Source organism: Varroa destructor, unplaced genomic scaffold (assembly GCF_002443255.2).
Source record: "Varroa destructor unplaced genomic scaffold, Vdes_3.0 BEIS01000002.1, whole genome shotgun sequence".
NCBI lineage: Eukaryota > Metazoa > Arthropoda > Arachnida > Mesostigmata > Varroidae > Varroa > Varroa destructor.
The window spans coordinates 27,999,770-28,265,438 of NW_019211455.1; the positions used below are offsets into that span (position 1 = coordinate 27,999,770).

Below are 265,669 nucleotides of genomic sequence, written 5' to 3' on the forward strand. Positions count from 1 at the left end.
GCATCTATAGGAAAAATTTATTGTTAATGGAATATACATATAGATATGTGTGCTAGCAGGTCAAATACTTATTACCATAGTATGCCGACATTTTTATATATATTTATATATAGAAATGGGCTTGACTATTCAAGTATGTACGCAGTTTAACTACACGCTCAAGTTCGGACTCGTTTTTTAACAGTGGGGCGAGAATTACTTGACTTTGTTATCATATGCGTAAGCATGCACTGGGCTGTGTAAATATAATAAAACGTTACCGTAGAATTCTAAATTATGCAACGTGTGTAGGCATTCGAGACAGCATCAATTAAGCGGTATTCTTCAACCTCCACTAAGCAGAAATGTATCGGAAAAAAGTCCATTGTCCGAAATAGCTATTGTTGCTTGATGAAGTAATCGACTGCCTTCCATTCAACCAGCTCCAGGTCAATCCCTGGCATGTCCGTCTCCTTATCTTTCCACTTTTGTCTGTGAGAAGTTTAGTCGTTGTGGACGTGGCCGCTAGATCTGGGCTTCCTTTTTCTTCGACCTTTAAGATAAGACTCCCTTCCACATTCTCCTTTCAAACATGTGCAAAATGGATTACGCAGAAGAGGGTCCTGGGGCGGGTCACAGCGTCAGCGTCAGCTTCGGGCCTCCAGGCTTCAACAATACAACGCTACGCATCCTACAACTTTGCTTGTTCGTAAACTCTGTTGGGACGTTGGAGTTTCAGGCTGTTCGTCGACCGATCGCTGGACGCCAATGGCATTCCTGACCTCGTTTTATGTAATCTCCTCCTTTACCGCCATTTTTGTCACAATTTACGTCAGTGTCTTTGAGCGACCAGTATTCCGTTAAATCCTATATATCGGCCTATATACTGGTTACCCAGACGCGTGACTTAAGCATTCAGAGCATATTCTTAGTCAGTAAAAGTGAACTGCGCCGCTTTAGGCTCGTGCAAGGAACAAGACATAGGGCCCGAGGTAAGGATAGCGCGAAAGGAAACTGTAAAATACTTGGCCTTAATATAATCTCTGACAATGTCATTCGGTCGCGGCAATAAATCTGCAAAGACAATAAGACATCGACCGGCTGGCCTCCGTCGATTTAACTCAAGTATCTGATAATTTCGGCCATTATGAGCACCAAAATATAAACGTGACAATCGGAACATACGATTATATCAAAATAAGCATGGATCTACAACTTGCAACGTGGGACCACCGAATTACAGGCTATAGATCACAGATGTGTTTGCATAAGGTGTTGATAGCACTGGTGACCCTGATAGCGCGTAATGGCCTTTAGCAAAATAGGGTAGGGCCAGCGCCCAGCTAAAATAGTTCGGTGGAACACGGTTTGCGCAGCATGATGAATGTGGCCATCAATAGGAAAAAATCCTTTACGCTTTCCAAATATTACTTTTATTATTTTCATAAATTACAAAATCACGGAGTAAACGTAAAAACATTTAAGTCTATCAACAATGGAAGAGCAGACTTTCAGTCTTCGACAACCTTAGCCGTTTTCTAAGCTTTTCAGTCACAAACGTGGGATATTTCCTTTCAAAAAAAAGGCTTCCGTCTGCCCCGTTACTTCCGACGCTCAAACCCTTTCTAACGTTAAAACTAAGAGTAAATACATTTCATTTGAATAGAAATAAATTAACTTCGACTACCCTGATCGGCACATAATTTACTGCTGAAGACGACGTTCCAACTCAAAATAAGCTTATATCTGCGAGCTATCTGATTCTGACCTGGTCATGCAAGTCACAAATCATAATGTTAGCTACGCTAGCCCCTACTACTATCAGCCGCAAAGGCTAGCGCTTTAATGGAGCCACCTCAATTGGTTGCGCTCGAGTGCTTTGTCATAATTAGACGATTTCCCCCTCTCGTACGCCCAAAAGTATTGCTATTCTATTATTGGTTGATAACAACCCTTCGTCTACACAACTTTGGTATAAGGTTAAGTTCTTGCATTACTTTTTTGACGTTAATTATTTGCCATTTTCGTCGTACACGCGACGGGTGTGTATCAGTTGATAAATAGCTGATAGCTGACGAATACAGTCTTCGCCGGTAAAAAAGCGGCAAATCCTACGAGACGGTTGTTAAAAGTCTACCAGTCTGATACCTTGACGATCAACGCCTCCATTTTCTTCAAGTCTTCAAGAGAATCCAAAACTCCGCGTATACGTAGGACCGATGATAGCGCTTCACTGAACAGACTCTGTTGGTGTCGCTTAAACGCAATAATGTGTAGCGCAAACCGTAGCCCCTTATAATTATTTGATTATTAGTTTTGGGGTAATATTACCCTAACATTTCTATTCGTCCAATCACGTAGTTCGACATAAAATCGTACTGGAACTTTGTCAAAGATCGATAAACGACGACAGTGCTTGTAAAGGACGCAAGGCCTACGAAAGGCAAAAGCGGTTATTCCTAATTTCCCTCCAGCAGAACAGGTAAACCAAATGTTCCAAATACGAGCCAAAAAAAAACCAAATACGAACGCGCTCTCTTTCTGGCCTAGTGCACTAAATACTGTCACAGTCACTTTCATCTGTCGTTCCTCTTCCGTCAGTCAAACTCGGTTCTATTTGGCGAATAATATTTTAGCAAAATAAACAAAGTCTATAGCATTGTGTATGTAACCTATCATGACATCACTGAGAACATAGCCTCATACAAAAGCCACGCAAATACACAAAGCATACGAACTCACGCGTTCCGCTAGCAGACCCAGCAGGAACTGCGCCAACGACTAGAGCATGGTATTGGCAAGCTTCAACGTTCGCCATCGGCCTCCCGATGCCGTCGCTGCCCCTGCCGCCTTTGCCGCTACTTCTCCGTGTCTGGTCATCGTCTCAGCGGTGGAGGAGAACAACTGCAGCAACGGTCACGGCAGTCACAGCCGAAGCTTGCCTAAATAGTTTACGGCAATCTATTTGTAGACGGGAGTTAAGCCATCAACACTGCCGGTAATGAGCCAAAACTGCAGACAAACAGTCGAAGCATGCATGTATATACTACATTACCCCTAAGAAGAGAGCGGTTCTGTCAAATGGAAGGAGTGCCGAATGAGTGACGAAGAGATGGATATAAACAGGATGAAGTAGTGACGAGTAGGAAAAGGTGTACATACTCGAACTGAGAAACACTGAACGACAACGAACATTTGCGAGAGGCAGATGCAGTCGCTGACGTTGGAGCCTACAGACCAGTATAGCGATTGGTGAGTTGCAAGCGTTCTGTGTTGATGGGCACAAGTTTAGGGACGAAGTAGACAGTGACAACGGCTAGATGTTAACATGTTAATGTCACTGCTCTACTGCAGCACGGCTACGATTTTTCAAAATCCAAGCACCTCTCTGTTGAAGCAAGCTGATCTGAGATTGAGACATTGACGATCAATTGTGTTGCGTCAGAAAGCACCACTGTTCCATTCATACCAAAAGTAGTTCGACTATCTGGGAAGCGCCACGGAAAATTATGTAGCATAAGGCGTTCGATGAATACGGACGGCCAAGCCGCAAGTTGACGATGGCGGCCTGGATGACGGAGTGGGTTTACAATTTAAGAAACTACTCCTGGGCCGCCGCAGATTTTTCATGGTTAATTTTACAAGATATTATAGATACTTATGGTTTTATAAATAGCATCATGTGGGACATATTTATCATTTAGGATTATGATTTACGACTCACCCATCCTTTTCAACAGACTTATGACTATGTTCTGGATAATCAATGGCATTTCCATAAATTAGAGTTACTAATGTCTTGCGATTAGTTGTCTTTATATTGGAAAATAATATCAGGATACTAATATATATATATATATATATATATATAGACAATTAGAATACGAGCCATTGGATAAATGGGACCAGTCATGGTCGACCTAGAATGGCTGAGTGGTCATCTTTAGGAGCATCAGGACAATCTCTTTAATTTGTTCTACGGCGAATACTAACGCAGAAATGCATACAAAGCAGAGCCTTCTTTCCGAAACTTCCTCGTTCTTCGAAACTCAATATAAATGCCTATTGTTCCGGACCGAATATCAATAGGAGAAAATGTTTTTAAGTACGCAGTAACAAATATAATCGTAGTAGTACTAATTTTTTAAGAACCTGAAAAAACCGTGTTTTGAAATTTTGTTACATTGAATAACTAATAAGCACCTGTAGCATGCAAACCAAAACGTTTATCTATTATATCAAGCATATTATTATTACTATTATCACAAGTGTTCAACAACAAAGTTGTTGTCATCAAAAAATTGTCGTAAATGTACGGAAGTCTGTCATCGATTTCGGAATCTGACTTCTTGCAACCTTGGTCAAGTACAATGAACGATCTTGGTATAATGATTTGTTTTTTCTTTGTTTGTGACTCTATACTATTGTATACTCGATACTATTTTTTTATTCATACTCCATTTTCTGAAGGAAAAATTCACTATGAATCATTAACAGTAACGCTGATTTTAATAGCGGATCTTCTAATTCGAAATATTATACTGTCTATTTTAGGAGCTTACTGAGGGGCAGCTCAAGCTACCTCTTATGGAGTTACTCTTTTGTTGCAGTTAGAATTTTATTATTCATATTAACCCACCTAAAATAAATATTATTTAATAAAATTTTAAATGAGCTTACCGAAACGTCGGATGCCCTTGCTGCTCAAGCATCGAAGTAGACTACCTTCAAGTGCTGCAAAATTAAATCTGTGGTGAATTTTGGTTGACTGCAAAACGAAGTACTTAGACCGAAAGGTTATAATAGTGCTTGAGAACAAAATTAAATCCTAGGTGTAGGCTTGATTTGACAAAAAGTGAAAATAACTACCAAGTCTGGATAGGAATCAGGTTCTCGGAAAGAGTCGTACATTTCGGATAACGTATATGCAACTGGTCTTAAGCTCCTCGATTATCGTGCCCTATCCAAATACTCCCAGCGACACACGGTCTAAACTAGACGGCTAAAAACGGACATCTTCTCTTCATTTACATTTTACATGTACGATATCTGTCACATAAAATTGCCATTTTTAGAAAGCCATCATGTTTAGAAAGTAGAGAATGTCCCTGAACCTTGGAAATATTCGTGAGCGTTAACATTCTAATAAGTAGCCTCTTAGAATTAGGCTATTTGGAAGGAGTTCGCATATTTTCACCTGCTTGAATTTGTAAAAGATCTTATAAGATTATTTTTTTTTTTTAATTTTCAAAAAGGCATTTTGTAGATGTAAGGTAGTAACTATTTTTCCGCCTGGAATCAACACACTATCTCGATCACGATAGAGCTCTCAGTGTTGGATTTGTTTCGTGTTTGAATAGTCGACGACAATTTTTTATTGCTTAATAAAATCAAATTATAATGAAGCAGTCAGCATGTCCCCCAAAAAACTTGTCCGGCTGCCTGTTTATACGTACGAGCAAGTATTTTGGATGGCAACAGACCGATGCCGGCCGGCGTACATGCACTGTGTTACCTCATCGCATGACGCGGAACGCTATCAAATCAATGTACCGTGATGTTGGTTAGCTGATTGGTTTGTTAGTTGGTCTAATGTCGTCTGCCGGCTCAAACATCTGAATTCGAAGAAATGCTCGCGTGCGTCTCCTATGAATTCAGACGAGAACTGGGCAGTATCATGACTCAACCAAAATTTTCAACGAATTGGTACAAGATAATGGAGCAGTCTCTCGGGGCTCCTTGATATTTAAATCGTACAGTTTATTGTTATTACAGTTAACCTGACCGTTTGAATTCCGAGTCGTAGTTTTAGATGGGCGTAAGTAGTAAAACATATCTAATAATAAAGTATCATCATTGCCGAACAATTGTAAATATCAGATGACTTAATTTTTGCCAAGGATACAAAGATGCCAAAAATTCAATTAAAAGGTATATATGAAAATTCCAACCTATTTGTTTGCATTTATTATTTAAGCGAGTTAAACAAAGCTGGTTCTTTGTCCAGACCTATACCCCATCGATGGAATGCATGATATAGTAAGTACTACAGGTGTCCAACCACGTAACGTACTCATATATGATAAATTAGTGATACTTCTTTCTACACGGTGAAAGTCTACACGGTCTCAGTCACCTCGCTGATTTTTCAGGTTTACTTATTAAGATCTTTGAACATTGCGGATGGGAAAATCCTGAACAGCCTCCTATACGACAAGAAACGTATTTTTCCAGTAGTCGCTTGTAAGGTTAGAAGTTGGGCTAGAGGTGCATCGCAAGTGGGGTATTTCACCTCACACGAAGATAACCGTCAGCGGAAGTGTTCGCTAAGAACTTTTATAAGGGATCTAGTTCTACTAATGTCTCAAGTATGACCCTGGCCATATCATCTTAACATTCACCATGTAGAAGAGATTGAAATCTTGGTTTTCTGAGAAATATGTTCGGAGTGATGTTTGCGACAACGATTAACACAAATCTCTAAAGCGGGTTAACAAAATCGCAGTTTTCCATAAACGTGGCTCTGTTCTTGATTTTATGGAGATTACATATTCAAGTAAAAGTTGTTTTTTGTTCATGATTTTCATTTAATGGGGTTTCATTTGAATATAGTTAAATTTTATATTTTTCGATTGCAGATTTAAATTAAATCTAGTCGAAAATATGTGGAATTAACCGTTGACCCGCTTTTGGTGAGAAATTGATAGAGGGTATATTTTATAGTATAAATGCGCAAAGTTAAGAAATTCCGTTGACGTCTGCTGGTAAGTTGAAAAATACACAAGTGCACACAATAGCCCACTGGCTAATAATAACTTTTCAAACGAAACTTTCTACTCGTTAATTTCATTATGACCTTGACCTCGTTCAGTTTCACGATAAGTGTATGTTCCTGGTATGCTTCATTTTACTGCTTTCCATCCCAATTATTTATATTTACGTTATACATTTGCTTCAGAAAGACGCGATATGGTTTTTCCGCTGATCTGCTTTTATAACCGTGTAGCTATAGGTCATTGCACCCTTTTTCGGGCCATATTGCGTCAGATGCGAGTAAGGGAAACTTGTCAATCACGAGCTATAGAACCAAACGGGCCAACAGGTTAGATTAGAACACGGTCTAACTGGCAGATCGTCCGTATTTGAGATCTACGCATGCTGACTGTTCTTCTGACACTAAGAGGTACTATTTCTACTACAAGGATCATAAAAGAGGAACACATCAATACCTGAATCATGTAGACGATCGAAAGGTCAGGTAGATCAGCCGATCGAGACTTTTTTGCTCACACAAAAGGTCAACGTCCTATCCTTTGATAATATTTTGGATGCTAATTTTCTTTTCAAAACAGGCCAAGTAACATAACTACATACCAATGTATATATAGCTGGCATTGATATCGGATTAACTGCAGCAGCGTCTTTGTGGGATACCAGAACGGAAAGCACAGCGCTTTCCGCTTCGCGGAGGAATACCATCGTTACATTAGATATTAACACACATATTCCTTATTCAGTCTTCTGTACGCAGTGTTGCATCAAATAGAAAAACAGAAGAAAATTTTATCATCATTAACATCTATAATATACCTTTTCCAGCTTAGTACGTTAGCTGATTCGACTTAAGCTTTGCGGGTCCGCTTAGATGAAACGAGTAAAAAACTAGAGAAAAAAACTTGTACAAGTGCGGATATTGTTTATTCTAATGTTGTACAGGACAGCGTTTCGAGATAAACGTTTAAAACATAGCATTGTAGTGTTTCTGCGATTTTTAATGTTGTACAATATTTGGATATTGCTATCCTAGCTACTCAAAGCCAAACAATTGTTAACTTTGATAAGTATATATATATATATATATGTATGTATCCCGATTAGAGTTCAAGTTCCGTATCGACAGCTTAGTTTGTTCCGTACGCCGATGACTGGCCACTTCCGCAATACTAGCGAATGTTTACCCTTCCGTCGTAGCATCAGCCATCTTTATATCTTCTTGATAAAATGAATAGGCCGCAATGTATAAGCCGTATAAGTTCTACAGACCTGTTGTAGAAATAATATACTACTGTACCGACTGCGCGCTCTAGTTTGTGTTAACACCTTCCGTATGCCCCCACTGATCAGTGTGATATACATCCAAAACAGTGCGGGGGCGTTCTGTCGCTTTCGTAATCCCCGCTAGATTTTAAACTTCAAAACTCACTCACTTCCCTTTATGTGCCCTTTTTCTCCTCTCATCAACCTCCAGCGTTCTACAGCCACCTTTGTTCGTTTCGAGTAAGCATAATTTTACACGCGAACGCTCCTCGTAATTCTATGATATATGGTAGCGCGCCACGACTACACCGAATGCAGCCACCGCCTCAAAAGTTCTTCGCTCCAGCTAATAATCTATCAGCACTCGCTCAGTATACGTTGTATACCCATTTTCTCTCGGTACGGGTGTTGTTCCGTACCGGAATGGAAGATCCCGAAGATTCCAACGATAAATGCCAACCAATAGATCGCTGTATGGCAAGCGGGCGCTAAGCACAAAGCAGTGCGTCAAAGCTCCGAGAGGTATGTCACGGCCTACAGAGACCTAGGGACCGTGGAGGTGGCGGGCAATACGCGTAGAGCAAAGGGTTGTGTCGCCATAGATAAATATGGAGGAAACAGCACGTGAAAGAGAGATAAGGAAAGTTTCTATAAGCCACTCAATCCTTTCTCCTAGTTCAGCCAGAGGATTGATGTGGTAGCCTTTGCTGATCTTCGACGAACACATTCACCTGCCAGTGAAGATCGCCGCGTCGCCATGTCGGTTACCTACTCGGACAACCCAGAATATGCCAGAATAGACAACGGTTCGGCCTTTGACTGGAGCGGACGTTGCCGTTGTTGTCGCTACTGCCACACGACATGTGAGGAGCATCACCGGCTTTACCACCTCTATTTTTAGCACATTCACACCCCAGCAACTGTCTTGGCTTCCGTATTGATGCCGTTCTGATCCTTTCCTACGTCTGCTGTCTAGGAGGATACAGTGATAACGAGTGAGTGGGCAGAAAAAGAAGTTGGGTGCCAGTGGTAGGCTAAAAGGAAAGAGGAAACAGGCTGAACCTTGTGCTCAGCGACAACTCTGGTTGCCGGCATATCTTGATACAAATCGAAGCCTTAAAACCCAACCTTTAGCACTGCTCCGCATCTATATATGTACGGCTCTGCGATAAGAGACTAAAGCGCTAATTCTAGTAGCGGTAACAGGTTTAGCGCGCTGGTACATTTAATACAGTACAGTATGTGTAAGTATTTATAACCTCGCGGTAGGACAATCAGTGTTGTTTTTGTTGCGAGTTTTAATTCATACTCGATCGTCTCCGACTTTTTAGCTCCTCAAACAGTTAAGCCTACAGCTTGATTTCTGTTTAGATGTATCGGCCATATGCAGTACGTGTAGATATATGCATGTATGTGCACCTATTGCCATTACAGGCTCGTGTTGTTCGTTATCAATAATAATCGGTTCCGTTTGCTACTAGCGCATCTGACGTGCAGCATCTATTTCGTTAGCCTACCAACGTATCAGTGACTCAGCAATATATATTTTTTTTTATCTGTGATAAATTTTACGTTTATATTATAAATCAAATTAAGTAATGAAGCAAAATTAGCGAATATAAGTTAATGGGCGGGGGTACCGTAAAAATATTATCTTTGAGACCCATTAGGAAATATTTCCCATGTTGTAATATTTTGTTACTATTAGGTTCATATTACTGACTATAGGAAGCTCATATAAGGGATGACCAAAGGGCAGATATGTTAAATCAAGTTCTACCTGTCTTCACGCTAAACTCATTTGAGACTCTACTCCACCATGAGCAGTTGCCGCTTGTTGTAAAGTAAATGAAATAATAAGTACAACAAATATAGTAAAGCAAAGTGATTTGAAGTGCCACCACGTGTTTATTGTACTTGCAAGAATCTGCTTGAATCTTAAAAACTGGCCACAAATTAACATGAACGTTACTTTATTGAAGTTCTTTCTTTTTTCGTTCGTTTTCTGATCGTTGCACAAAGAATACATTCGGATTAATCAATCATTTAACTTCTGACTGATGCAAGAGTCAAAACGTAAACCCCCGCATTTCATAGCAGAATTCCTTAGAATAAATATTACCTGTCTCGTGCCGATTATGACATGATGGTAAACTATAGAGTTAACGTGGTCGTATACTAGGCAATCCGTCAGTAGTGAGTAGTTTATGAATCCGTGGAGGTATTTAAAAAAAAAATTGAAAGTACACAGGTTAATCACCGCTTAGAGCCAAACCTAGTATTAATCGCTGGGGAAAATAGCCATTCGCCTTTTACTATAAAAGAACGTGCCTGCAATCAGGAGAAACTGTTTAAGGTTTGTGTACACAGTATATATATATATATATACACATATATATATATATATATATATATATATACACATATATATATATATATATATATATATATATGGTTTCTCTTGACTGCACGCACATTCTTTTACAGTAAAACGTCAATGGCTCTCTACTTCAGCTGTGTTTTGTATTGGTCTTCAGTCGTCAATGAGCTAGGGCATACCCCTATCTTATAAACATATGTATAAACGACAGTCGCATTGGGATATCTGTTCAGTTAAATTATTAAGCTGGACCGTTGTACTTTTTATAATGTATCTCTAGACGATTCTCAGTACTCAATAATATACCTAAAGTAATAATAGCCCATTGGATCTAAATGATTTTAAATGCGGTCTTAATAGGCCTAGGCCGCATCACGACTGGCATAATAGCGCTTATTCATCACCTCTTGCCATTACTTAACTACCCCATTATTTCCACATCTATCGTCACCTTCAGTATTTAATAGCTTGTTGCGACACCTTGGCAAAGTCGAGGTAAATGGAGGAAGTTGAAGACGGCGTAGATAGCGCCCTTTTGACCCAACACCGGCAGAGGGAAAGTAGCGAGATGTGACCGCCCGACATTGAGTACCCAGTGAGTGTTGAGCGAAAAGGGACGAAGGCTTTCTGTAGGTAGGGTCGAAGGAACGAATAAATACGACAGGCTAGACGAGAAAAATAATGTAATAAGGATCTGATGTGCAGGACACGGCGCTGGTGGTAGTGGTGGGCTATTTTGTCGTCTACGCAACACAGTGCAACGAAAGACCGGAATAAGTGACCCTATCGCGACTGTTAATAAGCTGTCATCGTGCTCATAATATTCGGACATCAAATAAAAATGTTTTACTTTATAACAAGTTTTTCATATTACAGAATTGTTGGCGGAGGGAATCAATGGCGAAGAACGAGAGTTCTAACGAGAAAACACCGCAAACGAAATATGTAGCGGTAAACAAGTGATATTGTTCTAGATAGACGCTTGTCCTTTTTCGTTGTTTGAGCGTCAGACTTGGGCATACCCACTGACGTAAATACCATTCTGTATCTGTGTTTCGCAAAGAGGGAAAAGAAGGAGCGACCGCTTGCGTTTCGCCTGAGAAAAATACGGTTTGGCGAGAGAGAAAAACGATACCATTTATATTGCAAGAAAATGGCGAGCTTGCATTTCAACTGCGACGTGTAGCTGCTACATATTATGCAAAGAACGCCAGAGTGTTCATTCAGTACCGTAAACGATGGTTGTTGCCGATATTTCATAGTAGCATTTCTGACGGCGCTAACTCTTCCTGAGCCCGTGACCATATCGGTTCCGTTTTTCGCCACTCTTTTTGGGAGGCCTCTTGTGAACAACGAGGTTTTGGCGTAGCTCAGAAATAGCTTTCTCGGTGCGCCCCGCTGACTGCTGGCCTGCTTTCGCCTTCTCTCTGTTTTAGACTCTATCAACTATCACTATTAGTCTATAAAAAAGAAAGTAAAAAAAAAAAAAGAAAAACTTTGCTATAGACGTTTTTGAAGAGCTTCGTGCTGTAGCTTTATGAACCCGTAGACTAAGTTGTCTCTACATGGCCAGCATTTCGGGAATCTACCGCAAAAAAGTGCGTTCAAACACTTGCTCTCACTCTGCACTTTCTGACGTGTTTATTGCACGAGGTCAGAAGAGGGATTTGGCCACTGAATGGTTGGCTGACCGACATCCGCGGGATGTCGAGCCTATTCACGTCCTTTATCCACACAACAACACGTTGGAAGATCTCCTACAAAGCAGGATTTAGCTGAATAGATGAGAAATGCATGCAGATGTCAGTTTCGAGTCACAAAGATGATGGAGGTAACAGGGAGTACGTATCTCTTTGGGTAGAGCACTTGTAGCTGTAGCTACTATAGGAGAGTGCACGAAAGGCGTTCTGAGGTTGACTAGACTAAACTAGTACAGCGCGATCACTATAAGAGGTACGGACTTGAAACCTGACATATAAATTTACGAGATATATATATATATATATATATATATATATATATATATATATATATATATATATACACAAAATGGTGCGTCTGAATTAGGGAAACTTTGACAGACCGTTTTATGTAACAGGCATGCGCTACTCCCTTAGCCCTGGTGTGACACGAAAACCAATTCTTTCGAGAGCAAAACGAGAAACTTGTTACGGCAAACAGCAATGCGTCTCCTTCGGAATTTTCGCGAAGATCAGTTATTATACTATTTTTCCGCGCCAGACAATCCTTCACTAAGACTAAAAAACATTTTTTTTTTTTCCTTAACTTGACTATCTACGTTATTACCAGTTTTTTTTTCTTGTGGCTCCTAGAAAATATGAGGAAGAGTTTCATGAGGCAAACCCTCAATAGGGTTAATATTTAAAGAGCTTGGAAATTCATTAAGGTGACTAAAAAACTGCTTTTGACACAGCTAGGATTTGATAGAGAAATTCACGACCGTTTGAAAGACGATAGTATAAATTGCTAATTGAATTATAGGATAAGCTCTAGCGAAATATATACACATATATGTATGTACATTGTAAGCAGAAACCAGGCTCTTCGACGTACGGAGTCTGGATAAGTAAGCCGATCGAGAATTCTGCTTGTTAGAGTTACATTCATAGCTAACGGCTTGACGTAAAGCCAGATACATGTAGACTATGCACTTGACACGGACGTTTAAAGAATTATTACTATCAATAAATCTAAAGAGGTGAAACGTACTTTCAGATATTATACTAAATGGCTTTCATCTGGGGTTCAACATTAGTTGATTAGTCAAAGATCCTTGCTCAGGAACTCAAGTTTGCCATTCATTTAGTGGGAAGTCTACATTTTTCCTTCTAGCGCTGACTCTCAATGGCTTATGCTTCATATGCTTGATTTAGTATTTTTTAGCAAACTCAAAATGCACTCTTTTAATTATTTAAGTTAAACAATAGATATCGTTTTTGGCCGTCTAGAATATCCACGCTCAAATCAGGTTGATTTCTGGTTAATTCCGCGTAACAGGTCTACCTCCATTAAAGAGTTAATGTATCTTGCTCAAGCACAGGACTTGAATGAATCTCTTTCTCACAATTAACTCAATACGAAAGAATTACAGGAATTTACTGTAGAAAAAAATACTCAACGTAAGATTAGTCCATTAATAAAATCTTTTTTTTATACTTTGTTCTCAAATAACAAAGATGTTGCTCGTGAATTTTTTTCTTGCTTTTCAAGCAGAAAAGTGCTTGCCGAGCCGCGAGGTCTTATTTTTAAGCCTCTAAGTTTACCGCTCTTTACCGAGGTCTGGCAAATCCAGCTGTTTCTAACGAAAGCTAATGTCGAGGCCATCTTTGAAGGGGATTCTTTTTAGTTAGCTTGTATTCGCTCGCGTGAAGCGCTGGTAAGAGGTTTGGAAAAAGCGTTCCTTTATCAGCAAACACTTTGGTGCTTTATGTGATTACTGTCGATTGAGGGACCGATTCACAGAAAACTTTTGTTTGTTTCATACCAAGGTAAACAAAGATGAACAACCTCAGACGTAGGCATACATATCATGTCCTACCTGTAAACGTATACATACGTTGAGAAAGTAAAATTCACAGCGGGTTTTAGAGATGAACATTAAGTTCGGGATGGGAGCGGCATAGACTATTTTTTACATCCTCAGGGTAGCCACCAATATAAATTATATCATAAAATGCTAATGTGCCCGGCTAATGCGGAATTGTCATAGCTGACTATCACCATCTAAAAGACACGTTGTGGTCTAGATTCAAGCCGGGGCATAAACAGGGCTTGTTTCGTGCTGGGGGCCACCCAGCACCTTTATTTCACCAGCATTTCAAAGAAATGCCTAACGGCTATAGGGTACATAAAATTCGAAACATAACTGACTGTCATTTAAATTAGCTTATTTTGCTTGTACATGAGTCGCTATTACGTGTGTGATAATAACGTGTAAATCCTGTCACTGACTACGTTCATGATGAGAATAGATATAGAACAAACGAGAAGCCCATCTTACCAGAAGAAACAAGATATGCGCAATAAGTATAGTTTTTAAGGAAGCAGACAGCCTGTTTGGGACAGCGGGCAGAAAATAAAATGTGAGTTAATTACCTATTAAGTTGCCTCGCTTTCACAGAAGCTAAATCTTATCATCAGATAGATGTACAATTGATGCGTATTGCTTCTAGGTTTCAATTTTTACGTTCCGTACCGCCATTAGGCTTTTCATCAGACGGCTGGCTCCCAGTACAAAAGGAAGTCTGTCTCCGCTCGGGTTCGAATCTAGACCCAAACGTGTCTTTCCTACGATTCCACGTGGGCGACTATTTGGCAAGTCGACGTAGCGGAAAGCATCAACATCGCGATAAGCGGGTCTAGACCTAATTGAAGGAAACTTCTCGGGTGCTGCTAGTCTAGTCCTTATGAATAGTTTGTGAGTATCGATATGCTTTGGCTTCCTAAGACGATTCAGCTTGTATCCACTCCCGTAACTTTTTCTATGTGATCAACACTTAAAACGATGCAGCCCCTGCAATTTATCCCTGACACCCGGGCAAACATCAAAGTCCGGAGAATAGTTACGTCTCCACTCGCCCTATCGTCTCCAGTAGGGTAGGGGGTCATCTCCTGGCACATAGATCCTTCCTTAGTGCGGATCGGCTTTAGTGCGACGTTGTTTATCTTTGCTTACATTTGACACCAGGCCCATGGGATGCCAACTACAATAAGTTTAGCGGCCTTCCAATAACTAACAGCCCAATACACCAACAAAATCAAAAATATGTACCGCCAAAACAACATCCTACTAACACGCTATAGTACAGGAAGTAAACAGATTCAAATGTACTATATAGGCATAAGTAAGGCGTATTTGATAAATGGTATCAATGCCTGCTAAAGCTGCTAAGTGAAAAGCGTCATCTAGTCTATCAGACCTTTATATTGGAATGATAACGCTAAATGACCTCTAGTGTGCCGTCAGCGGATTGTTTCTGTTAGAGGCCATTTGCAAATACTGTGTAAAAAGAAAGAAAAATCCTGTGCTAGCACAAATATGGCAAATGGCAAAAAGATAAGGAACGATCTGACAGGAATAACAGATAGGATGATAATAAGAGCGTACCGATAGAACTAAGACCCATATAAAATAAATAAGGGCAGCGATCTTACCATAGGTTATGATTTCTTTCAGACATTTTTTAAATGAATAAGATATTACTAAATACGCCGCAATAAATTTCGATCCATACAATATAACTGTAAAAAACAAATTAACGATTAAGCAACTTAAGTAATATCAATGTTCTTTCTTTGGTTCCTCATGCAATGCAATACAATACTACAGCAAAAGTACTCGAGAACGCTGATATCTTAAAAATGGCACGACTTTGCTTTACTTCTTAGCTACAGCTATTTTAATCGTTTTTTCAGCCATTAGGCCTTATATAATAACACAACCATCCACAAGCATGAAAGCGTACAGGTATTGTCAATCAACAAATTTATACTGTTAAACAACTTTTCGCACGATAACGAATGGAATAAAATTAGTAACACATAATAACTATTAGCATAATTATTCTTAATTTAATTACATAATAATTATTATTAATAACTATTAACATAATGACTTACTTATCTGTCGTTGCTTTTTTCCAACTGAACGTTCAGGAAGAGATCTCAACTATGGCTTTTGTAACCGCACGTTGATAACCGCTCTCTGCGTATCTATTCTGTAGAGTAATTTATTAATCTACTTATTATCCAGTTACGATTTGACTGTAAATCTACATTCTCCTCTGTCCCCTTCACTTTTCCCACCTCGGCTAAGTCTACGCTCTACCTCTACTGTTGACCACTTTTCCTCCTTTCCGGACGGACGACTAATAGGCTTAAATTATATTCGAATAGCATCCATAGCAGACATTACAAAAAAACGTGTTCGTTTTCGTGCCGTGTAACATCCACAGAGATAGTTGAGTAAGTTCTGGTTTTTTAATTTACCATACCACACAAACTTTCAATAGAAAGAGAGCAATAGAGCAAGTAATCAATTCTAAATAATCTTGCACGAATTCATATGACATGTTTGAAATTGTTGGTGAAAAGCTGGCATTGAAGGGTTTTACCGGTTGCAAACAAAAGTGCATCAATAAACAAAATTGGTATAATGATTTAAACCGTTTGCCTTAATGTTTTGTACTAACTTGCCGGTAGTACCAAGCCATTAACGGCGTGTACCATGCAAAAAAATTAGTTCGATTAGAAAATTGATTCTTAATTCGATCGGATGAATTCACTTAAGCAATGTTATAAGATGTCTAAATCTTGACTTCTTAACAACGAATAATAGTTAGTCGTTTGGGAACCTCGTATTCTCTGATGAACACCTGTTCGTGCTTCATGCAGACAATAGAGTTCGGTGCTTCAAACTGTGCCTTAACCTTTGTGCTTAATATACCCGGTCTGACGAATCCCCCTCACTCCTTTGTTCATTGGTATTGCTAGAAAAGGCTTTTTCTGCACTATTATTAACCTTTAGCGGGTATACCATAAATATATACTTTCTAGACTATAAAAAATACCCGTATGATGGGCAGCAGTACAAACCAGGTAGCTAGATATCCTTTTCGAATATTATCCCTGGGACCGTAGAATAGTTTTCTTCTTAATTGACGGACAATAAAACGAAACGCTACGATATTTTTTCCGCACATTGTTTCTTCTATTTTTCAGTTTTCATTCTCCTCACTCTCCAACTTTTCCCTTTCCGTCACGCACCTTGCAAAGCTCAAATCATTTCACGAGCTCTTTCGACAGTGGGATTCTGTTCCGAGCGACAAACTGCCCTGCAACTCATGGCCCTTTCGATTTTGTCCATACGATAACAAGTTCTCCGGATTCTTCGAACAGAACTGTCTTGCGCAATAGCATAGAGTAGTAGGAATCGTAAACGAGTCCCATGAGGACAGACGCCTCACAATGATGCGCCTCAGAGCCTCACCGCCGCATCATGCAGTGACAGCAACTGAGTAGTTTTGACACTGATTTTAAATCAACTGCCCTATCTTAGCACGTAGCCTGCTTTTCTGGAATGTCTGTGTGCCCAGTCTGTTGCTGTCGCAGGCAAGCAACTCAAATAATGCTTCGGTCTAAGGAGACCGAGGGAGGAAGCAAACCGCAAAAGAGGTTAAGGAATCTTTTTTTCGTATAGTGAGCTATTGCCGTTCTGACATTTGTGCCTCACCTAATACGATGCGATACAAACTCGCGGAAAGCTGTATTTTTAGAATCAGGTAGACTTAGCTTGTGCTCCGAATCTTTTTTACCTTTTCTTGCTACTACAAAAAGTGTGCAGCTTAAAGGTATCAAACGCGTAGAGAAATGAAGTGCCCAAGGGATAAGATCTAGCAAAGCATAAGAAGACAATATCAGAAGCATACGAACCTAAAGAGATAAGCATGCTTCATTCATGTTCTGCTACTTTATGGCAGAGAACGTAGAAAAAATGTGTCTTTGTGTTTATCTTCATCCAATCTTTTTCCAATTTTTCCTAATTGACTTATTTGAGGTTTTTCATTTAAAAAATTGTCTCCATTTTAAATTAACCCAAAAGGTTATATGTCCGTAGACATTTAGTGTCAATTAAAATATGTACCACGATTACATATAGAGAAAGATCAAGGCCAAGCTTTTGTGATGATTTATCTTCTGCTAATGTATCTGCTGGTATGATAATTAGAGCAATAATAACACGTCGCATTGCACTCAAGCCACATGGTGGCAATAAGGAAAATATCTACCCAACACCCAGCCCTTTTTCTTGTCAATTATGACGAAAGCGGCTGGGGCGAGCACCGAAGCGTAGTCTCGGCCCAGTGTGCACCATCTTTTTTCAATTTAAACATATATCTAGCTTTTATTTGGTTACCTAAACACATAGGAGGTAATGAAATTACCGAATTATACCCTCTAGATCCAAAAGCCACAGCCCGTTAATTATTTTTATCTTTCCTTTAACACGTATAACACCCATTCTGAGAAACCTATTCAAGTCATCCTTTGCGACACATTTTTTTTCAGTTAAAGTAACCCTGCTCTTCGGTGTGTAGAACAACACCCTATATAAGGTAAGAACGAAAACCGTATTTGGTCTAATTTCATGGTACAATTTTTTCCAGTTCTACTATTTAAAGCGTCCTTCTACGAATGCGTTTTGTCTTTCTGACACTGTTTCGAGTTTTACGTTCGATATCGCCATTAGGTATTCCATCAGACGGTTGGCTCCCAGCACGAAACGAAGTATGTCTGTACCCGGGTTCGAACCTAGACCACAACGTGTCCCTAAGATTAGCAGGTATTAACGAATCTCTGACGATATTGTCTCCCTGACTTATCAAGATCAAAGCATATCACTGCAAACTCATTCAAATGGTAGCGATATCCGCGAACCACCAGTTCCATCACAAAAAAAAGCATACTAAGGGTAAGCACTTCGTGAGCATTAATCAAGTGCTAGACTTGCTTGAAAAACAGAAAAATGCGACTCGTCTTGTGGAGAAAAGAAAATTGTACAATCAAATTTTGTCTTTATTTATGAATAGTAAAAATCCGGAATTTTTCGTTGTGCTGGCGTAAAGCACCACACAAGATAGATATAGTTGGTCTACTCTCAAGGCTAACCGAACATGTTTAGTACCAAAGCTATGCAGAATGGACCTTTAAACATATGCACATCATTATATTACGCAAATATTTATCATGCATAAGTTGATGAGTTGTAGTTCAACCTTGATCACTACTGAACAGCTGCCGTGATAAGCGAAGTTGCTGTCTTGGCGCGATTGGTTCGAGCGTCTGCGTTACTAGATGATATACTGATTTGTTGCAAAAGCCACTATGCGCGATATTCAATACCCTCCAGTGGTTTTTGGAATCACAGAACACTTTGGAAATAACCAGTTTCGATTGGATGTTCTTCTTTTCGAGTACAAACAAACTGAAAAGTTGCGGTAAAATATCACACATTTGGTTGTCTTTTACCTTTTTAAAAATTATAAGCCCGCGCCGATGATATGACATTGTTAACAGAAGAGCATTCGCGAAAAAGTGAATTTTCTTGTATTTCTATACGAAGCTAAACCTACATAGATAATCATTAGACAAAGACTAAAATTCACGTAGGCATATTTTTCCAAGGTAATATAGGCAAACTTCTACAAACGAATAAATCAAAGAAGATAAATTTAAGTTTTTCTGTCAAACCTGCCTGTGTAAAACCTTGACGCGCATTTTTTTCAACTACCTGCTTTCTACTTTTTCTAACTGTTACCCTAAAAGCTATCTTTATTTCATGTTCAAGTATAGATAATCTCGTTATATCAACAGATCGTAAAGGAATTACGCTATCTAAGATGTTTAATTGTTGTATAAATTAATCAGGAGTTTGCGCGTAAACATGTTTCAAAGTAAACTGCAGTAAAAGTGACGAATATTGCAATATCCTTCGAGCCTGAACCATTTCAAATTTCATCCGCGGCGTCATCGTACTCGTATCTATTTTTATGACTACTTAAGGTGAATATATATTCATATAAATCTCTATATATGTAAAGGCTATACTAATACCTTTGAAATGCTAATTCAAACTCCTGTAGACCCCTGAAAATTGACCCAACTGTATTTGTGTTCGGCATGAGACTACGATCCGAAAATATAAACATGTCCTCTTTGTCTACTTATCTTCTAGTGGTATTTACCAAACAATAATTTATCATAACGGCGTACCTCACTGCAACTAGCATGAAGATTTCCATATAGGATATAAAACTTGTGTATACCAAATATTCGTTCAGAGGTTAACAAAGTGTGTATCTATAATTGTCATGATATCACGTTGCATCGTATGAAATTCATTTATAAGTAAGAAACTTGTGAAACGAAACAAAAAAAACCTTCTAATGTTTCACAAATAGACAATTCTCACATATGCCTTACATATGTTTAGGTACCTGCGTCCATAGGTTTTTTGTATACCGTTTAGTGCTTTTATAGGACCAACGTATTGATCCTGCCCTCTATTGCGACATCTAAGTGAGTCGGTTATAGCATAATTTACCAGTAAAATTAATTTATACATACTACAAGGGCTATCTGACCTTTAACGCGGCAAAAATAAACAACGGAAATGAGTCTTTATTACAGTTTTAACATCATCTTTGTGCTACAATTGATCAAAATCTAGCATGGCTTATATTGTAAAATCTCTACGGCAGACGGGGTACTCCCTCAAGCGGAAATTTCTTCAGGCTGAAACATATCATAGCAAAGTACTTAGTACAGACAATTTAGACTATAAATGTTACAGAAATTGAAAAGTACTTGTAGACTTCCCCGACATTGTATGAGAACAATATGTGTATAACTGGTTATTTTCTCAACAATGAGAAAAGTACTAATAATAAACTTTGCATAGCTACTTTATTTTCAACCGTATATAACCGTAACCGTATTTAATATATTAATAGATCATATTATGGATTGTAAGTATAACCTGATGAGGCCACTTGCGGCCTTGCTGATGATGATTAACTGATAACATAATGATTTGCAAAGAACATTGTTTAAGGAAGTGCCAATACTGTTGAATTCAATGCTTGCCTCTATCAAATATAAAACACTGGGCAAAGAATACAAACCTTTTCAGCCCAGGTTTGATTTCGACGGGGGGTTCGACTTTTCTACGGGCATCCCGCGAGTAATAATAATTATTAGCGAGTCGATGGGAAGGTCCAGAAGGAAGTGCTGGAGGCTCTGGGTCGCGCGTCTGTTGATCCATTTTGAATCTTAGGGCATTTACGTTTTCCCTCTAAAAAAAAGAAATTCTAGTTTGACTATAACATGTAAGCGTAAGATCTACAATAGATAGGTACATGAAATTATGCTATAATTCATTAGCAAAGGCGTAAGACATCAACTGTTTTTTAACACAGTTCATAAATACACCAAACGTTTGTTCTTCTATTTGCTGTAACACCGGGAACAATTACTAGAAGAATTATTACTATATTATTATTATTGTATTAGTCGCAATGTTGAAACTGGTAGAGCTAGCAAAGAAAAAGATTTCGTGCAAAAAAGATGAATCTTAATACCATAAGTCGATAAAATATATCATGTTTAGCATGATCGCAAAGATTCTTATTTGATATATATATATATATATAGTGGTTAAACGTATTTCCTTTACTAGAAGTCGAATCTGTCAAAAAAAATCGTTAAAGCGTATTTTTTCACATCATTCTAGATTTCGAAGACATCTCTAACGATCTATCATGACGGAATGAACAGTTCGACAAATAATATTTGAATTATGATCATGAGGTAGATGTAACAAATCACCAGGACTAGTGACTTTTAAAAAGTAGAGGGTAAAGATGATGTCACATGTAGAATCTTTACATACCTGCAGCTACAAACACCGTGTATTTATAATCGTTAGGGCTTTGTAAATCTGAACACTTACTTAGAGTGTTGGCAATTTAAAAAATGTCATTAATTATTTGCTGCCTATCCTAGGCATCGAAACACACCAGTTATACGAAACCAACAAAGTAAAAACTATTAAACATGCATACATACTTATTCACCTATTTACAAGCCTTTAGTAAACTAATGGTCTTTATCTCTATTTCCATAAGTTAGTTTTAATGCAGTAATGCGTGCGTTTGCATCAATATTTTTCTACCATGCACATAACAAAAGACAGCTTTATAGTGTTATGTTAATAGCTTAGCTACCTACGCCTAACAGGAAGTGTCTCCATTTCATAACGAGAAATGAAACATCTCGTGGAGTGACTTTTGTCATTTTAATGCGCGCTGAAAATCACTAGCTTTCTCCATAGGATATCTATTCACGATCGCACAAAACCAGTATGCCCTCTGACGGTGTCCTTGTGTGTACAAACATTGGCTTCTGCCAGCCCGCTGACTAGCAGATGACAATATACTGTATTGTGCATGCCAACGTTTTCTGAAGCATGCCTATTTTTCTCTCCCCTTCTTTTGTAAACAAGAGCAGTAGCTTTCTTTGATTACGACGCTCGTTGCAACTGATGGATGCATTGTTGTATACACTTTTTCTACCATGGGTATCTGTTCATGGTTGCAAAAATCGGTCCTTTTCATCATACTCGCTCATCGCTACGGTTTTTGGTTGTGAAATTATCGGCCCAGTCAAGTAGGATACAACCGCTTGTGTAATCTGTGTCTGGGTCTGTGCAATGCTATTGATGGCATCGCTCATTGGTTCGCTTCTGCTTCACCAGCTTTGTCCTTGTCGGCTGCAACCGAATAATAGTTTCTGCAAGAAGCTAGTGTGGTAAACCTGCCTATTATAGCAGAATCAAAAATTTATACTGTTCGAAGCGACAACTAAGGAAGTGCGTTAGCGTGATTGTGCGTTATGCCATAAAGTTGTATTGCTGTTAGCATAAACTGTGTTTGTGTGTACTTATTAACCTCGGTATCCATAACTTTTGGTTATGCAGAAGATAACGGACCTTTGGTGACTGTCTCAAGAGACAACGCAAAGTAATAACGCTTAAGGTGCGTCATAAAGCACACGTACTAAATATCAAGTGTTTTTAACATATAATTATTCCCAAATGACGGCTTCTTATACAAAAGACAGAGGCGCTCCCAAAATCACAAGCGTTCACCGTTTCTGTGTTAACAGACAGCAGTCCCGAGTTCGTGTCAACGACTATTCTAGGCAGAACGGCCCGCCAGCTCTTTATCTTCACATACATTTTTTTCGAAAAGTTCCTTCAACAATAATATATTAGAAAGAATCATATTTTTCCTAAACTGACTGTGGTAACAAATCCTCATAGATGTGGTTGTTGAAGGCGAATCATTCCAATATGAGTACAAGTATTGACACAGTGGTATGACCAGTTCTATTTGACATGCTCCGGTATGGATGTATTTATTCGTGGGGGATGGTCTGCTTTTTTAGTTAAAGAGAAGAGTTCCATGGGGTCACACTGCGATGGCGCTGCTGCAGGGAAAGTCAAGTGGAGATGGTCTGTTCGCATTCAGTGAATATAAGGGTTGGAGTAGACAGGGCTATTGAACCTTCATTAGACTGCCTTCTCTCTTCCCAGACGGACTTGTGGTGACAGAGTCCAAGACCACCATGACTGCTGCATTATACCAACAATGTTACCGATACTGTGATTTTGTTCTTGCAGACAATAGAACATAGAACGAGACTAATTCTCGTTCCTTTTCACGCACCGTGAAACGGCGGGTGGGGATTCCAAATGGTCGACACACAAAGTAACTAGAAGCTGAATACAAACTGCCGCACGACGGCAACCCTGTACCTAGAAGGAAAGAGAACGCTCGAAGGTTTAATTCGGACTATCAAAATAAAAGTCCAGAGTAGCTGATAGACTTGGTCGAGTTGGCTTCGCCTGGAGAGAAAAGCGGTTTATCCGTATGCGTCTGTGCACAGGTGTGCGGAAACCAGATGTTTTATTTCATATTTGCGATATTTGCGTGATGTTGTTTGCGGTGTAAGCGTGATTTCATTACACACCACTACCGCTCTTCGACATATGAATAGGTGAGAAGTTAACAAATTGATATTTGCGTAAGCAGATTTAATACAAATAACAATTAAGTATTCCTTGTGAAAACGGGCAAAGCTCGGGGCGTGGTCTGAAGTCGAGCCTCTCGTCGATTCCGACATGACAACGCCAGTATCGTAAGGTCGCCGAGGACGGCAATGTAGACCACCTGGTTAGACCTCTATCAGTGTTGCAGAATTTAGTGACAGCGTCGAATAACGGACACCATTTGATAAAAATAAAATAGCGCGACCGTGATAATACCTACAGCCAAGGCTCTTTTTGGCCGCATGTGTGGTAACATATTTTTCCGACCCAGTTTTATTGGTAAATGATAAAGATAACCCAGCTTCGAATGCGAAGAAACCCTACAGGTCTATGTGGCCCACACTGTCTTCTTGAAGTGGACGCGCATAGGTACGGTGACTGCAAATTGTTACTTATGCTCTCCTGTATAAGGGTGTGTCATCTGAGTAGTGTATACGGTTGTCCAAGGCTTGTATGACGCGCCATTCAGCCAATGCGCTCGCCATTGTTAACAAGCGTTTTATTTAAACTGGAGAGACGAGCCGTACATATTGTCTAAATCGCACCTTGCTGACACTTACGCCACCATGTCGACAACATTCACTTGCTCCATGATAGAGATTTTCCTGGCTTCAATCTTGTCCGATGATCCGAAAAGTCCGATGATCGTCTATACACTTGTGATTTTTGTTGCTTGCACTGAGTGCGCGCACAGGCAATATGGGCCAAGCAGCCGGTGGCTTGTTGCTTGAAACCAAGAAGCGTAAATGGCTTTCGGAAGCGTTATGATACGTCAAATACGACCTTCCTCGTACGTCGATGGTTAATCTATACAAATATTGACAAAAGCAAGTTTGCGAAATTTATCTTTTCTTACATACCAAGCAACAATGGTAGGCAGCATGTCTCGATTATTTTTAGGTCATTATCTGTAGCATGTATCGGTTTAGCTTAATTACGGGAAATAGGCTGCTCAAACCAAACTGTGCGCCCCTTGCTTCCCTTGACTTAAATAAAAGATATATTTAAGCTATAACCCATAAGCGATTTGCTGGCTGTTGACAAAGCTGCTGTTAAGGTTGCGATCTTAGCTGTAAGAGTGCAAATTGATTTGTCCGCGACTTTCCGGCTGCCATTATATGGTACTGCATAAAAAAATAGAGAATCCGATTGTTGTTTATAGACTCGTAAGTCATACCCAAAACCAGTGAGTTGTATCGTCAGTGATTCGTCATGACTGTGCTTCTTCCCAGCAGTATCTATTATGCAGTTATTTTTATATCCGTTTGCTCTGAAAACAACGGCCATTTTCTAAAAAGTCTGGTCCTGAGCTTCGAAAACAGGTCATCTGTTTACATTTATACTGCCACGACTAAAAACAAAAGACAACAAAAAAAAAGGTTAGCACATATAATAACTTGTTGAATGTTTCTATTTACGATATGGACTCCTGCACTTATCTCCTCAAATTCAAATCTCATCAAACTTGAACTTTGTGTTGGACGTTTTCATTCTTATGCTACAAATATATTGGCTCGAACAGTGATTAGTAACCCTATTTTACATTCTTTTACTAAAGGGTTTTGCAGGAATAATTGCATTTTTGGTACCACTATATGGTGACGATTGCTGCAATTTTATGTGCCCTATATTGTTCTTTATTATAAGCTGTCAAAGTGTTTTTTTGATAACTTTAAATGTTCTTTGTGTTTTCACACCGTAGATGCGCACGCCGTTACTTCAGGTCTTCTTACGACGTTCTGATTGCACCTATGTCGCTACGATAATGTCGCGAAAATGGATATGTTTAGTCTTAACTTTTTTAGCCATTTTTTTTTTAAATTTTTTAGTAACTGCCACACAAGGGCGAGTGTTCCCTGTCGTCTGCTTTTACAGTACGACATCACGTTCCGTTATTTTTTAGCGACGGCAGGCCATGGAGTAAATAAACGTTTGTGTCGTCTACGGCCGCGAGCAATCTGTCACATGTTTCCGCTTGGAGAAGATAAGACGAAGATTGTTAAGAACAAATCAAAGAAACTAAGAATCGAAAGCCTCTGTCGTTAGATTCAGCAGTCAGTCCTTGTTGTGCTGCCGATAATACAGTTCAGTACTAACACCGACTTATGTTCAGTTACTATAGTCATAATTGCTGTTGATGTGGGGTGGTTGACTTGGCAGGCGAAGAACGCCTCTGTTGTTGGTGCTCATCCCTTTGCCTTTTCGGACTATATTTAGAGCTACGTAAAGGGGCTTAGTTTGTCAGTCGGACAAGCAGCAGACGACAGCGGCACTGACGTCGATTACACGCATGTCGTTCACCGCTTCTTGTTGCTAACCTCACACTCGTGAGAGTTTTTCCCCTTTCCAGAAGCGTCAGTCGGAGACGATTATTGGCGGCTTACGCTAACTGACCGGGTGTAGCTCGTGTGTATCTCTTCTAACGTAGCGACTAAAACCCAAGTGCAACAATTACTGATGGATGCGGGCTGGGTCTCCACGTTCCAGCTGCTGCCGCCGCCATCATTATTGCGTTTTGTTGAGCGGAATGTTGTGACTGCTACTACTACTACTGCTACTGCTGCTGTTGCTGCTACTGCGGTGGATGGTAATGTTGGTCTGGTTAGATATTTGGCATTCGTCACTATTGCACAGGCGAGATCTGCCCACGTCGATCGTTTGGTGGATTCTGCGAACCAACTTGTACCTGCTGGATGCCAGTGCGGTCGCAGAGTCTTTTTTACAACTTGAATAACTTCAGCGTAGTTAACTTACTCCATAAGCCTAGACGACATCTCGAGTGAGTTAGTCCAGTTAACGAAGTGAATTCAAGTGGATGTTAATTGAGAGACATGGTGCTGATAAATTGCTAGCAAGATACCTGACATTTTCAATTGTCATTTTTCTTTAACTATTCTAGCGTGATATATGATACAATACGCAAAGTTTAGTGAAACGTATCTTTTGATCTTACGTAGCCCTGTCATCTACAAATGATAATTTCAACTATTTGACGAAGAAAGTGGCGAGTAAGCTGACGACTTATGTGGCCCAGCAGGTTCTATAAACAGTTGTTCCTGCCGCAGTAATAGCATTTGGCAAACAACAAATTATCTGCCATAATAAATTGAACAATTGCATTTTTCTCGTTTCGGTCTTTGATCATCAAGACCACCGAAAATAGGGATTGTATAGGGGTAAATTGTGTTTCTACTGCGATCCACGGGCGATTACTGTGTTGCTGGGTATTGTATTATTTGTCGTCAAGTAACATCGTTTTTGCTTCACAATTGTTGTATATAGTAATAGTTGGACCTTATTTTAATTACGATAGACTTGACAAGTATACATAATCGTATGCTATATATATATATATATATACACTACGATTTTATTAATATTACCTCATTATTATTGCTGCCTATACTGCTTAAGCAGTATCTCCTAGCCTTGATGCTCTTATATGTGGGCAACTCATCTATTTGGTCGTAGTTTTCGAAGCGGAGGGTATTTCGGCTGGTCCTGGAGATCCCCTCGTTGGGAGCCGTTTCCTCGTTACCTAATCTACGATCTACGACGACAGCAACAGCTCACGTATACACGAAAAGTTACGATGGCCGACGAAGTAGTGCTCCTTAACGAAAAGGAGACAAATTCTGGACGAATAACAGCCGAGCCTAGTGGCGAAGATCCCCAGCAGCAGACAGCGGGTGACGGTGACAGCGAATCGGATAGTGGGGAAGGATGCGAAGCCCGCAGTTTAGCAGAAAAGGCGTTCCTTCGGAAGGACGAGGCCACGGCCAGCGATGGACTACGCGAAGGCCTAGCCGACGGAAAGGAGAAGGCATTGCAACAGGGATTCGACTCCGGCTTTAAACAAGTAAGTTTAAAAGCATACGTTATCCACTCTAAATTAGTTAAGATATTAGATCAGCTAATTAAGCCAGTGCTTGTAGTGAGAATTGCTGTAGCCTTTTTTGGTGACACCTGGCATTTCAAGATTCAAGCAGAAAATATATTGTAGCTAAAATAAATTTTAATACGTTTAAGTATAGCGAAACGAGGTTAAAAGGATATTCAACTTTTTATATCTCATTAAGATTCTCTCCTCAGTACCATTTTTTTGTGGGTATCAAGTTAGACTATGATACCTGGGCTTTTTTTTGGCATCTACGTAATAGTGAAAAGAGATTTTTCGGCTGAACTTTAACATGCCGAAGAACTATCTCAGCTCATAGATAGATGATTATTGTAAAACCTTTATTGTACGACCATTGTAAAGCCATTCGATATTCATCGAGCAGGTATGGCTTGTGCGTAGTCACATTCTTATTTTCCTGCGAAATCTCTGTAAATTATCTTACAGCATGTTCATTTTTAGGATAGTGGATTGGTAGACTTTTCAACCACATAGCAGATTTGCGGAAGATGAAACTCAAGTCGAAAAGCAAATGAATCGAGAGATGAAAACGACTAGCTTCGCAGAATACGAGAAAATCAAACAATAAAGAAAGAAGAGTGTAATGAGCAAAACCAACTCGGAAAACAAGTGTAAAACTTTAAATAAACACTGGCCATATAATGAACTTGTGAATATTAAACGATTCTCGGAAGCAGCGCAGGAGATTATTTAAATTCTGTCTTACTATTCTTACAGAATAGTATTTAATCATTTCATTAATGTCTATTTTCAATCTTTGCTTTGAAGAACCATAAAAGAGTATTTCAATGCCTTCAGTTGTGAAGTGGGCTTGGTGTTCAATGGATTGTTGGACAACATAATTTAGTTGTTAATTTTAATATTCTATCTTCAATTTGAATCAGACGCATTAAAATCTGGAATATAACTCGAAAGTCTGTTTTGAAACCTTCCAGGACAAACAGTTATATTATGCTACGTAATGGGAAATAAAAGAAGGGTGAAGGAGCATAACTGGGCAAGGATAGCTCAGAAACACTACCATTTTTTTTATGCAACTTTTAGAGGATAAACAAAAGTATTGTGTGTTATTTTGGTATAGGATAACCGTGAAGTACATTTCCCGTCCACCAATATCTGTAACCATGTGTGTGCTTTATTTTTTGGAAATTATTCTCCAGTGAAGACAGCATTAGTTTCAACATTACGCAGTTATAGCTCCAATCTTATGCGGACACCTTTTGGACACTGTATAAATACAAAGAGTGCAAAGTAACTTTTCAGAAACCCTGAATACTACGTACAGGCTTATTACCATGTATAAGGTTTATTTAACAAATGGTAAAGATTCTACCCGAAATTGAAACGTATAACAAATGCATGTTAATTCGAAAGCTATTCGCAAAATTATAGTAAAGATCTGATACGAGATAGGATGCTAATATGAAATGTAAGAAACGTGAAGTATGAGAAACCACCGTGATCCTTATAACTGTAAGCGGTGGACACGTTTAAGTACGAGACAGAATTTTCCTTCTCTGAAGCGCATGAATTTCAACAACTAACCTTCACTATGAGGTTTTTTTTACTGTACCTGTCTCTGTTGCAGGGTTTCCAGTTAGTGGAAAACATCTCAATATGGCGCGGTTTCGTCCAGGGTCTGAGTACTTCGATCAAGAAACTCGACAGCGGTCAAGAAGAGAAGAAGCAACTTTATGCGTTGTATGGCAAGCTGTTAGAATTCGAACAGAAGGTCATAAATTCGGAGGCACCTCTCGAGGAAATTCGTGGGCAAATGGAACAGGTGAAGAAGGATATTAAGACAGTGTTGAACACACTTGGAATGGCTCATTTGCTGGACACGATGACGGATCTATGAGAATTGGTTTTCATTTGACTTGCAGCGTTTCTCGTTGCGTGACATGGCGGTACTAACTTAACAGGACAGAACAGAGGCTCTATTTGGGACACGAACGTGTCGAATCGTAATACTGTTGTGACCACTTCTTGAGTTGTGTGTGTGTGTCTCTCTATTCGGGACTTGGCAGGATGTACCTAAAGTATGAGGTAACTATGGATTATTGCTTTCACGTATTCGGGCGTCCGGAAGACACATTACTTGAATCTGGTGGATGGCGCCTAAAAGTAAGCGGAGTTATTGGGTCTGGATACAACTGACGCATATAAAAACACAGACTTTAGATGATCAAGCGGTAATAGTCTGGTTATTAGTTGCCGTCATCATCGCGTGCGAAGGAAGGATGTATATCAGAAAAGGAAGTTTGTTTCATAACCTCCTTATGCCTATCCACATCACTCTTAAACCGTTGTACGCTCTAGGATTGTACGTCGCCAGGCTATGGCAGCGCCACCCAGCAGTAATGAACAGCCGAAAACATGGTCGAGTTCACACTGATCACGAAGCTCTCAGACCCTGTAGATATAATATCACATAACCTACATACAAATACACAAATAATGACGGGGGAAGCTATGACTCAATAAAAAAGCCTAGAATCTGAGAATAGCTACATATATATATATATATATATATATATATATATATATAATTTTAAAGTAAAGTGCTCTAAAAACTTTATCCTATGATGAACAGAACGACGTTAATAGGTCATACATAAAATACACTACCATAAAAACGCGAAGAGTTGATCGCCCAGATATTTGAATATTTCCTGTTTTTTTTTAATGTAGGAATAACGATAACTTACTATTCAAGTATGCCACACCAACAACAAAAACGAAAATAAAAAGGTAGTTCTACAATATTTAGACCGGTGCTACCAAATTGATCTATAGCCGCTCATTTAAGGTCGATAAAAGTATGTGTCAGTGGCGAAACGGAGCGGCGTATCTGAGCATCATGGTCGCGTTAATATGAGGAAACGCTTGTTTTTGCCTAGTAGATCCCGTCTCACGTGGCAAATAAGTCACTGAAGTCTACCGGCTGTGCAGAAAATTCAATAACACAAAGCAGATGATCTAAAAATTTACTATTATTGAATAAGTGACTGTTAGTGAATGGCATGCATATATCTACGGAGTATATGTACGCGGAGGTAGCGCATATGCTACTCGTGATGTGATTGATTGTGTTGAATACGACACAAACAATGTTGCTTTCAATTAATGGTCCGTTTAATCAATGATCTATGAATAATGGATTATTTCAGTGGCAAAGAGAAGAATAACGAAAAACAGCGAAAAAATATAACTTTATTAGATATGCCTGTGGGCGCTTTGTGACGTTGTATTGGATTTATGATTCACCGTTTTATCCTTTGAATTCTCCGATAGTTCCCTCTGTGTACCGGCGTACAAATTCAACCTTATTATTATATGTTGGCCAAGCGAATTAAACATGCTATTATTTGCGATCAAAAATCCCACGATCACTTGTAAGGTTTCGTTCTGTAAAGCAAAGTAAGTGAGCTAGCTAAACGATCTATTTGACCCAACTCATAACCGGCGATCTCTCATCTGTTGCACTACGCGAATGGGTACTTGTTTCTTGCACTACTAGTCTTATAAAGTATATTACGAAAAACAAGCGCCTGTACAGTATTCGATATATATAGCCATAGCGACTATTATTAATGATCAATCATTTTAATTTTGCAAAAAAAGAGCAAATTGTATAGACAGCAATGTACATATATATACGGAGGAGCTTTAACAGCATTGCGCTTACAATTGTGTGATCATCTACATGCATATATATATATATATATATATATATATATACATATATTATATACATGAGATAAAGAGAGATGGCCTAATAAGAAAAATATATTGATTGATCGGTTACGTCATTGACATACTGCTTGATACTGAATGAAAATAGCAATTGAGTGCACCGCTGCAGCACCACGCATAGATTACCAGTGCTGACACGGCTATTCGAAGCAGTGTGAAGAAAAGTGGCCCTAGGAACTAATTACATTAATTAACAGTTGAAGATATTATATAAGCAACTATCAAGAACTTTGAAAATCCAAAAGGAAGGACAAAAAACCGTAATGGCTGGCGTTAACCAATTTTCACATTGGAATGAATCATTAGCACGTTTCACGGTGAGTCCACCTAGAACGCCAGCACCAGCTTCCATGCTGAAGTAATCACTTTTAACCTTGCCATCCAAGTGTATGCATATGAGGCGGACAGCGAATGTTTGAGGCCGACTTCATACCTTTAGTAACCCCTTTCAGAAACTTGGTGAAAACATATCAATTTCTTCAAACTCTTTGGACTTTGGACGAATGAACTAAAATGAACACCTTTATTGACAAGTTTTCATCGCTAAAAAGATAAAAGAAATTTCTGTAAGGATTCCACAAATGACTCATAACTTTCACGTATTACAAAATTAAAAAAGGAAGGACTTTGCACCTCTCATCTATATGGTCTGCGCCTGTCGATCATATGCTCAACATAGATAAACGATATTGTGGAATAGTAGGGATATAGTTACGGAAGTACGCATTAGACAAGAAGTATGAATAGGATATAAAATGGGGTATACAAATACATCGGGAACAATAATAGACGATAATGAATAATAAGGAAATCTAAAGGTCCCGAAGAAGCGAACAAAAGTAATCATGGAGACGACCCGCTTTACGCCAAGATATCAGTTACATCTGTTATTACAACAATGTTATTTTAAGATAAAACGCACACCCTCTCAATAATAATAGCACACACCACTCTAAACACGATATACTGCTCATTAAGACATTAACCTCATAAACATTGCAGCAATGATTATTGTTACACTTTTAGTGTTTGCATGCTATATTATTATTATTCCTATTATCAGTATTATTTATTACCATTTTAAGCAAGACAAATCATATATTTCCTTTACTTCGACGAAGGCGTCTCAATGGGCTGAATACTGAACAGCGGAATGAGGCTATCAGCAAACTGCAAAAACAGACCGTGTATTGCGTAATAGTAGATATGTGGCATAAAAACTACACCTATATCATGTATAACCAACAATATATGTGTTATGTTACATCTGAAAGCCATTCATGGTTTTCGCAATATACTGTCGATAGAGAGGGGGTCAGCTGCGTACAGTTTCGTTGGTAAATATATTTCAATAATACCTTTTCGCATGACTGAGCTTTTCGTATTGTCGAGAATATTTTGGATGCAAGCTTTAACACGCTGTTTGGCTGGTCTAAAAAGCTGCGTGAGACTGAACAGATACTCAAAAAGTGAACATTAAAAAAAAAACTAACGGGAAAATGACTGGAGAAAACAATGTTTTTAATTTGTTCTGCGGGTATGGAGAAAGGAGGCAGAACGCCAGTGCTATGTAGAACCAGTGGCAGTACTAGCGATCCGCCTTTCGCAATCAAGAAAGAAACGATTAACGAAAAAAAAGGAAACACTTGAAAAGTATAACAGTCTTCAGCTAGATGTTTGTTACGTGCGAATTTTATGGGTGCCGTTAATTGTGTCTATGGATAGATATATATGATGATATTTAAATGAGTCTGATCTAATACCTGATAACAAACAGCCCCAGAAATATTGCAGTGCAAGAAGTATACTCACATGTTTATATCTGAGTACGAGTGGCAGGCAGGCTCGGTTTAGTAATGGCTATCACACGTAAGGATGCTGCAGCCGTTAGGGCCAAACCATACTATCATATACAAACGGATTCACAACAAAAGCTTATGGGTTAGTCTATAAGCATGCGTTGGCAAGTCTACATACGATTAGCTGGCACCAGTAACAGACACCTACGAACATCAGCAATGGCAAATGTAATTAAAATCTCACCATAAAACTTTTTGTTGCGTATCGTTAGTTTACGCATTATATAAAGGCTATATTAGTTATATGTAAGGACAGTGGAAGGTAAAGGCCTAAGTCTAAAATAGGCCTAAAATAAAGGCCTAAGTATAATATTAGAAATCATAATTACTATTTTGACTGAGCTTTTTTTTACACTCGTATCGCACAGCGAAAGTAGAACATGAATCAAAAGCACTTTACTCACGGGGCCACACGTAAACAGCGCTATAGCAAAACCATGTCAGAGCGATGTCACTGATTGAGTGACTAACGAAGTCAATATATAATATAATAGCGTATTACTTCACTATACGTTTATTAGCTAAATTCTTAATATGAGGAAAACAAGATAATAATGATAATGGGGCGTAAGTGATTGTGAAAATAATCATTTGCACTCTATTATCATAGGGATGAAAGGGTAGCATAGACATAAATCCGGAAATAAATAACCTCGTTGATAATTTTATACACCAAATTTGCAAGTACATAATGTCTTCACTTTTAAATAAGACTATCATTGAACAAAGTGACCTAGAATTATAATTAGTGATTTATAACAGTAGGAATGCACTCACGCAATACGTAGTCCTGATCATATATGATTATTACATTCGTAGGTGCAGTTTCTTGAAGTATCTGTTAGTTAAAAAAAAAAAATAGTAAAACTAGAGCCTTTATTGGCTTTCAGCCGGCGGAATTGTTCTTTTTTGGATAGAGAACCTGTATGGATAGCTCAGATGATTGTATGGGAAGCAAAGGTTTTAGGTAGCAACGTATCAACTTGACATTCTATTTTGCATAAGCACGGTTATCTATCTGCTGCCTGAAAAGTCATCTTAGTACGATAATTACATAGGAGACTGCACAGGTCTCGACATAAAAGAAAAATCTGACAAACTTGGGTTTTTGTTTATGCAATACCTATAACCTTAAGAAGCAAAAGTTTACGCGACGTAAGCTAAATAGATGCTTCTTTTAATTTTCAAGGCGTATCTTTAGGAAAGAACCTAAAACATAGGTTTCTTATCAGTTCCTTACATAGATAGCAGATATGCTGGTCCTGTACGTAAAACATAAATATAAAGCATGTAAAGGTAAAAGCGAATAACAGATGCCTCTGTCTACACACCTCGTACAAAATGAGCCAAACCGTATTTAGACGTAACTTCTGGACTCGCACCTAGGCCACCATGTGATTCTAATCTTAGCAGGCAAACACGTACATCATATCTGTCATTCTGTAGCAATATGCAATGTGGCATAAATAGTACGATAAATTTGTAACTTTAGGCGAGTTTAGTGAGTACCTAAGATTACCTATCCATTAACTCTCCTTGCCTCCGTTTCAGGCGGTAGCCTTTCAGTATATGATCACAAAAAATAAACAAACCATTTAGATTTTTTTGTAATAGTATTTTGTTTCTTAAAATATTAGGTGACTACATTTAGCCGATAACTTCAACATCTCCATCATGTTTTAACTGCAATAATTTACAATTAATTCCTTACTATAATCTTTTTTAACATTTGATTGATAGACAACTTTCGATTAAAAAAAAGCTCAATTTTCTAAGTATTTGTTTGTTTGTTGGAGAGTGTCTGGTGCATACCGAGTTCATTTAAGACTCGAAATACTAAAACGGTCTAATTTGAGGTATTGCACACAAAGGCAGTTCCGAAAACTACCAAGTGTGTTTAAATAGTCGCTAAATGTTGCATTTTTTTACAGCTAAAAATTGTAAGCTTGCTCATTTGTCAGCTCTGTTCCAACTACGGGTCTGTTTGCTTTAAACTTGAGTCTACTTTCGCTCCTTCCTTTTGTATATTAACTCTATATCTATATTGACCTAGTTTCCTTTATTTATCCAAATTATTCCCATTATGGCAGTTTGCCCAACTCGACGGGAAAAACTGCCTTGTATACATAAAATATATCAAGCTAAACGTGCAGATTGGAAAACAGATACAGCGTACCGCTGGCTACTTAAATCAGGTAAAATCTTGCATGCCCAAGACTACAAGGGTATTGTGTGCTCCTACGTGAAAGTAGAACATGCATCTTTGGATACTCATGAACTGCCCAAAATGCCAAATGTGAATAAGGCGCGATTATAAATATTCCAAAATATTTCATACTGTTCTAGACCAATACTTTTAATAAAAATTATTTTTTAAATAATTCACGTTCACATGTATATTTAGTCTTTTGTAAGCGCTTGTTACGTGTAAGTTATCTGTGGTGATATAGTGAATAAGAGAGAGGTTTGGAGAAATAGTTATTTGAAAGTGCCCGCCCTCGCGTAAGCTAAAAGTTACCGCCCAGCGGCGCATGTCAAGGAGATCAGTATGTGTCAGACAGCAAACCAGCAGTTATTCTAAGCTAAATGCGCTGTCAGCATCCAGCATTGTTGATAGTGCAATTCGTTGAGAAAATAAATCGGCTGCTAGGGACAGGCATCAAAGCTGGACAAGTAACAATATACATATATATTTTATTTACTATCACGTTAGTATACACGCTAATTGTAATGACTGTACGTATGTAATGAAATGCTCGTTTTTGTAAATTTTTATGATTCAAAGATTGTTAACCATATTCCTTACAAAAAGTCATAGCTCATCTTGGAATATAACATAATCACTAATATTACCTTCGATATGGATTAACTGTAATATGTCGAAAATTAATTTTCGGGATCGTTTTCTTGATTACTTTGCTCGTATGTATTCAGTTTATAATACTTGAAGACACAAAGTAACTAGTTTCGATGTTCTTGATTGAATCGTCATATCACTGTTGGAACCGAGCCTATTCAGAGCAGACTATAACAGGAACTGTAATGTATCTGCCCTTTGGAGCAATGAAATCTCACGAACGCCACCTAAGGATTGAGGCGCATACAACTCGAGAGAACACAATGAAGACGTAAAGAAAAGCACGCTCTTCTCTACGTCTTCGTAGACGTTCGTTGTATGCAATCAATAGAAACTTTTTTGAAGAAGCAATATATTAAGGCTCTCTCATATATACGTTTTAGAAAACGCAGTATGCCTATATTTCCATTTGCTTGAAGCGTCTAAACGAAATTAACTCTCACAAACAGTGATACTTTGTGCACTCATATCATTCACTGAAGCAAGTCAGCTTATCGGCACCTCTAAGTAACTGTTTCCATATGAGTTTTTCGTGTACTGGCATCGATCTCGTGTGCAACGATTAGAGACAAGGGGAGAAAACGTATAAGCGGGAACTTTTCGGGATGATTCTGTGCTGGTTTTTGACTGTGCCAACGGCATCGTAGGATCATACAATGTGGCTTTCATTCATTTTGTCTTCGTCTGCATAACGACTCTTGTGCTGTGCAGCGTGCGCTACCCGCTGAGTGACGGGGCTCACATGTGTGCATTGGACGAAATGCGTCCCACGTTAGCTTCAATATTATGTCTGCTTTTTTCCAAGCTGAAAACCTAATTCGCTGGAAGAATCCGTTTCTGACGCACTGCGAGGTTACAGTAACGGCCTTGGTAATAAAGAGTCGATTGACCATCTGTTCTGAAGTTTACTTTCAATGATTTAAATCGACGAAACGGGCAACCTCGAGTGCTTCAAATTGGCAGAATGGAAATGATGGTAAGTTCACGACGCTATTTTCGCTTCTTCGGGGCAAACAAATGAGACTTTCTGTTAAGCTTCAATGGGTTGTAGGCCATCTTGAACCCCCAATCGGAGGTACATGCATTCATCATAAAATGATTCTACTTCTCTTAAATAAAGAATGTCTAACCCAATAAAGCTTAGATTTGGTAGTAGAAGATAAAACCTGTAGTGAGCGTCACAACGGCTCATCATCAAAGATAACAACTATAGTAACACGCTATAGATGATTCTGTGTAGCACTATTGTATGTATATATATGTTATATATATATATATATATATATATATATATAAATATGTAACACTATATTGGTGATGTAGCAAGTACAATGTGGCGTTTATAGAAGTAGTTTTCGGAGACCACTGGAAAAGCAGTATTCGAGCTTATTTTTATCATCTAGAGGAACAGGCTGCCTAAAAACAATGTACCGTTAAAGCCAGTGTTGTTAGCTTTCCTAATAACACTAATGAGACTAAATAACAAAGGCAAATTGAAGACTGTAGTGTATTATGCTTTACAGAATGTATGTACAATACGTGCTGTTTTCAATTTCCCATGCAGGTGACGTAGGGACGAGAATTCTATAATAGGTGGACGCTTCCCGATCGGAGCGATGAGACTGCTTTGGAATTCACGATGCATTTTCAAACTTTTCCGCGCACTTCTTGGCTTTTACTGTGTACTGCCCGTTGCTTTCTACCTGTCTCCACAGTTACGGCGTATGCTTATATTCGGAACGTATATCATATGGCCATTCCATGACTACAGCAGACCAGAATCGTATGGCCTACCGCACGCTAAGAACTTCTACATCAACTCGGCATGTATCGCACTGTTCTAGTGATTACTAACGTTGTATATTAAAAAGGAGTCTTTGTTACCATGGGTGTCAGCAAAGGCGCCTCGTAAAGTTATGTTACATTTTTAAAATTGCGAAATTAAACTTCCGTGGTCCATAATCAGGTTTAAGATTAGGTTTCGCATCTTGATCTGCTGTAGATATAGTCATACTTATAACTATTATCGAATTTCCTCAGTTATATCATTTTGTACTTTAAAACTTAGAATGTGACTGTGTAATGGATCTTAACAAAAGCTTTTTTTGCGATACTTCGGTTTGTTTAGATAATTCAGTTTAGTTCAAACCTAGCTAATATTTCCTGCTGCCTTCCTGCAAACCTTCATGTTCGTATCTATTATTGTAGAATTAATATGTTATATATATATGGTCAAGGATGTAAAGAATAAAAGCTGCTACTTCAGGTGCAGCTACGGTATGAAAGCCCTGATCAGCAACCTTGGACGAACAGCGGTTCTTTACAGCCCGAATCCAACGACTTGGCATGCTAAACAGCGATTAAAGGAGAATCGGCCGGCGAAAGCAATCAGATTTATGTCGTATGAGGAGTAAATGACCACACACCGTGCCAAGTCGTTGGATTCGGGCTATGAAGACGTCATGATAGGCAAAAGTTCACGTCAGAGGACTCGTGCAGTTACCAGGAAGGACGCTAGCTGGCAGGCACTGTAGCAATAGGACGCAAAACTGCGAATGGCGCAACCGCACGCGAGGCATGGGGGAGTGTTGCGTGGACGCGGCTGGTAGCGATGGCCGAGTGTTACGATCAAAGATATAAATAATAAAAACGAATAGTTCGGACGCGGTTAGGGTATAAATGCAATAGCCGCTAGCTAATACCTTTACAGTTCCCGACCAACGGCCCAGTCCTTCTCGATATATACATGTAATAGTCATTATGTAATTACGCTATATAATCATAAGATTATGATATTCCAAGAATAATAATAATTTTATTTACGTTCGATTATTGATGCAATTGCACAGGTAGGTGATATCCGATTAGGCACGTGGTATATACCCCCTAAAGGCTTCTGGAAGCAACTAGAAAGGCATTCTAGTCGAGAGCCTGAGGCCTGGATGTTCCAAGATCGACGACCTGTTATAATCTACTATCATGGCCATGCCAACTGTCGAGCCTGTGACTACCGAATTGGATTATATAGGGCGCTTTCGCAGAGTGAAAAACTTGACGCCCATGTTTTTGCTATCGATTACCGAGGATTTGGAGATTCAACCAAAGTACGGGTGCAATTGAACTCTTTGTTACAAGAATTAAAACAAATTTACACAACGCAAACATCTATGATTTCAGGCTTATCATGCGAGGAGCGCTGCCATTGCAGTAATTATTTTATGCCTTATATTGTTTAATATGTATAATATTCATAAAAAAAACAATGCGCGTTTTCCGAATTTAGCTTCTTCCAGATCGTGAGGGAGTACTGCATGACGCGACTGTGGCTTTTGACTACGTCCGAAAACTGTTAAAAAATGACGAGTCGCGTATTCTTATCTGGGGGCATTCTCTAGGTACAGCTGTAGTCATGCAGCTTGCAGAGGCTTTCACCGAATTAAAACGAAATCCAATGGGAGTTATACTGGAAGCTCCGTTCAACTCGCTTGTCGAGGCTTCTTTAGAGTGGCCGTTGGGAAAGCCCTACAAGTACTTCCCTGGTAAGACCAAACGCTTTATATTTTGTATCTGCAATATAATCAACACATAAGCTTTTTCTATGAGAATAAAATATTTTAGAATTTTTTAAATGACTGATAGACGAAAAGAGGTGATACAGGCTAGCTAAATCATTTCTTCAAAAGTTTAACCTTTTTTGTACCGAAATATGCCGAAGATATTTATTAATTTGGAATCGTATATGATTTCTCCGTCACAAAATATCTACCTCAATCTGTTTGAATAACCAAATCTTCAATGGTATGCTCTCTTCGGTGCTTGAACATTTACTGATTATAACTCATGTACATACATTATATATGTCTACTGTGATCTGGCTTCTTCCCACATAATTTAAGTTTAAGGTTTTCGCTAAGACGCCAGCGTGGAAATGCGTTTTAAAATGTTAATATCTATACTAGATGTTTTTTCTGCTTTTTTTTTTCATTCATTGAATGGTGCTCCAATTTTATCCTCCAGTCCGATTTTTTGTTTTAGTAAAAACTGAATTGCGTCTCGCATACTTAGTTATTTACAAGGTCATAGATAGTTTCTTCTATCGATTCGCAGGGATTTCAACGATATTCGGCACGCTTCGTGATGATGACGAGACGTTCTTCGAGTCGGAACAACTTGCGGGATCAGTTCGTTTGCCTATGCTCATTATGCACTCCCCTGATGATGCCTTAGTACCCTATTCTCTTGGCGTAAAATTATTTGAGCGTCTTCGAGTTTTGTGCCCCGTGCAGCCACGATTCTATAAAGTAAACGACACATACGGGCCCGGCCATCGCTATATTCATCTTGACCCAGGAGTGCAGTCTGCGGTCGCAGATTTTATTCAGTCATTTAATAAACCTGTACCTGATAAACGAGCGGATCGAATAATTACAAAACTACAAACGCCTGAAGAAATATTAACTCACGATTTTAGCGGAGACGAAACTGGCCTTGGGGCTTCTACAGAGACCGGCTCAACGCCATTAACATACAAATAGCGATAACTGTGGATCGAAACGCGAAACTGTTTTAGCTACGCAACTTAATGTGACAGTAGAATTTAAAGCTAAATACTAATCAAATAAGTGATCCAGGGAGAAGCTTACAGATATAGATGAAAATACGTCTACAACGCTCTAAAGCTCTGGACTGAGTGCTGAGCTCTGCAGGTAGTACGCTTCTAGCATATAAAGTAAAGGTAATCTTATTTGTATCCCATCGAAATATTTTATAGTGAATTAATCGTTGAACATACAGGTATTTACAGTTATGAGCTTTTAAAAGGGGAGAAGACCGAAGTAGCGACATTTGACAACTGTTGAAGGCACGGAGATAGGTATGCAGACAGACTGCATCAGAAGACTAAACGACTTTTAGGTGGAAACTGAGTAACGTTGAGGCTGTTAACTTCATCATTTGGTTCAATGCGTCGACCGAATCGCTATGTTAGTCATCTTCAAACGTACATTTTCCTTTTATCAAAGCATTTGTGTGCAAGATGGACCCAAAACTTTGGGGTGCAAGACTGTGGATGGGGGTACAGTCGTACATAGTGTGTAACATTGTGTGGCTTATTTATCAAAATAAAAATATCACTTCGTAATAGACCTTTTTTCAGTTAAATACATCCTAATCGACAAGTAATTTTTAGACCACTTATTTTAAGCGGTCGTGTTTTATTGTGTTCACAATGAACTCACTTGTATAACAAGAGAATTATAAGTAATTGTGGGGATCATTTTATCGAGAATCTGTAGCTAATATATGAAATAAAATGGCTAGTAGACGCAACTATGATTAGATGAGTACTCGATCGGGTCGAGTAGAAAATAGCGTCTTGCTCGTAATTTTTTTTTACTCGTAATTCTTTCAATGAAAAGCTTATGAGTACGTAGTGATAGTGACGTATACAGGGAAAATGGAGCTTTGTAAAATTACTGCGAAATCGTGTGCACCAGAACAAGCCAGATCCTTCGAACGCTCCTAAAATAGCATTAACGATTTTACTAATATCGGCTTTCTTGAGAAACGTTTTGATAATATCTTAGACTATTTACCAAATACTGTCTCCTAATAGTGATTACTTTAAGATATATTTTCATTTTTCAGCTCCGTAAATAATTTCGGTCAGTCTCTCACGAGCCTATGCGTTGCTGCTCCGCTTACAATAGAATGAGGCCCCCGGTATCGACGTTGCAACTTTTTGGATAGTTCCAGCGTTTTCAGTGCAACTCTGCCGGCACGTTTTTATCATTTTCGATTTTCTCTAGGGCGGACTTTTGTTGCCTGAATCCCGTTTTCGGCTGCCGATACCAGAATCGAATCCGTGCTCATACTCGTGCAACTATTCGCGCTATACGGCACGGTAACTGAAAAACAATTTAAACGGCAACCCGTTTATGGATCTGTAAGATGAAAAGGCACCTATGGTAGCAGCTTCTGGTCGTTCATAAATCAAAGCGAGAAACTAATTATGGCGAAAAACAGCGCGTCGTCCTCAGAATTTGAGCGAAGATTAGTTGTTACTCAAATTTTTCGCGCTGAACGAACACGAATTTTTTGCTCAGACTCGATTGCCTGCGTTACTGCGACCTACGAAAAGCCAAAAAAAAGACTTTCATGAAGTAACCCGCAAGATCCGCAGTAGGGCTTAGATTTAGATGGCTTGAAAACGTATCAAGCAGGCTCAAAAAGCCATCTATCGTACACCTAAACTTCGAGATACACAAATTATTCGCCGGTTTAAAGAGAAGAATATTAATTTCCGATAGGGCCGTCTGTATGGGCTCTAATGGTAAAATTTTTTGAGCCTTTTTGCACCTTTTACACTTGTTGGCAGTTTCTGGCTTCTGTATTTCTAATATTGTTAGCCTGTTTTAATGTAACACACTTCAGCGATCCGACTTTATCAGAAAGTCTTCTTTTCTAAGGTTCAACACAAGGAAACTGATGCGTATTCGTAAATTTGTTATAATTATTATACTCACGGTTATTTACGAATTAACAAATATTTTAAAAATTATTCGTGAGCAGTTTAGGCCCTGAGTTGGACAAACATACCCATCAGAAACAGCACCTTTTATCGAACGTGAAAAAGTTAGGTGAACCATTTATCTTTACTTAATTATTAAAATAAATTTATCAGTAACGTTGGGTATTTTTTTGAAGAAATCTTTTGTCAACAGAGATATATAACCTAATAGTTAACTAGCGAGTAGTATTGTTTTCATTGCCAAAATTTTGCGATTAAAGGTATCTGAGAGATATATTGTTGAAGTATCACATTAAGACGAAGCTGGACATTTTCCTGGAGTTTAGGTATTACCGACGAGTTATTATGCAAAGCAACACATAAATAGGCTCACAGTTATGAAAGACGTGATGCACAAGTTTAGAAAGAACTGACACGTTTTTTCCTTTTATAGATTTCTATTTTATAACTTTATTTACCTTACCTTTGTCTCCAACAAAACGTTTCAAATTGAGGTAGTTGGTTAGAACGAAAACCCTACGCCATGCTGCTTTCCGGAAATAAACAGGAGACAGAAATGCGAGGGTAACGCTCGACACAAGAACCATAGGCAACATCATGGACCGACACACCTTTTATGTAGCTCCGACAAATTTCTTCAATTGAAAATGTCTTGTCGATTACAATATTCGCCAGAATAAGCACACTTAAGAAAAATATGAAATCTCAAGTTGTGTACGAAATGCTTTTGGCTTAGAAGAACTGATTTAAGTTGAAAGTCTAAATACGGCTGTGCGGCAAGACAAAGACAATTTCGAAAGCTGTTTAAGAAACAAAACATTGTCCAGTATACTTTGGCCACTACTAACTACTGCAACTAATGAAATACCACGTCACTAAAAAAGTTCGAGTGATCCAGCGAAACAACTGACCTCATCTGTTGTTTTCGTGCATGCCATCGTTTACCATACAAAATGTCATTGTTTTATGTCAACTTGGACAACTTGAGATACGTTTCGTAGCTACGTTCACGTAACAGCGCCAGGTAGAGACTACGATATCACATTCACACGCTCAATGACACACACTGCTCTTTTGGTGATGCTCAAATATTGTCGGTTTTATATGGTAGAGGCGGGCTTTACTAGACGCTGCTAAAGTCACACGGTCGAGACCGCATAGCTTCGACTTCTATGGGCAGATACGTCGGTACTTCATGGTACCACGGGGAATAGTGATTAGCAGGTTTAAAGCAAACACCTGAATGTAGCACTAGCTGCAAAATGTAACTTATCTTGGAACAGATAGATGGCTTCGACGGACACCAGCAAAACTACAATGGGCTGAAGGTGGACAAGCTATGAACGGCATATCATAGTTCAAGGAGCAAGTTCATCAAACTATGAAAATTCCGCGCGAAAAGCGCGCAGTCATCGCAATTTCTAGTGGTCGGGCAACAGGTTTGAGTACAACCCATGGATGCTTTATCGAAAACATCAAGAATCTGTACAGCAACGGGTATTAAATAATTGGAAATATACGACGCTTTATTGTGATCGTTAGCACAAGTGATAGAGCGAATAATTCTCAACGCCTGTATCTGTAGCAAGCATCATCTTAACAGTACCAAATAGTCCGCAACCCAGCAGTGCATCGACCCCAACGATGCATCAGAAGAGCGAGCCAGAGATGAACTTACTCACTGAAAATCGTGCCGGCTCACAGATGACGACGATAGGGACTCAAACATGGCCGAGAGTTGACAAAGCACAACGGAAAAATCATAAAACAAGTCGACCATCACTTGTTGGTCACTCGCAAATCGCAAAAAATCCTAATGTCACCACCATTCGCGAACGTACGAGATGGCCACCTGGTGACAATGAAAACAACGCCAATCGCTCAGCTGAGATATCCAACTAGGGCGAACGCAGCGCAGCAGCGATCACGTATTTTCAACTCAAAAACCGCGTTACCAGGTGGAGAAACACACATAGTTAAATCCGTTTTTTCCCCAGCTAGCGAAAAATGCGCCATCATTCTTTATGACTGACCTTCTTGCATTTCTCGCTTAAATCGTTTCTTCTGTCTTGCCAGGAATGTTCCGGCCAACTCTTAAAAAATTTGCAGCTAGTTTTTGAGATCCTCCTCGTTGCCAAATGAACTACTACGAATTTCATTCTCGAATAATTAATAACGATGGTAATTTTTCACCCTGAAATCTGTAGAGTGGTGGGTACAAAAGAATCTCTCACCCAATGCGACTTTAACGGGTGTAACATATATAAACTGGCGTCGTCATAAAGATGACCTGGTCCTCTTCATCTAGTGTTTTCTGATGGATAGTTTCGTTCTTTCGGGACAAGTGATATATAGACCCTCATTGACAGTCCATCCTGTTTCAAACATTTTCTAGTGTCCAAGGCCTTTTCGGCTTTTCCAAATGCAACTTGTGGGCGTTTTAGGGCGACGATCTAGCTCAACTATGGGCTTAGACATATGTCTCGAAGTTCACCTTCCCTTCTCTGCTTCACATTGACATAGCGACGTCATATCTTAAAACAACAACAATTCTATGTAAAAGCTTGCAATTGTGACTTTACGCTGCTTAATGCCGGGCGAGTTGTTGAGAGACAATGAGAAGTTATGTTTGCCAGTACCCTTTGCTTAGTCTATGCGGCACCTAGGCTGCCAATTTTTAAGCAAATCCCATAGAAGTAAGGTGTCTGTGGATGTGTTTATTACTGCGGTTTATCTTTTGAGCTAATTCAAGGATTGCTGATCGGCCATATTTCTTTACGAATGCCTCAAAATGGTCCCCATCGACCTCGGGTAGCCGACCGGAGAGGTGCATTTTGCAGTTTCAAGGTAGCGTTATTGGGCGACACAACCTACTTTTGAGCAATCTGCTTGAGCATGCGATCCACACGACAGACGTCCGCGCTGCGTCAGCAAACTTGGCCTCGACAAACGCCAAAGAGAGCAGGTACCGAAAACGCACGTTTGTTCACAAGGGTCACCCGTCTTTAGAACCCGAACTCCATGAAGAATTCCATTCATTGCCCAATAAACTTACAACAGCTTATGAAGGAAAGATAGCATTACTGAACGGTAAAGAAACAACCAAAGGAAAAGAAAACGTTTGAAAATTATTACTTATGCAACAGCCTAATACAATTATAAATAACAAAATAATACGTAACATTCAAGAAACAAATAAGTCATCCACATTTTTACATATGAATGAAAGCACTAAACATTTTCAAGTGTACCTGCAGTTTTGGCCTAAAAATGCCTTATTTGATAATGCAGCCACAATGGCAATTGGTAAAAATTCGGGATGCTGGAATCCGCTACAACATTGCCAGGTGCATAGCGGATAACATTTTTTTTTACCATTCTGATAACCCGTTGTAAACATCAGATGTATAATGAACTTGACCTGTAACATCATTCATCCTAATGTAGTGAAAGAGAAAAAAGTTACAGGAAATTGTTATTTCAAAATACATACTTACGGTCGCCACCCACGGACCATCGCCCAATGTCGTATGTCGCGCAATGGGCCGTCGGTAGGAAATGAAACTGACAGCTACCCTACGACTCTTTCTTTGTTAATACCGATCATGTTTTTTTACCAGTTTATGTTTACACCATGCCTATAAATACCAATTCTTGAATGCAGTTACGTATAACTAATACGCCGTAGAACTTTGCCAGCCCATCTTAAAGGATCAAATTAGTGCAACTTAGGCTTTCGTTCAATGTAGACTCAAAGACAGAGTTGTTATACAAGTGAACAACTAAGTGTTGATGCCAAAGATTATGATTTGTGTAAAGTACTATTTCGAAAGATTTTGTGTGAAAGAAACAGCTTAGACGTTTTCAGCGTAAGTGAAATGCGTACGACGTTAATGTACAGCAGATTATAATAATAACTGTATTATAAATACAATATAAGCTATAAGTGCTATAAGACACTGTGGCTGTTAACTCAATGAGCTGGAGTGTCGTTGTTAGGCCAAACGCACCTTGTACGGCAAATCGCATCTTCCGGTTCAACTGGCCCTCAAGGGATTGCATCATTTATTTAGGTCTTGGTTTTCTAGATCCGCCTGAAATGCCATTGCGCTGGTATTCGAACCTAGTAAACTTTCGCGAAACAATATCAGAATTCTTAAAAAAAACTACTGTGTAGTTACACCATACATAATGGTTTAGAAGTTTGTTGTAAGTTCTGTTGCCTGATGTCGAAATGCGGAGTTAGCTATATTTATCAACTTATCTCGAAATTGTAAGCTTACTTGTTTCTCATACCTATCTTTTGAGGAAGTATACTGACTAAATTAATTGCATTAGACTTAATCATAAAATAGTCGGGGTAGTATCAAAGCAGGATCAGGGTCAGAGGCAGGTATATGGCAAGCTTATAGTTGTTGGCTGGAAGAGATCCAGACGGGCGTGCTGCTGCGTGGCGGTACTGATTTTGGCAACAGGAAGGTGCTTGAATATTCGTTCAAAATATATACAGCTGAAATGAAAGCCCATAATCCGATAGTGCCAAAATCCAATTGCAAGCTGAGCGGCGGTGCATAACATCAAGATGAAGCTGGTGGCATATCGCTAAAACTTGTCCTTACACCTATGGGTGAGCTAGTAAGACTTTTCCAAGTTGTAAGATATTTCGAAACCCCGTTCGTCGTTTGAACATATGTTTCGGATTCTCTGTTCTGTAAAATATAACACGTTTAATCTAATAATATTTACGAAACTATGATGAGTCTTACAATTGCTTATTATAAGGAATAAGTTTAATAAGAGCTCTATAATAAATATTATGTGCTATAATAATAATAAATGCTCGATATACACGTCACATATCGTTTGAACTCTGCTGATAAGCCCACAGGCCCAATGTGACGCTGGCAATCAAGATTATAGTCGTTGTTCTAGTCTGCACGGAAAACAGTATGTTTCCTTTACTGCCCACAACATCTGTCCGGAACTTTAGTTCACTGCCCTCAGTTCATCCGGAACTGTCTTAGTTCAAGCCACGCGTGTGTACATCTTTTTTTCATTTGCGCAGATAACGTAGTAACAGAAGTTCCATGACACAGAGCTATTCCCTAATCCGAATGGTGAGACGGCGCCGGACCTTGCAAACAATCTTATGGCTACTGCTCATCCTCCTGAGCGCTTACTCTGTGATCCCTACTGCCTTCTACTTATCATCATTAGTACGGCGTACGCTCATATTCGGCACGTTTGTCGTTTGGCCATCCCACGACTACAGCAAACCAGAACTGTATGGCCCACCACACGCCAAGAATTTCTACATCAAGTCGGTACGTTTCATATCATCATGAGTAATTATCCTGCCTGATAGCAAAAGAGCTTCTGTTTCCGTCGGCATTAGCGAAAACGCCTTTTAGGTGTATGTTAGGTTTTCCAAACTATTGTAGCAGAGCTGAGGGATTGTTCAAAAGTGTCAAACAACAAATTCAAGTAAGTAAGACTCGAGGTTTGTTTTAAAATGTTTTTTCCTGTTCTGTCTCTTTTTTCGCCACGCTATACCCACACTGATCATCTTAATTGACCAGAGAGTGAATTTTATTCGTTATGAGATATGAATCGAGCTTGGATGTCTAGAGTGAGCTATATTTTTGTTAACAAACATTCATATGTACGCACCACGTACGATACTATACTACTCTGGGAGAAATAATTTAGTTGACTTCTTGTCATTGGTACAATTGTGCAGGTGGGTGATACCCGTCTAGGCACGTGGTATATACCTCCTAAAGGCTTCTGGAAGCAACTAGAAAATTGTTCGAGTCTGGCGCCTGGGTCATGGATGTTCCTGGATAAGCGAGCTGTCATCATCTACTATTATGGCTTTGGTGCCTGTCGAGCTTGTGACTATCGACTGGAACTATATAAGACACTTTATCAAAGTGAAAGAATTTACGCCCATGTTTTCGCTGTCGATTACCGAGGATTTGGAGATTCGACTAAGGTGCGGCGATGCTGATTCGTTCATGTTAAAATGAAAACGAATTTGAACATCGTTGTGCCTTTTGACTAACATCTGAGCAGCATTGGCCGTTACAATGTTATTATTAAACGTATCCATTGCACATTATTTCCATTAGGAGTAATGTGCGCCTTATACATCTAGCTTCTTCCAGATCGTAAAGGACTACTGCATGACGCGACCGTGACCATTTACTACGTCCGAAGGTTGTTGAAAGACAATGAGTCGCGCATTCTTATCTGGGGGCATTCTCTTGGCACTGCTATAGTGATGCAGCTCGCAGAAGCATTAACCAAGTTAAAACAAAGCCCCATGGGAATCTCCGTTCAACTCGATCGTTGAGGCCTCTTTGGACTTTCCCATTGGAAAGCCCTATAAATATCTCCCTGGTAAATTCAGTGCTTGATATGTTATATTTTACCGTATGGTTTGGACGCCATTGAATCTTTCCGCGACAGTAGATATTTTGCGATTCTCCAAGTGACAATTAAACAATAACAGGCGATGTGACATGAAAGCTAACTAAGATATTTCCCTTAAAAGGTGAACCTTTCAGATGTCGATCGCATCTTATTAACCTTTGTGAAACTCTGCAAAATGCATAAGGAAGTTACATTTTTAGCTCCTCTAAATATAAGACTTGTCCATAATATAATATTCTTAGTATTTGGACGTTTGCGGATCACTACAGTTGACGTACATTTTTCACATGTCTTCTACGATTTCGTTTACACCCACAAAATCAAACATGACTGAGGTATGGCCTTTGCCCAGATATTTTGTTCCTATTATTTTCTGGTTTTTCAAAATGTAACATCGTTTTTTTTTCGTTGGAAAAATTTTACTCCACTCAACTCGTCTATGTTTGGTTTATGAGCAGCGACTGTATTGTGTCTCGCGGTGAGCAGGGATTTCAATGATACTCGATACGCTTCGAAAAGATGACGACACGTTTTTTGAATCAGACCAACTTGTGGAATCGGTTCGTTTGCCTGTTCTTGTCATGCACTCTCCCGATGACGCCATAGTGCCTTATTCCCTTGGCGTCAAGTTATTCGAGCGCCTTCAAACCCTATGCCCTGTGAAGCCACACTTCTATAAAGCCTTGGCTTGGGCCACCGCTATATCCCACTTGGCCCAGAAATGCAGTCTGTAGTTGCAAATTTTATTCGATCACTTGGCAAAGCGGATGTACCTGAGCCTGTTAAAGAGCGCGAGCGAAGTGCCGACAAACATTAGCGGCCGGTTTTTTTTTAAAAAAAAGCAGTAGTGCTCGAATTCAATAATAATCATAATGATAATAATAATAATAAGTTGTAGATTAAAATGTAGAGTATTTTAAACTCCTAGTTCTAAAGTTTCCTAAAAATAGTTCGACTGACTATCTACAACAACGTATCTAAAATGAAGAATTTGAAAAGAAGCTGACATGAATAGATCGGAATCTTAGAATGGGCTTCGTAGTTCTGCAAGCTTATAACGCTTTTTAATATAATAAAGAAGAGATATAAGCGAATTGAAAAATACGATATAGAAATTATCTGTTTTCCATTTAACGCTATACGTATATAGAACTGGTTCACATTTGTATAAAGTTCTAATCCTTGCAATACATTAACTAACAATTTCACTACTATATTGCAACTACAGTATTTATTGCGGCGGTTTATAGCAGAGAGAGCTTCTCGGGTTGATAGGTTTACCGAGTCTGTGTGGATGCATTTTTCGGGAATCTATTGGTATAATTTCATTATCAGGAAGGACCTCATAGAAGGACAATCCTAGCATACAACTGAACGCTGAGCTCTGTAAAAAGTTCATCTACACTCCAGTGAGCAAGATATCATATCAGAGGCACACGAAACGAGTGAAATGCACCAACGGAATGAGGGCGTTGAGATCATTAGACCGTTTCAACGGTAAAATAGGACTAGCTCCAAAAGGGTAAGAGCTTGGAGTTAGGCAACGCTTTAGACCAACGCGGTACGCACTGTCAAATGTTTAGTTCCGACGTATAGGGGGAATGAGAATCACCTTAGATTATAGTGACATTTTTAAGGTCGAAATTAGTTGATATATTTCTCCCAGTCGCGTGTAGTATGTCTGCAGTGTTGTAGTCTAACAGGACCTTTGAGAAGATGGCGACAAAATTACCATAATGGGATCATTCTCCCAGGACAGCCAGTTACTAGAACCTTACACCAACGAGTTACAGACACAAGGTAAGGAATGATCTTTTCTAAGCAAATAATTTTAACAAAATAATGGATAATTTGTTTTCTTATCAGAGTTTTATGCAGTGCTCAGGTGGTGGATAAGCTACTATTGTTAGTTACTTTCCGATTTTAAAGATAGGTATTTTTCGATAGCGGGTGCGTCCCCTGACCTGACTTGTTCACTTCTGGGCAGGCGTCTGCAAGCGAGCATGACGGGTTCAGCCAGATGATCCAAAATTAATCGATATCTACACTAGTGACAGCTGGTTAACACCGAACGCTGTTGATCTCCTGTCTGTTAGTCAAGGGAATGGGGAACAAGTCGTTATAATAGACACCCGAACTTCTTTAAACTTGCAGCGCCTCATACTTTGCAAGAAAACAGTCACATGAGCGTCTAGTTGAATGTAAGGGTATATATCAAGAAGAAACGTTATAATATTAGAGTGTATTAAAAATCTGACCCCGCGGTACTAACACTTAAGTTTGACGGTACGGCACGGCACGCGTAAAAAAAATTAGAGCGTGATCGTGAGACAGAAAGAGATGCGTTCGCCATCTTCAAAACTTGCCAGTGTACCATAAGGAGAACTATACTGAGCGTTTTTGTATTCAAGGAACGGAAAAATCTCTAAGTCTGTATTACGAATTATGTAATGTATGTTGCGCGATACTCCAAACGTTTCGTACATCGCGACATTCGATACCGTGATTTCGGCGTTCCTGCGAGAGCTCTGCTTTGTGACTCATATAGGCTCAGACTTCCCTGAAAACACAATTTGAAATTCTGCATTTCGATAGCAGTAACAATGATTACTTTAAGTAAATATTCTTTGAGAGTTCCTGGTCATGGCGAACTGGATGTCTATTTAAAAAGTCAAGAATTTTCTGAAGTAGATAGAGTAAGATATAGTGGTGGGAAAACTCTCACATTTTAGGATAGATCTAGGAAGATAACCCTTACATATGATGTATTATAATTGTATATTTAATGGATTAGCTATTGTTTTAACCGTTATAATGATAGACCTTCTACAAATATTCTAAAATTACGTTGCAATTAATCATGCGGTTACGCCGTTACTTTTTTTCCAAAGGACAAATGTCACTACGTTAGATAGATCTCTTACTAGCTTTGTCATAATAGCATATTCACCACTTTCAGATAAAGGGACTCTATTAAAATACTGCGATTTAACGAACAAGGCTGTACAAACAAGTTGATAAAATATTTTTGTTACTTACATTCATCTAATTCTACTGGATCGCAAATTATCGCAGACGTCCAGCGCCATGGCCAGAGAATATATTACTTTTTGGCGTCTACTTCACCGCTACGTTTTCTTCTGTTATACTTTTTATAGCTTACACGTTTTACAAAGGGAATCAGTGGGTCCTCTTTTTTATAGATTAGAAATAGCATAAATAAATACTAGCCTTTCCATGTTTTGAGTGTCACGTCCGGTATGGCCGTTAGACGTTCCATCAGACAGCTGGCTCCCGCACGAAACAAGGTGTATCTATAACCGTACTCGAATTTAGGGCCCAACGTGTCCCTGAGATTTACAGGGAAGCTCATTACTCACTAACCTATAAAAACGCATGTGAAAGTAGCGCAGGCACAACAGTCATTGAGTGCATCGGCTATCGCTACATATTATGTTTTTCCAGGAAAATTGCAAACGCTTGACAACAACAATGAGCGACCCAGGCTTTGTTAGCCCGTCTATAGGTATTTGTGTGCTTCTCTCTGTTTTTCAAGAAAAATAAGAAAATGTATATGTTTGAAAGTGCACTGCGTAGACCCGGGGTCGGAAAGGAAGGCAATGGTCCCGCTAGTGCTCGTGGTCAATAATCTTAGGGCCCTTCCGATCAATTAGTTTCGCGTAAAGTGTCGACATGCCGCTTGACTGCTGATTGTCGGCCGCCAGTAAACATCGTCTATCTAAAATGTGGCGCACCATTGCTGGTGTCCTTAATGACAATCGTGATTCTGTTGTTGTCCTTACTGCTACTGTGCCGATAATTCCGCGCTTCCAACGTGATTCATCTTTGAGGGGACGGCGCGCCTGCCTAATTGTTGTTGCGCATGTGTTTCATAAGGGACGTTGTGAGCGAACATAAAGCTGCTACCGTCGCTAGTGTGTCCCGACTTTCATCCGCACATGTAGCTAACTCTACTATGTAATATTGGACGCCACACTTGTACGCACTTCTTACTCATTATGGGTGATTTGTTTCGATAGCCTTTATGAGGAGTTACTACATGCGAACGTAGTAATGAGCAATGGCGTTAGCCGCGAATCTAATTCCTAATTCCCGACCGACAAGAAAAGACTAGCAAAAAGATTTTTTACATTTGTTTATTACACCATCAACTGAACATTAGCGCTCGCAGGAAATGCGACTGCAGACGCAGCTATCACTACAGCCTTCCCATAATGGGACCATTTCTGAACAAGATCGAGACGCTGGGTAAAAGTAAGTTACTGACGCCCCTTACTGCGTTCTCAAAGCGCTGCCTGTGCGGCAACCTCCACCGGTCAAACTAGCAGTGCTTCCATTCAGATACTACAATATAAAGATTTCGTGTAGTACACTTCCCTCATCTTATGGGCTTTTTCTTGCAAAAAGTGGCGAATTTATAGTTGGTCTCCTCGTGCTAAGGATATTAATGATAGAAGATAGTGTCTATTAACTGAGATGAACTTTTAGTTAATAATTTCATTAAAAAGATTTCCTTGAAGAAAGACCGGACTCGTATCCAACATCGTTACATGAAGAGAAAACAGAGCAGCTTGATTTGCGTACGGAGTCCTAAAATTTATACGGTGAAAAGCCTATACTCTGGACAAACGTACTGCAAAATATAAATCAGCTTATAAAAAAAAAGGTCCTGTTGAAGATTTCTTTGCCGAGCATTGACAAAAACATTTATTCAGGTTTTTCTGAAACGTATCAAAAACCCTTGTGTTAGGCCAAACTCCCATTACTCGTATTGTGCCCTTGGACATAACGACGGGGCGTCGAAATGGGTTCAGAGGAAAGGGCTCTTACTGACGCTCAAATAGCACGCGCCGTCGTAAAAAATAGTTTTCTCTGTTTCATTTTTCAGCAATTCAAAGTCGAATGTCCGTCGAAAAGTGCGTAAATTGAAAACATCCTCATTTGATGCTACTCATTTATACGTATCTGTTAAAAGTAAAACAATTGTTTGTAATAGAAAACAATAGCAATTTTTTTTTCGTAACTTGTAATGCCACAGTAGGACGCGTCGTAAATTGGCCAAATTGTTCAATTCATCTGTGGACATAATTAATAATTGTGGATTAAATGCGTATGCTGAAGAAACAAGACGGATTTGAGTAGGCTGCAGGTAAATTACTCGTCGTGTGAACTGATCGCTCACTTGAGATAGTAAACGGATTTGCTATTAGGGTAATACGAAAAAATGACTCGCTCAGGCCTTGCTGACGGCAACGATTGCCAATGGGACACACGTTTTTTTGTCTAACTAGCTCCCATATTAGGACAGTGTGTGGCACCTCGTATTTATACTGCCACGATTGTTTTTAGTGTGTCATTAGAAGAAATATTCCTTTGCTGAACACTACTTCTGAGACGTTATTTCTGCGTTAGACAATTCAACGTTAAAACTTCAACGCCACCTTGATTGGGACCCTGTTGTTATCTCCCGATCGTCAGGCGTTGCGTTCATGTTGCACGTGCATTTCGCCCGGTACTATTCTCTCTTCGTCGTGTGTGACGCTTGAAAAATCATAAAGGTCTGCCTTCCAAATGTTTAATGCCTTATCTCAGTTATACAGGATGATTTAAAACAAGACTTTGTTGCCTCTGTCATAGGTCGCATACTATTTTTTTTCTTTGTATTCTAATTAGAATTATTTAAAGTTCTATCTCTATTACATTCGTGATATATGATGGTAGAACAGGGTTTTAGCGTCTTCAGCAGAGCCTGCGCTCGTGTATTCTTCTGTGGTCTCTCTCTTCAGTAAAGTCAACAGAGCGTCGGCAAAACACAAACAGCTTGCATCAAAGTTGTTAATTACGTCTCAGCCTAGAGCTCTAGTCAGACTTTAATTATTCAAGTTATTTTACTCCGATGCTCCATTACGCGCACGTTAGCCCTTGACATCGGAGCCGTCTTTCGATCGGATTTCGCCCGCGTTGCAAGCGCAATTGCATTTTATCTGATCAAAATGCCCCAACAGCGAGCTATCCGCAAGTTCCAATGAATCTAATGCTGCTGGATTATATTTAGCTACTGCTTTTAAGTGAAACATAAACATCACAAGTAAAACTAGGAGGTTTTGTTACAATCGGTAGTTTCATATGTACGATACGCTAGACTCCAAAACAACCGTTACTACTGTGAAAAATAATCCGAACCCGGTTGCAATGACGAACGGTACATACTGGAGTGTTTTCAATCGTTCGTTAAGGCGCACGTTGGATAGTTGTGTTCATGAAGGACGTCTTAACCGGAGGCGTACATTCCCCCATGCATATAGTGTGGCGGTGACATATGTTTGTTCTGTGCAAGGCGGCGTCGTGGACTCCTTTTTGGGATAAAATTGGCTTGAGTTCCAAAGAGATTAGAATCATTATGAACAACGTATGACTACACGGCTACATTACATGGCCTTTTTACAGCTTACCCTTTAAATAGGTCATTGTAGAAGACTTCAATGTCTGATTAACTTCAAATTGAGTTCTAATTTCTAATGTTTGTAAGAAGTTAGCGGCATGAAATGTTCGGAGAAGATCTTGAAGGAGGAAGCCCTTTACCTAGAATCGCATCTGTTTTAATTTAAGCTAATCAAAGGCGTTGCGTTCAAACTGCGTTGTAGAACGTACGATCATACTCGTCTATTTGAGAACGTTACCGTCTCAAGGCGAGGTATTAACCTCGAGCTTGCCATTGTTTTTTCATTTTATTAACGTATGTTAATTGTACGGACCTTTATATAAATAGGCACACAGCAACATGGATCAAAACATTGCTTCGTATAGGAAAAGCGCGCCGTTCATTATTGTTTTTGTTAAATATCATCACATTTTTTCTTGAAGGATTTTTGCAACTTTATGTAAAGGGATAATGTTTTTTTCACTTAGTTTAGCACTGAAATTTTATTGTCGTTAATTAAAAGGGTTAGCAGCGGTAACTATAATGGTATAGTGGCAAGGATAGCCGGTGAAACGAAGGCAGCATTCCATTCAGATCATAACAATTTGTCCGTCAAATGCCTATCGGTCAGACTATTGGTGAGCCAACATGGAACTAGATGCTTCTATATGAAGTTAAAGTTCTGCATGCTTGAATAGTTCTTCTTAAGAGCCGAGTCACACGGTAAAACCATTGTTAGCTCGAATATATAAATTTCTTTAAAAAACATTGATGCGGTTATAATGTACTTACAGCTTACACCATAGAGAATCCCTGTTAACAAAAAGAAAGACTAGTAGGTCTAAACGGAATCACCACCATACTACACTTACGTAACAGTATAATTTATACTAGGTGGTAAATCCTATGTACTGAAAATGAGGAAGAAACAAAGCCACTGCTGATCCCCTACATTCTCTTCACCTTTCTTCACGGAAATTAAATACACTTAAAACAAGTATTTACGAAAGCAGCTTTTTTAAAATAGATAACTTTCAATAGCACGCATATAGTTTTCTGTTTACTTTAAGGGCCTTCATCTTTATAACCTAGTTGAGACCCAATCCATAACTAAAGCCCGAAACATCAAATGCTTCTCTGATCCTGTCATCTACAAGTGGGATTACAGCGTATGCCACGACATATGCTAGCGACAGCTGTAAGTAAACATAGAAACATGCAGGTGAAAGCAGATATTTCAGGGTTCGTTCTAATTAAGAAGGGCGGAGAAGCTCAACGCAGAATGGGCACCAAATGGTTTTTGTAATTCTACCGGAAAACCCTTGTATCATGTTTCTTCTCAAATAGCCCGCCGATACCAACTAAATTAAGCAAAAATCATCATCACCATTCGTTTATAACTCTAATGTGAGTTCCCGGTGTTTGTCTCCGTCATAAGTTTACAGATATCGTTTTCGGGAGGTAAGGATAGGTCATCAAAGTCGTTCCGTATCTCCACAGGAAATCAAAGGCTAACTATGCTCATTTTTACTTCATGTTGAAGGTACAGCAAGCGTTTCATATGTAAATGGCATCTTGAGGAAGATTCTCCAAAATGCTTTTATCAGTGCATGCAATATATTATGAGTGCCCTATATTCGCAAATACAGTTTATATATATGCAATAGGTTAAATTTAAAAAAATTGGGTTTTCGGGTTAGTAGACGAATAGGATAAGAATATAGGCGGTGAGCAGAATGTCTATTTTAAATAAATTCCTGCGGAAATATTTAGTGATTGGAATCGATTGGTAATAGAGAAAAAACATTTAGATTGCAAGGCAGCAGGTTTTCACAATGATGTGGTTTTTATTGGCGTAATATCGTCCTAACCAATAAATGTAAGTCTTGTCAATTTACCTGGAAATTTCATCTGATCGGACCGTGGAATTAAGGGCACGCCACGGTTTCAATATGAAGCTAAATGACTTCTTACAAGACTAACTTTAGATTCAATTCACTTACGGATCTTAATGGGGAGTTTGGAGGCATTTGCTTTTTAAGTAAACAAGTACTTCATAACTGGACTTTATCCATTACTGTTTCCGCCAATGTAACCGCCCTTTTTACTTATCTTGAACTTGAGAAGGAGCCCTTACACATCAATACAAACCGATACTTAATTTGCAATGAACTTATTGCCATGTATTTGAGCAATGCCACCCTCTAAATGGTCGCTTAAGCTTTAATAAGAGATGTTTCCACACAACTTTTTTACACACACTTAGACGTCGCCAGGCCCCAGCTTCTCTGTCTCGGGCGTTCTCATCGCCGGCGAGGCCAGTCCCTATCCTAGTTCCCGCACAGGTGAGCATTTACATTTTCTCTCTATTATTATCAACGACCATCTTTTTAAACAAGTGTATATGTACCTAAAATATGTTTTGAAATATACTTTCGTTTTGTCGACTAGTACTGTTTATCTTATAGGTTTTCGTTAACATTCAAACAACACTCTTAGATAATGGCACATAACTGAGCTATGAATTGAAGCAGTGCCTCCTTACCTTCTAAGCTAAACTGTTAAATGAAGCCATATAAATATAATGTACATATTTGTTTGGTTCAAAATTAGTGTCACGTCCGGGGATAAAAATAGAAATGAAGTAACTTTGCAGCATTTTGTGAATTGAACGGTAGACTGCGGCACCAGCTCAGCTAAGTATGGCTTCATCAGTCTGGGCTGTCCGCGAATATGGCTAGCACGAGCGATGGCGGGACCGAGTTGGTGTAGGTCTTCGCCAACACATCGAACACGCTCAGAATCAGCATGACATCTCACTTTGCACGGTAGGTGATGACGACCATTTGTTGGCAATGTCAACAATCGTTAGCGATTAGTAAATGGCATGCTTTTTGCATTTCTGTTGTAAAACAGGTTTATCATAGTAAGGATAAATAATGGCCGTATTGAAAGAATGAAACGAACAACCTGTAATTTAATTTTATTAATTTTGCCTCAGGTTGGTTATTCGGTCGACATCGCGGGAATGCTAACTTATGTCGTGTTTTTTCGATATCCGTACCTCATCCTGCATGCTTGAGGCATGCAGGATGAGGTACGGATTTCTCATATGATTGTTTTCAGTGCTTTACACCTTATACACGCAACATGAAGTATTAATCGTAAGAGGAGTTTCTGTCATTGGACGTGATCCTTGACTGTCGATATTGGGGTAAACATCGTGTTGTTTAAAAGCACTAGATGGTGCATTAATATTGACTTTTAGGTACGATATTCTAATAAACCAGTGGTAATACAGAGATTACCTCAGTATGTGTCATCATTATATCTTCTGCTATATAATTAGCTTTGAGAAATACTTACAGTTGTATAATTGACTTCATTATGTTGCCTCTGCCATTATATGTTACTACTTTCGGATTACCTGAAATCTGTAGACTCGATATGGAAGCTATGAAGTTCAAGAATTACATTAAAACGGACGCATTTGTACTTTGGCAGGGTTCGTCATGTGTGTAATAGGTTAAGTGCGCCCAATGGACTAAATAGAAAATCTGATGCACTTATTGGACCACCACAAGAACCATCATACTTCGGACTCATGAAGACGTGTGCCTAAATATCGAGTAGGTAGACAGAAAATGAACTGAAGTCTGAATTTTTCGGCTCATTTTTTCACATAAGACAAGCAGATGTCGAACATCTGCTTGTCTTATGTGAGCAGGCCCATGAATTGAACGTTAATGTACGTTATTTGGCATCAGTGATAAAGCTATTAGATATGCCGTTACTTCAAAGACTCCGTTCGCTGAATCTGGACGCACTTCTCGAGCCTTGAAGCGTGGGTGTAAGGCGTGGGGTGTAAGTCCTCCGTTGATATGCGGAGTTGCCAAAGCGGCTGTCTTTGCATTAAATGCAGTGACTTCTGCTTAGAACTGTCGGTGACCGGAGGTAGGAGACACCTTAGGGAGCCCTCAAAGATATTTAACGTTCCCCTACGTACAACATCATAAATCTATCATTATGAAGACGTATTGATTGAGAGCATACCTTGAAGTTGGCAGTTTGAACTGTTTATTTAGTCGTCCATAAGGTGTAGTTAGATATCTTTCGCATCATCCATTTTCATCCACGAACGCAATAGGTGTACACTGCTTTTTCAATCTCTACTGGCGTAGCATCAAGCAAATTTTTCTTCTGTAGCTTACTATTTCGTTCTTGCTTTTCTTCTTAGTTAACCGCAATAACATTCACCTGATGATTTCGTTTGAAGTTATGCTGAATCAACAATTTTTTCGAGTGTCTTATGAAAAAATAGAAACTTTCCGCTTTACTGTTGATTGTTCAATCTGTACATGACGCCAATTTAGCATGACCGAAAACCATATATTTGGAAGACTATTTATACGTTATCTTCGTTATTAAAATGCTGTGTACATACATCGCATATAGGAGGCACTTATTGGACAAATAAATAATTGTCAACGATTCGCAGACAAGAACAACGTTGTAAAAAGATGTAAACCTTTGCTTATTCCAATTCGGATTGCACTCTTCATTTTCTCAAAACGTGCACACGCGTGAATGGGTCTCCATTCATCAATACATTGCTCTTATTGATACACCGGCAAATAAGAAATCACAATTCCAATTAAAAGAGGGGATACAGCGCTCTTTTGCGCGATGTGGCCCAGGTCTAGCCAATCTGTCATTTATAACGAACGACGTTTCATTAATATTTGTCAGAATGGCGACGCTTCCTAAAAGTGTCCTTGTTCAATAATATTGTTAACAAATGAAAAACAAAATCGTTCGACTCTCCATCTCATATCACAGAATTTATTCGTCACCATTTTCACAAACGTTTCTTTAATTACCAGGTTTTAGCAAAGTGAGCCACAGGAGCAGTGTGAACCTTGGCAATGGCGGGGGCGGCGTGCGACACCACGGTTGAGTAGGAAGCAGTAACGGGAGCAGTATGGATCTTAGCGATCGCTGGGGACGCACCAGCATAATGAGCAACAGGAGCGGCGGCAATGACCGGAGCACTAACGTAGGCTACAGGGGCAGTATGAACCTTAGCAATGCTTGGGGAAGCGTGCGACACTACGGTTGAGTACGGAGCAGCAACGGGGGCAGCGTGGACTTTAGTGATCACTGGAGCAGCGTAGGCTAAAGGGGCAGCGTGAACCTTGGTGACGGCGGGGACGGTGTGTGACACCACAGTCGAGTACGCAGCGGCAACAGGGGCGGCGTGGAATTTAGTGATGGCAGGTGTAGCCGCATAATGCGCTACAGGGGCAGTGGTGATGGCCGGAGCAGCAGTATAGGCTACAGGAGCAGCGTGAACCTTAGAAACGGCGGGAGCGGTGTGCGACACCACAGTCGAGTACAAAGCGGCAACGGGGGCGGCGTGTACCTTAGCGGTGGCAGGTGCAACCGTATAATGAGCAACAGGGGCAGCGTCGATCTTGGCGATGGCAGGTGCAGCCGCATAATGAGCAACAGGGGCAGCGTCGATCTTGCCGATGGCAGGTGCAGCCGTATAATGAGCAACAGGGGCAGCGTCGATCTTGCCGATGGCAGGGGCAGTCAGAGGAGCGTTAGAAGCGGGGGCGGTGTGAGTTTTAGTGATAGCAGAAGCAGCTAGAGGAGCGCCAAAAGCTGGGGCGGCCGCGATCGCTGGGGCGGCCGCGATCGCTGGGGCGGCCGCGATCGCTGGGGCGGCAGTGACAGCTGGAGCGGCCGTGATAGCTGGGGCGGCCGTGACAGCTGGGGCGGCCGTGACAGCTGGGGCGGCCCGAGAAGCAGCGGCAATTTTTGTAACCGGGGCCGCGACGCCAACAGTGGCCTCGGCATTGTAAGTGGTCGCCGCTGGGGCAGATGGGACGGTTCCGGGCTCATTGGTCAACACCAAAGCGCGGAAGCCGAGCTCATCGGCAACGTAGTTGACTTGACGGTAGATACCGCGCGCATCAGTGAAACCGTACGCACCCACACGCTGGTTGTACTGATTAGCAGCCTCAGATCGCGATTGCCGAGTGCCGAAGTCATCGACAGTATGGTAACCGAACTGGTACGGGGTGTAGCCTGCGAGTCCCGGGGCAACAACCAAAGCGGCTAAGAGTACAGCGCGGAACTGTAACAATACAAATAGTAAATAATATAGTTAGGCGAAGTATTGTTATTATTCCGTGTATGTATAACTCTGCCGTACTCAATAAAGTGACGGAAAAGCATGGTTATTTAACTTTCGAAGGGGTTCAAAAGATCTTTTTAAATAATATTTAATTTCGATTTTTACCGAAACGGCACCATTACTGACATTTATTTAAATATCAGTATAATATCCCGAAAGGCATACACATTAAGAGCTTCACTATTAGTATTCAAAGTGGCGCTAACATCGATTGTTTTCGAGCCAACAAATGTCTACAGTCTAACTCTTATTGAAGACATGACGACGCATTCCACTTACGGAAATCATGGCTTTGTTTTGCCAAGTTAGCGCGCTTTTTGAGAATCGCAGACGATGAAGATGCTTAAATGGTCCCGCGTAACCGCTTATATAGAAGGCTCTCTCCGGGCCCTCTCTAGGTGACCTTGCTTTTCTTGCTTCCCAGTAAATGCTCCACCACTAGAGGACTGGTATCCGATGCGGTGGCACCCGCCGCAACCGCGTGGACTAGGACCGTTAGTTCAATTACGCAGTGATGATCATTGGCTAAAACTGCCCCCCGCTTCTACCAACATTCGTGATACATAATTATCTATCTTCCGTTCGAATTTTTAGCAACAGAAAAAGTCGACCAAGGAGCAGTTGGAGATGACGAACAAATCGAGAAAAAAAAACATTAACACAATGATAATGGTCTCTTTTGCCGAAGATATAGAGCGTTCAAGTACTGGCCGAGGCGGGGCGGCGGGAACGATTATATCGATCGATACGTATATGCATCTATATTTTGTAGAAGCAACGTAACAGAAACGCTTGCCTGCTACACAAAATAAGATTGACGCTAACTGCCGAGTTACTGCACCTTGGCATATTTGGAGAATCGGAAATAGGTTTTCAGGTACTTACTAAGATGATTAGTATCGGACGTTTACAGCGTAATTACGAAATAGAGAACTCTACTCTGATGGGTTAATAGATGCCCTGAATTTTGAGTGCGACAGAATTTCGAAAATTGCATGCTTTCCCAAGCTGCCCGTTTGCGCTGAATCATCTACGAGGCCTACGATTCAATGTATAGCAGGTCGATTTTTCTATTATAAAAGACAAAAGAAAAGTATACAGAAACCTTGAGCTTTTTTTTTCAAACAAAACGGAACAAAAAGTAATAATTTATTTTTTAGCACGACATAACATATGTCATAAGTCATTGTACGCACTTGAAATGGTTATTTTGGTTTTAGCTAACATAGCTGAAGAAAAAATAACAAACTGTATGTTTACAAATTTGAAGTACCTAAAAATAGAAAATACACTACATGAAGGAAGTGGCCTTAATTAAATATAATTGCAGCATATAAACGCACTCTTGTGAATTATAAAGGAAAACTTACAGCGTTCGGCTTAACCTAAAAATGCATTTAGCCAGGTACAACGGATACAATCAGTCTATTTCTTGAGTTACGTAAGGGCGTCGGAAAAAGATCGTTTAACGACAGTATAATCGAAGTATAAACACTAACCCGTCTACCCTTAAGATACAAATCATTTCCGCAGTTAACCTTTACATAGAAATAGCAGTTTTGGTACTTAAAACAGCAGGCTTGCAGATCATGGCGCCTAAACTAGGACAAACTTTACTGGGCCTTTATCGTGCATTCATCTATGGCTCCTGGTATCGGGCGAAAGCTAGTTTTTTTATTTAAGACAAAATAACCGACGAGTCAAGTTAAGCAAACATCAGTTGGTAGCCAATCTTGACGCGCTAAGCGAAGTTCCACCGAGTTTTTTGGTTTGACAAAGTGCCGTGTCATAAATGATTATATCGCTTCAGGAAAAGTAAAAACAGATCCCAGCACAATAGAGCAGAAAGTTTACCAAAAGGAAAGATCTGTTAAGATCAAAAAGAAAGTTAATCGTTTCCGTAAAAAAGTGCATTTCTAATAATTATTTTATTAAACATTTGGTGTGAATGAGCGTATGATTCTTCATGAGGTACAAGTCATATGTCATGAAGGCCAGACAGATGCTCTGTGAATTCAATAAAACTAAGAGATTTGACCAGTGTCGTTCAATCGGAGAGGACTTGCTACTTCATCCTTGACAGAACCGAGTAGCAAGTCCTCTCCGATTTTCGCGGATAAGGATTTTGTTATTCTTGATGCAAAATGAGCATCTAAATGATCACTGCTCTGCTTACGATTCTCGAGATGTGTCTATCGTGGATAGAAGCAAATTTTCGGCTAAGGATCATGTCCTGAGTGGAGTGTCCAGTAAAGGAGATGTCACGCCACCATATTCCTTCGAAAAGACGACCGCGTCACAAAAAAAATTCATTTGCATGTACTACGAACGGTTACGCAATATTGGATGACTAAAGTGTCTGAAGGAGCATCATAGGTTCTTCAGTAAAATCGTAGATCAGTTCGAACAAGCCGATTAGCGCAGGGTTGGCTGCTTGTGAATATAAGCATGTTCTGGTCTGATCATCTATAGCCACCAGATTTGAACTGAACCCGTTGTATTACTATGCACCGAGTCTCATACAGATCTGCACACGACAATGCCAACTCGTTCATCCGCAATTATGTTAAAAAAGGCGTTTGCAGAACTGCAAAAGGGCGTTTAAAACGAATCTGTAAGTAGTTTAGGACCCGCATTGAAATTGTGATCGCAATGAATGGTGCTTACACTAAATAGATTTTACCGTTACGAACGGCACCTTTAGCACATGCAGAAAACATTGTTAATATATCTGTTTTTACTAAGATGTAATTGTTGAAGTGAAGTATGAGAAACAGCCGAGTTGAGGTCAATGATGGTCTTCCGTAGTGAATACCGTATCACTTCAAGTGATTTAGATCATACGAATGTCTAACCGTTAGAAACAGCATCTCTAATATCTAAAATAAACCCGTGAAATAATGAATATATTAAAACGAAGAAAAAGGAAATCAGGCTCGGTCTTGTGCTCCTCTTCATAGACATTGCCTTGAAGTGTTCAACTACTTATACGACCTCACTTTAAAGCTACGATTTGAAAAAGGTCTTTTTTAAGCAATTCAAGCGATCGAATGCAATTTCGATAATTTTGGGATAAGAAAACGGAATTTTTTCTATTTATGAATAAGGAGGAGCTACGAGCATTACCGATCGGTTGCGTTGATATTGCGATCCCTTAGGTAAAACCATTTGGTTGTGGATTTGGTGTATTCCCATGGACGAAAAGGTTCCGTATACGAAGTTTTTTTTCTATAGCATTTTTTCTAATAACACAAAAATCAACCGTCTACTGCGTACTATTTGTAACTATTTCATCGGAATTTTTTTAATGTGCCTACTTTACATTTTCGATACACATGGAAATAACGAAAACTGAACTCATTAATAACGTCTTTGCCACACCACACGCCCATTCCAGTCGAAAGTTTTCAATTGAAAAACTCTAATGGCTGCATAGATATGATTAAATGATACGATCATTAAAAATTACTCTTTCTTAAAAAATTACTTTTTAATGAAAAGAGCTTCATTACAAACTGTGTCAATATTTTGTAGAAAATCGCGCAAATCTGCCCGGTGTGGAGCAATTTTTGTCGACCGCTCCTTAATCTTAATGTTCAGTTTAGGTAATTCAGTGGTCCAGATGCGGACGAAAATACATCTTAAAAGAGACTTATCTTCTTCTTTATTGATTACGTAAGCTATAGATATCATTACACATATTGAATATATAAGTAAAATACGATCTTTTTTTCGTCTAATTGATTGAGCTGTCGGCAATATTGTTTGTGAGATCAAATTAGCAGAAGTTAGACCTAGGCAACTTATCATATTTTTCTGCGCAATCGTTAAGCATCCACCTTTGTTATAGTTGAATATTTGCCTGTAAATATGAAAGGTTCCAAGTAAAACGACATTTTTACTATATTTGGGCTGTTAATAGGAGTTACCCGTTTGGATAGATAGTTTAGACTTTCCGTGTGTGAAATGCCGTGATCAAAAACACAAATGGATGTTCTCTTTGAGGCTGGTAGACTTATCTTCTGAACCAGCATGTTCTGCAAATGGTATTCTGGCCCTTAGAGTCAAACGCCTGCTTCAAGTAGAATCCCAATCCCGTCTTAACCCACTTTAGATTCTCTCGTAGGTTCGAATTAGGAAAGCCCGGATGTCTTTTCTGTGAAGGTGTTAAATTCGCTCACTTCAACTTATAAATAAACTCATATTTACGGTAGGACTCCTCTGTAGCATTTGTTGTTTTTAATTTATAGCTCTAGTCCTTCAGTATCCAATGGATGGACTTTGTTCAGGTTGCCAAGTTGAGAACTTTATCGAGATGTCGATACTCCTAAAATGCGCAATAGTAGCTGCGGCAGAATATTTTATATGGGGACAGTAATGATATTCTAGCCGTTGAATGAAGGGTTTCCTTAGTTTATTACGTTTCGCGCATTCTTCGTGCAGTATTCCACTACTGATGCACTACAACAACTTTTGCATAATAGGAACAATTATTGCTACAGACCCTATGCAGATACAGATGTAAAACCCAATAGTTTTGATGGCCTCTGGCTTGAAAAAACCAGGGATCATTGCTTTAACCCTGAAGACGATGCATACTGCTGAAACTTCTCAGATATATCATCGTTCAATCGCCGAGACCATTTTGAAGACGGCCCTAAAGATGTTGGTGTTATTTTACTCGCTGATCTGGTTAGACAAAAAGGTACTCTCGTGCAAAAAACGTATACGGAAAGATTTTTAGAGTAGTAAGTAGAAAACTTTCACTTTCTAATATCTGCAAGTGTCAGTTTCATCATAAGCCTAAGATTTGATTTTTAAAGGAAAAAATCTATCTTTCCCGTTCTTCGCCGTCAAGTTGAATATACTTTTTGTTAGAAAAATTAGTTGAAGATTTCTGAAAACTATCAATACTTTCACGCTCTTATATAAAAAAAAATTAATATAAAATTTAATTTTAACTGAAGTTGAAATTTGCGTGTGGCTCGATGAGGCAGCGAAGTCGAATGATGGGTACAAAAATATGTTACATCTTCTATACTATGCACAAAAAGTGACATTTAATTAACCCAGAAACGAAAAATAGAGGATCATCAGGACGATAACACCAACTAGCCCAGGGATTACGAAAGAATCACAAAACGACATAGCCGAAAAAGATCATATAATTGTTCTAAACGAAAAGATAGATCAACGCGACGGAATGACTTAAACAATATAGGTGGGTTAATTGATTCAAGATTACAGAAGAACTGCAACGGAAAATGCCCACGCAGGTTACCAACGTAGTATAAGAGGATGGTAGAATAATTTCAACGGGTTCTAGTTCAGAGCAGATTTTGGTTCAGCAGGTCTGAACTCGCAGTCTGACGTTCTGCGTACCCGTGGGGCTACAGTAATATAACCTGTTTTATGATCGGGCACTGGTACAGCTACCAGAGGTCTGGATACGGCAGACAATTTAACATTAGATAAGATTTTACACTTTATATGTACTCGATATTCTCTACTGTTGTCTGGCTTATTACGTTCATATGCATTATACGGCTTCTAGAGGTTTCTTATTGTAGTGCGTCAATAGACATACCTGTGTCTTCCGCGGCGCACTGTAAATACATACGGTCCTTTTTCCGCCAGGTAACGCTTCCTCTGCAGGGCCGGAGGAAGATAAAAACAGTTATTTTATCAGTTTATTTTATTTATTTAGTGTATTTTAGTACGATTTTGTTTTGCTAGCTTTGAGGTGTTTTCATGCACATAGTACGATTTGGAAGAGTATCGAGGCCCGTGCATCTGAAAACCATAAGTTGAGTTATTTCCATTTCATCTCATAACTAGTAAAGGTATTCAAATAACTTTAAGTCGTCCCCTAATATTTGATCTTTCCTCCCTATTTAGCAGCTCGCTTCTGCGGCCATTGCGCGAAGCACACTGCTTTTGATATCCGTTACCGCTTTTAATCCGAAACGAATAATGCGCGGTGATAAAATGAGCTATTTATATATAATGGTCCTTAATAAGATAATATGCCTATTCTTATTTAATGGCACCGTATTTTTCACACCGGAAAAGCGGCAGAAGGACATGCACAGAGACATCGGCCATGGAAAATCATTTTTGTAGTACGCGTTAATTGTACTTCCGATCTGCACACAGGAGGCTTACCAGCTTCAAAAAGAAACAGCCATACACAATTATATATGTTGATAAATAACGGCATTCTTCTGAGTTTCGTATCATCCGATTTACGGTTATATCCCTTGTTCGTGCGCTTCTAGTTGATTTATGTGCCGAAACAACCTATTATCTATTATTAGTAAGAGGATTACTACAGATTTAAATTTCGAATATAACGGTAAGGGTAGTTTCGTTATGGTGAGTATACCTGTCCACTATCCTTCATCAATGTCATGTCCATTGAAGTATTCCTTAAAAGTCTCACTAAAATTGTGTTTTCGAACCAATCGTTGCCTATTCTGCCTACAGCTGGTACATGTACAACGCTAAGTTAGAAGAGCTAATCGAAAACGAATGAAAGTGAAATAAACAGTCGGCTGATTCAGGTCTCAGGAGACGTCGACTCGGGCTATCTATAAACATCGTGTTCCCTATAGTCATTCGGCCACTTATAGAGAACATGTTATCAATGAAAGAATCACAAACTCCCTTCAGATGTACATACGTGTTTTTACTGATGTGCGGTTATCTTGTCGTTTTAACAATCCGTTTCACCGGAATAACCGTTTTTACGGTTTTATCCGTTTAACCGGAAGATTTTAGAAAAGTCCCGAATTTGGAACAGCCCTATGAAGTCGCCTTAATTTCTGCCTTAATTTTAATAGCTTTTAATAATTGACTAAAATGATCACCATCACCTTACGTCATTGAGATGATATCGCTGCATAAGGTCAACTTCTTCACTGCTTAATTACATCCGTGCTTTCGGACACACACACATCCAAAAATACGCCAATTATTAGGTTACCATCGAACAGAAAGCGTAGTCAATGACCTTATATAGGACTTTATCGCGGTCTGTAACACGACGACCGTTATGCGAGACCTTTGCACGAGCTTCGAACAAGTGGTGAATTGATCTTTGGTCACAGCAGACGCTGCAGCAGTTGCCCAATAGACACCGGCTACAGTAGAAGGGATACTTTTTCAACTAAAATAGAAAGTCTTTTAGCATCATTGGCAAGCATCAAGGCGACAATACATTTGGGCCTGATTGGCAGGCCGGCCACTTGATCGGGAGTTATTACGGATAAAGCTTTTTTGGCGGCCATCGAATGCAAAGTTTCTGTTAAAATGAAAAAAACTGTCGAAACGCTTCTCTCTTGTTGCTGATGTTGTAGTTGTTGGCCATAACAAACGACAACATCTCACGTTTTTTACTACTAACGCGAACAGTTGTCTGTGCTCTGCTTTAAAATTAATTAGGCCGGTGGGGTGCGGGACAAGGGAATCGCCCCTTATCGCAACGAGCCCGGTACGTTTAGATGATAACTTTGGCTTGCATAATCCCCTCAGGGTCTTAACAATGTCTAAACAAAATAAATAGTGTCGGATACATATAAGGCGTGAAGTTTTGTCGCAGGAAATAACGTTGTCAATGAACGCCGGCAGTTTCTGGAAAACTTCAGTAATCGTTCTAATGTCTGTACCCCTATAAAAATATCGATCGATTCCATTGTGTCCCGAATGGCGATGCGGATATAGACACGCTGAGTGATGACTGTTAAAATAGATTTCATATGTAAATGTGTGTATGAACTGTTTTTGCATTTATTGAAGTACATGACTAATTTTAAAAAAACATTTTATACTATCATTGTTACTATTGCTACTAGAAGACCAATAATACACTGTCGTCATATACTGTTCGCCGAGACGATAGATATCTTCTACTATTGATGAAAAATTATAAGGCAATACGAGTATAACACACATATGCTATAGCTTCATCTGCCTAAACCGAAAGCAACTATCGGCAATTGAAAGAAATTTTGAAAATAATTCCATATTCTTAAATATAATATTTGTTGTGGTGGTACATTGTTTATACGACCTATACAACGGGTTCACTGCATTGGTGCGTATTCATTCAAATCTTCAACGATAAAATCCGCAACGTTATGTCATTTCTTCATCTACAAAAGCTGAAGCTTCCCAGCAAGTACTAGTACTTAATCAAAAAGATACTTATTTTTACACGCTTCAAAGTAGACATTTTTTTACTTATAAATAAACTACAATAGCTATTTTTTCGGGTCCTTATTTTGCTTACTTCACCTCAGGCCGGTTCAGCACGTCAAGGTAAACGAAAGGTGCAGGGATAATTGTAGCAGTTTCATAATACATCAGAAATATAATGGCAGGTACACACGGATTTATAGCATACGTATAAGATTCCACACAGCCATTTCGTATTATAGAATAGCTCTATTTTTAGATTCAGACCTTGAATGGAATCGTAAGACGATGGATTCCCGTGGAACGAAAAAATAACACTCGCTTCTCTTATTCCCCTCGGATTCATCGCCTAGTGGTGCACTCATTACTTTGTCCTACGGGATGGCGGCAAAAACGAAAGGCTTACTCAATTATTTTGGCTTTTTTTTAGCCGAAGTAATGTTATTTAGGAACATTTACGCATTATTCGGTTTTAACATTCATGAGGTAGGGACCTATAGAACTTATCGGCTGCCTATCCTAAATGCCTAATGCTCTGATTCCTACACATTCTGACGAGAATAGAAGGTGGTCAAAAATTCGCGAGTTTGTTAACACAGCTTGGTCAATAAGCAGGTACTTCAAAGAAATATCTAATGGTAGGTTAAACTATAGGAGTCCTACAACTCACATTAGTCACATGTCGGCGACAGAAAAACCTGAAATTCAACAGAGTGTATGCCGAGGCTTTCACTCATATGAAACTGTGGTTTTAAATTAAGGTGGTTTTCGTCTCTGTAGAGGTTTTTTGAACATTAAATAATGACTATTCAGTTTTATACAGTCTGCGTGCCGCATGCATTATTGCCCATTGAAGGGGTATTGACCTTAAGAGGTTCCAGGCCTAGAAATAAAAAATACTATTTTGGACATCACATTTTAATTAATTGCGCTTTGCAGTACCATGCTTTCTGGTAGAGGTCGTAACGTGCTTTCCTTTCTTCAGCTGAAAATATGGTGTAAATATATCCATAAATATCTAAATAAGCACAGATTATTTAGACATTTATGGATGGGTCACCCATTTGGACACAAGGGATCGCTGTGATAAATGCATATGGGTATTGCCTGATACGCAATGACTTCTTTCCAAGGCTACAATTGTGGTAGCCTCGATAGTAAAATTACGAATCTCAAAACCAAGTTTGTGAAAACGTATTCGCCCTGTGCAGGGTATCACTTCGCCGGTTACGTAGCAATAATATAACTTCGAAATAAAATTGCTGAAGCCATAGGAGTCCGCACATAAGTACATACAACAGCGTACGTCCAAGAGCTGATAGATGCAATTTCATCAAACTGTGCCTTCATCGCGAAAATTCTTCTTCCCAGAAGTCTTCTCGCTTGTTGCATATCTATTCAAACTAATATATATATATATATATATCATACTGGTCGTAGGCGATAATTTTGTGTGGGCCCTTCTCTGACAGATTTTCTTCTATCCAGCTTTTTACTGTAACTGGGGCTCTTAATGCGCTGGTACGCCAAACAAACAATGTATTTACTGCATGTATAGTAATTATTGCTTCGAGGTCTCGTTGGACCTCGTTACATCTATAACAATGCAGTATTTGACGGAATGGCAGTGCTGAAGAAAGACCCAAGTATCTCTGGCCCGACGCTACATAGCCGGACTTACACAGGCCGAAATTCACAGTCAGAACGGTTCTTATTGTACACGATTCTAAACGCCGGCTCATATTTACATGATAGTCCTATAGAGTTTAGTTTTCGTTCTATAATTGCCTCTAGTCCGCGATAAGCAGTACTAATAACAGTAACAATAATGGTACGAGAATATTGATTCGATCACTATTGTTTTTATCGAACCGGTGGTAGCCGAAATGTTTGTATCAATGCCGACAATTTGCCGTTTCAAGAAGAATAGGAAACCGCCCGCAGTAACTATGATAGCTACGACGGCAAAGAAGAACTATATCAGTAGTCATCAGGGCAGTCTTGCGTCACGAGTGCAGCGGTGTATACCGAATGCCGATGCAACACACACGTCACACTTTGTATGCAATGTAACCTACCCATTTTACATAAGCCGTGTGCCAGTTGTACCGTTGTTGGCAGGACCCAAAGCTGTTACCCGCTGATCCCTTCGAACTGGAAGCCTCACCGTATATTGACAGTATAAATCGGATCTGGCGGTTAGAGTGTTACTTATCGTATGCGAACAAATTTTTGTCCAGAGACTGAAAGCGCTTTGAACTCGGCGCTTCATTAAGTGGCATAATATGACTGAAAATATTTTTCGATTGCATAGCGAACAGATGATTTAATTACCGGTTTTGTGTGAACACAATATAAACATTTCAAATGTGCTTGAAAAGCACAACGTTATCTGACACGCAAATCCATAGCAACGTAACAAACAACACGAAAAGCGTGCATGTAACACCTATACCTAATAATCAAGGAAATTTTAAGAGTGATTTAACTTGTTTACCATGGCAATGACAATCCCTGTAGAGAACGTTGACAGGGGATCGTGTCATTAACTTATACCAGTAAATGCACGTTTTTCACGCCAACAACGAGAAGTATCCTCTTGTATTCAGTTATATCTAGGCAATCTGTAAAGTGGCACAACTAATCATAGGCTGTCTTACAATTTGCTTTCTTTTACTTCGAGAAGCTGGTAACTGTGGGGGCAGCACAACGTTTCAGCTACGAAGCTCACTCTGCATTTAACTGGATGCTATATAACGAGACAACGATAACGATCGTAAGTTACAAGAGCGCAAAGTCCTGATGGAAACTACGTGGTGAAACACGCACTTACGTAAGGCTTTAAATGCTACTGATGCGAGAAGCAAAAGAGTCAAAGGTGAACACGGAAAGGTTGATTCTGGCTGTTCGAAACGTTTCTTCGACGTAAACGTAAGCTACGTAGGCTGTGCACGTAACGAGTAGTCAAACATCCAACAATAGGTGTATCGTGAAACTTGGCTCGCACATGCCTTTTTTTCTAGTAGAGTCAATAACCTAAACCGAGAGAAGTGTGCGTGTTTTTTTTAGATTTTTTTTTTTACAGATTTTAGCCTTGATGTTTAGCATGTGGGTACGCGTCAAGTCAATACTTGCAGGCGATACCAAACAGCGGATGTACCGGCTACAAGTAGGAGCAACTTTCCTGCGACTAGGGCTCTGATGATGTTCCGTTCTTGCGACCCTCTCCTTCAATGTTTTTTCCCACTGATTCAATATTACGTGCACTTAAATTACAACTAAGATGCTGTTTTCGCTTTGTTTTCCTTGGCAGGCTTGCTTCTGCTGTTTGTTCCTATATAGCTTTACTTACAAACTCTATGGTACCACTGAATATTTAGTTCATGTCCATTACAGCCTTCTATTCGCAGCTGAGGCTATAATAAATCGACCTACTCTTATGATTAGCTCCGATGAACAACATCTATGTACAATTACCTATAGCTGAGCCTAGGCCACGACGGTGCCGCAGAAAATGGAGCCCACCAAATTGGAGGTATGGTATGCTTCGAATTCTTCATTTTTTGACTACTGTTATAGTAATGGCTTCATTTCGCGAGGTGTCATACGCAGCTTAGCCCCATTTTGTACTGGTATGCTTGAGTAGCCGTATTCAATATAGATGAATTTGTCTGCCCAACGAAGTGTGTATCCAGCGATAGATCCAGTGGACTTGTCGTGCCGGCCGTATTCACCTACGGAAAATAAAGCACGAATTCTCGTTCCGCACATGTATCTAAGCTCGCCTACAGTGCCCGAACGGAACACCTTATACGTAAGTAAAATTGGATCCCAATGTTCAAAAACGCAGGTAATACAAAAGATATAGTTGTGTACGTTACAATATCTTATTAAATAAACAAAAAGCCGCCAAATACGGTCCTGCTAACCGAAAACAGTTGTTACCCATTACCCAGTATCGAATAGCCATAAATGTTATAGCAAATCTTATTCAAATATAATGAGACCTATTGATAGGCTCATTGCCGCCTATAATTGCCGTTAAGTTTGCATTGTATAGCTTTTGTATTATGACTAATAGATTATAATTAACAATTGATTACAGAACTAGTTTGAATCGAAGCCGTTGAACGTTGGTGTATTTCAGACTGGGTTCCAGGACCAATCGGGGTACTGGGTTAGTCAAAGATATCGCATCTGATTTATATGACTAACTATAAATTAATTTCGAAGGCTAGACGCGCATCGCTTATGCACACTCAGGCTCTTGTGAACTCGTCTCAAATTTTATCATCTTCACAAGAATCTTACGGCTACCTATTAGGTATACTCTTCTCGAGTGCAATGTTAGCTGTTAACGTATTTCGAAGTAAAGTTCGTGAAGTAGCATCGTAACAGTTTTCACTATACCTAAAAGATGCCGACTGAGCGAACAAATTATATAATAATAAAAAAAAAAAAAAAAATCATAATTGACAATCAATTTTCAGTCCGGAACACGGGAAAATAGCAGGCGACAGCAAGTAGCTGTTAATTATTCGGAGCCGAGGATGAATCGTGCATTTATACTCCGACGTTCTGAGTCTCTGCTGCGAATGAAGCCCACAGGTTTTCGGCAACAGTCGTACGGTCAAAGGAAGGTCAAAGGAAAAGTCAAGAAGCCTTTCAAACTTAACCTAGCTGACGACACTAACGCGACTTATGAATGATCCGAACAATTTTCTAGCTGTTAGCTTCCTCTAGAGGTCGCTTAATGTTCAATTCGTTCATACGTATAATAAACACGTACCAAAAACCACAATTGAACTGCTTGAATTGTTTGGTGTGGCTTTGTTTTGAAGATCTACAGGAGCCAGTACAGCGATTTGTAACACTAAAAAATGTCGGAAATTCACAGCAGACGACCACCAGCATTTCACAAAATCACAGTAATCAATATGGGGGTGATATCAGATATCATACTTGTATGGGCAAGAGACAAGTACTGACGACAAGACCACTATTATGGGTCTATTATAGCTGGCGCAATAGGTATTTAGATCTGCGTTATTTTGCTGGACGAAGTGGCTACAAGATTTTTTTATATGGCAACGTTTCAATAAACCTTCAAGACTCTGTTAGTCAAATGACCGGTGAGGATCGCGGTACATTTCAACCGGTTCCGTTTCTCGGTTTGCCAGTTCCATTCGTCGAAAAATATAACGTAGCTGTACGGGCCCAAGGCCAGCAGTCTCCTTTGAAGTGAGGTGAGCCCGCTGTTTCTGAACCTTGACCCAAGCCATCTTCTCTAGAACGTCCTGTGAGCCACCGTATGCCTTGAAGATTCGATCCACCGTCAAACGCCTCAAACGTAAGGACGACACGGGAATCACCTCAACCTGGCGAGCACCTCTTTGCAAGCGCCTGTAATGGATTATTTGAACACGTACGTCCGTATTGTGCAGAAAGAAGAGGGCAACTGTGTCCTAAAGCACGCTTTGGTATTAGTTCCCGTTAACGAGCTCCGCCTATTCCGAACAACTATAATGTCTACGCTTATTGTGTGTTCGGCGGCCGGCGGTACCTTACAGTTATTTGGTGCCTTAGCAGTGAAAAACGTTCTATTTCGTTAAAGTCATTTGTGTTTAGGGGGGGCTAATGAATTCTTTTCTAATATTGGGCTTGGTATACACATATCCTGGTATACATATACGCCATTGCATAGTGCAGCCTCCATAGCATAGAATCATCAAACGTAACTGTCGCTACCTTGCTGCACCGATAAGTGATCAAACGAGTGACATACGTACGCGTCAAGCTCTTCAGTTGAAAGTGTGATTGCTTCAATTCCATCGACTGTCTGGATAACGTCTCCAACGAACAATCTTTGTTTCCCCGATGTCTTCCATACGAAGTGGGCTGCATTCACCACCCAGCCATCCGTGTATCCTACGATTTGGGTTCGAACTAAACAGCGAAACTCTAGGAATTGGGCTGGATTCACCCCAACCGAAATTCGGGGGAGCGATTTTAACAGACAGCCGAAATCCGGGTACATAGCCGCCAGCCGAAACGGCGAAGAGGACTGTACGATAAATGTGGTGACGTCGTGCTGATGGAATGCTAGCTTCGCCTTTACGGTAGCCATCACCTCATTGATTAAGGACGTATTGTTCATCGCTAGCAGAAAGTCACCTTCGATTAACGGTAACGAGTCATAATAAAAACTATCAGAGAACCTTGTGACGTAAAAATACTTGCAGTTATCCTCACCGATCGCGCTCTCTATATGAATGCCCAATTCGAAAATGTTTCGCTTCGGAATGGTAATAACTAGGCGTTCGGCGTTATATCGGTCCAAATCAAACGTGTCGGGTATGCTGAGAGCAGGGGAGCTTGCATTATAGCCCATAACTTTAAGCAGCGGGCCTCTGCCTAATTTTTTTGGAAACCTAAAAACCTCCAAAGCTTTTCGAAATACAGGTGAAATAAACGTCGATACCTGTGGGTACGGGACATCCTCCAGCTTTGTGGGGTTACCCAATTTGTGAGGTCGGATGTCATCGAAAACCGCTTTCGGCGAGAGAGCTGCCTGTTCCGACTCGGTAAGATCTGTCCGACGAAAACGTGGCGGCACAGTTCGCTGGAGTAGTTTGCAGTAGCCGTCTGGTTGAGGGAATAATTTATCCGTTGTACTCAGCTTTTTCCAGTCAACACCAACGATGAACGGGTGCTTGTAAAGGTCGACACGATCACCGTACATACAACGCCCTCGGGGTTTTTTGGTTAATAGGCACTGGAGAAATTCTTTGGCTCCTCCCGACACAGGCACCCCATCTCGATCCGGAAACACCAGCGGGTTTCGATAAATTGCCCTTCGTATCTGGGCATCGTCTGCCCCATCAAAAGGAAATATCTTGGTAAATGTTCGATATAACGTGACCCCTAGAGTCCACCAGTCAGACGACCGACCATAGGATCTCTTGAGCACCATCTCTGGCGGCATGTACTGGGTGGGAATATTGAAATCCACATCATATGAGAACTCACCTATGCGGCGTTCCTGAAATACCAATTGCGACCTTTTCGGGATATGGGCAAGGCATATGCAGGCGTTGTGGAAGCCGACGAGTTTGACGCGCCCCGAACGTTCCATGATGACATTGTCGGTTGTTAGGGCACGATGCATCACCCCACAGCCGTGAATATGTTTTACGGCCGAAATTAACTGTGCAGCTATAGCACGAAATGTGTCCACGGAAAAATACGAGGACTCGGCTACGACATTCTCTAGCGTCAAGCCCCAACAATATTCGAACAAACTGACCATTTGGCCACCAGCTTGAAATCGCGCAAAAGGAGTAGCTACACAGCAGTGATGAATTAGGCTAAGAACACCTCCGGCGACTATTAGCTCTCGCTCTGTCATCACCGTTGATATGTCCATGGCGCACACAGTAAGTGAGCTCCGATGAGTGACTTTATATACCCGAGAGCACCTGCCAAGGGCGATTAGATGGTGCAGCTTGAAGTCCTGCATACGGGGAATTAAATATGAGTATGGGGTGCCATCCCGGGGTGCCGCATTTATACTTTCAGCTAGCCTCATAAAATCAAACGTCTCAACGTTAGCCAAACGCGCCATTAAGGCTGCCGCGTAACTGATATCGATGCCGATATTTCGCACATGCATCGCGATATAGTGCGCCTCCATCGGGTACTTTCTTTCCGCAATGAGATAAAGTTCATAAAGCGAAATAAACATTTCCTCAAGGTCTAAATAGATTAGAGCTCGTCGCTCCAACATATCTCTTATTGTCTGCAACCACAGAATCACTTGTTCACGACAGAAATACTGAAACGGTGTTATCTCCTCAGAGACGTTGCAAGTCGCTTTTAGCCTAGAGTTCACAAGACCGAGAGCGCATTTCAGTGGCCGTTCGAACATGACATTTGCTCGGGCTAGGCCGCGGAAGATATCCTCGGCCTCTCTTACCACTTCGTCATACTTCGATTTCTCTTTAGCGATTTCGTCACTCTCATCGTTCTGTTTACCAATTTGATTCGAATCCAGCTGCTTGTCTCGTTTTCTAGGCCTGTTCGTCTTCTTTAGTCTGACCACATGGTGATTTGGCACGAAGTCGTCCAGCGTCATTTTAGCGGATGAACGACCCCTATAGCCGCGGGCACCACCCTGACGAGTCGTTGCAGGTGGCGATTCCCGTTCGTTGTTTCTAAGTACAGTAACACCGGTTGTGGTACTGACATCCATAGCGGAGGACAGATAGCTGTTTACTGAGTTAACGGTAGCTGGCGTGGCCGACAACTTACGTTCGTTATCGATGCTAGAGCGAGCCATTGCATTGGGCCTGTGTTTTTCGACGTGGTTTACAGATGATAATTTGTACTTCCCCTGGTTATGGCCCACCGAAGGCTGTTCACATGATCCCAAATTGTGGGAAAATTTCGAATTGTCGTCTTTTGCAGTGTCTTTATGATCATTCCTACTTTGACGTTTGCGGTCGGCCTCTTTTAAGGATGAAGGGCTCTGGGATTTTCGCCGATTGCTCATGAAACTTCTGTTATTAAAAACTTCGTTGTTCAACGAAAGGCGATTGTCGCGCTTCGCTTGCTATCGTGGGGGCACATTTTTAGCGAGAAAATAAACAGCTCGTCTCGCAGCTGTCACCGAAGTAGATGTCCATTCCCAAAATGTTTGCTATTATATGATTGTGTGGCGTTTAGCAATACCTGCGATGTCTGGTACTCGTAGTTATCTCCTGCATTTGCTGCGTCTGGTTATGAGGATAAGATAATATAATTAAAGATCCTTGTTATAGCTTTTAAAGATTGCTGAAGTTACTTTCGATGTACAATACCAGCTCACTTTGTTTCGCCATGTTTAATGAATTTATATTGATATAAGGAAGCGGTTCATTAAAACAGTGCTCTAAGAGATTTTTAAAATTATTCCCAATCTGTGACTGATTGCAAAGAAACTTCTACCAATTGGAAATCAGCCATTTTTGACTTGGTGTGTGCACAATACGCAATAGTCGTGGCATCATCTCACCCTCGCTGTCCAATGTTTCGGCGAGATGCTTATCAACCGGTGCGATGGAGAACATCTTTTCACGCTCTGAAGCTCTCTGATTAAGCACCCAGTTAATGTTCTGCTCAGAACTCACTAAGGCTTCAGTTATGTGTAGGGGCATCGTGAGGGGTGCCCAATGCATTAATAGGACAACTTGTTGCATCTAGATCAGGAAGCGGAACTCACTGTGGTTGAGCTTTTAATAAAGTTTGTTTTATAAAGTGTACGAACAAAAAAGACATTATGCATTTCAGAATAGCTACCACAGGTCAAATACACGTTCTCTTTGAAACCGGAACCAGATTGCCCTAGCACTAACAAGAAGCATTTTGGTACCTTTTCTAAGTTAGGGATTATTAGAGCGAAGGTACCGGTTAAGATCCAAGCGAACTCCGCGTACCATTGATAGGTTTGAAGTCGTTTTCCGACTCGATTGCTCGCTAAGTAACAAGGACACGGTTCTGTTTGTGTTGGGAGTGAGCAGAGGTCGATGCAGTTCTTTAAGTGTAAGGGCATAAACCAGATTGGCGAGTGGTAGGCGATCTTCTAGTTGCGTAAATCTGTGAGCGTCGGAACAACCAGATGCAGCTACAGCCATAAAAAAAGTCCCAGCAATCCTGAAGATAGTGAGTAAATTATGGCATTAGACAAATGCTTACTTACTTACCTAAGCTAGTTAATTATAATCTGACAATGCTGTTAATTGTTCACTGTAATTTAGTAGAGTAGGACATGGCACGATGGTGTCTACTTCCACAGTGCGTCGGCACTATACATTTAGTATTTATCTGAACTTTATTGGCCAGCACGCTCATTTAGATAATTTATACGGATCTGAAGTAAGAAAAAAAAGCGCTAATTAACAGAGTTTATATTTAACTTCCGACCAGTTCAGCTTGTACACAGGAATTTCTATATCGGCAAGTAAAAAAGAGACGGATCATTTTTTTCATACCTGTCAAACGAATTACTATATTGTTATTAATTAGATATTACTATAGTAAAAATCAGTTTCTATACAGAAATGGTTCCTGCAGAATGAAAATAAACATTGTAAGGTTCAAATCGTCGATTCGTGTACGGCATTATGACGATGTAATCTTTAGGTGTGAACAGCTGCGAAATTCTATTTTCGTTTAGTAATAATTTTTAGTTTAACTTACTTGTAGATTAGACACGGTTAGCTGAACTTAGTAGACGAAAATTTGACATTACCATACCGAACCAATGAGAAAGTCTTCCTCTTTCGTTGTTTTTTTTTTTCCCAAAACTCTATTTGCCATTTCGTACAACCGGAGCAGTCACTATTTAAAAAAAGAAAAACAGACTCACGTTCTATAATTATGTTACTGCTCATAATGCAAGCAAGTACAAATGAACAACTGATAATGCCAAATGGCGCTGGCCGATTAGGGCGTCACACAAATTGCTATAAAGATAATACATTAATTATAGCTACCTATAATGTAACACTCATCACTGCACCAGTATCGCAATTATGGATGTATTGACTAATTATTTCGTACTATTTTTTTTTAGATGTTCTTGCTTAAGACGCTCGATATTTGAGGTGACTGAAAATCAAAGGGTGCCTGCAACTATGGGCGCATCGCCATCGAAGAAATTTCTATTTTTTTTTTTATAAAATACGAATTGCAGTTGCTAATTTTTCTGATTTATAGATTCTTAAAAAAAAAAATTGCTATAGCCTATCACACAAGTCAATCGGTTGTTTGAATGCGGTTGGTGTAGATTGTTTCATTCAACTTACATAAAAATCGATTGACCCACCCCGAAAGGGGATCTTTGTCAAAAAAAAATCCCTCTCTTAGAGCAATACGTCTCATCTTATCTGAACTATGTCACAAGTGAACATAAAAAGAATATGAAAAAGAATTTATCTACGATAATACATGCTGACGTTTTCAGCCTGAGCATTAGTATTTCATTAAGAGATAGACAAACCACCTCATAGTGTCTGGATTTGACGGCGAAAATATTAATCCAGGCCCGCAACGATCTGTACATATGTACACTCGTTGTCTGCATAGTAACAAAAAAAAAACATCGAACCTAATCACTTTAACCCCGCTAAAGCATGACCATATTTAAGGATTTGTTCGCTCAGTCGACAAAACGCCTCTTTAACAACAAACAAAGCTAACTGAAATATATATCGATACCGTTAATATAAAGTTCGTTTATACACATTTATTTGTGAATAAAGAAAAACGTTTCTTTTAATATATACTATTATAACACGTTACATACGTACTGCATAAATAGGGTAATATCTATCGTGTTAGAAAGGCTACCCAGCAGAGTAGATCATTTATCTCTACGACAATGCCAGATACAAACCCCTTTTTTTGCAACGACTTGTATAGGGGCTCGTTTGCGCCCACCGCATTCTTCACACCTTGTAACCCACAAATTAGCATCTTTTCCGACAGTTAAGAGCCCCGCAAAAAAAGGTTGGACACCTGTCTTAACACTCGATCTAAAGGCTTTTGATAAGACCTAGTAATTTTGTTGCGAAACAAGAAAGGCCTAAGGGTGGCGAATACATACGACGTCCTTTTATCACAATCAAATCTTGCATTTTTTCAACAGGCGGAAGTCGTCATTACTTGTTGACAAGTTTATTTTTTTGGTCTCTTGACGTTTTTTTGCCATCATGCCCGTCCACTTTCACCAGAACGTAGGCGAGAAAGTGCAAGATCTATTATCGTCATCGTTTAAATGTACAGGTGCACCCTACGGTATTAAATAAGCTAGCTAAAAAGTTGAGTGGAAAGGAAATTTTGGTAATGATTTGATTTCGTCAAGTTTATATAATCGATACTTTTGTAGTAACTTGTTTCAGCCAGTGCTTTTGCACAGATCATCGAATTCGGCACTTGACGGACATTCTAGAGAAAACAGGCCTTCATTTTCGGATCGTGTTTTCTGTTCGCGAAAAAAAAAATCACAATAGATAAAGCGAAGAGCACAACAAAGTAGACCCCCACGATCAGCACTAGTCAATCCACATATGTATCTGTTACTAGTCACATTATTTGTTTTATTCGGTGGTGGGATATGCAGTGCTTTGTAAGACGCGAATAGCTGGCAGCTTTGATACAAGCTTCCGTCTTGAGAAAACGTCCAAACGTGACATCATGAATGGTATAACATTTACGCCACTAAGATTTATCTTCTAGCTTATCGACGGACAAATTGAATAATTATATTTCGCCAAAATTATGGAAATATAATCTCCAGGTAGGATTGGTACTGTGCCAAACAGTAGCCATGTACAGAATATTTTTTTCGCGTTGACATTATATCCCCTTTAGCTAGAAGATATAGCATAATCCATAAAGTACGATACGTCAATTGTTATATATATATATATGTATAACATGTTATATGTTAGTGGTGTCCCCTTATTAACCAGCTATTTCATGGTCCTACTTTTTATAGTCCTTACATATATAGCTAGCTAGCTAGCGCCAGCGACACCATGGTTATTTATGGATGCAGTAACTCATCCATCAGCATCGGCCAGCATGTTTTGGATTGAATTGAATTGGACAAGATATGTATATGTAGAGAACTTTCAGCCCGTTTAGATATGACTAACTTCTCTACATCAAGGTACTTCTGTCGAAGACGGATAAAAATCGGCACTTCCCTCATACTAGAACTAAGTAGGTAATCAAAGTAGAATGCGTTCATTGGCACGGCCAATGGATTTACACGGCCTGGCATAGCCTACCTGTTTAAGTGAAAACTCAATTTTGGTAAAACGACAGAAGTAGGAAGCAACAATTCCATTTTACACGTACGAATGAGAAGAAGAAAAAAGTTTTACCATGAGACTTTGTAGAACTTCATGTTATAAATACGCAAATTTCGAGAGTTCAAGATCTAACTTAGCATTACATCTAAAAGTCTGTAGAAAAACTATTAGGACAAAGTTCAACATATCCAAATTGCCTGTTCAAAGTGCACAGTTAATACTAGTTTAGTTCCTAACACCGATTGTACGAGATGAAGCCACTGAATCTGAATATAGTTTTTGGTTCGGGTGCTTTAGAGTACATATATACATACGCCCCATTTTTTTTCTCTATGGAAAAAAAAACTAGGAATAGTATGTATGAAAGAAAGCCGTTTTCTAGGAAACTTTATTGCTTTTCATGCAAAGCTATTGTGCTTGGAGACGTACTGCATGTAAATCGTAAATCGGGATCGTAAATGCTGTACGTCGTCAGCATCCTTTAACTTTACAACCTTAAACGTCTTCGTTTGCCCAAGTGTCCTGACTTCATATGGATTGGCTGGCTATAGCGATATACAAGCGTATTATGTAGAAGATGTTGAGATTATTATGTATGTTTACATATATGCACGATAGTCACAGTAAGTGAACTATAGGTTAACTTTCATTCGTGATTAATAGTTGTAAGCAATATTTTGTTCAGAACAATATCGATACCGCCCTTACGTCTGAATAACTCTAGTACTACTTTTGTTCAAAACTAAGGCAAAAATATAAATTTCTGTCATGTTCAATACGAAGTTAAGATGAAGTTCTGCTATACTTCAGTGAGTTAGCGTAATGGAAGAGGTCTGTTAGCACGCCCGTTTGACCTAAGCAGCCGGCATAGCTTCGTAATCTAATTTGCAGTGACGCGCAAAAATTGCAGGATGAAGATCAGTAAACCTGCTCAAACGTAAATGAAAGGGCGTTATTGCTTTTAAAGTATCACACTATAATCTATAATATTTTACTTTTATTTCGTGCTTAAAGTCCGTGAAGTCCAAATACGTCATCATTTACGCAAATCAAAACTTAAAAACAAAGCCCGCTACGTGTAAGGTTAATCTAAACTATGCAGTAAAAAGGAATTTGTCAATGAAATCCACGTTGTAAAAATGGGTTTGTCTTGCATGGATTCTGTTCATTGAAACTCTCCGATATCTGTACGAGCCTGCAGTCTACCTTTTTTGCTCGAACGGACTTTTCTTTTTCTTTTCCAAATCCTCATGGTGGTAAAGTGAGTCGAAACTGATACTCGATACGAGCGCCCCGCAACGAAGAAGCAAAAGTGCGACAGATCCTAACCGCTTTAAGTTTCCTTAATCGTTTAGTTTTTTTTTTTTGTTTTTTGGACTGTGCTGTCTACCCTGGCATGGAAGTTAGCTACAAAAGGAAGAAGCACGCACTATCCGGTTCAAGTGTAGTGATACCGTGAACAAGATCAGTTGATCTTGTTCACGGTATCACCGAGCTAAACTAACAGGACGGTTATCTTCTATTTGTAACGCTTGTAGGTACTCTCATTCATAGTTTTCCGTCGTCTTTTGCGGTCTTGGTCGCGAGTCAACTTGTTTCAAAGATCTCGAGATCGAACAATAACAACGACTGACTATGTGCTAGTCGAAATGGTAACGAGAACGGCCGCTGCCTAAAGGTTCGATTGTTGATGGCGCAATAAATACGCTACGATTTGTACACTTTATAAAGCTAAATCAATGGATTTGTCTACAATAAACTGCATAATATTATCATTTCTTGTAGCGTATACAGTTAGCGAATGAGTATGCACTGTTTCCCTTTATTAAAACATTTACCCTCGTCCCCATTCAATATGTATATACAAGTGTGCAGAATTAGTCTACAGTCTTCTTTGGTAATTGCACAACATTTATATAACGTAACTTATATGATGCTGTAAAAACACATTTGCAATAAATCAGGTTGAAGGTTTTTAATAAACAGTATTGGCATGTTCGTCAGCATATTTTGTACACGGAGGTTTATGCTGCTTTGGTCGTAAGGGCATTCTGAATTATGCTGTCACGATAATCGTCTAGCGTTATTATGTTGCTTGCTATAGACTAGCAGTTCCCTACGCTCGCCCTTTTTCTTCAATCCGACCGTTCGATTTATATCGCGCCACGATGCTCGCGCTTCTACGGTTTTCGATCAGCTCTCGTATTAAGGCACAGCTGACGTGTACAGCCAAAGCGTATTTTCTACTGCTGGAGTGAACACGCTATCGGTGAAACGGTTGTTTGGTCAGTCGCAGGCCGCATCTTATCACGCATCAATACGCTGCTAAGATGTCGCAGAGTCACGCCCCTACATATCTGAACAGATATCGGTAATTGCTGTGCGAGCCACTATCAGTGCTATCGACATAACCTGTAAGTGGAATAGATGTGCTATGAATTGCCTAAATAACCGAAAGTAAGTTTTGTCCCAGCCATATAATTGCAAAGTAACTTAACCTTAAAGGAACCATAACTATATTGATGTAGTTTCAATGTAACGTTTAATTCTCAATTTATGCTTTTCCTTTTCCCCTTCCGATTCCTGGAAGGCTAATAGAAATAGTTTGTTCATTACTATATAGCTGCTGGAAATTTGTATAATATTAAGCCCAGCCCAGCGGTTGGCCTACTGAATCGCAAGGCATGTGAAGTTGCCGAGGGCTGTACGTTTGGCTGAAGTGCTAAAAAATGTTTAGAATATTATTTAGAATTGCAACAACAAACAACTGCAGCTTTCTGCAATTATGTTTGTCTAGAATAATAACGACTACAGTGATATTAGTTACAATTACGGTGATATTAGTCACCGTAATTGTAACTAATATCACTGTAATATGCACTGGTCATAATGTAGAACGGTGCCTGAAAGGCCCGGACATAATCCTCGCAGCATTTACATTTAACAAACTGATGGAACATAACAAACGTCTGGGCTCGTCCGCGATTTAGACCCCGGACCTCTCGCACCCAAAGCGAGAATCATACCCCCCAGGCCAACGAGCCACACACATTACAACCACTCTCACTTTTTCACCCTACGAGTATACTGCTGGAGGAAATTATTTCCTAATGCTACCGATAGACACCTTGGCAAAAAACCTACGAGTAGACAATGAAAATACCTACATAAATAACCGTGTAGTGGTAGCCCATAAAATTACACCTCCAAAACACGTTTAGAAAGAATTTAAAACCTGTACACTTCTCAAGACCTACACATTTACAGTTCCGCTGCCCGATATATACGAGAGAAATTCAAGTAGACCATCGCAAGGTTGTCAAGAAGCAAAAAGACAATTTTCTATTGAACAACAAAATAGAATATGGAAATCCCAGCAAATTAATCTACCTACGCACCATCGGCATAAAAATTACGTTACCATGCTGCATTCAGAGACGCGCTTGAGATAGAACCGTTATTGACTAAGAGGCACAGAACCAATAAATAAATCGTTGGCAACGAGTTAAACGCTAACGAATCGTCGACTTTGACGAAAGCGTCGTAATGTCCGATGCAGCCACTTTTAATTGCGAACAATGCCCAGCGATATAAAACGAAAGTGCTTTCACGCTGCACGCTTCGTACCTACGGTCTGGTGTTGAGGGTAGCAAAGAAGCACGCCATAACCGTGCCGCTCTTCCATGCCCTGAATGCGGAGTACGTTGCCCACCAATCCCGGCGAAGTATACGCTGTAGTAAACCGAGAATGGCGATAGAGCAGGCCCCAGCGACCAATGCGTGCTAAACAGTACGTCTTACATAATACGTTTGTCAGAAGAAGAGTTCGTCGTTGTTTAAAAAATAAAATAATAATGCTTAATTTGTTATCGGTACGACCTCGCAAATTACAATTGTGTACCTTGAGGGCCTAACAAGAACGAAGTAGTTCCTACAAGAGCATGCAATAGTCCACCTCTTAAAATGAAGTGTGTGTTAATGGAAAACTAATATCCAAGGACGTAGACAGCGGAAGCAATTCGCTTGCAATCAACGATACGAACGAGACTACTGGTTCTAACGTTCTGAATGAGAACCACTCCACCTCGATCCCGTTTGACAGATTGATCAAAATTGGTTTCGGCTTTATTTTCGTTAATTAACGTTCCGTGTGCAATTAACAATGACATGCACACCACCTTTGTTTTGCTATAACAAATAGATTTGTCACTGACGGTCGAGTAACATAGTTTTTGTTTTTTTTTATAAACACAACAGAACCCCAAGTGATCTGCAGATCAGTGTGAGTTCGTCATGCTTTCTGGCGCATTTCTCCGTCGCGGCACGAGTACATTTCACCATCGGATCGACGACACTTTTGGACTGGTAAACCATTAAGTTGTTGTTCCCGGAGCTCACAAATGTAGGACACGTTTCGGGGAATATTCACGTCAAGGCTAATGCTCGGCGCATGCCTACTAGAGTCGTACGTCACCATGGCGCTGCTGATATAGACAATCGGATGCATCACTGTCCTGATCGGCCTTAGCGGAACCTGCGAAAGCGGTTTTGAATATCAAGGAAACTAGTTTAGAGAGTAAGAACACCGGACATCCGCACAATGTATAGTTCTTTTTTTTTAACTGCTAGTTAAACAAGTTTGCTAAATAAATAGAACCAGCAAGATTTTTTTATCAATCTGTTCTACGAGATAAAAATTCATGTCAATTAGTTTTGTCTTTGTTTCCGGCTTTAATAATTATCTTCGTAGAGCGTCGGCAAATACCACTTCTATTTTTATTAAGCGCTGTAGCTTAGACATGTCCTAACGAATATTTATTATAATTGTTTCTATAATTTTAACCTTTTTTGAACGTCATTGGGGGGAGATTTCAGTGTAGAACAGTGATTTTAAATACGAACGTTTAAAATAAATGAATATATCATAATATTTGTCCTATCGCGTATCTGAGTATATATATCAACCTGAAAGTCCTCTTTAATAACGCAGTCGTAGCGCGTACTTCTTTCAACGATAATGTGACACAACCAAAATTGAAGCCTATCTTCTGCGTAGCTTAAATCAAAACGAACGCCGATCGAATGTTTTTCTTCGGAATCCATAAACAGTTTGCCATATGACTGATGAGGTAATCGTCTGACGATTTTATGTACAAAGTTCCTGTAGCAAACAATCACTATATTGTTAACCGGTGTATAAAAATTCACACTTGTTTCCAGGATACAGATCAAGGATACAGATCAATCTATAATCGCTATAGTAATGCCAGTAATTCATGTTTAAAGCGTTAAATATATACACATAACATGTATTATTTTATATATAAACATATAAGTTAGTATACCTGATGTCTAAGGGGCTCGAGCAAACTAGATACATTCGATAATGACTCGTCAGTGAACGAACGTTCCCTTAGTATCTCTATATTAGTTTCTTCCTGTTTTTGTTCTTAACTTGAACTACTTAAGTCTAATCAATTTAATTTCAAGTTCGTTCATTCATGAGTATAGCAATTAGGTATGTGCGCTTCGCTGTGACGCTAACCATTATACCTACGGCAGATATAGGTCCCCTCATCTCGTAGAAAAACTAAGGTCCGACATTGATTCACAGATGGCCTGCAAATCCTTGAAAGCTTTACCGCGGCAACCTTAAAACGCACCTCAGTCAAGCCTAGTAAGCTCACAATTACTGTAGACTGTGCCTTTTCAAAAAGAATGGCAACGGAGCCTGATAGGGTTATATAACTCACCACTCTTATAATATAAGAGTGCTCTGTGAACATTGCAACGTTGGGGTTTATCTCTAACAAAGAATGATTGACAGTGACACGGAGCGTTTTCCACTACTTACGTTCCATGTAAAAAGCAAGGCAATACTCTCAAAATCCATACATTTAAATGAGCTGCAATTGTACAGTGTTTTTGGAATCAACTAAAAACAAAGCGTTCTCAGAACAATCGTGCGAAGGCGAACAAAAGGCTGTGCGAAGGTACAAATCACCACAAAAACGCTCAATTCCACGGAGCAACAAAGGCAGCAAAATTGACAGCTGGTAGTGTTGCAGTACTCACCTAGTAAGAGTGCCTCCTGCCGTATCACAGGGGAAGCGGATGGGGATGAGACATCACATGCCGCGGCCAGAAAAATTATAGTAGGTATGATTAACGAAAGAGACAGAAGAGGGTTTGACAAAAATGATCAAAAATGTCGTCAAAGCCATAAGGGGAGAAAGAACACAAGAAACATCTGCAATCCAAGTGATCGATCAAGCCGAGAATGAGGCCACTAGGAAACTGCTCGAAGTGTACGGCAGACATTTTGAGTATGAAATAGAACTCTGCAGAAAAACACGGAAAATAAACAATCTCAAAGCGCGAAAAGACCCGGAAACCCGAGAGAACAAGGAAAACAATACGAGGGGACCTCAACAATAAGGGTAAAAGTGAGGGACAATAGATTCTACAAAGAGGTGCTGGCGGGATTAAATTCGAGGCTGAGGCCTACGAAAATCGACGGGAAAATCGGGATCCCACAAGGCGCAGGGGGAGATGTAGTGCTAAGGGTACAGGGATCTAAAACAGAAGAAGCCCAGAAAATCGCCAGCGCTCTCAAAGGCTAGGAAGACTAGGAAATCTGCGTACTATGGCCATACGGGATGTGGATCCTCTGGCTACGGAAAGCAGAATAGCCAATGACAACAGGATCGTGCAAATGGGACCCTACAAATGCAGGACTAGGTCCTCACACCGAACTGTTTCCGATGCCAGAAAGTAGGTTACAACAAGCCTACGGGTGCAAGAAAAGAAAGCAGACGGAATACGATGCTTCCACTGCGGTAACACAGGGCATCCAGGCAATATTTGTGACAGGCTGACCCCTTACTGCTACGCATGCGAGATTGATGGCCACAGAGACATATCAATGTAATGCCCCAAATATAGGACATTAGTGGATCGAGCCCGAGATACACAGAAAAGAGTAGGAAAACGTCAAAGCCCCCCACTCTCTTCTGGGGAAAGAGCTACGAAGACAGGAGAGCTTACGTATCATTCCTGCCAGGTCCTGTCGTGCCACGGACAGTTTCAGACTTACATGGCAAAGAGCGGCAAAGTGCAAGCGGACACCTGCGTACTCTGCTCGTCGGGCATGAAAGACAGTAAAACACACCGCACTAAATGGGGTCAGAGATAAGTAGGCACACAGAGAGGTATTAATGAAGGATAGAGTAAAGGAAACAGTGGAAATGATGACGAAGAACAGGGGAAACTGGAAGAAGTTTACGGTATTTTATGACGACATTATGAAAAAAAAAACAGCTCGAAAGGATGCGCTGCAAGAGAATAACGGAAGCTCGAGATGAGCAAAAATCCGATATCCTATAGCCGCTTTTTATGGGAGAGCAGGGCACAAGACCCAGCCCAGGAACTAGCTTATCTGGAGAGGAGGGGAGCTAGACCGGCGGATAGACCGGAACGTGACAAATGGGATAGTAGCTCAACGCCCGTTCCTGCAAGCTAGGATTTCGAAGTAATATTAAACTATATCCCGAACCAAAGCCCAAGTCTTCGAAGGGTCCAGGGTTTAGTTGGAAAGCTGTAACTTAACTCATCACTAAAATGTCTAGTAAATTGTAAACAGAGAAAAATGAAATTTTACTTATTAACAATCAATAATCTTTAGGCTCGGTACTGTTTAGAGTTAGTGTGAAATCAAGCCGAACTGGAGGAGAAATCAAATATTTGAAGTGTATTTGAATCACTTTCAATGAAACGTACTCCTATGCGATCATGCTCAGCCTGTAGTCCGCTCAATATTGAATAGCACTTCCACTATAGGTTAATCTAGTTAATGCATCATCCTAACTAAAGTAGGCCAACTGAAGTATTGCACAGCTTACATTGAATTCGGGGATAATGCCAATCGTTTGACCGTCCGGCTACTAAAATCCAAGACAAAAGCCATCACTGCCTTTTTTACTGGAATAATGAAGGCTAAAAATGGCACCCCACGCGATATACTTTGGACTTCACTCACATTTAGTTCAAAATGTGCCTGAAATGACCAAATAAAAGATTGTAATCCCTGAAACACCTTCGGGAGAATCGAGCACAGACTAAACAAGATTTGCTTCGAAGGATATATCGTTTTATGCTTACACCTCACTCAATATGATGCTGTATAACGGGCTGGCCTAAACATAAGAATGAACCTATGAGTGCTATGATAAGATCTTTCTGGCCATAAGTCATTGAGCTGTGAAAAAAATCACAAGTGAATCCGCTGGCGCATCAGCATTGAGGAAATTACCCCCTCTCTGGCCTAAGCACAATAAGTTACTTTCACATCAGCATTGAGGAAATTACCCCCTCTCTGGCCTAAGCACAATAAGTTACTTTCAAGGAAACTAGACGTATCCAGGAATCACAAGCCTACACAGAGTAAAACATACTGTGACGCTACAACGAATCGCAACGAATTACATCGGTACAAAGTGGCCTAGTCCTACTAAAATACAGGCATAGCACATTACTGCTACCTTGAACATCTGTAAAAGCTGCTTAAATGTTAACTCAAGTGGTGAAAGTACAGGGTAAAAAAGTAAACAATGGATTGCGTACTATACTGTGAATGCTGAGAACTCGAGTGTTTAGATAGTTTTGAAGCATGCTGAAGTCCTGGCTCACGAGCTTCGTTGCGAAACCCGCATCGCGTGTTTCGTATTCCGGACACCAATTCCCAAGTGAATTCTGAAGGTCTCCCCAGTCGGCAAGCTCGTCTGTCTTGCGGACCGCGCCTACCGTTTTTCGGTTCTGCACTGCCAATATAATGCTCACGATCAAAGCGACGACACCAAGAGAACAAAATGCGACGATGAGGAGCCGAGGCCACCTGCACAGCGACGGGTAGCACTCAATACGAACTAACGGACTCGACGGCTACGTGTGCTTGCTACATTGCCTTATCACTAGTATTAATTTGAAATTTTTCATGCGTGTATGACAAGCGAATCATTTGGGGGTAGTCGGCTACACATGCGTGTAACAAAAAAGAGACGCACCTGTTCCGGGATGTAATAGGTGTCAACGTTAATTTAATTAAAAACATCTTTCGAAGAAATTTTTTTTCTGTTTACTCGATTAACATGTTCTAATTTCCATAGCCCAAGCAATATGACTCATACCTGTCGCAGATTGTCAGAAAAAAAATAAGACTAAGTGTGCAATGGTCTAAATATAAATCGAGATATTTACAAGACGGGAAGCATTTATCATGTTGCATGTTCTGCAGTCGAACTCAATTTACTCAATAAAATAATCGAAAACATTAGATTGAATCTGGTATCTCTCTTATTGCGAGAACTCGCTCTAAACCGCACGAGAGCCAGAAAGATGTTTTGTTGTGAAGACGTCTGGCCTGCGTACCGCACACACAACCAGGGGTATAACAAAATGTCTAATGACAGTTTAAAACTCCATTTTAGGCGATAGAATATGGTGAAGAAGGAGGAGAAAAATGGAAATTCCAAGGAATTTCGCTCCACCCTGTATGTATATATCATAGGTCGGCCTGAGATCGGTCCCTTTTTCTGTCAGCCTTCGGTGTGTTGTCCATGACTTTCTAACACCATTCATATAAAGGAAAGCTACTAATGAATTCAGCCGAAATGGTGTAACAAACGCAGAGCACTCCATAAAAAGAGCGTGTGGATTTACAAGCCAGACAAAGATAATAGTAAAGACATCGTTAGCAAATACTAGTGGCCCAATAGGAAATGCCTAACGGGCATGCTAGAATATACAAGTCGGGTGATGTTTTATGTTTCATATATATATATATATCATAATAGTAAAGTGTATATATTTTTATACACACACACACACACACACTTTACTATTCGACCCCGTATAGGGTGGGTTTCTTTTGAAACACTTCTTTGAACGCTTTAAGTTTATGTCCATTCTTAAATAGCATGTTGATCACACTCTAATAATTCATTCACTTGGCTTGTTATGTCAGACTAACTATCATATGATAACAATGAAGAACATTGTTTACTCACATTTTTCGGTGCGGTTCATCGGCATCTCCTCCCCTTAGTAGCTGCCAAAGAAAGAATTCCGCATATTTACTCTTAGTATTTTTTATCTTTGGGTTCGCGCTGTCCGTAAAATCATTTTTTGTTGGTAGATGTTTGTCCTTTGGCCTATTTTCATTCCTCTTCAGATCAATCTTCTCAGTGCCCTCAGAAATCGTCTCTACCGGTTGCTTGAAGTACCGTCGAATTCGTGGCGACTGGGCGGTTCGACTGGCGAGAATTTTTGCACTCACCCCAGGTTGCTTTCGACATTTGCGTATGAGTTTACTTATGAGCGGTGGCTTCAAGTTTTTGGCCTTTGGTTTTCGACTATTCCGTGACGATTTCGCACCCCAGGGCTTTGCCGATGTATGTGTTACTTTAGAATCTATACGTGAGGGTTTAGCGGCTGGAGCTATAGGTTTATCCACCTTAGCAGAAGGTTTTAGATTAGCGTTTGTGGGCTTCCGAATAGCATTGGTGGGTTTGAAAGGCACATCCCAAGGTTGCGGCGTGAGGCTGGTAAAGGTCGTTTTTGTGTTCGGCGCATAGGGAGGCGTTTGTGCAGTTTTCCCGTCCTTTCCTAAAGGTTTCGGACACTGATCATCAGATTCCACAGTAAGTACAGAGGCTTTCAGATTCGGTTTTTGATCTTCTAGAATTGGCTTTTGTGTTTCTCTGCTTGAAGGCCAAGATCCAGAAATGCGTTTTGTAGATTGAGTCTGCGATTCAGGATTTGGTTTTGTACTTTTAGCTTGAGATGCAGGATCCCGGTCTCGGGGCTTTGTGCTACTGAGTCCCGGTCGCAGACGCCGCTTCCGAGATTTCCGTCCTGAGCCCCGGAAGCTCGATTTCTCGTTCGGGATTTTTCGGTTTAGAGATGAAGGTTTACTATCCCTAAGTGACCTATCCCTCTTTGACTTCATCGGGTTAGGTCTCAGGTAGTATTTGCTTAGCTAACTGTAGGCTTTTAACCCAAGGTCGTTGTTCTTCAGGGATGGATGGTGTATATTTCATTGTGAGCGCAATATCAAAAATTGTCGAATTTCCGGGAATCTGACTTGCAAGCCTTTTAAGGCGACGTCCGTATTTTAGGGAAAGGCGGAAATGAGATGCCAATACAGTGCTTAGTACGTTGTTTTCTGTGTTGCGTTGTTGTTTTATACAGCCAATGCTAAATTTCTGGGCCTAATAAACGCTTTCTTTCGGTTAAAAAGAAAAAGAAACAGCTGAAATCAAAACACATCAAATAGGCCAAAACTAGGGCTATAATACCTGTAGCGCGGCGAGGCCAATCCTTAGTATTATATATTAGATGAAGGGAGTGCATTATTTAAACTTACAGCTCAAGCTGTGAAATCAATTAAGTTTGCTTTTGAACGACGAGGCTAGTGAACATCTGCCGATAAAAGAGCAAGTATTAACCTATTTTTACACATAATCTCAAGCTCTATTCTTACAGGTGTATTGACGAGTCACTACTAGAAACTTCGAGAGTATTCAATTTTCAAACTCAATTCACTTCAAAAGTACCTCTAAGATGTCTTTACGGATTTATGAAGCATCCCTGTTAACTGAGGGGGAAGAAGTCGTACCTATTAACAGCAGCAGGATTACCCGCGAGCGATACGTGGTCCGGGCGCCGACGATTTTCATTCAATGTAAATTCAATCTACCGGCCTAACAGTAGCAAAGTGTTTATTTTTTTAGCCGATATAATAGTGTGAATAAGTCTAAACCGACTATGTAATTAAAATGATTTTTCATTAGAATTATGTTGCTGTAATCAAAAAAGGCAGAATAATATATTATGTTTTAAGTGGTAGCGCAGAAGACTGCGAATTTTCACACGTTTTTTTTTTCTTTTTATTATAACTGCAGTTATCTGTAACGATACTTCTAAGTGGCAAACATCAGGCCGACAATGACGGACTACGTATTGCATTTTTCCCTAGCCTTTATTTATTCTTACGTTTCACATTGTAGCTATATACAAATATAGCAGAACAATAGGAATTTGGGTGATTTGAGTGAGTTTTGAGGGATTTTGGTGAGTATCGTATGTGATTTTCACCATGGAAATATCTCTAGCGAACACGCGGTCCAACCGAAACGATTCCCTAAAAACGTATTTACAAATTTGTTTATATGTAGATAGAGTTAAGAACGTGCTTTGTGGAAGGACAGCCGTTTACTTTACGGCTTGTTCAAAACGGTTGTGAGGTAAATCTTTTGCTTCTTAAAAAGTCTTATTGATTACGAGTTTCTTTCAGTTTACGCTAATATAGCTTCAGACGCAACAGGCGAAAAACCCTTGCTCAGGTAGCTCACTTGCGTACAAACAAACTGTACAAGTATTAGTATTTTATTGGGTATTTATTAAATTGCTGTTGGTCCGCGAGTGTATATATATATATATATATGCGTGTGCGCGTGTGTGGCTAAAAAAACACAAGGGCAGGAACGCCTCACGACGATTTCGTGCTATCGGCAAGCTTATATTCATGTAAGTTTCCTTTTAAAAATATGTTAACAACACTCGTTGAAAAGGCATATAGAAAGTACAACTTGTGTACCTTTACGGTTGTGTAGAAACTACTTAATAGTTTAAACCGAGACTTTTCGGCAGTATAGAATGGTAACGCTGACGAAATCAATGACGTCGCTAGGAGTGGAGTGGAAAAATAAAATAATGAAAATTATAATATATAATAATAATAAAACATTCGATTTGCTATGTACATGCAATACTAGATCGTACGAGAAGATTCTCACTTACGAGCTAGAGAAATATCAATTCATTGTACAATGGCATTTATAGCATCAAACAGCGTCTTCGTTGGTAACTGTTTATTGCGCACGACAAAGCCTGCGGTGGTCCTTACGATTTCGTTCAAGAAATCTGTCTCCTTGAAGATATCTGATCGATAACTTTTCAAGCGCACAGAATTTTCTGAGCTGTTTAGTTGCTCACCCACCAGAGCATCCGTTCGAATAGGGAACAATTACAAAACACCAGGATATGTACACAGCTTTTGTTGTTCTATCTATTTTTCATCTTCTGCGGAAAAAATCATGCCTAAATGATTCAAGTATCATCTTTGCACCACGATCACTTTCGTAATAAATTGAATGAGGCATTATAAGAGAAAATTGAATTGTGAGTAACATACACGCTAGTGACCATGTCCGTTAGCTGAATTTATTTTAAAATAGAACTTTATACTACGCAGTAGACGCTTTGTATCGTGTATTTCTGCAGTCTCTCCGTACACTCCACCATGACTCGAGGTGGTCCAACGTTTGCCTTTTAATTGGTTTGTTGAGCATTTCGCACATACGGCATAGATGTAGTGAAGGCGTACCGAAGTAACCGTGTTCGTTGACCACCCGATAGCTGCGACGCCACGTATGATACGCCACGAGATCTTCAGGGTTTTTTCGTAGTCTTCTAAAATGCAAAACGTGACCAACTTTGTCGTTTGTTTTGTGCTTGCTGTATGTCATACAGATAAAAAGACGTTTCAGTATTAGGAAATATATCACTACGCTAAAGAAGTAAACCCTTCAGGTCCAAATAGAACAAAAAACCTACAGTCATTGCAACTATGTGCCGATAAATCCGGTGCAATGTTCATACAGCTGCCAGGGCTCAGAAACTCATCTGTACAATTCGCGTATTAGCAAGCTGAATAGCTCTTTACTCACTGCCTTAATCTCCTCGAGTTTCGTCAGACCTATTATTATATTGTAGGCACGCATAAGTTAAGATTAGCAAATGATGGAAATTGTTCAGAGGTGATATGGCAGTGGACCTGCTTGGCGAAAAAGAGTCGAAGCCAGAAACCGTAGCTGACTTCGAACTTGCCTCTACGATTGGTTTTAATGCCTCCTAGAGAACCCCTCTGGCAAGCAACGAGCAGTAGAATGAATATATGTGCATAATGTTCTATCCAGTGGTAAAGCATTGACTTCGCGCGTCTATACGCTGTATATAATATATTGATCGTACACACATGATATACTCAGCGAGCTCCTTAGGTGAGGCAAAGTCGTCAATGTGAATGAAGCTATGCGGAGGGCACAGTCGGTCATAGTCGTCTTTCGGAGCCCCCATCACAATCGGAATTGCCTTTTTATGGTAGGCGTTGTACCACAACTTTTCCGTTAGATACTCAGCACAATTCGAATTCTCGAAGGAAAGGTAGAACTGGTAGTCTGTGAAAGATCAGTAGTTGACACCAATACGACGTTACAAAGCCCGTTGTCCGTACCAATACATACGTGACGGATTCAATCACGTTTCTGTACACGAATATGCCATTTCAACGATTTCCGTTATGTATTTGCTTTTATTAAGTAACTTAATGAATATATTTTCAACAAAAACACACGGATACAACATAATCACAGCTATGGAAGTATACAAATAAAAATCGACCTATGTACAAAATAGCTAGCAAAAAATAATGCCTTTATTTAATGATTAATGGTGATATTGGAAATATAAGACAAGATCGCCTACATAAATAAACGACCAAAACCGATTTCTTTGGTACCTTTAATCGCATCGCAATCTTTAGAAAAATGCTCTGGACATGCTTGCTTTCCGCATCGACCGAAAATATCCACCTGAAATTCATCGTTTTGTTCACTACATATACATGTATATCTCAACCGCAAGGTCTCACTCGGTAGAGATCGATTGATTACCTTTGCATTTGTTTAATAGGAACTGCCTGAGGTACAGCGTTGACGGCTGATCTTAGTATTCTTATTAATCCAATAAGATCGACACCAAAAACGATGGCACAGAAGGTGATGTCAAATACATAGAAAATTCTAGAAAATGTTAAAAATGCTTTTAGAGATCATCTATACCTGGATATATTTCGCCAGCTCGTGCACGTAATCCCACCGACCGTTTTTTCCATCGCAGTTTGAGCCGAGGATGGTAACACCTTTTGTCTTGCTCTTTAACATGGACGTTAAATCTTCGAGGTTGGGGGACGGCAGTTTTTCCGTACGACCTATACCAAAAAAAGATTTGATAGAAAATATTTCATATGCTCTTTTGAAGAACACAAATATATTATTAGCGACTTGAGCTAGTTCATAGGTTTTTACTTATGTGCTGTGGTTGTAAAATTAGACGAGCTGGATGCACCGCTTATCTGAATTCAAGTAGACATGTAATGTAATAATAGAATTCAAATGCTCTATCGAGGGAAAGTATCTCTCCGTAATACCTATCTTTTTATTTACCTACTCGTCTATTGCCTATCCTTGATTGCCTTTAGTTTTTAAACGCTTCATTATTTTGCAGGACATGGTTAGGCCCTTTATTTACAGAATAACGGCTCCGTATTTCTCTTTGTCGTAGTTTCTCAGCAGCAAGCCCCTACAGTTGTATTATTACGTCTTTTTAGCGTCAACGTCTAACGACTCGACAATCGTTTTTACATATGTGGAAAAAAGCTCAATGCAGAAGCCCTTTTTTTTTTTAAGACTAACGCGACTGGCGCCAAAAAGTTGAAAAATTCAAATCGGCCTTTTCTTAGTTTAACTTTCTCGTCCAGTCGAAGTTGATGATAGAAATTTAGGAAAAACTGGAACTTCGGATTCCCTTATAAATAAATAACAAAAGCCTACCTCATTTGAAGGCGAACGAAGAACTACATTTCAGCCAGTTTCGCCTCAAGATGTAGACTACTGGAAGTGGGTCCAGTATACATATATATATAGAAAGAAGGCGGGCGTCTCAGGGAATATGCGAAAGCTCTCCAACAATATCTTGCTGTCTGGTTGAGCTTACCACACAAAATCTTTCCATTGCCAAATTAAATACAGTCTTTTATTGTTTAAGTGATTGTTCTTTCCAGTCGCTGCTTAGCATTGTCTGACACAAAAAAACATTATGGTCCTGAACAGTTCACTACGAAGCGTTTACTGCCCGTGGCATTGCTGGCATCAGCGACCGACAGCATCCTGTCACGGCGAGACCATAAATATAGATGACGCATTGAGGTATAACGCCGCTGTTATTTAACTTCACTGCACCGTTACGTTCAAGTTACTGGCTTTCTTTATTATAATACTATATGTGATCGTTTCGGGTCTGTGGTAAAACGCCCGTGATAATGTTAAGCTGAACTTATCCTCATTTAGGGGGCGCCAGGAAAACCATTTCGCGCTTGTTACTCAGCTTCTTTAAATAAGAATAGTAATAGTGACAGTAATAGCAGACGGCTGGCAACATACCTGAATGATAGGAAACGTTCACTGTTAAAAAAACCAAGCAGAAGAAGTACCTTGGACAAACGCACGAAGTAGAGTAGAACCATTTGATAACGATTTGGCATTAAATGCCGAAGTAGAGCTACTAGTCACATTCGTAACTAAATGATCGTTATTTAATATTTTTTTTTTTATTTAATTTAAACAGTACGATAAAATATCAGAAGAACTAGTAATATAATGAATGTATTATAAAATAATTTTTAGAAAAACGTTCACATTTCTCTTTATTCAGTCAAGGACCATAGGTTGTGCTGAAAAAGGCCACTCTTAATGTAAGGACCCAACGAGCATAACAGTTGCTTGTTGAAAATGTAAATAACTTCCGCTAGATAACATCCGGTAGTTCACTATTTCAAAAGTCTGGTTTTCAGTATTAGACAAAGTATGCCTATGCCTAAACAAACAAAGTGCCTTTTCGAACCTAGACCATTATCCGTACCACAGGCAAACACCTACACTGCAATCATCGAGGGGGGGACCACTGATTCCTTGAGACATCGTAGCAAAGCCGAAACGTTTGTCGAATAGTACCTTACAGGATCATGATCATAGTATAAATAATAAAAATAATCTTATCTATGTTATAACCTTCTATCTACGTCAGCTAGATTATAGCAATAAAAATAATAAGTTATTATTTTTATATACTTTTTTTTTATATCATGATTCAAATTGCTTTTTTCGTGCTGTATCATCGTTATTAGTAATTGTCTCTTAACCCTGGCATTGTTTTTATGCTCGTCTTTGTCTGACAAGAAAGTACTTGCTAAGCCCACTGGGCTACAACAAACCGGCGCAGCCACCTCGGCTAATCGAAGAAAAAAAAAATAACCATGGGAGTGTCAACATCGTTCTCATTTCATAAACCCATATGTGTGCTACTATCCTGACTGAGTAACTAGAAAGATATAATCGCTCCGAATCTTTCTATTGCCGGAACGTCTTCTATAAATTTTCTCTGCTTCATTTGAACAAAGAAACAAAAAAAAAATTAAAGCGTTAATTTACGCACTATTGGTCTGTGTGATCCTTTGATGGGAAGTGATGTCGGAGTAAATTAGAGCTACGCCAGTTAAGTGAAGTAGATATCATAGCTATCAGATATGTATAGTAATACATTTTTGAGAAAGTTAAATTGATAGCTATTGACGCCGCAACTTATAAGCCATGCGGCTCGAGCAATTATAACTTAAACTTACAATGTAACTATCGATGGAAAAATGTTAACGTATATATAATGTGGCTGATTAGAATTCTACTGTTTTACCAGACGATACGAACGGATCGCTTTGCAGAGAGACAACATTAGGACTGCTGCTACAATTGCAGGCTAAGTAGGAGCCGACTTGTCTCATTGTGGTTGCCTAGGAGATTTTCAAAGTATTTCTATGTATGAGGAATAGTTTTGGATATTTGTTGTGTACGATATAGGGTATTATAAAATAACAATTATAGAGACAACAGTCAATCTAACCTTTCGTTGGCGTCGCATTAGAATCGTGTCACGATGATTCAGGTATTAGACGCGTTACGTACATGGCACGCAACGTGTTTTTTCTATCGATTTATCAATTTGCTCTGTAACCCAATGTGACAGCATTAGCAGACGCTGCTAGGTCTCCTAGTTATTACAAATAATGTCCTTTTTGTTGTTCAGTGAACGTCCATTTTGTGTGTGTTGGCCTGAAGGAATGCTAGAACTGGGAATCTAGTGAAGCTTCGTACGATCAATCACAGCCAAAAATAGCCTGAATCACCGTACAAAACAAGTAACTATAGAGCAACGGAACAGCGGATATAGTGCCATTTCTTCGGTAAATGCTTTTCGCGAGCCGTTAGCCTCTAGATAACGAGCAGCGTAATGATCTACCACGAGTTTATATTCAGCATGCGTGCATGTATATTTGTGCAATTTAGAACCATGACTATTCGCCGTTTTGTCGTCCTCCGTGATGTTTATTGGTTAAACCGACGTTGTCTGATCGAAGCCTTCTTTCTTACGATGACTCTGTCACCATCTGAGCTTTTCTTTCACTTCCTTTTGCGAATAAGCGCTCTGTTTCCTCCAGTATATATCCATCAGGTGGAGCGACTTCGTAGTCGCAACCGTTCTTCTATTAAGTATTTATTACATATAGACATACCTATATTTGACCGACTTCGGAGGTTCGTACGGTCAGTAACCGTGCCGTAGTCTAAATTTGCCGCTCTGCAAATACATGTTATATACCGTATAAGATATACAAGAAGTAACAACAAATTAACTTGTGTATTTTATAGGGTCAACGCTCACAACACTTACAATAGTCACAATAGCAAAGGTAAATTTGTTTCCCTTCGAAAAATAACTAGAATCGTTATTGTTATGTGTATGACATTGTTGAAGATTCTCTTTTGGGTAGCGGCCTTGATAATTTTGAAAATCGTGGACAGACAAAAGGTAACGGCCATCGCTGCCATTTCTCGCCGTTAACGCAGCGGGCCTTCGCTGCCCTAGACAATTCCTAATAGAAAACATCATTTTTGCAAATGACAAACTAACTGTTGATACTGACAATCAGCCAACTTGTCCACCTTTCGAGTTTCATTCGGATCATTGTGCCTGTTGCGGTGAACGGACATTTCTGCGTATGTACTACCGGCATATATCAACTTTTCCAACGAGCCTCGTCCGGCACTGCAATGATCAATAAGGCCAATACGCTTGCCTAAAGTATTTAGCCTACTTTGAGTGGCCAATTGGGAACGTATTGTTGATTAGTGTTACACTTGTCACAGCCATATTTTATAACGGGATTTAAAGCTATGCCGCGTCCTCGTTCGCTCAGAATACTATTCGAACCGTCTAGTGTATGTACTTTTGAATCAGACTGATAGCTTTCGAACTTGGCAAAATTGAAAACATGATATTGATGCCCACATACTTCAACGTGTCTGCCTCGTAACAAAGCAACGCCTATCAAACTGCCTTGTCCTTACCGTAAGGAATGGGAATGTCCGAGTCTGAACGATAGGTCATGCTTAAGTTGAACAGGCCGTTGAGATCCTTCATCGTTAGCTTGGGGTCAGCCATAAAGGTATGGTAAGGTGACTCATCCGTGAAGAATATCCACTGTTGATTAATCGGCCGCGTTTTAGGTAGGGCTGTTTTGATATCTGCAGCGAGGATGTTAAAAAATAGTTATTGCTTGATTTTGCTAAAAGACATCGATAGATGGGAACAACGGCCTCTAGATAGAGAATCCGCTGAAAGTGGCATTTATGGGGCAAGACAATTACTTACTTCTCAAAAGATGCAAATGAAACATGACTGCGTCGCTGAATCTCACCAGCGAATCATTTACTTCCAGGCGGCAATTTCTGACTGAACACTGTGCGAACGGATCTCTCTCAATGGATCCGAATGATCGAAGGAAGCGCCTCTGCATGCGAGCTCCCACTTTCCATATTGAGATCCTGCCATCACCATAATAATAATAATAATAACAAATGCAGTTACTCTAAAAGCCCGAACGGGTAGCCAGTAAAATCCCAATCGACGTATACTTAATTAAGTCAGAAGAAATTTGGTTGTTACGTGAAAATGAAGAATCATGCAGAATGCAAAAATTAATTACGGAGCGAAACATCCAAGCCCCCGCCAGGACTTCACACCCCCCACAGTCATGCGAGCAGAAGTGACGTGGTCGGTCAAGAGAGTGGTTTGGGTTTTGTACCAAAAGACAGATGAAACATGCCTTAGGATGCATCATCGACAGGCATCGCTTAATTTAACCACACCGACTTCGGTCATTTTAAAGAATAAACTGTTTAATGAACAATAAATGTAAAACCTATTTTCGTTGGGCTTATATTCAAATCTTTTTTTTTTTTATCTCGCCCTGGTTCAGCTAGACACAAACGAATTTGTCTTACGTATAGTTCCGTTTGTTCAATTCTGACTCTTGCAATTCCTTGATGCTTCCCAGATTTGCCTGGATGGGTAGCATGCCGAGGTTACTGACTAATGCCAAGATGACATAAGCCGAAATCAAAGTCAGGACAAGTACGGCTTTAAAGCAAGAACGATTGGTATACGACATCTGTAAAGCACAAGAAGTGTATTTTTAGGTAAAAATTCTCATAATACTAAATGTATTTACAATAAATATACGACAATACTTGAATTTTCGTTCTCTACGAACAGCCTCCGCCCTTTATTTAAATGTAACACAGTCACAAAGCGCAGTCCCTTATAATCTTTTGTTTTTTATCTACTGTTTACTAGATTTTCTTTATTCGTTTAGCCATTACGCAGACGATCAGTTCTTTCGGTTATTACACTGTTTATAGGTTTGTTAGTAGTTAAGTTCATTTAATCATTTTTGCTACTTGAATTGTAGATTACTCTAGACCGCTTGCTGCTGCTCCGTGATGAACCAATCAAGCTAAATGGGCCGTTGAAAAAAACATATTAATGAAAATCAGCAACAGTTCGAGATGCAAGTTGGCCGTAGGCGTTTTGGGCATTGGCTCGCACCGCCATTGGTGACAGCTAAAAAATCATTCGTTAACATATATATATATATATATAGAATGATCTTTCCTGCGCAGAAAATACCAAATGCCAGTCCGAAACCCCGTAGTAACGCGTTTATATCCATGACGTTTAGCAAAGCTATACCGCGATCTCGAAAGATGGAGGCGCCTTCGACCTATTAGGCAGATTTTGACAGTGTTGCGCGTGAGCGCAGTTCATACGAGTAGAAATCCTCGTTTGCTTTAAGAGCCCAAGGTGAACCGGTATTCAGGCGGTCGATAGTTTGCTAAAAGTATTTCTGTGGCACAAAGTAAATCGAGTTGTACAGTCAGGATAGAATACATTAGTTAAATAGCGACGATTAATTTTATTATGCCATCTATAGATAGATAAAATTATCTGTTACACGTATTTATCGTTCAAACAGCTTGACATCAAGCGAATTTTTTTCCTATTTGGAAGAAAATGTCCATTTCAGTAAGCACACTGATAACCTTATGAAAAGAAAACGTACAAAAATTAATTAGTAAAAAAAGCATGTTATCGATATTTAAACTTGTCGTTAAAGGGTTAAAATCCCATCATTTTTTTAGGTTTGCGGTGAATGACAATTATCTGCCGACCTAACGTGCCATCTCCGCCGACAATTTGGAAAGAAAAAAAAAATTGGTTCATAAACCGTCCGATAGTTGCGATCAGTTCCGTGTGTTCAGGGAAACTTCCGAACGATACGATGATAAACAATAAGTGTATATTTATTTCTAGCATATAAAAATATTTACTGTCTACAGTTTAAAATCTCTTTCTATTTTTTTCGACACCAGCGAAAGCAGTCGTTCTGCAGAGTATTTTTCACCGAACTATTTTTTTTCCAGTCCCTTTCAGAAATCGGTTAGCGATCTTTTATTTCCTACTTCAAATCACCACATTTTCAGCTGTTATTTGGCTTAGCGGGGTAATTAGAACAGAGCGCTATACTGGATAGCGTGCGCAATGGACGACCCTGTTTGGCGAGACAACGGAAAGACCCTAGTTATCTCCGATATGCGACATATGAAAAATCTTTTCGCTTACAGCCTACCGATAGGTTATTGTTGTCGGAGAGTTCCATTCAAGTTGACTCTTTAACTTCGGATCTGTGGCACAACAATAGCCAGTCAAGTTTTCCCCCCATGACGACGTGAATAGAACGAAAAGAGAGCTATTGCCTTGACGTTTCGCCAACGGCCTGCCCATCCATGCCATCTTAAGTTAGCACCGACTAAATACATAGATAGTTTAACTTTAGCAAAATAAATGCTTTTATCTACATACTAGCAGCAAAAAATAGGACAACACAACTGCGTGTCAGTTTGTCTAGCTTCAATTAACTCATGAGCCGCATATACAGGCTAGGACTCATCCCGAACGTGAGCTTAGTATATATCGGGTGTGATGACCCCTTTTAGTGGAAATTACGTTTGCAATAGGTTTGCAGTATGCGCTCATGGCTAAACCAATGGATAATTGTGAATGTACCCGCTGAAACTTTCCTACAGTGGCGATTGTCCACTGATTTCCAGTGGCGTTTTGACTCGGTAGCATCTTGTACAGGAAATGAATTTTCTTTTGGCATGACGTACACCATTTGGCATATAAACATATAGCTCGAAGGAATAGAAGAATCCGATAAAAAGAATCGCATCTTCCGTAAACTATGACAAAGGTTGCCAGATGGTTGTCAGTATAGTAGTATGATTCTTCCGGTTTCCGGTAAGCATATTTAGGAGATGTCTTAATAACTTGTATAGCTTTTTTTGCTCTGAGCTGTTGGGCCGTGATGTTGCTGAATCACATTTGTTTTCCATGTCTATATAAATGGCCCCTTGGAAAATCCCTCGGCCGATTAGCGGATAGTATCAGCATGGACATTTAACATTAATATACGATGCAGCGAGATAGCCGTGTATTGAAGCAGTGGATCACTTTTTGATTTAGGATGTGTTTTTTTAATTCTCTATAGTGTGTTTAAATCCTAAGGCCGTAGGACGAATTCTGCTTACGAAAAACGGCCCAGTGGTTAGCCAAGGTTAACAATTAGTTAATCTAACGAAAGTGCCCCGCTTCTGGAAAGGCAGTACAAAAGCCATAGTTGAAGGTATCGGTTAAGAATGAAGATTTTGTGCATCGGAAGCCATAATTTAGTCGCCTTTCAACGTTGTGTTTAGCCTTCGATCAATACAAATTGCTAGAAGCTGAATGCCGGCGCAACTTAAGAATATGCAAGGCAATAGGATAAACAGAAGGTTCCCAAGTGACTAGCAATAAGATCGATGGACATATAACAAAGCAAGAGTATCACAGTGATTAAGCCTTTCATACAGAAAACTCCTAATCGGACATTACCACCTGAGGTAGATGTCATTACATAAATATCGTTCCGGTAGACAAAACAGCATCTGTTCATGGTAGGCAGATACTACATCCGCCCTGAACGTGCTATCTTATTTAACAACGTCTCCAACATATGTATGACATGATATACCGCATAGATGTATCGTTAAACCGCTCCTGTTGCCACCTTTAATTTTGATTGTACATCGCTATATAGTGGACAAATTCCGCTATACAACAACGTGACATCGAGCTCTGAGCACATCGTATTAACTTTTCCATGTTTCCGGTTTTACGTCCGGTGTCGCCGTTAGGCATAGTTCCATCAGAAGGTTGGCCCGGAACGAACAAGTGTATCTATGCTTGGGTGCGAACCTAGGCCGCAACGTGTACCCGGGATTAATAGGCAAGTACGTATTAACGCAAATATAGTATTTACTTCGAGTCACAGAAAAACTTCTCAGCGACGTCAAGTACCGTATTCTGTTCCGTACTGATACAACGTCAAATAGAAAATGATTCATTCACAATAACGATAAATGCAATGGGACATTGGCTATCGAGCACCGGCCGCGAAAGCAAATTTAACATAATTCTTCCTCTTCTTTGAAGCACTATTATTGCCAGCAACTTCCATGTCGCCGCAGTGTCTGAGCATTCAAAATCTGCCGAGAGGCGTTACGTAATACTTTGGTCTATCCACACTTCGGAAAACCATTGAACCCTTCCATACGTACTTACAAAATCGTAAGAGAAGCTTCCTTATTGGATGTCTTGCCTAAAATGGTCAATGGCAGAATGCTACGTTTTATAAAAGTCATGTAATGATTACAGGTATTGAAACTGAAAAACGCCAAATATTAACAAAAAAAATAATATTGATATTAAATAACGACATTAAGCGTCTTCTGACAAACAGTGAATGAAAAATATTATATAACCAAACGGTTGAAAGGTGAGACAACGAAGATAATGATTCTTCCGAACATCGAAACCCGTCACTTCGTTGTTAAAATACGACGATCCAGTCGGACTGTCGTTTGCTCAGGTTAAATTATTTTCTTTTATTTCGCTTAATGTTGAACTGTATATTGTTGATTAGGGTATCATTAAGAGACAATAAAGGCTCCTGTAATATTTACGTAATGTAAGGAGTTATTCTGCCACCATCGCCAATGTTATGGGGACCTTTCTCCCGAAAACTCTGACTCGAAGTTGTCTAATTACGGACTGATAAGGTTGCAAGACGGTGACTACCTGACGGAAGAGTTTGAACGTTATTGCCTTTCCCTTATCCGCTTGATGAGAGGCCTGCGAAGGATACGCAGACCTACGATAACTACTAAGTTTAGTTCAATTTACTGTCACACTTGAACTTCGAAAAAAAAAAAACCATATCGATAATAACATTATCACGGACAGAATGATTGCTCCAACAAAAAAGGTGGTTTGGTCAACTGAAACTCCCGGGTTGGTTAGATTAAGAAATGTGATGTCTCTGCGAACTCATTTTTAATGAAGAAGATTTAATATTTTTTTAAAAATGTAACACACTCTTCTCCTTTCAGTATAGTTTACCTCCTATACAGTGTTTGTATAGAGAAGTCTGACTTGCTATGTTTTCTCGTTTTTAGTTGACATTAACGTTCTATATTTGGCATCAGAATTACTTCGACTACCCAATGACGGTCGTGAGAATGAAGTTGTTTCGTTACCGAAAACGCACTACTGAGGCGCATCAGCATTATTCCGGGCGTCCTCAATTCTCTGTTAGCAGAGGCACAGACAAAAACCGATCGTTGCCCTTATTGATGCCCACGTCATTAACATTTTACTGCTTCGCCTGGTGCTGACGTTCGCGCCAATAGAACGCGCACCAGACGAAGCAGCGCGTTTTGCGTACGGATTACTTTTGAATGGAATATGGCGTCATTTCGTACAGCTTTCATAACAGAATTATTGATATGTATCCAATGTGTACTGCAATAGCACAAACATTACGTTATTTATGTGAACAGAGAAAGCTAGTAATGATGTGCCGACCTCTGAGAATGACGGGATAGGGATGTCGGATTGGCGGCGATAGTTCCTGCGGTGAAAACGGCCAACTATTCCGCCGGATTTTCTATCGTGTTAAAAAATAACAGCATCTAATAACGTAAAATTGTACCACATCTTTGTTAAGGTACTGACGAACAAACCTAGTGACAGGAACCGATAACAAGTCGACGTAGATTAGATAAATAATAGCATTTCGTTTTGGGGTCTGAATTTTGGCTGTATTACGAGTCCTCAATCTGAGCACAGCATATTTTGAAGTTCTTTCCGAGACTTTAAAAGACGCGATCTATATCTACGCGATAGAGCTGCTACGGGTACTAGCGTTTAACAAAACCGAATTGATGTTTACGACGTAGTGTGATCCAATCAGGATCGGTCCCAGTTAGTTCAGCCGATTGGCCTTACTTCAAGGGGATCAACTTAAACAAACAGGTGGTGTTTTGCCAATTTGAGACGCTGTACTACATTAGTCGCCTATTTAATTGGCCCTATTGACGGCGTCCTCATATATATATGTTTGCCTATTAAACCTAACGACACGACGGAATACCGTGAACAGTTTCGAACGCTTTGTCTGATCAACATCTTCACTAGCCACCACAAGGACACTTTCTAACATGGAACTCAGGAGTGGAACATAGTACGATCTGAAGAACAATTTCGTTCAACAACAACAACAAAACTGGCCGGCTGTTTGTCGAGAAGTACCGATATTGTCGACGGCATGAAAATCGGCATTTTATATACTTTCGTTGGTTTCCATTGTAACGAGAACTGCTATATAAAGCAATGTTGTCTTGTGTTGTTTTCGTGTGTATTGTAGATCATTTCGTTAAAGATAGTGCGGTCTGTTTTACCCTAAAAGCTTTACACACAATAACAGTTAACGTAAAATCAACACCGTATCAATAGGACTGTATGTTAGTTCAGTAACACCTAGAAAATCTAACGTCTCAGCCCAGTCACGCGCGAAACAGGGGGCAGTTTGACTTCATGGATACGGAAACTGACCGCCGTTTCAATATCAATTCACTATCTAGCTACAGGTAAATTGCCTTCATGTCCATTCTGTCGAATAGTTCCAGATACGGATATGAAAGCGGACTGAAAGTTCGAGTCGATAGATCATCGGATCGCGCTTTCCGTACGAGAACAATGGATATATACAACAGCGCCATTGCCAGCTAAATCGAAAAAACCCGAAAAACATCTAGAGGTAAAAAAATAATGGCTACCTCATGCTGCCCCTGTTAGTTTGTCACTCGTGATTCAGTACGCTCCGTTCAATAACATACCAGCTTCGGTCTATACGGCGCTTCGCTACACAAACGCATCGACTCAATAGGTAACGGACTGTACTTGATAAGTAAGTTCATAATGACTACCGATTTGAATTGAAACTTTGCTTTGTCAAAATGGCACAAACGCAACTGGATAGGCAGTTAGCCCAGACATTCTATCGGGCACTTGAACAAGATAGCATATTATGAGTATGTCTTGCTACGGCGTATCGCTGCCAAGACGGCGAAAAATCAGGTACGCCTCACTGCGATTTCTCTTACCTTTTCCGTAGAGATCTTACTGAACTTCGACGGATCGCAGACGACAGACATACCCTCTACAAAAAAGATTATTTTATTCTCCACAGAAGAAGTATGCACCCCAATTAGCTACAACCTTCTGCCATTTTACCGGTATCATACTCTGTAGAAGTCAGAGATATGAGAGATGAAATCCCAAAACGCAATTTAGACATTATATTGAGATTTAGATTATTTTCTTATTACGAAATTTTGAACAAAATTTAACTCCTGCATTTTTGCCACTACAATGTGAGGTCAGGCTCTGTCCTGCAAAAAGAAGAAAAGGATCATCACAGGTCGCAAATCGCTACAAGAATCACTACTATAGCGTCTCTACGTCTGTGTTCCTTCTCGAATCGCGTGGCAATCGTATTACTTTGATCAAGGTGAAAAAAGTGCGTATTTTTACCTTATAGTAAACCTGGGTGTCAACACTCCCACACTTTTATATGGGTCAACTTTTTGTTATTCCATTTTCTTTCGCAAGTTTTTTGAGCCAACCACTGACGATGTTTTCTTTGTAGGAGAACCTTTGCCAGATATATGGTAAGGACCGTTGTAGTTTCAAGATGCAGCTCGTATTCATAAATCAGTTCAATTCCCATGGCCGGCCATATTCAAATGAACGATCTGAGATATCATCACAAAACCAAATGTGTCACCGGTACAAAATAGCGTCATCTTTATATGCGATATCAACGCTTGTCACGTTGATTGACCTTATAGGCACTACTCTACTCGACAGTGTTTCACTTCTCAGTAAAAGGTAACTTACCATACCGCCATAACTATTCAATAATGCAAGTCCTAAAATCCCTGGCTGATTAGAGACGATAGGTTACTATCCATGTTTTCACCATGGTCGCTAGGCTAGTGAAAATTAATCTCGTTCGCAGGTTTGCCAGCTACGTCGATCGAGGCGTTTCTATATACAGCGTTAGGCCGCATGAAAATGAATAATAAACCCATTGTAGTCGAGTTCGTTCTATAAAATTCGACCCCCACAGAAAATGCTACACGCATGTAGGAATGAAACAAAGTGACGTATAAGCGAAAGCCGATTGTATACACATTTGATTTGCAATATCTTGAGTAGGCGATATCAACGCATCCTATTCACAGTCGTTTCGTGGGACATTTTCGAAACGATCAAACACTTGAAAGGCCTATATCAGCCACATGAATTAAACAAATCGAAACGTTTCGGGTAGGCAGTTTAGAAAGCCGATAGACTTAAAGTGAACCATCGAAGCGTACGCGCGGTGTGGAACGATTCTGACAATGGGAAGGATATTGTGCGACGTAGATTTCCTGCAGATAGGAACGGCTGCCATGGCGGGTAACGCCAGGCAAAGGAGCAAATCGTCCGCATCGATTGACTAAATATTTTTATACAAACATATTCCCTCTCGCAGGTATTTCGATTTGACAGTGTAAGCGAAATGGCGGCGTTGTTGAGCACAGCTTTGCACACCGTAAACAATTGTTCATGGATGAAACTGTTGTGCACGTAACGCACAAAAATATTGGTGTCAGTGAAGTGTTTCAAGGGTACCAGCGACATGGACTTCACGGTTAGCTGTTGTGCGACTGCAAGAAATACAAAATGCATTTGAAAAAGCACAGGAAGTTACATGTTCTTGCCGTGTATAACAATTAAAAGAAAACTCACGTGAAAAGAGATAGTTGTTTTAAAGACAGCCAACCGAAGGTTGAATTCATTCAGTTAGCAGTTACCGGCGATAGACGATGAATAGTAGCCGAATCGGCCCCCATGACTATCGCATAACATATCCAACCCGCATCCGCCATGCTAAAGTTTCACACAGAACATAGATACGGACTCAGCCGTTCGAATTTTCTTGACTCTTTTTATTTGAAAGTGAAACGAATCACTGATTGGGCACAAGTTTGACAGGCATAAGAGACACAGTTCTGACTCGAACGAACCATTTCCTATACACTAAGACCCACAAAAAGATGTAACGACACCAACGATAAAATAGTCGTGCATGCGTGAATTATTTATAAAATTAGAAAAAAAAAGTGCGGTCGAGGTTTACCAAATATACCAGCGCGGCTTTCAGAGCTGACCTAACGTAAATAACTTTCACGGCTTATCTGCTAGACGCACAATAATGGTCTGAACAAAAGAGTTTCATCAAGAAACACTGTGTATTGATAATAAACAGTACCGATTTATGCGTGTTACTCGTTGCGTTGTCGTGCTTCTAAAAGTCACATGGGAGCTGTCCGCTTTGCTAGTGACATAATGTGGCTCTAATGTTAGCAGCAGTCTCCGACATATATATATATATATATATATATAATTGCCGGCTCTTTTCATTCCCTAAATTATCTGTAGAAGTTTGGAAAACTCTGACCGTATTTCGTGGACATTATGTAGTAAAATACTTCTTATGTTGGCGTTCTGGTATACCTCTGTTCCCTACAGTAAAATTTACTGTGGAACCTTCCAGACAGGTTCTTTGGTTGCCGGTTAATGAATGATTTCACTTCAGTTCTTACCATCAAAATGGAACAAAGAAATCAAGCACGGTAAATGAGTAAAGCTGCAAAGACGTTATACAGACACTCGTATAAGAAGTATTTACGTAAGGCCAATTACCTTAAGACGTTGTCGCCGAGCCTCTCCGAAGACCATCATATTGCTTTCTTAGTTGATAAAGTCTACGTACAAGAGACACTTCCGAGTATGGAATAGACAGATTCCGTCCACATCAGTGTGATCTCTGCAAGAAGAATATTTTCGACACATAAAAGCACCCATATAGACTACCACAAAGTAAACGCTGGCGGGAATTTTGGCGCAGTCTTGCATTTCGTGAACTCCAGCTCCGTCTGTGCGTCCTCGACGTACCAGGCTGATGTCGCTACTAGAAGAGCAAATAGGTATAATTCAGTAAGTCATTATCCCTTTTAGACCGTCGATTTCATTCAACTTGTCGCGTCGACGTTTCATACGCATATCAGGCAGGAAAAAAGGTCAGCAAATATTTACAAAGTGCATGATAAGGCACACGCGGTCCAACCCGGCTCAGCTGTTAGCAAAAGTGTCCCTATTGGAAAAAACACTTCTGCGGCTTCTTAACGCCAGGACTCATCCTCGCAAACTGTACAGAACACACCTTACTCTACACTAGTACTTCCGTTGTTACCAATGATATGCAGAGAAGAAACAAACGCGCCTATGTTTGTTTATCAGGATATCGGCCGGCGTTGATGTCACACTCGTTAGAACAGCAACTTCGGCACAACGATAGCAAAATGGATGGCCGGTCACACTACTATCCGCTTTGAAGCAGCAGCGGCGGCGGCGGCGGCGGCGGCGCCTCCTCCTTTAAATAGCGCACTCAATCGTTTCTAGCTCATTTTGCTTTCCCTGAGCAACGGTCTGGTTACTGTTTGCTGTCGACTGGCGCCTTGTCGCTGGGTCAGTTCCCGGCACCATCGTAGTCATACCTACAGCAACTGCTATCCAAGTCTTCCAGTCAAGTTGCGCCCTTACCCAGTGTGGCGAGGGGGAAGCGCTCCGATCCTACTTCGCTGTCGAACGCCACCTTAAGATCGATTGACGCCAGTATGAAACGACACAAGCAGCACGGAGCCGCAGTGCGCTGATCAAAGCGTTACCAGTAACGTGTAGTAGCGTGTAACAGTATGTAAAATCCTAATAACTTCTTGTTATTAGGATTAATAAAAAGAGGCTATTTATTTATTTATGGGAATTCTTGTTGAATAAACTCTGGGCCGCCATCATTTTTCGTGACGGGCAACGGCGACAAAGTTGTAATTGATCCTATCGTTGTTGTTAGTGTCCTTTTTTGCCACAGCATCAATGACGGATGGGATAGAGACGACGGTGCTGGCAGTGAGCTACTGTCAAGGCCGAAATCTCGTAAGCAAAGAGGACAAAAAGGGAATGGAATTACATATACGAAAGTCTTTGTTTCGATCAGATATACGTCCGTGTTTATGATGTTCAAATCTTTTCTTTTATTTCGGTTAAATCGCCACAACGAGCGCACAACAAGAGGGACAATTTGTACGGTTAATTTGCAGATATGCCCGTTCCGCCGATGGTATGTACCGTATTTTTGTCAACTCAGCTACAAATACGAGACGGGCGAATGTACCCTAATCGAGTTACGCTAGAATTGTTTATTGTTGCAGTACACTGATGTGGCAGGATAGTATAGTTTTTTGCAGACGGACATTATTCCGTATACTAGTAGAGCTTCTCCTAGAAGAGTTAAACTTGCGTACAACGTACGTAAAAAAGAACTACACAGGGGAAATAATCTGATTTCGAGAACACATAGCATTAGTTACCAATAGGAACCTAAACAACAGGGCGGGAGCATTTACGTACGTCGCTGTCCATATTAAAGGTGGCGGCTAGTTCATTTACCACAAGCACAAGGCCAACAATTTTACACGATTGTAATCAGGGACGACCCGTCCATTATTGGTAGCAAAGCGAATGTAAATATGTATTATTTTTGCTTTCGATTCCTGCTGTTGCTGATCGTGGTTTCTGATATGTGTCGCAACATTCGGAGCCCTTACTGGAGACACCTCAGTATAGGCTGAAAATTGCTACCTGTACAGATAGAAAGTTGTTCGAGCTTGGTTGAACAGCGTGGGTTGCGTTTTACACGAAAAATAGATAAGTCCGGATTAAATATTTACTGCTAGTCGCGACACTTGAGTATTCGATAATTTCGTTTGAGTCAGTTGACTCCATGACTTTATAAGGCTTTACAAAATAACAATTTTCTCAAATAGCGCTCACCGATATTGGGAACATTTTTCCGGTAGACGCACAGCTTCCTGCTTTTTGTCGAGTGGCGTTTATTTTAAAAGCATCAATTGGGTCTCTTTAAAAATATGCCAGAAGCTCCACATTTGCTTCAATATAATAGCGCATTGAAGGGCAACAAATGTAAGGAAACGACCGCTTTTAAATTTGCACTACTTGCATTTTTTATATATGCTGTATGTACATCTAAAAGCTTTGTAAATATAAACTCGTCGACCTTACAAAATAAACCCTTGACAGTGTTTTAGTTCATCTTAAATAAGCAGCTATTCGCAAAGCAAAAAGAGAAGAAGAAGAAAAGTCAGAAGTATAATAACATCGTATGGTCTCAAACTAGCAGATCCATACCTTGATTTGAAAGTCCGTTTCTTCGCGAATCAAAAAATCAGCGCTAAGATTTTAGAAATGCTAAGAGTGTGAATCCACCAACACACAGATCATATGCCTTTAGTATTTTTTTCGACATTAAATGCATCATTTTTATATAAACATTTGACATTATGTTATAATGCATTAATCCATATCTGCGTTCAAGAGTTGCTAGAAAGAAATACAACTGCGCAATAGCTTGCCTTTCATTTTAAAATATATGCCCCATAAAGCCCCTTGATTGGTTGTTGACACATAACTGATGTTTCGAAGGTTGCCTGTTGTGTCAATCAGATTGTTAAATTTCGATTGGGCGGAAACGCGCCGCAGCATTTCGTATCGTTTCGTCTGGCCTTGTCTGTTATTGAATTAGCCTTTTTGCGCAAAAACCCCTAGTTAGTTAACACTTATTTATTAAAAAATTAGACTCGACCATAGCCCCGGCTACAGCTGTGAGTTAACAATTGGCCTTGTTAAATGTAAACGTAGACTGTTTCATAATATTGTACATAGCTGAACACTACTTTGAATAAATAACATAAATAGGCATTCTTAAATAACCCTAGGCAAACGAAGATGATCGTAGCCGTAAATGTGGAGACTTCCGAATTCTGTCTATGTGTTCGGCTCAAGCCAGGTGATTTTCAACGATTTTATTTTAACTGCCGAAAAAATATCCTATGATTGGTATGCGCATGCTGTGACTAACGATCCGTGGTCTTGTGGCAGAACAAGCCATATCATCTTCTGACGTCAACCAACGTTTCATGCGTGTATGGACTATAAAAGACATCGTTTTCTTACCAAGCCTGTCTAAAGTATTTCATGTGTTGCTTTGTTGGACTATATTACTGCTATCAACACTTCAAATGACGCTGAATTGGATTCTTGCTTTATTTGAAGACCAGTTGCAAGGCTGTTTCGGCAGATTTTCTGATAGTATAAACACTGGCAGGTAAAATGAATACGCCGTGCATCGACAAACTCTTGCACCAAGGTAGACGTCTACATTCTAATCTAAATGTCTTGTACAAAAACAAAACATATTCTTTTTTTTCTGCAGCTCATTTAGATTCTGAAGCCCAAAACTAATTTCACTTAATGAATCTCTCCTGAAGAAATGAATGAAGAAAAGCTCCTTTTCTCTATATGTAAATCTCAAGTTATTGACCAACAAAATAAATAGAGCTCTGTTATGGAGGATTATATAACGCGCGCCGTCTTAACTGAAAAAGAAACCGGCGAAGCATTATAGACTCGGTGCCGTTCTAACCGTCTTAATAGCTATACGGAAAATGGTGATTTGGATTCTATCTAGATAGTCAAATTTCACAATTGAAGTAGTGACTCATGACAGTTAACCTCTTAAGACCTGGTGGAAGCGAAACTTATACGTGAAAGCTGCACTAGCAGTATAATCTAGCTTTTACAATTATGGTGCTAACAGTTACAGCATGCCATGATATTCGTTTGGATAAATAAGCAAATATTTTTAACTAGGTGAACCAGCCCCAGATCTCAAGTTTGAGCAATATAATCTACCAAAAATTAAGTAACCCTAAAACGAAACTATCTAAAGAACCCAATATCTTTGATAATGCCGCACAGAGTATCTCGTTTATATAGTTTGTTGTGCCTCTCCTAGAATCGCATTTGACTATAATTCTGAGTCTGATCTGAAAAAGGGTTTCATTGAACTGCACTTTGAAAACTGGCAGGTAGGTGGCTTTTTATCATTGGTTTCGATAATTTCTCGTAAGAGTGGTATTTTTTATACTAACGATTCCATATATCTTAGTACCATATACATGCATATGTATGTGGCATTAAGAAGGTCCGATTTCGGCACTCTGCGGATGAGCCGTTTCTGCTAAACATCCCCCTAACTTGATGGCTACTCCGCAGCGCCGTATCAGTCCGATCACCTTTTACCTCAAGTCCATGAAAGGCCTAGATTTTACGCTACAGGCCTATTAAGACTTATTTAAGAGGGAAATATTTGATCAAGGAAGATAAGGTACTCAATCTACATTTTACACCACAGCGAACAATTCACCAGTGTCATTTAGTTGTCCTCGATTGCAAACGGGGCAAAACTGACGTGCAGCTAAGACTACTCATAGCTGAAGCTTCTGATTCGCGTATTGCAAACTATATGCTGTTGGAACTCGTCTAAGCGATACATATCGGGTTGTCTGGGTTGCTATCTGCAGTGAGCAAAAAAAAATGGTGTGGCTGTCTTCACGCGCTTCTGAGGTTCCTTACGCATTCCTCAGACTGACTAACCTAAATTAGCTCTTCCTCCTGATCACAGTCCAACTGGAAAATAGAAGAAGCTGAATAATCGGCGCCTGAGAATCGCGAACCGACCATCGTAAATCGCGAGATGCTATAAACCCGAATCGTTGCAGATAGGGCTGAAAGAGTCTGCGTCACTCGACAGATAAAACGGAGCGAGTGCGTTGTCTCAAAACAAAAGTTCGCACCGCAGAACGACGCTCTCCCTTGTCAGTCCAATCGATTTACGAAACTTAAGACGGACTTGCAAGCAGCCAAGTCAGTAAAAAGGATGCTACTACAAACTACAGAAAATTAGCATATAGAAAATACTACAAATTAAAGGAATCACGATTAAAAGGACACCCCGTATTCAGGCCAATGCTTGGTAACTGAAAATCTTAGCATATAAATGAGTTGCGGTACGCTAACATTCATTACATAATTTCATAAAGTTTAATAGAAACGCTTTAATTTCGATTTCGTCCAAATTGTCCTTCTCAGTAACTCAGGAAATAAAGCGAAGGCTTGGATCTGCTTCTAATATTATTATAGAATAACAAGTCGTATTTTAGGGATATTTACTCACTCTGATATTTAGATTTGCCGAACTAGTAATCACCTGCTCTCTAACCGAAAATACGCATTAAATGATAATGTATTCACATGATGTTCCACTGAAAGGTATTTATTATCAATGGTACTTTTATAGTGGTTGTCACACAGACTGGATGGGGTCATATCGACTAAGATGATTTACAATTTACATACAATAACGTTACACGAGCCCTTATGTAGGGTTAAATATACCGACGCCGCATGTTTCACCTATTCAAGAAGCTCCTCGTGTTGCATTTGTTACCCATGTCTCTAAGAATCTATTTTGTAATTCGACAAAAATAATCGGTAAAAGAAAAAAAAACGACACATTTACAACCCACTTACGATATTTGAACCCTATCAAATAATACGATTTTTCTAGTGGTGCATACGATGTCAAGGATTGCACAGTCTGACTTAAAAAAATGTTCGCATTGGTTATAGACGTATAATTTTGCGTTCAATTTCCTTGAAGCTTGAAATTAGAGTACTCCTTCGTTAGGCCTTCGCCCGAATTTGTTAAACCTTCTCGCTTCGATAACGAAGGCTTTGTAACAGCACCTATGCTTTTTATAAACGCGATCTTATATTGTCTAGAAACAGGGTATAACAGGGTACTATAGTCTACTAAAGCAGGCATTTTAGGCATGCTAAATTTGTTCATAATGCTGTTTCTCTATTTTAGACTAATCTATTTCGAAGATCGATTGACGAACTTTAAAATGATCTAATTAATCACCGGCGATCCTTATAAGATCAACACGGTTGTTTAATTCGTTTGTATATGCGTAGAACGGAAAAATATTATTAAAAAAAAAGATTGAGACACCTAATAATTAAAAATCCGATGTCGCACTACACTCAACAACGTTATTGAACCATTGGACTTCTCACACAAATATGCGTTGACTCCCGCTGCTGAGCACTTACTCTCTAGATTGCAAATCCTTCATGAAAGAAACGCATGTCGTCAATTCAGCGTAGGAATTCTTATGTGTAACCAAGTGGCAAAGGTATGTGCCATCTCTACACAAAAGTAATCGACCTTTTTATTACCTACACATACGAAACGCTTACTTCCAAAAAATGTTAATTGACGTTTCTAGATCCGAACTGAATCGTTTAGGCTTGAAGGCGCCCTTGGCGACGCTATATACTGTTACAAGTGTTTGTGCTTCTGCTCGTAATATACTAACGGAATTAGCTCAATTTTGTTGGGCATTTTCTAAACGATGGGACCGTGGAAGTCATCGCAGATCCTTGCAGCCTCCCGAAGCCCACTGAGCAATGCTCCGTGCACGGTGCTGAAATATTTACGCGACGTATGCTCGCCAGCAAAATACACGCGGGCGAGCTGGGATGACGAGGCACCGCCTGTAGGCACAAGAAAAATATTATGCATTCAACAGTTTTTGGTACTGCTTCTGGCTGAGAGATAGTCTAGAGTTCTAGACGTTGTCAAGCAGAAGAACTGTGTGTTATTAGTATATTTATAGTTACAAAGCTACGAGAAATAGACACAGAAAACGTTTTTTTTTTACTGAAAATACTCAGTGCTTACAGATCAGTAACTTCTGGCATTAATTATGTCAACACCTGCTTTGAGTCTTTCAGCTCTAACAAGTACTCTTGCATAATCTTCTATGTTTCGGGTTGCACGTCTGCTATTGCCGTTAGGCATTCCATTAGACTCATGCATCACCCAGATTCAATGAAGTTTACCATCAACGGATGATGAGGCAGACGATTCCTTCGAATCAGCAAGAAGTGCGCAAACTGGCTCAGCTAACTGATCGAAATCTTGTCCGCAAGCACCTTTTGCTACGTAAGAAAACGAGCCACGAGCATACGGGTCCTTACGCCATCTGTTAAACATTCAAAGCGCAAAAATAAATCAGTTCTACACATGAAACTATCGTTAATTCGCATATTTAAGGCTTGTATGATTTATCTATTTGTTGTACCAAAAGTGTAGTTTGTTACATACATCGTTATATACAATGATGTCAACAAGGAAAACATTGCTGGATCTGAGTTCCATAAAGCTATACAGATCTAAATAATAATAAATTCGTGGTAACGAACTGACCGAGTGACGACACTGTCCTTTGGTTGTGGTACATTTCCCAAGCCGTACATTCCCTTAAGGACTGCTACACATCGACCTACAATTACATCATCGTTCACCTATAAAGAAACATACAACCAACACTTATTGGTACTTTAAGAAGCGTCGCGCGACTTAACATTGTCATTCGCATTAATTCCATTCTTATTCCATTAAGACTGAGTGTTTTGGAAGTATCTGAAGATATCCATTCAAGAATCGAGTAATTCACAATTCGTAACTAACTAATGGTACTCCTAAAAAACATTCTTTGTTATACATACAAAAGCGCAAGGAAATTTAGCAGTAGAGTAATACAATGCTGGACAGATCAAAAGCTCAACCCTACCTCTTCCATAACGTTCGCAGCCTCTCCAGACACGATGGCAAGCAGAACAGGAACTTTGGGTGAAATAGTGAAGAACGTAAATAGTTCGCCACGTGATGCAGTCGTTGAGCCAATATGACCAAAAACTGGGAGATTCGGTTCCCAGAAAATCTTGTCAAAGGCCAATAATACTTTATTTAAATTACCGTAACCCATCTTAGCGATAGCGGCTGTCTTCCATTCAGGCAGCTGCGGGACGAAATGTACAATATTGCCCTGAGATGGATCCGCTTGTTTAAGAACCCCCAGGGGAAGGGTGCACAGCACCGCGTCCCCTCTAAAGGTTTCGAGAGGGGCCGACGTACCGTTTCCTGTTGTTTTTGTCGACTGAGCCAAAATCTACAAAGACAAATAGGTTGGTCAAATTAAAATGAAGAAGTTGCGTGCAATGAGCAGAAGATCAACGATGGCTATTTCACCTACTATATAAAGTAAAATAGCGGTAGAGCAGTACGAACACATCAAGACTCTTCAGGCCTTTCTATACTGGGCCTAATGTCTGCTACATGGAGTTCTCTTTCCCCTCCATTAAAAATATATTACTTCTAGTGAAATAGCAACCAATTGAAATTTGCATCGTACTTTCGGCGCAGCGATATCCCGATACTCAGTTCTATTATCGTTATACTAGTTAGGGATACGTACCTCAACTCCATCTTTATCGTAACGGACATGCTTGACCGCTGTGCTTAAACGGATATCCAATCCTCGGGCCATTGATATAGGAATGACTGTATATCCATTTCTACGACGAAAGGCAAAAAAGCTATTATCACGGACCTTGAAACCTTCCAATGTTAATTTTACGCCTTATTACTCTATTCTTAACATTAATTCAGCCTTAGTGAAGACTGAGTGAATGTGCCAACAATAAACAAAAAAAATACTTTTGAGCTTATTTGTTGTTAGTTGATGTTAAAATAGAGATGATGTAAAATATATGTCTAGGCCATGCCACCAATCTACCGAATAATTTTATGATCTCCTTTAAATTCTTCGTCTTGATCCCAATTGCGGAGCGAAAGGTCATCGAGTGTGGCCGAATTGGCGCTCTCTAAATTCGCAAAGTGCCAGTCCAACACCTAGAAAAAGGTAAAGAGTTGTGCCACAGCCGATGAGTTTTGTCTATTTTAAATGCTATTATATGTTTAAATGATAAATATATAATAGTAATCAAGTGTTTCCATAGTATACAAAAAGTACAAGTGAAACATAATTACTACACACGATCCGCGTCGACGTGTGCATTACCTGTCTGTCTTGAGGGCTGAGATAAACGTCACTCGGAGGTTTCTTTTCAAGTTCCTCGAGTTTGCACTCCATTTGAACGCGCTGCTCATTTAGGTTCTCCCATTCTTTGACACATTGCTTCAAATCATAAATCTTACTCCTAAAAAGCATCACTATTATGAATCATTGTCTTTCGGCAATTGGTCTACATATATGTATGTATATATGCATGAATATTTCAAACGATGGCAAAGTTGGACGAATAAAATAAAGTCAGAAATATGCGTGCTGACTGTTATGTATTAAATTATAATTTTCGGACGATTTTAACTATTAGCCACTAGTTACTATATTCCACGTTCAAATAATATTCTTACAGAACAAAACTTAGTGATATATGTTCCGAGTGGGATCAACCCATTTCCTATATTTTTTTTAATTTTATAAACGTTTAAAGTATTCATAAATATTTATTACATGATGTATCTACGCGATGAATGTCGTCTAGAAGCTTCACTAACCATTTCTTAGTTTTATGCTTGCCCGCTACACGTTACCTAAATACGTACCTAAATATAAATTCCTCATTAATAGTCCTTTGGCTTTTGGCTTCCCCAAGATCCTTCTGGGCTGCAAACATACGCGCCATATGTTCTTTCAAATTGCGCATCGCCTTTTGATTGGCCTTCATTCGTTCTTGAAGCTCAATCATGCTTTTCCAATGTTCGACCTACAAACGATCAACTTCCGCGTTATATATATATATGTATACGATATCTAATAAATTGATGCAAGATTGCTCCCTCTCTCCTTTTTTTCTAAGATGATTCGCAAGATTCATACCGATGCCGTTATGCGTTGAATAAATAAACTCAAAGACGTTAACCATTCGAAAAATTTTATTTTAAGAGAGGCCGAATCATTCACCTGCTATAGACAAACGTCCTATGCGTAATCTACCTGTTTCTCTTTGACCCGTTTCTCCTGAAGCTTAATTAGCCACTCTAGTGCCTGTCCCAGAGCGACCGGTTGATTATTTACGTAATTAAAGTCGAGTTCCTTTGACAGATAGCTCGAGGCTTCCAGTAGACGTTGAAATTCCTGGTACACCTGCATGAAACAAAATATGGGATGAACAGAATGCGGCCCCCACTAATTGTAATGATGGGTAAAGGCCAACACGATCTAGCAAACTAATAAAAAAGGCAAACAAATGCCGAGCGCACAGAACATAGAAAAACACGACGCGTAAGTCACTCAGCTTTTTAAAGATTCTATATCTTGAAAGAACATCGTTGCAAAGCTACAATGTTAAATTTCGGCGACTATTATTGGCAAGTTTACACGTACCCTAATGTCTTTTTCAGGTGATAGCTTGTTACCGGTAGGGTCAAATAGTTGGCAAAGGGCTTTCATGTCTTGCAAATCCATATTGGGAATTTGTTTTGCCAACACTGCGATCGGGTTGCCTAATAAACCAGTGACTACCATAGCTCCCAGCTCTCCAATGTAGTTGTTCCGTTTATAGGTGGCAATGCGGCCTCCCACCTATAAATATAAGCAACGTATTTCTCAGAATTAGTGAATATTCTAACCTGGTGTAGCTCTGTTGCCATCACTCCATTAGGCTATAACCAAATGCAAGACACCTACAGGGATCCTCCTAAGAGAAATTAATATAAACATCGGAATATGTTTGTATGAATAAGCAGTTTCTTATTAAGTTCACTACATCATTCTTTTAACAAGTAAGCGACACATACCTTACATCACTAAGTTGAGAAAACTTTGAGTTCAGTCTTGGCCGTTTAATAAAAAAATTGACAAAATATATTAGGTTTAAAGAATATTGCGAAATAATTGTTTGCTACTGACTCGATCTCTAGCCTCGAGAACGGTCACCTCGAAGCCAAAGTAGCTCAGTTGCTGTGCTGCCGTTATCCCTGAGATTCCAGCCCCGATAACTAGAATCTTCTTCTTCGTAGGCGGCGCAAGCACCTATAGCAAAACGAATAGATTCTAATTAACCGTTATTCTATGCAAACTTCAATGGCACCTGAATAATGCTATAAGAACTACACTGCCTATAAATATATCATTGTGAACACTAACATCAGTATTACATATATATTAGCCATGTCGCAAAGTGCACTAAATAAAAAAACTTTCAAGGAACTTTCGTACCAAGTTACTGAACTTTTCCATGCCAACAAAAGCATGAAAAAACTACCGTGTGTAATGACATTAACATTGTGTCGAATCTACAACATTATTAAACAAATATTACAAATGGTTAGTTTATATGAAGCTGATATGCTGTCATAGAACAAAGGTGAGTAACATAATTCGAATGGCATTGTTTATACTAGACGGGTGCAGGAACGGGAGCACCCCTTTGTGAAAGACCATACCTTTATCCGCTCAAACACGCCGAAATTAATATAGCCTTGTCTTTGTAAATAAGCAAACATCTTCTGAGCTATCGGGCGATCCATTTGCTGTGAATAGGGCGCTTCCAGTTGTTTGATCGCATTGTCTAGCAACAGTTGATGCTTTGGATTTTCCAACCATAACTGCAGTATGCGATTTCGTACGTATAGGAGTAGCTTCGTCACTTGCGCCGTATTGGCAGATGGCCTAAGGGCATCTGTAAAAAGTGCACTCTCCTGATCGGTAAGAGACTCGAACGGCAGTCGGGATTGCAAAGCCGCATATTGTAGCGGTGGCAACTGCTCAGGTGGCGTTTCAGCCATCTATTGTCAAAAAATCAGGCATGAAACGTTTCAAACGGAAAATGTTACTTCGATTGGTGCGACGCTTTTATGTTTGTATCTACAAATGTGTGAGAGAAGGTGGGTACGGACTGCAGGATATCTCGTTGCAGATTTAAGAATTACTTACTACGATTTAAGAATTAGTTACAGAATTATTTCTGAATTAATCCAGTGTGATATTTTTTCCACTTATTTACGACAGTTACACATCTCTCCCGTAGCTTTGTAACCTTTATAATAGGCTCTTACAAGCTAAAACTACTGAGAAAAATGACGGAATTCTTATAGCGGCTTAAACCGTTATTAACAAATTCGGTCATGTATTAAAAATTTGGCACCTTTGTTGTTCATAGTTAAATGGATCAGACAAGCATATTACTTGTATATTTCATTTATAGTGATAACAAACTCCTTTGTAATCAACGTGGCCGAGTAAATTTTTGATGTAAAATCAGCCATTCGGTGTCCCCATTTGTTGTGATTTGAGAAAGGGTAAGTTATAAAATTGACCCAGGGTGGCCCTCGGATGGAAACTAAAGCTCAGTACAAGACAACAAAATAAGAAACTTAAATCGTCACCTTGTATATTCCCCATAATCTTAAAAAGATAAGGTAGTAACCTATTGTTATCTATGAACGGTGCAGCTTTCCCTGCCTAAGCAACTGTAACTGATGTCAGAATAATATTTATCCAATCCAAAAAAATAAAACTTACATATTTGGCCAAACGCTCTATAAATAGGCCGACATTTTACTTTTTGAGGTGTTATTGCGTTTATCTAGGAACAAATTGTATTGTATGAATATTGGCAAAAACAAAAGGCTTTGCGGTAATTTTTTAATGTAAAATAGCCCTTATCGAGTACTTGCTTGCTACCTGGAGACACCTGGCTTAAAAACTAAAAGCAAATTTTCTATATAGCACAAGTTTCCTCTTGCTAAACAGACAATACGGGCATCGAATGTCTAATTGACCTTAAGCTGGCACTGTGCATTCGCCTTGTGAGTTTAATATTTTAATTAAAATTCAACGACCGTTTTTCGTTATTGTGTCGGACGTTACACCCAACCCCCCAATATTTGCTTCATGCTACTCATGTTCTGTTTTTATAAAAGCAAAATCTAAGCATGGCCAATGTCTGTTCTGACATTTTATTGAATTACAATTGGGTGATATAACAACTCCCCGGGTGTGTGCTCTATGTTGTTTGGTCGCCAATGGTTTCCCATTAGGCATGAGCGACACCTATGCTTCATCTACTTAAAGAGCTACAAAATCACTTAGAATGTAGACAAATGATAAATTCCTTTCTGACTTTATACCTTATAATAACGTTAATTTTTTAAAGCTCAGCGGTATATATGCGCGATCATTACATACCTATGCTTATATTTAGACAACAAGATCCAGTACGTTTTGAGACAATAAATTTGAGCACTGCATCTCTAATGGCTGTCGTCGCTGCTTTTCTATCGTTGAGTTTCACTAAATTAAATCAGAGAGCTTTAAATCAAACGCATTTATTTCAAGTTATTATGAACAAAAAATAAAGGTTGACATAGGAAATGTGCATCTATTGTCGTTGAGATACACAATAGGTTGAAACTAAACAGGGCTATGGTTCCCGCCGTTCAAAAGGCTGCTCATTGGAGAGCTTTTGCCTATGATATATCTGCTCTGCGGGCACTAGAGGTAACCTACCTTGTTATCAAAGTTCCCTTAAAGATTCTTAATGCCTCACAAGGGCGGGTAAAATCGCACAAAATTTGGTCCAAGTTCACAACTTCTACTTAATTCCCTCTTTCTGCCGGCGCTTTCTGAATGAGTGAATGAATGTTTTTGTCCAAGCGCATCATTAGCGGGCGTCTGGCCGCTAGAAGAAGAGCACAAGGCAAAAGGGTTCCAACTATGAGGAGGAGTTGGGGTGAGTTTTGGAACGCTGCAGTGCGGGCTCCGCTTACCAATGAAGACATGAAACGCGGACTAAACCATCAGCTGAATACACAAAGAAACAACTTTTACGGTTGGACGGATTCTACGAAGGGCACGTTGTGAAACCGGACATTTCGGAAGAAACTCGTTGAATTCACACACAAGCTCTTTAGCGAATGCTATCTAGAACAGCGAAAGTCCCATGCGTATACGTATATATTCCATAATCTTACTAACTTCCATTCGGTCATTTCTTGTGTCTGGTTCCATTGAAAAGAATAACATTTATTGGTTTGCAAGATACCTTAGTGAGACTTGAATTGTTCGTATGTTATTTTTTTTAGTCGCACGTGCACTTTTACGCTGTGTTTTAACAATCGCACTGTGTTTTAAGAATACCGTCTAAACCATACAATCTCTATTGTTTATTATCATGATGATCGATGGCCTGGGGACCACGTGTTGGGGAATACACTATTTTTATAGTTTACTAGTACTTTATGTGCGCGTTATTTTCTTAAATCTGCTGAATAGCGATTAACCTAGCGAAGGGAACCTTCATCTGGAGGAAAGAGACCATTACGTCGTTCGTAGTTTATGTTCAAAGTTGCGAAGTCTTGTGTGCAACGCTTGAACATGTTTCGCATTGGATTTCTTCACTGGTGTGATCCAACCGAATACATAACCAAGCCGTTGTGTTTTCATATATTTAATAATAGAATGAGCAACTCACTTTTTTACACACGGGCATAAATAACACACGCGAATACCAACTAACTTTAATTATGTGTAAAGGTACATTAAATACAACTTTCATTGTCATTCTTTGCTATCCGTAAGGGAGACAAAAGAAATAATAATTCAGAGTATAAAGCAGTGCCGATTTGTTAACTCTAAATAATGCTTTTTGCTTGATCATAAAAATAAAGAAACTTATTCAGGTCAAATAATTATTCCTACAAGGTGCAATCAAACTTAATTGTGAACGTTTTACTAAATATATATGCGTTTTGTAAAATAAAAGTGTGATTTGGTTTCCCAGGAACTCTTCCGGTAACTGTCATAGCACTATTTTGTCGTAGCCAATAGACATTAACGATTTCAGTCCAGCTTTTTTCAGGGCTCTAATAGGGACCCATTGTCGGGAATTAAGTATATTCTAACTGATCGCTCAATTTTTAGATGATAAAAAATAGGACTTATTTCAAATACTATAATCCTTAGACATTTATTCAACGTGGATTTGACGAGTTTAATGGCAGATTGATAAATACAAGTGCATTTAAAGCTTAATTCACTCTAGAATGTGGCCATCGAGGAACCAAAAACGAATGAGAACAAAAAACACATAACAGTGAAGGATTTGGATCGACTTGTGTCCTACGAAAATAACCTAAATGCATGTAAGACATCGCACCATTACTTGTCACTCACTTCTGACATTTATTATTACAAAGTATTATTTAAAACAATTAAAAAAACTTGGTCATCCGTTACAGTGATGCGAAGTTCATTATTCTATCTGTTTTCCTGGAATCCAAAAGGTTCATGGATAAGCGTACAGCGGCATTTAAAGCTGAATTTTGACAGGGTATCAAAGCTATATAATATGTATCGATGGATATTCAAATTATAACCATCTTATGGGAATTATTTTCCCTGTAACAAACTAAGTCGGACTAATGACCCGGCAGGTTTTTAAGGTTGTTAAAGGCATTATGCTGAATATTTTGGACATGCGTACGACTTTTGACTTTTGTTCTTTAGTAATAAATAGGAATTAGACCATCAAACAATATTTCGGCGCGACTTCATCGGCGAGACAATATCCTCACTTACGTGTTTTTGAAATGTCACCCTTCTGAATCGCTCATGTGCTAAATAACTCCTAGATCTTACACATTCAACATTACCAAGGTTGCAGTATCAATAAATTAGGGAACACACAACTTTTAAGTCGAGTTTGTTTAGATATATTTTTATTTACTTTTTGTTATCCAACGCATCTTGGCATTTAGCATTGGTATCTAAGATACTTAAATATTATCGCCGCTTTAGGTGCGCGTGTTATTGGGCGGTTTACAATTTGTTGCTGCCGCAGACCAAGCTCCGCTCAACGTTGAAGGTAACGGCATCTTACACTAAAAGCTATTTTCTCATAACGCTCACTAAGAAAGACATTAGTAATATAGAAAATCCAGCCATATCCTAAATTCCTTATGAATTTAGAATAAAAAAAAGGCAGGCTTAAATATAGAGTCTTCTTGTTCTGTTAACGTATGATTAGCTTAAGGATATACAGAGGGTGAGAACAGAAATTCTAATAAAGAATATTAGATGAGTACCTGGCTTATACCGGCATTTTCTACAAATGATTAAGGCCTTTCACCCGCCCACCTCACTGGATGTTGGTGGATGCGATGATCAACGTAATGATGGACAACAGACTATCGTAATATTCCATACACTGCAAGAGGATTCTTAGATATTGCTGTGACAGCGACATCGATTTTTTTTAATTGTCCATTTATTGATCGTGTCATCGTTTGTACAGACCTCTCCTTCGTTGCATTTATAGAGTAGCCTAAAGGAGGGAAAGAAGAAGGGAGTGATAATGACTTGCTTCTTTCATCTATGAGACTAGCTCAACAGAGTAACAATAAATACTGAGCTGTTAACATCTGTAGTAACAACTCCAAGGATACGAACCTTTGACACGCGTTACATCTACGTAAGCACTCTGCTTGAATATACCGGGCGCTCTATATACCTTCCGTGGCCAATGCTCTCTTTGCTGCGATAAAGCAAGTGCGATCGTTCGTGGGTCGAAGGGATGTTTTGTAAAGGCAGATTGTTTGGTTTTCTAACTGAATTGATCAGATTGATTATCGCATATGAGGAGGTGGCGCAAACATTGTACCGCTTTGCTTGGACACCGCGCGTGATGGTGTAAAACCAAGGACTTTCTGAACGTTCTGAAAAATCAAATGTTTGAACAATGCGACAATCACGGATTGGCTTCGTTGTTAGATTTGAGACGCAAAGATAAACAAAATAAGCGTAGTTCTACCAAAATGTTAGATCAGATAAATTCTACCACTAATCAGGGATAAATTTCTATAGAAAAGTCGAAGATAATCAGGCATGATAGTTGAAAAAAGGCTCTTGATGCATCTTAATTTTTTTTTAGAAAATTTGTAATACTTGAACTATTATTTTGTAACTCAGATTCTGCCCGCAAATTATACGGCCTAGGAAGGAAATTCGACTTACCTGTCGAATTGACATTGTACAAAGGATGTAAAGGAAGATGAAGGAACAGTCAGTGAAATCGTCACCTGCCAAATTTCGATGACTCAAACCCTGGAACCAAGAGAGCGGTACAAACGGAAGTTTCGCCACAACCCGACCGTCGAAACTTTAGCAAATGGCAATGAAAAACACCGTTAGACACTGGTCAGATGATAGTATAAAACGCCATCCCTATCTCATAGGTACTGAAACGTCATGAGCCACTTCTAATGGGGGATCGTAATCTATGCGCGAACATAACTTCGCTGTACACCCTGCTTTACATTAAGAGTTAAGAATCGTAAAGTTCGCTGTAATTAAAAGAAATATTGCTTACTACGTAGAAGAGCAGACCCAACAAGCGTCATAGTATTAGAAAGAGCTGTAAAAAAAAATTGATATTGCTATTTATAGGCTATACTTATATTGAACCAACTTACATTGAGTTGAAACATGACAAAAGAGCGGTGAAAGCAATCCCAATTGCAAACATCGACTTCATCTTTACTAGGCTGAGATCACGGTTGTTGACACGAAGACGTTCTTCCTCTCGCTCGAGACGCTTCTTCTGGGCCTTGTCTACGTCAGACACTCCGGCACCGATTTCTTTTTTCTTCTCAACTAAACGAAAAACAGTTTTTTTTTCCGAACAATTTGCTTAAACGAGTATGCAAATATACACAGCTCTCAGCATGTCATGAATACAGATAGAACGCACAATATCTATCTGTATCTCTAAGCTCGTCACAAAGAGATAAAATACAACAGAATCACACTTACGAACAGCTTTCAATAAAACACTTTTGCCTTTGTATTAAAAACGACATCAGCGAAAGAATGTTCCGACGAAGCACATTTAGAACTAAGAAAAATCATATCCACATCTTACTTTTTTTGCTTTGTTTTTCTACCTCGGCCTTCAGACGTTGGTATTTTTCTGTCCGGTAAACCATGAGCCATGTTAAGCCTGAAACAGCAAGGAAATATAACAGCGAAGTGAGATGACACAATAAATAAACGAAATATTTCAATGAATAACACAGACCTTTGAATCAATTCATTACACAGATATGCTTGTAAATGCTTTACCCAGAGATTGCTCAGTTACCGAACCAAAATAATGGGTTTTATGATTAAATGTTACCGAATGAAGATAATAAGGATGTACCAATTGCTCGTTAGTCGCAATTCTCGCTTAAGTGGTTATTAGGCAGATACTAAATGAGCGCCCACCTGCGCACACATGAAATATATCTACAGAAGTAACTAAAACGTTGTTGAAACGGTGCATTGTGTTTATTCTAATGGAAATACGTTACTGTTTGTATGTATCATTTTCCTAAATTTTTTTAGTAGAAAGGGCCTGTACGTTCAGCCTTTAAAATAATGCTCCCATAATGTACGGAAGTAGAAATTGCTGTTAATAGAAATTACTGTACTTTCACTATCTACTATCAAGTAGAGGTTCAACTGCACTATTCGAAACTTAGCAAACTATGTTGTGTCGAATTATAACGACTAAGTCAGAAGGACAAAGATAAAAAGGGCCTTCCGATTGGCATGAAGAACTTCTTAGACTCGAAACGAACCTTCTCCAACAAATGCTGTGAACAAAGATATTAGAACTATCACAAGAGAATCTTGCCACATTTTCTCACTGTAAACGCCTGCCTGTTCTTAGCAGTTTTACTTTATTCTCGAAGTACTCCCCCGGCTTTCTTGTTGCTTCCAGCGCAGCTTTAACCGAATAATTCTTGTGAAGTGTCGAACACGTGATCTTTCCTCGTACCGCTGAATGGACAAATGATCTTGCTGGCTACGCTGGGCGCTGGGCATATCTGTCAGGGAATCGCCCTATGGTATCGTCTGCCGAGCTGGTTGTGTACTCACCCAGCTCACCAAATTTGAACACCGAGAAAAAATAAAACTGGGTTTTGATTGCACATGTGCTTATAGGAAACTTTGTTAATTTTGTTATCTCTGTTGTCAACATTATGTTTATATTTTTTTGATATATATCTAAATGCCAGGACATTTATGTACGGATTGTTGATGTCGCTTGTGATTACACTGGACCTTTTGGACATTGCGCAGGCGCCGTACAATTTCTGTCGCCGTTTCGTCTGTGTGTCTATCCAGCTGTATTTATCTCTGTTAATAGAAGACACAGGTTGCATTAGATCAAAGAGATATAATCTGATTGGTTCAAGGGAGAACCATACAATGCTATACTGTAAAATGATAGCGCTTCGTGAGGTTATATTTCGAACTCGTCTGATGACACGAGCTCTTACAGGATTTTCAAGTGAGTGGAAGGTTGTGGGTTCGAATCCGAACCGCGCCAGCGCCGAGTTCGAGGAGAATCAGGTGAGCGCGATCAAAGAGCATATGGTTCAAAGGACATTTAATGTGCGCAGAAATATATTATTAAACATGTCAATGACGCTATATTTAAGCGAAATCTCCATTAATTTATATATATATATATATATATACATTACTGAAACTGACATTTGTCAAGCAACGATATACTTGTGCTATTATAACTTTAGCAACCGACCGTTCAACTAACTCGATTTCAGTTGAGACATTAAAAATGTTGAAAAAAAAAAGCTTCAAATAAGCGTTTTCATTAAATAGAAGGGCATTTCTAGTTATAAAAAAAAAAAAAAAGATTCTTGGAACTTACTGCTTTTGAGACGTTTGTAGCTTTAAATGGGCCTGTACATATGTAAGGAATAAATAAGCCAGTATGTAAAGAAACTGCTTTTACTGTTCATATGGGCCCCATGCTACTCAGGACATAGATCTATTTCAAACTGATCGTTAGACCTCTTGGATCGTTTTCACCGTTTCTGAGATCGTTCTCTTTGTAGCTCAAATTTGATATATCCAAAGATGTTTTCAAATCTATCTATATTAAAGCACGAAGACACTTCATTTTTTGAAGATTCGTATATCAATCAACAAGTAATATGCTGACTTACCTAGCGTCCAGACTTATATCTCCTATGTTTAGAGACTCCGTAGTTCAATGACAAATATATTAAAGTGAAAATAATACGAAAGGTACAGTAAGTCCCGTTGCTCACTTTAATTGCAGAATGCCATGCGCAAACTGGTATCAGAGCTGCGCAATAACGTTCGCATTATCTGTGAGGGCGGGGGCATTAAAGCCCGTGCAAGACACGAGTCTAAAGGAAAACTTCTTGTCAGACAGAGGATAAACACGCTCCTCGATCCGGGTCAGTACCAATAATCATGTTGAAATACACGACTTAGAATGTTGCTTTGCTAGATCGGATGGTGGTTTAGACGACATTGATTGAACTTGTAACGCCAGTATTGTAATAAATACAATGCAAATTTAAAAAATGAAAAAGCAGGAAAGAGGAGCTTAAAATGATTTCACTCTTGAATGTCATACATTTCATTCAGTCTTGTATTTCCACGGAAATCAAGTTATTAATAACCAAAGGAGCGGTTCCTATATTCAGAAAAATGAGTCACAGGCTTCTCATTTCGTCCTCATTTTTAGGCTCATTTTTCCTCGAATTGTCCCAGTTTGCAGCATGGGACATGTACGGCGAAGACAGAATTACGGGCGGCGGCCTCGTTACTGGAATCGGACGAGTGTCGGGAAGGCAGGTGATGATTGTCGCTAACGACGCTACCGTTAAAGGTGTAAAACCAGAATAAGACTGAACGCTAATTTTTTTGTGCTTATTTTTGTACTGTTGTTATTATTATTATCATTTACGATAATACTAGTTGCAGCGTTGGGGACGTCCCCATTCTAAACTGCGTACTTTTATTCATCAGTTTAGCAGGCATGTTTAATGAAGTAATAAAGTCTTAGCATGTCTGAGAGCATCACGTTCGCTAGGGCAACCGCGAACTTTGATGGACATTATTTGCCGACCGGCATTATGAAACAACTTGCTTGGCTGACTAGATACAGTTGCCTTTTCACAGGTCGTCTTGCAATCATGAAGGCGTTTGCTCGTAGCTGTACGCAATACCTTATTTCGCAAGTAGTTCGTTCTGATCTGGCAACATTTTGTAAAAAAGGGCTTTGGGTAATTCTCGGTCACACAACAATGGCTTCAACAGAGCGTGTCGGTATTTACTATGCTAGGCGATAGCGACGTGACAAATGTGGCCCGTATCGTATTGTTTTTGGTTGGTTTTTGTTTTTTTGTACGTTTGCTTTGGTCAAACTTCATTGTCTTCTTCGGTTTTCCCCAAGCTTAGCATTTCACGAAAGCACGTGGCCTGCAAAAGTTATCCCAGCAGTACCCTTTCTACGTAGCTCTCCGATAGTCTTTGCCAGTGTTACTTTGGCGCCTCTTATATCCACTACTTAGAGGGGTCGCTACAAAGTTAGCCGCTACACTATCGGTCACCGAGGCTATTGGAGTGACGCAATGCACTACTCGAATCAAGTTTCTTGTGTTTGGAATCTGACTCTTGCTTCACAGCAGAAGCGTTACTTCGCATAGCCTATGGCCTCTGCTTTTACTCTATAATAAAGGATAGCTCCTAAGGTTTTCCTCTAGTTTTAAGGGGAGATGTCTGTTCCTTTGAATTCTTATCAACTTGGCTTCGCTTTCACTCTGCCTGTCTTAGGTGCGGCCTTGGGGACACGTTGCTAGATGGATATGCGCTTGCGCAGCAGTGGGGTTCGCCTAGGGTTCGAATCCGTTGTTGTCCGTTCCTATCATTGCTGTAAGCCCATTGACGTCTTTAGTTGTAGGTTTCATGCTCAAAAATGCAGGTCGATACCACAGAGACTCATTCTCTTAGCTCAGAATTAATTTAATGTGCGCTTGACCCACCGAGTTTATTCTGCTAAGGCGGGAAATGGAATGATATCGATTCGAATAATATTTTAGAATAGCATTGTACTCTCACACGTCAGTCCTTTAGCAACACATCAGGGTTATACTGTCAACTCTGCTGGAAAATTAAAAAAAAGGTGCCCAATACAGCAAATTGTTGATAATGATGAAAATAAACTAGCGGACCTCTCAAGGGAGTTGCTTGCATACCAGTTTTAAGTGCAAAGGTTATTTGGAACATATATGAGGTAACGTTATTTATATTTTGAGTAGATGGAAGTGCCATATTTTTTCATGTTGGGCTTGAGGGTAATTTGAATGCTTTTAGCAACTCATTTACTGAGTGCAATTTTTGTTTTATACTTTCTTCATTACCAGATGTTTATTAGAGAGAACTTTTAAAGCTTTTCTATATCACAAAATCAATATTAGACATATTCTACTTCGGAGTGCATTGAAATAAGGACACTTTTCTTTTTACTTATCCAGTTCACAATTTAACCTAACAAATAGATATTATCTTCTCTGTACAACGTAGGAGGGACGTATTATCCTGAAGGAGTTAAAAAACATTTACGAGCACAACAAATCGCTCGAGAGTCATGCCTTCCTTGCATTTACCTCGTGGACTCGGGAGGAGCTTTTTTGCCTAAGCAAGCTGAAGTATTTCCAGATGCTACTCACTTTGGAAGGATATTCTATAACCAGGTCAGAATCATAGTGATCGGATATGTAATAGATTCTAGAATTCTAACTGTCAGCTTCTTAAATGCTGAATCCTTTATGTTTTCTTTTCGGTCAAGTCTCTTATGGCACCATGGTTTTAGCCAGGTTTGCCATAACTACAAATATAAATAAAACTGTATATTGACTTAATCGTCTAAAAACAAGAGCATTACCACATTACAATGTTCAGTTGTAAAGAGTGGTCTAAGAACATTGCAACTAGATGATCTTGAACAGCTTGCTGATGTGTATTAATCGAAAGTGCCATTTCAGTCGACAATGTCAGCTGACGGCGTTGCGCAGATAGCCGTTGTCCTGGGTTCCTGTACAGCCGGAGGTGCATATGTGCCTGCGATGAGCGACGAAGCCGTCATCGTGAAGCGACAAGGAACCATTTTTCTAGGAGGTCCACCACTGGTAAAGGCTGCCACTGGGGAGGACATCTCTGCGGAAGACCTTGGAGGTGCCGATTTACATTGCAGGTGTTTAGCAATCACAGACAGAACAAATGACTTTATCGTGTTTGTTTCTATAGTTGGTCACTACCGCATTTCTACTTCAAAGTATCTCAGTGCGAAAAAAAAAAAGCATTTTGCCAATTCGATATAATTGGAAAATGGGGTAACAGCACTAAATAACGACAAACATTTTTGAAGCAAGCATGCCTTATCGCGAAAGATCGGAATTAATCACATAGCAGGTACTAGCCTAAGAGGAACGTCTGATTTATAGGACATTTAGGACGTTTTTTGTGTTCTACTTTTAGACAGAGCGGCGTGACAGATCATTATGCTTTGGACGATACACACGCCTTGCATATAACCCGTCAACTCGTTGCTGATCTTGGACAAACTCCCAGTGAGTCTTTAGACTTCAGTGGAGGTGCGGCTGAGCCTGTCTTCGACGTGAACGATCTCTTCGGAATTGTGGGTCTGTCATTTTAGTCAATCGCATTGACGCGATGTATTCACATTGTGTTCTTTAGAAAATCATGGCAGTTTTTGCTCATTGCTTCCATTTGTTTATGGCCAAGTGACGTACATCGTTAGAAGCCTGAATGACTATTCTGAGCGTCTAGGTTCGGTCTTGCGTTGCTTAAAATGGCTAATCTTAATGTAAAACTAGGTGTGTCAAAACTCGCTTTCGAAACTACATTACCTCACATATCCCAAAGTTTAGGACTTGAACGTGAACTACGGCAGCATTACAAGGACAATGATTTGTTCTGATTTTTTTATCTAGATCACAAGATTTCGCGTTTGTTTCATGTTTTAAAGACATGTCAAGTGGTAAAAAACCTATTTCGTATTTTTAAAGAGTTAAAGAACAACGATTCAGCCGAGGATATTTATTATTAAGAGATATGAGCTCATTTCGTCTTCCAAAGGTAGTTGAATGCTAGTCGAGTTCAGAAAATCAAGGCAAGGTTATTCTTTAGATCGAAAATGTGGCTTTTACAGGCCACATTTCTCAGCTATAGAATCCTTATCTTACAATAAAGTCCTGCCCTTAATAACAGAAAGCTGATGAGCATTGAAAATGTTGTTAATTACCGCCTAACACCCATTCCTAAAGCACCAATTAAAAGCAAAGCTTTGTAACTTAAATAAAGCTATGGCAATAGGCTTAAATAGCATGGTATATAATTAATAATAGTAATAATAATAAGAAGCTGTCAGTTTCACAACAAGATCAACATAGTGAGAAACGCAGGATGTAGAACCTGCCGGTTTTATCCGAATGGCACTTTCGATGCGTTTACGACGTTTCTTTTTTTAATATTCAGTCTCATTTCACTATCGATACACATATTGCCAAGACATAATTAGCTGTTAGGCCTGTGTCGATACGAATATCTTATAAAATAACACGTTTGTGGATATTTTTAGAATAACACTTTCTCATGATTTATATTACGCAATGGTTTATTTCTCTATTATCTTTGCTATATGATAATGCGACGATGGCTTCCGTAGTGTTTAGTACAACATTTCGAATAATACGTTTTTCTTACGTGTTTGTTTCATTTTCAGGATCAAATTTGATGAAAACGTATGACGTTCGAGAAGTGATTTCGCGCGTTTTTGATGGTTCCGAGTTTCACGAATTTAAACAACTATATGGAGAGACACTTGTTACTGGATTTGCTAAACTTTACGGACAAACGGTAAGAAAAAAAATATATATAGTTGACAAGCATTTTCTGTAATGGTGTGTTTGATGTGTATGTGGGGGACGGGTAGGTCATGGAACCCCATACTATTCTCTCCGACGTTCTAGTGCGGCTAGTAGATTTCATCACAAGCTTGTTTTTCAGGTGGGGATATTGGCTAACAACGGTGTTCTTTTCCCAGACAGCGCGGTCAAGGGAGCTCATTTCATCGAATTGTGCTCGCAACGAAGTATCCCTCTTATCTTTCTGCAGAATATTACAGGTAAAGAATAATGTTTACTTGAATCGCTGAGGTTGTCTGTGGCGCCGTACAGTGTTACGGGTTAGCGGCTATGGCGCGCTATTGACACACCTTTTGTGTTTTATGAAAACTGCATTATTTGTGATTTCGATAATTAAACACTAAAAATATTTTGAAATTGACGCTTGTTAAATCCGACACTGCTGATTATAACTATAATAAACTATGTAAAAGTAAACTAGATTAGCGAGACGCTCTACAGGTTTTATGGTGGGACGAGATGCTGAAGCGGGAGGAATTGCCAAGCATGGAGCCAAACTCGTAACGGCTGTGTCCTGCGCACGCGTTCCCAAGGTAACCTTAAGTAAGAGTTGAACCGAACAACTGAGCACCGGTAAAAAGTTTAAGAAAGCCATAAACATTCACTTTTGATTAGTCTCTATTATAAGTATTTACGTTATTAGGTATGTGAAGCGTGTCAAAATAGTTAATGACCGTCAATGTATCATCTTTTTGTGTCTGCTAATTAGATTGGTTTATAATAAATAAAACTGTTTGAATACACTTTTCTTTTCGTTTCGTTTAATATAGTATAAATGTAGAATTTACAAGGGTCTGTTGTATTACGCCTTCGCTTCAGCTAACGGTCCTCATTGGAGGATCGTACGGCGCAGGTAACTACGGGATGTGTGGTCGCGCCTACGAACCTCGCTTCCTTTATATGTGGCCAAACGCACGTATCTCCGTCATGGGTGGGGAACAGGTAAGGACACAAATGTATGTGTCATAATTTAAGTGTAAAGCGTGCATAGTGTAAATCAAAGTCAATGCAAAAAACCTTTGATGCTAAAATATAATATCTACAGAAATCGGACCACCGTAACTATTAAATATACAGTTGTATAATAAATGAAAAACTACTCGCAGAGGATAATCGAACAAACAATGGCTTAAGCTTCGTTCACGCTCTATTGCAGGCTGCCGGCGTATTGGCCCAAGTTCAGAAAGATATCCGTCTACGGGAAGGCAAGCCCGCTATGAGTGCCGAAGAGGAGGCCGCTATCAAGAAACCTATAATTGAAAAATACGAATTCGAAGGGAGCCCATACTACTCGAGGTAAATCACACTTTCAGTAAATTATTCTAACTAGGTTCAACGCTCTCGAAATCCGGCCACCTTCTTATGAATCGTTTCTAAGCGAAGCAAGCACCTTAACAGTTTTTCTTCTACGTGTTAGAAGTCACGGTCACGTTTATTCGATATAACATTTATTCGCCACATCGATTGAGGATTTAAACCATTTATTAATCGTTTTCAGAATATTCCTTCTTTAATCAGCAAGTATCTTTTTAATAAGAACCGTGCGTCGAGCGATATTGGTAGATGTAAACTGGTTGAAGTGTTGTTCGTATGCGCTACAAACAAAACATTGGACTTTATTTTTGGGTCGTAGCAGATCAAAGGCTCTAAGAAGTCAAAAAAATCAAACTGAAAAAAGCGTACAAAAACACGCAAGGAATTTTCCATGACGACCCAATCAATAATCAATTGATATTTCGCTCTTTGAAACGGCCGTTAATTTCTATATAAAAAAAATCCAGGCACATTTATTTTTCGGGCCATTTCGATTAATTTTCAGGTCCTTAATTTAAAATGTATCAAGGATTTACCTCCTGGAGATCCTTTCCGAATTTTTCAGAAATCACAAAATCTAACCATGAATTAAACTCTCTATTTGTGGAAAAAAGGAAGTTTATAATCACGGTAGAAATTGAAATTCATCGGACGTAAACACATCACATGACAGCCGTTCTTCGCTTAACCAATAAGTTTCTCCTTGTATTAGGTACAGTCCACCAAATTTATTTTTGTACGAACTTACTTGTCTTACCTTGTGTATAAGTGAATTCATTGCAAGCCATTTCTTGTATCTTTGACGTATCGAAGCTGCAAGCAAACTGTCTAATATTGAAGCTTCGTTTCAGCGCTCGTCTGTGGGATGATGGAGTGATTGATCCGTGCGATACCCGAAAGGTATGCGACAGACTGAGCAAATAAAATATAATCGTTGACATTGGTACTGTAGTACTGCTACCATAGCAACTTACTTGCTAATCAGCCGTTCACGGGTTCAATCAATATGCATTGATTCAACAAAATATAGAACCGTCTCAATCTTGTCCAGCAAAAGGCAATACAAACGTCTCTCTTTGAATTATTTCAGGTACTTGGCCTATCGCTAAATGCGGCTTTAAACAAGGAGAGGGTCCGAGAAATGGAGCTGGTGCAAAATAAAAGCCGTTTTGGAGTTTTCCGAATGTAAAACTAGTCGCGTGCTTTCGATGCTGCTATGTGTGAGACGAATAGGTCCGTCGAAGCTTAAAGCGATTGACATATACGTGCATTAGGGGGAATATGTACATAGTAATTAACGTTTTTAATTTTAGCGAATGCGACTAGTCCAATACGTTATTTGGGGCAAAGACGTAATGCGTTGTATGAGTCTCGACCAATATCTTTGCACAAGTACACTATTATTCAATGCTAGTGAATTAGCAAATGAGACTTAAAACCAGCCCAAACCACTGTACGGTGAGTGCTATTGGAAATAAAAATTCTCGATCTTTATATTCTTCCTGGCCGTCTATTTTGAAAATTTCATTCTATCTGGTTATCATCATCATCGTCATCGTGATGTGAAGTAAACTCATGAAGAGCTGCCAGGTTCCTTGATTTGGGTTTTGTCAAATTTCTGCATCCGAATACTACTGCACCATAATTGCCATCCACGTTAATGTCATATTTACCCGTGATTTGTCAATGAACACTGTGCTTTTTTAGAAGATGCAACTCAAAAATAGAAAGTCTACGAGAAATGTTACTAAAAATGGTTTATTTATAGACTTCTAAAAATTGTAATACAAGAAAAATATAAGTGGAATTCCTTCAATTACTATTTTATGCGAAGTGACAACTTTGTTTGCTAACAGATATAAAAGAAGTTAATATGTGGGTGAGAGTAAAATTTAATAGATTGTAGTCATTAAAACTAATAAACTGTAAGCTTGCAAAGGGTATTTATCGTTTTCTATTGAGCAAGAATGGTAAACTGGATCATGCTCTTCATCATGATCGAACGTTTTACATTGATATAGGGTATTAATATTTCTAACCTAGACAATCCAATCTAGGGAATTAGAATGTAAATTTTTGAATCCTGCGGGCGTACCCACAGAGCACCTAAGACTGGCTTGCTTGGATGCGTAGGACTATGCGTAATTGTTTCCTCTTTGAATTCGTGTCGTCTGCTAGTAGAATTGCCTTGTGTCTGCTTTCATTTTCGTTCTGTGGTGGAGCTGTACAGCTGATATTTGTTGCTACTTGTATTTGCATCTCGATTAACTAACTGAGTCTCTTCCTGAATACAGACAAAACACAACAGGCAAAAACATAAAGATTTGCCGTGAGGTAAGATGGTTTTTAGCTTTTTTGGAGATTCTCAGCTAGAGAACGCCACACCGCAAGTGTTCGATACTGTTAAAGAAAGACCCGTTACTGCTGCCGAGCTGGACGATAACGTTGAAGACCCCATCGACGCCCGGTAAGTTGAGAAAGTTCAAGTTCTAGAGGATTGGGAACATTGATTTTTGTTTAAAAATATATTTAAAAACAGAACTGAATGTATTGTGGTAAATGAGAGTAAAGTTTCTGATTATAGATATTAGCCTGAAAATAGATTTCCACATAACGTCGACTTGGACATTTCGCACCCGTACACGGCACACTGTTTAGTTATTGACCTATTGGCAACACGATAAATAGGGATACATGTAAATGCTTTACCCTAGTTAGGATTTTCTAGCACATTTCTTGTTAGTTAGTATGTTTCAAATTATTGTAAAAAACAGATGATTTTTATGGGTCTCAATGTGTTGGTTATTTTAATTAGCATGTTATGTTCTAAACTATGCACGAAATTCGCGCATTATCGTATAGTAATATTACATTGTCTCACATATCTTGTGCACACCTACCTTCTCTAACATATTGTAAATTAATGTTATGCTTTTGCCTTTCAGTGAGGTGTTCGACCTGATCCGAGACATCAATGACCCTGAGCACCCTCTGACGTTGGAACAGTTGAAGGTCGTGGCCGAGGAGTTAATAAAGGTCAGCTCACAGACCAAGACCGTGCAGGTTAACTTCACGCCGACTATACCGCACTGCTCAATGGCCACGCTGATTGGGCTGTGCATTCGGGTAAATTTGGAAAATCCTTATCTGATGGAATTTTTTTGTGTTTAGTAAACCGATATACATGAGGATCAACAATAGCGTAACCGTTTTGCTCTATCAGGTAGATAAGGGTGCCTGATGTTAAAATTTATAAGTATTTTTTAAGTAAGCGGCATGCCTTTGCATGATATGACTTTATCTATTCTAGTTCTTACAACTATATCAGTCGATTAGCATGCAATAAAAGTAGTCTTGTTTAGTGCATAAAATGTTTATTGAAGTAAAACAGGAAGGTGCGATCACATCCAGCATGTCTATCTTTTCTAAACAACGCTAATAAATTAACTCGATGTGAAACACATATAACACCTAGGTTATTTAGCATGTATTGTTATGCACACAGCATTAATGCCAGGTTCATTGGTTATAACCTATTTTTTATGCTTCCAGGTGAAGCTATTGCGCACACTTCCTCGAGAATATAAGATTGACCTTTCGATTACCCCAGGCAAGCATGACCAAGAGAAGGCCATTAATAAACAGCTTCAGGATAAGGAGCGCGTAGCCGCTGCCCTGGAGAATCCCAACCTGCTTTCCGTTGTTAACAAATGTATTTCGGAACTCAACTACTAGAGCATTTCATGCGGCAAAGGTCTATTGACGGTCACCATAACGTCTGAAGTAGTGTCATTAACTAGAGGCAAAATAAGGTTTCTTCTTGAATCGGCTCGTTGAACATCTACTGGTGATGGAGTGAATCTTTGTAACTCGATTGAAAACAAAGTCTGGGTCCAAGTTACAAGTGTTATTAATTCAAACGCGTACGTGCGAAAGCCTTTTGTCATTGGACTAAACAGGTAGTTCATTTGTTTTATTTTGTATATCATGCAAATGTTAATTCAAGAGAAGGCTTTAAAAAAGGCATGAAATTCAAGAAATGTTGAGTGGGACCTTTCTCTGTAAAATAGGCTCGTCCCCGCCAAACGGATGCATCAAGATCGGTGTCAGTGCTATCAGGAATTTCTGTTACTCTATGTGATTATGTTAGTTTGTCGACTGTCCCTTAGTAGATATGACTAAAGTATAATATAAGTAATTTTAGAGACGAATAGTTTATTATGTATAATTAATAGTACGTGTTTGTCTTTCTCAGTAGGGTCGTGTGGTGTATCTTATGCGCTACTTCTAAACTTGAGTTTCAGCATTTTAGAATTTGGCTTCTATTTTAAAGGAACTGCTCAATTTCAGAACGAGGACTAGCCTTTTTAATAGACAGCACAATAAAGCAGACAAATTATTGGGCATAAATGCAGGGTATCGTACGTTAGTGTTAGGTGTCAATGTTTGTACACACTGTTGTTGTACACGCGCAGTAAACATTAACAAAAAGTCGTCAGTTATCAAACAAAGACAAGATATCGTACCTCTGTCGTTATCTATGAGTACTTAAACTTATGTAAACCCAAATGTTTTTTATCCCGTCTTAGGAATATTTTTGTTGATCGTAGATGCTTTATGCATGAAACATGATTACGACAGCTTGGCGTATATCTTTCAATACACACGAAAAATTCAGTTTCGGTCAACATTTATTATTATTATTGATACAATAGGATTTGATAATAATAATTCATAACAAAAATGGGTACATTATACAAACAGCTAATAATTGAACCACTGATTTTTTTGGGTACTATTATTATTATGGATATCACAGTGATTCTTTTCTGGGTGTCTTTAAACTAATCGAGATGTCGCTTAGCTTTGAGATTTAATGGCTTATATTCAAGTTGCTGTTTTTGCTAAGTAACCAGTCGTATCCTCAGCAGTCCACCTGTTTAACTCATCTTGAAGTGGGGAAAGATATGATACTACTAGAAATTGTATAATTATAGTAAACCTAATTTAGGCACGTGGAGGTGAGGGGTCATCATTGTTATGATGCTGCTAGTACTTATCGGATCAGAATGATCACTGCTAGTAAAATTTAATAAATCATGATGAAAAATCGAAGATCTTCGGTTATCTGTCAATAATCGATTTTCACTGTATACTTCCTAAAAAGCAGTGCGCCTTAACGTACGAAGCGATTACTAGTTGCAATTGCATTTTCTCACGAAGCCTTAACCATAGCGATAGTCGCAGTAAATGTCCCGACCAGCAAGTAAATGACTGGTAAAAGGGAATTTCGACGTATAAATGGACTGCGAGTTGCCACTACGATCCATCGCAAGTCAAGTGCGTCACAATAGCAAAGGAACAACGGAAATAGGTAAAGTTCATTAGTTTATCCAGCATCTTGGAGAATCGTTAGCAGGCCTCTATGGCACAAAGAGCATCTGGGTAGCGTCGCGGCAGTGGCTCAGGCCGAAAAATTTCGATCGTGTGTATTTTACAAGAATCTGCGTTTTCTCCCTACTCGAACAGCCTGTAAAACCAAAATCACTGCTAGACTGGTTAGTGAAAAAAGGGTTGTTTTGCATGTTTCCGCACCCAGCCAATTCAGGCCTATTCAGCTAGGCGAGACTCACGAACTGCAGTCGTCACCAACTGGGCAGTTTTGCCTATCACTTTTGTAGAAAACTCCGCCATTAAGGATATCAATGTATTTCGTGCACGCTGATTCGCAACTGCGCGTTTGTACATTTCTTATCTTTTAGAAAATGCTTACGCTCGTAGCTCCTCAACTTGTCACTTAGATACCTAGTATTCGGCCACTGTGAAAAACTGACTTAAGCATTCAAGCTTTTGGCGCTATCGATACCATCACTGTAGAGCGACACGTAATTCGAATTGAAAGAACCTACAGAGACTTGTTGTGATGACGTGATAGACGTTGTCACTTATTTGCACGGGTTTTCTGTTAGGTTAGTTGTTGGCTATTCTCAATATCTCTTGGACTATAAAAATAATTTGTGGTACAGCATGCATTCATTGATTGCGCTCTCAGAAAGGCGTTCTCGGATTCTGTTTGGCAATGCTGATTGGCTTCAATCAATAATAATAGACCGGGTTGTAAACGGACTGATGTCGGCGTCTTTCCTATCGACTGAAATTGCACTATGGCGTGTCGTGTTATTACTCCGCTGTATTACTCAAAGCAGGCGAAGGATGTGTAGCGCGGAAGATTATTATTTGGTTGAAGAGAAATACTTGGCTTGTAGCTCGCCAAAGATGACTGTCTTGTATTCGCATTTCTTGCAAGGATCCAAAGATATTGAACACTACTATTTTTAACTAAAGAGGGTAATGCGAACAGCAGTACCCAATAACTTTTTGCTTGCAGCAGCCCTTCAAGATGTATTCAAATGCTGTTCATGGCTCTGACGAATTTCTCTACCATGACAAGTTTCTGCAGTGTTTTGACGACGAAGCCATTTAATTTCATTCCTGGGCGTGGCTCGCGAGCTCAAGCTTGGCCAAGCGGAAGTCCAACGCCTGCATCACAATGAACCAGTTACAACAGAAAAGTGTCAGGACGTCTTTCTAGTGAGACCCTTCTCAAGGAGCTTGTCTTTCGTGGTGGCCTACCAAGGCCGACTTTCTTTTCAAGCTGGTGCGAGTTCTCAGTAACAATATCAGTAATGACGGACGTATCGCAGAGTGGTGTTGAGGATCGTGACTTTGATGTTTCATCCCGCTGGGCACACTGCGCGAGAAATGGCTTTCCGTAATAATCTATCCACAGTACGCTTGGACCTGATGCCACCTTTCCCGCCACCAAAGTTTTCTTGTATATTTTTTCACAGACAAACATCATGTATGTCGCGTTATGAACAGACTTAACTATTTGTTCCTGCTGGCAGAAGGGGACGTTGATCTACAACCAAGGCAAGGAAATCAACTAGATATCAACGTCTAATCAACGAATGGTTACTTCTTTCTGGTTCGCTCGTCATCACGGTACGCACGTTATGTTAGTCGCCCCGACTTGTTGAATAGTAATTTGGTACTTTGTGGCTTGGCTTGCCTGAAAAGGCTCGTTCTAAAGTTGAACTATGTAATTATAGGCCAGGGAACTTGAGCTTCGTAAGCAGTTCACTCTGCATTGTTTCGGCAGTTCCTGGATTCGATCTGCATTGTTATTGCAGCCGGTTGGGTCATGGAAAATACTTCGCTGGAACCGTTCGTCAGTCTCAAACAGGATGGTGGAACGCGCACCATTAAGTTCTACTCTCGGACTTGTGCAGTAGATGCCTTGAACTACACTGCGTTGTTCGCTTGCGCGAGCACAAACTCAACTCATCTGGTACTGAAAATTTCGATATATTCGATGTTATTACAGCAAATCCTCTTGTCCTCCGGCGTTTTCTCGCTACACACTTAGGTTGTATCCAGATAATCACCTATAACGGCCATTGCTTCGACGTTAACAAGAGAACGAAAACTATCGGTAATGCGTCTTCTTTGAAAAACCGCTACCGATATTAAATCATTAATTAGTTCCATCAGCGACTCTACGATTCGCGTGCTGCTTGTTCGAAGTCGCGTTAGTTGGACTTCGCTTGCTGTTTCGCCGCTCAGCACAGTGGGCCTTGAATGGATCGTAGGCACAATGGAAACGATGCTTGAGTCGTAGCTTCGTCACTTCTAAGCACAATCGTATGTGAGCTTTTTGTGATTATAAAAAGGCGACCACTGTTTTACATCAACGGCGAAACAGGCAAGCCTCGCGCACTGGCCACAGCCCACTTTCTGACTAGTGGCCCATTGATATTTACTCGGCACACGTTCCTCTAAACAAGCTCGGCTCTAATGGAGAGGCTCAAAGACGCTCCGTCAGTCGAATAATTATGTTCTGACTTACGAGAACGAACTTCCTATTTGAGAGCTCTGTCATCTATTGTTATAATTAGTCCTCGACCGATTCTTGTTGATGACGTCTGTCAACCCAAATGGCCCTCTCTCATCCTGATCAGTGTAAGGCGCTTCAGGCGGATATTTTTCGTTTATGCCTGATTTTGTTTAACCCACTCGCAGTATGCCGAGAGTAGCTTTAGTTCGGAACTGGATTGGCAATTGTACAATAATGGAACACTAAGATAAGCTATGTACTAAGCTGTTATAAACGAATCTGGTTATTTTTGAAATGAAGTAATTTTCAACTGTGTGGTCATAGCGGGCGAAGTTTTGCAGGTATAGGTTCCGTATTTTTAGAAATATACTGGTAAAAACCGGTTTACTTTAAAACAAATGAGTTCAGTAGGTAAAACATATTTTGGTGTTGAAAACCACCACTTAGTGATTACACTTTTACTAGCAGGTAACCGCGTTGCAGAAATCCATTGAAGATTGGTAAACCCATTAGGCAAGGGACCTTTAGACGAAGACACAGTACGTGAATGGCGCAAACGTTCTGTGAACTGTTGAAGGTTGGTAAAAAGGCGACCAGGTGACAAGACCCGAAGGACGGGAACGCATTGCTGCAATCGAGGAAGCTTTTTGTGAAAGCAAGGCTTCGAGTCAGCCGAAGCTGGCATTTCACATAAAACGTGCTACAGAACCCGAATACTGAAAATCCCGAACAAAAAATTGTTTATTCTAAATTGACTCGAGGCCAGTTGGAAATGCGCGTGGTGTATTCCACGTGCTATTTGCAGAACTTTAATCAACAAAAAGCCTATGTAGAGCATACGGCCGCTATAGATGAGACATGCTTTAATCTCTACCGTTAGTGAAATAGAAACCAGATAAGAGCTTGGCTTTGTCCTGAATAGAAATTGAGTTCGATGGCAATGTTGAGTAGGTTCATGGACATGAGATGCATCTGCTTGTATAGCAATAAGGCAATGCGGAGAATCAGACAATGAATGCTATTTCGAGTTGTCTCGGAGGTTCATAGACCTTCGGTACGACAATCAAGCGTACGCAATGTGGTCGCTTAATAACAACACCAAACCTCGTTGCCATGCCCTAACTTCTTCTTGCATTAAGCAAAATAATACTGAACATTGATTTCAATCTGGTTATTCTCTCGTTTTAAATGCATCAGCCTACGAGGTTTTTTATGTCCTAAAAAGGGCAACTGATGGTCAAGTGTATTCCACTATCGATTTAACTTAAGAAGCTATCGGTAGAGAAAGCACATCCAGGAACGCGGATAGTAGCTATATGGCTGTTCAGAGCGCTCTAAAAAATATATGAGACTATCTCGAACATGTATAACAACAATCACTCTGGCCCAACTAGTTAAAAAGTTACTTAATTTCGATGTCCACCGGATTCGTTTATAACATTTTGCGGTCCGGAATAGACAGTAGCGCCGGCGAATTCGAGGCTTAATGTCTCCAGTTGTAACTTGATTAAGCACGTGCAGATCTATATAATCTTGACCCGCGAATTCGTCAATAAAGTAAATTGCTAAATTTCGATATTTATAATAAATTTAGTATTAACCTCTTAATGGATCTGACCCATACATCTCAATATAAGACCCGCTACGTGCTAGTGCAACTTTGATGGGCACTGAAAAATCATTCAGGGTTTTTAGCTCAACCAGTTACGGAGGCTTATATCTATTTTTGAACGGCTAACAAGCGACGTTATTTCAATCTAGAGAACGTAATTTTTTTAAAAGTTATTTTAGCTATACGGTACATTTCTGCTTCCGCATTCACGTTCGCAGAGGGTTTGATGCCTTTCGTTGTTAAAACCTGTTTGCTTTGTGTGGGTGGCACAGACCCTTGTTGTTATGGTCATCAGATGAACCTTCAATTTTTTATAGCCCTAAATTTCCAGAAAATTCCGTGAACTATCATATACATCAAATAAGCATCCCGATAGAGTATATTTTTGAAAATATAACTTTATTTACAACATGTTGTATAAAGTACAGAGATCATAATAATAATAGTAATAATAATGCTCATTGTTACATAAAAGTCCTACCAGGCGGTAGGCAGACAGTTAAAGAGCGCCGGGTAGCGGACACACAGTTTTTTGTTTTTATTTTCCATTTTTTGGGGTTTTAGTAATTGTAATTATTTATTAATATCATTATCGTTAATTCCTGTTATTATCCGCTCGTACGCATGAAAATTGACAGATCGTAGTAAAGAAACACAGAATGAGGTGCGAAGGTCACCGTCGAGTTACAATGCCGCATATCGCTTTACTAAACTTTATTCAGTTTAGATTCACTGAATCGAGCAGGTATATGTAAATAAACGTCGCTGTTCACCTTGTGATAACGTCAAGCTAATCTCTTTCTTTTTTGCCCGCGCCTTTTATTTGCTGATTGTGAAGTCGTGGGTTTGTCCCTTTAGAATTTCTCTACAATGCGTTTGATTGACTGTGTAGCTGTATCGATCGTCTTTAAAGGTGTGGGAGAGTGTCACTCACATATAAACGGTGAGCTCGATTAGTTTATTCTTAAGTTGCTATTCAATGATAACTTTGTTAATCTCGAATCTCCCCCGGTTTAAGTAACATGTATCCATTCGTTTTATACTATGCTTTCATTGACGGCCAATCGTATCAAACAATCCGCTTGTGAAAATCTTCACATTCCTATATACGGAAATCGCGAATATATATTTATAATGTTTGCTAATTTGGCGTGGTAATTCGATGGGCGCTCATAGCATGAAGTCGAGCCGTCATCATACGATACCTTATCATACTACTGCTTAATGCCGTCCTTCTCAATGTTCCTTTCTCTACATATTATTTGCGTCTGTTATGAAGCAACCAAGCCAGCCTCCATTACAATTTTCCATTGTCGCCGTTAACGGCCTTGATACTACATTATCAAGTAAATAGAAATTTAGCAGTTCCCGTTACCAGCCTTATCTTTCCTGAATTTCTTCATCGATAGCTGTTACTAGGCCAATGAATTGATTTGCTAATCGATCCGCTTCTGTTGTCGTGATGCTCACATTATGATGTTGCAGTAGAAGTAGTAATAAACATAATAAATGTTGACAGCACACGTTTTTTTATTCAAGGAGTTCTTATTTGTTGTTGGCCATTGTCTAATTCAAGTTTCCTCTGTTAGTTCCCTTTCGTTCTCTGTCGACAATAGTTTATAAGAATAATAGCCGTCGCAATTATCATAATCACCATCATCGTTACCATAATATTAATCGATTATAATTGGTTTATAATATTACAAGCCGTAGCTGTTATCATCATTATATATATATATATATATATATATATGTATATATATCTATGCTCAGGGTGTTATAATAATAGCAGTACGTGTATATAGCCAGCAGTTAGCGATAACGACACAAGTGTTGTATTAATCGGGCACGGAGTGGTAAGCGGTGACTAGAGAGTGCGTCCATTGCTTAACATGACGAGCATTGCCCGTGCTAGTAGAAATGCCTCCGACACTCCTTTTTTTCCTTCAGTGCTCCGGGAGGACACATACCGCGGAGCACCGCAGCAGAAAAGCTCAGACATGATGCCGCAGGCCGCAGCTGGTGACATCCACCGTCTCGCTACACTTGAAAACGATTGCTCCTAACAGGAAACTCTAATAGATCAGAGGGTGGGTGGTAACAAGTCCAGATATCATGCGGGCATTTTACGCGAGCTTTCAGTAAGTTGTCGCATCTTATTTTTCGTCGTTTTTTCTTACTTATCTTAATAGTAAAAAATTAATTTGGTTGAATTACCTGTCGCGCTATATAGCCGTCGTCATCAATGCCGATATGTTTGAACTTCATCCAAATAAGGACCCTAATAGATACTTGTAATCGACCATATGAGACGTAAGCTTTTGTTTTAGTTAATTTCGATTAACTAGCGTCAATTCAGTACAATAAACATAGAAGTTCCACAAATTTTATTTTCAGCATGATAGCTTGGTGAGCTCATCAACTAGTTACGTGAGCTGGTCATGTGTAGGAGACAGCGGATTGGATAATGAGGCTTATGCTGGACATTCAACAACGTTAAGATTATGGACTCGCACGAGACGACAGGCAGGGTTTAGGGGCGCGTTTAGTTTAAAAAAACAGTGCTTCCCATATCTCCATAACTCTTTCTCTCTTTTTCGCCTCATGTTTTGATGTGTCAGATTCAATATTTGATTTTATTGATTGATTGATTGATTGATTTATCAATGCATGTGAATGTGAGTGTGTGGGCGTGTACATGTATTGTGATGGTGTTGAAAGGTGCTGTTGAAAAGACAAGGTACTGTCAATAATAGCAAGACTTGAATAAACAATATGGACTGTCGTTGATGTCGATTCCATCAATTGTAGCAATAGAACAGCTTTTGATTAATTGTTGGTTTCATGAACTCTGTAGACGTTTTTATTTTCTGCTCTATCTTTTTATTGGTTTTGGTTGTTCGTTCGTACGAACGTATCTATGTCCTAATTAACCTCATTCAGATTCAACTCAGTTCAGGAGCACAATAAGGTCAACCACAATTTTATAGTGGGTAAGTGCCAGTTCCCATGTATATGCTTTACAGGTATTGCTATGACAAATATTCTCAACTACAAAATAATAACGGTTTATTATTTTTTCACAAACGCTAACAAAAAACGCACGAATTCACATAGAAACGGCAATAGGACAAGTCTTTCACATTAATTATTTTATATCAGCTTTACTTTTTTAATATTAGCTCTTGCTTCCCCTTTCTACTTCGATAAGTTTTGATTGGTTTGTCTGTTGTGTTTATAAATTTTGTTTATGAGTAATGTATCTCGTTAATATATTTGGTTAGTATTTCTATTGTTATCGTTAGTGTAGATGTCTTTCGTCGTTATTTCATTAGATACATTGAAAATATACCCGTAGACTCCACGTCAACGTAGAGGTTGTGCGCGCACGTCCACCGTCGCTTGACGATTTGCGACAAGTGTAGACAAACGGTTGTAATGCAAACGATGGCGGCGCTACGCGTTAATATAGACTTTCTTTCTCGTTCTCTCTACATACAAACATAATAATCTTCTCTCTGATTACTTCTACATAGACAATATCTAGCAACACAGTGGTCATCATCTTTCATTATAATTACTATTTCTAGTATTCATATGCCCCTTTCCCTTTTAATTAATACCATTTTTTGTCTGTCGCTCTTTTACTTCGATTATTCTTCCTCCATTTCCGCATGGCTCCATTTTTCATATTTTTAATATTCTATTCTATATATATATATATATATATATAAATAAAAATCTATATATATATATATATATATATATATATATATATGTATATATATACGCTCTTCATGTTAACGCTCGCTGTATGCGCATTCTCGGGTGCATTTATTAATATACTTTTTATTAGCAATGTTACCTTCAGTGTTATAATCATTATCGTCTACTATCAATTTTTCTTACCTTCCAGAATTGTATAGTCATTCGTCTGTACACGTTATCATTAATATTATTATCGTGTCAAAGCAACGATAAAGCAGTGAGCACATCGAAGGCCGCCTTTCGTGGGTTCACGCTGGCGGCAATAGCGCGCACGATGCCATCAAAGGGCACTTGCGTCAATCCAAGAGAATGGGGTCAACTACGCAGAGAATGGGGTGGTATATAACTAGGTAGAAATAGGAGTTTCATGGCAATAACAGTGACCATTATGGGAAACTACAAGGTGCGAAAGAAAGGCTGAGTTGTTATGAGGATGAGAAAGTGCTGATGGAAATAGAGGAAAAAATAAAAACAGAATAGATAAAATTCGGAAGGGCGGGCTGGGCAGACGTGCACTTCCTTAAAGTTTTTGCCTTTCCGTCTTTATATATATATATATATATAGCGACTACTCACAACTAATATATTGTTGTATAACACTAATTACTATTGTTATTATTAATTCATTGATGGGAATGTGGTTCCCCCCAAGGGGGTGTTGATTGCACAGCCTTTTGGTGTTCGAGGGAGGCTGGTGGGTCACACTCCGCCCGCCGTATGTAGCGCTCCACCTTTCCTTACGTAGTACGCTCTTCATTCGACATTTGCCATTTTCTTTTCGTATTCATCGTGTTATCATTCCTTCGTTATGCATCAACCACCATTCGACAATAAGTCGATCGATTCATATTTTTCTATTTCTCATTTTTTTCCACACACCACACATACACGCGCTCGCGCGCTTCTCGATTGAGCACTGCCACTCCTGGCAGTTCGTCTAGCTAACTTCGACTTGTTTGCCGGCCTGCGGCTGATTCGAGTGTCGGCCCCCACCAAGTGGATTGATAGGAGTGAGCGACTTTCGCAGCGACAAATCGCCTTCGGAGCCTTCTGACTCCATCATGGCCTCGTCGCCGTCCTCATCATCATCATCATCAACCATTGTATCATGCTCATGATCGTTGTGATGGGGATCGTGTTGGTGGCGACTGATGCGATGGTGCATGCGATCGTACATCGTGCCGATGTCCCGATCTCCGGCAGTGTCGGCCTCAACTTCATGGCTGTCGTGCGGGTCCGGCGTCAACGAGCTCTGATCATCGTCAGGGAACGGGTGCCCCGCCGTGCTGCTGGCCGCATCCAGCTCACTGTCGCTGCGCAGACTTGACGAACGCGAGCTGGATAGGTCAAGCACGCCGTCGATACCGGTCGACGTTGGCAGTTTGTCGTTGTCGCGACCCAACTTGTCGGCGCCGTTGTTCCGCAGCACGTCCCCTAGGACGAAGCCGCCTTTCTTTGCGCTCATATCAAGGGGTTCCGTTTGCACGGAGTCGGGTGGACGATGTGCGACGAACAGCTCGCGTTGTTGTTCCGCCGATAGGATGCGCACCGTGTGTTTAGGTTTTCGACGGCTCACCTTCTCGGCGGAAGTTGGCAGTTTAATATTAGCCAGTGCGCCCGTACCAAGTGTGACCAGGCTGGCCATCAGTTGCGAAGGCGGCTGTTGCGTCCGAGCCTGGGACGCCTGAGCAGCCTGCGCCTGGAGCAGCTGAAGGTGTGCGGGCGGAATTGGCAAGAGGGCGGGAAGCGTTGGCGAGCTGGGCGTCGGCGGTGTCAAACTCGTTAGCGGAAGAGGTGACTGGAATTGTCCTAAAATTGCGTGACAGAAGGAGCAAAACAAACCAGAGTGCATTGATTAGCACAACGTGACAGATCTTTTCTGACGTGCCTATGGGTACACTATAAACTATTTATCCAATAATCTCACTTAGAAAGTGGAGTAAAGCTAGCAATATGACTTTTCATTTCAGCCTCATAGGTCTTTTTCCATCTATAAGGCGATATGTATGATACTTACGGAGTAGTTCGGTTGTCGAGATGTCGGAGCCACGCAAGAGCTGCGTAAACGGAGGCATACTGGTAACCTGGGCGGCGGTGGGCGATGTGTGGGTTGAGTCAAAGGAGGTGAGCGGAGGGGGCGGACTTTTGGCCCCGAGCGACCCGACCGACACAAGGGATAGGGAGGACAACACGGGAGAGTCCGGCGATGGGGGGGATGACGAGCCGAGATCGTTGCTCGATACCACCGCCTGACCGTTCGGGTCCTTGGGGCATTTGTGGTGCATAAGATGATGTCGCCTACGAAATCTACCCATACATAGATTACACGTAAACGGCTTTTCTCCTGTGAAGAAAACAAAACGAAAGACAGATCATGCAAGTTTAGCTACTACTCTAATTGCTTCAGTATATGAGGTCAGGGGAGTGATTGGCTGGATTCGCGTCGCGCACGTGTTCTATGGAAAGAAGATTTATTACTTGAAGAATTAATATTAGTACTTACTTGAAGGTAGCCCTATTCATACAAAAGGTTTTCACTGAGTTGAGTCTAATGCTAGTAGCCATAATATTTGAACTGCATGAATTATAAGAGGCAACGTACCTTTATGAATTAAATTGTGTGATTTGAGCTGATTGGAGTCGCTGAACTTCGAAGAGCAGAGTTCACAGGCGTATGGTTTTTCGCCTGTATGCACTCGCAGGTGGCGACGCAGATTAGCCACCTGCACAAACTGTCGCTCGCAGTGCGTACAGTGGTATGGCTTTTCGCCGGTATGCAACCTGTAGCACGCGTCAAAAGCAGGAAGAAGAATGTCACTGAGGCGTTTGTGGACTCGACATTTTACTACTTGGAATGAAGCCTCATATTTCTGATCCAGCAAGAACACTATACTGTATATGATGCTAATGATGATAGCAACAGATTCATGTCAAAATATCCTAATCTTACCTCATATGTGTCTTGAGATGATGGTCCCTGGTAAATCGTTTCTTGCACTCCTTACACTCGAAGGGCTTCTCACCCGTATGGGTCCGTTCGTGGTTCTGCAACACGTGCTTGTAGCCAAATGAGCGACTGCACACGCCACATTGGAACAACTTGTCTCGATTCTGTCCGTTAGCGGCAGCGTTTGCCGCACTCGAAGAGCCGTTTGTCGGCGAATTCGCTGATCTACCACTCGTGCCATTGCCTACAAATAGTAAGCAATTTGTTGAAACATTGCATCGATCAAGCGCTGTCAAGTATCCGCTCGCGCTGGGCATCGCCATTCTTAATAACCCCTTACTACGAGGTTCTACCGGAACAACGATATGCACCAATGGATATAATTAATGTCGCGTAATTATAGAAACAAATTATCAGCAATCATTCTCTTATCCTTAATGCGTTTAGTGCACCTCTCGGTGACTATAATAATACAAATAATTATAATTATTGCTGCTGTTATTTTTTAACCGAACCTCCTTTTGCTAAGTAGTTGTTAGTGTGTCTAACTATGTGAGTGTCTGCGTAATGTACCAGTGACTGGGTGTAAGGCGGCGTCTACAGCCCTTCATTATTCCTCATCCCTCGTAGTGCAAGACTAGGCACAAACGCCCCCTTTCGAGTTGCTTTATTATTACTGTCGTTGCTGCTGTGTACAAATAAGTCCCTCGCTGCCTTAATGCACCACGTCGACTCATCCGTCCATTCGGTCCCTATTTAGTGACATGGCTTCCCCATGTTTGACCCGCCTCCGCACATGTTTGGGTACAATCCGTTGCATATATTCGCTCTTTATACGACATACGATGAGCGCCTAGCACACTCGTCGAGCCGCAACGCGTAACACTCATTCTCTGCACTGCTCATCGGTACTCATCGCGATCATCCATTCGTTCGTTCAGTAAACCGTCATGCTCACTCCCTGCTACAGCAACAAAACCATAGATAGATGCCGCGCGTATCGACAGATAGAAGGTAGTCACCATCCAAAAATCAGCCCTACACCTACGCAACTTGCAGTAAACAACAGGCTACGAGCACCCGAGTCACACGAGAGCATCCAGGCTACTACGTCGGCCACCCTCTCAGTTTTTGTCAGAGCCCTTACTCGTTACACGCTATCCGCTGGCCTACTTTTGAAGCCTTTTTTTCTTCGATGGGCACCCGATGCGCAGCGATTAAGTCCGATTCCGATATACAGGCATAGTCAGCAGACAATATTCAGTAGACTCAGTGCCAAAGAGAACGCGTTTCTCTGTACGCGCGACACATCACCGTCCAGTTGCGCAACGGCGTGAGAGTACGAGAATCTAAACCCAACAGCTCGGATGGTGCTGCTGCTATCGAACTCCAGATTCCGTCAACTTCAGCGGCTCACTGCTGTCGACTGGAAAAGTCTAGAAAATTCTTACTATTCTACCACACCTACGGGTAAATACGCAACGCAATCAATTGTTCATTAGTGTATAAACTGAAAACAGTTACGGGGACAAAGAACGGTTGTCGTGACACGTTCGTTAAGCATGACATCGTTTCTACACTGTAGTCAGTTTGCAACGGTACTGGAAGATATTGCTTGAAGCATTGACGTACTTGTCACGTAAAAATGTTTATTCTTCGAAATTCTAAGATAACGGTAAAATTGTTAAGAGCAGGCGCTATACCGGATTGTGAACAAAGCTCGCAAAAAGGTCTCACTGTTAATTTGAACGCTACCGAATTATCGGGCTCTCACACAGTGCAGTATACCGAACAGAGTACATATGTTCTACGATGCTCTAATCCTTGCGACCCAGAGAAGAGAGAGAAATTCGAAGCATGATAGAATTGAAGAAAGAGAGAGAAAGAGAGCGAGAGAGAAAAGGGGGGCAGAGGGGGATGAAGGAGATATAGGTGCGTTTCTCGGTCGCATATATATCCGCTATAGCCGCACCAGCAGCGGTGCGAACCACACCCAGAGAGGGTGGTAGCGGATCTGGGTCACCAGAACTCACTTCCTCACTAAAAAACCCGAAAAAAAAAAAGGAGTATGATTACCGCTGCCGCCGCAACCACTACCGAGAAAGAGCTTCACTAGCGCTGCAGCTATCATTGCGCGGCGACGATCACCACGCGTAGGAAACTGCTTTTCCTGTGCAAGGATTGTAGGCCGACTTTGCTAGTGGTGGCCAGGAGGTCGATGCACGCGATTCACGGCATCAACAGCGTGTACTCACCACGGCCAAAATACACGAAAGATACAGAAAGAGAAGTAGAACTGAATCATGAAATCCGCTGCGCGAGACGATCGATGCCGAAAGATAGCGGAGAATAGGCCGAAAGCATCAAAAAGGGACAAACGGTACACGAGCGACGAGCGAAAAACAATGCCACCAATCTCTTCAGCGCGTGGGGGTTCTCTTTCCACAGACATGCGCACACACAGATATTCGTATTTCGAAAGAAAGGCTTTAGAATTTAGACGCCAACAGTGTGTGTATGTGTATGTGTGTACGTGTGAGCGGTCGCCGAATTAAAGGGAGTTATTGCACCAAACCGTACAGGACAGAGCAAAAAAAAAGGTGAAAAAAGCAGGTCAACTAGCTAGAAAAGCTCAAAGATGCTTATGTATACTGCTCATTCTTATGTGTATACAAGCTATAAATTGCCATAAAGTCTGTTCTAGCTAATGAAAATTGAACAACAGTCGATTATTCGGGAGCGACATCTGGTGCAGCGCGATGTTTGCCTTAAAATGCCGGGCAGAATATGAACACATTGCGACGACAAGGAAAACATCTAAGGGGAGACAGAGGAAAATACTGCTGTAAGCACATAGGAACCTTGTCATCTCACTACTGGCCATTTGATCGTTTTCCAACGAGAGTCAGCTGTCAGTTCCCAATAGCATTGAGACAGAAACTTGAACAAACGCCTTTGCGGCTGTGGCCGACCATAATTATTATTCATGATGCGTACGTCTGGTTGAAAATTACTTGGAAACTGTGAAGTCATTTGAAATGTTGACAATCATGATGAGTATGAACAGTTTGGGTTCGAAGTCATGCGACGTAATTATCGTTGTATACGGTATTGATATTGTATTAGTCGATTGTATTTGGTAACAACGGCCCGCGGTGAACCACTTAGCCTCAATAAACACACTTTGGAGCTCGAAGAGATATCGTACGACTGTGTCGACGCTGCTCGTACCTGTTTTGGTGCCTGAAGGAAGGGGTAAAATCAAATCATCGCCAGTCGTAGACGACGCTGTCGGTGGCTGGGTATCGGCAAGCGTGGACGTCGGAAACGACAAGTTGAAGAACTGCGCCAGTCCCAACCGGTAAGGTAGCATTGTTGGGCCCCCAAGGCCGCCCCCGCCACCGTTGCCACCAGCGTCCGTACTCTCCTTCATCCTGGCAACTGCTACTGCTATCTTCTGTAAATTGAAATAGTGACAACAACGAAGCAGATGTACCTGTTAGTGACAATTAGATAACATTTAGAGAATTAAAATTCTATTGAACTTCGTGTGATTCCTTTAAGCAGTATGTAATACCCTGACCACAACCGTGCTCCTTATATTGCTAGCTATTGACGACTATGTTCAAATTGTTTCAGCTCTGAATTTCATCGCGTAGCATATTAAGCCTTGTAAGGCAAGGAAAACATAGGGTCACCTGTTTTCTAATTAGTTAATTAAGCTAGTGGTCATCCTCTCCCCCTCCCGCCATTCATTGTGCCTGTCGCTAGACAGTCACCGCTTATTTAGAAATAATAAAAAAAAGTATTTTTTATGGTAAGACTCGTGGACAAATCAAAAGCAGCTAGAAGCTCAGTAATTTACGATTACCAATTATTTACCGTGCCGCTAGCCTCGGAAGAACGTTAGAATAAAGCGCCTATGTCCAACCAGTGTGGAATGAGACTGCTAAATTTTAACTTCTGCGTTGTGTGGTTTCTAAGGGCTTACAGACGATTTTTAACTTATACTGCTGTGTAATTATATTCACTCAATCACTGACCGTCACGTGAAATCAATGTTTTTCCATATCGTTACTCGTGCGTTGCGTCCGTTCATCGTGATACGACTTAGACGAAAGTTTATTTAACTTTCACAGAATATTATTTACAAGATTACGATGAAAATTTTACTTAAATTTTGCAAACATTTATAGGAAATTAATCTAAGTGAGACTAGCTTGGTGTAATAATTTCATCCTTCTGCCTGGGCTGCAAAATTTCGATCTCAACAGTGTTATCTTTATTAATTAGAGTTACCTATAGCGTATACGTGTCCACAAATGAGCAGAGATTTTTAGATTTCGTAAGCGTTTTTTTCTCTAACACGTATAGAGGTACTAAACTGTTTCTTTAGTGAGAAAACGTCCTCTTCAGCCGCCGTTTTAGAGCGCCCCTCAAACACATTAAAAGAGAAACTGGGAGCAACCGCTACGTCGTATATACATACGCACGTCGATTTCGTCGACGCTGACTCCACCTCTTTAAACGTATGTGGATCGATCCGGCACAACGTCTGTCATTACGATGGCCTTCTACTTTTTAGCCCTTTGCCACCGTAAGCAACGCCTCTAACCAGTCATAGCTATAGGCTAACCTTTTTCCGTGTGCCCGTCCTTCGTCAGAACTTCGACACGACGCAAGCGTATTTAAAAGTATCCAAAGTAGTAGAAGCTGACAAAGACAGTCATGTTTATTTTGTTTGTTGCGTTTGTCGTGGCTTCTTAAATCACTTTTTGGAGTATCCCATTACGATACGCACACTTGGTTACCACTTGCATATAAATGTCGCGCAGGAGAATCCACACAGATGACATAAATAGGGCATAAATTGCCGTTCACGCAAACGAACACCCTTTATTCGAGTCTTTCTCACTCTCGTTTCGAACGTGACACAGTAAAAGACGACTGCTGTCGAAGCTCATCACGACTAACTCATCCGCTCGAAGTGACAAAAGTAACAGTTAAACAATACAATGTTTTGTTCTGACAGTGATGCTGTCACTTCGTTGACGTCGTACGCATCACGACCAAGTTCTATCCCTGGGTCGCGCGGCTAATATCCTTGAAATTTATAGTGAAACAAGGGAAGTCTTAATTTCGTTTGAATGTCAACAATACTGCACTGACCACAACAACGAAGACAACGACTCAACAGTGGCTAAACGAATAACAGTAATGAAAACGTGCTTAACAGGAACAGCAACCACACGTTCTTATCGTGTCGTGGTCTAACCATCACTGGTTAAGTGCACAGGATCAATCCCGTCTTACATAACCGAGTCTATCGAGCCGATCTGGTCGCACCCTCTCTCATTTAGTGCATCCTCCTCGCCCGTTTGAACCCCCTATTCTACCCCATCCCTTTATTTGGGAGTTCGTGGTGGGAAGGCTGATAGGCGGCAGGCAGCAGCGATCCAGAACTGCTTGAGATCTGTAGCAGTCCGGAGTAGCAGCTTTGCTGCAGGCTCTGGAGAGGACTACCGCCAGAAAGATCGAACCCGAAGCCCAATCTATGTTTGTCGACCTCTATATAGTACACATATACACATTAAATGTGTGCAGGTTCACTACGATGCTCAACCGAGCTGCCGCGCGGATCTAGAGCTGTAAAGTCAAACGTACCAGATCACGCTGAGAAAAGATGCTGCTAAGTAAAAAACGATTAGGGAAAGGTAACTATATGCATATACGCATGGAGAGGAAGTAATATGATCTGTACATTCGTCTGTATATAAGGGTATAAGGCCGTTGTACACTTGGACAATGAGTCAGATTGTCAGGTCCGTAGTCAGATGAGATTCTACTCATGTTCTACTAAAAATCTAGTATCGCACTTAGCATAAATCACATATGATTCCAATACATAAATGTGCAGTTATGACAATGTGCAGCTGTTCTGTAGAGATATCACCTGCAAGTTGCAGATCAATCCAGGAAAGCGCTATTTCTTAGCGATTCGACGCGCCAGCTGTAGGAGCGCCATTGCCTTAGCATAGCTTCACATATATATAATTGGGGGAACAGGGGCTAAATCGTTTCGAATTCGTTCAGCAGAACAAAAACGGTCCTACACCCCCCCCCCCCCGCCCGCCCAACAAATCGAAGGTTTGCAGTTCTTACGATACGGTACCGACAGAGAAAAACAGACAGATCCGATCAACTTCGCACACACATGCACAGGCACGAATGTACACCCATCACACAAGGAACGACTTGGATCAGTCATAAACTGATTAGACAACGTTGCAGAAATTAAAAACAGAAAAAACTCGCATCAAATAGAGTGAGTACGGTGAATGTCTGGCATTGTATATAGTCCACTGGTTCGGCAATTTTTACCGGACAAAACAACATAAACGAAGTAACAAGTAGAAGAAAAAACGCGCTGAAAAGTATATGTCAACCTTCGGAAGATCCGCTGTCGGAAAACGGTTTCAGTTTTCATACGTTTCACTCAATCAAGCTGATAAATCTGAAGAAGTGTCAGTTGAGCGTATATCAGTTGTAATACATGTGGAGGCGATCTGCAAATGAGACGTTGGTTTGGTCTATAATAATAAATGCAGACCATGATATCTGCGAGTTCGTCAAGTGTCACGAACTTGCCGGGCTGGATTATGGTCGCTTATGAGGCGTTTGGCGCCACAGAAACATCACCTTGAATTTTCAGGAACGGAACTTAAGGTGCGCTTGCTGAGGTCAAGGCTGGAATAAAATATGATTCGGTAGCTGCACGCGCGCCTAAGCAAAGAGGAAGCCTAATCCGTTGACTGTCTTTTTTGGCAAGCCACAGAGCATATCACTGTTGACAGCCGCTGTTAATGGTCATTATGCTTGGAAAACTCCGCTCTACAAACTCTAATAGAGATAATTTATTGGGAACAAAGACAAGGTTAAAGGCAGTCTACTCGTAGCATTTTACCAATAGGCTTTGCGAGATGACGCTTGTCAAAGGCTTGCAGCCTCAATGAGGCAACATTGCCAGTAGAGGCAGGCCCTAGCCTAAAACTGAGCAACAGTTGATAAAAGTCATCACAATTGTTGTTTGCTGCTTTATTGAATTCGGTCCATTCCATGTCAACTTATCTCAAATTCTCATCTTACTTTTCTGTCTATCAAAGAGTAGGTTCTTCGCTGAATTGCTGTTACCGCGGTCTAATCGAAAGCAGTCTTACAGAAAATGCTGTAACTTTCCCTTAAACTTGAGCGTAGCACTAGCCCTGCAATCACGGCCCATCAGGGCCGCATCGTTTGTTGACAGTAGCAGCAGCACTAACAGCTGAAGAACCAGCTTCGACGTCCTAGACGGGGTATCCATCCACCTTAGCTAACCTTGCTGTATGATCGGAACCACCCCTCGATTCTGTTCTTAGTTTTTAGATGCGGGAACAATTTCTAAACATAATCCACCAACACGGCAAGAATCAGAACGTTTTTTTCAACGCACTCGAATAGGTTGCGGCGTGTTTGCGTAATTCGCGAGATCAGTCCAATGATCCAGTGGGCAGTACGCATTATCATCGATAGCAGAACCAGAACCATCTTCTGATCTGCACCTTCGTTACCCTTCTATCTTAAGTAGGTATCTTCGAACAAACGAAGACGAGGTCATAGTCCAACATTGGTTATATCGCTTCTTAAGGTTCCTCGCCATAGCTCTACCGCTTCTGATCGTGATGCACGGATTTCAATAGCAGTTGCAGCGACCGTGACTGCAGCGAAGTTCGAAACCCTTTTTTCTTTTTTGTTGTTAGTCCGCTGATCTATCCAACATAGATAAAGAGAGGAGGGCTAAACCCAAGGGCCACTACGCTGATCTTCCTTGAACAGTCCTTGAGTAGCGCCTCCGTCCTAAGATTTCTTTTCTGGGTCTCCTTGGCTCTCTCGTTTCTACTGGTTCACTCGTTCCCTCTGAGTCATTTTCTCCATCTTTCTCTGCCTTCTCAATCTATAGTTTTCGCGGCAAAGGCCCAGACGCGGCCCAGACAGCGAAGAATGCGACAGATCTGAGACCTGTGCCTCGATGCTGCTGCGGCCGATCTATGGGGCAGACGTCAGCCTACCCAGTGAGAGGGTGATGAGAAAAAAGTCCGAGCGAATAACGAACAACCAAACGCCAACGATCTACTGATGTTGCTATACATCGTTATGGTTGCTATAGACGTCACTAGCGTTTGTCGCTATGGCTGATTCATGGGCGACGACGACGACGACGACGACGAAGACGAAGACGCAAACGACAACGAAGAGCATACTGATGCATTTGGCGATGAGGAGGACTGTGCACGGGACAAGACAGACGGCAAAAGGCAGCGCAAGAGAGAGTGAGTTAAACCGAAATTTAGTTTAAGGAGCCGCGCATCACACTTATCTGCAGCTCTACTATTGTCTATACCTGTTTGAATGATCGCCACGAGACGGCAACGGGGGTCGCCTGTTTAGCTCAAGAGGCCACTGGCGAGTGACTGACTTTGTGGTCGCACGAGGCGTAAGGATACGCGGTACAACTAAGGACAGTGTCAATGTCGGCAAGGTGAACAGAAATCTATTGTGCAATGGATACGTGCTATATGTGCCAAACACAGTTGGGGTAACCCTTGCTAACCGTAAAACAGATTCTCTTCACCAAAGGCGGCCGTGTCCATCATGAAACTTATATAGATATATGGTATTGATCTCGACACTTAGACTTGAAAAAGGACTCTAGTTTCATTGATTGCTATTTATAAAGCAGTTGTACATATATCGAATAGGTCAACAGGCTGACTAACTATCGCTGGCTACAATCTTTACCTAATAACACAAGCTCAGTTTTCGCGGCTGTTAGTATAAAGCTCCTCGCTACATAGAAAATAGTTAAAAAAAAGATAATTTACACGTTACCTGGCAATACGACACATTAAGTAAAACCCTAAACTTCTTTCTGGCTTAAATATAATTTAATTTCCAATAAACAATTAAAACTTTTAACAGGACGTATGTCGTGGGTATAAAGTGCAGACCATATTGATCCCGTTTATTCCTATATTATTTATAAAAAGACTGCACAGCGAATGCTAGCGACGCCTACTACGAATAGGCGGCTGGCTCTTGCTGACTCAAACGACCTGGCCCCTCTAAGCCAATTTTGACGCAGAGATCCTCTTTCTATCCAGAGAAAAACTCATGAAGACAAACCTAAACTTTCACCGGACCAAGGTGGCCTGGATCCCCTCGACTAGCACAGACTCTATCCCTGATCGCCCAAAGGCCATACTTCAGTCCTGCAAGAACATCAAGCAACAAACAGTCCAGCGGCCTAGCTTATCCAAGCAGGCTAGCCCATTCACTATGTCCTGGGAACGCCAAGACCCTGATGCTCACCGGATCAGTGACGATCCAGCGAACCAATCGATGGATTCGCGCCGGCTAACCAGCTCGCATAGGCCGGCGTTTAGGATGTCTACCGCCAACTAGAAATCAAGTCAGCCGCTGTGGCCGTTGCCGGACCTGCGGCGCAGGCCATGTCAAACTCTTTTTCGACTTTATATAAACGACAGTCTTTGCCGCTTCTCGTATTAACGCTGCGTCGTCGACCGCGCTATTAGTACTGACTGAGTATGGTTCAGTTTCAACTACTCAAGGCCTAGCAAGTGGAGATTCTGACCATTACGACGACGGTGATGATGATGTGTGTCTGTGTGTGTTTAGGTGACCTAGAAAGGGGGATCTGCGACCTTGGACTTCTTTGCGATACTAACCGGAGTAGGTTTTGCGTCCATGGTAGTGACGGCTGTAACAGTACAGAGAAACATTAGCATCAGCGGAAGGATCGACAGCAATAAGAGTAGTGGCGATGCCTTGAACAGCTGGACACTTCTGCCCGCTCCTTCTTGTTTCATTTTCTTCTGACCAGTTGAACGCCGTCGAAGTACCGGACACTGCCGATGCATTACGAACCGCTGTCGGCTGGCCGATCACTGGCCGTCTAAGACACACACATACACATATATATGTATATGGGTCTATATATCTATACAGAGATCGTCATCATAGTCTACATGCATGTGCGTACGAAAGCGAGCGAGAATAAGTTGGCGAATCTAGACGGGAAGGGACAGTCAAGAAACAGAAGGACTTGCAGGCCCGAAATTTCGTCATTTCGAAGCATTGGGAACTACGATCAGAACGACAAAGTGCATACATAGACACACATACTGTAGCAAGTTCTGCAGTTCATTCCGAAAAAAGGGTGCACAGCGGTAAAAGGTGGCGAAGAAGAGGGGAAACTTGTGATGGTTCCGAAAAAAAGAGACTATAAAGAATATCTTAAGCATGTGCACTGCGCGATCTCGTCCGTCGTAATAGGAGACGACTCACATAACAATCTTAAGGCGCGGAATGGGGTACACCTAACGCAGGTGACTATCGGCGAAGGATGTGGTCACTGGCAGAAGGTCTAGGCCAAGGCTAAATAAAGGCTGTGATATCGAATCGGTGACGGTTGTGCTAGCGCGGCGGTGGCGTCGGTTAAGACTGAAAGCTTCAGGTTCATTCAAGCTTCGAAGTTTTTTAGTCTTCGCGACCGCGCCTTGGACGTGACTCTCCACAGCAACATATGGACACTACACTAGGCCGTGTGTGTGCATAACACACCAGTCGTAGATAAACGTGCTCACATAAACAATTTCTCATACTATGACCACTACGGGTTTAGCTAATAACGCCGCTATAACCATTATTAAAAATAGCAATAACGCTAAGAAATAACACTAAACACACTTAAACCTCAAATCAGGCTCAGTGATGATCAAGTACACATGGGTGAAATATGTTGAGCGTCTTTTGATGGACGGAGCGATGCTTCGTGTGGCAGCTGCCTGGGAGAAAAAAAAAAGACGAAATGATCGGTTACATTTTTAATAGGCAAACATTTAAAATGTTAAGGGAAAGAGGAAATGCTATTGCATTCTGCTGAGTGTTTTCCATCTATTGCTATATATTGAGTATCGCAATGTTTAACCAAATACAGCGAGGGTAAATTGTCTGTATAAGACAAATAGATGCCCGTTGGGGCATATCGCACGCTTCATATTTAGTGAGTAACATAATTATATGAAAGTACAAACCAGAGAATAGCTTTTGTTATTTTTCAGACCTAAAATTATATTTACACTTTTCCTAGGGCAAGACAGGACGGCTGAAAAAAGAATCGTAAAAACGTTTCAGTTTTATCTAGCGTCCTCAAGTGCTTAAATTAATGTGTTTGCAGACCGCGTTGTTGCTCAAGCGGATATGAATGTATCTATCACCCCGCGGTTAACGAGGCAAAGCGGGAGATATGAGATTGTTGCTAGGACAGAACAGATTGAGGGTGTCTCAGATACCACAGTGGCAACGGAAGCGGTAGGATTGCCCCTAAAGTTCGACCACTGGGGCCTTAAACAAAGAACTTAAGCAATCAATCGAACTTGCTCTCTTTTTCTTTCTCTCCCTCCATTGCTGGGCACACTGTATTACCGTTACCGCCATAGCGACGAACTTATAACGGCATAAATTCTGTTCACTGTCCAGAACGGACCCTACACATCTAACTACAACGTCGTTACCCGTTGCTTAATTAATTCAATTAAAAAAAAAAAAACAAATTATTCATAAGTTAACCTAAGTCGCCTGTAGGCCACTCCCATTATCGCTCATATGCTTAGGCCCTCTAGACTCTTCTCCCCTTCTTTCCCGAAAGTGGTTTCCTCATACATCGCTCGCATCCCTGCTACCATTCTATTGCTGTTGACCAAGCAGACCCGCGCGGACCTCGCACTTGGAAGACCACCGCGTAAAGCGATGGTGACACTCTTTGTCTCGCCGTTTGCTTGTATGTGGCGAACTATCTGTATGCGACTGCTGCCGCTGGCGCTCTCTACGCTAAGGCCATAAAGGACAACGAACGAATAGCAGGCACGGGTGAAGTGCAGACTGGCCAAGAAGGAAGATTTCAGCATGGTTATAGTAGTGACATAGCTGCCTGCGGGGGACAGCGGCGATTCATAGCCTATCCTGGAGAATGAGTGGAAAAAATGCGTCATTTGAGCGAACGAACTTCGAGGGGTAGAGGGGTATATGATGAGTAGACGGACGATTGGCAAGGCTCGCCCTGGCGAATCTGCGTCCATCTTGCTTGGTAGAACAGGAAGCAACGTTAGCGACCAAGCATGCAAAGGGGAAGCAAAGGGAGAAGCACAATTTGCATTTATCGAGCGCAGAAGCGGACAAAAGCTCGCCCGGTAGTCTTCGTGTTATTCTAAAACAACGTACTGTGTAAAACATGGCGAAAATCAGGGGGCAGCCGGCGAGTAGGAAGTGGCCAATGGGAGACCAGCGGAGCTGCGTTGGATGGCAAATGCCAAGGGAATCTGTCTGGAAACCCGTCTCGTCAGTTTGACGGCAGTGACGACGACTGCAGCAAAAGCGCAAAAATATAGAGACACTACTTGTTTTTGATGGGAAGAGTCCAACAGCGACAAGTTCTCGTTGTCGTTGGACGCACCTATGAATGGGCGACGCAATTTAGAGACTATGAAGAATATGCGCGGGAATCGGCGGAAAACGAAGGGATATCTTGAAAACATGAGCAAGCTGAATGACTCATACGTATTTGGTCTTATAATGATAAATGTCGTGTTCGTGCAACATAAATGGTGTTTAATAAATATGCAATATGAATGGAAATTTCCTAAGCCTTAGGACAATAGTGGAGTGTGTTGTGACTTGGTAGCGAATGTAATGAGATAGCTTACTCAAGGAAAAGGTCTAATGCATTTGGAAGACGATATTTCAGGAGTTACTCCTTAAATTAGCTGTCCTTTGGTAAAACTCGCTATTGTGCGCAAGCAAAGGTGGTACTTCCCTTCAAACGTACGCCACGCATAATGCAGTTTGTCAAATCAATGAGTTTGGCCAAAAAAAGTAAACGTCAGAGTATTCAATGTCCTGACCGGGATAGCGTAAGTACAAATTATATTTTGTTGCTAGTATTTAACAGCGATTATCTTGACGAGTTGTTTTAGTCGGCATCAAAGCTCGGTATCCACCTCTCAATCCAGCCCAACCTGAACTAATATTCTTTCACGTCTTCCGATTCTCCACTTGTACTCTCTAATTTTCGTCTTCTGTATCCTTGTCGAGTAAAATACGCCACGAAAATTTTGCAGGCGCAAGCCTCGCAACGTGGGACCTGTTTTTATTCAGATCAAACCCACCTAGAAACCTATTTACCTATCCACCGATCAGGTATAGCTCCTCCTTCAAGCTGGCGGTACCGCAAAGAGTTACACAAAGTTATACAATCAGCAACCCCCCGCCCCATGTTTCTAATATCTACATTTCTAACTCTACCGCCACTAGTCGGTTTTTTAGCCAGACCCCCAAATAACACCACCCACACAAACAGCCTGTGATGCCAATAATTCAACTGTCGGAAGCTTCAGTTCAAGCAGTGGACCTCAACCGCTGTAATGCACACGTATACAGCGCGGCATAGCGCTCTTCTACAAACTCCACGAATTGAGCTTCGATTCGATGTACTGCTTTTTCGTACGGCCTCCGACTCGGGTCTGCAATTGTTGTTATTGTCAGCAGTACTATCGGACTTTTCTCTTTCAAAGGCGCGTTTGCGGTCGGGGTGAACTGAGTGATAAACACAACTATAGAAAAGGTAGGCGAAATGGGCGCATAATATAGCTACTCACAGAAAGCAATGAAGAGACGCATCCAATAATTCTACAATATATATATATATATATAGTGATTTATCGCAGAATTGGGGGTACTATTCGGCCATGTTGAAATGTCGCTTGTACACCTTCTGCACGACATGCATGTACGTGGTTGTTTTTATCGCTTGGCAACGACAACGAATGTTTACGTTTAAGTGTTTGTCGAAAATCAAGGAATAAAATTTAGGATTATTCGAGTTGCTGTGCATGGACGGGAATCGTTATGTTACATTGGGGCATTTTGTGTCTGCAAACCCTCGATTTGTTTCAGACATTTACGAACGTATCCGGCCGACCTACTTGAAAAGACTTGAAGAGACAATTTGGTGAGCTGTCAAAGAGAACTACGCTATGAACCTGAAAGGAAGGTCCTGTTTTACGAGAAGTAAACATTTCATTTTGTTTCGTATAAAACCTGCATCTGGAGATCAAGCAATGTTATGTCGGTTTCTTTGAAATCTAATGCCCAGACCGCCATCGAACCGAACCATTTCGATGCTGTTCCAGATAGGAACTGGCCATGAGCGATGTGTAACAAATGCCGAAAGTAACGTGCATTTCTACACTGCGGAACATATTCATAATTAATTAGAGTCCTCCGGAAATACTTTTCAGCTTTTTTTTCGGCCCCCCCTTCGTTTATAATTGTTGTCTCGTCGTGAAAAGTCTTTGACGATCAGCATATTCTTGCGGTTAGCACAGCCTATACTCGCATTGCCGGCGACCCGTCAAAAACACGGCGTCGGTCATGGTGTATTGGCCGCCATAACTATGCCATTAAAGAAAAAAAAAACACTTTGGCAACATTAACTGGTTTCTCAGTGCACGAAAGTTTGCCAGAAACATACACAGTCGAGGATCGACTTTTGAGTGGGTGGATCTGCTCGACTGCGCGCAGGTCCACGGCTGGGTGGTTGAAGAAAGGGTCGAAACCACCGACAGATGTATGAATCTTCAAGTTGGGTGAGCTAGTTACGTACCTCATTACGGCAGACATAGGCCGACAGCGCCAGCATCTGTGTACATCGAGATGCAGAGAGCTATCTAAAAAATAGCCTTTCTGTTATGTGCACTATATGCACTAGAAACTCCTGTTCTATGTCGGGGTCCATAATGTAACGCCTGCATGTATAGTCTGGATTATATAACAGGATACAGAGAAGGACGCCGAAGACGATGGTGCAGTAGGCGAGGTAACGAAAGAGTGACCTAAACAACTCATCAATCGAATGAATTCTTCTTATCCCTAATACAACAGGCCTTGAGTGAAGCCATTCGCATGGAGGCAGTCTTCATGTGTGCACTATGTGCCGTAATGTAAGGTGAACCCGAGCCAATGGTTTACCTCATTACGTCACACTGACATAATACATATATGCATTACAAATACCGCTATAATTTCGGTTGGAGGACGACGCTTTTAACTAATTTTTCAACTTACATGGAACGGAAGCACTCAACTACCTTTGAAAAATTCATTCTAGTCGCTAGAATGTCTAGAAGATTTAACCACTTGTGAGGGGGCGTAGTGCCTTTTACGCGTATTAATACAATGGCTTTTTTCTTATAAGCCTAATAAGTAAGCCATCACGAAAAAGTTTACTCTGTAGTATGGGACCTACATGCGGGCACAGACGCACCCTTCTCTATGTGTACATAGATTTATCCTAATTGTAACATTAGCGATACGTTGAAGCAGTGGTTAGGTTTTGTTGGATTTGTGCCAAATGACTTCGGTGTCTTTAACCCATAAGTGCTTTAACGGATTATAAGAAAAAATTATCATTTGCAAGATATGTGGTCCGTTTGATGGTGGCAAACATCTATCCCTAATATCAGCTTCAATGCGCGTACTTCGATGAGATATCCCGGGCGGTAGGTGGAATGAAGGTTGATTTTATTAATAGCAGAACGGCCGATTTTGCTCTTCTAGAAATACCCATGATTATTCGGAGTTAGCGACAGGAATACACCGGCAGTAACTCTACGGTGAATCCGGTTTTAAACAGTGAGTCGTTCTCAATTTTTATCGCCCAGTACCTTTTGCATTTTTTAAGAACGTTCTATATTATTGAACTACGAAGCCATATTGGCCTATCGGCAATCGCGAAGATAACCTCAACTCCATAATTACCATTGCAACCTGATAGAAAAATCATTTTCCGTTCATAACATAACGAAAGCGACTTCAGTGGTCTTCTTGATGATTTTGCGGCCACAGCGAGACTCTACGAGCAGCGAAAAGTTAAGGAAGCGATTTTCCACGTGGTTATCGGCTGATCAACGCTTTATCGAAGTCATGCATAGCTATAAGGATCTTCGAGCCATGCAACATCTTTTGGCTAACGCTGACGGTTCGCTATTGGTTTTTATTTATTTTTTCGTGAATTACGAAGGTAGACATAGAAAACGAATAGCGAGCTGGAAAAAAATCCAGCTGAGATTATTATTTGAAGACATTATGTACTTGAGCCAATAAAACATGCTGGGATCGACTGCAGTTCTGGATCGTTGGAGCTCACTATCCGGTATATATACATATACATCTAATCATTTAGATGAAATTTTAAATAGCCCCTTTCGGCATCGGCGCTAACCTATATCATCAAATATATATCCGTCATTAACGTATCTGTTTCACCTGTTCTTTACTCAAGAAAGCAGACCGTAAGTCCGGAGACGTCGTGCGACTGATAAGCTTTCGCTACTCCGAGTTCGCATTACATTTTCAGATGATACCCTATATAGATTTCTGCTTCGAACCATCCAAACGACGGATGCCTCTACTTCAAGCAAAGCTGTCGCGCATGCAATTGCACTGCGTTAGCATTCAGAATAACCTAGGACGTTCCTAGACCGAGACGGAATCACTGCGGCTCACACAATTTCATATTGGGAGCTATCCGAAAGGTGCTGGAAATCTGCTGTGTTATGCACGCTCTTTGCTGCCTTCCGATGTACAGGTGGATAACCTCGTTTCCTCCCCGCTCAATTTATTCGGTCGCAATGAAGCATATTGAGCTGACTTGTTAAGAGCGCAGGGATTTTATTGCAGTGCTTCGCTTTTATGTAACTAGCCTGAGACAACGGTGGCCAGTCTCATTGATTGGCCTGAACCGTCTACGATCCCACTGATTCTGTGCAAACGAACGGCTGAACCTTGAGTAGGGTTCGTCCCCGGTCGTCGAAAACATTTCTAAAGGAAAATGCCGCCTTGGGAAGATTCTCGGCTTGTTGCCTACAAGATCTGATGAACGATTGCGGTGAAAACGGATTGGTTGATGTGACAGAGGCATGAGTAAAAAAGCAACGCAGAGTAAAAGCGAATGAACAAGATCGCTTCGGATAGATCTAAGAAGGTTCGGAAGGTTTGTTTATTGTTGGCTTCCCTAAACCTAGTTAGGTTGTCTTCAGGTGCGGATCAAACATACTGTATAGCCGTACAACTGCGCGATCGACCGGTTGGCGACGCATATGAATACTGACGTAGTAGATACGAACGAAAACCGTGCATATGACTCGCGTTCATGCACACAACAGGCCAAAGTTTGCCGTCCGCGGACATTGATTCAATACAGAATGATGCCTTCGGAACGTTTCCATCAGCTCGAGGAGGCCATCCAGTGCGAAGCGTCGCTTTTATGACACTAAATACTGGTGCTCATTGCCATCGAATGTAAGCTGAATTGGTTAATTGTATTGAAGTTGATTGGGACACGATTGGATTTTTATGAGAAATTCTCTGAAGAAAAAACTCTCGTCGGATTGATCGTCTGCCCGTTATCGTAATGCTTTGGAGTCTTCTACGAAATGAATGCGGCACCACCGAGTAATCTGAGTTCTTTACGTAACTCGCTCGGGGATCAATTGACCTTCCTGTTTTGACCTAACCGGCGAAAACTCAAACTACCCTCGAATCCTGCCTTAATGAGGGAAAGTCTTGCTCTCAATTGGGCCTCGCTTCTGAACAAATTGAAGGCGCTAGCTTCTTCCTCGGCTGCAAAAATGGCCGAAAATTAATATTGGAGAGAGCTTTGTTCTTCCAAAGAAATGTTCTGCCAATGCATACGGGTGGAGAGGAAAAGAGATCCAATACGTTCACCGATGAACTTTCTTTTGCGGTCGGCAATTATAATTTTAACGTTCAGTTATATAGAGTGGCAAAGTGTACACATGTACTTACACTGGTAGATGTTCGTTTGAGTATACCGGGTCGGTATTGAAGATCGTTTAAATATGTTGTTTTCTACGTATGGCACACGTGGCAAGAGTATGCCCCTTAATCGTTCATCGCTATCAACGCAGCGTGGTACTTTGCTCAGCGATTTACTACCACTAAAATAACTAATAGCGGTTATCTCCTCAGGTAAATAGATCGCCCACATCAGCATTTCATTGCAATTTTACCCTATCTAACGTAACGCCATTTCTCTACTGCTGCTACTAAATGACTCGGTTCGGATCGAAAGGTTTCGCTGGCTGGCCACTACTATGTAGCTCGAAAGGACTAGCCCATGCAGCCCGCTCTATAGTGCGTCTGTTACTACTGCTAGTACAGTCCTGAGCAAATCGTATGGCCCACGCTCGCTACCTTTTTTCATAGCTCCATCGCGCGAGTAGGTGTGTGAAAGCGGAAACCGGAGACCATGCGGAGGCAAGAGTCGTGTTTTGGTTGGTAACCCTCTGGGAGCCGTATTTGACATTATCCCAACTGTCCAACATCGGTGGCCTCGTGCCCATCAGTTGTTCCTCTGGTAGAATACAAACAGTGAAAGATACCGCACATCCCGAGTTTTGTTTAGGTGGACAGTTTCTTTTAGGACCTTCCACCGAAGCCGATCTCCTGCCATGTCCAAATCTCATGCCAGGCCACCAACTGCGATGGGAACAGCCACTGGGCATTCTCCGAGACCAGGAAGTGAGCCAGGACCCGCGAAAGCACAAGCCCAATCATTGTCGTGGTTTGTTGCCGCGTTGTTTTCGGGGCTGCCGAGCTAACTATTGACTGTGGGAGACAGTGGCGCTCCTCCATCGTGAAGGTACACCCGCTAACCGGTGCCGCCAATCTCTGAGCTTGGTTCAGCTCGAAAGAGGTGCCTAGCAAGAGCATACAGGGTGGGCTGAAACTGGGCAAGTTGCTCATTGAGTAGCCGACGCGGATGGTCCGAATCGACTAATCGTGGTCTAGCTACAAACCTACCACCACCAACCGCGGCGCGCAAATCGCACTATCAGGTCTATCTAGTGGAGACAGCGGTTTAGAATAGTTGGATAGGGTAAGACCAAAATGAGCGGCTGGCCAGCTAGCTGACTGGTTAGTAGTCAGCAACGATGCTGGCACCTTAGTTATGCCGGTGAACTGTTCGGTTATAAATAAGGAAAGTGTATAGCCAGTTGTCGTGGTAACCGTTCTTCGCATGGAGTCTGGGATTGTTCAGAGGACTCGATAAGTGGGGTGGCCGCTCCTACGACGGGGATTCGCGAGTTAGGCTTGGCTTGAACTGATGCAGAGCCAGTAAGACAGGTACCGGCTGGTTATGGTCTAGATTTTTTCTTAGGCTAGGTAGCCCAATTAGATGGGGTGCAGATACATCACCGTTCAACTGTTACAGCTAGAGAAGTACAACGTTAGAAGGAAAACAGTTAATTCTCTTACTCAGTGCTATGGCTGCCTACACATATGACGAGTGACATATAGTGAAAATTGTAAAATCGTCATGGTGACTAATTTAAGAAAATGGAACGGAATGGAGAAATGCTAGTATCAACTACATGGATTCGAATATGACTTTCGGGAGCGAATGCTCTTTAAGACACCTTTCCTAGTAAAAAAAAAACAAGAAAAAATTACTAAATATTACATTTCTAATTTGTAGATATTTTTCTTCAAATGTTACCCTAAGTTAGCGTGAAGATTAGCGTGAAGTCGACCGGTCAACCACGATATCAGGTAACACAGTTTCAACTATACTCATATTAATAGCAATGGGAGAGCCATTAAACACCCCGAAAAGACTATCAACTAGTTATGTTATTGCAAACACGCACGCGCGACATAATTATCTAGCTTCATGGACAATTTTCTACAACAAGTTACTGTCAGTGGGACACATTATTTTTTAGCCAGCAGCATACGTTGGGGTTACAGGTTTAAATAGCGTGGTGCACTTGAGAAGGTAGTTTGACAGTCACCGGGCTATACTGATTCCAACCGACCAGGTTCCCCCTTCCATGAAAGGGGTTCAAGGGCCTGGGGGTGCAAACTCGCAATACACCTTTCTCCTTCAGTTGTGTTTCAGACTCAAGCTCTTATAGTAAAAACGTATTTGGGAGTCGTTTCCGGCGCCGATGGTATCACTAGGCCCAGTGGTCAGCTTGACGGTGGTGTGTTGGTCAACACAGGTCCATTTCACTAGTCAGCGGGATGATGGGGTAAAGCCCAGACATTAGTAGTGCGCTGCGATTTAGAGAAGTTTGAGGGGACGAGGACGCTTATATGTAGGCCAGAGAGAAGTCCTCCTATCACTACTATACAAGAATGGATAAATAAGGACAATATGGGAATACTGACTGCTACTCCATTGAGGTTTCGAGCTGGTGGGAAGGAAATTGCCGCAATGCTCAGCGCTACGAGAAGGACTCGCTCTTTTTTACTGAATAGCCGACCAACAGACCTGGCCGGCTTGCTACCATAAAGCAGATAATGAAGGTATAAGAAAAAAGCGAACTAAGGAGTGGTATCCTTGTAGTCGTTTTACCACTGTTTGTCCATGCTCCTTTCCCACCCATCGTGTCGAATCGACGCTGGCCGCTTAAGAGGATAACTCTGAACGAGTTTCCTATGTCCGAACCTGTGTGAGTGTTAACCAAAGAGAAAAATTGAAAGGAACAATCTAGCAAAATGTGCACCCGTTGCAGGCGTACAAGAATGGAGCAAGTGCTTTCAGCTTTCTCGAATCACTAGAATCACTCATTCAAACTGATTTCTATATCAGAAGAGAGCACAGGCGATTGTTAAGTGGTAAGAATAAACTAGCTGACAGCTTACAGAGAGAAATGCAAATATATGGAATTAAAATTTGACTCTTAATGAGCACGGGCTGATTGATCGGAACTACAGCATGAAGTAATTTTGTGTCAGAAACAAACAACCCGTTAATAGCTAACAGGTATCAGGGGACTGTTTTCGGAGTAGCTTGGTGGGTCTTGCTGATCTTGGCGACACGGTCTAGGTTTGAACGTGGAACGATAGACAGAATTCGTTTTGCAGTGGGAGCGAGCCGTCTGATGGAACTATGCGTCACGACGACATCGGACGCGCTGCGGATAATGAAGCGTTACAATGTGTTTGATAGTATTCCATCTCTGCGCTTGTTTTTCATTTAATGATTTTACTGTTACATTTTCAGGACAGAAAGAAAATTCGCAGCATCTGTAGCGTTACATTCGAGCATACAGCCGCTACAGCATCAACCGAAATGAGATGTGCCCTGACGCAAACAGGCCTACATTACCGTCCTATACTATTGGTAATAAGAGATGCTGTTGCAAACATACTGCATACGCACACGTCATAGGTGGTCAGAAGCTCCGGAAACATATAATTTGTACTAGTCATTTACTAACTGACCAATATATGCGCATACAGGTAATTTTATGATAGAGGAGGAATAACATCTTCACCTAAGGGATTACTTCCTGTATTGCTACGCAGTACGTCTCTGGATTGTTCAGTGCAGGTACTGAAACAAAAAACTGAATAAAGGCAATTTTCGCCCCTTACTCCGACCTTCAGGGCCGATCGTAATCATCCTGGTAGCAGGCGTAAAACAGAAATAAGATCACTGTTGGGCACATTTCGGATGACGAACGTCACTGGTGCTTGGCGGCAGGGTGCATGGCCTGTGGAGAGCTTTATTGGCGAAACAGAACTTCTGACGTGATTCCTGCTGGCCAATAAGGCGCACCCCTATATCTGAAACTTGCTTGCCCCAACTCAACGCACTCAAGACACTGCACTCAGCTACACCAAGATTAATTGCGCCTATCGCTAACGATTAATACCCAATTGAGATCGGGCCCCTGCGTCGGGGCTTGTCATGTCGCTTCTTTACACAACCTATAATATTTTCATAAACAACGTACCATACGGTATCGACAAACAAGCAGCCCAATCAGAGCGGTTACTGCCCCTAACACCAAGAACTAGTTACGATTGCAATATTTGTATTGTCCTTAACCTAGTATAGTAAATGCTATTTCGTATTAAATTGTCAGGTGAATTTACTAGTGTAAGCTTAAACGTGCTTTAACTACACGGTGAGTGCGCTGGTCCTATTTAGGGTTCGAATAATTCTATCGGCTCAAAATAGCTACGGCCTTTGCCGCCAGTGGCACTTACACAACCACATGAGTATGTATGATATGGCTACCACACGGATAGAAGTCCTACCAGCAATACGATTATGGGACGCCCTCCATCTATCTTTCTATGTGCTGGTCTGAACTGTTACGCGGTTGAGTCGGCGTTGTAACTTGTCAGCGATATTACAAGTAACTGTATTCGATATGGCGATTTTCCATCAGAAAACAACAGCAGCTTTTCTACTTTCTACCTGTATTAAGTATTAATCTGCGAGAGCTGATGGTCGCTAGCAACTGTCTTAGTACTTACAACTGTTTTCAATTTGTACGTGTGACATTAGTCCAGTTCGGGCCTGAAGCAGCAGCATCATCATCAGAATCGTCACGAGCAGCGCAAACGCTGTCATCATTGTCGCCGTAATCGTGGCCGGCTGCAATGTTGACATTAAGATTTCAATGACTGCTACAATCGCTGATGATGCCGGGGCCACCGTCACGCGGGTTGTTGAACCCGCGTTGGACGTGAGCGCAGGGCAACACAGGATCAGCATCGCAGGAGGTTACTAGGCACCGCGACCAGCACGAGGGTCGCATCGACGACTTGATCAAAACAACTGCACCACTAACCTGAAGGGAACGGCATAGGGGCTTTTGTAACGTAAATTAAATTTTGTAAAGCGCTGAGCGCCAATCTCACTGCGACTGCCGCGGTAATTCTGGCAGTAGGAACGACGGCCAAAGAGTAAGAGCTGCCCTTTGCTTTAGCCATCACAGGCCCAGTAGCCGCGCTGCTTATACTAACTAGCGCGCTGTAGCACGAGGGGGAAAAAACGATCTTTATCTACACGATAGTTTGCCTAAGTTGTTCGTATAGTCAACAACGAATGATACGTAGCTTTTGCTATGCTTCTGCGATTCGCTTTAGCTAGCTCGGTGGTCAAGTAAACAAAAAGTAGAGAAAAAAAGCATTTCTAAAGCTGAAGATGTAGCGGAATAAACCTTATAAACGACACCGTGCGCCTGTTCGCGTTTCGAAATTGCATTTTGTAATGTAAAATATCCGAAGCGTAAAACGGTTGCCATCTACTCGCACGTAATGGAACAGCCGTTTATTGCTCTACGAAGGCGTATGGTGAGGTCGCCATAGCCATGGGGCCTGTCTAGTCTATATCCCCCATGTAGAGTCTCTTACTAGTTGCAGTACAATGGCTACTAGAGCTGTCGAACAAAAAAATTATCGCTCATTTGGCCCGGAGCGGTTAACCTTTTACTCCTCATACACCGCTATGGCTAGGGACATCAGAGTCAGCAGCGATCGACGTCGGCATTCGCTGGCCATCCGCCCTTGTTTGTCTCTAGTGCTGCACCGAAAGGAGAGGGGCACACAGTGTGCTTGAGGGCGGACGCACACCGACACACACACACATATATCAACGCATCGACAACAAAATACGCTGGCGTCCACACATCGCCATACTAACAAGTAGCAGCGTCATCAGCTTAACGGTGCTTTGGCAGTGGGCCGGCCCACATTTCAGAGGAGGGACGAGAGCCGCTTGATGTTGATCCTGTTGAACGCGGCCGCGGAACAGCTTTTATGTGAGATGCAATCGTGATACGAGGTGTGCATTGTTGTTGGAGTACGCGAGTACTCAGCTATTATAGTCGGACAGAGCTAGATAGTTACCATGATGACTGTTTAGGCGGCTGTATTACTAGGGGACTCAGCCACACAGCAGTGTAACGGCATGACTCCAGGAAAGGGTTACAAGAGCGAACGGCTCTAGCTAGCGTGTTTAATGTTTATTCGAGGTGAGAGAGTGAGTGCTTATGCTTGCTGCTGTGCTGGTTGTTATTTGGGTGGGCCCACTCGATGCAACATGAAGTCGTCGTTGTGAAGAGCTAATATTTATTGCAAGGTACATTATGAAGCTGGGGAGCTCAGCCGCAGATTGAAAGAGGGGCAATACAAACACTATATCACCGCAGAAACATTATCTATTGTGGTCCAGGCGCTGCTGCTCTGGAGCAGCTGTTGAGGCTGCCGTAACTGCTATTAAAAAAAATGAAGCCATGACCGTCTGAGCGACCGCCTGGAACCGCGTTACTGGTCCATTCGCCGAAGTCTGATTGGCTAGCTCGCCTTGGCGCCTGGAACTGTGGCGCACGGCACGGCGCTCACGCGAATCATCAGGCGGCGTCTGAAACGTTACGTTGCCGGCTGGAAGGCTGGCTTTACGGAAGGCGGTGACGAACAGGACCGAAGTGGACAAGAAAGAGCGATCCAGCCAATAGGCAAACGCACGCATCGTCGAGAGAGGGTGTTATTGATTGTTGCCGTCGTACATTATGTAGCAACGTAATGCATGGTAACGTGCTAGTTGCCTTTATAGCGAAGACGCATGCGATGAACTGTTGCAGGACGCTTAGGCCGCATTGTCTAAAGCAATTCATAATAGCGGCGCCAGACGTAACAGTCGAAACGTTGATTTTATCTGTACGTTTATGCCGTCAATAGTTACAGAAACGACAACAGAATACATCCACAACAAATTGTAGCTGATGGTGTATGTACCCATGCGAGTATATATATATGTGTCACTGGACAAAGCTGTAGTTTACCAATAAAATCGAGTATTCTATACATGAATCTCACAGCATACAAATGAACGTGAAGGATAACAAATCGTGTTAACACGAAGCATACAAGCTTCATCATCGCCAGCATCACCCGAATCATCCTCGTGACCGTCGTCGTTGTAGCTAGGAGTGAAATAATCGCGTAGCCTTCTTTTTCCCCTGGGCGACTTCGGCAGATTCATTATCACGGCTGACGGAGTGGGGTGAAATCAGGGAAATCATGGCTGCGTCAGCCGCCAGTACTGACTCCTGCGTCGTCTCCCAGAGCGAATGCCGCATTCCCCATACTAGCAAGAGGCGAATCTGCCAATGAATGACGCTGAGTGACGATACATCATCGTCGAGTGGACAAGCTTCATATTTTTCTTTCGGTCTCTCGCCTTTTCCTCATGCCTGCAACCATCGTCCTGTCGGGTCTTCCATCGATGTCCTGGAGATGTGTCCCTACACAGAGAATTCCATTCTATTTCTCGTCCATAGTACTTTTTTGCTCACCACCTCGTATCCGTCCACTGTGAGTTGCCAAGCAGCTATGCTATACTGTCCAACACCCAACGCGGCTTTCGGGAGCGGTATTGGCATTATATTATAGATATTATATATAGATGCTACAATCGCTGTCACTAGGATCCGAGCCAGCTGGTCTATGTATTATGTTGCTGGTGTAGTGCGAAGGGGCCGGTCGAAAAGACCGTGCTTAGGCCCAGTCAGTCTATCTAATTAGTTTATATTTGTTCTTATACTGTATATGTGCATACTCTATGTACATTCAAGTTATGTAGCTACACACCGAAGGTATACCTTGCCTACATGTACGCATGTAAAACTGCACATGGAGAGGCACTGCTCGTCTGCATCATGCAATCGACCCTGCTGGATTGCGAGATGACGCCAGCCAGTCCTCCAGCGCACATCGCGTTTTGTCCTCTTTTTTTTTCTCTTACCTATGCTACCTTGCCTGATATAATATCTCGATGCCCTTTCTTGCCGACGAGGTTCTTTTTTGCCGCCCCGACTGCCTCTTTCCTCTTCAGTTGGCTAGCCTCTTTTTGCTCCCCTTCTTAACCCTAGCCCCTGCCTCTAGGAAGATACCTCTCCCTTCTCAGTGGTTGCCGCCGCTGAGCTTACAACCGCGGGTCAGCGTGGGCATCAACAATCTTTACAGTATCGACGGCGACCCTAGTCCATAGAAGTCGCCATGAGCGGCATCGTCGTGCCGTAACATCATCAGCAACGCCAGAATAGTAAAGCCAACGAGTGCAACAAGAGGGCGAACTAAAGGCATGGCTATGTCCATCCATCCAATTCACTCATTCATTCATCTATTCATTCATCCATAATCTATCACTAAGTCGGCCCTTTCCCTCTCGTTGATCCAATGCAGGCTATCTACGGTCGTCTACTGGGGCGAGGAAACGGGGAAGCCCTTTCCGACACTGTTCGTCCCTCTGGCCGATGGTCCCTGTTTCATAGAGCGTCGGTTACCTTGTTGGTATCAGCTCATCGAGGCCTCTGGCAGCCCCTAGAAGCTGCCAGGCTGGCCAGACTAGGTTAGGTTTAGCCGGTCTGCCCACGAAGATAATCTCCGCCATCGGCCCTACCACGCCTTCGACTAACAATGCATACTGACTGGAAAAATAGCAGCCTCAACAGGCAGCTATTGTCAGCGTCACACCACCACTTGCAGTATAACTACATAGAAGTAGAAGGCTATGAAATACTATAGCAGCAGCGGTAGCGACTATCAGCTAAGCTCTGCTCGCGCCTCCCCTACGCCCCCGAGTCAGTTCTGTACCTCAACCTTATACTTAGTATAACATGCGGACCCTGTTAAGCGGGTAAGCTAACGAGGGCAAACTGCTAGGTGACAGAAATATTATCAAAATACCTTCGTCAGACGACGAAGTTAGGTAAGCATTGTTCATAAACGTTTTTCTGCTGCTTTTTTTGGCGTTCTGATGAAGCTCTCTGCGACCCCCCTCCCCCCGGGAGTGCGCGGGGATGTGTGGCTCGGTGCTACTAGTCACATGTACAGTCAGCTATCAACTCGAATCGTCTAGGGGGTTATGATGATGTTCCCCATAGTTTGTCTCCTCCGTTCGTAACGTTATAGTCTCTTTGCAGAACTACGAACACATTGCAGTGAGTTCGGCAGTCTCAGATCTCAGCTCGGACTCCATAGCATTTTTCCACCACTGGCCGCTTGAGCGAAGCTCGCAGCATATACTTGAATTGTTAGTTACTAGCCGGCTTGCTTGTCCGTGTTGGAGCTGGCGTACTATAATAGTCAAAGATCTACGCGACGCTGGCGCGATGTAGCTGCTAGTACAAGTGCTCGACTGACCGCGTACCCGCTGGCCAACAGCCGATCGCGCACACTTCTTCGCTGGACGCTCGTTACTTGAGGTTGCGATAAAATTATTTACGTAAATGATCGATGGATTCGTTCTGGACAGGAGCTGTATAAGATGTGATGTTTTTTCACTCGCCCACCCTCCCCTTCCCGTCTCCTCCGATGAAACTCTTTTCCTCTCGCTATTTTATCTTTATCTCTTGGCTACAGAGTGGAGCGGCGCTGGAGCAGTTCTTATTATAGCGCGAGGGTAGACAGGCAGGCTCAACATTGGCTGTCTCCAGATCAGCGCTAGGAGCAGAAACAACGGCAGGAATAGCGGCAGCAGAGGAGGTGCGCTCCAAGTAAATCCAGTCGCGTAATAATGGTCGCCATAGCCAATGGAAGCGGAAAGTTAGTTGGCCAGCAAGGGTGAGCATTCGGGACACACTCAATGCAATATTAGTGCGAGGACCAGTTCAAACACGGGAGTGCTGGCGCCATCAGTGCTTCGCTTCCCGCATGATATGTGCATGTGTGAAGGATGTTCGTATGTATGCTTACACTTGGGAAAGCACTTCAGCTATAGATTGAGGGACAGATGAAGGATGGATGACCGGAGTACGTCCTAGTTCGTGAGAGGAGCGATAACACCGAGAAAAATAAGAACGGAGATATGTTCAATGTGCCATTGTAGTTACAGCTACTATTGATAACAGCATTGGATGAGGTGTTTGATACACGCTAGCTATAATCAAATCTAAACGGCCAAGATGAGACAGTCGTTTGCTCCGTTTCATGGCTGTTCATTATTCTGGGAATGGAAGGAAAAGGGGAGATAGTGCTCGCTAAAAAGTGGATTTAAAAAATGGCAAATATGAAAAGGCGATTTTCACGGTAACTTCACAAATACTGTATCTATCTTAGGTCGGTATTATACAGTTAGATTCTAAAGCTCTGCCGGTACATATCGTCCCGATCGGCCAACCAAAGTCCGCGAAACAGTGACTAGACGAAGGTATTTTACAAAAAAAGAAAGGACCACCTTATCAATTAGCCAGGACTTGTACGAGTTAAGGGTCTAAGCGGCCACCCGCTGAGGAATGGGTTACATAAGAATTCGATCTCAAAGGATTTATCTTTCTGCATTTGGTGCACCGATCGCGATGCTATCGTCGCGCTCATCGACGACAGCCGTTTGCGCTATTCGGAATGGTCTGAATGAGGGAACGTCACTTTTCGCAGGCAGTCAATTCTAGTGATCCGTCACTCAAGAGCTTGAGGAGACTCGTGGCAGACTCTACAATGGCCGGCCTAGTCAGCTTGTGGCATCCTTGGATACTTCAGGTTTTACCTTCTGCGAACTTCGAGCCTCGTGTTGCCTAAGCTCGGACCTGACCCCCCCCGCCCCCTGCTCGCTAAGAGCACCCTGTTGCGCACTAGACTCTGCTGGCCCGAAGTCAAATAAAGTGTTTAGTCCACTTCACGGAATACCCACCCGCACTGAGAGACGCAGTCGGACCAAGAAATAAGGAGCTACAACGTCTTCATTCGCTGCTGAACGCGGCCAGTTAGCTGCTGTGGCTCCTATGCAAGCAGACCTAATCAAACACCTCTTTTTTTCGGAGGCTCCAGGGTTATCTAATACACAGCGTGGGAGAGTCGGTACAGGCGCATGTCTTTTGCCCAGTTCGGCCTAGCCTTCACATGTTCGCGTATGTCTAATGATGCAAACCGGTCCGGCGGTTGTGTCTCCGCAACAGGGTGCACCCTGTACAACGACGCGTGAAGACGTATACGCAGTTAACGTAGCGAAGACTATTATAGAAGACGAAAAATATTAGCAATCCGATGCTACCACTTATTAAAGACTGTTGGATGCTGGAAGTAACTGTGTGGGCCATATTCCTACCGCACCTGCTGCACCAGGTCGCGTAAGTGAATTAACGTAGGTGTGTACACATCGAGACGTTTGTTTGAGGAGTTGAAGTTTGTGTTTCTCGGGGACATTAAAGGCCCGTGCCATCCCTTGGCATTTGGCCCTTGTTGAATGTCATTTGACATTAAGGAGTTCAGCTATCGACAGACATGACGGCAAGTCTTCATCCCTATCACTGTGAACTCGAAAGCGGTGAACTGAAGTTGTCGCGCACTCACTGAAGCGCAGCGAATAGGGTGTTCACCCAGGCATTCTCGGCTTCATTTCAGCCATTCAAGCCTTCGTTTAGAACCGCTTTGCCTACAGGATCTGCCTGAACACTTCAACTTGAAGGCTGCTCGACTCAGGCTGGCGGACAGGTTTGTGTGAGCCCTGCGACGAAGCGAATTTGTATGGTCTACGTCGTCCCAGGCGCGTTCGAAGAAGGTACTGTTACCGAACGCCAGCAGGAAGATGAATACTTCCCATAAGTGTTGATAGCGAAGCCCACGTGTGAGCACTTTGAGACATACGAGTGTACAAATATCGCTCGTTGTATACGCCACCAAAGGCTAGGGCCACTGGACTCTCGTATGTCACTGCGACTGTAGAAAAACAGTTCAAATAAATAGTTTGAGTGTTAATTGTTGATATGGCAGTGTAAATTACATTCGACGCTATCGAGGGTCAATAAGTAGTTAATGGTTTATGTAACTATCGGACGGATCAATTGGAATCAAGGTCTTTCCTTTTTAACGTACCGCCCGTTCTGGTAGGCTGATATTAAATAATGATCAAAATGGACTCCTCCCTTTTAGTCTGCTCCATACAGTTTGGCCGTTGTTCTGCCCAGCCGAGTTGATAACAGCCAACTTAGATAAGCATGAGATCATCAAACCACTCGTGAACTTTCGCACCAAGCAACGCCAAAGTGGCTGGACCCCCGTGGTGCAACAGGCTAGATTTACCAAAATCGCATGGCCTTTCGACCAATCACACAGCTATTTCAAGCGAACATACTCGAAGTCCATCTAGTCCGGCATCTTGTCATAGAGCTTATACAAATATATCATACATCATCGAAACGAGAGCATCGCACACGAATTTCAGTCCCGAGCAGAGCTCGCCCAAAGCAAAAGCTCTTCCCTTGAAATAGTCCAAACAAAATATGAATTTCGATTAATAGGATAACAGCACATCTGAGGGAACCCAGTTTCACCGCCAATATCGGTAGCACCCACCGTCGAAAGAAGACTATCACTTGTTGACAAAAAATAGTCACACTGCGCCAGAACCTTTAAATATTTTTTAAGTTATTCCCTGCCTCAAATAAATAGGGTACGAATGAATCAACCCATAAGTCCGCACTGAGGTTGCTCGCGATTAGCCCGCAGAGCATTCAGCACTACTAATAAATTATTTTCTGCCGTCTTCCATTACGATATGCATGATCTTCTTTCTCCCCAAAGCGTAGCAAAGGTCTTCGTTTTTCAAATCGCTTAAAGGTCTAACATACTTGGCGCAAAATATCCGAAAATGTCATCAGTTCAGCCAGCTCCTTAACACCAATGTATTCGCTACCTTTGGGTTTATCTTTTCACCTGGAGAACAAGGAGACACAATTTTTGGAGAACGTAGGGATGGTTTTCTGATCTGGCCTTATCATTTCTGCTTCGTCTCTGAGACTCTTCCCGATTAGCAGATCCTCTCTGTGTACCACCGTAGACCTATTTTCGTTCGTCATTTCGTTAAGGGTTAATTTGACGACGAAGCGTGTAGACTAGGAGTCAGTGCAATGTTGATCGGCGCCGCACACCCTACACCAGTTCCTGTCTGTTGACATTTTCTTGTGAGTATACTGTCAGCGTACGAGGCATGGAGCTGTATGTTCTATCCATATGTATATATATGTAGCTAGCTAAATGTTATGCTCGTCGTCCCTTTGGTGCGACTGCATATCTGTGTGCATGTGCACACTCGAATACATCGTCGATAGTTTGTGTGCGAATGCGGGCTTGCCAATGTTCCTATATCGACGACGACGACGGCCGCACTGCGCAGTCATCTAGAGCGGGTGCAAACGAATCTCTCTTGCCTGTGCACATTAAGAGATAGATGGCGGTGTCATATATCTGTATTAGTATTCAGGAAGTATCTCGGCGGCAACAGCGACAACTGCTGCAGGAACCTACCGGTACTTCGTCTACTTTTACGCGCATTCCCCAGCAGCAGGATCAGCGATAGTTCCTGGCAACTTTGCTCTCTGCGAAAACACCTACTGCCGCCTACAATAACTACCACTACGACGGCTGCTATGAACTACTGTAACAGCACTGGATACCGAGGGCGACTACGAGAGATAGAGGACGAAAACGACACAATCAGTTGCTAGCCAACAGCCAACAGCCAACACCCCCGCACTGCGTGGTGTCGCAAACTCTCGGTTGCATAACATAAGCGGGTGGGTAGGCACCCAGCAATCGGCAGCTCCGCGATCACGCTGGCTGGAAATTTAGCCGATTCATTATTTTGCTCGATGCAAGTGGAGAATGGCGACAAACTCGCGCGCTTGCATAGAGGCAGTGGTTTGCCAAACCATATGCATCGATCTGTGCGGCCGCACCACCGAGTAGCACCAGCGACGCCGCTCGGGCGGCTGCGTGCGCCAGCCGATCGCACGACTCAAGTTGGTCTCGCAGTTTAAAAGATTTTTTTTCGAGTCCTCCTTGTCGTTTCTCCTCTTCGCCTTCGAACGATAGAGAGTCGTTTTTTCAACTACCGTTCGTCTCGTTCTCGCCAGTGGCGGCGGCGGCGGCGGCGGCGGCGGCGGCAGCGGCGGCGGCGGCGGCAATCGGTCTTTCGTAGCCCGCCGTCGGTGAGTGGCTTCGTCTCTCCTGCACTGCCCGCCCTTTCTCTCTGTCATCAATTGGATATCCTGTCCGTCTAGAGCTAGTAATGCTAGCATGCGTATGTGGCCTTTTGTTCTCTCGAGAGCAGTTGATTATTTCGTTGGAGGCAGAAGCAGCAGTGCGTCTGTGTTGCGCGCGCATTTCAAATGTTGCTTCTACTGCCGCTGACGCCTGATGAGCCAAACTGGTAGTCAATCGCGGTATGAGCGCACACATTGATACCTACTTGAGTTCACTGACGGGGCTATTGGGAGACTCAGTTATCTATCGAAAAGCCCAGCAGTAGTAGCAAAATGCCGGGAACGAGGACTGCTCCCGTCAGATGGATATCTGCTCTATGAATGTATGCATGCCTAGTTATATATATGATATCATCGTGAAATGACACTTCTACACATCGTTGTCGCAAGAGACAACATTATATATATATATATATATAAATCGAGAAGAAGACAAACTTGCGTCTAAAGACCATCGCGCCGCTACCCCCTCTCCCCCGTTCGGATAGGATTTGCAGAACGACATGTAAGCGCACCTCTTTTATCTGACTGCTCGTGCTGCTACTTCGGCGGACTTGGGGTAAACTATATTGATGCAGACCATGCATCAGTCACTATCGACTATCACGGTAGGTGATGCAATAGGCGATGTCCTGGCGCTATTTCTAACTGGCCTGGTCCGCTTCAAGCACCCCTTGGCGAACCTTTCTGTGAGTCTATGTTCTATGATGATGCCAACGGTCCCTTCTCTTCTTTCAAACTTCCTATAGCAATGGAACGATTGGCCACCGTATTGACCAATGTAGACTGTGATAACGTTGAGCTAGTTATATGACTGCCGCTCCGCCGGTTTTCCTCGACTAGAGATAGGTGTAGGTAGAAAGTGAGGGGTATCGAGCTTCGAGTATCGACCGAAAAGCAGGGAAAAGATGCTGCAGGTATCACAGAATCTCTTGAGTTCTCCCCAGGTTCGTAGCTGTCACTGCAGCGTTCATTGCTCATAGATGACACTCAGCCGGAGCAATGATGGTATAAAGATACTTTCCGCGCTTCTACCATCGGTAAGTGAAGAGAGCAGAAGACACGAGTAACCAGCTCACTAAACCTAATGGTAAGATTTGCTTATCTCGAAGACTGGTGGCCCTCACTTTCATCATAGAACTATTTTGATGGTGAGAAGCTGCAAAATCCAATGCAAGTCCCAACCTAGACCCTGAATTGAACTGAAGTAAGCATACATCAACTTCTTCATTCTACGATGCCTGTAAAGCACTTATACTTCAGTGAATTTAATGTGCAACAAGAATCCTTATTCAATCTTGTGCGAAAATTGTCCTTGACATTCAGCCTAGTCGCGTTTCTTCTTACGACGGAGAGTAATTTGTGTATATTTTGCCTGCGAATGTGTTTATAGTTGTGTAGTTGTATGCCGCATGAATATTTGTTTATCCATGTCACCTGGAGCATGTGCGTGCATATATTAAGGTTACATGTAGGCAAGGGTGGATGTCTCCACCGCAGGTGGTGTTCCAAGATGCAATCAAGGTCCGCGTGCGCGATATTAGCGCGAGTCAAAATACGTTTAGAGCATATGCTTGATTATTGGCAGCGTTGGTAAGATAATAACTACTCGTTGAGGTCACTCTAGTAGTCGAGGTGGTGCTCAGATGAATAATCGTCGGAAATCATTACCATCATCGTTTGAAGGTTATGGCTCGTCCACTAAAAACACCATTTGATACTATTGCAGAAAGGGTAGCTATGCTTTTAAGTGTAGCGGGGGTGGAGTGTATCAAGCTATTGAGGATACTGGATCGTGAATGATTGCCCACTTTTTGGTTATACCATGCTAGTAGATCAATGGATTACAATGATCGGACCAACTAACGCTGGTGTTAACTCGACCTGCTTATTTTGTTCTCCCGGTTTCAGCTATGCGAGGAATCGTGGCAATCGAAGCGCATGTTATGGGACGAACTTATTTTACCACGATAATTGGTTAATACATAAGCACAGTTAACTGCGTCTACTTCTCTGCTCGAAAAACGTGCCATGCACTGTTTTCATATAAATTTTTAACTTTTTGATTAATTAACTGTTGTGTATATCGTGTGTCGAGCGTAGTTCCCGGGAGATACGTCAAAAAATTCGATAAGTGATTCCAGACCCAGTTACCATTTCAGGACTTATCTTGGTTGCACAGTGTTTATACGGCCATTGGTAGCTCTCCTCATGGCGTTGCATAACTAAAGCATGGCTTGCAAAACACAAACGTTGATCGCTGATCCGCAAGTCGTCACGGCGTTCCTCACCGCCAAACGCCAGGACGCGCTCCGGGTGGAGCGTCATAGGGGCTGCAGGAAAATCATGGGGTCCGGGGAGAAGGAAGTAGGTACCGGTGGCGAGTTCGCCTTTCTTCTTCCTGTTCTGCAGGTACAGAACACTTCTCTAAAGGAGGACTAGCGTATCTGTACAGCTTGCTCCTTCTTTCGACATACCCAATCTACTCTTCGAGCCAAGGAGAGAAAAGCCATAAGATATTGGATCAGGCAGCGGTAGCAGAATGGTGGCGCGCAATATCGGGGTATATTGCGCACTACAATACCATTTATGTTACTACTAAAACCATGTGCCTGTTGTATATAGTTAGTGTGTGCGTGTGCGCCAGCCGATTCGATCAGTTCTTCTTCCTCGATAGGTTTGTAGTAGACTTTTAGGCACATGCCGCCAAAATCGCCAAACTACCGCTGCTGAGAGTATAGCCGAGGGGGTGTACGCTGTGCTCTAGCCTTTACGGAACGAGTGTCTAGCTAGCGGGTAAATAGGCCACTGAGCGCCTTACTGACTCAACCGGACGGCCTAACAATGCTGCTGGCTATGCCATGTTGGACACCCCACCCAGCGCCAGCGGAAAAAGAGCCACCCACCCCACCCCATCGCGGCCGAAGGAGTAGCACGCAAGAGTAGTCCCGCGCGACACACCCTTGGGGCCATAAAATAACCCTTAATTTTAAATTATTTGAGTTGTTCTTCTCTCCACCACGACTCTACCGCTACTGCTACTCCGCCGCCGCTTCCCAGCCGCAGCCGTGACTATACTCGTACCACCCCCGCTTTTTCTTTTTCGCCTCCTTGTCAGCTCCACCAAAAGCGCCAATAGCAACGCTCTCCTTTCAAGGATCGAGGATCACTATTCAGGGTTATCTAGCCTACCCACTTCCACCAGTAAGCATGGACGAACGAAGCAGTCAACGAAGCAAGCGATATAGACAGCATCCGATTCGCTCATCCAAAAGTTTCTTCAATACAACCTCTGTAGCGTATACCCCTACGATTCGTTGCTGCTGCTGCGGCCGCCGCCGTCGCCACTGCTGGCTGCTTATCAATTGCTAGTATTATCTAGCCATGCGCAGTGTTCAACTCTGAGCAATTCAGTTCTACGACCATGACTAGCTAGCCGGCAAAGCAGAATGCTTCTCCTGTTTGGTTTTTACTTTTCGTTTGGCCTGCACTGCACTAATTTTCTTGGAAGCGTTTGCACAGATGAGGTTGGTATGGCCGCACTGTCTATAGACAGGGCTGATGCTTTCCAGGCCGCTGGTCGCCAGCCAATGCGTCGATGCACGGACGACTCTGCGTTTTCCATTGACGCTGACTGTGTCAGTCATTCATGCTACGACCGGCATGTCTGCTGTGGTTGTTGGTACGACGGTGGCCCGCACATATTATTCCGAATGATTTCGCTTTGTTATTGTTGTCGTAGCTAGTCGACTCTTCCGAAGGCCATTCATGTCTGTCAGACTCATTACTTCTTACTGTTCGCCCCCGTTGCACTCATTGCCCTCGCAGGCTATCGACGGAGTTTTCGCCCGAGACTGCTCGTCCAGTAGCCCTTAATGCGTGGGTAGGCGGCCGATGTCAGTGTCAAAGCGTCATTGCCGATGTCTGGCATCGAACAGTAGAGTAGCAATATTAGATATCTCTGTCCTGATGATGGCTGGTGACCAATAAACGCGCCGTTGCCGCCAACAAACACGACGACGACGACCATGCATGGCAGTGTATGTTGCTATGCCTCTAAGGGGGCCAAATCGGTCGAGAAATACGATAAAGCTGGCTATGGTTCTGAGGTTGCGTAGGAGGCGGATAATTCGAACTCCGTTTCAGCGTTTCGTCCTAGTGGTGGATTTAGGTCAGCGCGGCGTGCATGCATGCATGCTTGCTTCCTGGCTGGGTTCCTACATTGTTTCGGCGTCTATTCTCTTCTGTGCTTTTTACTCAGTTAATCGGATAAGAAGGAAGAACAGGACAAGGCCATACACCCCCGCATCCCAGCTTATCCACTCGCAAATAGAACTCGCCAAGAGTATCGGCGAGTTGCCCAGCTGGGCGGGGATAGATCTGGGACGGGGTCGAAAACCTTGAAACGAAAACTGGCAACACCAACAGCAACCTCAGTTCAAACGTTTGTCCGATCGCGGCGCCTGGCCTCAAAGGCCTCCTCCCTTGCCGAGTGTCTTTTTTTTTAACTGTTATGAACAGCCAGTCACATTCTAGACAAAAATATATGCCTACAAAGATGTCGTGATCATATCTATTTCCACCTGCCCTTCATGTAGTCTCAGAAAATGATACTAAATATATCCTCTTTTCCATCGTTATGTACATGTATTAGGCTCACATAAGGTAGCTCACAGCTGATTATTGTCTAGCCGTTATTTGCCGTAAAGTGTTGAACGGGATACGAAACTCATTGAGAGAACCTGTGTGGGTTTTTAGAAACGAATATCAAGCGAAAAGAGCTCACGAGCTACCGACGTATTAAAATTAAGACTAAATGATCCAAAAATGCGTCAGGCATGAGGATACTTCGTAAACTGTTAGAGCTATGCATAGTGTCTCGCATCGTATTGGCTTGTTGTTGTAGATTCGTTCATTCTCTCTCTCTCTCTCTCTCTCTCTCTCTCTCTCTCTCTCATTATTATTATTATTCTTATTTTCTTAATTAATTCTATATTCTGTTCCGTCAAAATTACGGAATATTTCTTCATTAAATCTACGGATAGTTGAAATGTTCACCAATGAATAGTTTAAATATAAATAATATGCATATTTTGAGCTTCTATTGAATTTATATACAATACATTATTGACAAACGGTCCTCTTATTTTTGGTAGCCATTTTATATCTTCAGAAAAACAGACACATGTTTATATAAACATTTACAGTCGTACTAAACATCAAGGAAATGTCTCTTCTCTCAATTTGCTTCTCTAGACCCCATTTCACGATGACCTACTTCTTAAATCGCTTTATATTGATGTTAACTCGGCCTGTTTGGTTGTTGCCTATAATACTACAATGAGCGTAAAGTTGTAATAGTTCAATCAGGCCAACCACCTGTCGCTGATGCTTCTCTCGCGTCGATCCCGCTCGTTCGTAGTGTAGAACCTGGAGAATTCGATCGTCTGGGCCCTTTCTACCCGTTCTTTCCTCTACCTTTCTTTTGTGATAGCTTTCCCGCTGGCTGTATATACAAACGCACACGGACGCCCAGACATCCTTCGAAACATATACACGCAAACAGTACATCAGGTAAAGATAACGCATCAAGATCAACAGCACTAAAAACTCGTTCCCCACCTGTCGTCGAGCATCAGACAGCCATTGATGGCAGAATCTACGAGGCTGTTCCCTGATCCATCCATTCGTCCATCGAGCGGAGCAGTCTACGAAGCGCCAGGATATTCACAGAGCAACTATTTGGATAGCGCTGCTGGCTTTGTTACCAGGTCTGTTTCAACCCTTTTTCAACTTCTTCTAGCCTATTCACTTGATCACCAGCACTACATCGATGCAGGACCGTAACGGAGCTAAAATAACTTCTGCCGACATCACCATGCGCGCCTGTTCTTCTAGGGCGCGGCTGCCTCGGTCTCCTTGCTGTCGTATAGTGTGTTAAATGGTACACATACACACTCACACACACACAAAGGCGCATAAGTCGACAAGGCTGTACACACACGAACACGGCTCTATGACACGCATACTCGAACGGCTAAACAGATATCTCTTTCGCGTTTGGAGAAATACCTTCGTACGTTATCTTCCTTTCTTTTTCGCCTCCTCTATCTTAAAGTAACTTCGTCAATTCGACACTCAACAACCGACGAGGCCACAGAATTTAGGCATTCGCTAACAGGCCACTCCCGGCCGGCGCCAACCCTTAAGCAGCCAGCAATCAACCCTATCAGGTTGAATCAGCACCATTACGAGCAGATAAATAGCGGAGAGTGTATCGTCTCGAAAGAGCCGATACGAGAAGCGACAAGCGACGAACGTCCTTGGCCTAAACTCGATCCTTTACTTCCCCATTCCAGCACATACGGCACATATGGGGCTCGGCTTCCTTTACACGAGCACAACGAGAAGCAGCAGCGGCAATAGCAGCAATCATCCCCAACTCTTCTTAACCCGCTCTTGGTTGCGGCCTCTCTCAGCCTCGGAGCTGGGGTTGTACCCGTTCAGCCCGGGTGAGAAGCTCGAATTGGGTAGGCTATGAAGGAGCTGACATCAGTCTACGAACAGTAGAGCAGTAGACATTGCTAGACAGAGATACATGCATGAGTGGGTCCATGTTCTGTCGATATAGGGTGTTTAAGGAGCAGCAAGGATAAAACTCCGATAGAGAGTCACAGCACCAGCGTTGCGATTGCATCCGGCGAAAATAGTATCGCGATATATCAGCCTGATAGCAGATCGGCTGCAAAAAGCATCGGAATGCGGAAAGATGTAAAGTGTGCGGGATATCTTACCTCCCACCGAAAGCACGCCTACGCCCCCCTCAAGGCGCGGCGACTTTTCGAGCGCTGCTGCAGGCTGCTGGTGCGCTGCGCTGTTGAGCGTATGGCACACGGTTATAAGATCGTAAAAGATACAGAAATATTGTAACGAAAGGGAAGGAAGAGAAAATTGCGGAATAGTTTTGGTGAAAGATGGAAACAGGTGCGTCACTCGTTGCGTTGGTGCCAGCGATCGTACCGGTTTGAGCTAGTCGGCAGCATATTTCTATGGAGAATAGAACCTATGAAAATCTACTGTACCATATGCTAAGGTCAGGGTATACCTGCGCCGGTATTTTCAGCTACAGCAATTCCAATGTAGACTTGAAATATCATAGCAGCAGGATAATAACGGAACTTGAATGCACCACAACTAGTGACTCCATAAAATATATGCCTAAGTATCAGGTTAGGCGTCAAGTTAACCGTCCCCAGGATAATCCGTCACAAAATAAACAGGCTTACGTAAAATGTGCCACTATTTATTCACAGCCGTAGCTCCATGCATTGGCGTCGACTGAAGCATATAGTAAGGCAGGTAGTTTATCTAGAACTTCGTAACGAAACGGTAAATTCTGAACGTTTTTAGTAGATGTCCGTCCTTCAACATTAGGCTCTAACTATTTAGAACAAAAGCACACATTTGCGGCCGTCACGTCCCCATAAAGCAACGTACGTTCGTAACGGTATCTAGCCACACAACAGGAAGCATTCGTATCGACGTACGTCTCCGTAGATGTGATCGAGTAGGATTAAACTAATTGAAAGTACGTTTATTCGGTAAATTTCTAGAACTCACCTTATGCAATCGTTCGTCTGTCTCCTAATGTAAGCGAAGTAACCAGTTCTTAGTTCCAACTAGCAAATGTGTACAGATTCCCAGCATGTTTTGTCTAGCTATGACAATGTATATCTTGCATCTGGGTCGACGATTGAGATCACTTCCTAAGTTTTCTCATCCCTACCCCGACAAAACGCCTGGTATGCCGCCCTTCGACGCTATATTTTCACGCTCTCCAGTAGTCGGCGGTGTTATGCTAATCTAGGGTATATTAGTATATCATCTGTGTGTGTGGGTGTGTGTGTATAGCCATTCGGCCATGCTGAGAGCTGTTTTAGCCCCGCTCGACCATACGGGATTCATATGGGATAGGATCATCGCGACAGGATCCATAGCATCATCATCATTATCAGGATCACTATCGACAGCAGCAGCAACATCCATTGCTGTCGATTGTTTTCCAAACCGCTGGCCGTGATCACGTAACCGTTACGCAGTGTTGCGCCACGGCGGTCTTTCTTTTTCAATGATCTCTTCACCAAAGGTCAAAGCGGCTCTCGGCTCACCACGCACGCACACACACACACACACACACAGAAAGGTTATGTGCTGTTTTTACCTTGTTTCTATACTACACAGCCCCTATAGCAGTGCTTAATCCACTCTGATGGTGTGAGTAAGCCATCGCGCGTACACTATGCATTGGCTCGCGTTATCTTCTATTGGCCTTTTTTCGCCTTTTCGTCTGTTGTTATCCTGTCTAGCTAACTGTGACGCTGCTTTCATTGTTTTCTACCGTGCGCGACGGCTCTATCCGCTATTACTAACATCGTACGCAACTAGCCGATACGGTTAGCACAACATTTAGCTCTCCTGCTGGTACTCTCGCTCTACGCACCTCAGAAGTGACCGTCTACCCCCGATGCAAGGACACTGACAGGTACGCACGGTGAGAAAACAGGCGTGCCTGGGCTGCCAGCGGAGATATTCGCAGCAAAAACTCGTCACTGCTGCCACTGGCGTCGTGCCGTCAAGTGAGTCAGGGACACTCGAGTTGCAGTATTACGCACGCAAGCTGGCTTAGCAGTCAGTTTAAACGTAAAATATAATAGAAAAGAAAGGTAAACGCACCCCTCCCTCTCAACGTGCTGCTGCTAATTATGCTGATGACCCTATCTTCGTAATCACTCCACCGCCCCTATCATTAATACGTAACAACACACATTCAATACGTTCAGCTTTTTTTGTCCACGGCGCGTTCTCAAATACCGACGCCGCTTCTGTGTCACGCCGCCTCGAGGTAACTGCGCCGCGCTGAATCGTATAGGGATATTTATGCATGTATAGTAGGTAACAATCGCTAACCCTTACACTTTTCTTTTGCGTTTTACGGGTCGTTAAGGTTACTACCTTAGCTTTTAGGTTACCTTTGAAAGTACTTGGCAGGTACGGAGCTATCGTTTTTTGTCCATCGTGCAATTGTTCTTATCGACACGAATGCAGTAGAAAACAGTTCTGCTAAGTCGGCAAGAACAGCAGCAAGAAGCACAATAGTTAAATAACCGTTAATTGTTTGCCTTATTAATCATCTTTAGCGTGTCGCTAGTCCACGCAATATGTGGTCATCGGGCTCCACTAAGAAACAGCGTTTTTGATTCTCTTAAGGGAGTCCGACGAGAAGGCGAAGCGTTTCCTTCCGTGCCTTGGGCTCTGTTGTTGCACGCCCTTCCAAATACCATCTTTTGGTGTTTGTACGATCTGTACTACATGGTTTAATACGTCGCTCCCGTTCACTAATGGTGAATTCCGTAATCGTTCCTGCATTCTTCCAGACAAAGGCTGTGAATGGAAAGGACCCACTAGGACGGATAATGCGTGGACTGATATGAGTTTTAGCTCTCTTTTTGCGTCAGCCTTCTCTCTCGAATCTTATCCGTCTCTCATTTCACTTGTCCAGCTGCTCGTTCAGAACTTTCGTTGCGCTGTTCTCGGTCCGGACTCGGCCTATGCGGACCGTGGCGCTTTCAGCCGCATCCTAACTATCTCGTCTTCAATCTGGGTTTTTCTGCTGCCGCCGCCGCCGCCGCCGCCGCCGAGTTGCGTTGACGGCCGCGACGACGACACCAGTGGCGGTGGTAGCGACGGTGGCCGCAGCAGGCCTTCGTCGTAGGCCCCTCCTCGGCCGGTGATGCCCTTTCCTTCGGCCTTCCCTCGCCGCCAGCCGGCTCGTCTTGGCCTGCGTTAGCCGCGCCGACCGTGCACAGCAACGTTCGTGCCCGAGTGGCGGCGGAACCCTTTGGGGCCTGGCCGGGGCGGGGCCTACATATCTCTGCCGTTCGTTCATGCGGAAGCACCACTACCAACACCACCACGGCCAGCGACCGAAAGAGGACCGGCAAACAAGGCCACACGCCTCCACGGAGGAGGTCCCTTTCGACTTGGGATAGCACAAGTTAGGCGACCGTAGCGAACAGTGCTGACAAACACCACGGACATCAAAAAGACGCTGGTCACAAGCGCTCACTATGTCGGCTTCGCACACCGTCTAGACGCCACCATTGCCACGGCAGCAAGTGAATTGGCTACCCGGTCACTTTGACGGGTAAAAGGCGTCTTATTCAAACAGCAAGGGTTGTATAGGTGATAGTTGTCTATTTGGCGCCCTCTGCCGAACAGAATACCTGATAGTCGATCACACAGCTATCACAGGGCCCTAGCGTAGTACCGTATAGAGCCCTCATTATGCTGCAGGCAACAGTGACCAGCGAGTTCGTTGCCATCCTCGTTGCCCTGTTCAACAGAGTTAACGATAACGCTTCTGAACAAATGAACGTAGTGTGTGCTTTTGCTGCTTTTTTCATAGCTTCTTTAGACATGCTCCTAATCTTATTAGATGTGGGCCCATGTTATATAGCAGCCCTTTTACAATAGATTCCAATTTGTCCCTTTCCAAATAGCCATTAAATCGGCGAACTTCGACTCGTAGCAGATAGACAGAGCAGCGTAGATCGGCTCTTGGTAAATTGGCGTATCGATTCGGGTTCTCCCTCTCCCGGCTGCTTGTGCTACCCACTCTGAGTTCCTTCTTGTGATCTGCCATATCTGATCGAATACAGACTTCCACCCTCTGCGAGGGGCAAGCCAGTTGATGGTCCAGCAGCAGCCATCATAGAGACTTTCGAACCCGCGCCTTTCAAAACGGATCCAGGAGCAAGAGTTTCCAAATATTGATTTTGCCTTGCTTAGCTTTGCTTTTAATTGATTTGTCACTTTCCTGTTCTTCCTTGCCGTAGTTGTTACATAATTGACTGGTTGACTGACTACCTAAGTGATGAAGATTCGTTTATAAATAAATGGAGCCACCATAACGTGGTTTGTTTCCTGCATTGTACGCACGTTCAGACAAACAAACGCGTGCCAAAAGAAGCATACATACTAAAATATAGATGCTTCCGTATATAAGTTAAGCTTTGTAACAGGTCTTTCTGGCAGCTGGTTAGCGGACATTGTACTTTTGGGCTTTTCATCGGAAGAAGCTTCTATATTTTTCGTCGTGCAACTGTCTATTGGGGGGCAAATCGTTAAATCAAAGTACTGGGGGTATCAATACCGTTCGCTTGTGCTAGCATAAGTCGAAAGCTGTTGTATCTATTGCCAATCCCAACGTTCGCTACGTTGGCTCGTGCGCTATTCTAAGCGTTGTCCGTCGTAAATTTTTTGCAAGGACAAGTTCTTCTGCATCGCGGATATGATCGAAAGCCGCTAAGCATCGTTGGTCAGATGCTAGAGCAAGCTGTTTCCCATGGTTTGCAACCTTTACCCATACTCCACCATACAGAAGCGGATTAATTCACGGTAAAAGCCGTATTCGTTATTCCGAGCGGTGTTTCTGTTATCTTCAGTTTTATTATACATAGCTGATTCGCTCATCATGCTTTAGTTACTGATACTGATGCTATTTTTGCGGCTACTAAGTTTCCTGCGTTGCTGCCTCGAGTCCCGGTTGTCCCGTTTCTCGCTTCGTTCGCCGCTACCCGTAGCGAAAGAGTGTCGCGGGGAAGTATTCTGTATATCTACCCAGGAAAACTGCTGTTGGTGTTGCAAATAGTATGACCACAGTAGCAGTCAATGCTTGTTAGCGTCCTATGGCAGGCTCGGCCGAAACCGTGAGAGGACCCAGGTCGCTGTCGGACTAAACCATCACGGACCAATGGATCCAGCTAACGGAGTGCGACAAACGAGAACCGGCGAATGCTTAACGTATCAGAGGGCCAAAGTAGGGTAATAGTGTTCTTCGTTCGTCTCTATTTTTGTTTGTGTGCGCTTGTTAGTGCGTCGCTATGTCTGTGATAGCTACTGCAGAGGTAATGTGGCCCTTTTGGCCCTTGCTGATTGACAGTAGCGACGGCAGATAGCAACAGTGCGATAGCGTTTGATTGTAGACGACTTGAGTTAGAACGTAAGTCGAACGCGGCCGAGTCCAGGTGGTTGGTTTGCGCCTTAGTCGTTGTTGTGGCCGCCCGGGTACCGATTTTGTTGCTGTATCTTCTTCACTTACTTCTACTGCCGGCGACATCTTGCGGCTGACGTTATTGTCGTTGTCGTGCCGGCGACTACTAATGTGGTTGTTGCGGCCTTAAGATAGGCAAATAACAACCCGCAACGTAGGCTTGACTCCTGAAGAAAGAGCACGGCCCTTAGAGGAAGTGGCCGAGAACATACGCCGCTTACATCTACAACAACAACGGTTTTAATGATAATAATGATGCTTGCGTCGACCACGAAGACAAGCAGAGTAACGGAAAAAACGTATGGAAAAGTCTGATGCACAAGGTCTGCACCAATTTTCGTTACACCTTATCGTTGTAAAAACATGGCGGCGGTAGGCGAGGTTCGGCTCACACGTAAATCACGTTACTAATATATTTGTCTGTTCTTACCGCTTTCGTTGTTATTGCTACCAACAACGTAAGCCAGGCTGCTGCGTAATGGGCCCCTAGCTCGTTTAAATAAGAAACGGTTAAAGGGACAGAACGCAAACAAGCGTAACCCTCTATATTTCGAATTTTACGGCCGCTAGCCATTCCATTGGACAGCTGGCTGCCAACATGAGACGAACTCTGTCTACGCCCGGGTTCGAACCAATAAACAAGTATAACCCAGTTTGGCGAAAGTACCCAAAGGCCAAAGAGCCTAGCGGATAAATTCCGCTTTTAATACTATATTCCATATCACATTGGAGTAGGCAGCAGCTTTGGCCCTGCATCAGAACTATCAATTTACGTAACCCTCTTCTAAAAAATTTGCGGTCGTCCTTAATTCACCGCGGAATTTGGCGCATCGCGCAAAAGCTTCGTGTATCATCATATTGTATTATATCGCTGTTAAAACGCCATTGATAGAGAGTTCGGCCTCGTTTGAGGCGCACGTCGTTGGTGGTGTTACGGCATGCGGAATTTGGGTCGCCGCCAGCTATCCATTTTCGGACGGTTTTGCTCGTCTCAACGGGCGAAAAGTAAATGGAAGCCCATCAGATTGCTGACCAGATGTGGTCACACGCGAGCACACACAACAGAACCAACTGCATCGACTCAACAAAAATTCGAATGACGGCAACCGCTGGCAGTAACAATAAAGTGACGATGATGAAAATCAGAGAAAAGCCAACGGATCGCTGGTTACGCAGAAGCCACAGCATTGGTCGTTGTACTGCAGCTACCACTACTGCTGGTAGTAATCACAGTAGTGATAGTGGATACAGGGAAAAAATGGGCGACATCCGTTTGCCATGGCCATCGTCATCGCCAGCAGCAACCGCACGAGCGACATCAATGTAGACTAACGGGTATCTGATTAATATGGCGGCGACGTTACGCTGCCCTGGCTGGCAATTATTTCGGCACACCAGTAGCTGCCAAGTTTTATATATATTGTTTCTTTTGAGTGGTGTTTTTCTGTGGAAAATAGATTCCATGTTAGTCATCACCGATAGCAACGTTTGAAGTTGTAGAAGTCACTCGTAACTACCGCAGGTGAAAATTATGGTAGGAATTATGTAGGATATTGGCTCGCATTACGCATAATGAGAGAAAGACGGGCATCCGAGGTGCGTTTACAGTTTGATGACGGCTTGATACTATAACTACATTGGAAGCTTTCCGATATAAACAATAATTCATGTGCAACTTTTTCTTTCTTCGCTCCGAGTGAAGCTACCGGAGCTGTGTGTGACACATGCTTATGAGTAGAATTTACATTGATGAATGATGACAGACGAACTCTGCGCACGCAGGCAAAAACAACTTAGGATGACCCTTTTTTATCTGACGACTGACTTACTGACTGACACGCAAACAGACAGGGAAAGCTGCTTAGAGATTTTACACATTTCACCGTGTCTAAGAGCAGACACGTAATTGCCGCGAAACTTTGATTGTAGCATTAATCACAATGGCCATGTGTAACAACATTCAACATCAAGGAAAAAAATGCCAAAATTACACGAAGTGGCGGAAAGAAAAAATACTTGTTGCGTTTCTGCTAGATAACAATGATAATAGTAATAGCCCTTAGCTTGTGGTACAATCTCATCCAATCCAAAAAATGTTACCAGCCGACAATCGTTTATATGACCCACATTCTGGTCGCGTTGCCTGGCAACGATGTAGAGACTATAGTAACTATACAAGTAGCGGTCTAGAGCAGGTACACAGACGTCAACGGTGACCGTCATAGTGCGTCACCGGATTTTCTATGCACTGCGTTTTCTATAATGGATAAACGTCAACAAAATAACAGGTTTATCCGATTCCTTCGCACTGGGGCACAGCGTTTGGGCCGAACCGATGCGGCTGCCCCAGTTGCCACGGAACTAACGGAACGAACGCTAACGGTAGCGGAGTCAAATGGTCGGGCCGCAGTTCTTACGTTCTTCTTCTTCGTACGTTACGTTCTTCTATACGTCTTGTTTTTTTCGTTCCGGAAATGAACCTATGCTTTGTTTACACAAAGCAATGGCGGCAGCAGCAATAACAAAAACACGAAGAATGGAGGCTAGAAGTGGGTGACGAAGAAGCGGTCTGCGACTAAGGAAACATAAGATAGAAGGACACAACGAAACACGGTGACACAACGGAAAAGGGGGAAAAAAAGCACGCAAGACGACTGAGCAACGAGTAACATGTCGAAAAATATCACTGCTCTATGGCTGCATCGCACTGCGCCGCATCCTATCGGAAAAAAAAAAAAAAAAAGAAGAAAAGCTCGCCAACGAAATGACTTTGCCAATAAAGATGGCGCTAGTGAACAAATCAATCGTTTTGGTGATGTTTCTGCTTCGGTTACGGAATACAACGAAAAAACACGTTGCGGAAATGATTTGATCGTTATTTAGTGTCTGTTGCCTGGCACAGGTGGCTTTCATCAACATTGATCGTTACCGCGACGCTAGGATCAGCTCATTGTACTTCGATTATGACTGTCGTCGCTGTTGCTACCACTGATGTCGCTCTAGTCTACTGCATCTGTGGTTACGGACGCGAGTGCCATTGTTGTAGGCCGGCCAGGTCAAATAGTATGTTTGCAGTATAACGGAACTGTTTGTTCAGATAGACACTTTTCTAGCTATACTTGGACGAAGAACTTTAACCAATTGATGGAATGATGATGACGGGTCCTGCTGTTAGCCAGCTATACCAGTTCCAGCAACGGTTGTTGTTGTTGTTGTTGTTGATGCAGCAGTGACGACAGCGACGAATGTCTGGTAAAGTTGTTGTTGTTGTTGTTGTTGTCTTAAACGCAACGAAACGAAATCAACATCATCATCATCATCGCACTATTCTCAGCTGGTAGTGAGCTATAACAAGTCGTTGAACCGTTCGATTCTACTGGCTGTTGTCGATGTTGTGGTTGCAATGGCAACGTCTGCGATTGGACGACAGGAATTTCAGGCCGAGAAATCCGGTTTTTCCCCTATCTGACAGCATCAACAACGACGTCATATCGACAGTTTTCACCGTCGTCTCGTGAGTCTAGTGGAACAGCTGGATAAACCCCAGTAACGATAGCGGGGATACCAGTTTCGTCAATTCCAACCTTTAGACATATGTAATGCTTGTATGTATGTTTAGTGATTATTGCCGTTATCAGTTTCCAATATAATAAAGTGTACGAGTAGCAAATCTCTAGCCGCCTGCATAACGGTAACGTTCGATAATGGCTTTTCGTAACGTGTTTTCTCTCTATATTAAATTTATAATAGATAATATAATATATAGCCAATGCTACTACAAATATTTTTGGCCAAATTATTTCGTCTTATCTATAATCACGATAACGCAACGATGACCATCGTAACCGTCATAAGAGGAGCAGCAAGCAAAAATAATCACGCTGGAAAGATCGCAAGAGAAGCGTTCTCGTGGGCGATGCCGAGTACAATTGCCGTGAACGGGTACTATCCCACCGATCCTCGACGTGTGTTTGTATGTCTATGGATATACAATTAAAATCCAGACCCATCTAATATAATAGATGCAGCCCAAACTGTCTACTTGTGACCGCATCTATGCACAATGGAAAAGCAAACTGGGAAGAAGGTATTGGGTCAACGGGGACACAAAGACGGGCGCTCATTGTTAGCCAACTTGGAGAAGCGAGTTCGACAGACTGGCAGCATCTGACAAAAACGGATGATCTGATAGACACATTGCATTATTCTGGCTGCTCACTTAGTGATTCGTCGACTTGCTAACGCTGGGCCCGTTAAGTTTTCTCCGTTCATCTGACAACCGCTAGACATATAGGGAGCGTAGAATGGATAAATGTCTGCAACGGGCAACTAGATGGCGTTAGCTAACGACGATTTCCTCGACGCAGCGATCATTGCAGTCAAACGAGCGCCAGTCGCTGTAGCCGTTGAACTAAAATGTATTTTTCCCCTTTCCTTGGCTTACCTGTAATAACGCAATGAGAACGGAATAAATCAGTTATTGACCAAAACAGGCAAAATCCAAATGTCTTTTTCCCACTACCCTGTTGTCGCTGCGCGGAACAAACGGCTGTCAGCGTTCTCATCTTCTGTGACATTCCAGCCGGGGCCAACTAATTGGGTTTATACGTGGTGTAAACTTTCAACAGGCGCTAAGGGAGGCAGCTGACACGGAACATACGAATGCCACGGCGGCAGCATCGGCAAGATGTCTAGGCTGGTGTGCTAAAAACACCGAATAAGCTGAAAGAATAGCAAGATTTCGCAAAAACTAGCATAAACATGGTGTATTTTCTATTCTAATCTTCCATTAGTCAGTCTACAATAGGAGCGTGTTCGTCGATGAAAAGATTCCCGTCTGGTATCAATTTCCTAGCGCTTTTAGCACACCTTGTATTCATGCCCTGTTATAGCTTTACATGGATAACGGCCACTGGTGGAAGTACTGGACGCCACTGGTTAAGAGAGGGAAAAACCTATTCTTCAAACTCAATAACGTATGACAAACGAATAGGAACATAGCATTACGCGCACACACAGATATAGAGGGACGGACTCACGCACTTCGGTTACGAAAAAGCAGGACGAGCGCCGTCGATGTTGCTAAATGCGTTTTACTTCGCACCGCAAAAAAGAAACTGCCATTCTTATCTAACACGATCATGTCTAAATATATGTTTATCTATAGAAATATCATTGCTTCCTATCCTGCTCGTCCATCCGTCTTTATACATTTATACGTATGGGTGTGTGTTTGTGGTGAGGATGCAGAGAGGACTTCTCATGAAACACTTCGCTCAACGAGCAGCGGAGCTCAAACACCTTGTCATCTGCCGTTGGTTGGCATCTACGTGACCCACAAGACGCAAGCCCTGTCTGCCCCGTTCGGATTAGTTTTAGAAGATGGCTACGCAAGGAAGAAGGAAAATGAGGATACACCGTTATGTCAGCAAGCGAATGGCGAAGCTAAAGACACACACATACAGACGGTGTTTAACAGACTTGCAAACGTGAACGTTCATCGAAGAATTTAGTTATTATAATAGATGATAATGGTACGCAGAGGATAAACCGGAAAGCAAAGTGCCCCAATTTGCGTCTTGCTGTTCACAAACTGCTATCGCGCAGTAGAATTTACATTGCGATAAGTAAGCGTTTACGTAGAACGTACCAGCACTGGCGCCGATGCTATACGTGCATACCTAAAGAGCAGAATTCTGACGGATAAAAATCCACTCATGAGAAAATTTGCGAAAGAAAGATTTATATGCAAGCTGATTGTGATAAGCGTATTTAGAGCATACCGTCATGTCAACTTGCGCAGGCAGGCTGCCTTTCGGCCAGTTACAGTTTTTTACGTTTGGCGGACGACGCTGTTCTTTGGCCTCCGGCGGTCAGCCATGCGTACGAGTCAGCAAAAGAGCCTGCTACTGGCGATCAAGTCTAATCAACGGGCGAGTGAACGACACGATGCATCGAAAAAACGCCAATAAATAATCAACTGGTTAAGCAAATGCTTTTTTTTACTAAACGAAGCGCCTACGCGACGCACTAAACCCGTTGACAGTTTAGGACGAATGGCCAGGCCAAAAACTTCTAGTCGCGCCAAACTCCCTCGTATGTTACGAAGTTCATTTCGCTTAAACGAGCGTTAGGCAAGAGCACAGCTTCATCCGAACCCTTTCGCCCACTGCTTTAATTATCTGTCAACGACGAACGCGTACAGTCACAGGTCGGTAATGCTTAATATTACTCTGTTACTGGTGTCGTTGTCGTCCCATTGCAGGGTCACGTTAGTGGGATTTGTGATTCGCGAGCTAGTTCGAAACATCCTAGCCATTACTCTTTCCGATCGCACCAGACTATGGATAACAGGCACCAAAGGCCGGCCGGCCAGGCACACCGGCAGTAACGCTAACGTTCGTGTTACCTTCATGACAACAACGAGTTAGTCAGTGCCGTAGCTCCCACTAGCTTCAACCATAGCTTCTAGTGCCGTCGCTAGCATTGGGCGTCGCGTTGTGAGCTGTTCGTTAGGTGTGCTGCCATTCGGGCTCGTGCTGCTGCTGTGGCGCCTGTGACGCGGTCTGATGCTGTGCTTATCTTAACTTATTACTATAGCAGTGATAGTAGTAGTAGTATAAGGATGGTAGATGGATGGCGTGGCTGTCAGTCAGTTAACTCGCGGGCCGGCCGGGCATCCCCGCTACCGGCCTCTACCTATCCAGGTAGAGCTGCTGCGGGTCTGCCGAAGCAAGCTATCTTATCCCGTGAATATCGTCCCGACCACCCCCGCTGCTGCTGCCGCCGAAACACTGGAATCGACAAACTACACCAGACAGACAACGACGATCAGATTAAACAGTCTGTTTCGTTCGCTCGTTCCCTATAGAGCCTAATAGCTATCTTGCTAAGAGTAATACTATACGCGCCTTGCTCCCTGCGACAGCAACGTTAACAGTAATTATAGCGGCCTGCGTGTTTGTCCGAGCCGGCCTGTCGTATGTTTGCTAGGCACCACACGTTGAACGTTGACTTTGTCGGCTTGTTGAACGTCGCACAAGCGGTCAATCGCAAACAGGCAACAACAAAGCAACAATCAATACAAAGGTCGTCTTGATGGGAACGAGCTAGGGAGCTAGTATTGTGATCGCCGGTTTTGTTAAACGCTTAGACGAGTACGACTTTAAGGAAGAGTCCGTCCACATCGCGCGTTCTGTTAGCACGACTATTGTATCGTAATAGAATTACAGGTGGTAATGAGCGTGGACTTGGCACTTTTGAAAGCGACGCTTTCCGATGGAACGAGAAAAAGGAACCACGGAGCTCTCTAATACGATGACACTTTCTCGTTGGTGCAGCATCTGTTGGATCAAAATGGCCACAGATGAATATATCGTATTATGATGGCTTTTGCATACATACGCTCATAAATACCAGCATTGCTAGTCACGATAATTCGTAGATACGAGAACATTTTTTGCTCGTAGATAATCCAGCTAGGTGTTGAGTATATGTAAGTGGTAGAAAAACGTGTCAGCAGGTTTGGTGGGAAGACAGATCATCAGACGATGAAGATTAAGTACGAAACTCTACCGGCTTCGTTATCAAGAAAATCGTAGTGTTTAATAATGCCTTGCTGTGGTTTGTTGAAAAGATAGGGGACAAATATTAAAACTTACTATTGAGAACTGAATCGTGATTCTGCCTTCGGACAAAAAAGTATTAACTGTTGTTGTTAGCTTGGCTGTTATAACTGCTGCTGCCGTATAGAAGTACTTCAGCCGTTGTTACGGACGTTACGGATTTTTATCTTCTTTCGGTAGCGGTTAGTCAACGGTGTAACGATGAAAACACGTTGCCGTCGAACCATTAGTCTGTTCGGTTCCTTGACTAGGGCATATGAATGATACTGTTACGTCTTTTGCCCATCGCGTTTTTCTACTTGAAAGCTGTTTGAAAGTTTGATAGAATGCTGGTGTTAATTCCTGGCAAATCGAGCATTGCTTGGTTAGGGATTTACACTCTAGAAACCAACGTTTCCACTGAAACCCAGTTATGGTGCTATATGAATGGCCGTAACGCTTAAGCCTGCTGCTTGTGTGCGTTGATGTTGCTACTTATACTATCGGTTTTGGCGTCTCATAATGTGATTCTGAGATTCAACGGATGCGGAAAATCAGTCGTCACGTGGCGTAATTTCAGTGAGCGAATTGAAGCTATCTCCTGATCTCACTCACAGCTCAGTCCACCACGAAATATGGCCGCTGTCGATGATCGATAATCATAGTCAACGAAAAAAATTGCCCAGTTATCCGGCGAGAAGTGTCCAGCCAAAATGGTGCATGGACCATATCTAACAGCAGTGGTTCGACGGCTCGTTTCTTTGTTAGCTAGTCATGCTCAATCACGTCAAGCAAGCAATAATGCTTCCTTTTTTTTCTTAGCTGATCCATCGTACTTCAAAGGTGGTAACGTAGCTTCGATGTCAAGTGACCCTTATGAACAGCCAGCTCAGCTCGTAGCGAGAAGTTGCATAGGACGCCATCACCCCGATCAACGTCATCAAAATATTGCGTCCTTACCTCCATACATCTACGCATAAAGACAGAATAGATAGGAAAAGGGCCAAAAGCTAACAACAAGTGAATACGCTCCCAGATTGACGCACACGCAAACACCGCAAGATATACAGCCGAGCCGTGACGACGAGAAGGCTATAGACCAAGATGGTCATTATGTCCGAAGGCACAAAGTAGCGGAAACTTTTCAATGTACGATCCGGTAGTGTTGTCTGAGCGACAGTGGCCGTAGTCTAAGCTTGCGTAGCTGCTGCTTGTGATGCTGATGATGGCAGCGGTATCTGCGCTACTGGGTCAGGCCATGACCCAAAGGGTGAGGTCTTATCCTCAGTAATATCACAGCCACAGTGGCGGCCGGCACAGACGGCCGGGACAAGTTGAACGCGGCATAAACATATTCTAGACTTTGGCTCCTCTTGCAAAGCTGATGGATCAGCCCGACGACGGTGATGGCTCTGACCGAACCGGCTGGTCTACCGATCGATCGGCTCAACGCTATCGACCATAACCGCCTCGACGAAACGAACGAAATAAAAAGACTTTGGCGCCAGTAGCGACGCTTGCGCCATTTTTCAGTGCGCCACAGGCGAAGACCCCCCGTCCGTCTCACGAGAAGCGGATCGTTAAAGCAGCGGCTGGACAACAACCGATAGTCGTCGTACGGCGGCGCACGAAAGGAAGTCGGTCCAAGATCTCACGGTTGGCCTGTTGCTATTGCTATTGTTGTTCTTTTTTGTTACTCGAGTTCCACGTCACTCGCAACAAGCATTGTCATCCATCGTTTTTGGGTTATCCCGTAGCGGCCTTTGCGTCGCGTACGTAAGCGAGCTGCTGGATACATGTATTTATAGCTTTGCGTGCTGGTACCATGGATGCATGTGCGCGTGCGCGAGCGAGTGTGTCTGAACCTTTGTCCCGTATACGATCACGTATGAAAGCATGAATGCTGGTGTTTCTCTAATGCTGCTGCGCATATCTCGGCCATAGCAAAAATCAAAGGAATCGTCGACAGCGAAGTTCAACGAGCCGAACGTTGATTTCCACTCATCCACATTCTTCATTTCGTTTGTGAGCAAATTATCGTCATAGCAGTGACCGATCGAGACATTTAAGACTATGCTGGTTATGTTGCTAGCAGCAGTTCGCCACTCTGGACCATTGCTGAGATGCAAACGTGGCTGCAAAAGCGAAGGCCGACTATAGGTCGGTTAGAAGCTGAGCATATTATTTTTCCCGACGTCAGTTGATACGAACGTGGTCTGCTAGTTAAGAACAGTCGTCCTTTTTGGCAGTCTTCGACCAGACAGATGAGCGTGCCACAAGGTACCGATTGGTAGTTTCATCGGCCATTATCTCATCTGCTGGTTTTGATAATGGTTGTGATCGAGCTGGTATCGTTACTATGTATGCAAGTGGCAGTGCATCGCTAATTGCAAAAGAGGATTCGGTTACCCCCATAGGTGGCTCGTTTGCCGTACAAAGTGGGTTGGTCAGGGTGATTAGCGACGTTATGGTGGTGCTATTAGTCTGCGCAGCAGTAGCACTGACGGGTGACTGCTGCGCGGGCGTTGCAGAAATTCGACGACGACGACGACAGCATTCTCAATCTGAATAGCAAAAAATATTGAAGTGCATCGCTAGAAGCGGAGGGAAACGCTATGAGTCGCTACGTTCAATCGGATGCTCGAGTAACATCAAGAAATAGGTCTGCAGAAGAGGGCGGTACCCGCGCGTCGTTGGTCGTACAGCCCTTTCGTATCCCGAAGAAAACGAAAATTAACTGATACTACTGTCGGTCAACTTAAAAATCGTTGTCGATTCAGACGAGACTACGTCAAGGCTAATCGGATTGGTAAGAATATGCGCTAGTCTTCGTAGCGCACCATAACGGTACGGAAACAGTCCCAAAAGAAGCACCAGGTCATCTAAATCCAGCGATAGATTACTTACCCTTCTGTGGTGCATTCACCCATCAGCCTGTATCATTATACGGCGGAAGGTAATCTAGAGCTTAAGAATCAGGGCATGCGCGCCCTTGACACGAATCGTCTTATGTCTGCTGAGATGGTTCTTCGCGAGTCGAAGTCAACGTTCGCCGCCGGCTCCCGCTACTCTCTGCATTGTAAAAACCGTTTATCTTTCTGCTAACAGGCTTTGCCTGGGCATGTGACAATCTGACTCTTAAAAGACATACTGTAATAATTTCTGAACCCAATAGCAAGAACTTCCATCCCATCTTACAGCAGTTCATCCGGCACAAACACGTTGAGCCCAGATTTTGTAGTGAGCAATGCGGATTGTGTTATCACTAGGCGTTTACTGCTATTAGGGATTGATCATCAATTGATGTGGCGTTTATAGTTCAAAGAGCAAATTTAACCACCATTGTAAGTAGCAATATACGAATCTTGACTGCTTAACTTAAAGCTCGAATTTGTTGTTTCCGCCACAGCTGGTTTCTCACATTCACATAGGATGAATAGTCATTGGCGTCCACATATTGACTCCCATTGCTTACGTTGACGTCCGTAAATGGTCCTATATAGAAGTATATCGGTCATTTGCTGTCACTGCTATCTAACGTATCTCGTTGCCTTAGAAGGTCTGTATTGGCCTGAGATAGATAAGTATTATCGCAATTTTCATTCGTGCGGCAGTGACGCTAATTCATTCCAGAGTGATCGATAATGTAAGTTCACTACCGCTACTTCTGCTGCAGCCACTGATTCAAGTGGACATTATGCGTTCACGTTGATTGCCCTTGCTTCCTCTCTCTCCCTTGCTACCGGCTTCGTCCTATCTCTATCGTATCGATTTCCCGTTCGCGCATGCCGAACAGTACAATTCATACCTATCGTAAGGTTGTTTAGGTCTAAAGTACAAAAAGCCTTTTTACGATGTCCGTTTGACATATTCTTCACTTTCGTACATGCATCGTTAGGCTCGCCGTTGTTGCCTTTGCACTGTAGTAAAGTCGAATACGTTCACTAATCAACTTCGAACCTACCGCGTAAGGCAAATCGTACCCTTCTCAAAAGAGGCATTTGCGTAAGCAGGCAAACCTATTCGATCAAAAAAGCTGCCAGTGGTGGTGAAAGGTAGCGCTGATGCAGGTCGTGGTCGTGACAACGCGTCAAGCTAAGCGGCCCGATGATAGGCCTTAGCTGGCTTTCAGCCTGAGGACCTGATACACGTTGTTCGTCGTCACGTTGAACGCTTGCTGTCCTAGTACTGCCGTGCAGACCCACATTCTCGCTGACCCCCCCCCAGGGGGAGGGGTAAATCGACTGCAAACTTTAAATTACCTATTGACCTGCCTTGATGAAGCGACCACTATAGGCGGGCGAGGGTTGTGTGAGGCGTGCGTAGCAACGACTTGAATAGTTTTGCTCCAAATGAATGACAACGCTCGCTCTCAGCTCTTGGTATCCGTTGCTGATAATAGGACATTGTCTTGCCAATATTAAGATGCTCAGGCCATTCACCCGCTCAACCGATCTGTGTGCAAGTGGGGCAGGTGGGCATATAACGAGCGAGACCTCTTCCTTTTTTGATACTAGTAATTAGTATTAGTAAAATATGTATTCTATTGTAACGGAACGGAAGTGAAATTAGACTTGTCTCGCATAAAACTATACATGAATATGGGCGCCTGTTAATAGACAACAATAACTAGCTGTTGAATTCGATGCGATGGCCAAACCTAGTCGACGACGATCGTTTTGCTAGTTTAGGGGCCCCCTAGCGGCGGCGGCGGCGGCGGCAGCAGCACAAGATAAGGCCGTCACTGATAAGCCGCCGCTGTTTCTCTTCTTACGTAACGCAACCGCAATAGCTAAGCCGTTGGTTCGTTCAACACTTGGCAAGCTCGAGAGATGGTGCTCTTGGATGAACGCGATGCCAGGAAGAACCATCGAATAGACGAAGGTAGAGTCAACGACCGACGCTGCACAGAAGATGATAACGGCAGGGGCAATACTTACTCGGTCAGCCCTTTTAGCTCGATAGCAAAAAGCGAGAAAGAGGTCTGCGAAAAGTAAAGCAATGGCTATTCGTACAACTCATATTTCTTGCAAATATCTTAGTCATGTTGAAAATTCCTGAAATATTCTTTAGTTCAAAACCCTGTATATATACAGCACTGAGTAATGTATGTATTTCGTTTGCGGTCAGTTTTTCCATGGTCTGTATAAACATCTGTGTGAGAGCGCAAAAGCAGTAGCCTTATTATGTGATTGCCAAAAAGGTCCGCGTTTCTTCCTTCAACGCTCATACCTATTTTGACCAGTATTACGTTGACAGTAATAATCATTACTATTCTGATAATTATCGTAATGTTCAGTCGCTGTTTTTTTCCGTAAGGACCTAGCGTTATGCCCTATTCCTCATCGAGGTCCCAGATGACTCGGTAGTAAGTGATGACATAGGCATTTAACGTCACAGTTCCGTCACGTGTCCGTATCATTAACTTAACGTAAACGTTTATAGCGCGGTGGGTAACGTGTTGACCTGCTTTAAACTCAGAAACACGTGGTGATTTAGGTTTCAGGTTCGGGTGTAGGTAGATGCACTGTTTTTCGTGTTGTTTTCGAGTCAGCCGTCTGAAATAATGCCTAGCGCTGGACGTAAAACACGAAAAACGACCTAAGCGTCGGCTGCTGTGACATCGCGACACCTGTGTAAGTGATTATGGAGACTTCTACTACACGACAGACATACGCATGGAGCCGCCGGCAGTTTGGGTATTGTTGCAAGCTATCGTGTTCGCGTGGCCACAGCGGTAAACAGCCGAGGCAATGGCAACAGTGACAGAGCGGGTCTATTTTGCATTTTCTGTGCTACGAGAGGAGATGGTGCCAGCGGCCTGTTTCGCGGCCCGAGATTAAGGCCCGCAAAAAGGCCTGCCATACGATGATGGCAACGGCAGCCAGGTATACAGTTGGCTATGGTATAGGTTAGTGGTGTAGACGCTTACTGTGATAGCCAGTCATCTTGCTGGATCAGCTGTTGGGCCTGAGCAGCGTCCTGTGTCGTTTCGGTACCTGCTATAAGGCAAATGCTGCTGTTGCTGCTGGTTAGCAGATGATCCCGTTTGCTCGGTACGTCCACCTACCCACTTTCATTTTGAAGTTTACACGAGTCGTTTACTTGTCCAAAAGCGCTCGTTTGACCGGCCGCGTCTGTATACGTTAGTATAGATCTGTTTGATGCTGCTCTGAGCTTGGTAACCTGGTTTGTTAGTATAAATCCTGGTTACTCGTTGTCTTTTGCTTTGATGTACTGGTTACATATTTTGCTTGGCGTCTTCTTAATTTGTTTAAACAGTCTTCTACTTTTGCTAGCGTGTGCTACGATAATCGACGGAGGCTCGTGGATGGAAACTACAGATACAAAATAAGTTCATTAACTTGATTCAGTTAACTGAGCATTGTCAAAATAGCGGTGATTCGTGTTTGAGTGATATGAATAAACATGATTTTTTTTATTATAAATATTCAGTTTTATTTAATTGATCGCTTTGCTATATCTCGTATTGTTCACTGAGTATGATTTGAAATATAAAAACATTTTCTTTCTTGGCCTGGGGGATGGCGAAAGGTCTGTCCATGATTTGTTACTATGTGATAATTGTTGCTTACAGAATTTTTCTGTGTACGTGCGTTATTACATCTTTCATATTTGTTTAGACCTGCACGTAGAACCGCTTAGTACTGTCAGGTAACAGCGTTACACACAGGGATTGATGGACGCAACATGCATTCTTGTGATGAAACACGGACGCGTAACAAACGTGTTTGTCTATATAGCCCTTAAAGATTGCTCATAGACATTTGTATTGGAATGAGCAAAACATGTTTCAATGCATCGACGTTATGGTACAAATCCTGATGTAGTTATCAGATACGCTGGCGGTATCAGCCTCAGCGGCAGGCGCTTACGGGATTTGGCGAGTAAACAACCAACCTGATTTAATTCACTGTCGATCCAACTGCTTCGTTCCCACTTATCCCACATGTAGAGTTTCAACAACTACTATTCCGTGATATGATGGCTGAGCGGGTGCCCGTGGACAGACATTCGGCATTTATCCCTTTATCAAGCAGTTTTTTTTTTGTCGTTGTTACTGTTTCTTTTTCGTTCGGTCCCTGAGCCCTGGTGTCTGATCGCTCGTCGCCTCATCTCATGCTGCACCGCCAGCTAACCGCCCATGTGTCCGCCGACGTCGACAACGTGCAGTCGTCTGGGCGCCAACTAACATGGTCCATTTGTCAGCACTCCGTTACTGCATCGATTCTTGCTAGTCCTCTGCGTTTATCGTTCTTCAAAAGCCGCTTCTTGTTCTTCCTCCTACATAACTATACTTTCACTCTGGCTCTGCTGCTCGTCGCTCTGTCATTCTCTAACAGTCTCTCAGAGTGTGCCTTAATATCTGGCTTACTCATTCGTTAGGACCCTATTTTTCGCCTCCCTTTAGGTTTTAGACTTAGTTAAACTAGCGTTTCGTCCCCGTTGCTGTGCTGTGACGGGGTTTGCTGGATTACGTTGGATTACGCGGAGTTAGTAACGCTTTCTGCCGCAACAGCTCGTCGGCCAAAGCCGCTGCTGCTGTTGACTCTTCTCTGTTACTACAGGACGTATTATACAAATGTGAAGAACGGACGGGTTGGGGCGTCGTCCATCGCTCGCCGTTCAATCCTTCGTCGTCTGTTGGTCCGCTTCGTTGGCCGCTTCGTCGCCCGGTGCCACGTTGGTTACCGGCATTCGATTCTCTAATACCTCTCCAGCAACTACTAGCAGAGCTGCTACGACGACACATTTCTTGACTCGCTTGGCCGCTCGGCTAAAGGTTGATAGGCGTCAGGAACGAGCTGTAGAGTAGGAGAACACGTAACGACTGCTCCACTGCTGTTAACGCAGGAGTTACAGCAGAGCTTCATGAAGTGAACGCCAGTCGTTGGTTAAGCTAACCAAGCAGTGCCACAGCGCGGTAATGGTACCAGCCATAGTGAGTGGCAAACGGCAAAGCTGGCTGACGCGACGGGGCCCCCGAGGATTCAACGGGTAGAGAAACGCGGTCTGTCTGATACCGGCAGAAAGCTGGACTTCTGGCCGCAGCATCAGCAGGAGATGGCGTTGACGGAACTGCTACGAATCGTCCTGTGAGATTGCCAAAATCTCAGCTAACTCTGGCCAGGAAGGCTAGCGGTTTTACGAATCGCTATGAACGGGGTGACTGACGATGGCACCGCACGAAGTGTTGCTGGCGCGACAACAAATTGAGATAACCTACCGAGCAGAAATATAGGTACATCTAAACCAAACACCTGCACGTGGGCCGAACGCTGCAGCACTGTGTTAGGAGTAAAACACTTCATCGGCTTTGTTCGTTCGTCCCTGCTGTTGTGCTATGAATTTCCTGGCTGAATAGCGGCGGAGCTAATGCGCCAGTCGGACGCGTTGGCGTTAGTTGCAGTAGGTGGCTTAAAGGATGGGAAAATGGCGGGTAGGTATAGATAGAGATGGGCTGACGTATTCCGGACCAGTGGCAGCAGTAGCAACCACATAATGGTGAATGTTCTGAAGCCGTTTGTTGCTACTGATGACGCTATCACCATTCCGGCTGCAGATCAGCTATTACAAAAACCACACTCTGTAACAAACTATAATAAACTAAGAGCGCTACCACAAGGTTACCATGACCACTTAGAACTGGGGCTTGGTGTATATGGGTAGGCTGTACACAGGATGCAGCTATGCCCTATAGAAGTGGATGGATGGATGCTCGTAACAGGAAATTTGGCTGTCGTTTGATCTGCGCTCGTCATTGCTGTTGTTATATGTTCGACTATATGTTGACTGGGTGACGTAGCTGGTGAAGACCAGCTCGGAATGTACAATGTCATCCTTTAGTCGCGGTCTAGCGAGACGACAGTTAGAAACTGGAGGCCGGCTGCGGATGCCAGTTCTGCAGCACTTCTATTCGAGAAACAGTAAGGCGAGTGGGTAATTTATACCAGTTTATTTTCGTTTTGCGGGGATCATACAAGTAGTCACACCAGACATCGACGCAATCACAGCAACAGATGTATTTTTTACTAACTAATGGCGATACTTGGGAGTTAATGTGGCCATACGCGAAAAACGTCTCTGGGGAGGGGGATGATCGGCTTTGTTGCCGTTGGTGATGATGTTGCGGGTGTGAGCTGACGCTCACAGGCTCTCCTGTGCCTGTCAGCCGTATAGTGCACAGAAATTTCACGTGCTCCATGTTTCCTGTTCTAACCGAAGACGCGCGATGCTACTATAATATAATGCGAGCAATTAAGACAACACATAGACGCAGACACAAGCACGAATTTGACAAGGAGCTTGCTTATTATTTTGTGTTATTATCGAGAGCAGATCTATGAACTCGAATTAGCAGCACAACAATTGATGGTCAGCGAGGAAAAAATTCCGTTTTATCGGGCAGCCGATAGCCAACTATGTCAAATAACTACTCTAGCCGTAACCATAAGGGCATCATTGTATCAGTTAGCTAAGTTGACTGTCCCGTTGGTTCCTTCGTCCGTCTGATCATCTAGCCAAGTGATTCAAAGGAAGTTTGTGGAGCCCTGTACGATCGCTGCGAGGTGCAGTGGCGAACGTTGTTATGAAACACGATCAGGACGTTGGTTGCGTATGGGCAGAGTGATCGGCGGGTCAGTCCGAACGCCGATTGCACTGCACCGTAGCACTTCAAGTTGCCTACGTATTTCAGCTTTAGTAAAATATCTCTGATCATATGACGTTGTTTCTATTCGAAAGTTGACGTTTCGTGCTGAAAGCCCGCCATCAGCCGCCAAGACAGTGTCGCAAATAAAACTGAGCACGTTCACACCACTTTATGTTTGTGCCTTTTGTATTAGCCTTAGGTAGCCAATGGTATATGGCCGTAGCCAACATTTCGATTACATTGCCCGAAGAACCGTAGCAGTAAAAACTATTCAGCAGTGAAAGCGTATGTGGGTCGCTGCTTGCCGCTAATTCGGTCACCAACTTTATATAGGTAAATCGGCGTCATGGCACCGGTGAACTGTTGGCAAGCTACGCCCAGATAACGAGATAATTTCCCAGCCACGATTGTGGCTTAATTTAACAATCAGGTAACATAAAAGAATCAGGCTTCTGCTGTCTAGGGTAGAAAAACAACGTAGTTTATCGTGATACAATCCATTGGTTTCAAGGCGGAAAATCGCGGATACAACGCAATTGGAAACGATCCGAAACAGTAGAAGCGACCAATGTCCTGCCAGGACACTCAGCTCAATACGATAAATGGTCGACAAATTCATAATTACTTTGATGCAGGCACGTTTACGAAGTCGAATGGTAATAATGTGCCATCTTTGTGCTCATCATTGCTTTGTCCTGCGTCTTGTTATGCTGGTGATGCTGAAACGCATCGACAAATGCCGCGATGAATGGGGCAACACTTGACGGCCTTTTAATTTATAATTAAATTTAACTAAATGAACTAACTGCTTAAATAACTATGACGCCCAAAGGTCATTGTACTTGGCTATATATCAATATATAGTAAATTATGATGTATTTTGGCTGATAACTCGATTGTTCCGAAGAGAGAAGACTTGTCCGTCTTGATACGACCAAATCATGTTGATACAGTTAAAGGGTTTCTAGCTTGTCTTCCCCCGCAATATAGCCATACGTATCATTTTGATATAGCGGATTTTTACATTTTCCCGGTTGTTGTAATACTATACAATCTTTCTATAGCTAATACGTGTTTCAGGCAGATAGGCACGTATATATATGTATATACATCGAGTGAAGGAATTATTACCACATGTAATGGATAGCGAAAATTCGTCTTAGACTGTTTTTCCTGTGGAGCAAGCCTCGTCAATCGCTCATTATTTCGAAGCACGTAGAGTGAGACGATGATTTGCTTACATAAAAAAACAATAGCTTTTCGTTGACGTATCAATCACTAAACGGTTTTTATCTGCGTGGCCTTTTTTCGTTTGACATTTTATTATATTATCGAGTATTCTATAATAGAAAGTGGCTTTTAGTCCGATAACCCAATTTTGCGTCCGTTTATTAGGGTCATTGCGAAACGGCAAATTCATCTTGGGCAAACTAACCTTCCCCATCACTGACGTTTTGTGCACTTAGGAGATTATATAAAATGTTTCACCTTATCCCAAATACTCACTAAGCACTCACTTGTATTGGTGCCATGTTCCAGTCACTTCACTGCGCTTTATTCCTTCATCGCATTTTCTGCATCATGTTATTTTGCCTGTCAAGTATTTTACCTGTACTATTCCTATCATGTCAAGGTTATTACTACTTTGTATCGAATAATTCCCCAAAACCGCTTAGTAAAACTCCATTTCCATAGATAATGCTTTCCTTCTGCTGGATCCCCTTTACAAATTGGGGTATTTTCCATCATTGAAGAACGATAGCTGTAGACAAATATCCAACGAGCACAGACCTGGGCTTCTGCTGCTTCTTTTCTCCCCACGTTCCACAACCCCGTGCTGGTTGTTGTTGGTAATGGTGATACTGTGTACCGCACTGCGGTTGCCGTACCGACGCATCTCAACAGTGGATGCGAGTATGCGCGCGTCTGTATGGGTATAGGCGAGTGGCAGATAGCCTCATAGATGCTGCTCTTGTTTTGGATCATTCCCTCCCGCGCCATTCCTGTGCTTCTTTGCACCGTTGATACCGACGACGACGACACGACGCAGAACCGGCATCCATCGCACGATAGGCAGGCAGCGTTAAGCTTCGTAGCAGCGGTAGTTGTTGTAGTAGGCGTTCAGCAATAGTAAGCCGCAGGAACGGACGCCGCTTTATTTCCTGTCTGCAAATGCCTCGAGGTCTTCTCGCTCCTTTCGTGTCTCCTCCCATCTTCTCTCACCAGTAGGGCAATGGAGGTCGCAGTGCCTGCTCCCTTTTGCCCTCGTTCCCTATTGCACTACCCTAGTGATGCCACCATTGCCATCCTTACGCGCCATTCTCTCTTTCTTCCTCCGCCTGCCCCAACAGGGCTATGTTGTCAGCGTTAGATTTTGGCTCTGCGCCGGCTGTTAGCTCTAGTGGTGGCTACTAAAGGGCAAAGCCGGTGGGGTAGCAGCGGCGAGTCTTTCGGCGGAAAGGAAGCTCCGTACTGGCTAGGATAAGTGAGCCACTGTAGGCCGACAAAGAAAGGACACCCGAAGCAAGAGAAACTTTATAGAGGAATGGTACGGTGAGCCGCCGCATCGGTAGTAGCCGTGATCGTGGCCATAGCACTTGCCGGTTTATCCGAGCCACGAGGAGCATCGAGGCCGCATCGCCACATATCGATCCACAACAGCTTCGTAGCCGTTTGCGGGGGTGCGGGTGGGGGGAGGGTGTAGAAGAACGACGAAAGAGGAGAAGCAGGAGGCTGTAGACAGAGGCGGTTCGAGCCGCCACTGCTACGACCCTCTTTGCTCGCGCAAGAAAGTAAGAGCTAGGAGGGGGGGACAGAACGAGCACGGGTCAAACAGCAGTCGCAACCTTAGCGACCAAAACCAGGACGCTAGAATGCAGGAAGAAAAAGGACAGCAAGGAGGAAAAAATACGGCTGCTGTGGCCATGGCTACAGCTATCCTGTGTTGTCCTGTTTTGCCATCTAGGAGACGAGAGTATAGAAAAGAGCCAGACGCATCCCATCGCGCCCCGCTCTGCTTCACTATGGACGAGGAAAGAAAGAGTGCTCTCTCTCTTTCTCTTTGTGTTGTCTATATAGCGCTGGTAACTGACGCTCGAGCTTCGTCCGCGATGCACCGCATCGCCTGGTGACTCACCGCCTCTTCCTCCTTTCCCATCCGTTTTCAGCTACGTCCCTGTGTATCCCTACTCCATCCCTATACCCTCCCACACACACTCTCCACTGCTCTATCATGTTCCCTTTATACTTCTCTTTATTTCGCTTTCGCTCTCTTCCCTCTTCGGGCACCGACGGCGGCGTCTCTGCGTTTGCTAGCGTTCCCTAGCCGCTTCTTGATCGCCTTGGTCTGCCTCCCTTTCGCGAACCTCTTTTTGTTGTAGCCACCCGACTGGGCTGGACTGGGCTGGTCTGTCCACTGGGTGGCCAGCCACTCGGTCCGCCAGCTTCTCCTTGGCCCGCCAGCCGACGGTGGCTAAACCAAACGCTTCCCTGTGCCGACTACGGGCAGCGCGCTCATTCTATCTCTATCTATCTCTTTTCTCTGTGCGCTCTCTCCGCCCTCCCTCGCTTTCTATAATTTCGGCCAGCGAAGTCGCCTCGTCTGTCTAGACCTTGTTGTCCATGGCCAAGCCGAAAGTACAACGAGCGTCATCAGCGCGACCATAGACATGCCGCAAGCTGGCAGAGTACAATGCTTAGCTTAGGAAGGCTGGCAGGGCTGGATCGCGCTGCTCGTTCAATGCTTGGGGAAACGGGAAGACTAGGGACGGTCCAGGGGAGGAAGTGAGCGGCCAGGGGTAACGAAGCAGTCTGTCTACTAGCGAGGCTAATGCCACTGACGCTATTCCTTTACGATGGGTCTGATTTCGTGCCTCCCATAGCGCCCCCCGGCTGCGGGCCCAAACCCAAAGAGCGGCCGCTGGCCAACCGAGCGACCACCCACTCCCACTCGTAGTGGTCCTAGTAGTCCTGCACTGCCCTACTGCCACCTCGACCATCAGCAGCACTACTACTCGCCGCTTACATCCTTCCTCTGTTCCTTTCTTTCGCCTTTTGCTTCTCTTCACTTGTCTGTCTGCTTTCTTCTCCGTTTTCTTCTTCTTCGTCTTGTTGAAGACTTCGTTCCCCTGAAGGCTTTTCCTACGACCTCTACTAGCACTACACATAGTCCAACACCGGCTTGCTAGCGAGACTTGCAGCTAAGGATAGCGAATAGCTCTTTTTCGACGTTGGCTAGCTGCTCCTCATCGTGCTTCCTTGCGGCGATGCATTGCTCGATGCTCCCCCTTCCCCCCCCCCCCCGTCCGGTTTCACCCCTCGGTACCCCATTCGATTCATCGGCTGGCCGGTCAACGGGTAGACAAGTAGACGGGTGGACCGCTGTTCTAACTGGAGGTAGCTGAGTACGGCAGCTTCGGCTTCAGCCGACGGCCGTACAGAGTTCGGCGGGGCTGCTGGTGGGCTTGTGACATCAGTCTCGTTCAAGTCGAGTTGTGTAGGCAAACCAACAGGTCGACCGAGGGAGCGATTCGGAAAAAACGCCAATGACATTGAAGGAAAGAAGAAGACTTTGAGCTGGTGCAAATCGTGATTTTAGTGCTATACGAAGTATGACTGCTGCCACTGCAACAATTTCTGAGGGTGAGTGAAAGACAGCGAAATAGATGCAAACGGATGGATTGGAGAGCAACGAGCATAAGGCAACGAGCGGCAAGCGTCTACTACCCCTACTATGCCTCTACGATTACTTCGACTACGATGACGGTGACAACAAGCTCTGACTGGGTTATACTCCTACATACTACTGCTGTACGTTATCCCCAGGCGCCATCACCAACACCCACTCTCGATTCCTATTATGCTCAACAGCGTCGTAGTCGGCCGCGTGTGCCCAGTCTAGCAACACTGGCAGCGACAGCGGCAGCGGCAGCATTGCCAACCTATGCAATCCCCCTTCGGCAGTCACCCCAGGGGGGATACAGTCTAGTGGCAGCGGAACGCAGCGAGCAGCATGGCGGCTCGCACTTGACGAACTAAGGCCGATAACAGCGGATGACAACGGTAAGAGCGATGCAATAAGGTCGAGCCTCAGGGTTCATTCGTTTCTCACCCTCTTGTCGTCTCGTTGGCAGTCTGAATGATGCCGACCGAGGTTAGGTGCACATTCGACGCGCTTACCGATCACCCGCCTACTTCTGCCATATCACTCTCATTTGTTAGCCTACCGATAACCGCCTTTGTTCGGTAATTAGCTGGAGTCCAATGAAAGCGATAATCACTCATCAAATGTGTGAAAGCCAATGTATGTACCTAGGCAGGTGTATTGTAGTTCTTTTCAGTCAGAAACAAGCTTTAGAAAAAAGCAATCATATCGATCTGTTTCGGTGGCTGGACATGCTGTATCGGTTCATGGAACGGTCTGTCGTCCGACGATGCGGAATAAATGTAGCCTAGTCGGTGATTTCTAGCGAATTCAGGAAATTGACAAATATGGTATAGGTAGCCTTGAGTGGAACCAGTAAATCTAAGCATGATATGTGCGAAGGTTCAGAGTTTGTCTACGTGAGACTTCATTCAAGCTACTTGTTTGTTCTAGCGCACCTTCTTCTAAGCTTATTGTTTGTTTGAGCAAACCCACAAACCGAAATAGATGTGTTTGCATACGCTGGAAGTATCACGTCGCCAAAATGAATCACCAGGGATTTTTTATGCAACTTTATCTTGTGATCTATTCGTGGAATCGTATTAGGTCATTTTCCTATTGGCCTACCACCATCACCATAACATTGAAACAGTACAATACTTCCTTAGGACGTTTCGGCATATATGGCATATACCGAGTCTTTCTCATTGATGCATCTCGCCATGTACTATCCTAAAGTTGCAATTTATTTTTGAGAACAGTGTTGTCGTTGGCCCACCGATTCGCCGCGAATCAAAAACGGGTGGGGATATACCCGCAATATTGATGTTCCCAACATCTACAGAACTATCTATTTCTTCGTGTGCTAGCTGATTTTTGTTGCACCATTCGGCTGGTAGTAAATGCCACCCAGACAAAAACATTACGCCGCATTGAAAGCTTACAGCGACGCGTCATCCTTTAAGCCTTCCCAGAATGCCATAAGCCTTGCACGTAGGGCAAGACCGCGTTCACCCCGTTCTGCTGCCGACGGCGTGGCCACCACCCTCACAACTTGCAATTGTTGTGTATTACCTAAGATGGCCGCTGCTGCTAGAACTCTCGCCTTTTTTTCTCCCACCATTGGCATTTCCATAGATGTATCTGCAGCCGCTCCGATTACCAAGCTGCAAGCTGTCAATGTAAAATAAATGTCTTCTAAATGTTCCACACCGCATTAAAGGATGAAAGGGATATTCAACTTCAACGAGTGAAGTCACCACAGACACCTTTTTTTTTTGTTCAGCTACCCTCGGCCTCCACCCTATTCAGGGGAATGAGCCAAAGTAACCCGCTCTGCCTTCGACTTGTGCACACAAAGAAGGCCGCCTGGCGCCTTCCCATCATACAGGGTGATAGGCTTTTTCTGATAGATTTTAAATCATTACGTACGGTTCTTGCTACCTCAACGCGTACATATTACGTGAATATGTGACATAGGACGAGAACAATTGTTTAAGAAAAAACAAGAATGTATGTACACGGTACGCATACGTGTATTATACTGGCCAAAGAAACTACTCCCTATAGCTGACTCTCAGCTGTGGAACCAACGGTAGGCTTTAGTGCCTCTAGTAAACGTAATTTCATGACAGGTTAGGGGGCTTAATATGAGCACTCTAGAGGTACCGCCTCGAAGAAAGGATTACTATCTCAATGAACGTTTACGCGTGGACTCGAGCCTAGACCACATCTGCATCAGGCCTCATTAGTTGACGCCATCGCATGCTTCTACAGCGAAAGAATAAAAAGCATTTTTCGTGTTCTACGTCCGGTTTTTAAGCCGGTATGCATTAGTTCAGACAGCTGATTCTCAACACGAAATAATTCGAAGGATTCGAACCTCGAACACCATACGTTTTTAAGTTTAGCGGGCCAAGAAGTTACCATTGCACCATCGCAAGGACGTCGTATCAATCAGCAGGCAGTTTGATTTCTGCAATTTCGTTCCTAGCTAGTTACAACAACAACATGCCATAATGCTAACTAGAAGTCTTGGACAGAGGTAAGTTAGTCGAAGTATGTCTATACGGAATGCTTCTTGTTCTATTGCAGTCTCCAAATTGCACCTTTCTAGTTGTTTTTAAAATCGACTCACCCGGTACGTAGAAGAAAAAGAAGGATGAATATGCCCTACCGTGTGGGGGTCTTACAGGGCGTGGGAGATGTAGGTGAGCTGATGAAGGAAGGAGTTTAAGGGCGCAAGAGTGCGCGCCATAGTGATGTGTGTGTGACCAAAGGATGATCTAATATGCGCCGGATGGAGTGAGAGGCGTAGCTAGCGGCGGCTTCGGCGTCGGCCGCGGTAGCGCTGGCACGATGCACATTGCGCACAATAACAACAACAACATCAGTACTCCTGCTGTTGTTGTTGTCGCAAAAAATTGGGCGGTCATGGCGAACGGAGTTGTGAAACTATTTACACAGCCATCGATCACGTGAAACAAAGCAACGGTAGGCAGCAGCCAAACAGGCAGAGATTTCAGGTGTAAGTGGCACTAGTAGTAATATTGGTAGTTCTGCGAGCGGAACTGAATAAGCACCATGCAATGAGAGGGGTGGGTTCAAAAGCGATTCTTGCAAGCGTGTTGTAAGATGTATAGTTGATCCTAAGACGTCAGACGGTCAGTGACCGGTATGACTAGTGTTACTATAAATATATATATATATTAGATATTGTATTTTATTATATATATTAGAAAAGGCCTGTACCCTACGTTTGTCTGTTAATAGGTCCGTTATCGTGATGCTAAATGAAAAATAAACGCTGAGGTCAACTCCTGTGCGCGACTTCGGCAACGAAATTCTGATCAATGTGAGTGGACAACAGGGCGTTTGTCGACGAGCTATAATTCAAAGCAAGAAAGTAATGTTTCATTCATTCATTGTAAGTTATCGTTAAGACAGACCACTGGCATTGATCGTTACGATGGCACAAGTTATTCGTTAACGACATTATAATACGTCTAAGTGGTCGTCCTCAGCTATGAAAATCGTTTCTTCTTTTGTTAATTGTCTTGACTACTAAATTAAGCCATCATATGATATATATACCCGCTATCCATTATTACTCCCTCTTTATCTTCGACGGGTACCGGTTAACTGGCTGATTTACCTTTTGCTCTATCGGCTGTTCCGTCTAAGGCTACCAAAGCTATCTATTGTGATTTTCCGTAGCTATGCAAACAGTACGTGCGAATCTGCAAATCGCATCGTCGTTGCACAAGTACTGCCATTGAGCTTAGTGCCACGCGATCCAAGGATCTCATAGCTAACCCCCCATCATAGCACGGGGGAATCCATCGAAGGATCATTACTGAGAATCACTTGCCCGCGAGGAATATGTTCTCCCAACGTTGTCATTGGTGCCATAAGTGCGTATCGCAACAGCAGTAATAGCTTACGAATCTACAGCGGCTGCCCGATCGTGTACATATAGTCAAAGTAGCCTTTCCCTTCCATACGATAGTTTTACGGTTCCCCTCCCAACAGGAAAAACGCCAACAGTATCATCCAGGCACTGTTCGTCGGGATGCTATATCAACCTATATAATTATCCGATGGACGAACACGTGGTGTCCTGTTTCTGCAATATAACTGGCAAGCTCTACAAAAAGCTTCGCCGAAGATTGCCAGCAAAAGTGGCAACGTTGACCTGAGGCGCAACTGCTTGTTATTGCTGCTTCTGAATGAAATGGCCAAAATGAGTATAACCAGCAATGGTCGTTGTCTTCCTAAACGTTACGTAGTCGTTCGCTCACTGAAGCTGATGACGTCGCAGAGAGTTGGCGTAAAGATGCCATGAGGCTCAAAAGACGTACGTTGCGTAGCTTCAGTAATGGCGGCAACGGACAAGCTACAGCAGCAGAAGTAGCGTATTCGAAGGCAGTGTGTTACACCATACATTAGTTCTCACGGTATGTCGAGCCGCATCGGATGATGCCCGAAGGGTTTGCTCTACGCATGGACTTTGCGCGAGATCTGCAAAGTATGCGCTAGCATTAGCGCGACGGGGATGCCAGCGATGGACTGCCTGAACGTCAGCAGTAACGTGGCAGCAGTAGCATCAGCATCACAACAGCAGCAACGTTACGTACGACGTAGGACCGCTAACATCGCCGACCCCGTACGTCGTCGTTTGCCAGCTGCTGTCGGCCACTCCCCTTTTCGCCATTCCATAGACCAACCGCATGTCCGTATCGCCAGATAACCCCATGTCCAACCATTATCCCTAGGACCGGACGAGCTCCGTAGCTGTACATAATGCGTCGTCGGCATCCGCAGTTATAGTCGTGTAGTCGTAGTAACACAATTAGGGTCGGAAGGTGCAATAAATGATTATGAAAATTCCAATGATGATGAAGCCGCAGGCGCTCGCTGAAAGAAAGAGAAGAATACAACAAGCTTGCCCTTTGCCTCCTTCCGTTACATCACGTAACATATCGTATGTATGCGCGTGCAAAAATATGTGGTGTATCCTATATGTGCTTCTATGGATAGCGGGCTTGGGACTAAAATTCATCATCGTATTCAATAGCACACGTATCTTATAGATGTGAAAAGAAATCACTGTTACCTTCATAGGAAAGGGCGTGTAATCTTGACGATACCTCATTCCTCGCCTATACTGGATTATTCGATAGACGAAGTAGGATATAATAGATACTATGGCTGACCTTGTCACCTTATCTTTCAATCCCGAACGCGAACCAAACGGCATTTAATTAACCTAATAGAGCGTACGATTGGTAACATATATATTTCTGTTTATATAAGCATTGACCCGTCTTTTAAATGATACTTTTCCGCAAACTATGGAAATGGCCCGTGGTGCATCATTTAAAATGACACACTACGGTCGTTGTGATGAAGTCATGAAAGCCCAATCTTGCAACCCACAACCGCTATTTTTGGCGGTTGACCAGGTTAATCGAGGAGTTTTGTGGTAGACGCAGCTGCATCTTGCTCTACCGAAGCTTCGAGTCTACTTTTTGTAATGTTCATATTTTGTCCACCCTTTCGGGCATCGAATCATCGAAAGCATACAGTTCACTTAAGTTAGCTATGAAGATCAACACTAAATCGATTGAAGAATCGTTCTAGCAAAATGCTGCATGTAATGCTGGTTATTCCAGCTTGAAAAGCAGACGGAAGATCACTATCCTATCGGACACGTTACACTTCCGATCGTCGCGTCGTACTGTCTACGTCAAACGGGAGTCGTACGTATTACTCGAACGTAAATGTTGCATGGTATTTATGAAACACAATCCGCTGTAACGTATTTTCTTTTTGGCGGGTGTGTCAATAAATACGCGCTTAATGACTTTGTTAAAACACCACATAATCGAATTGGCTTCCCCTATCGAAGGGTTCATGGGGTTTGGTTTACTTCAAATTAACAGTCTCCTATTACTTTGTCCCTGCCGATGAGACTCAAGTAATAAACCGACTTGGCGAGATCTCGTTGCTTTTATGGCGAGCTGAGACCGAGCCGAGTTCTCATTTTAGCGAAATAAATGAATTTACAAACAACTAGGACGGCTACGAATACAACTAAGGATTGAAAAGGAAAAGTTGTAAATATTCTTTCGAGAGTGAGGGGTAACTAACAAGCCTGTGGGCGCACCGCGTGAGCACTGGGCCAGCCTATAAGTCTAGGCACAGCATGGCAGAACAACTCGAAGTCGACCCACAACGGGCGCCCAGCTTGTTTTATCCTCTCTGAGACTGACCGGGCGAACGCATAAATATATTTGTACGCGCGGCACCTTCGAGCTTCGCTGCCAGCAAACTTGGCCCGGTTTCGTACCGCCTGGAAATGCCCAACAGTTGTCAGTGCTGTGTAACAGTCTGTACTCAAGATTATCGTCGGTTGCGTCGTTACAAGGTAGTCTGCTACGATGAGCACCAACTTTAATCATCTAAAATCCGCGTATCGCACAATCGGAGAGCCAGAGAGGCAGATATCGACGCAAATACGAGATCCATATAGATAGTCGAATACAGGGGTCCACCGAATCTCTGCCTATTCCTTTCTCGGCAGAGTCTGCGTAGTGGAGTATAGTGATAGCCATGGGTACCGTTCAGTGCAACCCGCTGGATCTACCAGGGGCTTGACTGTCCTTTGCTCAAACCAAGACGACGGATCACATCAACGCTATGCTGTGCGGTGGCGTCGTCGCAGAGCCGCCGCCGCCGCCGCCGTCGCCGCGGTATTAAAAGGATTTTTTATTTATTAAGTCTTAAGCAAATGGCTGGCAGAAGCCAGCTTCCCAAGACGATGTGGTTTAAGTTTCACCCCTCCCGTCCATACACTGCGTTTGTCCATGTCCTTTACTCCATGCTTCTGCCCACTCGGTGGTAACAGGCAAGCAAGGGTCGAGTCAAGCAGTGGCAATGGAGAGAATGAGAGGGACTCAAAAAATCGCAGTGCGCCCAGGGAACAGAGTTACCATCACCAGTGACTTGGGCAGTAACCCCAAACCTCAATACCTCGGGAGGATTCGTGCCCAGAGAACCGTCGCCGAAGACACATCATACAAACACGCACTCAACCATACTGCTAGCTGCACACACAGCTTTAGCTTCTGTCCGAAACACATACTCGGTCAGTGTAAAATTCGATTTTCTTCGATACCACCAACCGTTAAGTCGTGTCGACGCCTGCAATTTTTTTCGTCCGCCGAGTAGAGACGAATAAGATAAGTCGGATGCGTGTTGGAAAAACGAATTTCTATCATTGCTAGAACCAGTTCCGTGCCATCTATTTTCCTTGCCTGTGCATTAGACGTCTTGCAGGATCTACTACTATTTCAGTGATCTGTACATACCGAAAACTCGTTACGTCAGTAAATGTACTTTGCGCTAATACAAAATAGAACGTGTTTCGAAAATATTGTGTACCCGTATCTGACAGCAACCTTACGAGATCAGTTTTACTTCTTGTTTCCACCGGCTTCCATCGGCTTTGGCTTTGCACTCACGTTAGTGAGTTTCTGACACACTTCAGTTGCGCCGAGTATGATTAGCGTCGGCTTTTGCGTCCCTTCTACGATCTCTTGCAATATTCCTTTCCTTGTTCCACGACCTGATCCATTAAATGTAAGCGGTGATTAGGCGAACGACTCGCTCGCTCGCTTTGTCCACCCGTCTACGCCTGTCTTTGCTAATGACAAGTGGCTTTGCAACCATTGTGACTCGGTGTTGTGTCATAGCGAACGCACAAGAAGATGTATGAACCCTCTAAACCCGACCGCTTTTGCAATGTAACCTTCGACACCTCGCTTGCTTTCGACACCCCCGAGGGCTTCCCTTCTCCACCTTAACTTCACTTGCTTGCCCTGGCTTGTTTCTGCGGCTAAACGATAAGTGAAGCAAGATTCACACCTCATCCTAGCTATCACAACGCACCTCGAAGCTTACCAATGCCTTCTCTTCGTGATAGAAAGGGGTGCCACTTCTGAAGGGGGCCGACGAAGTTCTAATGCTAGGGACGCGTCGTCCTATAACGATCCATAGATCATCATTGGAATTCGAAATCTCTGCAATGACAAAAGTCGATGTCTCTGTGCAATCCGACAACGCTGATCCAAATTGACCGCTCTTAATTATCGTCAAACTCTGCTGGTCCTTAAATATCTTAGCGAAATTTACATGCGACATTTATGCTATTTTCTCTCAACTTAGCAACAGGTTTTTACGCTAATCTAGGTTTGTCTTTATTTTGTATATCCAAAATTGGTCCCCGCTCAACCACAGCTAAGATTGTTTGCCGCGAGCCTTCTGTGCATTTTTTCCTCAACCCTTTAACTTATCTACCTTTATAAAATTTTGCTTACCAGTTCTTCCCTATACGTTGTTACCTCTATAGTATTGCAAAGATGATGAATTATAACAAATGAACGACTCTTATGTACATATATATTAAAAATTCAATTAACTCCCGTTCGTTGTTCGCCTAGCCCTAAGGACAGACAGCTGTCAACTTGTTCCTGCTGGCCGTGTAGGCCCCGTATCTCGAGTGGTTCGCCCTGCACTGCCTTTTTCTCGTTACACTTTCATTTTCATTTTCGACTCATTAATCCGCTCTAGTCTTCTTCATTCCTTCAGCTTGTTCCGACTGATCTGGTCTGATCTCGTCTCATCTAAGTCTTTGCTTCTTTCGAACTAAAGGAATTTGTCCGTCCTTCCCAACTCATAAAGGCTCTCTTGTTCAGACACGCACTTGCACTATGTAGCATAGAGATATACGCACCTGCGTGAAATTACGAATACACCAGCTCTTCAGCGCTCACTAATGGATTAAAAGGACATGTCTAATTACTGCTCAGCAATGGTGAATTTGGATCCTAAAGTAGAGAGACCACTTCCCCGAAGCCACATCCAAGTCTGTCGCTCCTATTTTTCCTGTTGAGGGCTTCAGGTTTCTCGCCCCATGTCTGACTGGATTTCCTCTTCTTTTTCAACTCCCACTACCCCTCTATACTTTCAGTTCGGCAAGCTCAGGGGCTACAGCTTCTTCTTCTTCTTCTTCTTCTTCCTTTTTTTTCTTCTACTGCTACTGCAACGACGACCACTACTAGTACTAGTGAAGTCGCGCATCGTAGCTGAAACAATGAGCTTTTCCCCCAGTCGTTCAGGACAATTCATGCAACCTTCTTTCTTTGTCAGGCAGAACTCACGTGTGAGCGTGTGTACATCGAAACTCTATAGTTCGATGTCCTGCTTTTTGCCAGTCACCTGTTGTCATACGTGCATAGAAGGCTGGCCTTCACTGAATAATGGTTGAATCGACTAGACTATGTTATCTAACAGAACAGCAAAATAGCTCCAGAATAGAACCGATACGATACGATCAGATCCCGATGTAGGTGTACTTCAATGCAGTAGGTAGCCAGGGAAGAGCATATGAAGTTTTACTTGCAACTCCACTGGTCACCATCTTCAGGGCGAACGCTCCCTGTGCTTTACCGGAATAAGCCAACAGTAGCGATATCGATCTTCGGATTAATTTCAACGGATTTTCGTCACAAATAAATGTGCGATTAGTCAACGGAAGGAGCGTACGTCCAATGACAGTCTTGATAACGCGTAAGTAAAGCTCGGATCGCAGAACACTTTTAGATTCGCTGTAGTATAATTAGGAAGTGAAAAAGAGCAGCCATAAGGTACTGCATAAACCTCCTTAGGAAAAGATTCCAAAGCTGTCGAGTAACGCGATTTATACAGACAAAAACTATTTTTGTCTAATAACAACCGAGATTTAAGATTTCATCCGCTTTAATATCTCATCGGTGGCTCCCTATTTATCTACTTCTGGCGTTCTATATAAAATACGGCAGCCAGAACTTACTGGCCGCTACCTCTTTCCCAGGTATTTGTCGTCCCATCTGCGGCCAGCCCACAGCCCGCACGCTTCCCGGTGGCGCATAATATTCTATTCTAAATCGTCGGTATCTCATATAACAGCGATTCCATCGAGGGTTATCGTAGTTGAGTGCTTGACGTCCGCGGGTTGTTATGCGGCCAGATTTGACTCCACCTCTGCAGCGGTTTTTCGGTCGTAATACAAACACCCAATGACGAGCTCCTTCTTTCCTAGTGGTCAACGTCAAGTGCGCGCTACTGCTCCCTTTCAAATCTCTGTTGCAGCGCTTTCCAGCCGACTGTCACTTCCCGCCTCCCTATCTTTCTCCGCCTAGTTTCCAGCTGCAGTAATAGTCCGCACTTCCCGGCGCGCATCATACGCGTGGCATAATTTCTGACGTCGCATCACCGCCGTCACCAGCGGCGCATCTCTCCGTCGAAGCGACGTTGCTCCACCAGCCGCGCCGTTCTACCTCATTTTTTCCAGCGCCAACGGCCACAACGCTGCGGGCTTCCTCTCCGGCAGCCATGCCGAAGGTGCGTCGTCTTCGCACCGCTGGACAAGGAAATCTTCCCGTTATCCTCCGCCGCCGCCGCCGCCGCCGCCTAAGCAGACAAAGCCTCATTATGAAGCCAACTGGTGGTTGGTAATGCGCGGTTGGCCAACCCTTTCGACCGACGAGTTCTAGCCGCTTGTCGATCCAAAGGAGCAGCGGCGGCAGCAGCGACCGCGTGTGAGTGGTTCTGCTGACTAGCAAATCTGCTCCCAAAATTCACATACAGCACGCACCGCTGGCGGTGCTCTGCTCCCTCCGCCTGCTAGTCTACACCAATCTCAGTGGAAGGCTTAGGGGCGGATCTAGCACGATCATATCTTTCGATGCAACAATGGCTCGGAATCTCAAACCCGTTCGACACCATCGCTTACGACTAGTTGAATTACACCGGTCGCGCTGGCGTTTATTATCGTCTTTGCTATCTACGTACCCCCTAGCGACAGGCCTGTTTGACTTAGCGCATTTCAACAAGATCTAGTTGATGAGACAAGGGGGATAGCGACGGGCTGGTAGTTCGCCAGTGGACGCCGTCTGGGAAGGAATGTTTCAAACCTTTTTTGGCACTGGCTAGAAATGAGAAGGACTACGCAGTCTTGAGTGAAGCTCATCCCCATCGGTGGCTGGGTTACTGGGAGCTTTAGCTCGTTTCTCTCGAGGAGCGAAATCGGAGCGCTTTGTAGTAGGTCTGGATCCGATTAGAGGGTGAAGACGGCTACCGCAGCAAGCGCGGCACCACAGTCGAGCGATGGAGAGCGAGCTCGTCTCATCGTTTTTAGAATGCGTGTTTTGTCTCAATGGGCAGAGCGAATCTCTAACAGAGGAAAGGGTTGTCAACGGAAAGGGTTCCCTTTCCCGTGAACAGGTGCCATAACGAGAGCACGTGCTGAAAGGGGTTGGAGCGCTAGAACGCCACGTGTTGCGATCAGTTCCACAGGCAGTCTCCATCACTGAGCAAAGTGCTCCAGTCGCTGAAATCTGCCCACACTGCGTAAACATTAGTTGAAGTATCTAATTAACGGCTTAACGTGTTTTGTAGTCGAAACCTAACCTGATAATAAACGACAGCGTACGACACTAGCTATTATAATTGTTCTTTTTCTGTTCTCTATGAAGTCGTCATAAGAGCTCACACTCGCCAGGGGCTGGAGGAGCAGCGACTTCGTGTTAGTTCTCTTATTGACTTTACCGCTGCGCTAGAATGGTTAGTGGTAGAGGAAAAAATTCTGCCGTAGTCACTATGATCCGCCACGCGTTCGTCTATCTATCTGCTATCGGCCACCGGATATCTGTCCCCACAGATGCGAGCCCTCGGAGTACCACCTCATCGGCCCGTGCACAGCTTGTCTATCCCAGCTATCGTAACCACTGCAGGACCGAGCACTGCAGGCCTGGCGGCGGGTCCAGCGAAGCTGCAGTCGACTACATTATACTAGTATAGGCTCTTCGTAGGTACTGGCAGAACGGACGACCGCTCACTAGCCAATACGAGCCCACATCCACGCAGCTACGACGATCACCACTAACACGGGCTGCACTGTTAACAAAGGGATTCAAGATGGCGGCACTCATCTGCGGGGTCTATTCGTTTGGGGTGAGAAGCCTGGCTATACTAGGTCTTGATCAAAACGTTAACAATAAATTGATATCGAGCCTAATATAGGTACGCGAATTCGGCGTTGATGTCCCCGCTCGTCTACGTCAACGCCATTGTATGAGCACCGATTTCACCAGCTGCTGAAACTCGACGCGCAGTCGATTTCAGGTTGAACGAATGCACGTTTAGAACAGACAAGACACCGAGCACTGAAACCAGCTTCACAATTCTCGTTTTGGTCAGAGCCAGTCGGCTAAACGAAGTCCTGAACAGCCAGTCCAGATCTGCTCCGAACTATTTCAGCGACCAGCTGTTTGGCCACGAAGTCCCGAAAGCGCAGTAAATAAGAGGGCCAGCAGCACTTGTGGTAGTGCCTCTGTCAGTGTCGCAAGCACTCCGCAATCAGTGTCAAGGCTTTATGATATTATTCCAACTTCGTTAGCGGACACGATTTCTGTATGTTGTTACGCTGTCACAGATACACTTTGATCTTATGGGATTTCTTCGGAGTGACGAGATGACGGGCAAACGGCACGGTTGGACACGAAGAAGCATCTAGGTCAAGAGGAGCTGTTGCGGCCCCCCGTTTTGATAATCCTGCAAGTGTTGTACCGTGTTGTAGAGCAGGTACGGTGCGCGCGAACTTACCTGAAAGCCTAGATGAAGTTGGTCGTCAGTCTTCTGAGAGCCTCGAGCACTCTCAGAGTCGACGGCGGAAATGGCGGGTTTCGTTCTCCGGGTCGTTGTAGTGCTTCTGCTGATAATCGTGATGATCGTAGAAATAGCAACTGAGGAACTTGATAGTAAAGTTGCACACTTGCATCCTTGACAGATGCTCGAGCGCCAGTCACAGCAGAGGTGGCAGCACTGCTATGACAAATCAAGGTAGGCTGCCACAGCCGACAAGTCCACGATGACTTTGATCTGTAATTGCGGTCGCAGAAGTTATCGTAATAGTTGTAGCTGTGGCGATAGATGTAGTAATAGCACCAATAAAACACGACGACGTCTATAGATGTGAACAGATCTATATGGATGGTGTGTACAGGCTGCCGGCTATCTGCGTCGTACATAAAAGGTCGCAACATATGTACTAGGCGCAAGAATATATTACGTCTCCATTTGATCAAATAGCAGTGGCAACAATGGTGGTCATCATCGTCGTCGCCGTCGTACACTTTATCGCAAAACAAACACGCGACACTGCAACAAAACGCTTCTCCTGGTTCGGCTGTTGCTTTGATGGTCTTGTCGCAATGCCGCAACGAAAGACTATAATTTCGTCAGACCGACGAGCTTGATCCTGTTGCTGTTTCCTGTTCGTCGACCGACTTTAGTCCCTGCTATGTTCCGAGTGATAGTTGTCGTTATGTCCTATTTGGGTCGTCGTCGTCGTCCCCGTCACTGTCCCGTCCCGAGCTACTGGCCAGCAACAGTAAAAAGCTCCAACAAATAAAGCTGTTGGAGACGTTTACAAGCCCGGGAAAGGTGCGGGCGCTCAGTATGGCCGACCTGTCGCTGACGGTGGTTGGTGACCAACAGACGGGCCAACACTGACGGACCAGACAGAGACAACGTAGCGACGACGCGCACCGTCGCTAACCTAACCAGAAGTAACTACTATCAGCCAGCCAACCAGGACGGCAGCGAACGGGCGACGGCATTAAGCAACAACAGTGAGAGCCAGCCAGCCAGCTAGCTAGCAACAGCTAAAGCTAAGAGCTAACAACAGTGCCCCGCTGCTGCGTTCGACGACGACGACGACGGCGGCCGTTTCCTCTCACTCCTCTGGCCGCCGCCCGGGCAGTCGCGGCACGCCACGGCTAGTTACCGCGGCCGACGCAGTTCCCGCCGCTGGTTGACTTGCTTGCTGCTGCTGCTGCACGGGTAAGCGGCACGACACACGAGTTTTCGCTAGGCAGCCAGTTACCCGACCGACAGGAGCAAGCGAGATAGCTGATAGTAGAGCGCGATCGGTGACGTTGAAGGTGGCGCTCACAGCGGCAGCTTCTTCTACAGCACTCTACTAGTGCTGCTGCTGCTGCTGCTGCTGCTGCTGCTGCTGCTGCTGCGGTGCTGCAGAGCTACTGCTGGTGCACGCACGGTGCTGCTCGTTCGTTCGTCGAGGGCCGCCTGGCCGCTCGTCGGGTCTTGCGTCCAACGATACAACGACAACGATGACGATGACAACAACACCGACAACGACGACAACCTTCTATTTGTTGTCCTCGTTGCCAGCGTCAGCGGCGTCCGCAACTGCGTCTGCGTGCTGACTGCAATGTGGTCGAGAAACGTCACGCAGGCGAACTGTTTAAGAGGTTAACGCGACTGGTTAACACTGATGCTGGCACCGCTTCGGCCAGTGGTTGTAGGATGATGTGATGGCAACGGTGGCTGTGCTGACATGACCACCGCGCTGACTAAAACCGTAGCAGCTATTATCACACTAACAGGTTTGCGTTGCGGCGAGATAAGTTGAGCGAGACGTAGCAGCGATGTTCTGCACGTTGAAACGGTCAATGGCAGAGTAGAAATATAGACAGATCTGCTGTACTACTAGTAGCAGTCGATCAAGTAATGAGACTGATAGAAGCGAGAGCGCATGGATGGTAAGCGTTTTCTGACTACGAGCTTTTTCTGGAGCAGAAATATCGGACAGAGTCCACAGCAAGTGGCGTGTGAACTGGCACAGTCGCAGAGCCCCGAGGTTAATTGAGAAGTCCTTCAATGAGCTTGGTTTGCCTGAGCCTGATAGGCCATTCGATTCGGATTAAACTCAGTCGATTTGAGATGCTTGCTTTCCCACAAGCCGCCGCAGTTGTCGTCGCGGTTGACGTTAAGGCTGGTAAGCCTTTTATCTACGTTCGACACCTTACGGTCGCGTCGATTTATATTTATAAGGGAATAGTTGCATCTTTCCTGTGCTACGTTCGTGACTTGTTCGTGTTCCTATCCTCGTTCCTACAGAGATTACGGCGTGGTCGCTGATGTTGACATTGTTACGTGCAAACGTGTTGTTGTTGTTGTTGTTCTTGTTGATTTGATTGCTTTGCTGTCGTTGTCCAGATTCAACAAACGCACCCTAACCTACTGTAAGGTACCGCGAGTTCGTTTAACAGAGAGACTTGATGTTGTCGTTAGGGCCTACCAGCTGTCATCGACTGTCGATATCATTCTTGCTATAATCAACGCATGACACGCACGTAAAGCACAAACGCACACACAGACGCTCACAAACTGTCGCATGGCTTTGGACGATGTTAACGTTACTGGAGAAGTTACTGAGGTCGCGGCGGTGGAGCCAATAGGTAGCTTAGCACTTATTTGTTTGTCATATTGGCAGCGAATCGACGACCGGATTGTCATTTACGTCGTCTCGGTCAGCAGATCGACTTGTCTTTGTTTTTTTTTGTTCTTTGCCAGTCTGCTGTTACGGGTGACTTCGATCGGGTATGAGTTGTCCCGAATCGATGCTACCGGTGGTCGTTAGGCCGCTTTGCTTCGCCGTCGCCAGGCCTCTTACAGCAGTGGACTACTGCTGCTGCTGCTGCTGCTGCTGCTGTTGTAGCAGTGGGCTAAAGCGGCAGTCCACATCATGATGCCGATGGGCGAACGCCGCGCCTCAGACTGAGTACTACTGACAGGAAAACTCGCTCACGATCTCGCAAGCTGCTGGACTTACTCAGCTCGAGCTGCCATCGGTGCTGCTGCCGCCGCCGCGGCTGCTGGTCGCCGCACCGCTGCTGTCCCTCGCCCTCCCTCGCTCCTTCTCGCCCCTCGACCCCTCAGTCCAATTCGGAGGTCCCTTCCTTTCCGGCGGAGTCGGTCCCCCAACGAGTGCGCATGCGCGAGCGAGCTGTGGTCTTTGCTCTTCGTTCGACTGTGCTCCCCAAAAGCTCAGTAAGACTCTTGACGATGACGCGCGGGCCAACGCCAGCTAGCAGAGATGACCGAGTTTGTGCCTGCTTCCCACTGCCACCCATCCAATCGTCTAGCAAGCTAGCTAGGAGTCTGTACAGCCAGAGACCCTAGCTGTTCTCCCTCCTGTGGGGAGAGCAAAGGAGCCAGCCAGCAAAAGGAGCTCCTTCTAGCACGCCAGTCGCTAAAGGAACGAACATGCAGGCTCCTCCCTCGGCCTCTGAGCGAGTCGTCTGGGCTCGGCGCCGAGGGTGGACTTCAAAGGGTGACTGCCAGCATAGGCAGTCAAACGAAAGGATCCATAGGAGGCGCGCTTTCGGCGCCGATTGTTGTAAACAAGAAGTAAGCGGCTTTGTTTGTTGTGATGGCTGGAGCGGGTAATCGCGATGTGAGGAGAGGGTGGGTTCAGGCGACAGGGGCTGCGGATGCGCATTATGCCCGCAGCAGTGGCAGCTTCGCGGCTCGGCGGGCCAACAACTGCAACAACAAGAACGACGACCTCGGATATTACTGCTGGTAAGTTCGGCTTGGTTGGGTAGGGTGAAGTTAAAGAGGGGCCACAGGCCCGCCGCCGCGGCGTTAAGGCCTGCAAGGCCCTCGCATAAACAGCCGTCGCTGTCGGCGGCGGCGGCGGCAGGCCGACGGCCAGGCAGTGAGGCAGGCAAGGGGTGGGAGGGCCGTCCGTGAACGGGTGGATGTGTGTTCGGAGAGTATGATGGGAGGGTCCCTGGAAGAGGGTTGGCTAGGTCCAGCATCGGTCGCCTCTTAGTCGACGATAAATTACGAACGAAGACGAACAAGACTGACTGAAAGTGGAATTTAAGATAACTGTAGCCCGCTTCATCCACATCCGGCCGCGGGCTTCGCTGCGATGGCAGAGCAAGACTTCGAACGGGGTTCTCACTCGATATTCAAAAATTCCAGCTCGTTCCAGCTTACCACGAAAAGTAAAGGAAAATGGAATAACATGAAATTCAACAAATATCTTTTTACAGCCTAACGTCGAATGGCTTTCCAACGAGCTCCTGCTGTGAAACAGAATCGCAAACAGACAGGAGAGAACCATGGAAATCGCGCATACTTACTCAACTAGACTAAACTCTATCGATGAGAGTACCCGATAGTTGGACATGTTTGGCTGACGATATAATCTCAATTTAGCTGAAGGGCGCAATAGATTGAATCGATGAGGTGTAAATCGGGTACTGCTCTTCATTGTACCTTATGCCAATGATCTTCCTATGCGCGATGGGTTAGTCCATATCTAACAGTATGTAGAACATGCTCACATTGGCTATTTGAGAAGCGCTTAGCAAAAAGTCGTAAAAAATCAAATCAAATGCATCGGTGTCATACGATAAGTACGTTCATATGCATTTGTCTGAAGTCGTACGCGCGACTTAGCCTGACGATCTGCGCCTGGCCATGAAAGTGCCTATAGGGTAGAGAAGCCGTTCGTGGAAGGTGACACCAATTCGATTCTTAGGAATAAAACGAGTTCACGATACTTCAGACTTTTAAGAGTACTACGACCGCCATGACGCGAACACTATACGTATAGCTTAGCTTTATAGCCGTGTACTTCTGCGATTGTCAATGAACCCGTGCTGTGTGCACGCGCCGTCGGTTCGTGACCCGACCTGAAGAAGCTACGGGAACATCGTAGATGCAAAACAACGACAATCACAGTACCGGCCTCCGTAGCCCTGCTGAAGCCTAGGCAAACGCCAGACAACATTTGAAGTGATCATCGTCATTGCATCTATTGCACACAGGACCCGGGCTAGCCTAGTAACACTGATATTCGTCGCAATAGCCGTCAGCATTTCTTCGAATTCAATGCGGAAGAATCCCTACAAAAATCAGCCTTTAAAATAGAGGAAAACCCAGAGAGCACTAGAATATTGCACAATGTGCTGTAGTTACGGCTACGATGCTCTATACTCCGCCCTATTTCTTTTTGTGTTTCATCCTGCTTGTCTGCCGTCCACCTTTTACGCTCCTTCTTCGTCACCCAGTCGCTCGTTCTTTATCCGTGACTGCATAACCTGACTGGAACAGAGCTCAGTCGTCAAGTCAGGCCACCAACATCGTAAGTGTTTCTATTAGCGGACGGACTTAATTTGCTCGCAGGCAGCGATGACGCTTGACTGATTCCCTTTTTCCCCTAACCCCTTTCTCTCTTTCCATCGAAGCTGGACTGATCTGACCCGTCAGGGGAGCTCTTCTGAATCTGCACGCATACACGAACACATACAACGATGAGGGCTACTGCTGCTGCTGTTGTCAGTGCGCTCGAGTTTGGATCGATACGTGGATGTTTCCCGTCGCTCAGCCATCACAACCGTTGTTTCTATTGTTGTTAAGGACGTGGCCCACTGTTGGCCTGATCACTCGATCGCTCCGGCTCGTTGTGAATGCGTGAATGATCAAGAAGGTAGCGTGCGATTTCAATTCGACTTAGCCTCTCACATAATCAACGCATGTACATCCTTGCATGCACACTTACATAGATACATTCACATACACAACGCAGACGCCAGTATGTTTCGAGAGCGTGTACGTTCTCTTTGGCGTTGTCACATCACGGCTCTTTGCGAGAGAACCTGTTGATACGATCGTGGCAAGCGTACGAGAAGCACTGAGATCGATGCTGCAGCCAGGAGCTTCCGTTAGTTGTTCCCCTCGAACGATGGCTGCGTGAATCGACTGTGCCATATATTTCCATGATGTATGGACATCGATGAAGGCGTTTGAGCTCAATTCGAATCGTCAGAAAACTGTATGCTAAGGGCCAATTCAGTACTATACAAGCAGATTACAGAGCGTCGTAACACAGCTTATATCGCAGTGAAGAAGGTTAGCTTATGGCGAAACTATTGAATAGCAGGAAACACACGTCCGTCGAAGCTTGAAAACAACTCAAGATCGTCCTATAGAGATACGTCCGTATAGGGATACGGCTATATGACACGCGTATTAAATGGATATTCTCAACTTTGTTCAACTTTGCTTGATTTGAAGTTGTGAGTCAGCAGTCCTTTTTCCCGAAATACTTGTAGCGTTGTGTGAAAGGAAACGATCTTGAGCATAATCAAATTCTTGTCGTTCGCTAATAGTTACCTAAATATAAAGTATCCTTTTATTAATAATAGAGCACACTCGTATCTTGTCTGGACAACAGCTTGAATTCCATCGGTGGTTCCAAGGTTCAAGTTCTCCGTTTTGGTGTATCTGACACATTCGAACTTTCCAAAAAATACTACGCAGAGACAATCGTCTATAGTAATAGTAAAACGTTAGCAAAGTATGCACTGTATGTTGGAAAGATGGCGGCAATCTACTGTGTATAGACCTTATCATAGATGAACTTATTTGGCTTGAACGAAAATCACTTGCGGACAAACATGGGCTATGCATAAGAAACCAGCAGCCCTAGGACGGGTGGATGACGAGATTGGACTTCAACCGTCAGAGGAGACTAACATTATCGTGAGGTTAGAGTTCAGACGTGGCTGTGGGTATTCTGTCTGTGTTTGCTTGTTGTTATTATCAGTAACCGAACCCGGCGGGGTCCCGCACACATCTGCAAAGCTCATTTCTACTACATCAGAACTCCGAATTATAATCAGCAGGTCAGCGCCTTCCCAACGCGAGCACCGAATGTAGGAACTCGAGAGACATTGTTGTGCGTGTAATTGTGCCTTACAAAGTGTGTAGCCCAAGCACCATATTGTCATACTACTAGCTTGGTTTCTATGCACAAGGCCGAGATGCAACGAGCGAGGCGTCTGTTAAGACTAATACCTGTGCGAGGGCATACCGTTCGTAATTTAGATAAACAAATCTAATCGAGCTTACGGCCGAGTCGATTCAATAACACAGATCGCTAAAACATACTGCCACTACGCACAAGTTCACGAGAACATAAGGGGTCGGGCTTCCCGTGCAGTGAAGTTGTTGACGACGGCAATGCAACCGCTTGGCGATTCCGGTCGCAAATGCTCGATCGCTTATTATCGCAGCGACTGGTTCTTCCATATCGACGACTACCACTCCTGATGCTGACAGGCCACAGTTCATCCAAATCATTACTCGGTCCAAACGCGCGGCTCGCTCCAAATCGTTGCTGGGAAAAACAGAGCAGTGGACTAGAAAGAACGGGGCGTAAAGCGTCGAGCCGCGCAAGCAGTCCTCGATTGACTCGTTTACCATGTTTTAACTTATAAACGTGTCTACAAATCTAGCCAGCTTCCATCCGTTGGCGCTACTCGATCTCACAACAATTTCTGCTATTTCTAAAACTCGAACTCGTCTCCGTAAATTCTATAGAACTCCCGTCGCTCCGCTTGGGGACGCTGTGAGTTTTCCAAATTTCTCTCGATGTTGTTGCAGCAGCAACACAAGGGTCGCGAATAATAAAAGTGCGCTGAACTCGTTTGTGATGTTTGGCCAAATCAGCGCTATTCCCAGGCCCGTCAAGCTCTCTCGACTATCTCAGCTTATTGGTCTCCTTGTCCTTGTCATGAACTCGACGCGATCGTTTGACCTTTTTTTCTGGTAATTGTCGCAGCCAGCCTGTTCGTTCGATCATTTCCTCGCGTATCCCTTCTGTCGCGTTTCCTTCACCTCGTTCGGCGAGTCTTCGCTCTCTCGACCGTTGTTCCAGTAACCCCGTTAGACACCTGTAGCGAAAGGGAGCGCAAGAGAAATCGGTCTCGCTGTCTGATCGCCAGTCGGCAGCTTACCTACGACTATGCAGGCTGCGCGCATGTACCCCTTTCGGCAATACAATCAGCGGCCTGACAGAGACAGCCGGGTCTCCCTTTCAACAAGCCAATCCGACCTTACATTCCTCTCTTGATAGAGCGGTTTGGCAAGAAAGGGCGCAAGGCAAAGAGCGGCAGCCACACCAACTCGGCAGAACTCGGCAGAAAGGTATATGCACCCTTCTCGATATCCAGACCGCATCGTGCAGTATCAAGGCGGAGAGAGAAAAAGCAAGAAGCCAGGAGTGCAGCGACAGCCTTTGGTTCACACAGGTGCTGGATACAACAGCCTGGTTGAGAGAAAGCCAGGCTAGGTCTAGCACGAAATCTCTGTTACTACTTGTCGAAGCATCCTCTCCGCCGGTCCACCCGTCCGTCCGCCCGCCCGCCCGCCCGCTCGCTCGATACCCGTTGATTCTAAATCAAATAGCATGAGGCTCGGCCGTAAGGCCGCTATGCGTGCCCGCGAGGCTAGAGATGTCGGAGATGAACACACACGCGTATGCTTATCTACTCGACCATGTTGTGACTGCCAACCCTTCAAGGACATCGAGACACGAGAGCAGTGCATACGAGGCGGCATCAACTTAGTGCGATCCGATACCGCTGCTATTTAGCCCTTCCGCGTTCCAACACGCTTGTTCAACCTTGTGGTAGTAGGTGGCAGTAGCGGCAGAACCGACAGTGGCAAGGCTGTGTCGGCGAAGGCCTTGCAGCGGATGGGCCCAACGGATAGAAAAAGAATTTCGAGGAGTCATAGACTACATGATCGTGTCTGCCCTCATCGGAGCAGAACGGACGGCAGAAACCTGTTGCGGGGAGGGGGGAGACTAGCGGGAACTGCCACCAGCGCTTTAATGGAGAGGAGCCGCTGCTGTTGAAAGGCTTAACATCGCTGGAATAGACCGCTTTTGCTAGGCGTGTTCTACCAGACTCGATTAGCACAATCACTACTGCTCCCTGGAGGCGCTCCATTAGAACACATCGGCGGTGGCAGGGGGCGGCTTCGGCGGAAAGCGCCGCGCCGCTGATTGTAGAGGAAAGAAAGATGAAAGGCGATTAGAATCGCCCGAAGAGAAACACCACTCGTTCATAGACGCGTGTGAGATAGAGACACACGAGGACCCTTTATCTTTGAGCTAATAGAGTTATCACTCGAAAAAGGCACAGTCTCGCCGATGTCATCTATAGAAAAAAGGAAAGCGCTGATGAGTGCTATGGAGCAGTGGGCACTGAAAGACCTGCGCGATTAGCTTTCCTTTCGAAAGAGATGAAAGGACGAAAAGGCACATGGCACCTTTCAGATAGGTGCTAATGCTGTCGCGCTGATGAAGCAAGTCTGATGATATAAGGACGAGAAAAATTCTAAAAGAGAGACGCAAGAATATAAGCAACGTAAAATAGAAAATTTAGACAAACGCTAGTGCCCCTGAGACGCTACTGGCCGGTTAGTCGGTTTAGCCGGACGTTCCGGTGATTCAGTGTTCAATGAGATTTGAGCTAAACTGGAGCTGCTGCGCTATGCCAGAAGAGAGATCAGAGATTTTTCCGATCGATCAGCGGTTGTCGTTCTGTCTTTATACTACATGATTGTATTGGCGTTCGGATTGCCTGTATAGCCAAGATGGGTTCTTTTCAGCTTCGTCTGTACAGGCTGGCGATAACTGAAGATGCTATCAAATCCGGTCGCGTACGATCATGTTTGATTATGCTGCTGAAGTTAGACAGCTTTCGCGCAACAGCATTATCCATATATACGCCTATATCGCCAATGCAGGTATCCCAGAGGTAAGATGATATCAGGCGTAGGTGTTGAGTCTAAGGACAGATGAGGCTAGTGCCCACGGACAGGCATGTCCATATGCTGCCGCTGTTGTCCTTAACGCAATCGACGTATGACTGCGAGAAATTGTACTCGCAGTATATTTGTCGTTTGGTGTGAGGAAGCGCGCTTGGTATGACGTTGAGTGTAAGAAGATTATAATAGATCTCTTGGTACATGAACTTTCTCTCGGCGAACCTGAGTGTATCAAGTTCTACTGACCTTTAAAGCAAATGATGTCCTAACTGGTAACTAGCACAATCAGAGCCGTCTAGACAGAAAGGTGTCCTCGGACAGTCACCATCACCAGGTAGCGCAAGCAGTTCATGGGGACTGCGCCCCTCGAACACAATATGTCCAGCACCATGTCTTCTTTTTTTCTCGTTGTTCGTTCCTCTCTGTTTTTTTTTAGTCCGCCTCGTCTTTAACGATCGACAGTCTGATATAGTATGATCGTATTTTTCTTTAGCTTCTCCATTGGATTACAGTCTCGATTTACACCCTCACTTCATTTCGTGTCTCTGGGCGCCTTGTCCATAGCCACTACGGCTGTCGTCGCCGTTCACCCTCGGCTTCAGCAACACCCGACTGCGCTCCGTCTCAAGCCGGTTCTTCTTGCGGCGGGAAGATTCGACGCCTGGTTATGAACGAACATTCTAGGACTCATGTTATACGGCTGAACCGTGAACATTTACCACTAAGCAATAGAAAGAGAAAACAACCGAAAAAATTCGTATCACATTAGAAGTGCGGGTACACGCGGGTGCCGCGCTGGTGCTCGAGTCCATTAAGCGACTACCAGTTAGCGAATTGGGTCCGGCGTTCGAAGTTGAACTTGGTCCGCCCGTCGTGACCACTCGCCCGACACCTCTACCGTAACCAACGTAAGCAAAAGCAGATACCGACGAAACTGGACTAGCTGAAATAGCGCTACAGATGGGGAAGAGGAAGGAGAGGATATAAGAGTTCGGACTCGAATGCTGAGGCGTGTCCACTCGTGACTTGTATTCAAGATAAGGGTTAGAAAAGGCAAAAAGGTTAGATTGCTCAATTAGGTCAGCATATGTAAAAAAAAAACAAGTCCCTCATATGGATCCTATTAGAATAGCTATTGATAAACAGAACTTGTACAGGGAACTCCGTCAAGTCGGTGCGATGTAGCAACGATACATATGAAAAAACGGCGTAGTGTTGAATATGATTAAAAACGTTCATAAATTGCCTTTTTTGTCTCAGGAAGCGTTCCAAACTTCCAATTACTATAAAATATATGCATTAAAGAGCTGTATATTCTGCCCATCCTGCTTACTTGCTGTCTCGTCCTGTCATAAAGGGAAAAAACGACAGATGCCAAGTTGTTCTGTAAACACAGTATTCCGCGAGCTCACTAAACGGTGGCCTACCCTTAGTCGTAGGACAAATCATCCTTTCGTAATTGGTCGAATGGAAGCTGCCGTTTAACATGACGTGTGAGTTTTCATGTAATGCCAACGGTGAAATAAGCACCTGATTACTCTGACAGATCTCGGAGGACCAGGAAATACGTGAGGATACTGGACTATAGTCTCATTCTGGCAAAGCAAAGTCGTTCGTTTACGTAATAAACACTAGATACTATATGACAAGTCGGAAACCGCTGGTTTCCCCTGGTCTACGCTGCCTTAGCAAGACATAGTCGGTCAATCGATAGTCTATATTCGAACGTTACAGATATGACTATAGGATACATTTTGTACGCGAAATGGAAGCAGATTATTCCGGAGCTGAATTAAGCTTTCTCTCAATTTTTCTGCAATTTTCAGGTGATCAATACTTAACAGATACATGCTTTCTGTCACAGAATCTGTGTACGATATAGTTGCTACTGGTATTTTCGATTGCAGGTTTATCGTGGAAATCTTTAGGTAGTTTCTAGATGTAGGTTGATTTCTTGTTAGAAATAAATATCAAAGCTATTACGATGTATTAGTGTGATCTGGTTCAACTAACCGGATAACGCATAATCTTTTTTATGCTCAAATCCAACATATGCTATAGTTTGGCGCAATGTTTTCCCTTGTCTAAGCCAGTATCTGAGGATCCGAACCATACATGCACTGAGAAGGGTGTCAAGATGTATTGGATAATTCAGTGTACCGCCGCCTCGTTCAGTGACCTCTTCTGTCTGGTTTCGGCAACCCGTCTACTAGTTTGAAAGAAAGAGAGAAAGAAAAAAGGGGGTACCAGAAAGCCAGCGGTAGTTTAACGCAAAAGTCTCGAGACATTCTCGGATGGAGAATCGGGTCTACATTATAGCCTGCCCTGGTTCTCGGTAGTTTTTTTTGTTCGTCAGCAGCGAGACGGCAACACTGAAACTAGCACTTGTGGTTTTTTGGCTGCAAGCTTTCTTTGATCATATTCCTGTCTACCACCTAGTGATCGTCTAAGTCCGTTGATTCGCCTATTCAACCCTTGATGCCAACAAAGGATCTCGGATCTCGCTTTTGTCCGGGTACTATAGTGTATATATACATATACACACACTAGTAGTTTAAGAAAAGAGGAAGCTCTGGTGCCTCTTCTTTATTTTCTGTTTTTTTTTTTATCCTTTTTTCTCCTCCTTAGACTTCTACTTTTTGAGCATCATCGTTCGAGCGACCAGCGCGTCCACTTCTACTACTACTACTGCTACTCGTACCAGCATTGCAAACCGACACCATTGGCTCGTTATACTAGCTTTCTAATCTCTTTTCTCCGCCGGCGTTTCGTCTGGGTACTATAGACAGCTCCCTCACGCTGTAGCCTGCTGCTGTTTCTCGCCGGTCAGAGGACCTCCTCATAGCTGGCGCACCCTGCGTTCACGTCTTCTACAATGACGCATATCGCTTGTCTAGGCGAGCAGGACATCGCAGGACACACAGAGCGATTACTTTACTATAGCTTCAACGCCGCAGTTGCTGCTCTCGACGTTGCTGGTTAACTAGCTAACTCAACTCGTGAACTGAACCCCGTACCTCCTTAGTTCATCGTCCCGTCGTAATGCCTCCGTACTTGTAGGTGCACTATTGCTAAGCTAGCCAATGGTCGGTTAGCCGTAAGCGCGCGCGCGGGACGCGGCGTAGCCTAGCGTAATGTGCCGCATACCTTTCTACCTAACCATACAGCATAAGACCTACGAATCAACCTAAAGCTCATTACACTAACTGTGTTATGCAAGATGGTACTACATCCGGAAGAGGAGAACCAGATGACGACGACGGCGGCCAATCAGACTAGTATTAGTTAGTGACCGACCACCAGAACGGCACCAGCGGCGGTGGTGGCGGTGGCAGCCGTGAGTGGCCGGCCGCATGTAGGGGCCCCACTTCAACTATCCAACGAGCTGCTGCTGGCTGTGTATATTGGCCTTAACCAAGCAGTTTTCTGCCGGCGCGGAGGCAACTAGTGGCTTCGTACCGCTAAGCTGTTCTTGGACCCACAGAGCCGAGCTGCTCAGTCAATCCGTCCGTCCGTCCAACGATGTATAGAATAATAGTCCGCTATCTACCACATAGGCCAAGAACTGTACGATAGCGTCAGTGATGTTGCCGATGGTGGGGACTTGCCTCTGGTAGGAAGAAGCCGCAACCGCCGGTCATGACTGGCTTGCTTATTAGGTAACCATGGGCTATGGGCTCGTCAGCAGGAAGAGCAAGCTGCTTCGCAGTGGGCCGTCCGATTTGCGCCAACGAACAGGCCTTATGCATAGTACAATGCTATGGAACAGAAGAAGCGCCTGCCACGAATAGAAGCAGTTCACCACTTTACTTCGCTTGTAATCGCAGTTGATTTGGGATTCGAACGGGAATTTTTCGACTGGCTGACGCAGAACTACCCCTAATCTTGGCTTGGCTTGGCTGGTTAAGTAAGAGGGGCCGTGCGTTAACCTCCTTCCGATACTCGTGGCGATCATCGTTGGGAGATTAGCTAGGCTAAATAGCGTTCTGCTGCTGCTCACACATATGCGTATGGTAAATGGCAGATCCAAAGGGAGGGAGGGAGGAAGGAAAGTACTGCCGTTACAAGCGGCCGCTGTCGCGGACACACTGATTTACTACTATTATTGGTTGGCTGGTTCCTGGCTCTTGGATCACGACGCACTCCTACACGGAAGCAACGCACGTCAACAAGCTACGAAGATTTTTCTTTTCAAGGCGTACGTTACAATGTATACGTTGAAAAGCAAAAAAAAAAATTGTTAATCTTCAAGTGTCACAGATAACACCTGAGCGATAGTCTTAGTTTTAAGTCAGCCTGCACTAATCAACAAAAGGATTTAATTAAAATATTCCAGCTAGCCTTTCGTATCAAATTATAATTGATAGTAATTAATCTGACGCTCTAGATGATGTATATACGCCTCCAAAACTGCAAAAGTTATCCAATCAACTTGCTCTACCACGGACCGTTCTTGCGTCGAAAAACCCAGTTTCCATGCGAAGAGACTTTCTACCGATCGTAAGTATTCATGGACTTCGTTCTCAGGATAATTGTTCCAAGTATGAGTAGATTAAGTAAGTTACGAGACAAAAAATGCTGTTCTATTTTAAGCTGTTTGTAAGGTTTAAGATTTTGTGGGAAACTTCACCTGAGTCTTTATATGTCTGAAAGCCGTCTGTCTTGTTTGCGCATTCGATAATCTCGTTCACGAAGGGAAACTCGCAAATTATATACTACGACATGGAATGTACGTGGGTAGTAATGAGTAAAATTTTGACGTTAAGTTAGTTTTCGATAAGCATCACAATATCAGGATAAAATTAATCTTGTCTGATAAGAGTCGCTGTGCGAAAGGCGGATAATCAGGAAGTTTTTGTGCGGAGAGATGATCTAATGAAGAAAAGTCTTCTCATATAGAATCTGACGTCAAACAACCCTACACCGGCGTGTGTCATTAAGCTAAGAATTACAGAAAAACAGTAAATGAGACAAAAACTTTTCTTTGCTCACCTATACGGAACTCTTGGGTTACCCTGTATGCTTCGAGTTTTACGTTCCGTATCGCCGATAGGCACAATTTTATCAGACGGTTGCCTGACTCTTGTCAGCAGAAAAGCCTTTCTGTCTATTCTGCCGCTTCGAACCTAGTTCACGTAGGTCACCCTAGTCAGCATTTTGGCTTATGCCAGGCCCAAGGAAGTCCTCTTGATACGACAATTCGAAAGGCCAAAAAATTACCATTTTCCTGTTATACATGCAACGAACAAGTGAAGGCGTGTTTAAACCAACTGACTGGAACAGTTCTTGAATGATATCCATAACAACGAGTAGATAAAACGAACGTGTACAGCCAGCTAAATCAATAAGATAACTAAGAGGGACAATAGGCTCTGTTTCCCGCCAACCATCAATATTGTATTTGTGCGTTATTTCCTCTGATCAACACAATATTTTAATTACGCGTCGGAAGGTACCGGTTTCTCTTCGAAACCTCCAAATGTACGCATTTATCTTAACGCTATTAACGACTAACTGTCTTAGCCTAGAAAGATAAGAACGGGTCTCTTCTCAAGAAAGCTAACCTGGAGAACGGGCGAGCCGGACACACCGCTGGGGAGCGCAGCGCGTATGTTTATACATCGAATTTTGATGCATTATGAACACGTTTGACTTTGTCGACCTTTGCCAGATAGGCTCGCTAAGACCTGGCAACGCCTGAACAGGGTATGTCTTACTCCAATTAGTACGTGCACGTATAGGAATTCCAAATTTTGAGAAGGGACTAACGCGTTACATTTCGAAGAGATGGTTTACTAGCTGTTTATAGCAGGCCCAATAGGCTCAGTCGACAGACAGACTAGTAACACGTATCACAGGGCCGTTAGTTAACGGTGTCGTCAAAGACTAATTTTCTTAACATCATAAAGAACGGGAGGCCATTGTGCCGTTGCTGTGTGTCCATACGCTGTACCTGATATTTTGTTCCCCTACGATGTACGTGCTTGCTACAGACTACATATATATATTTTGCAATACCATTTTTCTTATCGTGATACGCGTGTCAGCTGGTTACGGCTGAAGGCATGACATGTTATATCATAGCCTCTGTTGTTGATAGTCGTGGAACTAAAACGTAGTGGGATTTAGCTGTGTCTATCATTCATGGATATCTCATGATACCATGTATCATTCATGGTACACTGAAGAAGAGCTAAGGATAAACTGATGACAAGTGGCCGCATATTTCGACTTTGAAATGTTGCGCAATGCATGAAGCTGAACCATTATGGCGATGCTCTCAGACTTTGTTGTCGGACTCCTCCTGCTGTTCATACTGCCTGTAGCTCCTTTTCCTTGATCGGATCTCTATTAGTGCGTGTTGGAATGGCACGTAATTACTTCATTGGCTAATAGGGGCATCAGATCAGTTAACCTGCCTGCCGCTGCATAAGTCACTGTACATGAGCACAGAATCTGCACAGTATCTCTTGCCACGTTGTTGTTGTTGTTGTTGTTGTTTTCAAATAACCTCCTTTTTTTTTCCGTAAAATCATATGCGTATACTTCCGATACTAAGTTAAGAAAATTCGTCATCAAGTCAAATGTAATCGTAGTTTTGCTAATCGTTGGTAAATATTAAACGTACAGTGATGTGTATGAAGACAAAGAGTTGAGGTAAGACCTCTGCAATTTGCAGAAAGTTAATTTATGGCTCGCAACAGCGTCGAACTAATGATTTATATATATATATATATATATATACATACATACATATATATATAATACTAATCAACTGTACATTGTGCTATTTTTTTCAACTTGATGAAATTCCTTTTCAAGTTATATGTGGACCAAAGCCCTCCCTAGCAGTAAATCCATTTTTGTCCTTTAGCCTATCTCATTCATACCCGCTGTTTGTAGGGGACATCCGGCGGAGAAAATTAGTAGCAATATAATAATAAATATTATCAGGTTTTTGACATTCCAATTGCAAGAATAAATGCTCTCACTGGTTTTTTCGTTATCGAATAACGAACACTTTATATACGATGGTGTGCAAGTCTAGAGCAAGATGTAACGATAAACCAGATCTGAATTTCCGTATTCTGGGAAAATGGGTGGGTCTAGCACAAATGATAGTAAACAACTTCTCAAAGCTAGAATAGCTTAGCGTCTTTCCAGGATATCCTGCATTTAATATGTGATTGTTCTAAGTAAAAATGAACCCACTTACGATACTATCTAACAAGCTGTCCCAAGTTCCCTTCGAGAACTACGGTACAAAACCATATAGCCTTCCCTTCGTGCCACGTGTACCTATAAAGAAATAGGACCAAATTGATATGTCAGTTGCGACTTCGAGAATTTTATAACAAGTTGACTCTTTGCTTTAGCGGATACAAAGTTGCCATCAGCAGAAACAACCCGCATATGGCCAATCAATACGCCGTTGTTAGCCGTAACGGCTGCAGGCGCACTGAAGGAGCCAGCTAGGACGTCATCTATAAATCAAGTGCGAAATCATTCTCCATTCGCTATTCGTTGAGCGCACCAGCTGCCCTCCGCTGGATCGTGAAAGGAAGAGAAATCTGCTGGACATACATACATACAAATTGAGATAGATACATATATATATGTTCCGCTCATTTGTCTGAGCAAGACATTGGCCTAAGTAGGTAGGCTTCACAGATATGGTGTTGTAGTATATGGGAAATTGGCATAAATTTATGGCATAGCCAGCCGTGCAGCTTGTTGCTTCCGCAAAGATAGGCTACTTCGGCCAGCCAACAGGCCCGACAAAATAAACCAAGCACGCGCCTTACCGCGCGAACGCGACGAATATCGGAAATTCATTACGTTGGTCGCAAATTGATCGTTGAAACATGTCGACTCAATCTTCTAGTAGACAGCGACCGACTAAAAGTCACAGAAAAATAGAGAGGTAGAATAAAGACAATAGTGCGACCTTCTTTTATCCAACGGCACCATCTTCGCTGCCAATCGAGCTACGAACTTTCTGAAGATGATTGGGAATTATTAACGTCACAAGGCGTTGGCACCTACGTAAGCTTAGTAAGTCGTTAACAAAACGGCGTTTGTTTTTAAAGTAGACTAACGAGCATTGCAGTGCTACTGGCGGCGATAAGCGGCCCACGTACAATGGTTGAGCAGTGAATGACAACTTATATCGTCCTGAAATCGTGTAAAAATGTGAAGGCCTTTTAAGGAGAACAGCTCGTTTTCGTACTTTATATAAAATCGCGGCCCTTCGCGGTACTTGATGGCTCCTGGCATCTGTGTACCGATAACCTTACATAATCGGACATCTTATGGTATGGAAGACCGCGTTACATTATAAATGCAGTTGTAGTTTATACTCCTCTACAATTGGCTCACAGCCGTCTTGGTCAGTAATTTCTTCCGACAATATTTAAGTAGAAATTACTTAGCTCAACTACTACATTAATTTATAACTACGGAAAATGCTTCCTTTAATCTTGCCTGTAACAGTGGCTGTCCATAAGACAAACCCAATTTCGAATATTGCGTCACACCATTTGATTCTCCTGAACGCTTTCTAAACGTGCGGAACTTGCGTTTTCAGCTTTGTTCTGCGCCGGTGGCGGTCATAGATCTAGACCACGTTGATAGAATGATGTGACCAACACGCATTCGTTTATCCTATTGGATGGTTGTTGATATGCAGAAGAGATTCTCTGGCAGTTTTTGACCATCTCATCAACGGAATCGCTGATATCATAACCACAGCGATGCAAACTACACTATATTTCACAATTGGCTGTCAGCTGAATACGTTTGGTGTTAATGAGGTTAATATTAGGTAGTGCGTCCGCTGCGAAGCATATCATGGTTCTGCCTTCGGCAAACCATTCGAATTTGTCCGGTAGCGCCCTCCACGGCTCAACCGATCCTGCCACTGCTGTTGTTATCATTATTGTTGTTGTTGTTGTCACTCCTGCAGTGACGTTAACGTCTCAGGACGACTGCTGCCGGAATGGAGGGTGCCCTCGATTTCTTCATAGCCAGTCTTAAAGTTGTAGTCGCCTTTTTGGCTCTTCGAGGTAGCCCCTCTGCTGAGGCTACTATAGTCTTCCGATGATGGGAGGGTCGGAGAAGGCAAATTAGCATTTGAAGCATTAATTAGAGCCCCAACCCGTCCCATATCCCCCTTCTGCAGCCGTTGGCAGCAATTCCCTGACTGGGGTCAAAAGGGGCTTTGGGGGAAAAGGACTGATGCATCTCCCGTAAGTCGGCCAAACCTAATCGAAGCGGACCAAGGAGCAAACCTAGTCAAATTAAAGATCTGCAACGTCGTCCAGACTTTCAACTGTTCCCACAGTCATTGGTCTGCCTTACTAAGTTCGCATATCAGATCGCACAAGGCGATCCTGCAGCTAACGCTGACTGCCAACGATACGCGTCGAAACGCGGCTCTAGTCTTATCCCTTCCCTCCTATGCACGTAGAAGAAGGTATAGAAGTAGACTTTTTATCCTCAGCGTCCATCCAAAGAAGAATAATAAACACTTGTCAGGGTAGACAAAGAGAGTCGAGGTAGGTAAATGAATTTGTTTTCCCTCTACTATATATTGTTCAGCAAACGTAGGCGGTGAAGGCTTTGTCGACCTCTGCCCTTTATAACTAATGCTACACAAACATTTTGCATGAACTAAAAAAAAACCAACTGCGTACACTGGCAAAGGTAGCACAGAAAGAAAAGTGATATTGAAAAAATATAAAAATATTGTACAACTATATATAAGCACAGTTGGGTTTCTATTTAGGTATAATTGTAATAAACGTATTTTCTTTAGTACGCGTTGACTATAAATAGCGACTACTCATTTTCGTTTTAATAGCTATTTTCGAACTTACATTTATAAGAGAAAGGCACCACTAAACGAGCGAGATTGAGGTGGACCCAGAATAAATGTGTATTGAGCGGCAACGCTACGTAGTCAATCATGATCAAATTATATATTACGTAAATAACTTCTTCGTTACATTCTATTCATATATAGATTGTTTCATACTAATTTTAAAATTGGTACTTTCCAAGTTTTTTTATTATAAGTTGTAAGTAAAACATAGGGAAAGCCATTTGCTAATATGGTCAATGAATGCCTATTGTATCGTATATATTCGTTTTCTCACTACCAGTTACGTTGGCCTTAACCACGTTTCACCCATTCGTTCAGTTCACGATACTGATACCCAGGTCTGTCCACCATGACCGTCTACCACTACTCGTGGGAACTCTGAGTGGCAAAGAGAAAGCCACTTATTTTGCTTCTGTTTTTTAAGAGTCGCAGCGCACATATTATCAAAGTGATTACCACCCATCCAAGGCAGGCGGTTATGAGGTGAACTCGAGAACCAAAGAAGAAGCTCGAGCGTTTCGTTTTGAAACCACTGCTGATGATACCGCTGCCGTCGAAGCCGTTACTTCAGAATGGTTTCTTTCTGGAGAGCAGTTGCATAGGCACTCGTTTCAATTTAGGTTCTTTTTTTATCCCCCCCTCTTACGATTCGCACGACGGAAACGCTACTTGTTACCCCTGTAGTCGACTCTTTCTTGCCTTCCCACAGTCTCGGCCAATGGGTGAGTCTCCCTGCCACTTTTCTTGCTAAGCTCCTTGGCACGATTTCACTTGTCAAGCAGCTAGCAAACCCGTCTGCTCCCAGTTTATCCGTTCGTCGCTGCTTCGAGAGGTGGTCAAACCGGGGAGGTAGCTGCCGTCATCGACTTGGGCATCTGTAGCAAATGTGCACATTAACGTTTATGGTACCGACGATAGTGGAACACCAAATAATCGACACTCTGTGCGCAATGTGATGATCTGGAATCGGTAATCCCCGTTCGACATTCTCGTCTGCCTTACGGGAAACGGCAGTTTCCTTACACGAAAAAGCTTGTAAGCACACAACGATATTTAAGTTCACCAGTCTGTCGATTCGAATGAGCACTATGGTACGCGCAGATGAGTAACTGCCGGTTGCACAGTAGTGCCCCGTTTGCGAAAGCTAGAAGCAAAAATACAGGGAACCCCAAATGGAGAGACGGCCATACCCTTCGAGGCTTGAGTGGCTGCTGCTACTGATTTCGTCGCAATTATCACTATCTGTGACCATCGTCGGACTTATGAAGAACGTATGAGAACGTCTCGTCATCAAATCCGTTATGCACGCAGAGGAACGAAGGCTGATTCATCAGCAAACGCAGAGGCGCAGGATCAGTGGACACACTTTGAGATTACTAGTAAATGATTCGAAAAAAAAATACGAACGCACCTTTGCATTGGCCCGGTCGCACATCGTAACACCATCGCAACGCTGAACGGGACAGTGCGAGTGGATAAAAAGTTGTGCTAACCTCGGAAACGACATGCAGCGCTCATTCTTCGAGAAAGCGACTCATCTTCGTCGTCGTAGAATTTGCTCCGAACCCCACATTAGCCTGCTCCCGTACCTTTCCACCCGTTCGCTGAGTAGCTTTTTCTGTTCCTGTCATTGCCGCAGCTAGATCTCTTCGCGGGAATGCTTTCTCGTCCTTTTTTCCTAGTGGCCCACTCCTAACCTTCTATGGCCTTTTCCCATTTTCGAATCCCCCTAAAGCACTAGTACAACTCTTTGTCCTTTGGCTTCATTCGGTTCCTCGCTGGCTACTGTCCGTCCAAGGGAGCGGCGCAAACCTCGTTGCACTCACATTCGTATATCGCATAGCGAGTCACGAAGCGAGTGGTGAAAGACTTGGAAACGGCGACGATCCGGATGCCCTTGCGAGGGAGGGCGAGCCTGTCTAGCGCTACTACTAGGGCAAATTAAAAAATGCAGCAAGCCTCAGTTATAATATATAATGCATGCCTTGCTGATCGGATCAGAAGGTGACTATAGCAGCACACCACTGGCTACAAGACCGAAACCCAGTTGTTACCGGACGAGCGACTCGATCCTCTAAAATGAGTACGAAGTCGACAATTGGGGCAACGCGAAACAAAGGAGTTGTTACTGGCAGCAGCCAAGCGCAAGTAAAAAAAAAAAACAAAAACTATTTGGTTCGGCGTCGGCAATACAGTTATCCTGGTAGAAGAAACGAGGTAAGGGAGAAAAGGGAGGGACGAGTTGGATTCAGCGTCGGTGATGGTAAGCTCGCGATGCCTCCGGCAATTCCATTATTGTTGTCGGGAGCCTTCGGCAGCAACTGCGGCAGGGGTATCTTTCGTTCGGAACTTAACCCCACTCAGGTATACATAGAGTGACACACACGTATATACACAGAAACACACACAAGCATATAGAAACGCAACTGAAAAGGGGAGCGCCCTGACTGGATGAAAGCGGGGGGTCAATCAAGAGGGTAAAGGAAGCAGGCATGCGACGGAATGAGCGGCCAAGCTTCGGCGGCATAGTGCTCGTCGCTGAATTTTTTAGCTGAGCTATGGCTATAGAACAGCGGAATTCAAAACGATCGCTTTTGTCGATTCACTCTTAAACATTCGCTTGTGGGTGGTTTGCCGCTTGCGCCGACTTCGTTCTACTCGAAGCTGTACTGAGCCAAAGTTTGACCAATGGCGGTCGCTGGATGGAATTGAAGATTGCGATTTTGTGCCGTATCTGTCCGTCGTCTATCTGGCTGCTATCTGTGAATCTCTCTGGCGCGATGTTTTTTAAGCAGTGGATGCATTGCAGTTGTGGATCCTGCTTGGATCAGATGAAGGCGGACGACGATTGTGTCGTCATCTGTCGATTTTTTTTTTGCCACCCATTCTGATCGCGCAAATGAGAGGGTGATATCGCTCGTCAGAGGGAACAAGCAGTCCTTAAGCTTGGCAACCCCCGTTTTGCCTCTTCCGTGTGTCATCTTATGAAACGAAAAAATCTGGTTGAGAAGTTCAGCGAATCTGACTTTGCAGAAGCGGCAAGTGCCAATCGAGAGTGTCGGACTGGGCTGGCTAGAGCGATATTAACAATCTATGAAACAATTATAGTCGATATAGTAGTGCAGGATAGGATTTGTTATTAAGTTAGTACCACCACTTTACCTGCGGATTCTTAATATGTGAACAAACAATTGTAAAAGCGCGACGTACGCTGACCCCTGACAAAAAGGTAAACAGGCATGTTTTTTTCATTCTGTTTCAGATCATGTACTACAGAATATTTAAATCTTCATGCGCGTCTAGCTTTGATTCTTTTGCAAATGTTAGATAAGTAAAGGTGCTTCACATTTCTTACAGGATGAGCATACTAATTAAACGTCTGCTAGGTGCATTAATTACCTAGAAAGGCGCGTTCAGCAATATTATGTTGTATACCTACGATATCCCACGGCCGTTCGTGTAACATCGTAAGTATATTTCGCTCTTTATACACATGTATGTGGTTCAGTACCTAATGGAGGCCAAATGTTCAGCTCATCAGTATGTCAACTTCGTAGTGATCGCCGCGAAAAGAACGGGCGAAAGTGTTCAGATCACCCCCTGAAAACAAAGCGAGTTCTCGTTTCCTGCGTGCTCTCACTTTTCTATCCTACTTCAGTGCTATAGACACGCATAAAAATTAGACTACTGCTTTTGCTGCTGCAGCTACTACCACCACGGCTGTCCATCATTTTTTAATGTTGGTTTTGATGTGTCCCCACGCTGGGGTCTCCCCCGGCTGGGGGCCGGTTGTGATGCTGGCTATCTCTACCGCCGTTGCGGATAACAGCAGCCGTAGCGCCAGCATCAGGATGCCATGCAAAACAAGCCAGCGAAAGTGTACAAGCGTTCAGGAGAGTAGAAGGCGCTAGAAGTGAGATACGAATTTATAATTGAGGAGGGTCCAAAGCGACGCAGGCCAACGCGATCCAGTCCTACAGAGCTTACGAGGTGAAGTCGGAAAATTGCGAGTGTGAATGAATGGTTGTATGGATGGTTGGTCGAACCAAACAAAAAATTAGTGAAGGTAGATCAAATAGATGAAGGTAACTCTGACCTATGTTCTCTGTATCTGTACCTGAAAGGAAATAATCTTTTATCTATTGCAGTATGTCAGTGTAGTGGAGATGAATTGTAAGCGAAAGCTTATAGCTAGCATAACGCTACATCGTTCATTAGAAACGTCATATTGTAGATTGTCCAGCATACCAGGTCGTATAATACATAGAACTGCTACAAGTAAACCACGGATTTATGCGAAACCGTTTTCCGTATTGAGACAACGTATGCGATACGTTTTCCATGCTGTTTTGATTCTCTGGTACCTGCAATCCGGAAAATCCGCTACGCTCTGGGTTATGAGCCGATCTTGTTTCTGTTTTGACCCCTCAGTCAAATGTTTCTATCTTATCTAAGCGAGAAGAGATAATTAAACGAAAACAGCAATGCCGACAACATCATCAAAATAAAAAATGACAGTTTCCTCGTAGAGTGAAGCTTATTTCATTCAGCCACCATGCTACCACCGCCTGTAATGGGAATGGCAAGGTCAAATCTTCAGACGCACAATCGAATATGTGTTTACAAGTTCAATAAATAGTTAACAATACCCGTTAACAATTACAAAGTTCGTCTAACTCTGCCGTTAGCTATAGCAGGGACCACAATGAGGAAAACACGTTCTTTCACAGATTAACGGGGCGCTGCCTCTATCGGTTGGTTATTAGCGAAAGCGGTTTAGTCTTCGTTGAATCTGACTTTGAGTCTTCACCGTCCTATGTCTGCACGCTGCTTTGACAAATATCGACTTCGTCTCGGGGGAGACACGGCTGACCACAATGGGGAAAATATTTCATGCTTAATGTTTAAAAGGAACACTCCAACAGGGAACCATCGCTATTTTTCTTCGACTCGCTTTTACGAGTTTGGGGGAAACAGGGTTGGCGGAAACAGGTAGCAGCAGCGTGAGGGGTAATGCGGAACGAAAAGTGGTTAAAAGCATTTTAATTTCACAGTTCGGTAAGACAGAGGTTGACGGTTCTGGCGTGCGCTAGGGATAACGATGAGGAGCGGATTCCGAAGGAACGACCAGTGGCCATAGTCCTCAACGTGTGCTGTGGCCTCAGGGGAGTAAAAAGGTGTTTTCGCCAGCTTGAGACGAAGCCTTGATACTGCGATTTACGCTGAGAGTGCCAATTGTAGACCGCCCTTTGCCAATCATCTGCGACTGGCTGACGCCTATACAGTTACAGGAACTAGACAGGCATGCGCCAGCTCATCTTCGGTGAAACATCTGCGGCAACAGGAGAACGTTTCTAGAAGTATCGCCTGAACGGGGAAGAAAAAACGCAAAGGCGCCAACGCCACAAGCGTCACTAGCGCCTGCAGGAACTAGCCATGCTGGTTCGCCTTCACTCATGAAGCAATTTAAAGCCCAGCTCCAAGAAACTGGCGAGACGGCTGGTTTGGAATGACTACGCCACTGCCTTAATGAGGTGGACTCCCTAAGGAGTCTCCATCCCGTTTGTGAGATCTCGGTCTTTTTCAGCCTCTGGGTTCGGGCTTGCTTCACAGTAGCAGCAATAACTCGCTCCTGTGTCCGCTGATGCTGCTCCTGCCGCCATCTTCGCTACCGCCATCTGCCGCCGCTGTCGGCCGAGATGAGCTTGCTTGGCTCATTCGTTCGTCGTCCTGAAAGGACGCACCGTCCAACTTGAGACTAAGAACGTTCTCACCATCACCCCAGACCTCTTGCGCACCCTCCCCCTTTCCCCATGCCTTGTCACTCTTCTTGCCATTCGGTAGTAACCACGCGCGAGACACTCCGGGAACCGTCGAAAGAGCTGCACGTTGGATGAACCAACGCCTGGCTGGCAATAACCGGAGTATCTGGATGTCGGACACTTGAGAAGAGGGCCGGACGAGGTCGTCGGTCGCAACTTTCTGCCGTCTGTTCGTCCATCAATTCGTTTCTATAGGAAGGGACACACATCTTTATCTGCGCTCCTAATCGCCCACGCGTCATGAATGAAGAACAACACCCACTTCTGCTCTGACCTCTTGGAGTTCTCTTTGGGTTAAGGAGGACTACTGCTCTCCGTAGCGTTACCCCCTTGTCATAGTCGTTCCTACTCGACTATTCATCTATTGTCCTTCCCCTCATCGTCCGACTTTCTTTGTGTTTCGTTCATCGCACAGCCTGCTACTACTACTACTACTACTGCTACTGCTGCTGCTGCTTCTGTGACAACAACGTCAGCCGGCAACCGATGTCATCGCCAGAAATTTTTCGCTCGCATATGTTGAACATAAAGATGTTACGATATCAGTTATATAGTACTGTCATCAGCATTGCTTTTGCTGCTCCTGCTTCCCCTATCCTGAAAAGAATCGGTATGGTCAACGTAAGGGTACTCGTAAAGGGTATGAACTTCACATCACAGCAACGCCTCGGCTGACGGCCACTTCTTGCTAGGCGGAACCTAGCTAAAATGCACGTATGCTGGCATAGTTTTTTGTTCTAAGCAAGGAAATACTTTTTGGTACAAACATTTCTTACACGTTACACACAACGTTAGTTGTCAAAACTACGTTATGTTATGGTGGGATGTTGTTCGGTGCCGTTATCGTGGCATAGACGTGGTCGTCGAGGTGGTTTAAGTAAAAAGGTGCATTCCGTTTTTATGCTACTTCCTTTGCTTCGTTTGCGCGGTCGAATGAAGGCGGCGGTGGAGGCTCGGAATAGCGGGACAGGACGGTTTGCGACAGAGCAAAATAGCAAAGCAACGCGAGACACGCCGGCACTTCTTGCAGTTGCGGTGGCCACATCAGGGGCAGACTAGTGCAGGACCCAGCAGACCAGATCCGCGAAGCCGATGTAGCCTGCTGTTATAGGAGAGAGGCAGCCAGGGCAACGATATGAACAAAACGGGGAGTTCGTCGGGCGGACATCGTCGTAGTCGTTGTCATGGAAAGGGGCGACGTGAAGAACAGTCGGCGGTGGTCCAAGAATTACCACCATCACGAGCAAAGAAGCAAAAGCACGAAGCTGTCCAAGGAAGGGGCGAGGTGAACTGAAGCCCGAGGAAGGCCCGGAAAAGCAGCAGCGCAGAAGGCGAGCTGGAAAAGGGAAAAACTGGATAGAGCAGGGCTGAGGCCCTTTCTGCCCAATGAGAGTGCCGCCGGCGGCCGATGCTGGTGCTGTACCAGCCAAGCTAGATCAAGCCGGCAACAGCGGCTGCTACTGCTGCTGCTTCAGCCTCTAAGGCTTCTGCAACAACCACAGCAGCAGCGCCGCGGCAAGGCTCTAAGGCTGTGCCGTTCCCTGGGTCGTTCCCTTCTCCCTTATCTGCTCTTCCCTTATTCTCATTAGGCGTTTTTAATTACTCCCTCCCACGCGCTCCTTCAGCTGGCCTGCAGGCTTGCCGTCTAGCCTGCTGGCAGCCAGCTAGGCAGCCAGCCGTACCCGCTCCTTTTAGGCACAGCAGCAGCCGTGGAGACCGACCAACGTCCGACGACCAACCCGGCAATGGGTCGACTGGCAGAAAGGGAAATATTTAGGGGTCCTGAATCCCACTTGGAGTGGGATCCTGCGAGTAAGCGAGTTTAGTGACGGCCGGCCGGCGAGCGCTGGAAGGCCCACTGCCTTAGGCCTTGTTCATCTAGGTCTGCTGAGCTCATCCAAGGAAAGAACGAAGAAACCCATGCAATGGAATGGGATGGGTTGCCACCGCTGTCGATCAGGAGCGTGATCTAGGAGAAGGTCGCATTAGGCTGTTTTAGGAGAAAGAAGAAAGAAAGAGGCAGGCAAGCTAGCTGGGCTGCTAGCGGACAAGTAAGACGCCAGCAAGAAAACAGCGTCTCCGAACAGTGAGCTAGGCAAGAAAAGAAAAAGATGGGAACTAGTGCATGACCAACTAAAGGTGTCAGATATCGCATGAGGGAAGACGATGGAATAATACTCGAATACTTAGCTTATTCTCCCGTCAGATAACTCCTCTCTCTGATGCTCGGTGGCTAGTAGGTGGTATACTAAATAACGTATGCTCGCTTTAACTTCCATGAACAAAGGTTAAGAAACAAAAAAGAACGAGTTTCTATGGTATAATAGATGTATGAAAAGGGTTCAAAGACTGTTCGAATGCATAATGTCTGCCTGCCCAGAAAGTTTGCAACTAACGAATACCTACAGTATACAACAACGCATAGTCTATATATAGATATAATATTTAAGATTGGATCTCTGTCGACAGCAGGGCTACTAAAGGAACACCTGTGCGTTTCCACGTTAATTCTATTTTATAAATAGAACTAGAAGTGGATAAAATAGAATAGAAGTAGATGCAGACGAGAGAACAGCATGTGATAACTGACCTTGAATAGCCCGACGTCTGAGCTCAGCAGAACGTATTCAGCCGTTGCAATTGTTTCAAGATGGTTTCAGAAAAAGTAACAAGGAGCCTCTATAGCATAGGAATACGTACATGTAAGGCTTGATGTCCACCAAAGCGTCGGAAACGGGACTTATTATTATTAGTATTATGTTTAAAAATCATCATATAAAAAAATCCAATACAATGGATTAAGACTATCTGATCTATTGGCTTAGCAGTTCGCGCTTAGAAAGAGCATTGGACAGAGTCCAACAGTAAAATTAACTTAAATTTTGAGCGTTATACCAATGTGATACTGAAGCTCCGCATTTGACACCCAATAGAATACCTCATTCTAATGGGTACGGCTTTTGGAACGTATCTGTTTGCTTATTCAGCAGAAAGTCTTGATTGTACTGCGATATTCGTACTATCAACTATATTGCGTAGCTCAACGGCTATTAATTAGTATAGCTTTCCTATTGCGAGATACGTTTATTAATGGCTATAGTGAAAAAGATGAAGTAGTCCGAAAAGTATTGGCCGTTTTCTATATTGGGACTGCATCACACTACACCTAATCCATTTTATCAAACACACAAAAGTAAAATAGTTGGGGGTTGTTTTGAATGTCGCATTCTAGTCCTGCGATTTAACATCAGTAATCCGATTTGTTTACCCTTCATGAAGTCAGTAGCCGCCGTTTGTTCTCTGGTTGCTAGTTAATTTGAGTTCGCATTTATCATGTCGTGTCCCGTTCCCGGCACCCGTTTGGTAGTAGCCCGATCAAGCTGCTTATAGCTGCGCTCGTATAGTCGTTGGCACCAAAGCCTTCGCCTGGCTACGATGAACATTGGATTTCGCTTTTGCCTAGCTGCTGCAAGCGCAAGTTACAGTCCTGCAGGAAGACAGCTCATCGGACAACTCAGGACATCCTCTTGCGTTTTTTTAGCTTTTTAAGCAAGCTACGGCCAAAGGCAGCGGCCACTGCTACTGCTCGCTAGCTAGTCAGCTTCCCTGTCGGTCGCCAGTGTGTCGGCTTGCTCAGGACACAGCTAACTCAGTATTTTTTGTATCTCCGCCAACGACAACAACGACGACGACGACCAGAGCGACAAAAAGAACGGCGGCCGTGGCTCTACGACCAGTCCCAATCTAGGGCATGGTAGCGGCCCAATGGGTTTTGCTGGATTGCCGCCGACTCAGGGACGGACAGACAGATACGCCGACAGGCCGACAAGAAAAACAGAGACAGGCAGCACTGAATTCGTCTTCAAAGGCACGAGAAGCCCCTGTGTGCAAAATGAAGAACGATAAAGGGAAAGAGTCACCGAAATAGAAAAAGCAGCAGGCCTCGCCGTCTGTGGATGCTCCTGACGACTAAGATCGACCCTAGGGCGGATCCCCTCTATGTTCCACTAACAGGGACAGCTTTTCCTCAATAACTGGGTAGAGTTCTCCTGACTCTTTCTACATATTCGTCGAGTACTCCTCGTTGTACCGAGCGGTCGCCAATTCAGTAGCCAGTCGCACATGCGAGCCAAAGCATAAAAACTACATAAAGGATTACTCTGAGGGGGCGGCAATAGCGTTGGCAACTAACGCTTTGGCAGCAGCTGCGGCAGGAGCATCGGTGGTGACGACGAGTGCTTCTTCGCAGTTGCCAGGAGATGGAATAGATCGCTGTCGTTCAGTTTTCAGCGACAACGACGATGTCGGCGGTTGTGTGCAGCTGAAACAAAATGCGCCAAGGCGGAACGAGATAACGACCGACTGACCGTGCTGTTAGCTATAATGGTCATGGCGCTAGCTGCTGTAGAAGCAACCGTGCTTCGGAGTAGCGACACTAGCGGTGTGCTGAGATAGAGGCGCTAGAGGAAGCATCACGTCCACGTACCACAAAGAGACTCAAGCACCGACCGTAAGGTCATAGACGTGGTATGCAAGGAATGCCGGCCTAACTCTACTCGTGGTAATAAGTACCTGATGATCACGGAAAAGCGGTAACTGACGGCTGTAAACGTCTGGCGACTGTTGTTTCATGATTGACAGTGTTATTTTCTATGCGTTTCTATGTTATGCGTTGTGAGTACGACCATTGTTGTCGCCTGTCTGTCTGTCTGTCCTTTTTCTTCGCAGGTTGTAAGCTTAGGATTAAATAAGATTGAGGTAGTCACCTAACATTTCCAAGACCGTCTTCGTCTGATGCTGACGTAGCGATCGATACAACGGAATCTGTATCATATATTCGGGCGAGTACAACTCGGGTTCCCACAGGTCCAGGTTCCGGTTGAGTGCAAGGTTCAACCAGGTCTATGAGACCCAAATATCTCCAATACATCGAGAACTTTCAGTTTCGAAACGACTATATCTTCTCTTCTCTCGCTAGCGTCTACTTTCTTCGAGTCAGTTACGGCTGAACAAGCTCTCACTACTGGCGGCATGTCGACAAAACACGAACGAGAATTCGCTTTTTCAGACTGCGTCCAATAAAACGAAGCCGTTCGACAGGTAGGCCAAGCCTGAGTCCATCAGACCCGATTGGTAGAATACATGGTCCACCATTTCTCGAAAAAACAGCCATCGCCGCTAGTTAACAGAGGCGCTATAAAAAAAAAGACATATGACGATAAAATCGGAACGGAAGGAGATAGGCTGACGGACATGGCGGCAGTGTTAGCCGACTGAACAGCGATGGTAACCGGAAGAAACACGAGGCACTAGTCCGAGGTGCAAGCACCCCCATCTCGTTTTTCTCATGCGAGTTGCTACGGGTAGCGGTCACCTGCATATAAGCAAAGAGTGTCATATACCGTCAAAACAGCACTAATGCGCTAGCGTTAGAAAAGTGGACTGAACCACTAAATTTTAGAGAGCTTCAGGCGTCCATCCTATGACGTGATCGTGACACGGGCATCTAAGATTATGCGAAAGTCTGCCCAACCTAAATCGACTTGGTACCGCTGAGATCCAAGTTCCGAGTTGAGAACCAACTGTGCACGTACTGGCGTATGTAGCATCATCACTGTATCTTTGTTGTGGATTAAGTGCCCACACGGACAAAGCTTGTCCAGAGTAACTCTCTCTCGAAGCAGTAAATTGTCTGTGGGTTCATATATGTATATATATATATGTGCGTAATAGTATGATTCCTAACTGTTCATCACGAAGTCCAGCCGTCTGCAGCTCATGAATGGACGAGCTTTTTCAATATACTACTACTACTACTAGCAGCAGCCGAAGGCCTCGTAACCATGAAGTCATCGCGTCTTCGTAAACGGGGTTCGTCAAGTAATGCCAGAAAAGCATGCAACCCGCAACCTACAGTACAGCTTTCGTGTGACTCGTTTAATAGTACGTTTGATGTTGTAGTGACATACTGAATGGCCAAAACCCTATTCAAGGTTATGGCCATTGTGACCCTATCTATCTAATAGAACTGGATTGTAGAGTTTGCTCCGAACCACTGGTGAGTTGGTCACTCTCAACCAACTAAGCCAATACGCGCTGCCTTATGGCACCGTCAAGATAAAACAGTTAAAGTGCGTGCCCTAAATGGGGTGCCTCGGCCAATGGAAGGAACCGCTTCTGGAAACCATTATGATTACCTATTTG

The 265,669-nt window shown here is 42.7% G+C and overlaps 12 protein-coding genes and 7 long non-coding RNA genes across 92 annotated transcripts; 10 read left to right on the plus strand and 9 right to left on the minus strand.

The window, feature by feature from the left end:
• The first annotated feature begins 16,301 nt into the window (after nucleotides 1-16,301).
• LOC147757624 (uncharacterized) lies at nucleotides 16,302-20,607 on the plus strand. Its single transcript, XR_015321186.1, has 2 exons — nucleotides 16,302-16,381; nucleotides 18,485-20,607. It is a non-coding gene; the product is annotated as an uncharacterized LOC147757624 (long non-coding RNA).
• Nucleotides 20,577-22,386, minus strand: LOC111245582 (NADH dehydrogenase [ubiquinone] 1 alpha subcomplex subunit 7-like). Of its 2 annotated transcripts, none has more exons than XM_022794117.2 (3): nucleotides 22,205-22,386; nucleotides 21,100-21,269; nucleotides 20,577-20,710 (listed from the first exon to the last, which is right to left on the minus strand). In XM_022794117.2, exons 1-3 carry the CDS (start codon nucleotides 22,268-22,270, stop codon nucleotides 20,668-20,670), a joined length of 279 nt encoding a protein of 92 aa, XP_022649852.1. In that variant the 5' UTR covers nucleotides 22,271-22,386; the 3' UTR covers nucleotides 20,577-20,667. The 2 variants fall into 2 exon arrangements, with proteins under 2 accessions (XP_022649852.1, XP_086836345.1); XM_086980219.1 differs by having other exon boundaries at nucleotides 22,201-22,357.
• A 482-nt stretch (nucleotides 22,387-22,868) lies between these two features.
• On the plus strand, nucleotides 22,869-34,297 carry LOC111245580 (uncharacterized). Of its 8 annotated transcripts, XM_022794109.2 has the most exons (4): nucleotides 22,871-23,010; nucleotides 23,658-24,034; nucleotides 27,558-27,945; nucleotides 29,594-34,297. In XM_022794109.2, exons 2-4 carry the CDS (start codon nucleotides 24,027-24,029, stop codon nucleotides 29,861-29,863), a joined length of 666 nt encoding a protein of 221 aa, XP_022649844.1. In that variant the 5' UTR covers nucleotides 22,871-23,010; nucleotides 23,658-24,026; the 3' UTR covers nucleotides 29,864-34,297. The 8 variants fall into 8 exon arrangements, with proteins under 8 accessions (XP_086836327.1, XP_022649844.1, XP_086836328.1 ...); XM_086980201.1 differs by lacking the exon at nucleotides 23,658-24,034 and having other exon boundaries at nucleotides 22,869-23,010; nucleotides 27,504-27,945; XM_086980202.1 differs by lacking the exon at nucleotides 23,658-24,034 and having other exon boundaries at nucleotides 22,872-23,010.
• LOC111245578 (lysophosphatidylserine lipase ABHD12-like) lies at nucleotides 22,872-41,617 on the plus strand. Of its 3 annotated transcripts, none has more exons than XM_086980198.1 (6): nucleotides 36,188-36,328; nucleotides 37,189-37,453; nucleotides 38,042-38,304; nucleotides 39,331-39,581; nucleotides 39,761-40,016; nucleotides 40,585-41,617. In XM_086980198.1, exons 3-6 carry the CDS (start codon nucleotides 38,094-38,096, stop codon nucleotides 41,010-41,012), a joined length of 1,146 nt encoding a protein of 381 aa, XP_086836324.1. In that variant the 5' UTR covers nucleotides 36,188-36,328; nucleotides 37,189-37,453; nucleotides 38,042-38,093; the 3' UTR covers nucleotides 41,013-41,617. The 3 variants fall into 3 exon arrangements, with proteins under 3 accessions (XP_086836326.1, XP_086836324.1, XP_086836325.1); XM_086980199.1 differs by lacking the exon at nucleotides 36,188-36,328 and adding an exon at nucleotides 36,342-36,356; XM_086980200.1 differs by lacking the exons at nucleotides 36,188-36,328; nucleotides 37,189-37,453 and adding an exon at nucleotides 22,872-23,010.
• Nucleotides 39,273-44,873, minus strand: LOC147757625 (uncharacterized). 3 transcript variants are annotated; one of them, XR_015321180.1, is made up of 2 exons: nucleotides 44,685-44,873; nucleotides 39,273-40,044 (listed from the first exon to the last, which is right to left on the minus strand). It is a non-coding gene; the product is annotated as an uncharacterized LOC147757625 (long non-coding RNA). The 3 variants fall into 3 exon arrangements; XR_015321182.1 differs by having other exon boundaries at nucleotides 44,689-44,872; XR_015321181.1 differs by lacking the exon at nucleotides 44,685-44,873 and adding an exon at nucleotides 43,918-44,581.
• LOC147757626 (uncharacterized) lies at nucleotides 40,161-43,611 on the minus strand. The gene is made up of 3 exons (XR_015321179.1): nucleotides 43,470-43,611; nucleotides 42,181-42,383; nucleotides 40,161-41,018 (listed from the first exon to the last, which is right to left on the minus strand). It is a non-coding gene; the product is annotated as an uncharacterized LOC147757626 (long non-coding RNA).
• Nucleotides 44,874-44,882: 9 nt separating the features above from the next.
• On the plus strand, nucleotides 44,883-59,190 carry LOC111243615 (uncharacterized). 26 transcript variants are annotated; one of them, XR_015321150.1, is made up of 7 exons: nucleotides 44,883-46,875; nucleotides 48,072-48,330; nucleotides 48,747-51,241; nucleotides 57,322-57,426; nucleotides 58,150-58,228; nucleotides 58,497-58,711; nucleotides 59,010-59,190. XR_015321150.1 is itself a non-coding variant. In XM_086980206.1 (6 exons), the coding sequence occupies exons 2-5, from the start codon at nucleotides 48,156-48,158 to the stop codon at nucleotides 58,693-58,695; spliced, it is 411 nt and encodes a 136-aa protein (XP_086836332.1). In that variant the 5' UTR covers nucleotides 46,560-46,875; nucleotides 48,072-48,155; the 3' UTR covers nucleotides 58,696-58,711; nucleotides 59,010-59,190. The 26 variants fall into 26 exon arrangements, 11 of the variants coding, with proteins under 11 accessions (XP_086836332.1, XP_086836333.1, XP_086836335.1 ...); XR_015321151.1 differs by lacking the exon at nucleotides 44,883-46,875 and adding an exon at nucleotides 46,902-47,633; XM_086980206.1 differs by lacking the exon at nucleotides 48,747-51,241 and having other exon boundaries at nucleotides 46,560-46,875; nucleotides 57,322-57,344; nucleotides 58,562-58,711.
• Nucleotides 59,191-60,697: 1,507 nt separating this feature from the next.
• Nucleotides 60,698-73,133, minus strand: LOC111245577 (uncharacterized). 11 transcript variants are annotated; one of them, XM_086980193.1, is made up of 5 exons: nucleotides 72,942-73,083; nucleotides 67,673-67,734; nucleotides 62,971-63,155; nucleotides 62,365-62,660; nucleotides 60,698-62,025 (listed from the first exon to the last, which is right to left on the minus strand). In XM_086980193.1, exons 4-5 carry the CDS (start codon nucleotides 62,371-62,373, stop codon nucleotides 60,760-60,762), a joined length of 1,275 nt encoding a protein of 424 aa, XP_086836319.1. In that variant the 5' UTR covers nucleotides 62,374-62,660; nucleotides 62,971-63,155; nucleotides 67,673-67,734; nucleotides 72,942-73,083; the 3' UTR covers nucleotides 60,698-60,759. The 11 variants fall into 11 exon arrangements, with proteins under 11 accessions (XP_086836319.1, XP_086836313.1, XP_086836314.1 ...); XM_086980187.1 differs by lacking the exon at nucleotides 72,942-73,083 and adding an exon at nucleotides 72,779-72,920; XM_086980188.1 differs by lacking the exons at nucleotides 62,971-63,155; nucleotides 72,942-73,083 and adding exons at nucleotides 65,925-65,947; nucleotides 72,779-72,920 and having other exon boundaries at nucleotides 62,365-62,656.
• LOC111245581 (uncharacterized) lies at nucleotides 72,921-75,082 on the plus strand. Of its 10 annotated transcripts, none has more exons than XR_015321176.1 (4): nucleotides 72,921-73,057; nucleotides 73,662-73,816; nucleotides 73,966-74,095; nucleotides 74,772-75,082. It is a non-coding gene; the product is annotated as an uncharacterized LOC111245581 (long non-coding RNA). The 10 variants fall into 10 exon arrangements; XR_015321178.1 differs by having other exon boundaries at nucleotides 72,954-73,057; nucleotides 73,678-73,816; XR_015321170.1 differs by lacking the exon at nucleotides 72,921-73,057 and adding an exon at nucleotides 73,073-73,212 and having other exon boundaries at nucleotides 73,678-73,816.
• A 12,140-nt stretch (nucleotides 75,083-87,222) lies between these two features.
• LOC111244358 (uncharacterized) lies at nucleotides 87,223-95,037 on the minus strand. Its single transcript, XM_022791369.2, has 5 exons — nucleotides 93,203-95,037; nucleotides 91,761-92,031; nucleotides 91,040-91,194; nucleotides 88,104-88,299; nucleotides 87,223-87,672 (listed from the first exon to the last, which is right to left on the minus strand). Exons 1-5 carry the CDS (start codon nucleotides 94,141-94,143, stop codon nucleotides 87,430-87,432), a joined length of 1,806 nt encoding a protein of 601 aa, XP_022647104.1. The 5' UTR covers nucleotides 94,144-95,037; the 3' UTR covers nucleotides 87,223-87,429.
• Nucleotides 95,038-96,375: 1,338 nt separating this feature from the next.
• On the minus strand, nucleotides 96,376-113,481 carry LOC111244359 (inactive fucosyltransferase B-like). Of its 9 annotated transcripts, none has more exons than XM_086980197.1 (9): nucleotides 113,263-113,481; nucleotides 112,683-112,950; nucleotides 103,433-103,599; nucleotides 102,801-102,973; nucleotides 102,497-102,673; nucleotides 98,099-98,247; nucleotides 97,777-97,849; nucleotides 97,234-97,435; nucleotides 96,376-96,713 (listed from the first exon to the last, which is right to left on the minus strand). In XM_086980197.1, exons 2-9 carry the CDS (start codon nucleotides 112,719-112,721, stop codon nucleotides 96,443-96,445), a joined length of 1,251 nt encoding a protein of 416 aa, XP_086836323.1. In that variant the 5' UTR covers nucleotides 112,722-112,950; nucleotides 113,263-113,481; the 3' UTR covers nucleotides 96,376-96,442. The 9 variants fall into 9 exon arrangements, with proteins under 9 accessions (XP_086836323.1, XP_022647106.1, XP_022647108.1 ...); XM_022791371.2 differs by having other exon boundaries at nucleotides 113,233-113,481; XM_022791373.2 differs by having other exon boundaries at nucleotides 113,203-113,481.
• A 199-nt stretch (nucleotides 113,482-113,680) lies between these two features.
• LOC147757627 (uncharacterized) lies at nucleotides 113,681-119,887 on the plus strand. The gene is made up of 3 exons (XR_015321166.1): nucleotides 113,681-114,156; nucleotides 115,832-115,902; nucleotides 119,757-119,887. It is a non-coding gene; the product is annotated as an uncharacterized LOC147757627 (long non-coding RNA).
• On the minus strand, nucleotides 118,210-126,501 carry LOC111244720 (lysine-specific histone demethylase 1A-like). 2 transcript variants are annotated; one of them, XM_022792072.2, is made up of 13 exons: nucleotides 126,344-126,501; nucleotides 124,279-124,620; nucleotides 123,743-123,865; nucleotides 123,218-123,415; nucleotides 122,828-122,977; nucleotides 122,437-122,597; nucleotides 121,889-122,027; nucleotides 121,604-121,719; nucleotides 121,283-121,382; nucleotides 120,599-120,976; nucleotides 120,232-120,329; nucleotides 119,865-120,007; nucleotides 118,210-119,516 (listed from the first exon to the last, which is right to left on the minus strand). In XM_022792072.2, exons 2-13 carry the CDS (start codon nucleotides 124,618-124,620, stop codon nucleotides 119,368-119,370), a joined length of 2,097 nt encoding a protein of 698 aa, XP_022647807.1. In that variant the 5' UTR covers nucleotides 126,344-126,501; the 3' UTR covers nucleotides 118,210-119,367. The 2 variants fall into 2 exon arrangements, with proteins under 2 accessions (XP_022647807.1, XP_086836309.1); XM_086980183.1 differs by having other exon boundaries at nucleotides 124,279-124,514; nucleotides 126,344-126,476.
• A 2,023-nt stretch (nucleotides 126,502-128,524) lies between these two features.
• On the minus strand, nucleotides 128,525-131,680 carry LOC111244721 (calcium load-activated calcium channel). 2 transcript variants are annotated; one of them, XM_086980204.1, is made up of 6 exons: nucleotides 131,556-131,680; nucleotides 130,755-130,832; nucleotides 130,306-130,486; nucleotides 129,848-129,992; nucleotides 129,284-129,549; nucleotides 128,525-129,158 (listed from the first exon to the last, which is right to left on the minus strand). In XM_086980204.1, the coding sequence occupies exons 2-5, from the start codon at nucleotides 130,816-130,818 to the stop codon at nucleotides 129,460-129,462; spliced, it is 480 nt and encodes a 159-aa protein (XP_086836330.1). In that variant the 5' UTR covers nucleotides 130,819-130,832; nucleotides 131,556-131,680; the 3' UTR covers nucleotides 128,525-129,158; nucleotides 129,284-129,459. The 2 variants fall into 2 exon arrangements, with proteins under 2 accessions (XP_086836330.1, XP_086836329.1); XM_086980203.1 differs by having other exon boundaries at nucleotides 131,455-131,673.
• A 118-nt stretch (nucleotides 131,681-131,798) lies between these two features.
• Mccc2 (methylcrotonyl-CoA carboxylase subunit 2) lies at nucleotides 131,799-140,922 on the plus strand. Of its 2 annotated transcripts, XM_022793775.2 has the most exons (13): nucleotides 131,804-132,232; nucleotides 132,969-133,110; nucleotides 133,404-133,547; nucleotides 135,245-135,414; nucleotides 135,706-135,914; nucleotides 136,199-136,362; nucleotides 137,466-137,599; nucleotides 137,750-137,867; nucleotides 138,109-138,200; nucleotides 138,487-138,609; nucleotides 138,824-138,963; nucleotides 139,833-139,881; nucleotides 140,072-140,922. In XM_022793775.2, the coding sequence occupies exons 1-13, from the start codon at nucleotides 131,903-131,905 to the stop codon at nucleotides 140,168-140,170; spliced, it is 1,914 nt and encodes a 637-aa protein (XP_022649510.1). In that variant the 5' UTR covers nucleotides 131,804-131,902; the 3' UTR covers nucleotides 140,171-140,922. The 2 variants fall into 2 exon arrangements, with proteins under 2 accessions (XP_086836311.1, XP_022649510.1); XM_086980185.1 differs by lacking the exon at nucleotides 133,404-133,547 and having other exon boundaries at nucleotides 131,799-132,232.
• A 238-nt stretch (nucleotides 140,923-141,160) lies between these two features.
• galla-2 (MIP18 family protein galla-2) lies at nucleotides 141,161-144,096 on the plus strand. 2 transcript variants are annotated; one of them, XM_086980218.1, is made up of 3 exons: nucleotides 141,161-141,448; nucleotides 141,927-142,017; nucleotides 142,534-144,096. In XM_086980218.1, the coding sequence occupies exons 1-3, from the start codon at nucleotides 141,321-141,323 to the stop codon at nucleotides 142,714-142,716; spliced, it is 402 nt and encodes a 133-aa protein (XP_086836344.1). In that variant the 5' UTR covers nucleotides 141,161-141,320; the 3' UTR covers nucleotides 142,717-144,096. The 2 variants fall into 2 exon arrangements, with proteins under 2 accessions (XP_086836344.1, XP_022645881.1); XM_022790146.2 differs by having other exon boundaries at nucleotides 141,166-141,448; nucleotides 141,927-142,107.
• Nucleotides 144,097-144,246: 150 nt separating this feature from the next.
• LOC147757628 (uncharacterized) lies at nucleotides 144,247-151,280 on the plus strand. Of its 2 annotated transcripts, XR_015321168.1 has the most exons (3): nucleotides 144,247-149,433; nucleotides 150,441-150,631; nucleotides 150,888-151,280. It is a non-coding gene; the product is annotated as an uncharacterized LOC147757628 (long non-coding RNA). The 2 variants fall into 2 exon arrangements; XR_015321167.1 differs by having other exon boundaries at nucleotides 150,441-151,280.
• On the minus strand, nucleotides 150,861-236,902 carry LOC111243881 (uncharacterized). Of its 5 annotated transcripts, XM_022790142.2 has the most exons (7): nucleotides 194,805-194,923; nucleotides 166,015-166,106; nucleotides 158,437-158,662; nucleotides 155,209-155,449; nucleotides 154,861-155,039; nucleotides 154,276-154,602; nucleotides 150,861-154,067 (listed from the first exon to the last, which is right to left on the minus strand). In XM_022790142.2, the coding sequence occupies exons 3-7, from the start codon at nucleotides 158,636-158,638 to the stop codon at nucleotides 153,196-153,198; spliced, it is 1,821 nt and encodes a 606-aa protein (XP_022645877.1). In that variant the 5' UTR covers nucleotides 158,639-158,662; nucleotides 166,015-166,106; nucleotides 194,805-194,923; the 3' UTR covers nucleotides 150,861-153,195. The 5 variants fall into 5 exon arrangements, with proteins under 5 accessions (XP_022645877.1, XP_022645878.1, XP_022645880.1 ...); XM_022790143.2 differs by lacking the exons at nucleotides 166,015-166,106; nucleotides 194,805-194,923 and adding an exon at nucleotides 233,924-236,902; XM_022790145.2 differs by lacking the exon at nucleotides 166,015-166,106 and having other exon boundaries at nucleotides 194,805-194,945.
• LOC111243883 (uncharacterized) lies at nucleotides 174,284-176,079 on the plus strand. The gene is made up of 3 exons (XR_002670646.2): nucleotides 174,284-174,525; nucleotides 174,878-174,951; nucleotides 175,290-176,079. It is a non-coding gene; the product is annotated as an uncharacterized LOC111243883 (long non-coding RNA).
• Nucleotides 236,903-265,669: the final 28,767 nt, after the last annotated feature.

Bases quoted from the DNA above. Each gene is read 5' to 3' on its own strand.
- LOC111245582 (XM_022794117.2), bottom strand. From the start codon at position 22,270: ATGACAAAAGTCACTCCACGAGATGTTTCATTTCTCGTTATGAAATGG. The intron at 21,270-22,204 runs GTAGGTAGCTAA...TCTTTTTTTTAG, and splicing joins GGAGACACTTCCTGTTAGGC to AGGGAAAACGTAAATGCCCT. The intron at 20,711-21,099 runs GTTTGTATTCTT...GATATGTTTCAG, and splicing joins ATCAAACCTGGGCTGAAAAG to CCTGAAGAAATTTCCGCTTG.
- LOC111245580 (XM_022794104.2), top strand. From the start codon at position 26,780: ATGCCAGTGCGGTCGCAGAGTCTTTTTTACAACTTGAATAACTTCAGC. The intron at 26,866-27,557 runs GTGAGTTAGTCC...ATTTGGTCGTAG, and splicing joins AAGCCTAGACGACATCTCGA to TTTTCGAAGCGGAGGGTATT. The intron at 27,946-29,593 runs GTAAGTTTAAAA...TCTCTGTTGCAG, and splicing joins TCGACTCCGGCTTTAAACAA to GGTTTCCAGTTAGTGGAAAA.
- LOC111245578 (XM_086980200.1), top strand. From the start codon at position 38,094: ATGAGACTGCTTTGGAATTCACGATGCATTTTCAAACTTTTCCGCGCA. The intron at 38,305-39,330 runs GTATCGCACTGT...TTGCACAGGTAG, and splicing joins CTTCTACATCAACTCGGCAT to GTGATATCCGATTAGGCACG. The intron at 39,582-39,760 runs GTACGGGTGCAA...TTCCGAATTTAG, and splicing joins GATTTGGAGATTCAACCAAA to CTTCTTCCAGATCGTGAGGG.
- LOC111243615 (XM_086980206.1), top strand. From the start codon at position 48,156: ATGGCTACTGCTCATCCTCCTGAGCGCTTACTCTGTGATCCCTACTGC. The intron at 57,345-58,149 runs GTAAGGATAGGT...ACACACACTTAG, and splicing joins ACAGATATCGTTTTCGGGAG to ACGTCGCCAGGCCCCAGCTT. The intron at 58,229-58,561 runs GTGAGCATTTAC...ATTGAACGGTAG, and splicing joins CTATCCTAGTTCCCGCACAG to ACTGCGGCACCAGCTCAGCT.
- LOC111244358 (XM_022791369.2), bottom strand. From the start codon at position 94,143: ATGAAGTCAAAGAGGGATAGGTCACTTAGGGATAGTAAACCTTCATCT. The intron at 92,032-93,202 runs GTGAGTAAACAA...GTCGCTGTGCAG, and splicing joins GATGAACCGCACCGAAAAAT to GTGGCCTCGGCTCCTCATCG. The intron at 87,673-88,103 runs GTTGATATATAT...CCGCTTTCGCAG, and splicing joins TTATTAAAGAGGACTTTCAG to GTTCCGCTAAGGCCGATCAG.
- LOC111244359 (XM_086980197.1), bottom strand. From the start codon at position 112,721: ATGATGGTCTTCGGAGAGGCTCGGCGACAACGTCTTAAG. The intron at 102,974-103,432 runs GTAAGACAAATT...TGGTGATGGCAG, and splicing joins TTGAACAAACGGAACTATAC to GATCTCAATATGGAAAGTGG. The intron at 96,714-97,233 runs GTGTGTACGATC...TATGACATACAG, and splicing joins GAGCTCGCTGAGTATATCAT to CAAGCACAAAACAAACGACA.
- LOC111244720 (XM_022792072.2), bottom strand. From the start codon at position 124,620: ATGGCTGAAACGCCACCTGAGCAGTTGCCACCGCTACAATATGCGGCT. The intron at 122,028-122,436 runs GTACGTATTTAG...GATGCTTTTTAG, and splicing joins AATGAGGAATTTATATTTAG to GAGTAAGATTTATGATTTGA. The intron at 120,330-120,598 runs GTAGGGTTGAGC...GTTTCTTTATAG, and splicing joins CTGCGAACGTTATGGAAGAG to GTGAACGATGATGTAATTGT.
- LOC111244721 (XM_086980203.1), bottom strand. From the start codon at position 131,515: ATGTGGCAAGATTCTCTTGTGATAGTTCTAATATCTTTGTTCACAGCA. The intron at 130,833-131,454 runs GTTCGTTTCGAG...TTGCTGTTTCAG, and splicing joins CACAGCATTTGTTGGAGAAG to GCTTAACATGGCTCATGGTT. The intron at 129,550-129,847 runs GTAAGTCGAATT...TTGATTTTTCAG, and splicing joins GTACAATGTCAATTCGACAG to AACGTTCAGAAAGTCCTTGG.
- Mccc2 (XM_022793775.2), top strand. From the start codon at position 131,903: ATGTACGGATTGTTGATGTCGCTTGTGATTACACTGGACCTTTTGGAC. The intron at 132,233-132,968 runs GTGAGCGCGATC...CTTTAATTGCAG, and splicing joins CCGAGTTCGAGGAGAATCAG to AATGCCATGCGCAAACTGGT. The intron at 139,882-140,071 runs GTATGCGACAGA...GAATTATTTCAG, and splicing joins ATCCGTGCGATACCCGAAAG to GTACTTGGCCTATCGCTAAA.
- galla-2 (XM_022790146.2), top strand. From the start codon at position 141,321: ATGGTTTTTAGCTTTTTTGGAGATTCTCAGCTAGAGAACGCCACACCG. The intron at 141,449-141,926 runs GTAAGTTGAGAA...TTTGCCTTTCAG, and splicing joins GAAGACCCCATCGACGCCCG to TGAGGTGTTCGACCTGATCC. The intron at 142,108-142,533 runs GTAAATTTGGAA...TTATGCTTCCAG, and splicing joins TGATTGGGCTGTGCATTCGG to GTGAAGCTATTGCGCACACT.
- LOC111243881 (XM_086980184.1), bottom strand. From the start codon at position 165,179: ATGCATCGGCAGTGTCCGGTACTTCGACGGCGTTCAACTGGTCAGAAG. The intron at 158,663-164,987 runs GTTAGTATCGCA...TTCAATTTACAG, and splicing joins TGGACGCAAAACCTACTCCG to AAGATAGCAGTAGCAGTTGC. The intron at 155,040-155,208 runs GTAAGATTAGGA...CGCGTGCTACAG, and splicing joins CATCTCAAGACACATATGAG to GTTGCATACCGGCGAAAAGC.